General features: G+C 40.8%; 3 protein-coding genes and 1 long non-coding RNA gene across 9 annotated transcripts; 2 read left to right on the forward strand and 2 right to left on the reverse strand.

Annotated features, from left to right (window-relative positions):
* Positions 1 to 4,612: 4,612 nt before the first annotated feature.
* On the reverse strand, positions 4,613 to 124,557 carry nudcd1 (NudC domain containing 1). Its single transcript, XM_013132725.2, has 10 exons — positions 124,097 to 124,557; positions 123,509 to 123,663; positions 120,987 to 121,172; positions 120,635 to 120,827; positions 106,512 to 106,700; positions 93,282 to 93,489; positions 86,949 to 87,093; positions 72,411 to 72,536; positions 7,822 to 7,981; positions 4,613 to 5,422 (listed from the first exon to the last, which is right to left on the reverse strand). Exons 1-10 carry the CDS (start codon positions 124,209 to 124,211, stop codon positions 5,136 to 5,138), a joined length of 1,764 nt encoding a protein of 587 aa, XP_012988179.1. The 5' UTR covers positions 124,212 to 124,557; the 3' UTR covers positions 4,613 to 5,135.
* A 1,682-nt stretch (positions 124,558 to 126,239) lies between these two features.
* Positions 126,240 to 133,921, forward strand: LOC105007755 (enhancer of yellow 2 homolog (Drosophila)). Of its 6 annotated transcripts, XM_029122618.2 has the most exons (6): positions 127,708 to 128,050; positions 128,658 to 129,239; positions 129,478 to 129,621; positions 133,278 to 133,348; positions 133,458 to 133,532; positions 133,627 to 133,896. In XM_029122618.2, the coding sequence occupies exons 1-6, from the start codon at positions 127,763 to 127,765 to the stop codon at positions 133,640 to 133,642; spliced, it is 1,176 nt and encodes a 391-aa protein (XP_028978451.2). In that variant the 5' UTR covers positions 127,708 to 127,762; the 3' UTR covers positions 133,643 to 133,896.
* A 15,869-nt stretch (positions 133,922 to 149,790) lies between these two features.
* On the reverse strand, positions 149,791 to 150,725 carry LOC117594987. The gene is made up of 2 exons (XR_004576282.1): positions 150,445 to 150,725; positions 149,791 to 149,995 (listed from the first exon to the last, which is right to left on the reverse strand). It is a non-coding gene; the product is annotated as an uncharacterized LOC117594987 (long non-coding RNA).
* A 12,858-nt stretch (positions 150,726 to 163,583) lies between these two features.
* On the forward strand, positions 163,584 to 165,822 carry gdf6b (growth differentiation factor 6b). Its single transcript, XM_020044634.2, has 2 exons — positions 163,584 to 163,993; positions 164,269 to 165,822. The coding sequence occupies exons 1-2, from the start codon at positions 163,657 to 163,659 to the stop codon at positions 165,159 to 165,161; spliced, it is 1,230 nt and encodes a 409-aa protein (XP_019900193.2). The 5' UTR covers positions 163,584 to 163,656; the 3' UTR covers positions 165,162 to 165,822.
* Positions 165,823 to 227,651: the final 61,829 nt, after the last annotated feature.

Below are 227,651 nucleotides of genomic sequence, written 5' to 3' on the forward strand. Positions count from 1 at the left end.
AGAAAATCTTTGGAGGGAGCTGAAAGTCTGTATTGCCCAGCGACAGCCACGAAACCTGAAGGATCTGGAGAAGGTTTGTATGGAGGAGTGGGCCAAAATCCCTGCTGCAGTGTGTGCAAATACGGTCAAGAGCTACAGGAAACTTACGATCTCTGTAATTGCAAACAAAGGTTTCTGTACCAAATATTAAGTTCTGCTTTTCTGATGTATCAAATACTTATGTCATGTAATAAACTAGTCAGTGACACTACATGCTTTGTAAGTGGGAAAACCTGCAAAATCGGCAGTGTATCAAATACTTGTTCTCCCCACTGTATATGCAACTTTGCCACAGGGAAAATGCAGCTATACATCGCAGATGAACTACGTTTATCTCAGTCATCTGTCAGTAGAATATTAGATGTGAAACAAATCATTTGTTTTTGTTTTCTCCCCTATCATCCAGTCACTATGGGCATAGTAAGTAAGCTTGTTCGTGGAAAACAATCCAACCTTTCTCTTAGCTTAAGACTTCTCCCCTTACCTTAGTAAAAGTTGGTCTTAGCAGTTTTGTGAATAGTTTTTAAGAGGAAAATCTCATCTAGGAACATTTAGTGCTGTTTAGGAGTCCTCCTTGTGGTAAGATCAAATGTTTTGTGAATACAGCCCCTGAAACTAGTGATGGCCATTCAAGGCTTCATTACTGTTCCTCTAGCAGAAGGATATTATGCTAGCAGTGCTAACTCTTTTTCAAAATAAAAGCCATCATTGAAATATAAAAGGTAATATAGTTAAACTAGTCTGTACATTTTATGTTTAATGTCCGTTCCAATGTTATACTTGTCTGTTCTTTTTCACAGAATAGATTGTTAACTATATTGCCTGATACATTTCAATTATGGCTTTAATTGTTATAAAGAAAATCTGAGTGCTGGCAGCATAATATCCAGCAGCTAAAATAATTATAATGAATGGCCATCACTGCCTGAAGCGTATGTTTCTTATTTTCCACTTGCTTTGCAAATATACACAAATGTTTCATATGCCAATTAAGTCCTTCAAAATTTAAATTCAAAGAAAGAGACAGAATGAATGAAAAAGAACAGAAGACACAACCCTCTCATCAGGGTTAAAGGTTTGGTTTAAGGTTTGAGGTAATAAGAGATGGTAGGTATAGGTATAGGTTTTGGGAAGTCTTAAGGTGTTCTTTTAGATCCTCCCAAGGGACATCAGTCAGGAAAGACAATAAAAGGCAGATGTTGCACAAGAGATGCCTGACAACTCAAACTAAAATCCTCTGTTGTGCTATAATATTGCGTTGTTGTGTAGCATTTGGTCAGAGCAAGGAGTTTTGGGCAGCAATGCCTGCAAAAGATGGTAACATAAAGACTAGCATGGAAAGGATACGATGAACAGATTTTTGTGTCTGATTGCGTTTAGCTTGAAAGTTTTTGTGTAATAGAAAGTGCCTTGTTCTGTGATAATGAGACTCATTATGGCAACAGGGTCAAAGACAGAAAGAAAGATGAGGTGGCTTTAATTAAAGCTAGATCTGCGATAAGGGAACTGCTCATCTTTTGTGGAGCATTACATATGCAAGGAGACAAGCAATGTAGATGTAAGAAAAAACAACTAAGTCATTATGATAGTAAATCCAAAAATGCTGGGGCAACATGGTCCTTCAACCTCTACAAAGTAAAAGGGTAAGATTGATCATCCAGTCTGATAGAGCCTGATGCTTCTAAAATAATATACAAAACCAGTCAAAAGTTTGGACACACCAAATGTTTTATTATTTCCACATTGTAGAATAACAGTGAAGATATCAAAATTATGATATAACACCGGTGGATTCAGATAGCAACCGATTGGTAACACTAAATAATAAGGTACCATTTATTAAGGGATTATAAAAAACTTTGTAATGATGCTATTAATGTTTAATTAAGCATTACTTAATGTATCAGACACCACTGAGAAACCATTATAACACATTGCTCAAAATAGTCAATTCTTGCCAAATAGTGAGGCAATATTTTCCTTTAGTTATGAAGCATTTATATAGCATTTACAACTGCTTCTGTGATGAACCCTTAGGAACTATGTGTGAATGTTTGGAATTGGAGAATGCAGTTCTTTGCTTGTTATTTTCCCACTTTTGGGTAGGACATTTTGGTGCGCTCTATGGGGGAAATGTATTGCAGTGCTTCAACAAAGTATTAGTTTAAGGGTGTGCACACTTATGCAACCAGGTTATTAAAAGGTTTTTATTTTTCATTTTTCCCCCACAAAGATTTAAGTTTGCTTTTCAGTTGAATTGTTCACATTATAGGTCACATTAAAAGTGGAAAAAATTCTGACATGATTTATCTTTGTCTCATTCTTTTACTTCACAAAAACCTGGAACTGTGGGGTGTGTAGACTTTTTATATCCACTGTATATAAACGTTGGGCTAGGTCAATGCAAAGGGTAGACAGCATTGGAAATCTCCACAAACAACCCAATAACAAATCTGTGTGATGGCCTACGAAGTTCTCACTACTGTGTGTGTTGCACTATCAAAGTATTTTGTGTAAAACCTGCCAGCTTTATTTCAGCGAAATTAATTATTTGTTATTATGCACTACACATTAAATGTGGGAATAATTCCATACATTTTTTAGGGCTGAAAGTAAATAAAAGCATGAGAAGCAGTATACACTAGTAAATACAGTGAGAGAAACATTTATTTGATCTCCTGCTTATTTTGTACATTTGCTCACTGACAAAGAAATTATCAGTTTATAATTTTAATGGTAGATTTACTTGAACAGTGAGAGACAGAATAACAACAAAGAAATCCAGAAAAACTGTTATAAAAAATGTTATAAATTGATTTGCATTTTAATGAGTGAAATAAGTATTTCATCCCCTGTCAATCAGAAAGATTTCTGGCTCCCAGGTATCTTTTATACAGGTAACGAGCTGAGATTAGGAGCACATTATTGGGAGTGCTCCTAATCTCAGTTTGTTACCTGTATAAAAGAAATCTGTCCACAGAAGCAATCAATTATTCGCAAATGGAAGAAACACAAAAGAACTGTCAATCTTCCTCGGTCTGGGGCTCCATGCAAGATCTCACCTCGTGGAGTTGCAATGATCATGAGAAAGGTGAGGAATCAGCCCAGAACTACACGGAAGGATCTTGTCAATGATCTCAAGGCAGCTGGGACCATAGTCACCAAAAAATATGTGCTAAAACACTACGCCGTGAAGGACTGAAATCCTGCAGCGCCTGCAAGGTCCCCCTACTCAAGAAAGCACATGTACATGACTGTCTGAAGTTTGCCAATGAAAATCTGAGTGATGAAAGTGTTGTGGTCAGATGAGACCAAAATCGAGCTCTTTGACATCAACTCAACTCGCCGTGTTTGGAGGAGGAGGAATGCTGCCTATGACCCCAAGAACAACATCCCCACTGTCAAACATGGAGGTGGAAAAATTATGCTTTGGGGGGGGGGGGGGGGGGGGGGGTGTTTCTGCTAATGGGACAGGACAACTTTACAGCATCAAAGGGACGATAGACGGGGCCATGTACCGCCAGATCTTGGGTGAGAACTTGGAGTGGCTCAAGAAGAAGCACATTAAGGTCCTGGAGTGGTCTAGCCAGTCTCCAGACCATAATCCCATAGAAATCTGTGGAGGGAGCTAAAGGTTTGAGTAGCCAAACGTAAGCCTCAAAACCTAAATGACTTGGAGAAGATCCGCAAAGAGTAGTTTGACAAAATCCCTCCTGAGATGTGTGCAAACCTGGTGGCCAACTACAAGAAATGTCTGACCTCTGTGATTGCCAACAAGGGTTTTGCCACCAAGTACTAAGTCATGTTTTGCAGAGGGGTCAGATACTTATTTCACTCATTAAAATGCAATTCAATTTATAACATTTTGACAAGCGTTTTTCTGGATTTTTTTGTTTGTTATTCTGTCTCTCACTGTTCAAATTAACCTACAATAAAAATTATAGACTGATTATTTCTTTGTCAGTGGGCAAATGTACAAAATCAGCAGGGGATCAAATACTTTTTTCCCTCACTGTAAATTTCATCTCAGGTTTAGAATGCAAATTTATAAAATGCCTTAATGTTGGTCTTTCATGGGAGGAGGTTTTGATCTGAGACAGAAGTTTGTCTAAAGCATAACACTGATTGAGAGTGATACAGCTAAAAATATTGATTTAGAGTTCATTAGGCCCAACGTAATAGATCTCCATTTCAATTATTACTATTAACCTGGTTTTGTCATGAATAGATAGACAAAGTGTACAGAGTTTCTCTTGTCTAAATCCTATTTACAACAAAGGCAGAAAAGCTAATGTGCTGATGCCATGTGGAATCACAAATTCATAGGAAAGGAGCAAACAGAAAACCACAGGTGGTTATGATGATTCATTTTTGGCAATCAGTTCAGATGCTTATCTTGTCATATACTGCCAGCACTTTTGTAATGTCCTTGAAATGTAGAGTGGTTTGTGTTATTTATATAAATGAATCTCATACACAGATAGAAAGGAAATATTCCAAAACCAGCAGCAACAGCATCTAGGATGCAAACTGGAACAAAGGTACACATCTCCTTTCAACAATAATACATGCATAGATTTGCTTGATTTTTATTAGAATTATGGATAATGTTTGGTCAATGTTTCTATGAGAATAATTAACAGCACACTGGAGAAAATGAATAATTCAGCATCAATACTAGTAGAATATTCTCTGAATAACACTAGAATGACATGGAAAAACATAAGGACAGACAAGTGTAGTCATAGAGGACATCAAACCGTTTCCACAAATTGAATGGCATTCCTCAATTTAATGTACATTGATACACTTGGTTTAGATGTACTTTGTGTTATGGTGACGCTCTGTGTTAGGGATAGACAGCGTGCATGGTGGATGGATACACTATAAGGGTATATTTCCTAGACACAGAGCACCAGCCAAAATTTTGGACTCACCTACTTATTCAAGGGTATTTCATTGGTTTTACTATTTGATCAAGTAGGTGTGTCCACACTTTAGACCGGTATTGTAGGTTAAGATTAGTTTAGAAAGGAATTTTAATGTGAATTCTTCATCGCTAAAGTGTCAGTGAAAATGGGCTATTTATCCCAGCTCTAATTGTTGATCTTCAGAACAAACAGGTTGTTCAAGGTCAGGACGAACAGTCTTTCATTGGTAGCTCTAAAGCCTAAGACAAGGTCATTGGAATCCAGACTGGCGACCTGTTGCTTAGCTACCTGGCCCACCTGACGACCCTGCTTCCTATTGAACAGGACTGTGTCGACAGGCGATGGTTGCCGGTAAATGAACACCCGGCGAAGACACTCCCCAAGGGCAGCATAGGAGAAGTTTGGGGGGCAAGTGGCAAACTTCTTGTCGCATTTCGATGCCTGGACGTAGCCTAAGGGAACCAAAACATTTCAAAAACACTGAGAAAGTCTTTGGGTGGCACCTCATGTCATTTTGAGAAACACAAATAGAAAGCATTTTGTCAATAGTGTCATTAGGCCAGGGCTTTCGGGGCTTCAGCCCAAGGTCTTTTTTATCCAATTCCAAAAATGTATTTTGGATTTTTCAAACACCAGACATGGAGGAATAACTGTGAAAGATTTTGCCTTTTTTTTCTACAGTAGTTTAAAGGTCTATATCTAAATTGACTTCTCTTCACTGACAAAATTATATTTCTCCTGAACAAAGTTTGATGTTAACTGAGATGTAAATGGTTGTTTTGTTTAGTTTTCCCACTGCATAAATAGGATCTTTGTAAAACAATATCCTTGGTATATATGAGGTACTCTCATGATCATATTCATTCAACATGTTTTGCAGATGCTCTGAAATAGATTGTAATACCAAAAATTTTCCAGCAGGATACTTTTGTGGGTGGATCATTATAATTTGTATTAGTTTTACCACATATTCTCTCAGTTTTCATGACATACAATTTGTGATTAAGACCCTACCTCAAGTTGGTGTTGACACGTTTCCTCCAAAGCACACCCAGTACCATTCTGATTATCATTGCTGCTATTTCAACTAGGAAATCTAGACTAAGTCCTTAGGTGCCTGAGGAAACGCATTATGCACAGGAGCCAAGGCATGCCACAAGGAAAGGCAACCATATTCAAATATAAACCCTAACCCTAACCCTAACCCCCAAAACCTCTGCCTTATTTAAAAACATAAAAAGCATAAAACATCACATAATGGCTATAGTGATGGGTACAGTGAAGACACATAGACACTATTTGTAATTATTTATTATAATTGTATAGTGCAATTTAATAAAAGTGGTTCTGTCATTTGTGTACACTCACCTAAAGGATTATTAGGAACACCTGTTCAATTTCTCATTAATGCAATTATATAATCAACCAATCACATGGCAGTTGCATCAGTGCATTTAGGGGTGTGGTCCTGGTCAAGACAATCTCCTGAACTCCAAACTGAATGTCAGAATGGGAAAGAAAGGTGATTTAAGCAATTTTGAGCGTGGCATGGTTGTTGGTGCCAGGCGGGCCGGTCTGAGTATTTCACAATCTGCTCTATTACTTGGGATTTTCACGCACAACCATTTCTAGGGTTTACAAAGAATGGTGTGAAAAGGGAAAAACATCCAGGATGCGGCAGTCCTGTGGGCGAAAATGCCTTGTTGATGCAAGAGGTCAGAGGAGAATGGGCCGACTGATTCAAGCTGATAGAAGAGCAACTTTGACTGAAATAACCACTCGTTACAACAGAGGCATGCAGCAAAGCATTTGTGAAGCCACAACACGCATAACCTTGAGCTGGATGGGCTACAACAGCAGAAGACCCCACCGGGTACCACTCATCTCCACTACAAATAGGAAAAAGAGGCTACAATTTGCACGAGCTCACCAAAATTGGACAGTTGAAGACTGGAAGAATGTTGCCTGGTCTGATGAGTCTCGATTTCTGTTGAGACATTCAGATGGTAGAGTCAGAATTTGGCATAAACAGATCCATCATGCCTTGTTACCACTGTGCAGGCTGGTGGTGGTGATGTAATGGTGTGGGGGATTTCTTGGCACACTTTAGGCCCCTTAGTGCCAATTGGGCATCGTTTAAATGCCACGGCCTACCTGAGCATTGTTTCTGACCATGTCCATCCCTTTATGACCACCATGTACCCATCCTCTGATGGCTACTTCCAGCAAGATAATGCACCATGTCACAAAGCTCGAATCATTTCAAATTGGTTTCTTGAACATGACAATGAGTTCACTGTACTGAAATGGCCCCCACAGTCACTAGATCTCAACCCAATAGAGCATCTTTGGGATGTGGTGGAACGGGAGCTTCGTGTCCTGGATGTGCATCCCACAAATCTCCATCAACCGCAAGATGCTATCCTATCAACATGGGCCAACATTTCTAAAGAATGCTTTCAGCACCTTGTTGAATCAATGCCACGTAGAATTAAGGCAGTTCTGAAGGCGAAAGGGGGTCAAACACAGTATTAGTATGGTGTTCCTAATAATCCTTTAGGTGAGTGTATATGTACATACATTAATGTGCAACATTGATTAAAGCTGTTTATCTAGACAGCAACACTTTCGTTTTTGCCCTCTTTTATCATGAGCTGAACTCAAAGATCTAAGACTTTCTCTGTGTACACAAAAGGCCTATTTCTCTCAAATATTGTTCACAAATCTGTCTAAATCTGTGTTAGTGAGCACTTATCCTTTGCCGAGATTTTTCCAGGACTTGGTGTTCTAACAGGTGTCTTTAAAGTGCCAGGTCTAGTAAATGACTAACATAAAAAGGTTCTATACATACCAAGGGCGTTGAAGGTGGCGATGTGTTCCCACATGTCACTGGGCTTATCTGGGCGGGGCTGCCACAGCAGGGCGTCCACATCATGACGCAGGCAGAAACAAGGCATCTCAGACGGATTCAAGTCCACTGTGAACAGGAACTGATGGCTCCCCAAATTCACCTGGAGTAAGAGACAACATAAAACTAAATTAGTCCCAAACTGAAAAGTCAACTGCATTTCAACAAAGTATCAACTAGTGCCAGTCTAAATCTTAACATACTACATCTCCCGTACACTGCTCAAAAAAAGGAAGGGAACACGAAAATAACACATTGGGACAAGTATTACAACGTCTTGAATTAAAAACATGATCATGCCATCGCTAAAGCCATAAACCTAAAGGCCATGTAGTGACCTTGCTCTTAGCACTTCTCAAAACAAATACATATCTTTGAAGCAGGGCTTGAATTAACTAGAGAGTCAAACCAAATGGCTCATGCCAATACCCGAAATTCTATGGTACCAAGTACACTGCTCAAAAAATTAAGGGAAAACTGAAATCACACATCGGATCTCGATGAACGAAAAATATTAAATATCAAAATCTTTACTGCACATTGTGTAATTCGTTGAGAACAAAATGACATAACGGTCAATGGAACCAAAATCACCAACCGATTGAGGGGATGGATTCAAACTCACATTAAAAATCAAATTAAACAATTTAAATCACCAGCTGTTCCAACTTAATGAATTTCTTCACGGCAACTCATAATGTGACTCAATAGTGTGTATGGCCCCCATCTGCCTGTACGCACTCGCGACAACGTCTGGGCAAGCTCCTGATGAGATGGCGGATGGTGTCCTGGGGGGATCTCCTCCCAGACCTGGATCAGGGCATCAGTGAGCTCCTGGACAGTCTGTGGTCTGTCCTGGACAGTCTGTGGTCTGTCCTGGACAGTCTACTTGGCAGCGTCGAATGCATCGATACATAACATCCCAGAGGTTCTCAATTGGATTCAAGTTCTGGGGAACATAAGGGCCAGTCAATGGAATCAATGCCTTCGTCATCCAGGAACTTGCCTACACACTGGCCACATGAGGCCGGGCATTGTCCTGCATTAGGAGAAACCCAAGGCCCACTGCACCAGCGTAAGGTGAAACATGCCATTTTGAAAGTATATAATTGTCCTTCCTATGCATATGAATTGATTATAGATGTGTGTTATGAATCAAGCCACAGAAAGCACTTATCTGTTGGGTGTCCTACAGCCCCCAGTACTTCTCATAATAGGTGCCCACATGAAAAAATTTTTTTCGAATATGCTGGATTGAAAGCTATTATTTTGTCGCATTGAAAGCGAGAAGCTGACCAATGAAACGGATAGGCTTAACAAATAAGAGTGTCAGATTTTACTGTTGTTGAGGACAATTAAACTCTAACATTAGAAGGCATACTTTAATGTGGATAACCAAAGTTGCCTGGCTCACTATGCAAGTCTCCCAAATGTTGTGTTGTTTCCAAATGTAAATACAAAAAAGATCCATTAGCTTGTGGTGGAAATACACATTAAAACTAGTCTATTTCTTAATAACACCTGATATAAAGAAAAATATGTGGTATATTATCATTTGTTTTCAGATAATACTCCATAACATACCTTCAAGCCACAATCGTGTTGCAGCATATTCTTTCCCATAACTTGTTTACTTCACCTTCACTTACCATGTAAGTTCCTTGTAAGTCCATCATCTTAAACTAGTTCTTATACGGTACCATCAACATTTAGTGTAAGTACTAGGAAAGAGGGCTGTAATTTGAAGCGGTGTCCATTCCCACATAGTTACGGTGTAGTTACAAAGAAAGAGGGCTGTAATTTTAAGCGGTGTCTGTTCCCACATAGTTACAAGGAAAGAGGGCTGTAATTTGAGGCAGTGTCTGTTCCCACACAGTTACAGTGTAGTTACAAGGGAAGAGGGCTAAAATCTGAAACAGTGTCTGTACCCATATAGATTTGGTTTTGATTAATTCCCTGACAGTTTTAATTTTTATTTTGAACATACCCTCTCATTTTAAATTGTTAATAATTAATTATTTTGAGGTGTTACATGTTTTAACTATTGTGAATAAGACTGCTTCATTTGACTACACCAAAACGTACTTGCTTAGTAGGTGTAACTACTGTGTATCTGTAGGGAGAAGGTAAAATGGGAGAGGGGTTTAAGGGTTACCACTAGAAGTTAACGGGGGACGGATAGGGAAATGAGTGCTAGGGGACAGAAACTTAGTGATGAATAAAAATAACAATATTTTAATAATCTGACTCCATATTGTTTGTAAACATACGCAAACCTCAATGACCATGATATGCTGGAAGTTCTTAGAAAAGGTAGCTAATCTTTCGTCACAAGCCAAACATTTAAAAGATCATGTTTCACTGCCTATGTTATGCTCCTCATCAGTCAAGTCCAGAAGACAAGAGACGGTGTAGCAATAGGGGAACTCAGAGATGATCAGTCTGGTCACTTCTATTTATACATGTGTATGTGCCTATATCAGTTATCATAAGCGCCCATAAGGTGTAGGTCGTTCAACATGAACCATAGAGTAAAATGCTGTGTGTTCCTGCGTCTAACAGAAAGTTAATTATGCCCCACGACTCAGGGATAACAAGAATGTCATATGTTCATGGGCCTAACCAAACTGCTTTGAGAATTCCAGGACTCAGGGACTCCAAGTCTGGTTGCTTAGACTTGTGTGTATTTACCAGTAGCCCTACAAGCTTGAGTAAGGAGCTGAACGAGTAGTAATCTATATTCCAAAGTAACATAATTTATTCCAATCAAGTAATAAAGTTACAATACAAAACATAGTTACATACCAACACAATTCAATGTCCTTCCAACTAGCCTAACGGTCTACTAATTATACCCTAATTATAGTATTTAAGACACTATAGCACAAAGGTATGCTAGGAGCTTCTGTTAAAGAATATGACTACAACATAATGTGTTGGGAGGTCTCTTAACAATGAAAAATGTCTAAATATGACTACAACACAATGTGTTGGGAGGTCTCTTTAATGAGGACAAACTCAAATAACCTTTTGGAGACATGGCTATTTATCCTATAATATCTAATACACTCCCCCAAATAGTCATTAGCATTACTTTACCTTGGCAAACACAATGAACACAAAGGACAGGAACTGTCCCACTTAATCAATGCAAAATTACTAAATGGGACGGGGCGTTGCTGCCAGTTGTTGTCAGACATGCAACAAAGACAATTTCTATTTGTGAAGTTTGACCCATAACCTGTACAGTACAATAAAGCATATCAGCCTATTCTGCCCTTTATAGGGAACAGGGAAAATCGAAATACTACAGATAAATGTCCAGAATATCATGCATTTAGTTACACTCCAGTTTGCTTAGAGTTTCACACCTCTCCAGGTGAGCTCAGGAAGATGGGGCTGATGGCCCACACCTGGTGTTCCAGATCTTTGGAGAACCAAATGTTACCCAGAACACTGATTAACATCACCAAGGGTCTGTTGGAGACTTGGTGGGGCCAGATGTTTAGAGAAGCAAATGTTATGCGGTACCCCTGTATAACATCACCAAGGGTTTGTTGGAGACTTGGTGGGGCCAGACCACCACTTCATTAAATAACCTTCCACTCTTCCTCAACAGACATTTCTCATTACACTACATATCTATGTGGGAACAGGACCTTCAGCATGCGCTGGGACGGTTTGCAGCCGAGTGTGAAGCGGTGGGGATGAAAATCAGTACCTCCAAATCCGAGGCCATGGTCCTCAGTCGGAAAAGGGTGGCTTGCCCACTTCAGGTTGGTGGAGAGTGCCTGCCTCAAGTGGAGGAGTTTAAGTATCTAGGGGTCTTGTTCACGAGTGAGGGAAGGATGGAACGGGAGATTGACAGACGGATCGGTGCAGCTTCTGCAGTAATGCAGTCGATGTATCGGTCTGTCGTGGTGAAGAAAGAGCTGAGCCGCAAGGCGAAGCTCTCGATTTACCGGTCAATCTACGTTCCTACTCTCACCTATGGTCATGAGCTTTGGGTCATGACCGAAAGGACAAGATCCCGGATACAGGCGGCCGAAATGAGCTTTCTCCGCAGGGTGGCTGGGCGATCCCTTAGAGATAGGGTGAGAAGCTCGGTCACCCGGGAGGAGCTCAGAGTAGAGCCGCTGCTCCTCCACATCGAGAGGGGTCAGCTGAGGTGGCTTGGGCATCTTTTTCGGATGCCTCTGGAACGCCTTCCTGGGAAGGTGTTTCCGGTCCCGTCCCACCGGGAGGAGACCCCGGGGAAGACCTAGGACACGCTGGAGGGACTATGTCTCCCGGCTGGCCTGGGAACGCCTCGGTGTCCCCCCGGAAGAGCTAGAGGAAGTGTCTGGGTAGAGGGAAGTCTGGGCATCCCTGCTTAGACTGCTGCCCCCGCGACCCGGCCCCGGATAAGCGGAAGAAGATGGTATGGTATGGTATGGTATCTATGTGGGAACAGACACCACTTCAAATTTCAGCCCTCTCTCCATGTAACTACACTGTAACTATGTGGGAACAGACACTGCTTCAAATAACAGCCCTCTTTCCTTGTAACTACAGTGTATTTATGTGGGAACAGACAGTGCTTCCAATTACAGCCCTCTTTCTTTGTAACTACACGGTAGGGATGGGATGATAGACGATTTAAGTACTAATCACGATGGAAAATACTCACCAAAACAACATTGACTATCTACATAATCTGCACAATACATGACACACACAACATAACCTGGGAGCTGTTATAATGAATTATAAAGTTATTATGAAGAATCAACATCAAATAGGCCTATCGTTAGCTAATAAGGCACATAAAATACGCACTAATTGAACTGTATAGATTTTACAACAAAAAAACGTTTTCCAAACTCTCCATTGCAAAAATGCAATCTTAAATTTCGAAAAGACTCATGATTTCCATCATCCTATTATCAGTCTCTTCCCGGAGGATGCGCAAAAATAAATGACTTCATGACCACATGAATGTGCTTCACTGTCCGCCTAGGAAGTGTCCTAAGGTCGAGGTCTTTGTGGTATCACAAAATATATATAAATCAGTCTGATTTGTTGTAAAATCAATACCCAATCCGACTGATCTCAATCAATCAAATGTATTTATAAAACCCTTTTTACAACAGCAGTTGTCACAAAGTGCTTTACAGAGACACCCGGCCTTAAACCCCAAGGAGCAAACAACAGTAGTGTTGAATTTCATATCTAAAGTCGGCAATATCCAATCCGAAATATGCCAGTGATGAGGGAAAATCAGATCTTACTTTTTGTAGGACAATTAGGATACCAGACAGAAAATGTGTCCAAAAGACAAAAAGGCTGCATTAAGTCTGCTAAATTGTTTTAACCTGTCTGGCAGTGGCCATTGATGTTGAACCTGCATTTTAATATAGCTGGGCCAGTCTCAGATTTCTCACAATCTACAATTTAGCACTTTCATAAAGACATTCCTATTTTAAAAGGTGGCGCCAAGAAGAGTGTGTGTATTATAAACGTATTTCGCTCACCTCTAATGTGTGCACAGGATATACATTATTATACATATATCTCTTTCTAATTATAAATTTGTTTATATTGTATGCTAATTGTTAACGGTTTCCTACTGAAAATGACAAAAGAAGAAATAGAAGATAATTTTGCAGGCCAAAATAACATTGCCAATCTGCATGATCTGGACAATACATAATGCGCACAACATACTCAGTGAGCAATCAATAGCGGCCCGCCGTTTATCATGTCATACAGCCAGCGGGCCACCAGCTTTTGCTGCTTTTCTTCTGATCTCAATTTGCGTCAGGTCATTTGCATCTCAGGTGGCTTTCCACCAGTGGCCCGACTGCTTTACGCCTGCGGATAGCCACTGAAGAGAAGGCGTGCGTTGCCACATCTGCTTGTGTTGCCATTTTCCTCCAGCAGAGAGGCAATTGTACCCCTTTTATTCTTGTACTGATTATTTGTATTAACTTTATTTTAATATTGTTAAATCTTAGTGTACTGAATTTTGGTCAACATTGGTAGTTAATAAATAAAATAGACATCGACTTTTGCACTATTGCTTGTGTAAAGGACCTTTGTATAGGCATGTACAGTAAATACATAGAAACAGACGCCTCTCGCCATTGCTTACCATCATTTTTGCCCATACTAATGGCCCTTTTCCACTGCATGGTACCGGCTCAACTTCTCGCCTAGCCTCGACTTTAATCGCTTCAGAAGAGACAGTTCTTTACGATGTTTAAACACCGCCGTGACCGTAGATGGCGCTGTAGAGAATGTGATTTGGACGTAAGGCGAGACAATCGCCATTTTGCAAGCTAGGAATCCCACGTTGTAGTAATGTGAAAACTGGATCATTTTGGTGACTTTGTTGAGGACAGACTAGGCGCTAGCGCCCATGCCTGGGGCGTATTTGCATAACAATTACATAGTATTAAATATTTTTAAAACGGTTTGTGATAGAGAGATTCAGTTTCCTTGGCTGTTTTCCTGAGATTCCGCTGAAAACGCAGATGCGCTTTGTGTTGAGGTGGCACATTTCCTGGTTGTTGTCATCCTGTCCAAAGGCAACCAAACCCTTGTGCACCTGACCAACGGATGGGCTGTTGGGTGACAGCATCCAATGGAAGACTGCTGCTAGGCAAAATCGTTTATTTTACCCAATCAGGGGAAGGTGTCTGATATGTATTTGATCAAATCAAAAGGTTGCTGGGTAGGACATACGTTACATTTTCGTTATTTGCTCAATCTGACTGTAGAAGAGTTGGAACCAGTACATTAGCTAAGCTAGCATGCTAATTTAGCATTAGCGAACATTTTAGCATTGTGTCCTTGTGTAATGCTAAGGTGTCAAAAAGACAAAGAATGTGTTTTCAACAGTTTTATAAGAATTATTATTAGTATAAAATGGCAAAACGAATGCTAACAACAGGCTAATGCACGAACAGTCTGGTAAGTAACATCTAATAACCTATTTATCATGAAATAATATAATACAAATGTGATCATTATCGATATTGTCTGCTTTGCGTACTTGGAATGGGAGAACTGTTCCACATGGCTGTTTGTGGTCTGATTATAATGACAAATAGTGAAATCATGGGTGTCATAAACATATTGGACATATGCACATAAGGTGAATTATTTCATTGTTCTGTTCACATTTATTGTGATACAATGCATATTTGTGTAAGAAAAAGGGTTTGAAAAGTATTTTTGGAATGGCAGAACAGTTCCACATGGGTTTTTAGTCTGATATCAATGCAAAATTGTGTCAAAAACACGTCGGACAAAGGGCAAATGATTTCATTTTTCTGTTCACATTCATTGGGAAGCCTTTTCTTACAAAAATGTGCATTGTGTTTGCACAGAACATTTGTATTGGGAGTATCACTCCGTTTTTGATTTTGCTTATAAAAAATATTTACTTTATTGTGCATTTTTCCCTAAAACACTACCTTATAAGAACATTAACATGCATGCTTATATTAGCTGAGGTACTTTGGAATAATTTGATGCCAAATATACAATGATCGATTAACATTACATATTGTTTATAAGGCCAAATATAAAACATTTTAAGTGTAGTCCTCAGGGGGTTAAATGGTAAGTTCATAAGCACACATAAGAATAACAATTATATACTTTCACAATTGCTTTTTTACCACCTGTCTGTTTACTAAGTAGTTTTGGAGTAGTATCATTCTTCGTTCATATAAGTACACACAATACCTACATTGTTCCTACATAACTACCCATTCTTACCACATACTTACATTCTTGTTACTACATAGTTACACGGGAACTACCCAGTAAATAACTGGCTGTAATTTGAAGGGTTACCAAAACTTTGTTTTTATCAGAAGCAACATGTGACCGGTTTCCTAGAACACAGTCTCTCTGTCTTCATTATTCCTCCCGCAGTGTAGACATGAAGACAAAAAATGGCCAGGGAGAAAGAAAGGTCAAAAATTACGAGAACAAGAATGAGTGACAGAAACGCCTTACCCCTTATGTATTTGTTGCACAATAGCTATGTAAGTTCAATTTTGAGGCATTTTACATACAATTCATGCTGACTTAAGACAGAACCTTGACATTCTTTGTTTAGACACAATCATGTGTTATTATTGTATTTACGCTTCATACATTTTAGAATTAAGAAAAATAATCTCATCAGGGAGGGCTCAACATCTGGCATTCACACCTGGTAAAGCATGAGAATCACACTTAAAACATGTTCATTTGGTAGACAGGTCCTCTCCCCTCCTGTTTTCACTCACTTGACAGCCATTGAAAGTTCCTATTATAAACTGGCCTAAATGCATTTGCAGTTGAGAGTTACACAAAGTTAGGATGCCAACACCCCTCAAAGCTACAGCTCACTTCCCTCCCCCTTTCATAGGACCACTTCTGTGCCAGTGTCCTGTACACCACGTCACAGCAGATAGGCTTTCATAAAACCTGACTGCGTTAATACAGTGACAATGCAAGTTGTCGTTAACTGCTTTGGGCATTTAGTCTTCAACAATGTATAATCCCATTTCCAAAAAAGTTGAGATTCTGCCTAAAATGCAAATAAAAACAGAATGCAATGATGTGCCAATCATTTATCCTTATCTTTAATTACAAATTAATTAGAACGAAGACAACATATCAAATGTTGAAACTGGGAAATGGTATTGTTTTTGGAAAAATCCATGCCCATTTTGAATTTGATGCCAACAACACAGTTTACTACTGTGATGCATCACATCTTCTTTTAACAATATTCTGGAAGCGTTTGGGAACTGAAAAGACCAATTGCTGTAGTTTTGTGAAATGTATTCCCATTCTTGCTTGTAAGACATTCCCTCTCTTTAGCCAGAAGAACACAGCGTCTGTTTGAGATCTCCCCAGAGTGGCTTGATGACATTAAGGTCAGGAGACTGTGATGGCAACTCCAGAACTTCTGCTGTAACTACTGGAGGGTCAACTTGACCTTGTGCTTAGGGTCATTGTCGTTCTGGAAAGTCCAAGAGCGTCTTTCGTACAGAAGAATGCAAATTGTCTGCCAGTATTTTCTGATAACATGCTGCATTCATCTGGCCATCAACTTTCACAATATTTCCTGTGCCTTTAGAGCTCACATACGCCCAAAACATCAGTGAGCCACCAACATGCATCACAGTGGGGATGGTACTCTGTCCACAATAGGCCATGTTGACCCCTCTCCAAATATAGCATTTAAAAATAAAGCTACATTTTGGTCCGGTCACTCAAAATAAGTCCGCCAGAAGCTGTGAGGCGTGTCAAGGTGTTGTCGGGCATATTGTAACCAGGCTTTTTTGTGGCATTGGCGCAGTAAAGGTTTCTTTCTTTTTCCAGAGCAGCCTGCATCTCTCCTGTGGTTACCTATGGGTTTTTCTTTGTATCCCGAACAATTCTTCTGGCAGTTTTGGCTGAAATCTTACCTGATCTTGGCTTGGTATCAAGAGATCCCTAAATATTCAACTTCTTAATATGTGATTAAACAGTACTGACTGGCATTTGCAAGGCTTTGGATATCTTTTCATATCCTTTTCCATCTTTATAAAGTTCCATTACCTTGTTACGCAGTTCTGTGCTACCCATGACTCAGTATCTAGCCTGCTCAGGGCATCTACTGCTCATTGACTATTTATACACTAATTGCAATATAAAAAGCCACTGGGGTGGGAAATTCACCTTTAATATCCATTTTCACCTGTGTGTGTCACCTTGTGTGTCTGTAACAAGACCAAACATTCAAGGGTATGTAAACTTTTGATCAGGGCCATTTGGGTGATTTTTGTTATCATAATGATATCCTATCCTTAAATAAAATAAAACAAAATTTGCATGATCAGTCATATTTTCAAAATCTATACCAAAACTTCACAATTTCTGCCAGGGTACGCAAACTTGAGTTAGTGTATATGATTTCTCCTTTGCATGGTAGAGTTTTATCTAGCATTTGTGGAAGCAGCGGCGTACTGTGTTCATAGACAATGGTTTTCAGAAGTGTTCTTGAGCCCAAGCTGTGATGTCCACTACAGAATCTTGTCTGTTTTAAATGCAGTGCCGTCCGAGGGCCCAAATATCACAGCCATCAAATATTGGTTTTCGGCCTTGTCCCTTTCTTACAGAGATTCCTCCGGATTCTATGATTCTTGTAATGATATTATGTACCATAGCTTATGAGATCCCCAAAAAAATTGTGTGGAGAAACATTATTTTTAAATTGTTGCACTATTTGCCTGTGCAGTATTTCACAGAGTGGTGAACCCCTCTCCATCTTTACTTCTGAAAGACTCATCCTCAATAAGATGCTATTTTTATACTCAATCATGTTACTGACATGTTGCTAATTAGATTAGATTCAACTTTGTCATTGAACAGTTATAAGAACAGTACAACAAAATGCAGTTAGCATCTAACCAGAAGTGAAAATAGAGGAGGGCAGAAGATTTACAAGTATTAAGTATATGTGTATTAAGAGTGGAATTTGTAGATGAGCAATACTAAATGCGCAATAAGGCAAATAGAGGAGAGCATACATTTTAAAAGTATTAGGTATAATGTATGTTACAACTGGGATAATAGTTGTTTGGGTACAAATGGCAATTTAAAAACGGCATTCAAGATGTGCAATTGAGGCAAAGGAAGGAGTGATGCATTAAATTATCATGTGCACCCGAAATGCAGAGACAGCAGCAATGAGGTCCTGACATAGACATGCATGTGAAACAACGGTAAAAAATGCAGGCACATGGGCAATTCTAAATGTGCGAAGAGGCACATTTTATTTACAAGGTGTGTCTCACCCCTCCTTGAACTGCCACCTTAACGTGGTGGAGGGGTTTGAATACCCGAGTGACCCTAGGAGCTATGTTGTCTGGGGCTATATGCCCCTGGTAGGGTCTCCCAAGGCAAACAGGTCCTAGGCCACGGGTCAGACTAAGAGCGGTTCAAAACCCCCTTAAAGATGAAAAACATTTTGTGTTCTGTGACGTCGCCCGTTATGGCGCAGCCGGGGCCCCAGCCTGGAGCCAGGCCCGGGGTTGGGGCTCGTTCGCGAGCGCCTGGTGGCCGGGCCTTTCCCCTTGGGGCCCGGCCCGGGCTCAGCCCGAACGAGCGACGTGGGGCCGCCTTCCCGTGGGCTCACCACCCACAGGAGGGACCATAAGGGGGTGGAGCGGAGAGGATTGGGCGGCAGTCAAAGGCGGGGGCCTAGACAACCCGATCCCTGGACACGGAAACTAGCTCTAGGGACGTGGAACGTCACCTCGCTGGCGGGGAAGGAGCCTGAGTTCGTGCGTGAGGTTGAGAGGTTCCGACTAGAGATAGTTGGGATCACCTCTACGCACGGCTTGGGCTCTGGAAACACACTCCTTGAGAGAGGATGGACTCTTCACCACTGCGGAGTTGCCCATGGTGAGAGGCGGCGGGCTGGTGTGGGTTTGCTTATAGCTCCCCTGCTCTGCCGCCATGTGTTGGAGTTTACCCCGGTGAACGAGAGGGTCATTTCCCTGCGCCTACGGGTCGGGGATAGGTCTCTCACTGTTGTTTGTGCCTACGTAACCGACCTTCTTGGAGTCTCTGGGTGGGGTGCTGGAAAGTACTCTGACTGGGGATTCTATCGTTCTACTGGGGGACTTCAACGCTCACGTGGGCAACGACAGTGACACCTGGAGGGGCGTGATTGGGAGGAACGGCCCCCCTGATCTGAACCCGAGCGGTGTTCAGTTATTGGACTTCTGCGCTAGTCACAGTTTGTCCATAAGGGTGTCCATCAGTGCACGTGGCACCAGGACACCCTAGGCCGCAGGTCGAAGATTGACTTTGTTGTCGTTTCATCTGACCTGCGGCCGTATGTCTTGGACACTCGGGTGAAGAGAGGGGCGGAGCTGTCAACCGATCACCACCTGGTGGTGAGTTGGATCCGATGGCTGGGGAGGAAGCTGGACAGAGCGTACTGTAAGGGTCTGCTGGGAACGTCTGGCCGAGTCTCCTGTCAGAGATCTTTAACTCCCACCTCCGGCAGAGCTTCGACTGGATCCCGAGGGAGGCTGGAGATATTGAGTCCGAGTGGACTATGTTCTCCACCGCCATTGTCGAAGCGGCTGCTCGGAGCTGTGGCCGTAAAGTCTCCGGTGCCTGTCGAGGCGGCAATCCCCGAGGAGTTCGGTGAGGCCATGGAGAAGGACTATCGGCTGGCCTCGAAAAGATTCTGGCAAACCATCCGGCGCCTCAGGAGAGGGAAACAGTGCCCTACCAACGCTGTTTACAGTAGAGGTGGGCAGCTGTTGACCTCAACTGGGGATGTCGTCGCCCGGGCTGAGGTCACAGAGGTGGTCAAGAAACTCCTCGGTGGCAAGGCACCGGGGGTGGATGAGATCCGTCCTGAGTACCTCAAGTCTCTGGATGTTGTGGGGCTGTCTTGGCTGACACGCCTCTGCAACATCGCAAGGCAGTCGGGGACAGTGCCTCTGGGATGGCAGACCAGGGTGGTGGTCCCTCTTTTTAAGAAGGGGGACCGGAGGGTGTGTTCCAACTATAGGGGGATCACACTTCTCAGCCTCCCCGGGAAAGTCTATGCCAGGGTTCTGGAGAGGAGAATACGGCCGATAGTAGAACTTCTGATTCAGGAGGAACAGTGTGGTTTTCATCCAGGCCGTGGAACACTGGACCAGCTCTATACCCTCTACAGGGTGATGGAGGGTTCATGGGAGTTTGCCCAACCAATCCACATGTGTTTTGTGGATTTGGAGAAGGCATTCGACTGTGTCCCTCGTGGCATCCTGTGGAGGGTGCTTCGGGAATATGGGGTCCTGGGTCCTTTGCTAAGGGCTGTCAGGTCCCTGTACGACCGAAGCAGGAGTTTGGTTTTATTGCCGGCAGTAAGTCAGACTTGTTCCCTGTGCATGTTGGACTCCGGCAGGGCTGCCCTTTGTCGCCGGTTCTGTTCGTAATTTTTATGGACAGAATTTCTAGGTGCAGCCAGGGGCCGGGGGTGTCAGGTTTGGGGACCACACAATTTCGTCTCTGCTCTTTGCGGATGATGTTGTCGTGTTTGCCCCTTCAAGCCAGGACCTTCAGCATGCACTGGGACGGTTTGCAGCCGAGTGTGAAGCGGTGGGGATGAAAATCAGTACCTCCAAATCCGAGGCCATGGTCCTCAGTCGGAAAAGGGTGGCTTGCCCACTTCAGGTTGGTGGAGAGTGCCTGCCTCAAGTGGAGGAATTTAAGTATCTAGGGCTCTTGTTCACGAGTGAGGGAAGGATGGAACGGGAGATTGACAGACGGATCGGTGCAGCTTCTGCAGTAATGCGGTCGATGTATCGGTCTGTCGTGGTGAAGAAAGAGCTGAGCCGCAAGGCGAAGCTCTCGATTTACCAGTCGATTTACCAGAGAGGGAAGTCTGGGAATCCCTGCTTAGACTGCTGCCCCCGCGACCCGGGCCCCGGATAAGCGGAAGATGATGGATGGATGGAGGTGTATCTCATCTAATCTTCATCCGTTTATCCAGTATCAGGTCGCGGCAGCTCCAGCAGGGGACCCCAAATTTCCCTTTCCCGAGCAACATTTGCCAGCTCTGACTGGGGGATCCTGAGCTGTCCCAGGCCAGTGTCGAAATATAATCTCTTCACCTAGTCCTGGGCCTACCCCAAGGTCTCCTCCCAGCTGGACGTGCCTGGAACACCTCCCTAGGGAGAGGTCCTTGGGGCATCCTTACCAGATACCCGAACCACCTCAACTGCCTCCTTTCGATGAAAAGAAGCAGCGGCTCTACTCCGAGTTCCTCACGGACGACTGAGCTTCTCACCCTCTCACTAAGGGAGAAGCCAGCCACCCTTCTGAGAAAACCCATTTCAGCTGCTTATACTTGCGATGTAGTTCTTTCATGACCCAGCCTTCATGACCATAGGTGAGGGTATGAACGAAAATTGACCGGTACATCGAGAGCTTTGCCTTCCCGCTCAGCTCTCTTTTCATCACAACGGTGGGGTAAAGCAAATACAATACCGCTCCTGCTGCTCCAATTCTCCGGCCAATCTCCCGCTCCATTGTCCCCTCACTCGTGAACAAGATCCCGAGATACTTGAACTCCTTTATTTGGGGCACCTCAAACAATAATTTTAAAAGCCGTAATATAAATTCTCAGACTACAAATTGATTTTTTGATATTCTTCCAGGCTTGCTCATCAATTACGGAGTACATAAATCTGCAAAACGATCTAATCGAGGATCTAAACTCAACACTGCAAATTACTTTGGATATTGCACCAACAAAAACAAAAGAAATACGCAACAAGACACTCGCTCAATGGTACACAGTCAATACTAGAGCACTCCTGCAAGCCTCTAGAAAATTGGAGCAAAATTGGTGCTCCATCAAGTTGGATGTATTTAAACAAGCCTGGATAGACAGTATACTACAATACCGAAAAACTAATCTGCTCCATCAGTTTATTTCTCCAACCTGATCGAGGTGAACAAAAACAATCCTAAATGTATCTTTGATACAGTCGCAAAGTTAACAAAAAAGCAATGTTCAACAAGTGGGTCTTCACTTCAGCAGTAATGATAACATGAATGTTTTTGATGAAAAGTTAATCACAATTAGAAAACAAATAATTGACTCCTCCTTAAATAGGTGTAGCCCTCAAAATCTCAGTTGTCCTGACACTACCCAGAACATCTCTGACCTGGTGTCAATGGGGATACTTGACCCAAACTCACTAAAAAGCCTCTTCTGAAAAAAATCTAATCTGGATTCCGACAAACTAAACAATTATAGGCCAATATCGAACCTCAAAAATCTTAGAAAAAAGTTTCCCAACAACTGAATGCCTTCCTGAAGACAAATAACATTTACAGTGGGGAGAACAAGTATTTTAATACACATTTTGCAGGTTTTCCTGCTTACAAAGCATGTAGAGGTCTGTAATTTCAATCATAGGTACACTTCAACTGTGAGAGACGGAATCTAAAACAAAAATCCAGAAAATCACATTGTATTATTGCATGACATAAGTATTTGATCAATCACCTGCCAACCAGTAAGAATTCTGTCTATCACAGACCTGTTATTTTTTATTTAAGAAGCCCTCCTGTTATCCACTCATTACCTGTATTAACTGCACCTGTTTGAACTCGTTACCTGTATAAAAGACATTCAACTCCAAGACTCCAACCTCTCCACAATGGCCAACACCAGAGAGCTGTGTAAGCACATCAGGGATAAAAATGTAGACTTGCACAAGGCTGGGATGGGCTACAGGAAAATAGGCAAGCAGCTTGGTGAGAAGGCAACAACTGTTGGCGCAATTATTGGAAAATAGAAGAAGTTCAAGATGATGGTCAATCTCCCTGGGTCTGGGGCTCCATGCAAGATCTCACCTCGTGGGGCATCAATGATCATGAGGAAGGTGAGGGATCAGCCCAGAACTACACGGCAGGACCTGGTCAATGACCTGAAGAGAGCTGGGACCACAGTCTCAAAGAAAACCATTAGTAACACACTACGCCGTCATGGATTAAAATCCTGCAGTGCACGCAAGGTCACCCTGCTCAAGCCAGCGCATGTCCAGGCCCATCTTTTCCCTATGACCATCTGGATGATCCAGAGGAGGAAAGGGAGAAGGTCAGGTGGTCTGATGAGACAAAAATAAAGCTTTTTGGTCTAAACTCCACTTGTTTGGAGGAAGAAGAAGGACACCATCACAACTGTGAAGCATGGAGGTGGAAACATTCTTTGGGGATGCTTTTACGCAAAGGGGACAGGACGACTGCACCGTATTGAGGGGAGGATGGATGTGGCCATGTATCGCAAGATCTTGGCCATCAACCTCCTTCCCTCAGTAAGAGCGTTGAAGATGGGTCGTGGCTGGGTCTTCCAGCATGACAATGATCCGAAACACACAGCCAGGGCAACTAAAGAGTGGCTCCGTAAGAAGCATCTCAAGTTCCTGGAGTGGCCTAGCCAGTCTCCAGACCTAAACCCAATAAAAAATCTTTGGAGGGAGCTGAAAGTCAGCCCCGAAACCTGAAGGATCTTGAGAAGGTCTGTATGGAGGGGGCCAAAATCCCTGCTGCAGTGTGCGCAAACCTGGTCAAGAACTACAGGAAACGTATTATCTCTGTAATTGCAGAGATTTCGGGGCTGAGGTTTCTGTACCAAATATAAATTTCTGCTTTTCTGATGTATCAAATACTTATGTCATGCAATAAAATTAATTACTTAAAATTCATAAATTGTGATTTTCTGGATTTTTGTTTTAGATTCTGTCACTCACAGTTGAAGATTACCTATGCTAAAAATTACAGACTTCTTTGTACTGTGGGGCAAAAAAGTATTTAGTCAGCCACCAATTGTGCAAGGTCTCCCACTTAAAAAGATGAGAGAGGCCTGTAATTTTCATCATAGGTACACTTCAACTATGAGAGACAAAATTAGAAAAAAATATCCAGAAAATCACATTGTAGGATTTTTCATGAATTTACTGGTAAGTTCCTCTGTAAAATAAGTATTTGTGCACCTACAAACAAGCAAGATTTCTGGCTCTCACAGACTTGTAACTTCTTTAAGAGGCTCCTCTGTCCTCCATTCGTTACCTGTATTAATGGCACCTGTTTGAACTTGTTATCAGTATAAAAGCCACCAGAAACAAAATTGTAGACCTGCACCAGGCTGAGAAGACTGAATCTGCAATAGGTAAAAGCAGCTTGGTGTGAAGAAATCTACTCTGGGAGCAATTTTAAGAAAATGGTAGACATACAAGACTGCTGATAATCTCCCTCAATCCGGGGCTCCATGCAATATCTCACACCAAAGTAAAAAAGGCTACCATCAGTAACACAGTAAATGTCCAGGCCCGTCTGAGGTTTGCTAGAGAGCATTTGGATGGTCCAGAAGAGGATTGGGAGAATGTCATATGGTCAGATGAAACCAAAATAGAACTTTTTGGTAAAAACTCAACTCGTCGTGATTGGAGGAGAAAGAATGCAGAGTTGCATCCAAAGAACACCATACCTACTGTGAAGCATGGGGGTGGAAACATCATGCTTTGGGGCTGTTTTTCTGGAAAGGGACCAGGACGACTGATCCGTGTAAAGGAAAGAATGAATGGGGCCATGTATTGTGAGATTTTGAGTGAAAACCTCCTTCCATCAGCAAGGGCATTGAAGATGAAACGTGGCTGGGTCTTTCAGCATGCCAATGATCCCAAACATACCGCCTGGGCAACGAAGGAGTGGCTTCATAAGAAGCATTTCAAGGTCCTGGAGTGGCCTAGCCGGTCACCAGATCTCAACCCCATAGAAAACCTTTGGAGGGAGTTGAAAGTCTGTGTTGCCCAGCGACAGCCCCAAAACATCACTGCTCTAGAGGAGATCTGCATGGAGGAATGGGCCAAAATAGCAGCAACAGTGTGTGAAAACCTTGTGAAGACTTACAGAAAACGTTTGACTTCATGTTCTAGCCCGGTTCAAATCTTATTTATCTGAAAGATATCAGTTCGTATGTTGGTCCACTGTGTTTTCTGAGGTCCAAGGTCAACGCAGCAGTCTACCAGGAAGTTTTAGAGCGTTTCATGCTTCCTGCTGCTTACCAACTTTATGGAGATGCAGATTTCATTTTTTAACAGGACTTCACACAGTGCCAAAGCTACCAGTACCTGGTTTAAGGACCATGGTATCCCTGTTCTTAATTGGCCAGCAAACTCGCCTGACCTTAACCCTATTGAAAATCTATGGGGTATTATGAAGAGGAAGATGTGATACACCAGACCCAACAATGCAGAAGAGCTGAAGGCCACTATCAGAGCAACCTGGGCTCTCATAACACCTGAGCAGTGCCACAGACTAATCGACTCCATGCCACGCTGCATTGCTGCAAAAGGAGCCCCAACTAAGTATTGAGTGGTGTACATGCCCATACTTTTCATGTTCATACTTTTCAGTTGGCCAACATTTCAAAAAATCTTTTTTTTGTATTGGTCTTAAGTAATATTCACATTTTCTGAGATACTGAATTTGGGATTTTCATTCATTGTCAGTTATAATCATCACAATTAAAACAAACATAACATGTGTAATGAATGAATATAATATACAAGTTTCTCTTTTTTAATGGAATTACTGAAATAAATCAAACATTTTCTGATGATATTCTAATTTTATGACCAGCACCTGTATGTTTTGGTGATCCTCAAGGCTCGGTTTTGGGCCCAATATTGTTTTCAATAAATATGCTGCCTCTGGGTGTTGTCTTTCGGATTCACAATGTCAGTTTTCACTGCAATGTTGATGACACACAGTTGTATATTTAGATGAAACATGGAAAAGTCCCGAAATTATCTACTTTGGAAGTATGCATATCATTAGGAAGTGGTTGACACAGAACTTCTTGATTTTCAACAAAAAAACTGTTTTTTTGGCAGACCTTACAGTGAACCTCGACTATGGTCTTATCCCAAAAAACTGAGAGAAACCTCTGCCTTACCCTTGACCCTGATCTCTCCTTTGATGAAAATATCAAATATATCTCAAGAACAACCTTTTTCCATCTTTGGAACATTGCAAAACTCTGAAACCTTTTATCAAAAACTGATGCAGAAAAATGTATCAACGGTTTTGTCGCTTCTAGATTAGATTACTGTAATGCTCTTCTCTCTGGCAAGAATTTCTAAACAAACAACTGGAGGCAGGGCTTTCTCTCATAGAGCTCCACTACTGTGGAATGATCTGCCAATTAAGGTTATAAATGCAGAATCAGTACAAACTTTCAAGTGTCTACTAAAGACTCATCTCTTCAGCATGGTCTATGATTAAGTGCAGTCTGGCCCAGAGGCGTCTTGCCAGGTGGGATGCCACTGGGATGCCGCCTCTCCAGAAGAGGACTGGTTACCCCACTGAGCCTGGTTAATCTCTAGGTTTCTTCCTAAATTTTTCCTAGCCACTGTGCTTCAACATTATTGTTGCTTGCTTTTGGAGGTTTCAGGCTTGGTGTTTTGTAAAAGCACTTTGTGACAACTGCTGATGTAAAAAGGGCTTTATAAATTCATTTGATTGATTGATTGATACAGGAACCCAGTCGTGGGTGAAGAGGGAGTACAGGAGAGGGCTCAGCACACAGCCTTGTGGTACACCAGTGTTCAGGGATCAGGGTGGAGGAGGTGAAGTTGTCTAACCTGACAGACAGTATGTTGGTTAGGAAGTCCAAAGTCCAGTTGCAGAGAGAGGGGCTGATCCCCAGGTGGATGTTGGTTTGTCCAGGCGGATCAGGGCAGAGTGTAGAGTCGTGGAGATGGTGTCCTCTGTAGACCTGTTCGACCGGTAGGCAAAGTGGTAGAGATCCAGTGTTGGGGGGAGGCAGGACTTAAGGTGGGCCAGAACTATTCTTCTGAAGCACTTCATGATTGTGGGGATGAGCGCAACCGGTCGGAAGTCATTCAGGCTAGACGAAGGCGACTGCTTCGGCACTGGCAAAATGGTTGCGGTCTTGAAGCATGTTAGGACAACTGCCTGGGCCAGTGACATGTTAAAGATGCCCAGCACATGTTCTGAGCCCATGCCCGGGGACGCCATCGGGACCAGCAGCCTTGTGTGCAATTAACCAAATTAGTTGAGCTGTTCCACCAGGTTTTTATTTAGCATTTCACAACTTTTACAGTATTTTGTGGCTTTTCTGAAACATGTTGCTGGCTTCAAATTCAAAGTGGGCATTAGTAGAAGTTTTAACATTTGATATGTTGTCTTTGTACAGTTTTTAATTAAATATAGGGATCAATAATTAGTACATCATTGTATTCTGTTTTTCATTAGATTTTACACATTGTCCCAACTTTTTGGGTAATGGGGTTGTATGAACAGGACTATTTTCCAAGGGAGCCACGCATCACCACAATTTCAATAAAAAATACAATAATACAAGTGATTTAAGAAATCATATCCATCAATAAGGCAGTCTAGTAGCTTGAACTGTCCTTAACACACCAGAGCATCAAGTTGCAGACAAAACAAGAAACCAAGCAAACCTAGTTCAGCCGGCCCGCAATAGAATATGTTGGCACCTCATGATACGAACCTGGGTTGCCCATGTGAAAGGCTATGTCATTAACCACTACACTACAGAGCTATACATTTTTGGGGTGTCAGTATAGCCTCGTCTCTATCCTGAACAAATCCTCTTTTGCCACTGGCTGTTTTAATAGTTAATTGGCCATTCGTGAATGACACTGATACAGTTAAACTGACTAACGTTTCTTATTAAGTTTACCTCCACCACAAATAGCGGCTATGTATTGCGTTTGCCACTGGGTGTTTCAACAGTTCTATTAGCCATTAATAAGCTTTCCCGGTATCTACTAACTTACTAGTCAGTTTATCTGTATCAACGTCATTGACGAATGGCCAATTAACTATTAAAACGGCCAGTGGCAAAAGAGGATTTGTTCAGGATAGAGACAAGGCAATACTGACACCCCACAAATGTATAATAGCCTAAATGTTTTCTTGATATACATTTTCCTATAATTTTCCTGCCTGTATTGACTCAAAATGAAACCATAAGGAATCAAATATTTATTTCAAAACAATAGCCAATATTTTAAATAATTGTTTACTTGGCATTCATGTTGCATGCAGAATTTCTCTCCGGATTGGGAGACTGGTTAAGATATATGAGAGGATGAATGGAGGAAAACAGAGAGGTCCTTGAAAAAAATGCTGGAGCGATTTTGAAACCAATCTGTGATTGAACTTGAGAGGCCAACCGTGGCTCAGGGACAGTAACAGTAACCCGCGGCCTGTAAAACATATCCGAAAAGTGGCTCTCATTAGTAACTTTAGCAAAGCATTTTTTGTTGTATTCAGTGTATTCATATGAATTCTCTGTCATAGTCCACCATAGAAGACTGTTGAAATGAAACTGGGAAATACAATCCTTGTTTCGTGCCGTTGCCAGTAGGTACCAATTTTTCCACTGCCTGCCAGGTAGGCGAAGTGTTCTCATTCGTTTGTATAAAGATATCCACACAAGCGATGTGCACTCTAGACATCCATGCATGCGATATGTTATTAGCTACAAAATTACATGGTAAACATATGAGATAAACGGGTATGAGCATTAGAGTATATCCTACACATAATCATACAGTCCTTTGCAGATGTGCACTCTTTCAGATGTACAGTTACATCTAGACAGTAAATGCATTTACGATCTAGATGTTGGGAGATGTACTATTTCTAACCAAAAACTGAAACTGAAACCAAACAATATAAAAAAAACAAATGCAAAACGAAATAAAAAATACAATAACCCCGGTATTGATGCTTTGAACATTGCGTACTGTAATTTTTTTTTAATATTGCGTATTCATTCCTCTTCTAATCATCTTGCTTTCAATTAAAGCAGGCCAAATGTCATACTGTTATCTTGGGGAAATAATGACCTGAACAATGACCCAACATGACTGTACAAATCATTTACCCATTTACTATAATTGGAACAATATAAATTTCCCTAAGGCAACGAACCTTTTATAGGATGGGTGGCCGGTATTCTCCATGCCTAGCCCAGCCCAGTCAATTTGTTCATTTTTAATAGGGCAATAAAAAGCTTTTGGGAAAACTCTGTTTTTCATGAACTCTACTGAATGTCAGTACAGAACTGTGTCACTGTGTGGATATGGATGACGAGAGAAAAGCACTCAAGTTTAAAAACCCTCCTATATCCTGCTGTTCAAACCATCTGTTTCTGTGGACAAGTAAGACTGGAAATTGTCAAATTTTCATGCACTAAATTACCTAAATTCAAGCCACCTATCAGAAGGACCGCTCCCTTGGATGTCACGTGACTTAAACAAGTATTTACTATAACTCAGTGACATATGTCAGTTTTCAAGCATGAACTGCTGGTCCAAAGTAATGACACAACATCTCAATGGGGTTTTTAAATACTTTGACAAGGCCATATCAAAAGCAAAATCTATTATGACAGACTTGCTTGAATGTTTTGGATCATTATCTTGGCAAGTTATCCAGGTCTTGTGCAGCAAACCATCCCCAAACCTGCCACTGCCACCACCATGCATGTTGGTATAAGATTCTTATTGTGTACTGTATGTGCACTTGAAAGGCACGACTGTGTTTGTTGGGGGATTAGCCAACAGGGGGTGTGGGGGTGACTGGCAGGCAGACATCCAGCACAGTTGTATATCATGCAGTAACATAAGTCAACTGATGGCACACTGCCATACATGGTCTCTAGCAGTAGGTCTGCTGTTTTGGGAGGTTGGTAATGTGCACCTTGCTCATTGCCTGTGGTGATTGCTATTTATGATATTATGGTGTTGATATTGTTATTAGTAGTATTGTATTGTGCACGTTTCTAATAAATTGTTAAACTATTGTGCCGTTTTCTGGCTGAATTGCAGTTAATGAATTAATCACTGATCATAAACTGCATGTAATTGCCCTCCTCTTGGTTACACAAGTGTTCGTGTTTCCAAATATCAATTAATATGCAAACAAATGGGTTTCTAAGAGGATTTCTGTAATCAATGTAGGTTACTCAATCACCTTTTCATAGCTGGGCCAATAAACTATGTTCTTCAATGTTCCTGGAGTACTTCCAACCTTTTAGCCATGGCAGACCATTTTTGGCTATATTAAACTAGCCTGAATAGACAGTTAACTGCATTTTCTGCCCAATCAGCATATGTTTCCAAAGGCAAATAATCTCTTAATTTTTTTTATACAGTTGCAAAGTTCAGAAAAAGCAGTATTCAACAAGTCCAGATTCAATCAAGCAATGAAGAATACATGAATTAAGCATACCTTGCTGGAACATTGCAAAAATCCAATGCTAATTATTGAAAAATGTGGCAAAAAAGCTCATCCATTTTGTAAGATTAGAATATTGCAACGCTTTCCTCACTGGTTATCCTGATAAGGGAATAAATACATTTCAATTAGTGCTTAACACGAATGCTAGCATATTTTCTAGAATATATCTGATCACATTACTACAATATCAGCCTCTGTAGACTGGCTGCCTATTAAGGCTAGGGCTGACTTTAAGGATTTACTGTTAACCTACAAAACATAACATGGACTTGCTCCTACTTAACTCTCTGAATTGGTCCAGATATACATTGGTCCAGACATACACAGACTCAGTCTCAACCTTTAAATGTCTTCTAAAGACTTTTAGGAAGGTATATGATTGAGTGTAGTCTGGCCTAGGGGTGTGAACTTGAATGACAAGGCACCAAATTTACAAGCCACCCTTGCGGTCCTTTAACTGTGATGTCCTCTCTCAAATGCCATTCAGTGGCACAGTGACTGGTTTACTCTTGTTCCCCCTTGCTGTCCTCGTGTGATGGGAGTGAAGTCTGTGGGCTATATTTGGCCCTCCCTTAGGGTGGTTGAGGTAGGTTGGTGTCTAATGCTTGGCAAAGTGCTTAACGTTACTTCCTGCCTGGTTGGCCCTGTGGGGTTATCTTTGGATGGGGCCACAGTGTTTCTGGACCCCCCCCCCCCCCATCTCAACCACTAGTCTTATACAGCTATATTATTGTGCCGGGGGACTAGGGACTAGCTATCCCTTTCCAAATTCCTCCTGGTATCAGGTCCTGGTTGGGGTGCCCCTAGGCATCTCTATGCGCCCAGGGGCCACAGCCAGGTCCTGACTGTGGGGATGCCTCTAGGCATCTCTGCGCTTCTGTTTTCCTTCCTCCCCAACCAGAGGCACATTGTTGTCTCTGATTGGGGACCCTATTTAAGTTGCTCTTTGTTTGGTTTGTGGCTCATTGTTTGTGCTTTAGCTTATTTTTTCACGGTGAGTCTCTTATTTTAGTTGGAGATAAATAATAAAAGGATGTTACCCTTTCGCTCTGCTACACGTGTCCTGCCTCACCTCCAACGTGACACTGTGTTGCATATCAAATTGCTGCCTGATGATTCCTGATGCCATTGCCTACACCCCACCTGGTTGTCCCTGTCCACCTGGTTCTGCAGTTGATCTGGATTCTGCTTAAAAACTAGGGACAAAGCCTAAATGTATTTATTGACCTACTTATTTTGGCATATGCAAAAACACTGATGTGGCCAATGAGGTACTCTTATAATATTAATCTGGCACAGAGAGAAGAGGATTGGCCACTCCTCAGTGTATGGTTCCTCGTTAGGTTTCTTCCTAAGTTTCGACCCTACTAGGGAGTTTTTCCTAGACACTGTATCAATTTCTGTAGTAGCTTGTTCTTCTGAGTTTCAGGCTGGGTATGTGTAAAAGCACTTCAAGCACTTCGTACTGCATTTAGTTGTTCTGTACTTGTACTGTTCAATGACAATAAAGGTGAATCTAATCTAAATGCACTGTGACAAAAGCTCCAACTCATAATGTGACTCAGTAGTGCGTATGGCCTACATGTGCCTGTATGCACTCCCAACAATGACTGGGCATGCTGCTGATGAGACGGCAGGTTGTGTCATCCCAGACATGGATCAGGGCATCAGTGAGCTCCTGGATTGTGGCGCTACTTGATGGGAAATTACTTTTCCCACCAGATAAAGTACAATATGCCACACTAGACTCAATTGAAAATATAATTCAAGTGTTTAACATGGGGCATTTACATGAAGGACGTTTAGTTTGTTAAATTGGCTACATTTTCATCCCATAAATGTTTGATGAATATTTTCTGAGGTAAATACACAAAAAAAAACGTTCTACTAAAATGTGTTAGAACAGAACATGCAATTAGTTTATTTCCTGCACAATGGCCTTAAGTCGACAAATTACTGTTAATTACTCTACATTAACCCATGATTAGCCATTGCTCCCAGGTGTCTTTTATACAGGTAACAAGCTGAGATTAGGAGCACACTCTTAACACTAGAATGTATTGCTCTAGTCTCCTAGATTATTGGCATATATAATTAGTCTATAGGTGACATGAAATCATTATCGAAAAACCAAGAGGAGCTATTAGAAAAAGACGAGGTCCGGAACGAATAGGCTGTGAACGATGCCATTTTCAAGTCTCTCCCGTGGGTTGTAGGGGAGCTATCGGGTTGATTTCGAAGCCAGTGCATAGCTCTAGTCTCCTAGATTACTGGCATATACATTTTTTCTATAGGTGACATCAATAAATTATCGACAAACCAAGAGTAGTTATTAGAAAAAGATAGAGACAAGATATCATTGGAATTTCGTTTTGTGAATAATTATTTAGCCATACATTTGTAAAATAATAATTTTTTGTAAAATAAGCAGAGAAAATTCTAAGAGAGACGATATGATGTGTGGGCACTTTAGTTTCTCTTTCCCTCCTAAAATAATGTAGATAAAAAAAAATATATTAACATTTGATGAATTAGCATACACGATAAGATGAATATCCTATTGAAAAACAGTAACACGTGATAAGTAGCCTATATCATTTGTATAATATTTCAATAATAGCCTAATTAAGTTTTCATACATCTGGGAGTATCCCAAATTCATCCATTGACGTCATGCATTCGGTGAGGGGGGATAAGCGCCTGGGTAACATTTGGGTACCAACGCTAAGTAGCATGGGCTGTTGGAAAACGGTTAAAAAAGCAGGTAAATCGTCTCTTAATCGTTTTCTGTTCGTCAGTTTAGAATTCAAATAATGGAACAATGTAATATATGCCTATTTAGGAAAAATCATGGAAGGTGGAGGGTGTAGCTTTCAAAATTTCAGTTTTATTTTCATTACAAACTCAAATGCCAATTGGCGTAAAAGGGAGTTGTTAAAGGGAGTGCTCCTAATCTCAGTTTGTAACCGGAATAAAAGACACCTGTCCACAGAAGCAATCAATCAGATTCCAAACTCTCCACCATGGCCAAGACCAAAGATCTGTCCAAGGATGTCAGGGACAAGATTATAGACCTACACAAGGCTCGAATGGGCTACAACACCATGGCCAAGCAGCTTGGTGAAAAGGTGACAACAGTTGGTGCGATTATTCGCAAATGATAGAAACACAAAAGAACTGTCGATCTCCCTCTGTCTAGGGCTCCATGCAAGTTCTCACTTCATGGAGTTGCAATGATCATGAGAATGGTGAGGAGTCAGCCCAGGACTAGACAGGAGGATCTTGTCAATGATCTCAAGGCAGCTGTGACCATAGTCACCAAAAAAAACTATTGGCAATACACTATGCCATGAAGGACTGAAGACGCAATGCCCCCCTGCTTAAGAAAGCACATGTACAGGCCTGTCTGAAGTTTGCCAATGAAAATCTGAATGATCTAGAGAAGAACTGGGTGAAAGTGCTGTGGTGAGATGAGACCAAAATCGAGCTCTTTGGCATCAACTCAACTCGCCGTGTTTGGAGGAGGAATGCTGCCTATGATCCCAAGAACACCATCCCCACCATCAAACATGGAGGTGGAAACAATATGCTGTGGGGATGTTTTTCTGTTAAGGGGACTGATCAACTTCACCGCATCAAAGGGACGATGGACGGGGCCATGTACAGTCAAATCTTGGGTGAGAACCTCCTTCCCTCAGCCAGGGCATTGAAAATGGCCCAACCTCGAACCAGTCTATTCCTCTGTACCTCAAGTAATCTGACCCATTATCTGGCCATTGCCTGCCCGCCGACCACGAGACTGCCTATCACAAAATAAACACCTTTGCATGACACCTCCTCTCTGCCTCCTCTGTGTGTCCGGTTCTACAACCCTCGGCCCTTATCAGAACAATCTGGCCATGATGGACCTAGCGGATCTGGAGCGTATGCAAAACGCCCTTGCCTTGCAAGGGGCTTCCGTAGGACGACATGGAGAAGCCCTATGCTCTATCATGGAGGAACTCGCGAGACAGAGGGAGGCTCTGCGACTAGCCACTGAGGTCATCACCGAGCAGCTGGGACAGTTGGCCCTGATCCTACCTGGCCAGGAGTCGCCACCTCCTCCACCAGCTATGCCTGCTGTTTCCCCTGCTTCCGCTACACCTCTCAGAGAACCCCAACTACCTCCACCAGAACGGTTCTCAGACGAGGCCAAGATCTATCTGTCTTACATACTCGGCGGAGGTAAAGCAGGTTTCTGATTCCCCTGTATCTGACAGGAAAGCCGCTCAGCGTTTATTCAGTTTACGACAGGGCTCTCGAAGCGTTGCTGACTATGCTGTCGAGTTCCGCACCCTTGCAGCCAATAGTACCTGGAACCCCGAAGCCTTGTTTGACGCGTTTTTTCATGGCCTGTCGGGAACCATTTAAGACAAGCTTGCTGCTCGGTATCTACCACTAGATGTAAATGCCATCTTCTCCCTTGATACCAGGATTGGTAACAGGATACAGGAACGTCGTCAGGAGAGAAGCCATCCCTCCAGGGTTTCACTTGCCACTGAGCACCTGGCTCCACAGCATATGCTGCGTGGCCACACTGGCGGCCGAAACCCCCGGAAGTTACTCTGAACTCATGTAGGTGGGTAGAGCTAGACTGACACCTGCTGTTCCTCTCCCACAGCTGTTTGTATTGTGGCTGGGCCGGTCATTTTGTAGCAAACTGTACAGTAAAAGACCAGCCACACCAATAGCTACGGGACTATCGGTGAGCTGGAAATCTACTCCCTGGACACTCACAGCCCTGAGCCAGTTCCATGCCACTATAGTGTTGGGGTCTCGTTCGTTGTCTGTTCAAGTCCTCATCGATTCAGTTGAATGTCCTGTCTCATCCCCTCCACATCACTGTTGAAGCCACTGCCCTGGATGGGCATCCCATATTTCTGAGCCAGTTACTATACTAATTTCCGGTAAACACCAAGAGATGATCCAGTTCCTGCCCTTGAACTTGCTACAGTTTCATGTTGTACTGGGGCACACATGGCTCTGTCGGCACAATCCTAACATTGACTGCTCCACTGGTTCCTTCACAGGCTGGAGCCCGTTCTGCCATGCTCATTGCCTGCAGGCTGCCTTGCCTCTGGCACGATCAAGCTTCTCTGGACCAGAATAAGACACTGATCTCAGGTCTGTCCCTGTGGAATATATTAGGTTTTCAGTAAAGCCTGTGACACTTCTCTTCCCACACACAGGCCATACGATTGTGCCATCGGACTCAGCCCAGGCGTATCGCCCCCCATAGGACTCCTTTACTCCCTTTCTGGACCAAAGAACAAGGCCATGGAGGAATACATTGTCTCTTCCTTTCAGGCCGGGACTATGCTGCCGTCGTCATCTTCTGCGGGCGCTGGTTTCTTCTTTGTGGAAAAGACAAGATGCTACACCATTGCATTGACTACAGGGGCCTCAATGACATTATGTTAAAAAACCTTTACCTTTTTCCTCTCCTCTCATCGACCCTTTGAGCCTCTCCAGTGTGCTGTGATGTTCACCAAACTTGACCTGCGCAATGTCTACCACATGGTCCGGAAAAAAGCAGGCGATGAGTGGAAGTCGACGTTCAACACGGCCAGCGGAAATTACGAATACCTGATAATGCCGTTTGGCCTGACCAACCCCAGTGTTTCAAGCACTCGTCAACGACGTACTCCGGGACATGCTGAATGACTTCAATGGCACCTGGAGAACCAATTAATAATTTGAATTCCATCTGTCCACTGTTCAGTTTTTGGGTTTCATCATCTCTGCAGGCAGTGTTCAAATGGATCCAGTGAAGGTACAGGCTGTCGTGGAGTGGCCTGTTCGTTCTACCACTCGGCATCAGCTCCAGCATTTTCCTGGGTTTTGCCAGTTTTTACCAGCGATTCATCAGGGACTACAGCACCGTGGTCGACCCTCTCACTGTACTCACCTCTACCGTTTTGTGTGGTCCTGTGCTGCTTTCACCTCTCTCAGATGGCGGTTTACCATCTGAGAGTGGGTATTCACTTTAGCTGTAATGAATACATGAAGTACTTTGATGAAAAGATCATCACCATTAGAAAACAAATAACTGACTCCTCCTTAAATAGTTATAGTCCCCAAAATCTCAGCTGTCCTGAGAATGTCCTGAATCTCCCTGACCTGGTGTCAATGGGGACACTGAATTTTTTGATACCGTATCGCTCGACACATTCACTAAATTTGTAATGAGTTCTAAACCCTCAGCTAGACCCGATTCCAACAAAATTACTTATTATTTATTTACTTATTTTGAGCTATGTCCTGTTCTAGGTCAGCCAATGTTGTTCATAATAAATGGCTCCCTTTCCTCCGGATGCGTACCAAACTCACAAAAAATTGCAAAAATTAAGCCTTTTCTAAAAACATTGAATCTGTATCCTGACATATTAAAAAATAATAGGCCAATATCGAACCTCCCGTTCCTCTCAAAAATGCTTCCCAACAACTGAATGCCTTCCTCAAATAACATTTATGAAATGCTCCAGTCCGGTTTCAGACCCCATCATAGTACTCAGACTGCACTCGTAAAGGTAACGAATAACCATCGAATGGCCTCAGACAAAGGTTCTGCATCCATTCTGTTGCTTCTTCATCTTAGTGCTGCTTTTGACACTAATGATCACTCACTTCTCTTAGAGAGACTGGAAACCCATATTGGGTTGTTCTAGTCTGGTTTAAATCTTATTTATCTGAAAGATATCAGTTTGTTAGTGTGGATGGCATATCCTCTGACAAGTCAAATGTATGTTTTGGTGTTCCTCAAGGCTCGGTTCTTGGCCCATTATTGTTCTCACTGTATATGCTGCCTCTGGGTGATGTAATCCGGAATAACAATGTCAACTTTCACTGTTATGTATTTCAACGAAGCACGGAGAAGCCCCAAAATATTAGGAAGTGGATGACAGAAAATGTCTTGCTTTTAAACTCAAGAAAAACTGAAATGCTCATTTTAGGACCCAAGTAACATAGAGCTTTGTTAGCCGATCTCACTGTGAACCTCGACGGCTGCATGGTCGTATCCCCAAAAACTGTAAGAAACCTTAACGCTACCCTTGAACTTCACCTCTCCTTGGATGAACATTGTGGAATCTGAGCATTAACAATATGAATGTACGTTTCATTGGAAGTGAATTTGCCTAGATAATGAGAACAACAGAAACCTCTGTTTAGATTATCTCTCTGTAGGTTACCCTTTGATAACTGCAGGAATATTTACATTGACCATTTGGCATGGGGCTAACTGTCTTGGAAACCTGATCTTTGCTAGGTAGACACACCCTTCAATGTACACTCACCTAAAGGATTATTAGGAACACCATACTAATACTGTGTTTGACCCCCTTACGCCTTCAGAACTGCCTTAATTCTACGTGGCATTGATTCAACAAGGTGCTGAAAGCATTCTTTAGAAATGTTGGCCCATATAGATAGGATAGCATCTTGCAGTTGATGGAGATTTGTGGGATGCACATCCAGGGCACGAAGCTCCCGTTCCACCACATCCCAAAGATGCTCTATTGGGTTGAGATCTGGTGACTGTGGGGGCCATTTCAGTACAGTGAACTCATTGTCATGTTCAAGAAACCAATTTGAAATGATTCAAGCTTTGTGACATGGTGCATTATCTTGCTGGAAGTAGCCATCAGAGGATGGGTACATGGTGGTCATAAAGGGATGGACATGGTCAGAAACAATGCTCAGGTAGGCTGTGGCATTTAAACAATGCCCAATTGGCACTAAGGGGCCTAAAGTGTGCCAAGAAATCCCCCATACCATTACATCACCACCACCAGCCTGCACAGTGGTAACAAGGCATGATGGATCTATTTACGCCAAATTCTGACTCTACCATCTGAATGTCTCAAAAGAAATCGAGACTCATCAGACCAGGCAATATTCTTCCAGTCTTCAACTGTCCAATTTTGGTGAGCTTGTGCAAATTGTAGCCTATTTTTCCTATTTGTAGTGGAGATGAGTGGTACACGGTGGGGTCTTCTGCTGTTGTCGCCCATCCAGCTCAAGGTTGTGTGTGTTGTGGCTTCACAAATGCTTTGCAGCATACCTCGGTTGTAACGAGTGGTTATTTCAGTCAAAGTTGCTCTTCTGTCAGCTTGAATCAATCGGCCCATTCTCCTCTGACCTCTAGCATCAACAAGGCATTTTCGCCCACAGGACTGCCGCATACTGGATGTTTTTCCCTTTTCACACCATTCTTTGTAAACCCTAGAAATGGTTTAGCGTGAAAATCCCAGTAACTGAGCAGATTGTGAAATACTCAGACCGGCCCGTCTGACACCAACAACCATGCCACGCTCAAAATTGCTTAAATCACCTTTCTTTCCCATTCTGACATTCAGTTTGGAGTTCAGGAGATTGTCTTGACCAGTACCACACCCCTAAATGCATTGAAGCAACTGCCATGTGATTGGTTGATTAGATAATTGCATTAATGAGAAATTGAACAGGTGTTTCTAATAATCCTTTAGGTGAGGGTATATATCAGCTTGTAACCAACATTACGGGGAGAAGGTGATTGAGAAGAGACTGAGAAGTTGAGGTTTTGTAATGAAGACCAGGTCCGTAACCTCATGAACAAGACTTTCTAATGCTGCAATAAATAAATGAATTAGTCTCTCCCTTGACAACCGGGTATGCAATAATTATTTCAACCACTATACGAAACGGCTGATTTCCAACACAGCTATGGAAATGAGTTGACTTTTTTTCTGGAAATTTTTAACTAAGGTGCTTTTGAGAAATGTCTGCTTTTTTATTGCCTGGTATGTAACTATTTTCTTTGATTGTGATACATCTGTATAAATATCAGAATCACTAGGTACTTTGACCATCTGTTCTTCTGCCTAGACCAAGAAGGTTATCAGTCCTTTGTTCCTTTGGAATGTGGCCTTTGGGGGGATGTAGGGGCAATTGGCTTCTTTAGGTAAACACAACAGTAAACATTATGGCAGGAAGGATAAGGTGGGGGGACAGCCCACCCTTTGGGTAAAACTAATGTGACACAAGACAGATGGGCAGCATCTTACCACACCCCTTTTCCCCCTATAAGTACTGATGACTGTCAAGTATTATTTTGATGATTATTTTGTAAGCGTTTGACACGTCTCTCTATTTGCAAATAAACTTTTAATTGTGCCAAGAGAATTTTAAGTCTCTTTACTTACTCCTTAGAAAGCTGACTGATGGAATTGCCATCACACTTTTGTGTCCTATTGGAAAAACTGCAATTTGGCGACTAATAGATTAATGCTGAAACCCGCTAAATGCTGCTTGCAGCTTTAAATATTATTATTATTCCGGCAAAAAAGTATTTTTTTAATTCCTGTGAGATAAAATGGCTTAAGGGTGCCCACAATTTTATGGCAGTAAAGGGCCAAGGGCTAACTAATGGTACAGTAGCAAGCAGGTCAGCCCCATGGTGGCGCTGTCACTATGTTAGATTTTTTGAACAACACGAAAAAATGTACTCCTCTGGAACCAAATGTCCGATCTTCATGGTCTTCAAAAGTTAAATCAGCCAGGCCAGTATGTCAAAAAACATGGATGCTACTGTGTGGAGGCGTAGTTTTGCACATATATACACATCTACAAGGATAATCGTATAATAATTTTACATGGTACATACGGAAATAATGACTGCAAGGATAATCGTATAATAATTTTACATGGTACATACGGAAATAATGACTGCAAGCAATTTTTTTATCAACCACACAGTGACGCTATTTATGTTTTTCACATTAGCAAGGTCACCATACTCACCCCATTTGAGATACTGCATTGAAAAAGAGGTGTGTAAACTTCATCTCCTCCAAAGGAAGATATTTGCAATTGGACGCAATGGTTTTTTGTGAATTTGTGAAAAATGCTTCAAACGGTACATCTATTGCATCAAATGACAGATTTAAACCCTTTCACAAGTACATTTTAAAATATCACTGAAGGCCCCTAAGCATGATTTCCTAATGCATATTATTTCAGTATGCCCTGCGATTCCAGAATTGTATAGTATGACAACATAAATTGCTTATTAGATATGGAGCAGTTCTAATTCAACTGGTTAAAATTATATTTTTAACGTATTTAGGCCAGTAGTACTGTTAAAGAGCATACTGAATATTTATTGTGCAACCTTCTAAGATGTAATATTTTCATGAGGATCACTACACTTGTCTTATCAATAAAACATATGCTTACCAGCAGACAATGTTTTGTGTGTTAACAATGCCTTTATTTACGTGACTATTCACTATTTCACTAAAGTCAGTGAAAAACACCTTTATGAAAGTTATGTTGAGCTTGTTTGGTTAATTACCGTGTGCAGCCATTTTTGTTTTCATTCCACTTAATTCTGGGACCAAATGTCTCTGCGATCAAAGATGGTTGAACTAGACGTTCAAATCTTGATTACCATCCTGTCTCTGAGTCACTCGTCTTGTCACCTGTATCTGACTCGGTTTGATAAACAATCTTTAGCTGACAAGTTGCAAATCGTGAAAATACCAAGTGAGCGACAGACCAGACATCATGTAATGTTAAGTTGATCAGTCTTTTTCTTTACCGGAAGGCAAGCATGGTAGGTAAAATTTTCTAGTCTGTAATTTGTCATTTGGAACATCAATAAAAAGGAAATATCAGAGTAAGTTAGACGATAACTGGGAAAGGGGTCGTATTTTTTAACTAAGTCGGGAATTTCCGAAATGGCAATTAATGACATGCCATTTAACATTTTATATCATTAATAATTACAAAACACTGACTTTATAAAGTTATTATTTGGCATACAAAAATATATTTCTTGAAACTGCTGCTGACCAGAGGCCTTTTTTGCTTGCCTAGAGATGTTAAAATCAAAAATATTTTTTTTTATAATGTAATATACAGCTCCGGAAAAAAATTCTACCACTGCAACTTGTTCAAAAGTTGAAAAGGAAGGTTTTGAGTGAGGAGCAGAAGGGTAAAATTAAGAGACCTCACTGTGTTCTGTGATGGAAATTCCATGTATCGACACTCGGAGTAAGGGACACAGAGACAAAGTTCTGTTGGCACATTCTAACAGTTTTATTAACTATTATACAAATATGAGACGCGTCAAACGCTTACATACATAATCATCCGAGGAGTCTCTAACTCCATACATGAACAATCTGTATTTATTACATAGAAAAAGCGGTGTGGTAAGATGCTGCCGTCTGTCTTGTCACACGAGTTTACCCAAAGGGCGGGCTGTCCCCCCACCTTATCCTTCTCAACTCCTGAGGAGACACAATGTCTGCATAGTCAACAGAGACACTAAAGGTTTATACAGATTTACGAATACCCCTCTAATCCACCTGTGTGGGTCAAGGATGTCTCCAATTCAAACACCAGACCCCTTTTGGCATCTTTACCTAATACTCCTCTGATATTATACAGACCTGTATGTCACAATCAAAGTACAGATTTACATATCATCCAATGGAAAGACAGACATTTCTCAAATGCAAGAGAGCTTGATTCAGATGAGCGAGTTACGTTCAAAGCATCAAACTCAACCGAACATACTGCCAAATTAAAATGATTCTATACGATCTCTATACAATTTGTAAGCAGTTTAAGATGTGATGGAACGGTTGACAAAAGAAAAATAAATCACAGACAAAATATATTGACAGTTTAAAATATATTTATTTATGGGGGCTAATTAATATCAAATAGGCATAGCAACTTTCTCTGGGTCTATACAAATAGACACACTTAAAGTCACAAAATGAGACTATTTCCCTGTTTTTCTTTTACTCCTATACTGTACTTAAAGTTGAAGGACATTCTGAAACTTCTTAAATTTTTTTAAATAAAATTGTCTAGCGTCTCTCACTGCTTCATACACAAAATTAGAGTAAGAGTAGCCACTTCTTTATTTTGTCCAGCCTCAGCTCTTTGTTTGATATGTCAAATGCATCACTTCCTGTGCACCGGATAAGATTTCCCGCAACTGCGAGAACGGACCACTTTTTTCCTTAGGAGCAGTACATGGTACACAGAGGTTTTTCAGATGCGGGCCTGGGACCCTGGGACTCATCCACGATCCAGACGAATAGAATAATGATGTGTTAATGCAAAAAATGTATGTACTTCAGCTTTAATCTGCCAAAATCACACTAGTGGGGCATGCCTTAATCTGTACCCCAGGCACGGATCACCCTTCACTGAATCACATCAATAGATGAATGGGCGACACTCCCAGACAAATGATCAATTTTAGGGTGAATTAGAATTAATTTAAAAATTAGCATGAAGAAACTCAGTTTCTTCTCATAACTAAAAATATAAAAAAATAACTCAAACTAAAATATTATTCAAAATTACAAAATAATAAATAAAAAGAAAGAGAAGAATTGACAAAATGTTATGATTTGGAAGTCTCCATCATGAACTAAAACCTTTTTTTGTGTGTGCTATCATCTGTTTTGAGTACAAGTGATGGGGGAGCGGATTCACCATGGGGACTGGCAGCATTAAGAACAAGGCCTGCCAGCCGGATCCACTGATTGGACCAGTAAAGATAATGGTGGATAATTGGGGCACAGTTGTCTCAAGACAAGTGGTATTGTGGCACAAAGCATCAGATTTTCCATTAAAGGGAACATTTAGCAAGGCTAAGTTAAAAGAATGTAGAAGGAAGATAGAAGAGTTTGAAAAGAGTAAGAAAATAAGGAAAAATAAAGTTAAGTGGGATAACTATGGTAAGTGGGAGAGACAGGCTGAAAGGAGGACTGAGAGTGAGACTGAGAGTAAGAAGATATTGGTAAAGGAAAGTGTGACAGAGGGTGATGAGAAAATTAAGAGAAGGAATAGGAATAGAGAGGATGATGATTTTGACATTCCACCTCCTTACTGTTCTCCAACCCCTGCAGCTCCTGTACCAGCAGCGGTCCCAGCCCCCTCTCTGTCGCCAACCCAGGCCCCAGTCAAGCCACTTCTCTACCCAAAGCTGGAAAACCTCATGGTCTCCCCTACAGGGTTTAACCTTCCATCTGCCTCCACTCCCTCTTCCCACAACGCGTTCATTCCTTCTCCTTAACTAGCTCCCATGACTACCAGATCCGGACAATCGTCCGACCCTGACCAGGCTTTCCTTCTGACTCCATTGGTGGCTTACACTAACCCACAGCCACGGCCAGCCCAAGGACAGACTGGCCATAATGAATGTATGCCTGAGGTCAACATCCAAAAGACTTGGAGACAGGATGAACTGAAGGAAATTGCTAATGAAATGCCAGATCCCACCAAGGACTCAACTGAGTTTGGGATTCACGTAATCCTGTTGGTTGGCAAGCTGTCGGCAGCAGAGATTGCACACATCACACGTTCCAGGATGAAACTACGCTGGGCAGATGTCCAGGAGGGGTTCAATGAGGACCTTCTTTGAGGGGGCATACCAAACAACTTTTATAGAGGGTGCCCTGAACTGGAGAGACAGGAAGTAGTGGGTGGCGGATGGCAGACGGGACCAACACACAATGTCACAGTCAATTAACCTAAGGATGACTGAAGTGTAGCGGAAACGGCTGACAAATTTTAGAGAAGATTGAGTCCTTAACTATGCCTTTATCTGTAGATGGAATTCCAAATCGGCTCTGATTCATTTTAACTCCATGTTGTCAGATATTGATGCTGTCCAGTGGCGTTTTTATATATAAAAAATTGGTGGGACACAAACCATTTCAAAATATAGGATACATACCAGTAAAGCTACAAAACTCCCTCTTGCTACTGATGTGTTTATTTAACACATCAACAAACAGCGTGGTTCCACAAAAAACTTTTAAGAACAGAGCAGCTTGCTTCTACCAGGTGTTGTAGTACACATACTGGAGAGAGGGAGAGACCTTGTGTAATTGCTCTCCTTCTCTCTCACACACAATAAATTACCACTGTCCATTTACAAACGTAAATTAGGAATGCAACCAAGCTCAGAACCAATGTGCCTACAGGGCCATACGCGAACAGCAATGAGCTCAACACCACCGAAGGCCACAACAAAGTGGAAAGACAACTTTTTAGGGATACAGATCCATTCTATGACAACAACATTAATAGATAAGCATGGAGACACTGACACTCGTCACCATCTATATCAATCGATCCAGCACATAAATATGACCAACACATGGACCAGCACCACAACGGCAGGATGATAAAATATGCTTTCACTCACCAAGGCTCACTTGAAGAGAAAGGTGGCAAGGCAGTTCTCCCTCTGGGCAACTTTTTCTATGACTGGGAATTAAGTCATGTAGCTTCTGAATCAGCTGGCTTTCGATGGACAACAGGGCCAATGCATTGAGTTGCGGCTGTCCCATGGTATTGAGAGTGAAGGTTTTTACCCTCATCAAGGTGGAAAAGTTCCTCTTTGAGTTGGATGTCATCATAGGTGTTGTTAAGATAATTTTCAGCAGAGTGAAGGTCTCAGCAAAAGCCTCCTCTCGGTTTTTAACAGAGACAGGTCCGTCTTACCAGTGTGAAGCTCAGTGTGGCGGTACAGTGAGGTCACCTCATACTTCAACTTTTCCTTGTTTCCTAGTGGCCATAGTTTCACTGCACAGTCAAGCTCAGATTTAGGGAATGACAGGACAAATTGTGGGAAGAGCGATATGTCAACCAGCTTGGCAGCAGAGGTGGGGGACTTGAGTCACATGACTTGACTCGAGTCTGACTCGAGTCACAATTTTCAGGACTTGTGACTTGCTTGATTAAAGTATCAAAATGACTTGACTTGACTTTGACTTGAGAACAAGTTACTTGAGACTTGACTTGAAGTGGAAGACTCGACAATGACTTGAACTTATAATAAACAAACAGCAATAAAATTATTTTATGTGTTGTGACATCAGCACCACTAATCAGCGTATGTGCCTTTAACGCTGCACAATTCAAACCGCGCCAAACATGGCAGACAGTAACGTTAGTCGAGCTCCACAAATAGTATCGTTTGGATACAAGGACTTTGAACTGGACCGTGTGAATAAAAAAAGATTTGCCAGATGCTAAATATGCAAAAACGTCAAATTTCATTCGTCATTTTAAGAACCACAAGGAAAGGTAAGAAAGTAATCTCTTTATATTCAGTTTCACTAAGATCTATAACGATTAAGTTACTAATGTAATGAATTAATATTTTGTTTGTCATAATTTGGCCTTGGTTGCATATTATGTTTTTTTTTTCTTGTTAGAAATGTGACCATTATCATTACTGAATACGTCTGGTAAATTGATGTAAGGGAATTTGACTATAACAGTGGCATAGCCTGAATTTTAATGTTGATGGGCATCTTAAAATGAGTGGGCATGTATATTATTACACGTAGGCTATAATGTCTGTATTAAATATGCGCATTTTCAAGTGTTTGTGGACTGCGCGTGGAAACTAAAAAGCATTGTGCTTACACCATAACAGTTAACTTCACTGCATGAAAGGCTAACACGAGGCGCCGATGTGATTACTAGCACCTAAACATTTCGAAGAGTTTTATTTTTTTACTCATACAGACAAGAATAATTACAGCGTAATTACATATTAGGCAGTTTTTCAGTCACAATAATTAGTTTATAAGGTTGTTATTATTAGCCCTTATTACATGGATTGGCTGAATTCCAGTGCAGAATGCGTGTTATTTCTTGATAACAGACCGTTGCCATGAAAAACAGCGCGTTGCTATGGACGCAGCAGGATTCTAACCAGAGACGGAACGGTATTTGATTTTGAAATCGAGCTTCGCACCGAGCGCACGTCAGAAACAGAGGACAGCGTGTGTGTGTGTTCATCTCTTTAGTACTGTGACTTGACTGGACTTGAAACTTATAAGGACTCGACTTGACTTGCTTAGGGTGAACCCTTGACTTGACTTGCTTGATTTATCTGAACTGTGACTTGAGACTTGACTCGAGACTTGATGGTTAAGACTTGAGACTTGCTTGGACTTGACCATGTGTGACTTGTCCCCATCTCTGCTTGGCAGCGATCAGGTGGTCACTGTGAAAACCTCTGCTCCACCTGGGAGATGACTGTGTCGCATGCCTCCATCACCGGCGCGTTGGCCTGGCTCATCTGTTCCATCGTGAACGGTGGCAGCCCATTCATCAGTTTGCTTCCGCATACTCTGGACATTCTCCTTGAAACAGGTGAGCGCACTGCTAATCCCAGATACACCGATGCTCCGTTTTTGCAGGGTGTTCTATAAAACATCAACTTCTGGCATAAGGAAGAAAAAAAGATCCAGCAGCTACAGAAAGGCTCAGTGTGTTTTTGACAGGCCGTATGCCTCACTTAAGGTGGCCTCATCCCATCCTGGCTGGGTGCGTATGTCCTCCATACACAGGAGCAGCGCAGCGCGTTTTTCCAAAACTGCATTGACAGTTCTACTTTTAAAGTCTCTGTGTTGTCTCAGCATGAGCCGCAACACGTTTTGGAGCGCCAGAGAAAAAGGTGGCAAAAGCAGTTAAATCGGCAAAAAACACCTTCAGGATGCTCATCCTGCCTAAACAAAGATGCTGCAAGGTCAGGTTCAGCTGGTGAGCATAGCAGTGAACAAACTGGGCATGTGGGTATGTCTCTTTCATTAGCGTCGGTAACCCTTGGACATTTCCCCTCATTACAGCCGCACCATCATAAATCTGAGCGATCAGCTTTTCTCCCAGCTTCAATGGTCCAGTTTTATCTTTGACCTCCACAAACTCCAAAAACCTATCTGTCACGGTATTGTCAGGCAACATGTATAGCAACACAACCACCATTTGTGATTTACAGGAGACATCAGTTGTCTCATCTGCCTGTATGGCAACAAATTATGTCTTGTCCACTTGTTATGATCCGACTGAGAACGTACCTGTTTTCCTCCACCTGTTTGTTATGCTGCTCAATGGAGCGCCTTTATGCACTGTCAACTTGGGCTGCAACATTTACCCTTCCAAGTAAGCCCAATTTCACAGCATTGTCCAGATGACTTCCGCTGCTCTCATGTTTTGCAATCCTCTCAGAAAGATGTTTAAAATCTTTGTAACCCGTCCTCGACCTAGTACCTTCTCCACCAAATAGCAGACATGGAAAACGTCTTTTGTTTGCTAACCGTTAGCCACTTTTTCTTCAGAAACCACTCCACGTTAAACCTGCGGTTACTTTTACCAGTAGTTTGAGTGATGACAATATCCCAGCAGATGGGCACCAAGTCGCTTTACTTCAAGTTTCTCCTCCAAATTAAGGGTTTCAAACCGGGGCTCGAGTATGAGATCCACTTTATTCATTTTTTCAAGTTATCTGGCGTTTGTGAAGGTAACAAGCTAGATAAGACAATCTACCCTCCACGCTCTTCTTGGCACCAGACAGACAGACAGCCAATCAGCTCTGAAACACGAAATTACGCTGTACTGGGGCTACCAGCTGTCAGCCCCATTTAGCAAATTCTGAGCTTCATTGATCACACTAACATTCTTAGCAAGAGCATGAATATTTTCACACATACAATGTGCATTGCATTGTGAGAGAGGGGCTAGCCTCACATTCTCGCTTAGCCGATGGCCTACTACTGCAAACTCAAACCGGCAGAACGCAGTCTGAAGCAGCAAGGCAGGGATCAATGAACATGAAATAAAATCCTAACACAAATGATATGCAATTTAGGAAGATGATAATATTCCTAGATTCCTAGATAATAAATGATCTTTCCTATTCGTAAAGCAAATGGGGATTGGCGATTTGTTCAAGATCGTAGACCTGTTAATGAAATAATACAGGCTTGTTCCCCTGTCGTTCCCAACCCTGTCACTGTCTTATCTGATGTTCCACCCACCGCAAATTGGTTTTCAGTTATTGATCTTGCTACCGCATTTTTCAGTATTCCTGTGGCAAAGCAATCTAAATTTTGGTTTGCTTTTACGTTCTGTGGGAAGCGATGGACTTGGTTCGTCCTCCCTTAAGGGTACGCTGAATCTCCTCTGCAGCACTTGCTCAAAATTAAGAAGGGTTCATACCTCCGGCTGGAAGTAAGTTCATACAATATGTTGATGATTTACTCTGGTGCTCTGAAACTCAGAAAGATTGCAAAACAGATACCAGAGCGTTGTTGGAATTCTTAGCTGAGAACGGCCACAAAGTTTCCAAAATAAAATTGCAACTTGTACAACAATCTGTAAGGTACTTAGGCCATGACATCACGCCTCACTGTAGATCTTTGGGTCCAGAATGCGTTAAAGCAGTACTGGAACTCCCCAAACCAATAACCAAAGCCCAAATGATGAGCCTTATGGGTATGGCCAGCTACTGCAGAGCCTGGCTTCCAGACTTTGCTGAAATCACACAGCCTCTGTCTGATCCAATTCATGGCCACAAAATGGCCATGGACAAAATTGTTTGGACCACTGATGGACTGATTTCCCAGGATCGTCTCAAACACTCTCCATCTACCTCTCCCGGTTTAGGTTTACCGGATCATGCGAAACTGTTCAACCTCTTTGTCTGTGAAAAAAATTGGTTTGTGTCTTCTGTTTTGACACAGGACCACGGTGGGAAGCAGTGGCCAGTAGCGTACTACTCCAGTGTTTGGATCTAGTCTCTCATGCTCTGGCCTGCTGCCTACAGGCAGTTGCTGCAGCTACTGAGGCTGTTCTGGCTTGTGAAGACATTGTTGCCATGTGCCCTCTCACTGTTGATGTTCCACATGCTGTTCATTCTCTCATTTCACAAGCTAAGACAGCACATTTGCAGCCTGCTTGGTTACTGCACAACCAAAACATTCTCCTGACAATGTCTCATGGCATGCTAAAGAGATGTTCTGAACCCTGCTTTTCTTTTGCCTACAGATGATGATGACTTGCTGCCATTTTGGAAGAAGTCAGTAAGCCACGACCCGACCTCTTAGACACACCAATTGATAATGCTGATCTTGAGTTTTTTGTGGATGGCACAACCCAGCGTTCCCTCAAAGGGGAGCCCTTGGTAGCATATGCCATCACTTCAGCATTAGAGGTCGTTGAAAGTACTAGATTACCCTCACATCTATCTGCTCAGGCAGCTGAACTGTTTGCGTTGACTAGAGCCTGTATTCTAGCCCTACATCAGTCTGTTAATATCTACACAGACAGCAGATATGCCTTTGGGGTTGTGCATGATTTTGGTACTCTGTGGCGCCAGCGCAAGTTCCTAACAGCATCTGGTAAGACAATCTGTCACTCTAGTTAGTTGCTAATCTACTGGACTCTATCCTATTACCAGACTCTATATCTGTGTGCCATATATAGTATGGCAGGCTCATACTAACGCCTCTGATTCTGTCTCTAAAAGTTATGCTGTAGCTGACATGGCTGCTAAAGCTGCTGCCACATCTCCTCTCACCCCCATTTTGCAGATGGTTTCTCTGCCTCCAACTGATGTTTTCTCTCTTAATGACGTTTCTGACTTATGCTCTTGTTACCCCTACATTGCTAAGTTGGCACATGGCCAAGACCATGTTTCCAAGGGCAGGGTTGTGAATATTGTACATAACCTTTGGTTTGCACCAGGATTTTCCCTATATGCTGAAGATTTCTGTTGTCAGGGAAATTTCTTACACTGATGTGTCCTTACTGATTAAAGGACTGAGTCCCCATGTTTAGATAAGTAAAGGAATGTAGGTAGAGTGGGGTCTGGTGTTTGTCTCAGGGAGACATCCTTGAACAGCATCCTTGACCGGCACTAGTGGATTAGTTACTCGTAAATTAGTTAATCTGTATAACACTTTTAGGGTCTATCCTTGGGTGTCCAGACATTGTGACTCCTAAAAGGTTGAAAAGGTTTACCATGTGAATGTGTTTTATTGACACACATATTACCACACCCCTTTTTACTCTTCTTTAAATGATGATGCTTGTCCTGTTTTACTTTAGAGATTATTCATTGTTACTTTGTAACCTGTGTATTCTCTCCTTGCAAGAATAAACTGATTATTGTGCAAATTGAGTTTTCCTCTGTCTTAACCTACCATTTTCGTAAATAGTTTGGACTTTGCCATCACACTGTGCAAAATGTGTGATTTGCATAACAAACAATGTAGGTAGGGGCACACTGATGTCAATGTCGGCCCACCCAAGGCCTCAGGGGCCGTTTGATCACTTAATGATGAATTTAATTGAGTTGACTCCATGCCAGGGATACAAATATTGCCTGGTAACAGTGGATGCTTTCTCTAAGTGGGTAGAAACATTTCCATGCAAACATGCCACAGCCATTGCAGTCACAAAGTATTTGATGCAGGAAATTATTCCTAGATGGGGCCTACCATCAAAACAGCAGCAGCATAGACCAACGGCAGGACTAGTTTTCCCCTACTTTTACATTTGGGCTTATAAACAATATGTATGTATGTTTATGGATCATCATGTATTTGGCATCAAATTATTTTAAATAACCTCAGCTAATATAAGCATGCTTGTTAATGTACTTATAAGGCAGTATTTAAGTGAAAAATGCACAATAAATTAAATCATTACTTTATTGTGTCGACCTACAAGCCCATTGTAGGTCGGCCAGCCCGTGATTAGAATGGGTGAATGTTGTCGCCCTCACTGGATTCAAACCTGGGTCTCCCATGTGAAAGTCTACATTTTTAACCACTAAAGTTCAAATATTTCGCTAGTCACCATTAAGCAATGTGTCAGATATTTTTCTATATACCATTGAATTCTGACCACAACACAAGAACTCTGAAAGTTTCTCCCAATACAGATTTTCTTTGCAAACCATTTTTCTTACACAAAAATGCATTGTTCCACAATAAATGTGAACAGAACAATTACATTATTCACCTTTTGTGCAAGAAGTCCAACATGTTTTTGACACCTATTTATCTACTTTGGTCTGAATTCAATTTATCATTGAATTCAGACCAAACAACCATGTGGAACGGTTGTCGCGTTCCAAATATAATTTTCAAACACTTTTTCTTCCACGAATATGCACTGTATCACAATAAATGTGAACAATTAAATAATTCACCTTTTGTGCAAGCAGTCCAATATGTTTATGACAGCCATTATTATTTTTTTATGTAAATATTGCATGACATAAGTATTTCATACATCAGAAAAGCTGAACTTAGTATTTGGTAAAGAAACCTTTGTTTGCAATAACAGAGATCATATGTTTCCTGTAGTTCTTCACCAGGTTTGCACACAATGCAGCAGGGATTTTGGCCAAATCCTCCATACAGAACTTCTCCAGATCCTACAGTTTTCGCGAGTGTCGCTGGGCAATACAGACTCTCAGCACCCTCCAAAGATTTTCTATTGGGTTCAGGTCTGGAGACTGGCTAGGCCACTCCAGGACCTTGAGATGCTTCTAATGGAGCCACTCCTTAGTTTCCTTGGCTGTGTGTTTCGGCTCGTTGTCTTGCTGGAAGACCCAGCCATGACCAATCTTCAATGCTCTTACTGAGGGAAGGAGGTTGTTGGCCAAGATCTCACGATACATGGCCCCATCCATTCTCCCCTCAATACGGTGCAGTTGGCCAGTACCCTTTGCAGAAAAGCATTCACAAAGAATGATGTTTCCACCTCCATGCTTCACAGTTGGGATGGTGTTCTTGGGGTTGTACTCATCCTTCTTCTTCCTCCAAACACAGCGAGTAGAGTTTAGACCAAAAAGCTAAATTTTTATCTCATCAGACCACATGACCTTCTCCCATTCCTCCTCTGGATCATCCAGATGGTCATTGGCAAACTTCAGACGAGCCTGGACATGCACTGGCTTGAGCAGGGGGACCTTGTGTGCGCTGCAGGATTTTAATCCATGACGGCGTAGTGTGTTACTAATGGTTTTCTTTGAGACTGTGGTCCCAGCTCTCTTCAGGTCATTGACCAGGTCCTGCCGTGTAGTTCTGGGCTGATCCTTCAACTTCCTCATGATCATTGATGATCTTGCATAGAGCCCTAGACCGAGGGAGATTGACCGTCATCTTGAACTTCTTCCATTTTCTAATAATTGCGCCAACAGTTGTTGCCTTCTCACCAAGCTGCTTGCCTATTGCCCTGTAGCCCATCCCAGCCTTGTGCAGGTCTACAATTTTATCCCTGATGTCCTTACACATCTCCCTGGTCTTGGCCATTGTGGAGAGGTTGGATTCTGTTTGATTGAGTGTGTGGACAGGTGTCTTTTATACAGGTAACGAGTTCAAACAGGTGCAGTTAATACAGGTAATGAGTGGAGAACAGGAGGGCTTCTTAAAGAAAAACTAACAGGTCCGTGAGAGCCAGAATTCTTACTGGTTGGTAGGTGATCATACTTATGTCATGCAATAAACACATCATACAATGTGATTTTCTGGATTTTAGATTCCGTCTCTCACAGTTGAAGTGTACCTATGAAAAAAATTACAGACCTCTACAGGCTTTGTAAGAAGGAAAACCTGCAAAATCGGCAGTGTATCAAATACCCTCACCCTTTGCGTACTCCCCACTGTACGCAAAGGGTGAGAGTCAGGGCGCCCGGCTTAAATGATTTTTGGGATTCATCAGTACAGGTACCCAGGCTTAAATTTTGAACTCAGGAGGTAAGCGCACAATACAGACTGAGACCAAAGAAGACTACAGACCCGGGGTTGAGGAGGAGACAATGCTAACCACTATGTTTAAATTTATGAAGCTACCGCTAGTCATTCGACTGGACATTGGGTTTGGGAAGATACCCATGGGAATCAAGACACCGGCTGTTCAAATGGATTGTTCCCAACGGGAACACGCAGGAACGCTAACCCGCCTGAAGGAGGGGTGCTGACGGTCAGAGGAGACGGACCAGAGAGCATCAACCGGTGAGATCATTCCTTAATACAATCCTGTTTTTTCTCTAACATATTTGGAGGATACAGTAGTTACAGCTTTCATATGCTTTAGTAAACTATGTGGTTGGGTTTTGTATGTCAGGTTTGATGGATTTGTGGAAGTTGATAGGTGGTTTTGAGAAAGTTTGGTTTGTAGAAGTACTTTTTTAAATAGTATTTCAGTTATAGTAACTGTAATGAATAAAAGGCTGTTGTTGTTCCGTGTCCTGATAGCACGGGTATCACTCCCATGCTCTTAACCTATTGTGGGGCGATTCGTGCAGGATTTTAAGCAGCTCTCGTGGGTGAAATTGGTTTCTGTGAAACTGTCGGCGCGAAATGCGAGAAAAATGTCTTGTTAGCTTTTCTCGTTAGGAATTGAGCCCCTATGTCTCCTCGAAAGGCCTGTATTGTAGGTAGGGGAGATTCGGTCCCTGTGGGTTAGCATTGCAACATCCTCGGATTGAATTCCGGCGACACAGGGGGAGCCTGTTGCCGACAGTTCTCCGGTACTGTGAGATTAACCGTTACGTATCCGTGTTGTGGGGCACGACCACTTGTTACACACTCAGGGGCCCTCACAGATTTTATCAGGCTCTATGTCCACCTTTTTAAGAGACTGTAGGATGGAGTAGGGATTGCTCCTGTCAAATGCCAAAGTTGTTGGTCAGCTTGTGGTTGCCGAGTAGTAGAGTTAATGAAGATGTATATCCGAGCGCACCAATTGTGCTTGTTCTGTAGGAGATTGTGGCCCGAGTCCCGGGCACTTGTCAATATCTGGTTGTGGTCGACACCTAGTAAATGCATTTGTCCATTTCGATATTCCCTGTGCACGAGGGTTCTGATTGGCTGCATTGTGTATTCCTTGGTGGAATATTTGTGTATTTGTTCTAGATTGTTGTTAGCCTGGGCCCGGTTTTGCATGTTTGGTGTACACTTGGGTGAACGCACTCATTGCATCGTTGTTGTGATTCTTTGGCAAGGCCCACTCTTTCGGCTTTGCCTAAGCACCGCGAAATTTAAACTTTCTAGTGTTGTGCTGGTGGCTGGCACACGTGGGGGTATTCACCTGATAACTTAGGGTTGTATAAGACAATAATGGCCTAAATTTAATTAGAGGGATGGATTGGAAATTGGCACAATGCTGCTTCTCAAATTTGGTGAACTATGATCTCGTGGTTTCGTTATGCAGGGTTAAAATATTGTGTTTCTCTCTCCTTGTATGGAGTAGATTGCAGAACATGGCGTTAGTCTTTAACGTAAAGAAAACACGCTGTTTTCCATGAAGACTAGATTCGCAGCCAATTTAGTCATGGCCTGCAACAGAGGGTAAAATGGCAATGGCCCCGTTATTCCCCGAATAGCGGAAGCCCGTAAAATTAGACATCCTATTTTATAATGTTGAATGGGGTTTGTTTAAATAATGTCGTTTCACTTTGTTTGTATTTACAATGATAACAGGGATAATGCTTGTGTTTTCAGACCTACGCTTGATGCTCGTTACTGGCGTTTAAATTCAAACCTGGTAAACTGAAAAATGGGGTAGATTGATGTGACTGTATTTAGAGATCTAGGTTGGAGTATCCTGGGGATCACTCCCTGATTGTTCCTTGATTTAAGTGACTTCATACATCTGTTCTCTGTTAACTTGGCCTTTCTTGAGAGTTTGTGTCCGCCTACTGTTGCTGTGTTGATAAGATAAGCAAATTTTTTGCCAACAGCAACGATATTAGATGGGTAGAGCAATAACTCTGAACTCTCAGTTAATGTGGGATATCAGCTAAGTTGGGCGCATGACGTCTCTTACTACAGACAGTCTGAAGACCATGTCACGTTTTTGTGTGGAAACTTTCCTTGGCTCCAGGAAGGGGGGCTGACCCTCTGGGTTGGCCTTTACCAACCTTTCCACTCAAATCAAAGTAGCTTAGCACTAAGAGTTACATTTGAGTGTTCTGCCTGTTCTCACCTGTGGTAATTTCCCCAACATGAGTATGTTCAGTTTTGTGTTAATCAAACATTAAGAGCAAGCTACATGTATTTTCCCTTAAATAGCTTAATGTCAAAATGTATGGTTTTGAAACCTACTAGTAGTGAGGATAGATACCTACAGTCGTCCCCCATTGTGAATAACTACAACAATCTTGATGTCTTTGCATGAAATAGGCATGAAAGTTGTGGGTTTGATTTTGGCTGATCAACACTATTTTGAATAACATAGACATGCATCTAAGTTGGGAAAATTCCCTAAACTTTAGGAGGTTAATTGAGTCATGATGTTTGTGTTGTCTCAACTTGGTTTGGACATTGCCTGAGAAAATGCTAATTTTGATATGCTCATTTGGGAGTTTCACTGGGTGAGACAACTTTGTTTAAGGGTTAAATGGTTTATAATCCCTTCACACGAGCGAACGTGTGGCACATTTGTTGTTTTGATTTGGTTTATGGATGTTGGGTTTTTGTCATTTTCAATTTAGTTTTTGGTGGATATTCAGTTTGTGACTCTTTACTGGATGAATGATGGATTCCTCCCTACTTTTAGTTCTCTTTTTTCATGTCCGTCCTGTAATGGTTCCGCTTTCACGCATGGAGTCATTTTTCGTGGACTCATGAAAAGCAGGGGGGGAATGTATAAAACGATTATCTATGATGAAACATACTTGAACTTAGTGTTCAAAGCGAATTAAATAGGTAATTAAAGAGTTACAAGAATAATTGGATTTTGCTGTTTGCATAGTTATAACAGAACATTGACATGTTGGATTATTGGAAAGAAATTGTTTTATACAAAATCTAACATGATTATGGTCGAGTTGAATACATCTTACCAATTTGACTTGGTTTAGCTAAGCAATAACTAATTTGATGGGATGAATAGTGACTATGAGAATGTGACTGTTCAGTTTGTTTGATATTTTATTAGAAGTAATCATAAGTTTTACTTGAGTGCTCAACACACTCACACAAATACCAGTGTGTGGGGTGGGGGTGGGGGGCTGTGTGACTTGTTTGGATTCTTTAGAAAAGAAACAGACTTACTGGTGATATTATCAAAATTGGGTATTCTAATTTGGCTACATTGAATACTTGGTGTTCATTAATTTGGCTTTGACTTGAAGGAACCGGAAGTGTCAATTCCATGTTTATTTACATATTCAGTGACTCTTCATTATTTTTTATAGACATGTATACCTGCATACTTAATTTCATTGGAATGTTAATGGTTAACCAATGTTTTTTTAAGGTGTGAATGATGAGACAAAAGGGTTTTCTTGCTATTGCCTAGCTGGTTTGTTCCTCAAGATAACACCAATGTTATAAGGGGACCATTCTTCAAGAACAGGGTCTGTTATCTTTAGGTTAGTAAACCATCCCCCACTCTAGGGGGATGGTTTAGAGGGGGGGGGGGGGGTCATGTTTTATGACAGGATAACGTCTTATGTGTCATTGCTTAGAAGAAACTGACGCTATGCATAATTTGGTGGAGTAATTAAAGGTTAAATAACAGTTAAGAGCATTTGAGCATCAAGATGGTGTGACATTTTTAATTTGCAATAAGGAATTTGATCATTTATGTGAAGGAAAGGTGAATTTGATTGTAGTTCCAATACAACACAATCAGATGTAATTATATACCAACTGAAATCTGGTTAGGTGAACTGAGAATTGTTCATGAACTACTCTTTGAGAGTGATACTTCAATTTAAGCAAACTCTCTTATCTGATGAGTAATTAGAACAGTAATGGGAAATGGAAAATTGTGTTCTTCTGTTCTTTGTGTTGTTTTGTTATTTGTTGGTTGTTAAACGAACTTTAGACAAGAGTGGAATTGTTTATTTTGCTACACTAGCAGGACAGAAGCACCAGACATTTTAATGTTTTATTTATACTGTTACTGTTTACAACTGTTCTATTTAGACAAAGGAAGCAGAAAGACATTGGAAATATAGGTTTTGAGTGTTTGGTAGGACTGGGTTCTAATGCATTAGCAAGATGCAACAAGCTAATGTAATGGACATTTCTGATTGTGTACTGTGCAGTTGCAACTAATTTTCTCAAGGAGAATTCACTGACAGGTACAGGACACATGGAAGCGATTCAGCAATAAGACCGATAAGATGGATCTCACACACATACACACACACACACACACACAGACTGTCCTACAGCTACGAGCAGACTCTACCCTGGGGTGCCGCACATCTAGAGTGATGCCTGGCTCCTGACAGCTGGACTAATTCTAGTCCTGATGATTCTGCCATGAGATGGAGAAGGCAACCTCCAACCGAGAGGATGGGGGCTAAGGGAAGCTCCGGTTCTGGACAACGTTTACTGGGGCGCGGAAGACCAACTGAATGACATCATGCCACGCTGATTGGGTCCATACCAGGTACATCTCATCTGCTGTTCAAGTAGCTGAGAGAGGAACTTGGGGTCGACGCCACACGCTACAGAGGGTTTTGGTGAATAAAGATAAGGCACAGTGAATTGAAGTCACTGAGGGATAAGTGAGTTTTTTGGTACTAGTAACCATCACTTTTGACCCGGCCTGATAGCACAAAGGAGAGCACACAGATTCTCCTGACCTGGCTGATAAAGCAGCTAGAATGAAGATAACTAAAACTGTGTCATGGTAACCTGCATTTGAGCTATGAAGGACAACATCTTGGAATATACATCATTGGATTCATTGGAATGAGTGAACATCTGACAGACATTTAGCGTGCATTGTAGAGATGTTGCACAATCATACTGAAGTAGAGTGGGAAGAACAAGTATTAGATACACTGTCGATTTTGCAAGTTTTCCTACTTACAAAGCATGTAGAGGTCTTCTACAAAGCATGTAGAAGTCTCCCGACCAATAGAAAAAGGGAGCTGAAAGTCTGTATTGCCCAGCGACAGCCCCGAAACTTGAAGGATCTGGAGAAGGTCTGTATGGAGTAGTGGGCCAAAATACCTGCTGCAGTGTGTGCAAACCTGGTCAAGAACTACAGGAAACGTATGATCTCCGTAATTGCAAACAAAGATTTATGTACCAAGTATTAAGTTCTGCTTTTCTGATGTATCAAACACTTATGTTATGCAATAAAATGCAAATAAATTATTTAAAAATCATAAAATGTTCATTTGTGGATTTTTGTTTTAGATTCCGTCACTCACAGTTCAAGAGTACCTATGATAAAAATTACAGACCTCTACAAGCTTTGTAAGTGGGAAAACCTGCAAAATCGGCAGTGTATCAAATACTTGTTCTCCCCACTGTAACTCTGTGATTTATAGACTAAATGGAGTAAATGTGATCTATGCTGTTAGTCACCAAAGCCTTTCAACAGGCAAGGAAGTACATTCAATAAAGGTACAATCACCATCTATGACTCCACAATATGACAACTCAGGATACTGGTCTAGTATGCAGTGATACAGTAGACAGGGACAACAAAATGAAAAAGCAATTATGTAGCCTAATGAAACAAGTACACAATCAATTAAAAGATGGAGTGTGACATAAATAATGTCAATTCATTCTCTCTCTCTCTCTCTCTCTCTCTCTCTCTCTCTCGAAAAGTACAAAAACCACTACTGTGGTCTTCACTATCCTCTTGCAATAGGACCAGCTGGATAACAAAAACAGTGCAAGTAGTACCTCAAATGTCAACTGAATAAAAACATATCTATTCAGCATGACAAAAGAGTTTGAAAAGAAAAGCATTGAGTGAAGAACAGAAGGGTTCCATTTTGGCTTTACTGGCAGAGGGATACAGTGTGCGTCAGGTTGCTTCCATCCTGAAAATTTCAAAGACAGTGATTCATAAGAACAAGGTCAAGCAACAGACAACGGGGACAACAAAGCTACAGACTGGCACAGTGAAAACAACTGTCCACTGACCGAGATGACCATCAACTCATTTGAATGTCACTCAACAATCGTAGGATGTCATCAAGTGACCTACAAAAAGAATGACAAACAGCAGCTGGGGTGAAGTGCATGGCGAGGTCGGTTCAATACAAGCTCCTAGGGGCAGGGCTGAAGTCGTGCAAAGCTTGAAAAAAGCCCTTCATCAATGAGAAGCAAAGAAGAGCCAGGATGAAGTTTACTAAAGACCATAAGGATTGTTTACTAAAAGATCATATGGATTTACTAAAGACCATAAGGATTGGACCGTAGAGGAAGGTCATCTTCTCGAACAAGTCAAATGTTCAGCTTTGCCCAACACCTGGTTGTCTAATGGTTACACAGAGACCTGGAGAGGCATACAAGCCACAGTTTCGCACCCTCTGTGGAATTTGGTGGAGGATTGGTAATGATCTGGGGACATATCAGCAAGGCTGGAATCGGGCAGATTTGTCTTTGTGAAGGATGCATGAATCAAGCAAAGTACAAAATTATCCTGGAAGAACACCTGCTTCCTTCTGCTCTGACAATTTTCTCCAACTCTGGAAATTGGTTTTTCCAGCAGGACAATGCTCCATACCACACAGCAGTGTCAATCAAAGTGTGGATGGAAGACCACCCGATCAAGACCCTGTCATGGCCAGCCCAATCTCCAGACCTGAACGCCACTGAAAACCACTGGAATGTTATCAAGAGGAAGACAGATGGTCACAAGCTATCAAACAAAGACAAGCTTCTTGAATTTTTGTGTCAAGGCATAAAGTCACCCAACAGCAATGCGACAGACTGGTGGTGAGCAGGCCAAGACGCTGTGATTAAAAATCATGGTTATTCCACCAAATATTGAAATCAAAACATTAGTATTTTGTTGTTGAAAAATGTATATTAATTTGTTATTTTCAACAAACAAAAAAATCTAAATGACAAAAGTTTTATTTGGAATTTAGGAGAAATGTTGTCAGTAGTTTCTGGAATAGAAACTGATAATTTTGCAGTGGTCTCTTAATTTTTTCCAGAGCTGTATATATGTAGGGATGTGTATATAGGGATGTGCATTGGACCATATTTTACTATCTGAATAGTATGTGTTGTTATTCGAATAGTATTTGTTTAACCAGGATCTATGTTGTCTGGGGCTATATGCCCCTAGTTGGGTCTCCCAAGGCAAACAGGTCCTAGGCGACGGGTCAGACTAAGAGCGGTTCAAAACCCTTTAATGATGAGAAAAATGTTGAGGTCCGTGATGTCGCCCGGTACGGCACAGCCGAGGCCCCACCCTGGACACGGAAACTAGCTCTAGGGACGTGGAACGTCACCTCGCTGGCGGGGAAGGAGCCTGAGTTCGTGTGTGAGGTTGAGAGGTTCCGAGGTAGTCAGGATCACCTCTACGCACGGCTTGGGCTCTGGAACCACACTCCTTGAGAGAGAATGGACTCTTCACCACTCTGGAGTTGCCCATGGTGAGATGCAGCGGGCTGGTGTGGGTTTGCTTATAGCTCCCCAGCTCTGCCGCCATGTGTTGGAGTTTACCCCGTATGTCTTGGACACTCAGGTGAAGAGAGGGGCGGAGCTGTCAACTGATCACAATCTGGTGGTGAGTTGGATACGATGGCGGGGGAGGAAGCTGGACAGACTCGGCAGGCCCAAGCGTACTGTAAGAGTCTGCTGGGAACGTCTGGCCGAGTCTCCTGTCAGAGAGATCTTTAACTCCCACCTCCGGCAGAGCTTCGACTGGATCCCAAGGGAGGCTGGAGATATTGAGTCAGAGTGGACCATGTTCTCCACCGCCATTGTCGAAGCGGCCGCTCTGAGCTGTGGCCATAAGGTCTCCGGTGCCTGTCGAGGCGGCAATCCCCGAACCCGGTGGTGGACACCGGAAGTAAGGGATCCTGTCAAGCTGAAGGAGTCCTATCAGGGCCTGGTTGGCTCGTGGGACTCCTGAGGCAGCTGACGGGTACCGGCAGGCCAAGCAGGGGTGCCCTTTGTCGCCGGTTCTGTTCGTAATTTTTAAGGACAGAATTTCTAGGTGCAGCCAGGGGCCGAACAGTGTCAGGTTTGGGGACCACACGATTTCATATCTGCTCTTTGCGGATGATGTTGTCGTGTTGGCCCCTTCAAACCAGTAACTTCAGCATGCACTGGGACGGTTTGCAGCTGAGTGTGAAGCGGAGGGGATGAGAATCAGTACCTCCAAATCCGAGGCCATAGTCCTCAGTCGGAAAAGGGTGGCTTGCCCACTTCAGGTTGGTGGAGAGTGCTTGCCTCAAGTGGAGGAGTTTAAGTATCTAGGGGTCTTGTTCATGAGTGAGGGAAGGATGGAACGGGAGATTGACAGACGGATCGGTGCAGCTTCTGCAGTAATGCGGTCGATGTATCGCTCTGTGGTGGTGAAGAATGAGCTGAGCCGCAAGGCGAAGCTCTCGATTTACCGGTCAATCTACGTTCCTACTCTCACCTATGGTCATGAGCTTTGGGTCATGACCGAAAGGACAAGATCCCGGATACAGGCGGCTGAAATAAGCTTTCTCCGCAGGGTGGCTAGGCAATCCCTTAGAGATAGGGTGAAAAGCTTGGTCACCCGGGAGGAGCTCAGAGTAGAGCCGCTGCTCCTCCACATCGAGAAGGATCAGCCGAGGTGGCTTGGGCATCTGTTGCGGATGCCTCCGGAACGCCTTCCTGGGAAGGTGTTCGGGGCCCGTCCCACCGATTGATAGGATAGCATCTTGCAGTTGATGGAGATTTGTGGGATGCACATCCAGGGCACGAAGCTCCCGTTCCACCACATCCCAAAGATGCTCAATTGGGTTGAGATCTGGTGACTGTGCCATTTCAGTACAGTGAACTCATTGTCATGTTCAAGAAACCAATTTGAAATGATTCGAGCTTTGTGACATGGTGCATTATCCTGCTGGAAGTAGCCATCAGAGGATGGGTACATGGTGGTCATAAAGGGATGGACATGGTCAGAAACAATGCTCAGGTAGGCCGTGGCATTTAAACAATGCCCAATTGGCACTAAGGGGCCTAAAGCGTGCCAAGAAAACATCCCCCACACCATTACACCACCACCACCAGCCTGCACAGTGGTAACAAGGCATGATAGATCCATGTTCTCATTCTGTTTACACCAAATTCTGACTCTACCATCTGAATGTCTCAACAGAAATCGAGACTCATCAGACCAGGCAACATTCTTCCAGTCTTCAACTGTCCAATCTTGGTGAGCTCGTGCAAATTGTAGCCTCTTTTTCCTATTTGTAGTGGAGATGAGTGGTACCCTGTGGGGTCTACTGCTGTTGTAGCCCATTCGCCTCAAGGTTGTGCGTGTTGTGGCTTCACAAATGCTTTGCTGCATACCTCGGTTGTAACGAGTGGTTATTTCAGTCAAAGTTGCTCTTCTATCTGCTTGAATCAGTCGGCCCATTCTCCTCTGACCTCTAGCATCAACAAGGCATTTTCGCCCACAGGACTGCCGCATACTGGATGTTTTTCCATTTTCACACCATTCTTTGTAAACCCTAGAAATGGTTGAGCGTGAAAATCCCAGTAACTGAGCAGATTGTGAAATACTCAGACCGGCCCGTCTGGCACCAACAACCATGCCACGCTCAAAATTGCTTAAATCACCTTTCTTTTCCATTCTGACATTCAGTTTGGAGTTCAGGAGATTGTCTTTACCAGGACCACACCCCTAAATGCATTTTAGCAACTGCCATGTGATTGGTTGATTAGATAATTCCATTAATAAGAAATTGAACAGGTGTTCCTAATAATCCTTTAGGTGAGGGTATATGATATGTTGCCAAGAAAACAGCAAGCCTCTGCTCACTCTCACAGTAAAACATTAAAGAGTGGTCGTGTGACTAAGCAAAACCGGGTTTCAACATTTATGCAAAGGGACAACATATTTATATATCCATACATTTTAACAAGCATTATCTAATTAGGAATTATGGTTGGAAATGACAAAAATCGCCTTACAATATTAGCCAAAATATTTCACACATGCTTGAGTGTTTTTCTTTGGAAGTTGATGCAACAAAAAAGCGTTAGAATAGTGTTTGTCTAATAATAATGTTGCGAAATTAGGCTACATTGCAAGACCATTCTCAACTAGGGCTAAACATAGTAAAATTAAGAAGCAAAAGCAAACTATTTGATTAACTCACGGTTTTCAGCACTCTCAACCGCCTTTCGATTCCACAGCTGAACTTTACGTAGCGTTTATATTTTTTTCGGAGGTAACATTAATCCAGTAAATATATTCCATCTTCCCTTGAATTTGTTGTCTTTCAGCCACTTTCTAACAGTTGGCTAAGAAGTATATATTGCGTTATTCTAACTGACAGCGCCCGACCACACTACTACTGCTTTGATTGAGGGATGTAAACAACAAACACGTGTGATAAAACATACTTTTTTTTAATGTCACGATATATCGTCATATGTAAACATTTTAGATTGGGATTTTAAAAGTATTTAGAAAAATAACATTCAAGTCTATTTCAACCAAAAAAATACATATACTTTAATGTTAATTGAGTACACACAAAAGTATTCCAATACTAAATAAATTTTGGGTATTCCAATATCCGACTACCCGTGCCCATCCCTAATTCTATACACTAAAATAGGGGACATTCTGCTGAATCAGTGGCATTTGCATGTTTTAACTTTTTTATTTTTCATCACTTTATCTACAGTGAGGGGAAAAAAGTATTTGATCCCCTGCTGATTTTGTACATTTGCCCACTGACAAAGAAATGATCAGTCTATAATTTTTATGGTAAGTTTATTTGAACAGTGACAGAATAAAAACTAGAAAATCCAGTCAAAAATGTTATAAATTGATTTGCCATTTAATGACTGAAATAAGTATTTGATCCCCTCTCAATCAGAAAGATTTCTGGCTCCCAGGTTTCTTTTATACAGGTAACGAGCTGAGATTAGGAGCACACTCTTAAAGGGAGTGCTCCTAATCTCAGTTTGTTACCTGTATAAAAGACACCTTTCCACAGAAGCAATCAATCAATCAGATTCCAAACTCTCCACCATGGCCAAGACCAAAGAGCCGTCCAAGGATGTCAGGGACAAGATTGTAGACCTACACAAGGCTGGAATGGGCTACAAGACCATCGCTAAGCAGCTTGGTGAGAAGGTGACAACAGTTGGTGCGATTATTTGCAAATGGAAGAAACACAAAAGAACTGTAAATCTCCCTCTGTCTGGGGCTCCATGCAAGATCTCACCTCGTGGAGTTGCAATGATCATGAGAAAGGTGAGGAATCAGCCCAGAACTAAACGGGAGGATCTTGTCAATGATCTCAAGGCAGCTGGGACCATAGTCACGAAGATTGGTAACACTACGCGGTGAAGGACTGAACTCCTGCAGTGCCCGCAAGGTCCCCTACTCAAGAAAGCATATGTACAGCCCCGTCTGAAGTTTGCCAATGAACATCTGAATGATGAAAGTGTTGTGGTCAGATGAGACCAAAATCGATCTCTTTGGCCTCAACTCAACTCGCTGTGTTTGGAGGAAGATGAATGCTGCCTATGACCCTGTTAGAAATCAGCCGTTTCATATAGTGGTTGAAATAATTATTGCATACCCGGTTGTCAAGGGAGAGAGTAATTCAATTGTTTATTGCAGCATCTCTTTTAGCTCATGATGTTAAAGGCGCTCTCTCTTCTCTTCTCCCTGTAATGCCAGTTACAACCTGATATATACATTGAAGGCGTGTTTACCTAGCAAAGATCAGGTTTACAAGACAGTAACCCCCATGCCAAATTGTCAATGTAAACATTCCTGTGGTTATCAGAGAGGTTTCTGTTGTTCTCATTATCTAGGCACATTCCCTTCCAAATGAAACGTACATTCAGATTGTAATGGTTAATGCTCAGATTCCACACTCCCCACTATCAAACATTTAAAGAAAAACATTACATGTTGGATAAAACATTACAAGTACAATTCAATTCCTAATGAAAAGAAAAGGCCCATATACTTATGTTACAAATGACTAAGACGAAACAACAAAAGGAGTATCTGACAAATCAGGTCTTATCATTCCTCTATGAAAATAAATGCAAACAAGACAATTGACACACCACACTTCGACACATAACTCAATGTATAGCAGTCATCAATCCAGTCCCCACCTCAGATTATAAGGGTCGAGAAACATTTTGACATCAACAGGCTACTATTAGTGTTAACGTTCAGGAGAAAATCAGACAAGAACATGACATCATGATGAAACATTCCCCCAAGTCCATTGAACAATCAAAACTCCCCCTTGTCCGTATCATGAGCCATGTGATAATATCATACAAAATACTTATGCATATCCAGTTGTACCTGTGAAAGATTCTACCTTTACCACCTATAATAGGGAACAATTCACTGTCCAAACATACCATGATAGCCGTCATAATGTAGATCATGAAGCATCATCACAAAATACTTGGATTGTCATCATACAGAGTTTCCCACCTGTCTTGCAAGAAACAAACTTTCATACATATGAAATCACCATATCAGTTCATTTTGGAAAATATTAGATTGTAAGGAAAGAAGTTAGTTTCCAATCAAGTGTCCTTCAGTTCTGGTCTTCAGTTTTCTTTGTCTTGCATCAGTGATGAAAGTTCCAAAATCAGTTATTGCAGTCAGTGTGATGTGGACCCAGCAAATTGCCTGGTTGTCCTAACAAGTCAGTGTAGGTGTGTATTAGAACAGTGAGTTTCAAACACAATTTAAGATTAACACCACAACAGTGTCTTCCACTGTGTTGGGACCATGTGACCTATTCAGCCTGTTGTGGAAATTCTTGAACTGATGTATACTTGGTTCTATTCATGTATGAATGAGTTACTAGTTAAAGTACTGAGTACCCATGTTTGGATAAGAAAAGGAATGTAGGAGAGGGGGATCTGGTGTTTAGGGTCATTATTGACTGGTATCAGCAGATTATACGGTTACTCGTAAATCGGTAAATCTGTATAACCCCTCAGTGTCTATCTGTTGTTTGTCCAGATGCTGTAAGTCTTCTCCTAGAGTTGAAGAGGTTACCCATGTGGGGGAGGATAGCTTGCCCCTTATGTGAAGCCTAGGTAGTAATAGAACAAAGGGAATGTGTTCTGTTGAGTTAGAACAGCAACTTACCACACCCCTTTTAACTGCAATAAATACGGACTGTTCATGAATTAAGTTAGAGACTCCTCGGACGATTATGTTTGTAAGCGTTTGACGCGTCTCTCTTATTTGCAAATAATTAATAAAACTTAAATTGTGCCAAGAGAATGTTGTCTCTGTTCTTACTCCTTTAAGAGTGTCAATCGATCGAATTGCCATCACAGACCTTACATCAAACAAAACAATTTCCAAATAAATCACAAACATCCTGCAAATGGAAAATGTAACAGATGCCAATGCTCCGTTATAACTATGCAAACAAGAAAAACTCAAATTTCACGTAAATATCAATTTGATTTGCCTTGAGCCCGAAGCTCAACTCTTTCCAATCATAATCAATGATCATATCATACATCCCCACTGCCTTCACTTCATTAAATCAATGGAAAGTGACACTGAGTGAATGCAGAACAATGACAAATACGGCCACAGGAGGCGCCAAACATTGTCTTGATTAACCTCCTAAATTTGGGGAATTCACAATCTTAGATTAATTTTTAGTCCTAATAGTGGCAGTCAGCCAAATCTTAAATCACAACCTTTAGGTCTCTACCCACACTTCAGTTGGTTTCAAAATCATACATTTCAAAATTAAAGCTATTGAGAGGAAAATAAATTTAGCTTGCACTTAATGTTTGATTATCCCAAAACTGAATATGCTTGTGTTGTTGAAATTACCACAGATGAGACCCGACTGAACACTCAAATTTAACCCTTAGTAATAGGCTACTTTAATTTAATGGGAAAGGTTGGTAGGGGCCATCACCACCCACATATGGTGAGCCATTAAAAAGGCCAAATGTTTGTTTAAAGTATCTGAGATTTAAATTCCCACATATAAAAAACTGACATGGTCTTCAGATTATCCTTCCAATTTAGCCAACATATTTCATTAACTGATGATTTAGATTTGTAAAATCTGTAAAAATATGCTTATCATTATCAACATCAGGGTGGAAATTAAGAGAACTCTTAAGAATGGCGATGTAGACAGAAAACAGATTTATGATGTCAATAAAATCAAGATACAATAAGTAATCCAAAGGACACTCAATGTAGGCCTTAAACAGTGTTACATCTATACCCTATTTGTTCATTAGTCAATTTACGATTTTAGAATTTCACCAACTAGTATCAGGCGCATTCACGTCCAATGAAACATACATTCATATTGTAATTGTTAATCCTCAGATTCCACAACCCGAAGAACACCATTCCCATTGTCAAACATGGATGTGGAAACATTATGGTCTGGGGGTGTTTTTCTGCTAAGGAGACAGGACAACTTCACCGGATCAAAGGGACGTTTGACGGGGCCACGTACCATCAAATCTTGGGTGAGAACCTCCTTCCCTCAACCAGGGCATTGAAAATGGGTCATGGATGGGTATGGAATACAATGACAATGACCCAAAACACACAGCCAAGGCAACAAAGGAATGGCTGAGGTAGAAGCACATTAAGGTCCTGGAGAGGCCAAGCCAGTCTCCAGACCTTAATCCCATAGAAAGTCTGTGGAGGGAGCTCGAAACCTTAACGTCTTGGAAAAGATCTGCAAAGAGGAGTGGGACAAAATCCCTCCTGAGATGTGTGCAAACCTGGTGGCCAACTACAAGAAATGTCTGAACTCTGTGATTGCCAACAAGGGTTTTGCCACGGAGTACTAAGTCATGTTTTGCAGAGGGGTCGAATACTTATTTCAACCTCAATATAAAAAAAAAGAATAATCTATCATGAGATTTATCATGCAATTGTTTAAATGATGGACAAAGCATAATTGAAAAATGTGTTGTTCATCTTAATTTTTTTATTAAAACAATTAAGTAACAGGAATGAACATTGGGTAACAGGAATGAGCACTGAGTAACAGGAATGAGTGGTTGTGTGTTAACCTGATGTCACACAACTTCCTTCAAATAAACAAAGATAAAACAAAGGTAATTTTATTTGGCAAAAATACCTAACTCTGCCTAGAAGACAAGCATTCCAGAGTTGCCTCTGCACTGCTGATATTGTGACTGGTGTTTTGAGGGTACCATTTAATAAAACTTGCAGTTGAGGAACTGTATCTCAAACTAGATACTCTAATGTATTTGTCCAATTGCTCAGTTGTGCACCAGGGCCTCCCACTCCTCTATCTATTCTGATTAGAGCTGTTTGTGCTGTTCTGTGAGGGAATTATTACACAGCATTGTACGAGATCTTCGGTTTCTTGGCAATTAATCGCACAGAATAGCTTTCATTTCTCAGAGAACAGACAAATGAGTTTCAGAAGAAAGATATTTGTTTCTGGCCATTTTGAGCCAGTAATTGAACCCACAATCGCTTGTTCCCAAGCTCAGGAGACTGAGTCTTAACACTTCCCTTTGCAACTGGATCCTGGACTACCTGACGAACACACACCAGGGGGTGAGAATGGGCAACTTCACCTCATCTGCACTGGCCCTGAGCACTGGAGCCCCTTAGGGCTGCATACAAAGTCCCCTACTGTACTGCCTGTTCACGCATGACTGTGTGGCCACACACAGCTCCAATGTCATCCTTAAGTTCACGGCAAACACCACCATCATGGTTCTCATCTTCAACAATGATGAGACAGAATACAGAGAGGAGGTAAGTGACTTGGCAACATGGCGCCAGGACAACAACCTCTCTCTAAATGCAAGAGAAAGGAAATTATTGTTGAACTCAGGAAAACTTTTTTTGAGTCTGGAAATGTGTGCTCTGATGCTCTGGTACTGGCTACCAGATGGCAGCAGTGTGACAGACCATAGCCAGGGTGGCTGTGATCTCACCATTTTCCCCACCGTGCAAGGCATCTACTATACACGATGCCTGAGGAAAGCACGGAACATATTCAAAGATCACAGCCACCCTGGCTATGGTCTGTCACACTGCTGCCATCTGGTAGCCAGTACCAGAGCATCAGAGCACACATTTCCAGACTCAAAAAAAGTTTTTCCCCCTCAGGCTATAAAGCTCTTCAAAAAGTAACACTGATCCATGATCACACATGAACATTCCAGATGCTCTGATGCCATTTGGATGTTTTCTGTTCTCATTATGATTTAGAAGAGAAGCCAAACAACTATGTGAAAATGGCTTCATATGATCACTATCCTTAAATAAAATACATTTCTGTGCCTGAATCATATTTTCAAAATCAATGCCATAATTTTACAATTTCTGTCAGAGTATGCAAACGTATGAGCGCAACTGTAAGTTCACCTGACTGATTAGGAATACTTAAGTGGCAAGCCATGACTTCTTGTTTCATTGGGGTATAAATATGAGGTGATATCCATAACAAATTCCCATAGCCATCCATCAGTATGGAAAAAAGCCCAAGAATACAGTAATCATAGAAAGAGAGCAGAAAACAGGATTTAAACCCTTGCAGCAGTAGTATATGTGTGCCAGAAGCAGTGGCTTAGACCACTGGACCACCCTATGGCACAGTGCATTGAATTTCTGTAACGCAAACTGTGCTTAAAGATAAAGGAAACAACAAGTAAAATATCATGACCGGTAAGGCAAATTAGGAAAATTATTTGACTGCCGTGTCCAAAGAGGGAGAGGGTCAGGTTATGCTATGAGCAGTGAGAGGCTGTCAGAGGATAGCAGAATATGGTGATGGAGTCTGCGGCTGATCGTGTAATGGACAAGTCCGAAAAACTGCTTCACTTCTCTTTCCTTCTGGTAGGTAATCACTAGGGTGTTGCCTATTGGGTGATGCCTCAGCAGCTTTGGGTGCAAGAAAGCTCCCCAGTTCTGATTAGTTAGTAATCTTCCAAAAAACCTGGAATTGGTCATGCAAATTGAATCCAGCAAATCCCATTACCCAGCTAGGTAGCTATCTAAGCAAACACATGCTAAATTGTGAGTCAATCTGCAAATATTCAGCTCAGAAAATCAAGAAATGGAAAAAGAAAAATGTTATCAGACAGTAAATAAAAAATGAAAATAACTAAATATAGCATAAATGTACAGGATCAGTGCTTAAACCGCTAAGGTTCTTTGGCCACTGTAAAACTTCAGTGTGGGCAATACCTGAGCCGTGGTTATCGACTAAGATCACAAGGACTGTTAAGGAAAATTAAAAGAGTGAACACTGTCATCATCCTATTCACTGTCTATCATATCCCTAGTTAAAACCTACACCCCAAGCAATACAATTTAAGGAGGGTATATCCGACTGTCTGGAACAGGTAGCAAATACCTATGAATCCCTTCTCTTTCAGATTTACAATATTATTTTTTAAAGATATTATTGCCTACCTCTCAGCTCCCAACAGTAGCATATGTCTTTCTATATTAGAGAATTAAACTAATACTGTTTTAAAAAAATAAAGAAACAGGTATAAAACCTAAACCTGATCTGTCAGGAAATTCACCAGCCATGTTGTCCTGATTACAGGCCTTTGAAATGCAGAGCAAAAATTCACTAGTATGGAACTTGGGTCTTGCACCTCAAAATTAACGTTTTATTGAAAGCTATTTAACCCGCTGAATAAGCCTCTTGACCAATCAGCATTTAAATATGAACTATCTTGACCTAATTCTTTACGTGGACATTCTCAGGCGGTTCGAATGTTATCATTGGATTGAATGGGTGTTATCAGTGGTTATCAGCCTCATAGATATGGGTCAGAAGGGGCCTGCTAGCCTACTGGTAGGCTCAGAAGGCTGTTATCATCCATTCGCATGGTTAATTTAGTATTTAGATAATTTAGTATTGACGAAATCATCACAGTTTAAAGGCTCTCTTTTTAATGGTCTTACCTGTAGACTTACCCTAACCCTAACCTTAACCCATTTTAATGGTCTTACCTGTAGCAGCGACCTGAATTTGTCAGGGATTGGATCTGGAGTCTTCTCGTGTATTTATACGTGATTAACCATGCGAATGGATGATAACAGCCTTCTGAGCCAACCAGTAGGCGTAGCAGGCCCCTTCTGACCCATATCTATGAGGTTGATAACCACTGATAACGCCCATTCAATCCAATGATAACATTCGAACCGGGTGAAATTCTTTTTTTTACATGTATTACACAATCATGCAGCTTGCTTAGCTGTTCCTTCTTGTTTATTTACGATGCTCTTAAGCCACTAAATTAAGCTACTAAATTTGGTTCTGAATTATCAAGGTGTTGTAGAATGAAGTGCATGCCATGAAGTGCATGCCATGAAGTGCATGTTGACTGCATTGTCCATGTTGTCCCCCACTGACAAAAGCTAGCTAACCTTATTTTTATCCTCCAAAACATCTTTCTATTATCCCCACTTGGCAAACAGAGTTCAAGGGCATTGCCATGTCTCCACTTAGGTAGAATTACACTCATCGCCAAGGAACCTTTGAAAATGAATGAGCTGCCCATCAACCGCTTGGTATCTGAAACCACCTATAGCTCCAAGCGAGAACAAATACAGCAATTCGAATTCAAAAAGAGAAAGGCATGGCTTAAAAGTTTAAGTTCCAGACAGATAATGCTGGATCCGCAAGTTTGTTAGTTTAATAGAAATAGGACCGTTGCATACGTTCCTGGATTATCGTGTTATAGGATAAGGTACAGGCCCATCTACACGTTGATATCACATATAACATCATCTACAGGAACTACAATTCTCACAACAAAGATGGCCTACCCACGGGCTAGCAGAACTAGGCTTCCCTAGTTTTATTTTCTTTCAATTCTAAAGGGTCTTACCACATGAGTGGGCTTGAGCGAGTCTCCATCGAATCGAGTCACGCTGGAGCTGTCCTCTGGGAAGCCATCGCAATCCTCCAGTTCCTGGGAGTTGCACGGGGGCTTGTCCTTGTCTGGGTTAGCATTCTTACCACAGAGAGATGGACACAGAGTGGGAAGTCAAGAAGAGTACGATGACACATACAAATAATTCATTATAAGCCAATGACAAAAACAATAAATCCTTAAGATATATTAAATCCCTAAAGATGTTGAACAAGTTGGGCCTGAAAATATATTTCAAAACAGGAAACTGAGATTGAGGCACTTCAAGAGAACTGGACACGATGTCAAAAAGGTGATGACGAAGGCTCTGAGAAACTGACATAGTAGCGGTAAACGCGAGGAGAGGACTTGAAGGTATGAAAGGCATTAAGGAGAGATTGAATGTACATATTCTGCACTATTGCACATTAACCACACGATTAATATTATACCTAAGAATGATCTTACATTTTGGTTTAAAAAACATTTACGATAACTTTCACTTCTAGTATAAAGGCAAATCATGAACCAAAACAAATGTTCTTTCACATTTTTTGGGAGGCCCATCTGAGTCCGAATTTGTGCAAAACAAACTTTTTCTAGTGTTTATCAGTCAATTAAAAGTAGAGAAACCAGCACTATACTTCTTCATTGATGTCCTATTTTGAGGTGCTGAGAAACCAGATATTTCAGGTTACTATAATCTAAAGGTGCATTTATGAAGGGTCTTGTGAATATCCCTCGTTTAAACAACATACCAACCAAGGTCTGCCTTCCAGCAAGGCAGAAGGGTCCTGCACTTTACTTTAAATTTTATTCGTCAATTTGAGTTTGTTTAATTGATTTTTCAAAATCAATCAAGGACATAGAAAGTAATGATGTAAAGATTACAATGGCTGATTATGTAATATACAGTGGATCTTCAAATGGTTGGCAGCCTTACAGCCATGAGTCTATTTGGATAAGCCTCCACCAGCTGTGTCATGATGAATAGCAATTTCAATAACTACTTCTATAACTTCTATAACTATTTCCAGATATTCTAAATTGGATTGAGGACAATACATTTTTTGTTTTTAAGCCATGCCAATGTGGGTTTGGCTGTATGTTTTTGAGGTCATTTTCCTACTGGAAGATCTTTTCCCATATTCCTATATCCCAGGTCTTCACAGGTTTTTTAGGCCCTAACACACAGAAACATCCCAATAGCATATTGCTGCCAACACCATGTTTCACGGTAGGGATGATGTTCTCACGGCGATGTGCGGTATTAGGCTTGTATAAACATACAGCTTAGTGTTGAGGCCAAAAACCTCTATTTTGGTCTATTATGTTTGCTCTGTTTCAGAGTCTCCCACAAACTGTAGTCGAGATTTGATGAGATTTTTTTTTGCCACTTTCCCATAAAGGCCACTTATGTGAAGCACCATAGTTATTGTTGCAGTATTCACAGTGTCCCCTAGCTCAGCTGTGTAAGACTGTAACTCCTTTAGCTTTGCCATAAGCCTCTTGGGGACCTCCTTGACTAGTGCTCTTTTCACCTGAATACTGCACACATGGACTCCATTCAACCAATTACATGACACCTTTAGAAAATAGGTCACACCACAGCTAATTCAGGTATCATAGCAAAGGGGTGAATACTTATGGGCTCCGGAGCCCAATAATTTGTGTTAGGATTATTAGGGGACTTTGCCCCGAAGTCGCTCAGAATACCTTTTATTTTTGTTAGGATTGTTGTAGTAGGGGTCCTTGCCCCAAAGTAGGCTCCGGAGTGACAGGGAAAGTTCTTGAACTGAGGTATCCTTCGTTTTATACATGTATAAATTAGTTACTAGTTAAAAGTACTGAGTCCCTGTCTTTAGATAAGAAAAGGAATGTGGGAGAGGGGGATCTGTAAATTGTTTATGGTCATTATTGGACGGTCTCAGAAGATCATTGGGTTATCTATTAATCTGTCTATCAGTTTAAACCATCTGCAACAATCTGCACGCCGCTCGGTAAATGTCATCTTGGGATAAGTATCTAAAGATTCGGTATAAGGATGGTTGATATCTTTAAAAGAATGTCTGACATAAGTCCATGTCAAACGCATGGAATTCAATGGGGAATGAATGGAGGTCAATGGGGAACAAATGGGAGTCAATGATGATTTAATGGGAGTCAATGGGGAACACATGGAAGTCAATTGGGATAAATGGGAGTCAAAGGTTATTTAATGTGAGTATAGGAGCCATTTCTTGTTGAAGCTGTTGGCTTCCCAGTCAACCACACCCATGTCACCATTCATCCAACTTTATGGAGTTTCACCAACTAAAGGGGGCACCATTCAAACCACACACACTCCAATATAAAGGAAACTAACAGAAACAAGAAATGGCTCCTACATAACTGTTACAAATACAATTATTAACATGCTAATAATAAATCATCAGACCTCTTGTCATTAGATTGTGTCCTTTCTCTATGTTGTCCACAGGTGGTTGAAATCATGTCCTGGACTTCTTTTGAACTGTAGTCCACATTATCACAGTTTTGCAGAAATGCACTGATTGACTTGGGAAAATAAATAAAATCTGTGGGGTTTCCAAAACTGTCATAAAACCTTCCAATGCCATTGTCAGTGATGTAAATAGCCAGCCAGTGTTCCCCAGGGTGATAGCTTGTGTGTGTATTAACAATCATCACTGATGCAACATCTCGGACTCATCCACTAGGTAGTTGGTTGCATGCCAGCAGACAATAGAAATGAGTCAAAGATTAAAATTGGTTCACCACACCGGTCAGCTCTGCGGTGTTCATTTCCACGCCATTCATGACTTGGCGCCAGTTTGACACTTCGATAATGGAGTCGAAAATTTTATAAACAACCAAATTAATTGTGTGGGGCACTGGTTGTCTGAACCTCATCTCAAGTCGTACATTCCCTGACTTTATCAAGGAGAGTTACTGACCGCATTCATCATCCGGTGTGCAGTTGAATGCATAATGGGCATATTATTTGATTACAGTTGCAAAGTTAACAAAAAAGCAACGCTCAACAAGTGAAGTGGGTCTTCACTTTAGCTGTAATGAACTACTTTGATGAAAAGATCATCACCATTAGAAAACAAATAACTGACACCTCCAAAATCTCAGTTGTCCTGAGAATGTCCTGAACCTCCCTGAGTGTTTTTTTGACACATTCACAAAATTTGTAAAGAGTTCTATACCCACAAACTGTCAGCTAGACCCGATTCCAAAAAATTTACTTAGTTATTTCCTGTGCTAGGTCAGCAAATGTTGAACATAATAAATTCCACCCATTCCTCCGGATGTGTACCAAACTCCCGTTACTCTCAAAAATCTTAGAATAATGTGTTTCCCAACAATTGAATGCCTTCCTGAAGACAAATAACATTTATGAAATGCTCTAGTCCGATTTCATACCCTATCAGATTACTGAGATTGCACTTGTGAAGGTAACAAATTACCTTTTAATGGCCTCAGAAAAAGGTACCGCATCAGTCCAGTTGCTTCTTGATCTTAATGCTGCTTTTGACTCTATTGATCACTCCCTTCTCTTAGAGAGACTGGAAACCCATATTGGGCTACGTGGACATGTTCTAGCCTGGTTTAAATCTTATTTACAGTGGATATAAAAAGTCTACACACCCCTGTTAAAATGCCAGGTTCTTGTGATGTCAAAAAAATTTGACAAATATAAATCACATCAGAACTTTTTCCACCTTTAATGTGACCTATAATGTGAACAATTCAGTTGAAAAACAAATTGTAATCTTTAAAAATAAAAAACAGGTTGCATAAGTGTCCACATGTAGCGTCTGGCAGGGCAGTGTCTCGAACCCGTGCCGGCCTGGGGAGCCGAAGATCGCGGGTTCGAGACACTGCCCTGCCAGACGCTACATTGGTGTCAGAAGTGGGATTGGCCCGGATGGCCATCGGAGAGGCTTGTCTCCGTGAGGGACTTGGTAGAGTGAAGCGTGAGGACACGCTCTCCTGTTTGGTGGGGGTAGTGTAGCGACTGTTGTGGAAATTTCTTATACAATGTATTCTGATTGTATAAAGGATAGAGTCCCACTGTTAAGATAGGTACAGGAATGTGTGGGACCTGGTATTTGCATAGGGGGCATCTATTGTCTGTCCAGATGCAGATCAATGGGTTTTAGGACAGGATAGGAGAAGATATACAACAGGGGGAGTAAGGCCAGTTTGCCCCTTTGGGTAAACACTACAGTAAACATGGCAGGAAGGATAAGGTTGGGGAAGATAGCATTTGACGTGTGTGATAGAACAAAGGGAAAGGTGTTTGATTGACATGAAACAGATGGCAGCATCTTACCACACCCCTTTTTCCTATGTAATAAATACTGTCGAAATGATGTTTTTATTTAGAAACTATCCACCGTTACTTTGTAACCTGTATACTTTCTCCTTGCAAGCAACATTAAAACCGTTTATTGCGCAATTGATTTCTCCTGTCTTACCTACCATTTTCATAGAACTTTGGAATTTTAGAAATTGCCATCACAATTTGGGGGCACGTCCGGGATCCTAATCCTGATCGGTTTGAGTCCCTTTCCTAACAGGTTAACCGTGCACGGCCAGAGAAAGCTCTGGAATTCTAGTATCGTCCAGAAAAGGCTTATCCTTTGACGGGCTGAGAAAGAGTGCCTGACGGGAGCTGTGACTCGTGCTTGATCAGTACAGGTTTCCTGCGGAAATTGAATTTGGGGGTAAGAACGCAATTCGGTCTAAAAACTTAAAGTTGGACTTTATAGTTTAAAATCTGCAGTAAAAGGTTGGACCTTTTTAAAATCTCATTTGTGGGCTGACGAGCTTGACTTCGCTTTCTGGTTGGTTGAGTATAAAGTAGATTTACTGGGTAAATCTGAAACATGGGGACGTGCGACAGTGAATCTTTGCCGGTCTCTCGTGTTTACGCTGGACCGGCAAGAATTATCACTGACGTATATGGTGTTTGGACATGTGAACAATGTTTCTTTGAGTGTTATTAGGTTTTCCGGCGACTGGCGTTTTCATTCGGTGATGGATGCGCGGCCTGTCGGGCTGATTGGAGGTAGATGGACGTGATAACGTATGAAAAGTTGTTTGGAAAGCGTAGGCTACGGTGTGTAGACAGTGTGGAGTATATTGATCTGTGTTGTAGTTTTTTTGCTCAGGTTAGATGGCTCGTTCTCCTCTGATCGCCCGTCACCCCACCCCGCGGAGTTCAGCTGGACCGATAGGTGGGTCTCTTTGGAGGCCCGATCGGGACACTGCATCGTTGGAGTCATAACGTGGCCAAGCTCTGTGGACTTTTTCGTTGTGAACGTGGAAATGCTGTGGGCCGCTGGAGGCCGTTTTCTGCTCCGCTTTGGAAGTGTTGAGCATGTCTACGAGTTTCAAGAAAAGTTCCAAAAGTGGGGAGTTGTATACACCAGGTGTACACACCCGTAATCTTTTTGGCCTTGCCGCGAGTGATTCAACGGGAACACGCAGGAACGCTGAACCGCCTGAGGGAGGGGTGCGGACGGTCAGACAGGGGACCAGAGGGAGCATCAACCGGTGAGATTGTTCCTTAATACAGTTTTCATATGCTTTAGTAAACAATGTGGTTGATGATTTGATGGTTTTGTAGAAATTGATAGATGGATTTGAGTAAGTATGGTGACTAGAAGTTTTTTTGAGTATTGCAGTCAGGGCGGCTGTAGTTAGAAACATGTCGTTTTTGTTCCATGTCCTGACACCAATTCCCGTGCAGCAGTTGGACTGCGTGATGGAGTATAGCGTGCTCCTGTATGTGTGTTTGTGAAGTGTGGTGTTTTGGTTAATAGCGACTGTAGTTAGGCCTGACAACCATTCCTATGCTGCTAATCTATTGCGTTGCGATTAGTGCTGGATTATAAGCGGTTGGACTGCTTGAACGTCTGCAATTTAGGTTGGACTTAAATATGCAATTGAGATTGGATCTCATACTTTCCTGTAAATTGCCGCAATTGTTGGTCAGCTTATGGTTTGGATCAGTATGCTACAGAAGTTGTATATGCACGCGCCACTTGTGTTTGTTCTGATTGTGGTCGGTCTAGTAAATGCATTTGTCCATTTTGGTATTCCCTGTGCACGAGGGATCAGATTGGCTGCATTGTATATTCCTTGATAGAATATTGGATCTCGTTTACCGAGGTTGGTGTTAACTTGGAAGTATTTGTAATCGCAATGTTTTTTCTTGTTTGGTGTGCGTTTGGGCGAACGCTTACATTGCGTTGTTAACATGGTTATTATGCGAGGCCTACTCTTTTGGCTTTTGCCTTTGTGTTGAAATTGAATTTGCCTGATGGCTGGCACACGTGGGAGTGTTAGCCTGCTAATTTAGGAGTTTAAGAAAATAATGGCATAAGTTTAATTAGAGGGATAGCTTAGAAATTGGTATAATGATGATTCTGTGATTTGGTAAAATGTGGTTTCGTAATGAGGGGTTAAAATAGTGTTTTCTCTCTCCTTGTATGGAGTGGGATGCAGACCATAGCGAAAGTTTTTAGTATTAAGATAACATACTGTTTTCCATGAAGACTGGATTCAGCCAATATAGTCATAGCCTGCAAAAGAGGGTAAAATGACTACGGCCCGTTTATTCCCCAAATAGCCAAAGCCAGTTTATTCCCCGTTTAAATTAACCTAAAATTAGACGTCCTATTTTAAATGTTAAATTGAGTTTGGTTAAATAATATAGTTTCTCTTATATGTATTTACCAACGATAACTGGGATAATACTTGTGTTTTTAAAACCAGCGCCTGATACTTGTTCATGGAATTTAAATTCTGGAATGGTACGTTTGTGAACAAATAGGGTATTGATGTAAAGGTGTTTAAGGCTACATTGAGTTTCCTTTGGATTTCTTATTGTACCTTGATTATAGTGACGTCATAAATCTGTTTTCTGCCTGGAGTGCCATTCTTAAGAGTTTCTTAATTTCCACCATAATGTTGAGTTGTTGTATAGATAATGATAAGCACATTTTTACAAACTGCAAAAATATTAGATAGGTTGGACACTAAATCTAGAATCTTCAGTTAATGAACGATGTAGGCTAAGTTGAGAGGATGGTCTGGGGACCATAAACGAACATTTGGCCTTGCTAATGGCTCACCATATATGTGTGAAGCTCAGAGCTTCAGGAAGGGTGGGCAGGTCCACTGGGATGGCTTCCGCCACCCTTAACATTATATCAAGGTAGCATATTACTAAGGGTTAAATTCGAGTGTTCAGCCTGTTCTCACACGTGGTAATTTTACCAACACAAGCATGTTGAGTTTTGGGATGATAAAACATTAAGTGACAGCTGCATAAGTTTTCCTTTTGGTTGCTTTAATGTTTACATTTATGGTTTCGAATCAAATTGTAGTAAGGGTGGAGACCTTGTGTCATCCAACATTGTTAATTGCTAGAACAAATTCGATGTCTTTGCATGAGATATGCATGGAAGTAGCGATTTTGGCTGACCGCCACTATTTTGAATGACGTAGACTTACATCTGAAATTGAGAAAATTCCCTAGAGTTTAGGAGGTAAATTGAGTCATGATGTTTGTTGGTCTCAAATTAGTTTGGCCATTGCCTGTGTAGATGCACATTTTGATGTGCTAATTTGGGAGTTCCTTCACACGAGCGACCGTGTGTGTGGTACGATTTTTATTTCCTTTGTTTTTCTTATTTTCGGTTGTTTTGGTTGGATATTCAGTTTGCGACGTTTACTGGATGTATGTTAGATTCCTCCCAACTATCGATTTTCTTTTTAATTTCGGTCCTGTAATGGTTCTGCTTTCAAGCTTGAAGTCATTTTCTGTCTTGAAAGCAGGGGGGGATTGTATGAAATGATTATCTATGGTGGAAAAGAGTTGAACTTAGAGTTCAAATGAAAAAGAGTTGAACTTAGAGTTCAAATGAAAAAGAGTTGAACTTAGAGTTCAAATGAAAAAGAGTTGAACTTAGAGTTCAAAGCAAATTAAATAGGTACTTAAAGAAGTTACGTGAATAATCTAGTTTGTCAAATTGGGTTTTTGAAATGTATGTTTTATGTGAAATCTAACATGGTTATGGTTGAATAGAATACATCTTGCCATTTTGAAATGGTTTAGCTAAGCAATAACTAATTTGATGAGTGTGTTACTGTTCAGTTAGTTTAATATTTGATTAGAAGTAATCATATTAATCTCATGCATTATGGAATAAGTGGGTAGAAACGTGCAGGGAGCACATTTAGTTATTTCTTACATGTTTACAAAATGTTGCCATGGTTTAATTGATATTGAGAAAATAATTCTGCATCAAGTTATATTTCTGGTAAAGTTGAGAAGTCTTACATAGTCTAAATTGCATAAAGAGAGGTACAGACCCACTGGAGCACTCCACTCACTGACACAAAAAACAGTTTGAGATGGATTTTAACTTGTTTGGACTCTTTAGAAGAGAAACAGACATTATCAAAATTGGGTATTCTAATTCTAAGTTAAGTTCTGTCCTAGTAAGCAATCATTGTAAAGTTAATGGTTAACAGAGGTTTCTTTGAGGTGAATGATGAGGAAAAAGGTTGTTTTACTATTGTCAATGCCTGGGGTGTTTCAAGATAACAACAGTGTCCCTTAGTGATAAGGTGACAATCCTCCAAGACCAGGGTCTGTTATCCTTAGGTTAGTAAACCACCCCCCACTCCAGGGAGAGCCCTGTGGTGATAAAGGAGTAAAAAGGGGGGGGGTCATGATTTATGACAGGATTTCAGAGTGTCTTTGATGTGCTAGGATAATAAGAAGAGACTTGGAGACATTCACACTAAGTTTCATCTTGTAGAGAAATTAGGCTAAATAACAGTTATGTTAGCTGACCTTCAAGTTGGTCTGAAATGTTTGATTTGAAATAAGGTATTTGGTCCTTTATGTGAAACAATGGGTGAATTTGATTGTAGTTCCGATACAACACAATCAGATGTAAATTATATAGGTGAACTGAGAATTGTTCATGAACTGCTCTTAGAGAGTGGAACAGAAGCACCAGAGATGTTAATGTTTTAACGATACTGTTATTGATTTCAACCGTTCTAATCTATTTGGAGAAAAGAAGTAGGGAAATATAGGGTTTGAGTGTTTGGTAGTGTGTGGTTCTAATGTATCAGCGAGATGCAACAAGCTAACGTGATGGACATATGTGATGATGTACTGTGCAGTTGGAACTAATCTTCTCAAGGATAATTCACACATTCAGATACAGAACACTTGAAAGCGATTCAGCAACAGAGGACTTGCTGGAGCCCAGAGAGAGACTGAGCTTGGCTTAAAAGGACAACTGTGAGGTGGCTGAGGTGAGATGGATCTCACAGACACACAGACAAACTGTCCTACAGCTGAGAGAGGAGTCGACTCTGGAGCGCTGCACGTCTAGGTGCTGCACGTCTACAGGATGCTGAGTTCCTGTGAGCTGAACTGATTTGAGTCCTGCTGGTTCTGCAATGTGATGGAGAAGGCAACCTCCGACCGAGAGGATGGAGGCGTAGGAAAGATCTACTGCACAACATCATGCAACGCTGATTGGGTCCATACCAGGTACATCTCATCTGCTGTCCAGGTAGCTGAGAGAGGAACCTGGGATCGACGACACGCTACAGGAGGATTTCAGTGTTGAAGGGTTAGACACAGTGAATTGAAGTCACTGAGGGAAAGTGAATTTTCGGGTGCTAGTAACCAGTCACTTTCTACATGGCCTTTAGCTCTAGAACCTTTGGCTAAAACTGGTCATCTTGGAATTCACAAAGGAGAACACACAGATTCTCCTGGCCTGGCTGATAAAACAGCTAGATTGGATACAACCAGAGCTGTGTCTGCATTTGAGCTGTGAAGGACAACACCTTGGAATATACGTCTGACTTTTTCGTTCTGTTACATCGACCTGTCAAAGATATGGTTCATAACTGACTGTCTGACGTTTGGAAGAGCAGAACATTTGAGATGACTTTGGAAGAACATCCAAATGGAACCATGGAGAGGACTTTTCAGAGAATTGAGCAATTGGCATGAGAGAACATTGTAACAGTGATAAATTGAAGGATGCATTCAGTGATAGGTGTTTATGATGATTTTAACATAAAAGTTTTGCTGTATTATGTTATGATTCTGTATGATGACAATGTGTGATCTTGGAGTTTATACGGAAGGTAATGATCTAGAAGAATGTAAGGGAGGATCCAGACATTTCAGTTTGCTCAGTTCTCTAATCACTAAGGATAATAATATTGACTGGGTCATGTTGTTAAAGAGTACTGTTTTGTTGCAGTCTACATCCTAATGAGTGAACTGTTTAAGGTTTGATACCAAGGTTTGACATGGTATCAAGAGGATGGATTGTTGTGGAAATTTCTTATACAATGTATTCTGATTGTATAAAGGATAGAGTCCCACTGTTAAGATAGGTACAGGAATGTGTGGGACCTGGTATTTGCATAGGGGGCATCTATTGTCTGTCCAGATGCAGATCAATGGGTTTTAGGACAGGATAGGAGAAGATATACAACAGGGGGAGTAAGGCCAGTTTGCCCCTTTGGGTAAACACTACAGTAAACATGGCAGGAAGGATAAGGTTGGGGAAGATAGCATTTGACGTGTGTGATAGAACAAAGGGAAAGGTGTTTGATTGACATGAAACAGATGGCAGCATCTTACCACACCCCTTTTTCCTATGTAATAAATACTGTCGAAATGATGTTTTTATTTAGAAACTATCCACCGTTACTTTGTAACCTGTATACTTTCTCCTTGCAAGCAACATTAAAACCGTTTATTGCGCAATTGATTTCTCCTGTCTTACCTACCATTTTCATAGAACTTTGGAATTTTAGAAATTGCCATCACACGACCTTGGTAGGGCCGCTACTCGCCCCTCCAAATAGGATATCCCTATTTGGTGCAGTGGGTAGTGTACCCGCCTGGGGAGCCGAAGGTCGTGGGTTCGAGATACTGCCCTGCCAGACGCTACGCACACCCTTAAACTAATAATTTGTTGAAGCACCTTTTGATTTTATTACAGCACTCAATCTTTTTGGGTAGGAGTCTATTAGCATGGCACATCCTGACGTGGCAAAATTTGCCCATTCTTCTTTGTAAAAGCGCTCCAAATTTGTCAGATTGCGAGGACATCTCTTGTGCCAAAACTTTAATCTTCTTCTGGTGTCATTTTCCCTTGCGCTTTTGGGGGACTTCATGTTTGTTTTTGCAAACTTCAGCCGGGATTGGATGTTTTTCTTTGTAAGAAAAGGCTTCCGTCTTGCCTCCATACCCCATAGCCCATTCACATGAAGAATACGGGAGATTGTTGTCACATGTAGCACACAGCCAGTACAGGCCAGAAATTCCTGCAGTTCCTTTAACGTTGTTGTAGGCCTCTTTGAAGCCTCCCTGACCAGTATCCAATTTTGGAGGGATGTCCAGTTCTTTTTAATGTCTCTGTTGTGACATATTTCCTCCACTTGATGATGACTGTCTTCACGGTGTTCTATGGTATATCTAATGCTTTAGAAATGATTTTGTACCCTTCTCTTGACTGATATATTTCAACAGTAAGACCCTCTGATGCTTTGGAAGCTCTCTGTGGACCATGGCTTTTGCTCTGAGATGGAACTAAGAAAATGTCATGAAAATCCTAATAGAAAAGTTGAACTTTGTGATTAATCAGAGTCACTTTAAATGATGGCAGGTGTGTAATGACATTATTTAACATGAGTTTGAATGTGATTGGTTAATTTTGAACACAGCCACATCCCCAGTTATTAGAGGGTGTGCACACTTATGCAACCAGGTTATTGTAAGGTTTTTAGTTTTCATTTTCCCCTTCAAAGATTTTGGTTTGTTTTTCAATTGAATTGTTCACATTACAGGTCACACTAAAAGTGGAAAAAGTTGTGACATGATTTATCTTTGTCTCGTTCTTTTACATCACAAAAACCTGGCATTTTAACAGGGATGTGTAGACGTTTTATATCCACTGTACCTGAAAGAAATCAGTTCGTATGTGTGGATTGCATATCCTCTGACAAATCAAAGATATATTTTGGTGTTCCTCAAGGCTCGGTTCTGGGCCCATTATTGTTCTCATTATATATGCTGCCTCTGGGTGATGTAATCCGGAATCACAATATAAATGTTCACTGTTATGCTGATGACACATAGTTAGATATTTCAATGAAGCATGGAGAAGCCCCAACATTAGCTACTTTGGAAGTATGCATTTCAGATATTAGGAAGTGGATGACAGAGATCTTCTTGCTTTTAAACTCAAGAAAAACACAAATGCTCGTTTTAGGACCCAAGAAAAAAAGAGCTTTGTTGGCAGATCTCACTGTGAACCTCAACAGCTACATGATCGTATACCAAAAAAATGTATGAAACCACGGCGTTACCCTTGACCCTGAACACATTACTCCAGTACTAGCCTCTTTACACTGGCTGCCTGTTAAGTTTAGGGCTGATTTTAAGGTTTTATTGTTAACCATTTATATCAATACATGGACTTTCTCCTACTTACTTCGCTGAAGTGATCAAGCCATACATAAATACACATAACTTTACATTGCGAGATGCAGGCCTTTTAATTGTACCTAGAATTTCTAAACAAACTTCCAGAAGCAGGACCTTCTCTCATACTACGGTGTAATGATTTGAAATGCAAACCTCCCTCCAATGCCATTTGGGGGCGGAGTCACGGGCTTGTTGTTGTTTCTCTGTTGCGCACTTGTGCAATTGGACTCTACTCTGCTGGCAATACTTTGCCCTCATTCAGGGTGGTTGCAGTTGGTGGAGGTCCCTTTGGTTAAAGCTTGGCAATGTGGTTGGATTGATTTCCTGCCTGTTGGGCCCTGTCCGGGGCCTCCCCCGGTAGGGCCACAGTGTCACTGGACTCCACTGCTGTATTATTGTACTTGGGGAGTAGGGTCCATTCTCCTTCTCCACTATAAATTCCTGCAGATCCAAGGAATGCATTTTCTAAATAGTCCCTGTCTACTCCCTCACCTCATGTCCTCCCGTTTTAAACTTAGGAGGACATGAGGTCTTGGCCCACACCTGAGGAGTACCAGGCTTGAAACACCCGTTGATGTCCATTTCCAAAGTCCTCCTGGTTGTGTTTCAGATCAAACGATACCTGACGATTTCAGCTGCCACAGTGTTGATACCTCCCCCCTCCCCCGTGTTGTCCCTGTCCTTGTCCATCAGGGTATGCTTCCGACCGGGACTAAGCTTAAATAGACTCTGGACTGAGCCCACATGCATTTACTAATTATTAAAATGTGTACTATTAATATGTTCAACCGGCGCAGCCAGAAGAGGACTGGTCACCCCCTCTGAGTCTGGTTCCTCTCTAGGTTTCTTCCTAAGTTTCGGCCTTCATAGGGAGTTTTTCCTAGCCACTGAAATTCAACACTACTGTTGTTTGCTCCTTGGGGTTTAAGGCCAGGTGTTTTGTAAAAGCACTTTGTGACAACTGCTGAGGTGAAAAGGGCTTTATTAAAAACATTTGATTGATTGACATACAGTGCAGGAGTGCCATCTTCCTAAAATCATTTCTTAATCAATCTTGAAATGTTCCTTTTGAGTGTCCTCCGAGGTATATGTTTTCTTTTAACTGTGGCTCTTGTTTTTTCACTCTTTGGTAGGCTCTTCCTACCAGGTGGTCTTTTCTTTGCGACTGTGGTCCCAGCTCTCTTCAGGTCATTGACCAGGTCCTGCCGTGTAGTTCTGGGCTGATCCCTCACCTTCCTCATGATCATTGATACCCCACGAGGTGAGATCTTGCATGGAGCCCCAGACCGAGGGAAACTGACCATCATCTTGAACTTCTTCCATTTTCTAATAATTGTGCCTTCTCACCAAGCTGCTTGCCTATTGTCCTGTAGCCATTCCCAGTCTTGTGCACGTCTACAATTTTATTCCTGATGTCTTTACAAAGCTCTCTGGTCTTGGCCATTGTGGAAAGGTTGGAGTCTGTTTGATTGAGTGTGTGGGGACAGGTGTCTTTTATACAGGTAACGTGTTCAAACAGGTGCAGTTAATACAGGTAATGAGTGGAGAAAAGGAAAGCTTCTTAAAGAGGTCTTTGAGATCAAATACTCATGTCATGCAATAAAATGCAAATAAATTATTTAAAAATCATACAATGTGATTTTCTGGATTTTGGTTTTAGATTCCATCTCTCACAGTTGAAGTGTAGCTATGATAAAAATTACAGACCCTTTACATGCTTTGTAAGTAGGAAAACCTGCAAAATTGGCAGTGTATCAAATATTTTCTCCCCACTGTAACGGGATTCCTCATTGACAGTAAACTGTGTTCATAAGGGCCCATGCAAAAGCAAAAATGAAAATATGCATTTCTTATTGGGAAGTTCAGGTGCCTTCTATTTTGCTATTCTTTGGTTTCATACCTAATGAACCGCCGCCCAAAATGAAGAAACAAGGAACCGTGTGCATTAGTCTCACCAAGTCTTCAGTTGTAAGATAGGTCAGTCTCTCGTTCAGTAGGTCCGGCTGTTCTTCACTTAAGATTTCTCCTCTTCTGTCTCCCCCCATCAGAAGCTCAGGCCACATAGGCCCCTCGCACATCTTCTGGAGAGTTACCTCCAGGCTAGAGAGACAGAGACAGTGAGGTATAACTAAGGACATCAAAGCTGCTAGCAAAGAAACTATAAAGATAGACTTTTGGTACCTATGGTAAACAATGTTTTAAATAACTTATCAATGGTCTTTTTACAAACCCGATTCCAAAAAAGTTGGGACACTGTACAATTGTGAATAAAAACAGAATGCAATGATGTGGAAGTTTCAAATTTCAAAATTTTATTCAGAACACAACTTAGATGACATATCAAATGTTTAAACTGAGAAAATGTATCACTTTAAGGGAAAAATAAGTTGATTTAAAATTTCATGACATCAACACATCTCAAAAAAATTGGGACAAGGCCATCTTTACCACTGTGTGGCATCCCCTCGTCTTTTTATAACAGACTGCAAACGTCTGGGGACTGAGGAGACAAGTTGCTCAAGTTTATGAATATGAATGTTGTCCCATTCTTATCTAATACAGGCTTCTAGTTGCTCAACTGTCTTAGGTCTTCTTTGTCGCACCTTCCCCTTTATGATGCGCCAAATGTTTCCTATGGGTGAAAGATCTGGACTGCAGGCTGGCCATTTCAGTACCCGGATCCTTCTTCTATGCACCCATGACATTGTGATTGATGCAATATGTGGTCTGGCATTGTCATGTTGGAAAATGCAAGGTCTTCCCTGAAAGAAATGACGTCTGGATGGGAGCATATGTTGCTCTAGAACTTGGATATAACTGTCAGCATTGATGGTGCCTTTCCAGATGTGTAGGCTGCCCATGCCACACGCACTCATGCAACCCCATACCATCAGAGATGCAGGCTTCTGAACTGAGCGCTGATAACAACTTGGGTTGTCCTTGTCCTCTTTAGTCCGGATGACATGGCGTCCCAGTTTTCCAAAATGAACTTCAAATATGGATTAGTCTGACCACAGAACACTTTTCCACTTTGCCACAGTCCATTATAAAGGATCCTTGGCCCAGAGAAAACGCCTGCGCTTCTGGATCCTGTTTAGATATGGCTTCTTTTGTGACTTATAGAGTTTTAGCCGGCAACGGCGAATGGCACGGTGGATTGTGTTCACAGACAATGTTTTCTGGAAGTATTCCTGAGCCCCTGTTGTGATTTCCATTACAGTATCATTCCTGTATGTGATGCAGTGCAAAATGTCTCACTTTCAACATTCGATATAATATCTATAATCTATTGTGAATTAAATATAAGTTTGAGATATGTAAATTATTCCATTCCTTTTTTTACTCACAATTTGTACAGTGTCCCAACTTTTTTGGATTCAGTTTTGTATTAACAAGCGTGATTAAAATTAATTGCTTTTCGAACACGTATGTTCGATATTTGCATTTGCAAGTATTTTTTAAGTTGCAATACGGGTGTCAATTTCTCTATAGGCAAAATAAAATTAAATAAAAATATGAAGGTATGCAGTATCTTCAGACAGATTAGCACACATTCGCTGCAATGAACTGAAAATGACAATTCTTTAATACCTCCAACTCCTACAGATACAGGGCCTAGCAAAAGCATTCAAAACCCTGACCAATTATTGTCTAATTTAACTGACAATATCAGTCTGAACAGGTGTCGTCTAAGCCATCTCGGGGCAGTAAGTAGGACCTGGTGACCTACTACCCTGATTCTGTCCAGAGTCACAGGAATCAGTGGAATGGGGGGGAAGGCATTTAGACTGTTCCTCAGCCACTCGTGGTCCAGAGCATCTAGACCAATTTGTCCGGGAAGTTGGATATTGAGAACCAGATGGAGCGCTCAATGTTCATCTCTGAAGCAAACATCCACGTCCACCTCCCAAAATGGGATTTCTTTATGTTGTTTTTTTTTTTTACTTTAATTTTTACAGACAGACTGAAACCTAAGTCTCTTTCACAGCTGAGCACAAAGTTACAAAAAAAAAAAAACATTAAGAAATTAATAAAAACTGCTCTGTGTTGTTCGGTTTTGGTTTTGTGTTTGTTCTGTAACCTGTTCTATTTTTAGGGGTCCAAGCAGCGAAGCTGCGGGAAACCTATTGTAATTTAGTTTTTATTTTAATTATTATTTTCTTTCTTCCGCTGTTTATGAAAGTTGGATAACTTTTTTTGAAAATTGGCACTTTCATAGAGGGCTCTGTCAAACTCACAAAAACAAATTTGTGTCCATAGGTCAATGCCTCTAGCGCCACCATCGGGTCAAATTCGCGATTTTCAAACATTTATAACCCAGGCTGTGATTGGCCTAGAGACATGAAACCAGTGTCATATGATGCATGACCACATGCTGAACAACCTTCCTAGAGGATGTTTTAATTTGCACCTAACTAGATTTTCCACCATTTTGGATTTTGTGAAAAACCTCTAACATTTTTCACTGGTCGCAATTTTGTCCAATCTCCCCGAAACTTGGCAGAGATGATCTACAGGGGAAGCCTAACAAAATACACAGGAAGTGAAATTTGGTGACAACCGTTTGTCCGATTTTCACCAAACTTGGTGTATGTGGTCAGAACGAGACGTGAATGAGGCCCGTGGTGTGTGGCGCTTATCAGCCATGTGGGGGCGCTGTTTTAGAAAATCTGTTTAAACGCTCATTACCGCCTAACGCAAAAACGAATTGCTGGGCCTACTCTTGGGCTTGCATGGCCAATCCTTGTCTTGCGCTCATTTTGCTTGGACCCCTAATTGCTGCTTGTAGCTATATTCTTTCTTTGTTTTTGAAAATGTTTGACCTGTGCCTCATTAGCTCCCTCTATATTAGTTCTGTGTTTGCTTTTGTTCATTGTGAGGTATTGTTTGTGCAAGCGACATACAGAGCCTGATCTTTAGTAGTGATTTTGTGTATTGACCTTAGCCCTATGTTACTTCGACTATCGATCCTGCTTATCCCTAGTAATTGCCTGCAAAGAAACGTTTACGAACTGAGCTTGGGGTTTTGACTACGACTTTTGCCTAACCCTTTGTACACAGCTCCAACAATCAACAAAAAACCCTGCAGTGGCATTTAAAAAATGTTTACTTCTTGCCTCATCTGCGGTAGCGGAGGGAAAAAAAGCAGAGATGGGGACAAGTCACACATGGTCAAGTCCAAGCAAGTCTCAAGTCTTAACCATCAAGTCTCGAGTCAAGTCTCAAGTCACAGTTCAGATAAATCAAGCAAGCCAAGTCAAGTCAAGGGTTCACCCTAAGCAAGTCAAGTCGAGTCCTTATAAGTCAAGTCACAGTACTAAAGAGATGAACACACACACACACTGTCCTCTGTTTCTGATGTGCGCTTGGTGCGAAGGTCGATTTCAAAATCAAATATTTGTCTCCTCCACGGTACAATATTTTGGGGGGACGAAGCAGAGGGATCTTGAATCAGCCTGAAGGAGTTGTATTCGCTATAACAACCGCCTCGCTATACCTTATCCCGCTTATTACATGGCTACCTACCAAATAAATCAATAATTTGACACAAAATATTGATTTCAAAAGGAATTTATTGATTTAAAAACGATTGTATTGCTTCCTGTAAAGAAAATAGTCCGCGGTTAGAATCCTGCTGCGTCCATAGCAACACGCTGTTTTTCATGGCAACGGTCTGTTATCAAGAAATAACACGCATTCTGCACTGGAATTCAGCCAATACATGTAATAAGAGCTAATAATAACAACCTTATAAACTAATAATTGTGACTGAAAAACTGCATAATATGTAAATACGCTGTAATTATTCTTGTCTGTATGAGTAAAAAAAAAAAACTCTTTAAAATGTTTAGGTGCTAGTAATCACATCGGCGCCTCCATGTTAGCCTTTCAGTAAAGTTAACTGTTATGGTGTAAGCACAATGCTTTTTAGTTTCCACACGCAGTCCACAAACACTTGAAAATGCGCACATTTAATACAGACATTATAGCCTACGTGTAATAATATACATGCCCGCTCATTTTAAGATGCCCATCAATATTAAAATTCAGGCTACTGTTATAGTCAAATGCCCTTACATCTATTTACCAGACATATTCAGTAATGATAATGGTCACATTTCTAACAAGAAAAAAAAAAAAACATAATATGCAACCAAGGCCAAATTATGACAAACAAAAGATTAATTCATTACATTAGTAACTTAATCGTTATAGATCTTAGTGAAACTGAATATAAAGAGAGTACTTTCTTACCTTCCCTTGTGGTTCTTAAAAAGACTAATGAAATTTGACGTTGTTGCATATTTTGCATCTGGCAAATCTTTTTTTATTCACACGGTTCCAGTTCAAAGTCCGTGTATCCAAACGAAACTATTTGTGGAGCTCGACTAACGTTACTGTCTGCCATGTTTGGCACGGTTTAAATTGTGCAGCCTTAAAGGCACATACGCTGATTAGTGGTGCTGATGTCACAACATATAACAATTTTATTGCTGTTTGTTTATTATAAGTTCAAGTCATTGTCGAGTCTTCCACTTCAAGTCAAGTCTCAAGTAACTTGTTCTCAAGTCAAAGTCAAGTCATTTTCATACTTTAATGAAGCAAGTCACAAGTCCTGAAAATTGGCTCGAGTCCTCCACCTCTGAAAAAAAAGTATGCTGCATGCCGTGGAATATATATAGGGTAGGGGTACGCGCATGACACTTGTGGCAGGTTGCATGCAGAGCTCAATGTTCTTCCAGATTTTCGCCACTTTTAGAGTAGACAAAATGTGTGGTAGTAATTATTAATATTATGGGACTATATTACAACCCTATTTCTATATAAAAATACCTGACATTTTTATCTTTTCGTTATTTTGTTGAATTTCGTGTTTGTCTGGATTCCGTGGTTTCATCCACGACCTCCGCAAAGCAGAAATTATAGTTTCCTATTACACTCATGATTGTATTGTGTGTTTTGAGTAACAGTTTATTTCTTGCCACCCCTCAAAACAGGCCAGTTTCAACTGTGCTCACTGGAATTTTATTTTTTTTGGGGGGGGAGGGGTAACATTTATATTTTTTAATATTCTACCCTTCATTAAACCAATGTCAAATTATAACCACGGATTGTGAGCGTCCATGTTTTAAAATAAAATATCACACAAATTGAAATGAAGATATTATTGAGTAAAATTACAGAGTTGATAAGGTTTAAAACTACTTCTAAGGCAGTTGCCCTGGAAAAATATATTTTAGCCCAATCCTATGCATGCAGAGCTGCTTTAATACCTTGCCTTTTGAGTAATTGAGCATGTGCCACTTCTAGGTAAGGACATTTTATCAAATTTGAATTAGAAGGAAATGCAATAGAAATATTTTTTTATTTAGATGAAGACCTCAAATTAGTGCATGCGAAAGTAAACTAGAGGGAGATACAAGAAAATACAAAACTATAGAATAAAATGTTCTTTCATTCTGTTACAAAGAACACTTGAGATAGCATATTAAACTACAGTGGGGAGAACAAGTATTTGATACACTGCCGATTTTGCAGGTTTTCCTACTTACAAAGCATGTAAAGGGTCTGTACATTTTATCATAGGTACACTTCAACTGTGAGAGATGGAATCTACAACAAAAATCCAGGAAATCACATTGTATGATTTTTAAATATTTAATGTGCATTTTATTGCATGACATAAGTATTTGATCACCTACCAACCAGTAAGAATTCCGACTCTCACAGACCTGTTAGTTTTTATTTAAGAAGCCCTCCTGTTCTCCACTCATTACCTGTATTAACTGCACCTGTTTGAACTCGTTACCTGTATAAAAGACACCTGTCCACATGCTCAATCAAACAGACTCCAACCTCTCCACAATGGCCAACACCAGAGAGCTGTGTAAGGACATCAGGGATAAAATTGCAGACCTGCACAAGGCTGGGATGGGCAACAGGACAATAGGCAAGCAGCTTGGTGAGAAGGGGCAACAACTGTTGGCGCAATTATTAGAAAATGGAAGAAGTCCAAGATGATGGTCAATCTCCCTCGGTCCGTCCCTCACTACCATTCACAAACATCCTCAAAACCCAGTCTACAGCGTTTATCAAAAAGAGAACAACACGCATGAGTCATACTATAGTCGGTTTGTTTGTGGTGTAATGTCCACCAAATGTGCCTTACGGCTAAGTTGATGAAAACCAGGTGTATACCTGCATCCCAAAATGGCACCATGTTCCATGTGCACTCGACAGGGAAGAAGATCTTTATATATTTTTTTTTATACAGCAAGAGTGCAAACCTTTTGTCATCTTTGATGATCCAGGCACTGGCCTCTGGGTCCACGGGGGCATGCAGCTGCCCCTCCAGGAGGGGTGTGAAACCCCTCACACCCAGACTCACACTATGAATGGAGAGTTTGAAGAGCACATCATCTTTGGTGATACCTTCAGGCATGCGGACTGATACTGTGATATCCTCCATTGTCTGCTGCCAGAAGTAGATGGGATCTGAATGGGAGGGGGTAAAAAGAAGAATAGTATGGAAAAAAGCAGGTCAAATATAAATATATGACAAAACAATTAAGTACAGGGCATGAATTGTGCCAAATATATGAAAACCATGAGAGGATCACCATTACACTTCTATTAAAAAAATATATTAAATGAAGACATGATAAATGGACATGTTGCCGTTTGTTTGGGGTTATTTAGATATTATCCCATGAGAGTTTTGTGTAAATGTGTATATCAACTAGTGCTGTAATGGTACACAATAGTACGGTATTAGTGTGGGCGGCTATTTATGGTTCGCATGTGAACTCGAAAATATATAGATTTGAAAATGAAAAAGAAAACACTGGAAAATTCTGTTTAAACAGGAGCCTTTGTGTACGTCTTAATCTAAATAATACTTGGAGTTTTTCCAATTCTGTTTTGAGAGTTGAACTCAAAGAGAAACACCTGCAATAGCAAGTGGTGATTGGCTTTTGATAAATCAACATTGTAGAATCCTCAAGCTTAATTTCAATCTCCATTCTGGCATTCCAATAAACCACAACGGGGATTGATCAAGTTGATAATACAATAAATGTATGTTGCCACTTCTTGTTGAAAGTAGCCTACCCGGTAGCTAACACCTCAACACGTAAACATTAGTGATGTGCAGTTTGCAAATTACTCGTTATTTTTGAGCTACTTCAATTGGAAAGCAATGAGTCTTTCGGTGGTGACTCTTTGAACTGAATCATTTATTCTAATGGCAGAAAGCACACCTGTACAATTCCTGATGGTTGTAATTACTTGAAAAGAGAGTAAAAACACCAGAACTTCCTAGCACTAGCTGACACATCTATGCAAATATTACCATATCAGCATCTCTCGAGAAAGAAACAACACAACTTTGTTCAAACAGCAGTGTAATCAGTCTAAAGAAATGTCAAGAACAATGGGTGGGTGCTTGTGTGTGGCCGCAGATGTGTGACCGTTGAGAAGAGAGAGAGAGTATACGCACTATTTTGGCAAACAGGTAGACCCATACCCATATCATAGTAAAACAATGTTTGTGCCATGTTTACACATAGCACTTTATTTTACTACAGCACTACATTTGTGCTCACTTTTGCCAAATAAAAAAAAACAGATTTTCAGTAACTATACATTTGGTGCCAAAAATGTACCAGTGACCCTCAAACCCTAACACATACCGTACTGGGGGGTTATCGTACTGTTACATTCATAGTGTGGTAAATTAATGTATTGGATATACATACTACTACCAGACACATCACATTATAGGATATTCACCACTGGTTTTATACATTTTGTCCATATATGTTGTCTACCACTAGCAGCACCATTACAACAATAGAAATTCTAGACATCACACCAATTCTAAACAACCATAAATATATAGTGAAGACCTATAGCAGTGTCGTACAAACTAAGGCCCTTGGGCCAATTCCAGCCCATGAGGCAATTCCATCCTGCACATGATAGGTAATAAAATAGTTTTAAGGGGAAGTAAAACATTACTCACCAGCGCATTCTTATACATCTGAATCTGGATTTAAAATATTTAGAAATTATAATGGACCTAGTGTATAAATATTTTCATTATTGCTCTTTTCCAGGCTGAAAATTATTCATGATTAACAAATTACAAAACAAATGTGGCCTTCCATATAATTTCAAAATCCTGATGTGGCCCCCCAAGCCAAAAAGTTTCCCCTACCCAGACCTAAAGTATTTGAACCGTGACAAATATTTTAGTTGTTATCTTGACTCCATACCATTGCACTTTGGAAATTAGACTGTCAGCTGGGGGTGGTTTTATCCATATCGGTTGAATGGCTTAGAAATATAGCATTATTATCATATTATATAGCATCCACACACAGTATATCATGACAAAAACATTACAAGCCAACAGACCTTAGAAGTTAATAAGTAAATGGAAAACATTAAGCATATGCATTGCAGACAGAAAATATAAACACACTAAAAACAGCCAGACATTAAACATGTAAACAATATAGAAAAAATATTCCTTTTCCAATTGTAGCGAATTGGTGCAAAGAAACCTCTGCTGAAACCTCCTGCTTGGGCCAAGAGACACAATAAACGGACTCTAGACCAATGGAAATCTGTACTTTGGTCTGGTGAGTCCAAAAATTTGAAACGCAGAGGAGGTGAACGGATCTCTGCATGTATGGTGTCTCTGCACTCATCCAGCAATGTTACCAAATCATTCTGCAGCGATACGTCAACCCACCTGGTTTGCCCTTAGTGGGATTGCCATCTGGTTTTCAACAAGACAATGACCTAAAACATACCTCCAGGCCCTGTCAAGGTTAGATAATCGAAAAGGAAAGTGATGGTGCTGCATCAGATGACCTGGCCTCCATAATCCCCCATGAGAAGCAAAGAGCCAGGCTGAATTTGCAAAAGACAATAAGGATTGGACCGTAGAGGAATAGAGTATGGTCATCATCTCTGACGAGACAGATTATCAGCTTTGCCCAACCCTGGTCATCTAATGGTTAGACGGAGACCTGGAGAGGCCAACAAGCCACAGTGTCTCACACCCACTGTGCAATTTGTTGGGGATCAGTGATGATATGGGGATGCTTCAGCAAGGCTGGAATCAAGCAGATTTGTCGTTGTGAAGGATGCATGAATCAAGCCAAATACAAGGTTATCCTGGAAGAAAACCTGTTTCCTTCTACTCTGACAATGTTCCCCAACTATGAGAATGTTTTTTCCACATGACAATTCTTCATGCCACGTGGCCATGTCAATCAAGGTGTGGATGGAGGACCACGAGATCAAGACCCTGTTATGGCCAGCCCAATCTCCAGACCTGAACCCCATTGAAAACCTATTGATCAGGAGGAAACAGATGGTGACAAGCCATTAAACAAAGCTGAGCTATTTGAATTGTTGTGCCAGGAGTGGCATAAAATCACCCAACAGCAATATGACAGACTGGTGGAGAGCATGCCAAGACGCATGAAAGCTGTGATTCCACCAAATACTGATTTCTGAACTCTTCCTAAGTTAAAACATTTGTAATTTGTTGTTGAAAAAGGAATATGAATTTGTTTTATTTGCATTATTTGAGGTCTGGAAAAGCATTTATTTATATATTTTGACCTGTTGTTATTTTGTACAAATAAATACTCTAAATGACAATTATTATTTGGAATTTGGGGGTAATGTTGTCAGTAGTTTATAGAATAAAACAAAACTGTTTTCTCAAACACATACACTCACCTAAAGGATTATTAGGAACACCTGTTCCATTTCTCATTAATGCAATTATCTAATCAACAAATCACATGGCAGTTACTTCAATGCATTTAGGGGTGTGGTCCTGGTCAAGACAATATCCTGAACTCCAAACCTAATGTCAGAATGGGAAAGAAAGGTGATTTAAGCAATTTTGAGCGTGGCATGGTTGTTGGTGCCAGACAGGCCGGTCTGAGTATTTCACAATCTGCTCAGTTACTGGGATTTTCACGCACAACCATTTCTAGGGTTTACAAAGAATGGTGTGAAAAGGGAAAAACATCCAGTATGCGGCAGTCCTGTGGGCGAAAATGCCTTGTTGATGCTAGAGGTCAGAGGAGAATGGGCCGACTGATTCAAGCTGATAGAAGAGCAACTTTGACTGAAATAACCACTCGTTACAACCGAGGTATGCAGCAAAGCATTTGTGAAGCCACAACACGCACAACCTTGAGGCGGATGGGCTACAACATCAGAAGATCCCACCGGGTACCACTCACCTCCATTACAAATAGGAAAAAGAGGCTACAATTTGCACGAGCTCACCAAAATTGGACAGTTGAAGACTGGAAGAATGTTGCCTGGTCTGATGAGTCTCGATTTCTGTTGAGACATTCAGATGGTTTGGCGTAAACAGAATGAGAACATGGATCCATAATGCCTTCTTACCACTGTGCAGGCTGCTGGTGGTGGTGTAATGGTGTGGAGGATGTTTTCTTGGAACACTTTAGGCCCCTTAGTGCTGTTAGAAATCGGCGGTTTCGTATAGTGGTCAAATAATGTAGAACCCGTATCAAATCGAGGGAGAAGTTCGTTCACGTTTATTGAAAAATTGCAGCACAGATGTCATTCGGTGAACGTTCCATTACCTTCTCACTGTAATGTTGGTTACCAGCTAGCCTATACATTAAGGGCGTTTCTAACTAAGACCATGTCTTTAGAAGTCAACCCCCCCATGCCATATGGCCATCGTAAACATTCCTACAGAGAGATAATCTAAACAGAGAGGTTTCTGTTGTTCTCATTATCTAGGCACATGCACTTCCAATGAAACGTACATTCATATTGTAATTGTTAATGCTCAGATTCCACAGTGCCAATTGGGCATCGTTTAAATGCCACAGCCTACCTGAGCATTGTTTCTGACCATGTCCATCCCTTTATGACCACCATGTACCCATCCTCTGATGGCTACTTCCAGCAGGATAATGCACCATGTCACAAAGCTCGAATCATTTCAAATTGGTTTCTTGAACATGACAATGAGTTCACTGTACTGAAATGGCACAGTCACCAGATCTCAACCCAATAGAGCATCTTTGGGATGTGGTGGAATGGGAGCTTCGTGCCCTGGATGTGCATCCCACAAATCTCCATCAACTGCAAGATGCTATCCTATCAATATGGGCCAACATTTCTAAAGAATGCTTTCAGCACCTTGTTGAATCAATGCCACGGCAGTGGCAGTTCTGAAGGCGATCAAACACAGTATTAGTATGGTGTTCCTAATAATCCTTTAGGTGAGTGTATCTATGAATAGTAAAACCAGAGTTACTGATAATTTTGCAGTGGTCTCTTAATTATTTCCAGAGCTGTACACACACACACACACACACACACACACACACACACACACACACACACACACACACACACACACACACACGGGCTGAAACGGTTAACAAAACTCACGGTTCAGTACGATACGGTACAGTGGCGTCACGCTTCAGTATGGTTTCGATACATCAAAAAAATATATGCCTGAGAAATACGTAATTTGTATTTACCTTATCCATTTATTTAAACAGTAAACATGCGTAGCTTGAATTCCCAGGAGCATATGGAAACAAAGAAATAACAAAAACCAAGTGTCTGCCATATAATATGAAAAAATGGCAACTTCAACAAGAGTGCATACTGTAGTCCAGCAGCTTAAATCAAAATTAAGTCACATAGCATTGCCACAATATAAGACCACTTCAAACAGGTTACTTCCAAATAAAAAATTTATAATTTCCACCTGAGAAAATTTATTTTCCATGTGTAACAATAAAAACCGTAATTTCCTGTTTAAAAACCGCAGGTTATACAGATTCTGAAAACATTTAAACCTCAGCGGTTAAAACACAAGGTTAAATTTTTTAAACCGTTTCCAACGTTTTTTTCACAGATGATGGCTTGATGACGTAGATGTCTCAGAAACTGGTAGCAAATATGATACAATTGGCGTTACAGGGTTTTCAAAAACATTAAATTCTTCATCAAATTATTTTTGGTATGCACCCTATAACAGATTAGTTTAATATTAATATACAAGGAATTATGGTGAATGAGTATTCATGTTACTCATATTGCCATTTGAATAGGCTATCGTCAATGAACAGATAGTAAATGTTCTAGGAGTTTTATCCACCACTCGTTGGCGATCGCCTTTATAGTTTACAGGGAAACCGAAATTTTCCCAGATGGCAGACCTAAATAATATTGGGCCATCTTCTAGTTCTGGCTTGCCATGTTGCTCCTTTGCATATAGCTAACAGCTAATTCCGTCATAAGAAAATTGTTTTTACCATGGTCTCTCAAAAAAGTGAGTACACTCCACATATATTTGTAAATATTTGATTATACATCTTTTCATGTGACAACACTGAAGAAATGACAATTTGCTCCAATGTAAAGTAGTGAGTGTAAATTGAATAACAGTGTAAATTTGTTGTCCCTAATTGGGCCCAATTTGGACATTTTCACTTAGGGGTGTACTCACTTCTGTTGCCAGCGGTTCTGACATTAATGGCTGCATGTCGAGTTATTTTGAGGGGACAGCAAATTTACACTGCTATACAAGCTGAACGTTTACTTTACAAATGGCACATGTATTACAAATTCTACAAGGGTATGCAACCTTTTAAGCACAACTGTACAGGTGCTGGTCATAAAATTAGAATATCCTCAAAATGTTTATTTATTTCAGTAATTCCATTCAAAAAGTGAAGCTTGTATAATGTATACATTCATTCCACACAGACTGATATATTCCAAGTGTTTATTTCTTTTAATTTTGATGATTATAACTAACAACTAATGAAAACCCCAAATTCAGTATCTCAGAAAATTTGAATATTGTTGAAAAGGTTCAATATTGAAGACACCTGGTGCCACACTCTAATCAGCTAATTAACTCAAAACACCTGCAAAGGTCTTTAAATGGTCTCTCAGTCTAGTTCTGTAGGCTACACAATCATGGGGAGGACTGCTGACTTGACAGCTGTCCAAAAGACGACCATTGACACCTTGCACAAGGAGGGCAAGACACAAATGGTCATTGTTAAAGAGGCTGGCTGTTCACAGAGCTTGGTGTCCAAGCACATTAATAAAGAGGCGAAGGGAAGGAAAAGATGTGGTAGAAAAAGGTGTACAAGCAATAGGGATAACCGCCCCCTGGAGAGGATTGTGAATCAAAACCCATTCAAAAATGTGGGGGAGATTCACAAAGAGTGGGCCGCAGCTGGAGTCAGTGCTTCAAGAACCACCACGCACAGACATATGCAAGACATGGGTTTCAGCTGTTGCATTCCTTGTCTCAAGCCACTCTTGAACAAGACACAGCGTCAGAAGCGTCTCGCCTGGGCTAAAGACAAAAAGGACTGGACTGCTGCTGAGTGGTCCAAAGTTATGTTCTCTGATTAAAGTACATTTTGCATTTCCTTTGGAAATCAAGGTCCCAGAGTCTGGAGGAAGAGAGGAGAGGCACAGAATCCACGTTGCTTGAAGTCCAGTGTAAAGTTTCTACAGTCAGTGATGGATTGGGGTACCATGTCATCTGCTGGTGTTGGTCCACTGTGTTTTCTGAGTTCCAAGGTCAACGCAGCCGTCTACAAGGAAGTTTTAGAACACTTCATGCTTCCTGCTGCTGACCAACTTTATGGAGATGCAGATTTCATTTTCCAACAGGACTTGGCACCTGCACACAGTGCCAAAGCTACCAGTACCTGGTTTAAGGACCATGGTATCCCTGTTCTTAATTGGCCAGCAAACTCGCCTGACCTTAACCCTATTGAAAATCTATGGGTTATTGTGAAGAGGAAGATGCACCACGCCAGACCCAACAGTGCAGAAGAGCTGAAGGCCACTATCAGAGCAACATGGGCTCTCATAACACCTGAGCAGTGCCATAGACAGATCGACTCCATGCCACGCCGCATTGCTGCAGTAATTCAGGCAAAAGGAGCCCCAACTAAGTATTGAGTGCTGTACATGCTCATACTTTTCATGTTCATACTTTTCAGTTGGCCAACATTTCAAAAAAAATTTATGTTGTATTGGTCTTAAGTAATATTCTAATTTTCTGAGATACTGAATATGGGATTTTCATTAGTTTTCAGTTATAATCATCACAATTAAAATAAATAAACATTTGAAATATATCAGTATGTGTGCAATGAATGAATATAATATACAAGTTTCACTTTTTGAATGGAATTACTGATATGAATCAACTTTTTGATGATATTCAAATCTTATGACCAGCGCCTGTATATATATCCATCAGCCACAACATTATGACCACATGCCTAATATTGTGTAGGTCCCCTTTTGCGACCAAAACAGCCCTGACCCATCGAGGCATGGACTCCACTAGACCTCTGAAGGTGTGCTGTGGTATCTGACACCAAGATTTTAGCAGCAGATCACCTTTGTCCTGTAAGTTGCGAGGCGGGGCCTCCATGGATCAGACCTGTTTGTCCTGCACATCCCACAGATGCTCGATTGGATTGAAATCTGGGGAATTTGGAGGCAAAGTCAACACCTTGAACTCATTGTTGTGTTCCTCAAACCATTCCTAATTTTTTTTTTTACATCACACTGCCATCCACGTGATGTAAAAGAAAACGTGATTATCAGACCAGGTCACCTTCTTCCACTGCTCTTTAGTCCAGTTCTGATGCTCACGTGCCCATTGTAGGCACTTTCGGCAGTGGACAAGGGTCAGCATGGGCACCCTGACTGGTCTGCATCTACGCAGCCCCATACACAACAAATTGCCATGTACTGTGTTTTCTGACACCTTTCTATCAGTACTAGCATTAACGTCTTCAGCATTTGAGGTACAGTAGCCCGTCAGTTGGATCAGACCACACGGGCCAGCCTTCGCTCCCCACATGCATCAATGAGTCTTGGTTGCCCATGACCTTGTCGCCGGTTCACTGCTTTTTATGCTGTAACTAGCCAAAGGTTATTTTGCTTGTTACATTATTTGCTAAGATGACAATAGTTTTAGACCAAAACAATTCAAGAACCAAGTCAAGTCCTTTCATTTCAAAACAATTACATCAAACCTGCCCTCCAATAGTTCAGTCCTGTACCTTCATACTGTCAGCAAACCATATAGCCAGCTCAGCAGAAAAATAATATACTGCAGAAATATGATAGAGATTAATAACTATAAACAATATCAATAAATCAACAAAATCAGTTTTGACAAAACATTTACTTGAATAACACATTATTAATTTCAAATGCCAATTAGAAAATAACAAATAGCACTGTCATTGCTATTCACCCTGACCATACTCTGAGGATCATTGACTTACTTAGTCCTATTCATATGCTTCCCACTCCATTTGAACAGACAATAATTGTTAGACAGCTGCCAAATGGTATCATCTCATCAAGGGACAGTCACATTGGATTAAGTCATAAATAACCACCAATTTTCTTTTTTAATCATTACTGAAATTGGTCATATTACCCCACCACAAACTGAACATTTGGAGACGTTCCATCTGAAGCAGAGAAAACTTCGTTATCTCCTTTTGTTGTTGATCTAGACAACTCACACACTGTCTGGGTTTTAACATTGTAATGGCATGAGATGAGCAGGCATTCCCTCATGATCTTTCTCTCATTATCTAGCTCCCTCTGTGTTCCTTTTTCCCCTCCATCTCATCTTTCTTTTTTCTAATGCCCTCCCTCCCCCCTCTGATGATATTATATGTGTAGTATAATATCATCAGGTCACCTCCGTCTCCAAGAAGTAAAACCAGCCTGCTAAAATAGGCTAATGTATTTCCTCTGACAACGGTAACTTATCTCCATACAGCACTTTCAAGCTACATGCATGCTCTTGACAACGAACACAGTCTTCCTTTCACTCTGTGTAATGTAACAAGAAACACAAAGTAAAGATAAAATGGATGGTTCAAAGCTACCATTAGTTCACTTCTGAATGTCAGGGAAACACTTTTTGCTGCTTTATTAGCTACACACAAAAATATATTTTGTGGTTTTCTTCCACGTATTACTTTTCGCAGCTTGTTAGAATGAATAGAAATGTGGTTTTATATGCATTTGAAGGAGAAAATGTGTTAGAATGCCAAGTGCTAACAGAGCAAGGTCCTTGAAGAAAACCTGACCCAGAGAGGACAAGTTCTCTAGATCAAGAAAACTTGATCTAGAGAACACAAGACCTCAGACTGGGGTATAGATATATTTTTCGTTTCAAATCCAATATCTAGGAGTAAAAAGCTAAAAAAACAAAACTTGTATCATTGACCAAATATTTATGGACTGCAATGTAGCTACTTGTAGTTATCAAATAGTTTCCTGCAGCTTTATAGTGGCAAATTGACGTTTTCCAGCAGCAAAGGAGGTAACACATTGACATTTTCTTTACTTTAAACGGCCTAACTGCTTTTCATAAAAAAGACTAAAATAAATAGCACATATACCACCCGATTCACAAAAATGTATCACTAGGCATTCAGTTAATGTTAGACTGAATGTAGCATGGGCTATGGTAAGTCACACAAAAAAATTTATAAAGTTATTGGCTTGATTCGATGGTAAGTGAACCATTAATGTGGATTTGGAGGTATATTTTGGATAGTTGTCCAAACAGTTTTGACTTCCTGGGAGGGGCAGAGGTGTTGGCCTAAAATGTCCTGGTACTTTATTGAGTCCATGTTTGTTCCCAGCGCCTTTGTAAGTAAAACTGCTCCACAACATCAGAGATCCACTAACATACTTCACAAGTGAAGATTAGGTTATTTATTGCATGACCATGGCTCTAGGTGCTTACAATTGTGGTTTCAGAATCAGAAAGGGTTTTATTGCCAAGTAAGTTTCACAACAAACAAGGAATTTGTTCTGGCGATTGCTGCAACAATCAATACAATACAAACAGAATAAAAACAAAAAGTAACAGTGGACTGAGCATAAAAATAGTGTATAGACCTGATAGACCTCAGCCTTCTGCCAGATGGGGGAGCGCTGAATAGTCAATTTCTGTGGTGAGTGGAAACAACCCCAATCTTTGCGGCTTGCCTCTGCGTCCTGGAGGTGTTGGTCATGTTGAGACGGCAGATTGCAGCCAATCACCATCTCGGCAGAGTGGATAAGGCATTGCAGCCTGCCCTTGTCTTTGGTCATGTTTACCTCCTGTTGGCCCTGTTAGTGACAGCAGAGACTTTCTTCTGGCAACAATTCCAAAAATAAGTCTCACTGTAGTTTTGGAGACTTGGTGACCCCAAGATTGTACCAACTTTTGCATCGCTATGCCACTTCTCGCTGGGTGTGGGTGAAAATAGACATGCAGACAGGTTCATCAAATCTCCAGTAATTTTATGTTTCTTAACTATAGTGGAGATTTTCAGGCATGTTACTATCTTTTTCACCTTACATTTACACCCCAGTGAAACAGGATGTCGTGTATGACCACTGAAGAGCTCCCAAAGACTTACATTCATTTTAAAAAGTAATCCAAACATATATCAACCGTTTTTTAAGGTGTACCAATAACTACGGCACGTGTTTAAATAAAATTGTTATATGTATATGACATTTTTTTCTTTTAATTTCTTTTACTCAATTAAAAGTTAGATTCATGATGTTTTTAAATGTAAAGGCTTGGTTTGCTCTCAGATGCGAAAGCAATTATCACCTCGTCATGAATAGTAATAGTTGCGTTCACACGGACTATATCTCAGCAGGGAACACAGACAATCAGTTTCATTGACTTCTCCTCAGTTTCATTGACTTCTAATAAAGATATCGCCTCCCATTTTCTGATTGGCTCTGAACTGGCATCTAGCTATTGAACAAAACAATATGCTGAGCATTTTGATGCACTAGCCATGGGTGTTCATCAAAATTCAGCATGGGGTGCGCTAGCAATCGGAAGGTAAGACCAGTGCCAAGTGGGTATAGTTGTAGTGTGCCATGACCTTAAGATCAAGCTGAATAACAATAATACAAATGTTCCACTGCTTTTTTTGTTCATATTTACCTTGGGTACCAATAATTATGAAGGGCATATGTAGTCAAGTGGGGGGCACAAAGAAAAGCCTCCATCTCAAAATGCTATTTTCTGTTTATGCAGTTCAATTTCCATGACAAAACACTTACTGGTGTCCGTGGCCAATAGCTCCATTTTCTAATCTGACCAATATGTCTTTCTTACAAATATGTTAGGCGATTATATATAGTAGCATAGCATAGCATCATCTTCCGCTTATCCGGGGCCGGGTCGCGGGGGCAGCAGTCTAAGCAGGGAAGCCCAGACTTCCCTCTCCCCAGACACTTCCTCCAGCTCTTCCGGGGGGACACCGAGGCGTTCCCAGGCCAGCCGGGAGACATAGTCCCTCCAGCGTGTCCTAGGTCTTCCCCGGGGTCTCTTCCCGGTGGGACGGGACCGGAACACCTTCCCAGGAAGGCGTTCCGGAGGCATCCGAAACAGATGCCCAAGCCACCTCAGCTGACCCCTCTCGATGTGGAGGAGCAGCGGCTCTACTCTGAGCTCCTCCCGGGTGACCGAGCTTCTCACCCTATCTCTAAGGGATCGCCCAGCCACCCTGCGGAGAAAGCTCATTTCGGCCGCCTGTATCCGGGATCTTGTCCTTTCGGTCATGACCCAAAGCTCATGACCATAGGTGAGAGTAGGAACGTAGATTGACCGGTAAATCGAGAGCTTCGCCTTGCGGCTCAGCTCTTTCTTCACCACGACAGACCGATACATCGACCGCATTACTGCAGAAGCTGCATCGATCCGTCTGTCAATCTCCCGTTCCATCCTTCCCTCACTCGTGAACAGGACCCCTAGATACTTAAACTCCTCCACTTGAGGCAGGCACTCTCCACCAACCTGAAGTGGGCAAGCCACCCTTTTCCGACTGAGAACCATGGCCTCGGATTTGGAGGTACTGATTTTCATCCCCACCGCTTCACACTCGGCTGCAAACCGTCCAAGTGCATGCTGAAGGTCCTGGCTTGAAGGGGCCAGCACGACAACATCATCCGCAAAGAGCGGATGATTATATATAGTTTAATATGATATTGATTTCCCTTGTATTGTTTATTTAATTTTTTTGCCTTGCGGACGTCATTGAATTTACCAGGTTAAATAACTTAAAATGATCAAGAGATAAAAATGTCAGCCTAGGTGCTAGGACAGATTTAAACAACTTTGGTCCTGGAGTACCAAAGGGATTTCAATGATCAAAAACAAAACTAAACATTTTTAATTTAACTACCGTGGTTGGTTTGTTGGGACAAAATCCTCCAGTGACTGATGCACTTGAGGAACAGGATTTTCTACCCCTGCCCTAAACCTTGTTCAAAATAAGTTTACTAGATCAATGATTTTTAACTCCAGATCTTGGGACACAAAGTTCTGCAGTTTTTCATTGTGTCTTCACATGTTGCATTTTCTATGCAGCTTTAATCCATAACCAGTAGTATTGACATACCAGCAGCTGATTCTACCTCCATGGCCTCTGCTGCAGACTGCTCCACAAGTGTCTCATCTACGTGTGTGAAGACAAAGGGTTTGTCTGAGGCTACCATTAGCCCTTTTCCTTGGGGCTCCACCGCTGCGTAGTGGGGCACTGATTTTCCTCTTAGCTCCCTCCTCTTCCTCACTTCGTACTTCTCCTGACCTGCAAAATGGCAACACAGAATCCATGTATTAAGAGATTGAGTGCAACAGATTCAATTGTCCTACCTGGCCATTTTTTTCATTTGGTCAGATGCTGCAACCCTTTAACAAGTCAAGGGAAACATTGAGGAGCTAGATATTTACCTGATCACCCTACCAAAAAGATGAATTTCTGATACTCATGATTCCTGTAATAGTTGTCTACCTTGGTATTGTACCCACTTTTTCACCAGCTGCTGCAAGGTAATGAGAAAGCCACTCAACACAGGGCTTCCTGTAGGTGTCATTTGGATTGGATTACTGAGCTCAAAAATGTCCTAGTACCTAGAACAACTGTGAAAATGTGTTGTCTTTATGCACAACAATCCAATACATTAGCAAATGCTTTATAGAATGCATCTTAATCTACAATATTGTTGGGTGGCTTGGAGCTCTAGTGAACACAAGTCAGAACCCATTGAACTTGGTAATAAGAATTAGTGGGAAGTTTATTTGAGAAAGCCAGGAAGTGACATCGACAAAAAGTGAGGAAAAAATTGCCTCAGACATTATGCACTATCCTAAGGAGCCCATTAAGGATCATGGCAGAAAAGAAAAAAAGTGATAAAATATGGTAGAGAAAAATAAAATCTGCCAAATCCGTTCCCTCAAATATTTTTTTTTCCATTCCCTCAATGTGTTTATCCATTCCCTCAAATGTATCCGTCCCCTCAAATGTATCTGTTTCCTTGAAATGTATTTCTCCATTGTCTCAATATTCCAACAAGCTACTCAAATCCCCTCTGTGCAACCAACGTAGCTTTACATAGCGCTTATTTTCTCCAGTAGCAGGGGGCAATAGAAGGATGTAGAAAGATGGCAGCACCATCACTACCTGCAAAAGTTGATGATACATCAACCAAAGTGACACGCCCAGCTCAAATGATTTCAAAACAATATCTAGTATCAACAAGCGCTGTGTGAAGCGGAAAGCTGATCTCACGTGAACAATCACAGGGATTGCGGTTATGTTTTCCTGGAAGCTCTTGCCTGTTGGACAACCAAAGTTCGATCCCAAATCATCCTCTGTTGGACAACCAAGTTAATCACAAATGTTCTGTTTCTAAATGCGATTATTCTGAATCATTCCAAAACAGATTAAGTAATTATTCACCTCTGAATAGTCATAAAACATTCTGCACATTATTGCAAAGAGATTTCAAACTGCAATGTGCCTAAAGATTGCAATGTGCCTTTTTTGAGGAGGTAGGTTTATCAGCTGTTATGTTTAAGCAGCCGTTTTTATTTTTGTTCACTGCAATGGATCTATCTAGAATTTAAGTCAGTACATATTGGGGTTGAATAAGCTAGGTTTGCAATTTGCAATACAAAATAATTTAAGAGATTCTTTATTAAAGAGCTAAATGCAAATATTGTTTCTCATTATGGTACATGATTACTTGAGATGATAGGATTGGTTACATTTGCTGTATAATGTTTAATCATTGATGATGTTACATGCTGGCGACTGACCCTGACAATGCAATACGATAATTATATGTAATTACACGATAACCCACTAAATGTTTGCCATCTTGGCATAAGTGACCAACATGTGAATATAGAATCAAAGGACTCATTTTAAAGTAAAAAAGTAACAATAGTAGTTAATATAGAACACAGTCTCATTTTTGGATGATTGATTCACAGTAGGCGGGACTTCCAGTTTCTGGGCGGGACTGCCTGTGTGATATATGCAGGGGTGGGACTTCCGGTGTGATGTATGTTCCAGGGTGGGAGTTCCAGTGTGACATATGTTAGGGGTTGTAACTTCCTGTATGAAGTATGCATGTCCGGGGGATGAAATATGGTATGGGGGTGTGTGGTATGAAAATGATGGTGGCTTTGATGTTTAACAATGGGGCGCCAGGGATCGGGGATGTTAAATTCCCATGGCATAAGATGTTACGATATGTAGTGTGATGTTTGCTGTTCAGATTAAACACACCAGGGTTCTGGAATGTTTAATCTCACAGGCAATCAATGTTACAACAAGTGTGTACAACATATGATCTATAACCATTGGAGGTACCTTTTTAGTTTTACAGTGCTTGTGTAACATGGGTTAGTGCCATTTTAAAAAGTACATTAGTTCTTGTGTAAGATACAAAGAGGGGTTTGGGAGTGTTTCTGCCCATGTATTATTTTAACATGGGTCTTTGGGGGCATCAGTGTTTTTTTTCCGGTTTTCACTACTCTTACATATGGGCTTATAAACAATATGTAATGTTTACGGATCATTGTGTATTTGGCATCAAATTATTCTAAAGAACCTCAACTAATATAAGCATGAATGTACTTATAAGGTAGTATTTGATTGAAAATGCACAAGAAATTAATACATTTCATAAGCAAAATCTGATTATTTCTATATATCATTGAATTCTGACCACAACACAACCATACGGATCATCTTTGCCCACACAAATGTTATCTGCAAACCTGTTTCTTAAACAAATATGCATTGTTTCATAATAAATGTGAACAGAACGATTAAACAATTCACCCCTTTCTGCAAGCAGTCCAATACGTTTTTGACACCCATTCTTCTAACTAATGAGATCAGGGTTTCAACCGGACTGGAAGTATCAAATGTAAACAAATACCTGAATTAAATAGTTTAGCTTCATCCAACTGTTTCACAATTTTATTTAATGGTAACAATATAGTTCATTTTTAAATCCGCAGCTTTTAAATCCGCAGCTGACGCAGCTGACACAATTTGCCATTTCGAGTTTGGTGTAGGCCGTTTACATAGTAAGTACAAGTTATGTTATTTGAAATCATTGTTTTGAACTTTGTTGCAATTATAACAACACATTTTAACTTTTTAAGAATGTATAAAACAGTTTTATATCTGTGGTATAGGGATGAGTGGAATTTAAAACACCTTTTTGGACCTTCAGACCTTGGCAAGCAGTCTTAACATTTAGTAATCGGTGTCAGCTGGACTGCACAGTTGTGATTTTACACAACGCCGTGAACCGATACTTCCTGTGTAAGTGCAAACATTTTCAGTGGTGTTCTAAAATGTAATTGACATTATGACAATCTCCATAAACCTGAATCTTTGTTCTCTATATATCAACCAACAGAGTGTGGAGCGACTTTTGTTATAGATATCATAAAGGTCTGAAGTTCCACAAAGGTGCAGGTCATTGGGTTAGCAGGTGTGACCAGAACAAATACTGTGTCGATTGTGGTCATTAATACACTGTTAGTATGATCAACTATAAACCCAACTATAAAGTGCAAGGCTAACATGTCCCAATTGTAACGTGTATCTGACAGTTTTATGAAACATTGAGGATTCATTTCAACAATCTAAACACAAGTACTCCAGTGAGCGCAACATATTTTATGATTTTAAGACAATTGCCAATCCTGTGAATGGCATACAGACTGCAAATTTTGTGTGCACAATAAGTTTGATAATGAGACATGGTATTCAGCCGGAGATGGTTGTGTTGCTGCTTTTTTCCAAAAGTTTAGGCAAACGAAATATACTGACTAAACCTTTTTAGCACACACCTCTAAAGGTTTTGATGGTTACATCTTGATGGAACACCTTGTTAACAACGTTAAGGAGAATGAGAACTATGTTGGACCCCATCCAGAACCATGTTACTAAGGTGTGAATACCATGATGGCTAAAGAAAAATTTGTTTTTGCAATGGTATGAAACGGTTTCCACAGACACCTTTGTCATGAGGGATGAAATAAAGGCTTACTGCGTGAATTATGTGGTCATCTTGAGAGAGGGGTGTATGCGTTACAGACTCAAACTTCTGGAATGTGTTGTTGACCCTTCCCGATCAATTATGATTGCTTCGGCTTGCCTGAAAGTATTTTGCAACATATTGCTCAAAAAGGACACAACTGCATTAGTTCCCTCAGACAACAACAATGGTTCTCAGAAGACATTCTTAAACAGCTCAATCCAATGTCTTGAATATCTGGCCTCTGATGAGATTATATCAGTACAGCATAAAAGCTATAAAAGCTAAATGTTTGGACTGCCCCATCATTTTCATTATGTAATTGTTTTATACAGTCTTAAAAAGTTCTAATGTGTTGAGGCGTTACGCCTCTTAACTTTGTCATTGGTTACACATCGCCATTCACCACTTCTGAAACTATTTAGTTCAGGTATTTGTTTACATTTGATCGTGTCATTTCATTTTATCTATTAAGGACAAACTCATCCGTATACATACACTTGCAGAGTTTTATCTTAATATTGCCATTCATATTTATTTCTTAATCGACATAAGTCTATAATACAGCATACAAAAATCTGAATAAATTTCATGCTGCAATACCCGAAAAGTCTCGCATCCCAGCACACACACACACACACACCCACACCCACAAAATACAGCTTGTAGGTATCATGGCCTGATAAACAATTCTACCAATTTGTAGACAACATTCTTGGGTTCATCCCGTGGTACAATTTGATAAGATGCATTGTTTGTAACTTTTTGCCATATAATGCAACTCAGAGGTTAATGCTGACCAAAAATACCCATTCTGATTTCACATACAATCTTTGATCATGCATACACGTATATATGTACCAAAGTTGTCAGTTTTATTTTAAACAACTCTTAACCCAACCATAACGCAATCAACCAAGCCATAATGTCTGCTAGACCCAGGTTTAATTTTCCTTTAAAATACTAATGTCGCCCACACAATGTATTTATTAAGTAGTACTATGGTGGTTTACAAACCTAGTGTAAAACGATGGACGTTTATCAACCTGAATGTATTGCATTTTGTGCTAAGGATTATTTTCTATTGTTGTGGACCATTACAATGGGCAGATCTGATCCCTTGGGCGCCTGCGAGGACATGGACGCCTAAAATCCCCGTAAAAACAAAATATCTTCTAAAAGTTTTATGATAACCAGAATCAGTTTTCTTTGCTGTTTTCCGGAGAATTCAGCTGAAATGCTGACCAATGGATGGGCTGTTTCATGACCAAGGCATATCAAAAGGTTGCGGTGTGGGACATAATGAGTCTCGTTTTCTGTATGTGCTCAGTGATTAGAACGCAATAGAGGTGGAGGCAGTAAGCTAGCTTAGCATGCTAATGTAGCATGCTAACACATCACACAGACAAAGAAAGGATATGTGTTTTCAACAGTTTTATAAGTATTATTATTAGTATAAAATGGCAAAACGTAAAAACACTTACTCAATGCAGCTATAGTCTTTCGGTTTTCACATGCTGGATAGCTGAGTTACCGGAACACAAAGGACGTATGCTTACAACACGGAGCACAATAGGATTCCAAATATAGCTGGTAAGTAACATCAATAACCTATTTATCATGAAATAATGTAATACAAATGTCATCTTAATAGATAGTCTGCTTTGCGTATTTGGAATGGGAGAACTGTTACAGATCGTTATTTGTGGTGGGATATCAATGATAAACGATAATAATGGGTGTCATATTGGACTGCATGCACATAAGGTGAATTATTTCATTGTTCACATTATTTGTGATACAACACGTGTAAGAAAAAGAGTTAACATTTGTGTTGGCAAAGATGATCCGTATGGTTGTGTTGTTGTCAGAATTCAATGATATATAAAAATAATCAGATTTTGCTTCTGAAATGTATTAATTTCTTGGGCACTTAAGTACATTTTCATGCATGCTTACATTAGGTCCTTTAGAATCATTTGATGCCAAATACATGATGATCCGTAAACATTACATATTGTTTATAAGCCCATATGTAAGAGTAGCGAAAACCAGAAAAAAAACACTGATGCCCCCAAAGACCAATGTTAAAAAAATAAATGGGCAGAAACTCAACAAAATCTTAAGTCCCGAACCCCCCTTTCTTACACAAGAAATAATGTACTTTTTAAAATGGCACAAACCCATTTTACACAAGCACTGTAAAATTAAAAAGGTACCCCCAATGGTTATAGATCATCTGTTGTACACACTTGCAAACTTCAGCATGGCTCTTTTTCATTTTTCATTGATTTTTTCGAGCTTTGCACGACTTCAGCCCGGACCCTAAGAGACTGTTTCGAATCGTCCTCGCCGTGCACTTCACCCCAGCTGCTGTTTGCCTTTCTTTTTGTAGGTCACTTGGTGTCGTCCTACAGTTGTTGAGTGACATTCAAATGAGTTGTCGGTCGTCTTGGTCAGTGGACAGTCGTTTTCGCCTGTTGCTTGACCTAGTTCATATGAACCGCTGTCAATGACATTTTCAGGACGGAAGCAACCTGACGCTCACTGTATCCCTCTGCCAGTAAAGCCGTAATTGAACATTGAATCAAAGCTTTTCTTTTCAACTCTTTTGTAATGCTGAATATTTTTTATTTATTTTGCAAATTACCTTTGAGGTACTACTTGCACAGTTTTTGCCAACCAGCTGGTCCTATTGCAAGAGGATAGTGCTGACCACAGCAGTGGTTTTTATACTTTTCCTCGTTAAATTAGATTTGGTTCTACTCAGTACCTCATTAAGTAAAATGAGGTGTGCACGTGTTGGAATTTAACAGACAGTGGAATGGATTGGCTGCCATACATGTAGAGGTGCTGATTTAAGAAAAATATAGGAGGGGGGTCTCTGAAATTTTTCAAAGCTGTATATGGAAAAATAACCTGTATAATCAAAATTAGCTGATTGTTAAAAAAGTTACAACTGTGCCATATTGCAACGCAGTTAAGACATTCTGCTAACTAAATTAGTGTAATTAACATGAAGTACCTCGATAACGATACATATTGTGTCGTAATTGGGTCCACTTTTGCAATACTGCTTTTTTTAATATCACCCTGCCCTAATCTGATCCTATCCTTCAGGACTACCTCCAGAGAAGTACAGCTTTTAACCTAAGTTGCAAAGCCCTCCCTCACTTGGATACTTACACTTGTCTGAACATTTGTAGTGATCTGGGCACAGAGATTGTGAAGGAATCCGTTCTTTGGGAATTAGTGGCTTAGGGGGATGTTCAAAAGGGCCCAGAAGTCCCCTAATGTCACGAAGCTGGCAAGTTGTTACCTTGCTGTACCACAAACCCAGAGCACTGCCATCTCAAAAATATTCTAGTTTGATATTTTTCTTAATAAAGACCTTGACTTTTGATGAGTAATATTGTTTTTCATTAAAAAAAAGAGAAAGTGTTGGTAATGTAAATTGTGCAATTATCAGACATTATATGTTTCATATGTTCCATTGCATCTTTTGACAAATGAACTAAAAACTAAACTTCAATGACTTGACAATTCTTTTCACAGTACCAAGAAAACTGAACCGTGACCCTGAAAACGCATTACGTGCCCTACTTTGAGTTAGGCGTGCAGTTGCAGGGCACAGAAGAATATTATTTTAGGTCTATTATTAAACAATATCGTTGCTATTCGGCGGAAACCTCGTAACTCCATATTTTTACATTTACATTTCTTTTCATAAATCAACGCTATTGGTCACCCTTCTGTCTATTGGTCTGTCTGTTGGTTTTACAAATATTTAACCAATATAAAGTGTTTAAAAAAAACGTATACCTAAACCTCATAACTCCATTGGATCCTAAACTGTCGACAAAACCTTCTAACTCCTCCATTTTGAATGAAGACGTTCTGCACACTGCAGACACTAAACAGTAACAATGCGATTTTGTCTTTTATTTTATAATGTTTTATGACTACTTGTTTTTATATCTATGTATTATTAATTAATTCATTTTTATTTATATGCGTGAGGTTTTGAAATGGGTGTTTTTGTTATAATTTTTTAATATGTTAATTTGGGGATTTGTTTATTCATTTGGTGTCGTTTTGTTTTTGTTTGTTCGAAGATCTTTAGGGGTTGATTATTTTTCCATAGATTCTGACATTCTAGGTTTTGTATGCTTGTTTTGGTTTAATTTGTGTTATTCGATCCACCTGTTCCTCGTTTAGCGCACCTATTTATTCAGTGGCCATTCTCAGTTCTCTGAGGTATTGTTTGCCGTTTTCCAACAAAAACACATAGTACCTAGATTTCCCAATATAATATACATAAGCCTCCTTGTTCTCCACTTTGCCTAACCTTTGTTGTTTTGTACTTCAGCCATTTTCCTGGATTTCCTGTTACCGACTGTGTTTCTGGATTTTGACTACTGTCTTGCCCTTACTGGAACCTTGTATTCATTTTCTAAATAAATTCTCCAACACTTCACATTTGGAACAGCAACCTTCTCCCTGATTCATCATAACAGTATTGCAATGGATGTAATCAAAAAAGTGTACCGTACAATATACATGTGAGTAGGCTATTGTGTTTGAAAATATTTAGCAAGGCTAAATAAAGATCCGTTTGTTTGAATAAGTAGGCATACAGCATTTTCTCTACTCAAGAAACACTAAGCCTAAAAGGTAAATGTTTTTTGTAGCATTCTGAGACATGGCAGCGAAGAAGAGTGCAGGCGAACCATGGTAGGTTGGAGCAGTTTTGGCCACTTATTAGACTGAATTTGGCCTTATTCAGAAAGTCGCTTGGAAATACTGTCGCATGTTTAAGTTTTTTGGGGTTGTTTACAAAAAGCACATGCTTATTTGGGCTTGTGTATTGTTTTGACCATGAGTACACAAAAAGAGAGCTTCTAATTAAATAAAAAATAGGCATCGTCTTCAATAGCATGTTCATAGCACTTAATATTTTGTAACAAGAGATTTTGGCCAAATGTATTCAACCAAAGGAAAATTGAGAGCACACATAGCTACAATAAGCTCTGTAACCTGTAAATAGATGATAGCGTGATGCGATGCACTTACTGCCTCAGATGTGGCAGTTCTAATCAATGATGGACAGAATGCGTATCTCCCCATTCGCTATGTGAAAACCTTGTAACTCCATTTGAGCTTGATTTTGGTCAAATATTAATAAAATGACATATTTACAATGATGACCCATTGGGCGTTTCTGCCGACAATGACGATATGGAATTACTAATCAAGCATTCTCAGTGAATTTATAATGACTACATAAAATTATTACTGAAATCTAATACTTACTGGTATTCTGCAGCACCCTTCTGTGTTTTCTCATCCTCATAAATATCAGACCAGTTGAAAAGTGAAATGGTTGAAGAGCTGTTATTTAATCAAACCCAGCACAGAGAAACTAACATGAGTGTAACAAATGGAACACATTACTCTGCCCACACCACCCCCATAGCCAAAACATAGCACCCTAAATTATTCACAAATCAAACAATGATAATTAGCCCAAACAGCGCCTTAACATAACTCCAGTAATAAGCATAACCCCAGGACATTGAGCCAACAAGACACTATTTATAGTATGGATTCCGAAGTTGTTTGCCATTTGGAATGCAACCAATGTCAAGTTCTCATTCTTCTTTACTCAAGGTAGCTAGGTTAATGGGCAAATGTCTAGAATGTAATTAATATTCTACTTGTCAACATTTGTTTTGAAGGACACAGACCTACAGCCGAGACATCATTGTTAGAGCGTATCAACATACATAAATGCCCATTTCGATATCCCAAAGCTTTATATCATAGAAACATGCATGAAAGTTGTAAAAACGGCAGCATTTGGCAAAACTATGTTTTTTCACCAATAGTAGTTATATTTACCAATTAAATCAGCTCAAAAGGCAATGTGATAAATTGTGATTAGTCAAAAGACTAATAGCCTAAAAACTAAATTCTTCAGACAAAGTTGCGTTTCCCTTCAGCCTCTGCAATCTCAACCACATGTAATTTCATTTTTACAGTTCCATCCTCCAAAACACTTGAGCAGCATAGTTCCTCCTTGCTGACAAATAGTTTGAAGGCTATTCTGTTACGTGAAATAAAGTCAACTGATTACAAGAAAGATCCTTTTTGGCACTTTGTTTTTCAATAAGTAGTTCTAATGCTGTGATTCTAACAGTTCAGAAGTGTTTTGATCTATCGCCTAAATAATTTCATAGAAAAATCACAATTTGTTTTACCCCACGTCCCTCAGCCTTATTATCAATTGTGAAAGTTTTTCTTAATATATGTTTATTTCTATTATGTATGTGTTTTTATTTTGTTGTAATACAGGGCTCAGTTGTAAAAGATCTCGGTCTCAATGGTTTTCTCTGTATAAATAAAGCATAATAATAACAACAACAACAACAACTAATATTGCAGAGAGCACAATTGTTTCTCCAAATGTAGTCTCACGAGGACCCACCTTCAATCTCGTCCTATTATATCTTCAAACGGGAGTGTGTAGTCCAGTCTCAATAACGACGATTTACCAAGGAAAAGGATATGTTTGTTTCTCAAAGACTGATATGGTTCACCACAAACGCAACATAAAACCCAATTGAAATCTGTCGCTGTATTTAGAAACTTTGCTGCCATCTTCACTAAGCTAGCAACTTTTGCTGAAGGTATTATTCTTGTGGGTGCATGAACTTCCGTGCATATTTTATGCGCCTTATTAGCTAAGGATAACCCTTATTCATTATAACAGCTCCCAATTATGTTGTGTGCATCATGTATTGTGCAGATCATGCAGAAAAACAATGATATTTTGGCAGCTCTTGTCATTTTCAGTAGGAAAGTGTTAACAATTTGCTTACAGTATAAACAAAATTATAATTTGAAAGATGTATGTATAATAATGTATATCCTATTCATATTTTCTACAATTTGCAGTTTAACAGGTTTTTTCTGCATGCATCTCTAGTAGCTACATGTCTTCTAGGATAAATATCACTGGTTTGTTTGAGCTCAACATTGTTTCAACAGCATAGTTTCCATGGTAATGGAATGAACATGTATTTGCATAGAGCGGCATGTGGAGACGTGATCAGAGGCTTTTTTTTGTAGACTACTAGCGTAGTGATTGGACTAGAACTTTTATAAAGGATCTGGAAAACTAGTTTATTCTTTATATCATTAACATTTCAGAATTTAATTTAGATTTTTATTGTAATTGACAATATTCTTCTATTTAAGCTAGCAGAACAATTCGGCTTCATTGACCATGCATTGCAGAGGATGTTTAGTGGCGTAATAAAACGTGAGATGAGATGTGCGCTCCACTTGTAAAATAAAACAAGCACTCAGGGAAACTTCAGCGACTGGAAGAACTTTTTCCAAGTCAATCGTGAGGATGATCCTGATTTACGGTTATCCCAATTATGGAATTTCATAATCGTGAGTATTTTCCATCGCAATTAGTACCAAAATCATCTATCATCCCTAACTGCATGATACATTTAACATAATATCATGCTCAGTAGCATGTATAAAAATGCTGAGCAGGCCCAGTTGAACTCTTGATTTCAGATCAAGATGGCAAGAGGAAAGGATCTAAGAGTCTTTAAAAGGGGGTTCAGTATTGTGGCACTGATGACAGAAGCTACAGTCACAAAGACTGCTCAACTGGCTAGTGTTTCAATAGGAACAGTGACTAAAGTGACCTTTATGTTGCACAATGTGAATGCTTCTTATAATAAATGAAATAATTATACCATCCCGTTTCCAAAAAAGTTGGGACACTGTGTAAAATGTAAAAAAAACAAAAAACAGAATGCAATGATTTGCACCCAATATTTAATAGAAAATAGTACAAAAAAACATATCAAATGTTGAAACAGACATTTTGTTTCATGCCCACTATATTTTTGCCCAATATATGTCCCGAATTTGATGCCAGCAACATGTTTCAAAACAGTTGGGACAGAGGCAACAAAAGATAGCGCAGACAGCGCAGTCAAATAGTGCAACAATTTAAGAATAACGTCTCTCAACATAAAGTTGCAAAGAGTTTGCAGATCACAATGTCTACAGTAAATAACATAATTAAAAGATTCAGAGAATCCAGAGAAATCTTTGTGAATCATGGACACGGTGTCCTCCGGACTAAAAAGGAGCAGGACCAATCAGCTTCTTTTACAGCACACAGTTCAAAAGCCAGCCAGCATCTGTGATGGTATGGGGGTGCATTAGGACATATGACATGGGTGATTTGCACATCTGTGAAGGCACCATTAATGCTGAACAATATATACAGGTTTTGGAGCAACATATGCTGCGATGCAGATTGTCTTTTTCAGGTAAAGCCTTGCTAATTTCAGCAAGACAATGCCAAACCACATTCTGCACATATCACAACAGCTTGGCTCCATATTAAAAGAGTCTGGATGCTAAACTAGCCTGCTTGCAGTCCAGACCTACCCGCTATTGAAAACATGTGGTGCATTATGAAACAAAAAACACGACAAAAGAGACACCATACTGTTGAGCAGCTGAAATGCTACATCAAGCAAGAATGGGAATACATTTCACTTCCAAAACGACAGCCACCTGAGTTCCCAAACGCTTACAGCGTATTGTTAAAAGAAGAGGTGAACACCGTGGTAAACATGCCCCAGTCCCGAATTTTTTAAAACATGTTGCTGGCATCAAATTCAAAACATTCATCGATTTGTCCAACTAGGGATGTAACGGTTTCATGGGGCACCTCAGACTGTTCTCATACCATAGCCATTTTGTCATTCAAGGTATTGCATTAATTTAAATTCATATTTTACTTCTGAATTGTTCTAATCCAAGCAAAAGGAAATAACATTCATATTGTAGATATAAGTTCAATTAAGAGATCAGTTATATTTACACAGCACCATATAAAATCTGTAAATTGAGGAAGACCTATGCTTTCATTAGAGAGTTACAGAGACACGCGAACTGCATGTCAGAGAGCGTAGCGCAATGTCGGACCTCTGTCTACCCCACCTAAGCAGCTGAACTCCAAAGTGTGTGAATATTTTGGATCTTTAAAAGACCCAAGATGCACCATCAATGTTGAGATAAACCTGAAGTTCAATCTCCGTGAGCATCATCCCACGGAATATGTGGACTGCAAATGAATTATCTTTATCATAATTAAGGTCTCAGGTTTTACGTGAACTGTTTTATTTCCATTGTAATTCAATAACAATCCCCTAGATGTCTCTGCAGCTACTTTGGTTATAGTAACTGATTCTCCATTAAGAAATTAACACATTGTATTAACTGAAGTTGTTTGTCAAACATTTTATATATTAATAATGTAATTACTAATACTATTAGCAATAGGCATACACCATAATAACGTGATATTTTTTGTGACAGTTATATGATGAAAATCTCATACCGTCATACCCTAACCCTATTTTCAACATTTGATAAGTTGTCTTTGGACTATTTTCAATTAAATATAGGGATAAATAATTAGCACATCATTGCATTCTGTATTTATTTTACAAAGGTTCCCAACTTTTTTGGAAATGGGGTTGTATATAATATATTTGTAAATCAATTTTCTGTAACACAGAGCACAGCTGTAAAAGATACTTAAGTCTTAGCCTCTCTCTTTGTAAGAAGCAACACTGGTACTTGTCCAGGCACTTGTCATCTCACGTCTGGACTACTGCAACTGACTCTTGGTGGGGCTCCTGGTGTGTGCAACCAAACTACAGCAACTCATTCAGAATGTAGCAGACAACTCACCTTTTCACAGAGTACTTGAAATAGTTTCACTGTCACCGCCTGTCTGTTGACCTTTGTTAACTTTTTATGTTTAATGCTTATCTGTATAGGCTTCTTTCCACCACTGACCTTTGCCAATAATTAATTAATTGAGTAGAATGCACTACTAAACTATGTGGTTGTTTCATCTAGCTCCTTTAAAATGTATGCACTCTGGATAAGAGCATCTGCTAAATGACTAAAATGTAATGGAGGTTAAGTCATTCCTTAGACATCAATCTTAAAGGTGCATGGCCTACTTCAAGCGGTCTCATGGCAGTACCCCTTTCCTACCCATACATTTTGGATAACATTTAACCATTACACTGCACAGTCGCTGTGAGGGTCCCACTCAACTCACCCTGTTTCGCTGTATCAGACACAGTGATCCACTCTAGAGATACATAGTAGCCGCTTCCCTTGGACTCAGAGTCCGGCAAAGGTTCTTTCTGGATGCGGAGGAGCAGGACCTCCATAGAGTGGACTCCAGCCTGGACGTGAGATATGCTGTGGAGGATGGTGAAGGGCTCCCCCATTTCCTCACTAAACAGGGCCTTAAATGCAATACATGTATGCATTTAACAATGTCCAGAAGGAGGTGTGTTCAAAGTTGTGGCAAACAGATGCAAACTAGGTACAACATGTATTATTAAGAATGTTCCAAAAAATAATGTCGTAATTGATAATAACAAACAGTATATGAATCTGTTTACCTCCCACTTCAGACTGGAATTCTCCCTCCTCATGCTGGTTCTAAAGAGGTAAAGTCGGCCTGCACCGTCAGAGAGGGCTGCCCAGGTGGCAGATGTGAGGCTAAGAGAGGCACAGACATGCTCTTCACACCTGCTGGTATCAAAGGGCATCCGAAAGACCTCTCTGGGCTTCCCCAGTGCCGTGTCCTGTCAACACAGAGTATTTTGTATGAGGATCATTATGAAAACAAAACAGAGATGTTTAAAAAATGTATTACATGGCATTATTGAATACTTTTTGGTTATGCGCAAAAAGTGCATCCTACAGCATGCATTACTTCTCTACAGCACACAGCGGTATTATGACTATGAAGTTATAGTATAATGAAATACTATTGAAAGCAAACAGGTGCCATAATAATGACAGCACAGTAGTGGGGTGCAAAACAGCATTTAAGAAAGCACAACCTGTTGACCACTATTGGGCTTTTTCTGCAGACAAACCATATTAGGTTCAACCCGCATTAACTAGAAATGAAAAACGACTTAAGCAGGACCACTATCACCAGCTCTGGACAATGACGAGTGGAAAAACATCAATTAGTCCAACAAATAACAATTCAGATTACTTGGGATGTAGTCATGTCTACATCCTGGAGTATGTTCTTTATCTATTCAATGGTTGTTTGCTATTGCTGAGCTCAGAAGTGTGTGCTTGCTTCTTCACAACAGATTTTGACAAACCTAATGTTTTGGCTATGTCTGTGATTGATTTATTCAAATTTTCAGTCTTAAGATAGCCTTCAACAGCATTAACTTAATATCACCAAAACATTCCAAATGCCACATCTAGAATCACCTCTCGACCTTTCGTTAGATGTCTTGTACATGAACTTAAAAGAAAATTACACATACCTTGACAAGAAACAGCAGCAAAAAGCTAATGACCCAAGCCTAGCAGCTCTGACATTCCAAGCACATTCAGGATAGCAAGACATCATATGCACACCCTACACATTAACAAGATACAGAGATTTAAAGGAAGATCCTTGAAAACTCCATTCCAAGTGGCAACTATTCTCTATATAGTGCAATACTCCCAAACCATATGGCTCAGGTACCTTTTCTTAAGAAGATTATGACTTGTTTATCAATAGTAGAGAAGAAAACTTGTAGGCTTTCTGTCTCCCCAGAGGTTTAGATGGACTGAACTTAACATCACTGAGAACCACCGCTGTTCTCAGAGGTTTATTAAAGAAGAAAGAGACAGAAGAGCATCAATTACACAAAGTATAAAGAAGCAGAGAGATTCAAAAGGACTGTGCAGCAACTGGCCATTTGTTGCCATGGTGCTCGATGGAAGCGAGTATTGTAAAAGGGTCATTATTAACTGTTCAGATACGTTTCTCCGGCAACCTCTTAACACCCTTTTCATAGTGTAAATCGGTTTGTGTATAATATGCACTTCCTGTCCTCCCTCAGCCCTTCAAATGTATACAAAGCCTTGCCAGGAGAGGTAATTAAAATGTGATCATTGTAATTATAACATGAACAACACATCTCCATAACGAATAACTTAGTTAGAATCTGCAGCAAGGGAAAAGGCAACACTCTCTGCCCCTAGTCTTTGATCATGAGTAGAAGCAAGAAGCATCGCTCCAAAGTGGAATAAAAAAAAAATATATGGTTAATGCTGACCTATCAACCGTGCAATGTTGTGTGAAAGAAAAACAGAGTTTGTGGTATACAGTGACTTTTGGTAATATTGCAGAAGAGGTGGTTTCACCATCAAGGATTCTAGCTTTAACTTGAGCCAAAAATTATATTCGGGAAAAATATGCATTTGATTACTATAATATGCCTCCACTCAAACAGGGAATGGTGCTGTTCTTTCAATGATTTTGTACCTCTTATACTCTCCGCAGAGCTAGATAAAGCCTAGAAAAAAACATTTAACAATATACACTAATTCAACTTCCATCTAAATCTGTCTTTGAACAGACACTAAAACATAGAATGGCTTGAAAACAAACCAAAACAGTTCTGTTCACCATTTAGTATAAATTGCGAAATTGGGCAGATACAACAATTATCCGTTATTGTATTAAAAGTGCATTAATTAAGTGGAGCCCTAAGAATGTTTTTAGCATAGGGACTTCTCTCTAATAATAACAACAGCTAAGATGACAAGCTCAATACCAAGTAGGATCAGGACTGTACAGTGTGACATATATGTCACACGTGCTAGGAATAAATCGGTCTGCGCAATAAATGAATTTACCACAGTGGCACCCATGCAACACAGTTATGCATGTGTGTGTGAGACAGAAATGCTTTTTATTTGAGGGCTTGTGTGTGAGGTGAATCGATGGCACGTCACTATTCTACTTGGTGGTTGTAGTCAAACGTACATTACATGCCTTACAGAGGTGTTGGGTGCCATCTGTTGGTGTAGGCCTTACAACAACAGATTGTTTTATTGTGGAGTAGCATACAATTTTTTTCAGAAGAAATATACTGATCAAGCATTTTAAGAAGCTTACCAGGGTGACAGTGAAATTCAGCACTCGTCCTTTGCAGTCCACAAAGTAAACACTGTCCTCATACCAGGGGTCTATATGGAGGTAGTTGTACATGCCAAAAGCACGTACATGGTCCAGGGTGTATTGACTGTCTTTTAGTTTCACCTCTGCCACAGCTAAAGAGAGACATGTAAATATGTTACTGTATATTTCTTGGATCAGGTGCCATTGATACCTGGTCTGTGTTTTATGTTAATTTAACGTTAGCAAATTAACTCAACTCCTAGTCTACTATACGAGCTAACATAGCAGAACTACTAAAATGTGACTAGTACAATAGACTTGAAGTTGAGAGACTTACTAGCTATCTAATAGTCACAACATGTGATAAAGTAGGCTACCTGTTCTGCATTGTTGTCATCAACTAGCTAGCTCTCAAACAAGAAGTCAATCGTTCAGCATAATACAGTTATTTTGTTGTAACACATGCTGTCCGTCAAACACAAGAAATTAACGTTTGAACTGTGACGTTTTGATTTGAGCTTTTTTAGACAACAAAATAATGTCAATAGCACGCTAACTATATAAAGAGACAAAGCATTTGCTCACCAGCATCTAGCTCAACGTTGTAAGTTGGTATGGGATCCAGGGACAGTCTGTAACTCTCAAAGCTGGGATCCAAAATATTTCTATTGATCTTCAATGAATAGTTTGATGCCGCCATGATACAGAACGGTTGATAAATTAAAGAAATCTAACTTTAAAATAAAATGTATGTGAGCAGAATTACACATGTGCTTCCTGTATGTATCAGTCGGAATATTTCACGGACGGACTGTAGAAAGTCGGTTATTATGCGTCTTCAATGTTCTCACTTACCAAAGATATTACAAGGGGAAGATTGGAAACTGTAAATAGAAAATGTGAACGACCAATTGAACAAAAAGCCAAATATCAGAAATGTGACGCGATTTAATTTATTATAAAATAAAATCCGCAGTTGACACAATAATCCTTTAGTCAGCTCCTTTGCTACCTCTTCGCTCTTCGCCTCTTTCTCAAACCCAATTGGAGGATCACGTTAAATTGTTAAGTCACGTCACTCGTGACTTTTTCCAATGGGGTTTGGGAAGGAGACTAGCAGGAACGCAAGTATGAAACAGAAATATTTTAGAAATAGGGAAACGTTAATATCTTGATTTTTTGACATAGGGATTTGAGTTCGTACAGGACGAGAAAATATATTCAATAAATTAACTGATTAATTAAATAAAATATAATGCCATGCATCTGAGGTGAGGTTAGTCTCACGTGTATCCAATGGTAAACTGTATATGCGGAACTTTTGGTCGTTTGAGTTCTTCGGTCGGACGTTTAGAGATTCCGTAGCAACAACAAGACTTCCGGTTTTCGGATTTTGCCTTCAAAATAGAAGTCCGCGGTAAAACGAGATTTAAATAATATTAAATGTATCGATTTTGACACTTTGCTTAGTGTATATTGTTAAAATGGATTGTAGGAAATGTTCAGGAGAGTGGATAGAATAATTATATGCAAAGATATCAAGGGGCACTGTGTATTTGCAATTGTTGCTGGCATTTTACTCCACCCATCCCATTGGCCAAAATGCAACTCAATGGATATGAAAAACATATTGCCCTGTACAGAAAAAACTATTCTATACGCCGCGGTGAATGTATTGTAAGAAATGTTCAGGAGAGTCTATACAGTGATTATATGCAAAGAAATCAAGGGGCACTGCGTATTTGCAATTGTTGCTGGCATTTTACTGCTCTCATACCATTGGCCACAATGCAACTCAATGGATATTAAATACATATTGACTCATACAGAAAAAAATATTCTATACGCCGCAGTGAATGTATTGTAGGAAATGTTCAGGAGAGTCTATACAGTGATTATATGCAAAGAAATCAAGGGGCACTGTGTATTTGCAATTGTTTCTGGCATTTTACTCCACCCATCCCATTGGCCACAATGTAACTCAATGGATATGAAATACATATTGCGGCGTATAGAATAGTTTTTTCTGTATGAGTCAATATGTATTTCATATCCATTGAGTTGCATTGTGGCCAATGGTATAAGCGCAGTAAAATGCCAGCAACAATTGCAAATACACAGTGCCCCTTTATTTCTTTGCATATAATCAATTCAATAGAGTCTCCTGAACATTTCCTACAATATATTCACTGTGGCGTATAGAATAGTATTTTTTGTGTAGGGCAATATGTATTTCATATCCATTGAGTTACATTGTGAAAAAAGAGGGTGTGGAAATATTGTGTTGCTAGATAGCACACTGTTCCCCATGATTAGACAGGTTTGTCTTACTCTACACATTCTCCTGGACATTTCCTACACTGCTTTCTCTGTGGAATATTCAATAGTTTATTAGTTATGAGGCAATATGTATTCCATATTCTGTCATTGGCACTGAATTTTACCCTTGGAACGTGTTTTAACACCCACTTTTTATCGAAATTACTCTTAAATATGATCATATTTGAATTGTTGTCAATGTTTTGAGAGGTACATGTTCTCAAACAATTAATAAACTCAATTTATCTCAGTTTTTACGTAATTCGATGGTCTCTTTTATTTTGAAATTTTCCAGATTTTCGTGACCCGGAAGTGTTTCTTTAATGTTGCTCACAAGACGCAGATCACAAGTTGCTGATCCGCTTTGAAGTGATTGTAAGGTGTATAGCTATTTCTTCATCCAATTTCAGGGAACAGAATATGAACAAAGATTCACAAATGAGGGCAGCAATTAATCAGAAATTAATTGAAATGGGAGAACGAGAGCGGTAAGCAAGTGTGTTTACATTATGCTACTTGCTGGAAAGTCAAAATCAACTCGGTCACAACTGTATTGAAGGATCATTAAAAACACCACAATAATATAAGGTTCCATCTAAGCCAAAAATAGGTCAATTGTTTTTGTCGTTTGTGTTTTATCATACACTGATTGATGTCGTTTGCTTTGTTCAGTTCCTGATCATGTCCATTTACTTGTCATTCACATTGGTCGTTGCTCGCGCCTGTGTAACTTATCCTTCTTCGTTGCTGGTGTCTTTGTATCTTGACGATCGCGTGACTCGTTGCAGTGCTAGTTGTTGGCTGTACCTGGAGTAGTGATGGGAAGTTCGACTCTTTCTACTTACTCGGATCTTGTCGAGTCGTTAAGTAAAAAGTTTGAATCATTGAGTCATTTGGTTCATTTGAGTCAGTAATGCTTACAGCCCCCCTTACATGTATTCTGCTTATGCAAACACTTGTTTTACTCTATGATTACAATCAAAAATTAAATTTTAAATGAATTAATGTAGGCCATGCGTCCAATTATCTGTTACAAACATGTATTTACAAAGCTACTTTCTTGATAAACCTTTCTTTGAGAACGTCAAACTAACAGCTGTTGGATGGAGAGTCGGCTACTGAGCTGGAAGACCGGAGTTTGGGTAGAATTACGCGGGCAACCTTTCAAATTAACAAACCAGGGTACCCGCGGGTCTTAAAAGCATTGAAAAAGTCTTACATTTCAGAATCTCAAATTAAGGCCTTAAAAGCCTTGAATTTTGTATACAAAGTCATGAATTTCATTACAAAGGTCTTATTTTTTTTGCCTTTCCTAGTATTAAGTTCATACCGTAACAAAATCAACTTAGGCTAAATAAGAATTTATGCAGCGTAATGTTGATAGTGCGAAAGCAAAAAAAAAAACGCGCAAAAGCATGCGCGCACCCATCACTATCGTTACGCGGCGAGTGAGGTAACGGATAACAAGAGAGTAGCTAGCCTAGTTTGTCGGCCAAAATGGGAAAGTGTCGGTTTAATCCGCTGTGGCCAAGGAATTCAAATTACGTGTGGGTCAAGCCTGTGCCAGGAAATGACTTCGAGGCATATTGCTCTTGGTGCCGGAAATCTTTTAAACTAGCGACGATGGGTGTTACGGCCCTGGAGTCCCATATGAAGGCTGCCAAACACATTGCGTGTAGTACTGCTCGCCAGCGCCAACCACCAATTGTGCAGTTCTGTGCACCACAGACCTCTTCGGTTAATGAAACAGCTCTGGCTATCAATAATGAAGACATTTCAACATCAAACGCATTGCCGCCACAGCCAAAGAACATCATATCTTACTGCGGCTCGACACCAAATCTACAGGCAGAGGTGATATGGGTCCTTAAAACAATCTCTGAGCACCACTCTTACACATCGAATGAGAACATTACAGAGATTTTTAAAACCATGTTTCCTGACTCCGAGATCGTAGCTACATTCTCGTGTGGAAGCAACAAAACTTCATATATTACTAAATTCGGATTGGCTCCCTTTATAACTAAAGAACTGACTGACAAGGTCAATATAGCCAACGGGTTTGTGGTCATGTTTGACGAGAGTCTCAATAAGATGACAAAAAGTAAGCAGTTGGACCTTCATATTCGCTACTGGGTGGATAACCATGTCCAGTCACGATACTTCGGCTCGCAGTTTATGGGCCATGCAACGGCGGTGGACCTGCTCAAACATTTCAAAGTAAGTTTTTATTCTGAGTTTTAAAAAATGGTTGAGTTATTATTTATTTATAAATAATATATGATGTAAATGTAAGAAATAATATATGAAGTAACACGACCAAGTGAACTGTTCTTTATAACGATTGCAAATGTTACATTGAATGTATAGCCTAACTTAAGCTAGTTTAATACACAAGTAGCTAACGTTAGCCTAGTTAATATGTACGTTAGTCACTTACAAATTTAGAAAAAATATCGTTTTGTTCTATTTCACTGACGAAAATAGTTATAAAAGAGAATGATTCCGCATATTGAACGAATCGTTTAATCAATGACTCAATTTAAATGGAAAAAGCTTACCAAATAAAAATTTTTTAACCTTTAATATTAGAATTATGTATGAAGATTATAATGGGGTTCCTTATGGTTTACTTTACAGCATTAGTTGAGAGAGATATTTTTCTGTACTGTACAGGTTCCAACTTGATTAATATATCAAATTGTTTCTATTATTATTAACTTTTTTATTTGAAGCAAAATGTTTTCTTGTCAGAATGCACCAGAATGCTTCATTTACATATATAAGGCTATATAATAAAGTGTTTGTTGCTTTTCATGTCTTTTAGGAGTGTGTATGTGACCTTGACTTGAAGAAGATGGTCTCAGTGTCTATGGATGGACCCAATGTTAATTGGCGTTTTTTTGAGATGCTGCAGCAGAAGCATGCAGAGCATTTTGGGGGTGTTCAGCTGGCAGTGGTGGGGAGTTGTGGCCTGCATACTCTCCATAATGCTGTCAAATGTGGATTCACCGAGTGGCATATGGAGAAGTTCCTAAGAGCTCTGCATACAATTTTCCACAATGTGCCAGCAAGGAGAGAGGATTTCTATAATCTCACAAAGTCCAAAATCTTCGCTTTGCCTTTTTGTGGTCATCGCTGGGTCGAGAACCTCCCTGTGGCGGAGAGGGCCCTTGTCATCTGGCCAGACATGATGAAGTATGTTGAGGCTGTCAGCACCAAAAAGCTTCCTAACCCTGGGACATCCTCCTATGATACCATTGAGGCAGCAACCAAAGACCCTCTCATTCTGGCAAAGCTTCACTTTTTCATGGCAGTGTGTCGAAGTGTAACACCTTTCCTCACCAGATACCAAACTGATGAACCTGTGCTGCCTTTCATTGCTAATGATTTGGCTGAACTGCTGAAGGTGAGGTGAATCTTCTCATTTTATTGTCATAGTGATTTTAAAATCTCTTCTCGTTCACAATTAAGTTAAGACTACAGCTAAGACTGGATGAATTGAAAATGCAAATATATTGAATAGTTAGATAAATTAGGCTCATTTAATAATACTGAAGAAAAGAAACATTGTAATGTCAGAGTGCTTATTTTGTATTGTAAAATATTTTGTATTCACAAATATGTATATTTTTGTCTTTTCATAGAGTTTGCTGAGGCGATTCATTAAACAAGAACTTCTCAATGATGCCACACCTCAGCATTTGGTCCGGCTTGATGTTAGTGATATGCAGTCCAGGGTTCATCTAAGAGCTGTTGATATTGGCATTGGAGCTGAGGCTGCAATAAAGGTATTTAGGAAATACATAGTGTGACCAGGCTTGTGTCCCTGTTGTTAGACTGGTCTACTCAACCTCTCACTGGATTAGCTAGAAGGAAAGAGGAGGGAGGGGAAGCTATTTACTTAATTTAGTCCCCATTCATCCTTAGGAACGTCAGCGGCAGAGTAGATCCACCGAGGAGCTTTCTGTCCTCCAGTTCAGAAAAGAATGCATGGAGGGTCTGTCCAAAATTGTAAAGAAGATTCAAGAGAAGAGCCCTTTGAAATTCCCAACTGTAAGACAAATGACTTGTCTTAACCCAGCCGTGATGTATTCAGATCCAGAATTGTGTCAGGGCCAGATGAAGTGTCTAGTCAAAAGGTTTCTTCAAGACAAGCAGTTAGATGGAGTTGCTACAGGTACATAAGATTAAGTCCTGTACATTTGATTGGATTATTATATATGTGAGGGATTTTTATTTCACTTCTTCTTTAGGTGATCTGATCATTCAGCAGTTTTCACAATTGTTGTCTCTGGAGGTGAGGAATGAGAAGTTCCTGTCTTTCAAGCCCCTTGAGGAGAGGCTGGATGTGTTTCTCCATTCGTATATAAGTCAGCCCTACCCACAGCTCTGGGCTTTCATCAGAAACCTTCTGCTCCTCTCCCATGGGCAAGCTACGGTGGAGAGAGGCTTCTCTATCAATAAACAAGTAGAAACTTGTAATATCCATGAGGACACTGTCATTGCACAAAGAGTTGTGTGCGATTACGTGTCCATGCATGGGGGTGTTACCAAGGTGCCCCTCACACCAGAGCTCCTGTCTTCAGTCACATCAGCAAGGGTGAGGTACAGAATGCCTCTTGAAAGTGAACGGAAGAAAAAAGAATCTCAAGCACAGGGTCAAAAAAGAAGAATGATTGAAGAGGAGTTGGAGCAGCTAAAAAAGTCAAGACTGACCATCCAGGAAGTTGCAGAGCATCTGAGGAGGGATGCAGACAATATGGCAGAAGAGGCTGAGGGCAAACAAGGCAGCAAAATGGCAGAGCTAATTGCCAAGTCAAACGCATTGAGAAGAAGCCACAAGCAGAAGTTGACAGAACTTGAGAGCCTGGGCGAAAAAATTGCAACCAAGGCAGCAGACCTGCGAAGGCTGTAGTGTTCAACATCAAGATCAAATCTATTTGTTAATTGTAAATCAAATGTGTGTTATATCTGATCATTTAAATAAAATGTTTTATTTAATTCAAGATGCCTACTTGTACATAATTATTTTCTAGGGATCAACATTCATACAGATTTGACATTTTCCCTTCATACGTCTGTCGGAATGGGTTTCGAAGTTGGCATTGAATTTAATTTGAAATGGCATTAAAAAGGTCTTAAAAAGCCTTGAATTTTATTTGGAAGATCCTGGGGGTACCCTGACAAACAATCGTTCAATTGAAGGGAGTCAGTTGTTCCCAAGTCTTTTTTACTTAGGCAAAGGCAGGGGCTCTGTGCTTGTTTTAATTTTTTTCTCCATGACATCAATAATCACATTTCTATATTAATTATTATAGTCAGCGTTCAATTATCAGTTAAAATATGTCTTTATGATGTTCCTGCCTTGATCTAATTTTCTCTCGGAGAACTGAGCTGGAGGACTGGGTATGAAGCAAGTGATCATGTTATAGAAATCCGCTGTCAAACTTTCGAGTGAACGATACAATTGAACGAGTCACTAGAAAATGGGACTCATGGGTCCCGAGTCACTAAAAATATTCGTTCAAAATGAACAAATCTTTCATGAACTGCACATCACTAACCTGGTCAGGGCCCAGTTTCCCGACAACGTGGCGCTTACGATGCAAGTAGCCTTAAGGTGGACTTTGTTATGACGGACTTGCACCTGTTTGCCAAACCACCACATACGTTGCTCTTCATAAAGTGTAAGTTCTACTTTACGGAGGTTTGGAATGGAATTAGGCCATGCTTGGTTTTTGGAATGGAATTAGGCCATGCATACGTTTTAAAATATAGCCTATTGCATGGCGATAGAGGTTGATTACTTATCAGAAGCATATAATATCGCTGGCGATGTATTTTACTACTACTTAGGCAATAGTAAAATGCTAAACTCGAAGAAGTGACATTTAATGTGGACGAAACATAATATCCAACCAATGGGATGGACTTCAATCAAAATCGACCACGACGTCAAATTATAGTTCCTCTGGTAGCTATATAGAATTCTTAATTTCTATAATACTAGAAATACTTGAAAGTCACATAGCAAGCAACACATGATTGGTTAAATGGGAATATAAAGCATAGTCGGAAAAATCCATTCTAATTGTTTGAAATAAAAACGCAAGAGAAAACAAGCATTCAGAGTTGAAAAAATCTATGTTCTTCTTGACGTGGTAAAGGCAACAGCACGTATCTATCAATGACCATAGCCTACAATCCGGGTGTTCAAACACATGAAAGATAATTTTGAACACTTTTTCGATGCTTTTGGGAAATGCACTGATAAAATAACGAGGCACTTAGGTGCATCTTACGATCATCTTAGTGCTTTGGGAAACCGGGCCCAGGTTGGCTAAATGTATTTAAGGCATGTTTAATTCCCACTACTCCCATGTATATAAAACCTGTACAGAGGCTGTTATCTTCAACCTTTTACAAATTCAGTTGTCTCCAACATTTCTAATTTGTTATCCAGATTGACAATATATTATTATACTGTATTGTTACGGTGCAAAGTACACAGTACACAGTTTCCATTGGTAGGCAAATAGAAGCCATGTGTGCACGGTGCAAGTACACACATAGTGGCTTCTTTTTGGCTTGATATTTAGACCTTACTTGAAACCATCATCCTATGGTTGGACAGCTGGCAATATCTGGAACATCATAACCAATCAGATATGGCTTGAAGAGTAGGAAACAAATGTTGACACTGTACTGAATTCTAACAATGTAATTTATTCATATGCGAAATAAAGCATACATTCAATTTCAGTTTGGGGTCACTTAGAAATGTCCTTGTTTATGAAAGAAAGGCAAATATTTGGTCCAGTAAAATAAAATTGATCAGAAATACAGTGTAGACATTGTTAATGTTGTAAATGACTGTTGTAGCTAGAAACTGATGATTTTTAAAAGAATATCTACATAGGCGTACAGAGGCCCATTACCAGCCACCTTCAGTGGCTCATTGTGTTTGCTAATCCAATTTTATCATTTTAAAAGGCTAATTGATAATTACAAAAAAACTGAAATGATAGAGACAACTGAAAAAGGTTGAAGATGACAGCCTCTGAACAGGTTTTATATACATGGGAGTAGTGGAATTAAACATGCCTTAAATACATTCAGCCAACCTGACAATCTTCACTGCAACTCTTCCTCGATTCTCTCGCTCCTTCGTGAAGTATGCTACTCCAGATAGAGTTGTGATCGACAAGTTACAAAGACACCAGCAACGACCAATGTGAACGACAAATAACAAAGACTCGAGCAACAACCAATGTGAACAAGTCAATGGACATAAACAGAAAAATTTTACAAAGCAAAGGACATCAATCAGTGTATGCTAAACAGCAAACAACAAAACAATGGACATATTTTTGGCTTAGATGGAACCCCACACTATCATGGTTTTTGTACATTTCACTTAACATGATTGATTGCTTGACCACAGGTTAAAAGAATTGCTGAGAGCAAAGCTGGTAGAATGTGGGTGGAAGGATCAGATGAAAGCGCAATGCAAAGGTATTTTTGTATTTCACTTGCCATACTACTGTACCAATCAGCCTGCCAGTAGAAGCATGAGCATGATTGTCAATTGAGATTTATATCCTATATTTATTTGTTTACACAGATGTCATCAGAGAAAAAGGCTTGGAACACGTAACAGTGGAAGATCTGGTAGTAGAAATCACACCAAAAGGAAGAGGTAACTATACAGAACCTGTATGTCACAGACCATATAAGATAATGCAATGCAAGTTGGATTTTGTAAACTAACGTTGTTGTTCTTCTGCATACAGCGCTTGTACCAGATAGTGTGAAGAAGGAACTACTGCAAAGAATACGAGCGTTTTTAGCTCAACACTCCACCTTGTGAATGACAATTAGTCTTAATCTTTTTTTACTTAGGTTTCAAATTAAAATGCAGATTTCTTTTTTCATAATTTGGGGTGCTGAAGTAATGCTATTTTCACTTTATAATTTGTTTTATATATTTTGTTTGTTTAAGTCTTGTAGTTTGTTGTGCAACAGTTTTAACAATAAAGCCAAGTTGTTGTTTTTTGTCAAAAGCAATCACATACATAATGCAGAGACAAACATGCTGGAGTACTTCTTTACATCTACTGTTGTCATTACAATGTTAGCCCGGTTTGCTCTCCAATTATGTGAAGCTCAAATCGCAATCATTTGCCGCATTGCAACTCCAAAGCAGGTTGCAGGAGGGTCAAGGATCTTAATGTGTCTTCTGAAACACAATCCTGGGTATTGTGTCAGAATGATGCAGCTGTACTGCAATACAGTAACTTTGACCACTGTTACATTCTGTAACCTTGTTACAAGATGTTGACCATTCTTGGAATATCCAACTAAGTTATGTTTTGGGTTACTTATTAAATAGTACAGAAGGAATTCCAATGAAGTGCTTGCTGAGACTCTGGCAGAGTCGTCTGGCACTGAAGTACACACTTTCCATGAGAAGTCTTACAAGTTTACCATTCACTCAAGGCGTCGTAGGGTGTATTCCAGCTAAAAAACCTTATGACAAAAAAAACAAGGACAAGAGCGGTGTGCAAATGACCATGCCTGGAACGACATGCACTGACAACATGTCTCGTTCCAAGTGTCTAGTGTTTGGTTTTCAAAAAACAACAGTATTTCAGAACAGTTGATGAGAGGTACATTAATACCTTTCTGTAGAATTCTGTGAAGAAAGGTGGCTGCTCTCATTATCTGGGTGTGCTTTACAGCCAATGGTATAGGGGATCTGGTTAAAGTTGATGGAATTATACACTGATCCGCCATAACATTATGACCACCTTCCTAATATTGTGTAGGTCCCCATTTTGCTGCCAAAATAGCCCTGACCCGTCAAGGCATGGACTCCACTGGACCTCTGAATTTGTGCTGGAATCTGGCACCAAGATATTAGCTGCAGATTGTTTAAGTCCTGTAAGTTGTGAGGTGGGGCCTCCATGGATCCGACTTGTTTGTATAGCACATACCACAGATGCTCAATTGGATTGACATCTGGGGAATTTGGAGGCCAATTTAGTTTAGAACAAGTATTTGATACACTGCCGATTTTGCAGGTTCTCCCACTTACAAAGCATGTAGAAGTCTGGAAATCCAGAAAATCACATTGTATGATTTTTAAGTAATTAATTTGCATTTTATTGCATGACGTATTTGATACATTAGAAAAGCAGAACTTAATATTTGGTACAGAAACCTTTGTTTGCAATTACAGAGATCATACGTTTCCTGTAGTTCTTGACCAGGTTTGCTCACACTGCAGCAGGGATTTTGGCCCACTCCTCCATACAGACCTTCTCCAGATCCTTCAGGTTTCGGGGCTGTTGCTGGGCAATACAGACTTTCAGCTCCCTCCAAAGATTTTCTATTGGGTTCAGGTCTGGAGACTAGCTAGGCCACTCCAGGACCTTGAGATGCTTCTTACAGAGTCACTCTTAAGTTGCTCTGGCTGTGTGTTTCGGGTCGTTGTCATGCTGGAAGACCCAGCCACAACCCATCTTCAAGATCTCGTGATACATGGCCCCATCCATCCTCCAGAATGATGTTTCCACCTCCATACTTCACGGTTGGGATGGTGTTCTTGGGGTTGTACTCATCCTTCTTCCTCCAAACACGGCAAGTGGAGTTTAGTCCAAAAAGCTCTATTTTTGTCTAATCAGACCACATTACCTTTTCCCATTCCTCCTCTGGATCATCCAGATGGTCATTGGCAAACTTCAGACGAGCCTGGACATGCGCTGGCTTGAGCTGGGGTACCTTGCGTGCGCAGAAGGATTTTAATCTGTGACGGTGTAGTGTGTTACTAATGGTTTTCTTTGAGACTGTGGTCCCAGCTCTCTTCAGGTCATTGATCAGGTCCTCCTATGTTGTTCTGGGCTGATCCCTCACCTTCCTCATGATCTGATGCCCCATGAGGTGCATGGAGCCCCAGACCGAGGGAGATTGACCGTCATCTTGAACCTCTTCCATTTTCTAATAATTGCGGCAACAGTTGTTGCCTTCTCACCAAGTTGCTTGCCTATTGTCCTGTAGCCCATCCCAGCCTTGAGCATGTCTACAATTTTATCCCTGATGTCCTTACACAGCTCTCTGGTCTTGGCGATTGTGGAGAGGTTGGAATCTGTTTGATTGAGTGTGTGGAGAGGTGTCTTTTATACAGGTAACGAGTTCAAACAGGAGCAATTAATACAGGTAATGAGTGGAGAACAGGAGGGCTTCTTAAAGAAAAACTAACAGGTCTGTGAGAGCTGGAATTCTTACTGGTTGGTAGGTGATCAAATACTTATGTCATGCAATAAAATCCAAATTAATTATAAAAAAATCATACAATGTGATTTTCTGGATTTTGTCTCTCACAGTTGAAGTGTACCTATGATAAAAATTACAGACTTTGTAAGTAGGAAAACCTGCTAAATCGGCAGTGTATCAAATACTTGTTCTCCCCACTGTACATACAAAAAGTTGTCATACTAATCTGAAAACAAGATAGGATCGAATTAACATTTCTTTCCATGTGTCTTGTAATGACAATTTCTAAAGTCCAAATGATTTACGAAAATGGTAGATAAGACAGAGGAAAACTCAATTTGCACAATAAACAGTTTTATTCTCGCAAGGAGAGAGTACACTGATTACAGGGTAACAGTGAATAATCTCTAAATTTATACAGGACAATCAACAGTATTTAAAGGGGAAAAAGGGGTGTGGCAAAATCCTGCACAACTCTCCCAACTCAACAGGACACATTGCCTTTGTTCTATCACAAAGGACAGGCTGTCCTTCCCCACATGGGTAACTTCTTCAATTCTAAGAGTTCCAACCGAACACAGGCAGACAATAAATGCCCTGATGATTAATACAGATGCGCAGATTAATGAGTATCCTTATATCCAGCCAATACCAGTCAATGATGCCCCCTAGGTACCAGATCCCCCACTCCCACATTCCTTTTCTAATTTGAACAAGGGGACTCAGTCCTTTAATCAATGAGAATACATTGGTTAGAGAAGTTTCCCTGACAGTCTGTTCTCAGGCCGGTGGTGGCTGCCGACGTGGGGGTGTTCTCAGTCCATTCCATCTTGGATTCGAGGCGTGGGGCGTCTCCAGTACCTTCTCGAGTGGGAGGGGTACAGCCCTGAGGAGCAGTGCTGGCGCCTCCTACACTGCCTCCCCTGCGCCTTCCCACGTCCCCTGCCTTTTAGTCACCATCATTCCCAACCCCTCTCAACGGGGCGCTCTTGAATGTACCGGACTGTTCTCGTTCTACCACATTCACCTGATTCCTATTCCCCATTAGTGGGTGAATTTATGTTCCCTCAGCTCCCCAGTTCATTGTCTAGTATTGTCTCTATGTCATGCTGTCGAATAGTTGGTAGAGTGTCTATTCGTTTATAGTTGTGTAGGAGGGACCATAAGGGGTCGGTGCGTAGAGGATCGGGCGGCAGTCGAAGGCGGGGGCCTCGACAACCCGATCCCTGGACACGGAAACTAGTTCTAGGGACATGGAACGTCACCTCGCTGGCGGGGAAGGAGCCTGAGATTGTGCGTGAGGTTGAGAGGTTCCGACTAGAGATAGTTGGGATCACCTATACGCACGGCTTGGGCTCTGGAACCACACTCCTTGAGAGAGGATGGACTCTTCACCACTCTGGAGTTGCCCATGGTGAAAGGCGGCAGGCTGGTGTGGGTTTGCTCATAGCCCCCCAGCTCTGCCGCCATGTGTTGGAGTTTACCCCGGTGAGTGAGAGGGTTGTTTCCCTGCGCCTACGGGTCGGGGATAGGTCTCTCACTGTTGTTTGTGCCTACGGGCTGAACGGCAGTGCAGAGTACCCAACCTTCTTGGAGTCTCTGGGTGGGGTGCTGGAAAGTGCTCTGACTGGGGACTCCATCGTTCTACTGGGGGACTTCAACGCCCACGTGGGCAACGACAGTGACACCTGGACGGGCGTGATTGGGAGGAACGGCCCCCCTGATCTGAACCCGAGCGGTGTTCAGTTATTGGACTTCTGTGCACAGTTTGTCCATAACGAACACCATGTTCAAGCATAAGGGTGTCCATCAGTGCACGTGGCACCAGGACACCCTAGGCCGTAGGTCAATGATTGACTTTGTTGTTGTTTTATCTGACCTGCGGCCGTATGTCTTAGACACTCGGGTGAAGAGAGGGGCGGAGCTGTCAACTGATCACCACCTGGTGGTGAGTTGGATCCGATGCCGGGGGAGGAAGCTGGACAGACTCGGCAGACCCAAGCGTACTGTAAGGGTCTGCTGGGAACGTCTGGTCGAGTCTCCTGTCAGAGTGATCTTTAACTCCCACCCTCGGCAGAGCTTCGACTGGATCCCGAGGGAGGCTGGAGATATTGAGTCCGAGTGGACCATGTTCTCCACCTCCATTGTCGAAGCGGCCGCTCAGAGCTGTGGCCGTAAGAGCTCCGGTGCCTGTCGAGGCGGCAATCCCTGAACCCGGTGGTGGACACCGGAAGTAAGGGATGCCGTCAAGCTGAAGGAGTCATATCAGGCCTGGTTGGCTTGTGGGACTCCTGAGGCAGCTGATGGGTACCGGCAGGCCAAGCGGACTGCAGCCCGGGTGGTTGTGGAAGCAGAAACTTGGGCCTGGGAAGAGTTCGGTGAGGCCATGGAGAAGGACTATCGGCTGGCCTCAAAGAGATTCTGTTGTGGGGATGTTGTGGGGCTGTCTTGGTTGACACGCCTCTGCAGCAGGCGGTCGGGGACAGTGCCTCTGGGACGGCAGACCGGGGTGGTGGTCCCTCTTTTTAAGAAGGGGGACCGGAGGGTGTGTTCCAACTACAGGGGGATCACACTTCTCAGCCTCCCCGGGAAAGTCTATGCCAGGGTACTGGAGAGGAGAATACGGCCGATAGTAGAACCTCGGATTCAGGAGGAACAGTGTGGTTTTCGTCCGGGCCGTGGAACACTGGACCAGCTCTATACCCACTACATGGTGCTGGAGGGTTCATGGGACTTTTCCCAACCAATCCACATGTGTTTTGTGGATTTGGAGATGGCATTCGACTGTGTCCCTTGCGGCATCCTGTGGAGGGTGCTTCGGGAGTATGGGGTCCTGGGTCCTTTGCTAAGGGCTGTCAAGTGCCTGTATGACCGAAGCAGGAGCTTGGTTCACATTGCCGGCAGTAAGTCAGACTTGTTCCCAGTGCATGTTGGACTCCGGCAGGGCTGCCCTTTGTCGCCAGTTCTGTTTGTAATTTTTATGGACAGAATTTCTAGGCATTTAAACGATGCCCAATTGGCACTAAGGGGCCTAAAGTGTGCCATGAAAACATCCCCCACACCATTACACCATCACCAGCAGCCTGCACAGTGGTAACAGGGCATGATGGATCCATGTTCTAATTCTGTTTACGCCAAATTCTGACTCTACCATCTGAATGTCTCAACAGAAATCGAGACTCATCAGACCAGGCAACATTCTTCAGGTCTTCAACTGTCCAATTTTGGTGAGCTTGTGCAAATTGTAGCCTCTTTTTCCTATTTGTAGTGGAGATGAGTGGTACCCGGTGGGGTCTACTGCTGTTGTAGCCCATCCGCCTCAAGGTTGTGGCTTCACAAATGCTTTGCTGCATACCTCGGTTGTAACGAGTGGTTATTTCAGTCAAAGTTGCTCTTCTATCAGCTTGAATCAGTCGGCCCATTCTCCTCTGACCTCTAGCATCAACAAGGCATTTTCGCCCACAGGACTGCCGCATACTGGATGTTTTTCCCTTTTCACACCATTCTTTGTAAACCCTAGAAATGGTTGTGCGTGAAAATCCCAGTAACTGAGCAGATTGTGAAATACTCAGACTGGCCCGTCTGGCACCAACAACCATGCCACGCTCAAAATTGCTTAAATCACCTTTCCCATTCTGACATTCAGTTTGGAGTTCAGGAGATTGTCTTGACCAGGACCACACCCCTAAATGCATTGAAGCAAATGCCATATGATTGGTTGATTAGATAATTGCATTAATGAGAAATTGAACAGGTGTTCCTAATAATCCTTTAGGTGAGTGTACAGTGTATTGGGATAGTACTCAGGCCACTTCACTTTTCAAATTTCTTTAAAGTTACAACCTTACCATTACATTAAATTGTTTTTTCACTCATTCAAAATTAAATAAAACAAAATATAAACTGGCGACCAAGACCTGTGTGACAAAAACTAAAATAGAATAACACAACAACACAACTACAACCACACAACAAATGCGCAACCAAAGACCACAAGTTGTATTAAAAAAAATATATGCTATTTATCTACTTTACTGTAATCCCAAAACTTTCAAAGGTATTTTGAGTGCAAATATTAACACGGTCCCAGTGGGAATCGAAACCACAACTTGAGCATTTCTAGCGCCATGCTTGAACAAATGAACAACAAAAGACCAAAAGGTGGAGCAGCGACATTGAGCAACTTTACTTATGACCAGCAATGGGCAACAGCTCTCTGTCTATTTTCATTTGTGATATCTTATTTTCAATATCTGTGGTCATGGCAGAACAGCACCTCTCAACAAAAGAGGACAGCCTCTCCACCCTCTCGATCCAGGGGCCTAAACCCTTAAGCACATCTGGCGTTGCCAGGTGCAACTGGAGCAGTACGGGCAAATGTTGTGCGGCCAAGCTGATTCTTCTTTTTTGACAATGATGACATGCGAATGAATTCATCCTTTTTGGACAGTTCTCCCTGGAAGAAGGCTTTGCCATCTTTCAGGATTTTAATGGTTTCATCTCGTAGGGTCCCTTTTTCCCTCTCTAATTCGAGAAGCTGCTGTAGCTGTCTCACCTCGTGAATGCCAGTTGGTGCAGCAGGGAATGTCCTAAAGACCAGACATAAATGAGTACGTCAAATTATGATTAGTAAAATTGGTTAAAACTAGCTACAGTGCCTTTGAAAGATTTTCATCCCCTTGGGCTTATCAACATTTTATTATGTGGATAAATGTTACAAAACATACAATCCATTTTCTTTTACACCTATCAACACATCTACAAATTGTTCCTAATTCATTACTAATATGAAACATGTAAAACCCACTGTCCGATTAGACAAAAATTTACAAAAATTTTGCCAGAAGGCAAAACGATATGTCTTGCAAAAACCCAATACATTTTTCCACCCAAAGAAGACCATGTGTACATTAAAGCACTACAGTGTCAGCATCCTGTTGTGAGGGTGTTTCTCTTCAGCACGGATTGGAGCACTTGTTAGGATCGAAGGGAAAATGGACAGTGCAAAATACTGACAGATTCTTGAGGAGAACCTGCAGCCCCCTGCCAGCAAATTGAAAATGGGAATATGGTTCACATTTCAACATGACAATGACACACTGCAAAAGCAACCGTACAGTGGCTGAACGATATGAATGTGAATGCCCTTGAGTGGCCTAGTCAGAGCCCTGACCTATATCAAATTGAGAATCTGTAGATTTACCTGAAGAATGCAGTGCATAAGTGATCACCATGCAATTTGAGTGAGCTTGAACAACTCTGCAAGTAAGAATTAGCAAATATTGCACAGTCTAGGACTGAAAAGTTAGTTGAGACATATTCAAAGACACTCACTGCTTTAATTGAAGCAAATGGTGGTTCCACTAAGTAACTCATGGGAGTGTTCACTTCTCCAAATAGGGTATTTTACTGTTTTATTTATAACACATTTTCTGAATTTCTTTAAATTTTATTTTCACTTAGATATTGGGAGTTATTGTGTGAAAATAAAGCCAGGAAAAGTTTAATTATATGTGTTTTTCATTTCATGCTGTAAGGCAAGAGAAGGAGAACATTTTCAAAGGGGGTGTCAACTTTCTATACCACCTGTATGAATAGAATATTGCTGTTCACCAAAAGTCATCACCAAACGTGATGGTGCTTGAGCAATATGGCTGCGTCCAGATGTGCAAACTTGTTGAGACCTATCCAATTAGGCTATAATTGCAGCCAAAGGAGCCTCTACCAAATATTGACAAAATGGGGTGAATAGTTATTGAATCGATTACTTTCAACTTTATATTTTTAAATAATTTTGACGTTATAGATTTCTTGTGTTAATCACTTTCAGAAAATCAGTGGGAATAGTCCAAGGGGGTGAATACTTTTGAGAGTATACATTATCATTCTCCAGTGTTTTTTTTGTGCTGACATTTAGTAAAAAAATAGATATCCTTCTAGTGAGTGATTTCACTGAATTGCTGTGTCCATAAAAACACTTAGACTTAATGACACCAAATGTTAAAAAACACCTTTCCTCCAAATGTCTAATTGCATTTAAGAAGACTGTGCAGTTATAAACTAGTGACAGCCTGAATGTCCTGACCAATTACCAATATTTTGAGATACATCCTTGTTGATGTTAGTGGTGGCTGAAGCTGCCTTTCTTCGGCTCATCATGCCTGAAGAGAAATGAAAAATACATTAAAAATAGTATAGTTTGCAGTCTGACTATTAAACTACTCTATAGCTAGCAACTTTAGGACAGGCAGCCATCTATTTGTGGTAAATACAGTGGACTTGCATATAGGATAGGTACATTTAGTTATTAGCCGAATAATGACTAAAGGAGTGGAACTGCATGGTGGGACCATGTCTAGTCAGATCCCCAGCAAGCTTAACTAGCTAGCTATAGAGACTTCTAACTAGCTAGCTATAGCTATAACTAACCAAACCACTATTTGATTCCCTAGACAGGGAGTACTGTGGCTTACCTAACTACTGTATATACCATATTCCTCAACTTCACTAAATGACAAGCTAGTAAGCTGGCTTTGGAAGTTAACAATAAAAGGGTGATACACATGCTGTAGCTAGCTACAGTAGTTAGCAATAGCGAGCAAGCTAGCTCAACATTACATCAACATTTTGAAATGCTGGAGCAAGCAATCTCTATCGCAAGCTTGCAGGTAACATGAGTTAAATATGTTAACTTCCATGCCAGAAATGAACGTAGTCTCTGTCACTTAATTTAAAACTAGTGCATAAGTTAACAATTACTGAACTTTTTCAGTTGTACTGATTACGCTACACACCCACCTTTGCTGGATGTTAGCTAACTGTGTATTGATTATGGTTTATAAAAGTAAAACTTGCTATCTGACCACAGAACAGCTGTAGAGCGTAGTGAAATCGACTGAACCTGATTCTCAGAAAAGCACACACATACCACAGAAACAAGTATCATAGCCTGATCATACGTCATGGTGATTTCACCTGGTAAACATGCAGTGGTATCGGTGAAGCACAATACAACACAATGTAGATTATCGAGTATAGAGGAAGACATGACTCGTTTAAAACTAAAGCTTACCCAATTGTTGTGCTGGTGAACTCCATGCCCAAGAGGGTTAAGGCAGTGCTGGAAAATAATGGTGGCCACACAACATATTGACACTTTGGGCCCAATTTGGACTTTTTCACTTGGGGGCATACTGACTTTTGTTGCCAGCGGTTTAGACAATGGCTGTGTGTTGAGTTATATTGAGGGGACAGCAAATTTAAACTGTTACACAAGCTGTACACACACTACTTCATGTTGTAGCAAAGTGTCATTTCTTCAGCGATTATAAGATATAATCAAATATTTACAAAACTGTGAGGGGAAGTTGGGGGTCCCCATTGCTTCGTATTGCTGGATGAGAGCAAATTTACACACAAAAGAAAAGTAAGTGCCCATTCCATTCAATATTACATTAATTGCAGCATGCTTTCAACAACTACATTCAGTATCTTGAAATTCACCTTCAGTTAGTGAGGCTGATTGTATTCAGAAAATGGTGTGAACTTACTATATCTTCCATGATTTTCTGCAGTACAACCGTGGCAGATTTGGACCAGCTTGGTGTCGAACCAAGAAATGGGTCCTTGGTATACTGGAGGTTCGGCAGTCATCAAGAAAGCCAATTCTGAAAATTGTCAGAGGGCGCTCCAGGAATGACCTTTTACCTACCATACTTCGTCACGTAAGGAGGGGCACAAGCATTGTGACAGATGAATGGCGCGCAAACAGCAGAGCTCTGGTAGAGGAAGGGTATGATCATCACACAGTGTGCCACAAGAGGCACTTTGTAGATCCCACCACCAGAGCCCATACTCAGCATTTAGAGCTTAAAAGAACTTAATGCTGAAAGTAATTGAGTGGGAACACTGGCTTGGAAGAAAGCACAGATACAGCAATCTTGGCCGTCTCATTCACGACATCCGAAAATACAATGTGCATGAGTGTCAGTGACTTTGCAGAGACAAAGTATTGATATGGACACAGGCATTTATTTTGTTTGGTATAATGATGTTGGTAGCCAGATTATATTTTGTTTTATTTAATTTTGAATGAGTGAAAAAACAATTTAATGTAATGGTAAGGTTGTAACTTTAAAGAAATTTGAAAAGTGAAGGGGCCTGGGTACTATCCAAATACACTGTATATTGGCCATATAACACACACACTCTGGCCTTATGGCTTAATTGTTTTTGTCACGCATGTCTTTGATGTTTCTTGCCTTTCCATTTTGGACGATTTATGTTCAAATATTCTAAAAGCCAAATTGCCAACTACAATTTTGTGGCCATGTATTTTATGATTCTCAAATTGTGGAATAAAGCAGAGTATGAAAGAGTTTGTTTTGTGCCATTGTGATATGTGCAGAATGTTTCACTTTACTGAATGCAGACAATGACCACTTTATTATGTTATAGGAATCCCTTATGGTGTGTTATGTTTGTGTGATTCGACATTTCATCACTTTACTTGAAGCAATATAATGCTGTATAATGCGTTACGCATATGGCCTTTAAATAAAGTGTTACCAAAAACTTTATTGATAGATTACTAATCAATAAATCAATGGAAAAACATTTATTTTGGTATTTCTTCAATATCTTTTTCAATGAAAGTCATGGGAACTTTAAACCTGGTGTATATTATTCTACAAATAGCTGGCCTACTTGCTCAAGCTTTTTTTTGGTGGAAAAACTATTAATTGATTGATTAATAATCAATAAATTTATAGTAACAAATTTACTTTGGTATTTCTTAAATATCTTTTTCAATGATTGTCATAGGAACTTCAAGCCTGGTGTATATTATTCTAGAAATAGCTGGCCTACTTTTTCAAGCTTTGGTTTGTTGAAAAACTCTTTTTTGATTTATTAATAATCAATAAATCAATGGAAAAACCATCAACATCTTTTTCAATAAAAGTAATAACAACTTCAAACCTGGTGTATATTATTCTAGAAATAGCTTGCCTACTTGTTCAAGCTTTGTTTCGGTTTAAAAACTGTTTATTGATTTAATAATAATCAATCAATGGAAACACATCTTACATTGGGATTTGTTCCTTTTGGACATTATTACTAGATTATAAAGCAATTTTTCATGAATTCTGTTCAATAGCTCAGACCCCATAAAACGTCTGTTGAAATAACAAACTGATGTACCTTCAGGGAGACCTGCTCTACCATCAACATCCTTTAGACTGGCTATTTTTAAATTTTGGACATTATTATAACAAACCCAATTCCTAAAAAGTTGGGACACTGTACAATTGTGAATAAAAACAGAATGCAATGATGTGGAAGTTTCAAATTTCAATATTTTATTCAGAACACAACATAGATGACATATCAAATGTTTCAACTGAGAAAATGTATCACTTTAATGGAAAAATAAGTTGATTTTTAATTTCATTGCATCAACACATCTCAAAAAAGTTGGGACAAGGCCATATTTACCACTGTGTGGCATCCCCTCGTCTTTTTATAACAGACTGCAAACGTTTGGGGACTGAGGAGACAAGTTGCTCAAGTTTATGAATATGAATGTTGTCCCATTCTTGTCTAATACAGGCTTCTAGTTGCTCAACTGTCTTAGGTCTTTGTCGCACCTTCCTCTTTATGATGCGCCAAATGTTTTCTATGGGTGAAAGATCTGGACTGCAGGCTGGCCATTTCAGTACCCGGATCCTTCTTCTATGCAGCCATGCCATTGTGATTGATGTATAACATCCTTTATATTAGCTATTTTTCCATTTTGGACATTATTACTAGTTTACAAAGCAATGTTTAATGGATTCTGTTCAATAGCTCGTACCCAATAAATCTTAGATGGAAATCAACGTATCAACTTATATAGCTTCAGGGACACCTGCTCTACAGTCAAAATCTTTTAGTTTTGCTATTTTTAAATTTTTTACATTATTACTAGATTATAAAGCAATTCTTCATGAATTATGTTCAATACCTTGGACCCAATAAAACTTACATGGAAATAATCAACTGATATAGCTTCAGGGAGACCTGCTATACCATCAGCACCATCAGCATCTACCATCAGCATAACTTCAGGAAGATCTAAAGGATGTAGATGGTAGAACAGGTCTGTCTGAATCTATATCAGTTGATTATTTCCATATAGGTTTTACTGGATCCGAGCTATTGAACAGAATTCATGAAAAGTTGCTTTATAAACTAGTAATAATGTCCAAAATGGAAAAATAGCCAAACTAAAGGATGTTGATTTTAGAGCAGGTCTCCCTGAAACTAAATCAGTTGATTATTTCCATATAGATTTTATCGGGTCCACGCTTTTGAACAGAAATCATGGAACATTTATTTATAAACTAGTAATAATGTCCAAAATGGTAAAATTGCCAATCTATAAGATGTTGATGGTAGAGCAGGTCTCATTGAAGCTACATCAGTTGGTTATTTCAACAGACATTTTATTGGGTCAGACCTATTGAAGAGAATTCATGAAAAATTGCTTTATAAACTAGTAATAATGAAAAATAGACTATCTAAAGGATGTTAATGGTAGAGCAGGTGTCCCTGAATCTAAATCAGTTGATTATTTCCATATAAGTTTTATTGGGTCCAAGCTATTGAAAATAATTCATGAAAAATGTATTTATTAACTAGTAATAATGTCAAAAATGTTAAAATAGCCAAACTATAGGATGCTGATGGTAGAGCAGCTGTCCCTGAAACTATTTCAGTTGATTATTTCCATCTAAATTTTATTGGGTCTGAGCTATTGATCAGAATTAAGGAAAAATTGCTTTAGAAATTAGTAATAATGTCTAAAATGGAAAAATGGACTAACTAAACGATGATGATTGTAGAGCTGATCACTTGATTATTTCCATATAAGTTTTATTGTGTCTCAGCTATTGGACATAATTCATGGAAATTTGCTTTATAAACTAGTGATAACATCCAAAATTGAAAAATAGTCTATTTAAAGGATGTTGATGGTGGAGCAGCTGTCCCTGAAGCTAAATCAGTTGATTATTTCCATCTAAGTTTTATTGGGTCCAAGTTATTGAGCATTTGTTATTGACAAATGCTTCATAGACTATTAATCATGTCCAAAAACTAAATGATGTTGATGGTAGAGCAGTTTTCCCTGAAGCTATTGGTTGGTAATTTTGAGACTAGCTATTGACATTTACGTTTTTCATCAACATGACCATATAATGGTGCACTTTTAAGACAGTGCCTTAACCCTCGCATCGTAGGAAAGCAGTTTTTCATGTTCTTTTGGACTTTTCAATCTTTTGGAAAGATTAATATGAAACCGATCAATGGAAACACATATTGAAAATAAGCATATTTTGAATATGTAATTGTTGTCTTTCTGGTAGCTTTCGTTGGTGATGTATTGACGTTCAAAGTTCGAATCTTGAATAGAATGCTAACTTCACCGCAGTATTGTAAAGCAACCACAGACTGCGATATTTATAGTGCACCACTTACGACACCACATCCAGTTCCTTCAGAGTAAAATATTCTATTTGTTTCATATGTTTCATATTCAGTTAATAATATCTAAATAACTTTCTTGCCTCCAATACCCAAAAGACACATTATCCGTTGTTTCAACATATTAACGGGCAAAATTCTCGGTACAGGCCACTTTTGTTGGGCAGAGGCGTCGCTAGGATCACAATACATTCGTGGCTTCAGAAAGTAGTGTTTTGAATGTACATGCTGAACATTTTGATGTACACGCTAGCGACGTATACGTTGTCATAGTGCGCGATCGCAATTGCAGATGAATAGATCAGGGGCTATTTTAATTTTTTTGGTCCATTTGAGATCCTGGGCTATTCATAAAAGAGCCGGGGCTATAGCCCCAACCGCCCAGGGCTAACAGCCAGTGTTGTTGGAATCCCAAATCCAAGGCAGCAGGGGCTAGCTCAATTTGCGGCATCGGCAGCTCGCAGTGTGGCAGGTTGAGATGCCACAGCATCTTCCCCGTTAGCAGTGGCATTTCCGGTGGCAGGTTGAGTTAACAGCGGCATTTTTAGTGGCATGTTGCGTTAGCAGTGGCATTTTTAATGGCATGTTGAGTTAGCAGTGGCATTTTTAGTGGCATGTTGCGTTTGCAGTGGCATTTTTAGTGGCATGTTGCGTTAGCAGTGGCATTTTTAGTGGCATGTTGCGTTAACAGTGGCATTTTTAGTGACATGTTGAGTTAACAGTGGCATTTTTAGTGGCATGTTGCGTTAGCAGTGGCATTTTTAGTGGCATGTTGCGTTAGCAGTGGCATGTTGCGTTAAGAGTGGCATTTTTAGTGGCATGTTGAGTTAACAGTGGCATTTTTAGTGGCATGTTGAGTTAACAGCGGCATTTTTAGTGGCATGTTGAGTTAACAGCGGCATTTTTAGTGGCATGTTGAGATGCCACGGCATCTTCCCGTTAGCAGTGGCATTTATAGTGGCAGGTTGCGTTAACAGTGGCATTTTTAGTGGCATGTTGCGTTAGCAGTGGCATTATTAGTGGCATGTTAAGTTAACAGTGGCATGTTGAGTTAACAGCGGCATTTTTAGTGGCATGTTGAGATGCCACGGCATCTTCACCGTTAGCAGTGGCATTTGTAGTGGCATGTTGAGATGCCACGGCATCTTCACCGTTAGCAGTGGCATTTGTAGTGGCATGTTGAGATGCCACGGCATGTTCCCCGTTAGCAGTGGCATTTATAGTGGCAGGTTGTGTTAACAGTGGCATTTTTAGTGGCATGTTGAGATGCCGGTGGCAGGTTTAGATGCCAACGATTTTTCTTGATATGCCACGGCATCTTTCGCCGTTTATATGGTATTTCTGGTGGCAGCCTGAGATGCCACAAATTTACTAGACTGATTATGGGGTAGAACGGTGGCAAAGAAGAGCTGTGTCCGAAATCACCCACTGCTCTACATATACAACCAAACCAGTAGCATGTCGTACTGTAGAGGAAAGAGCATATCCGACTGCAACTGCTGGTGTTTGTAGCATTTGCTAGTGAGATACCTTATAGTTTATAATTGTTAACATTAGCCAATATTACACTTGGTAGCATTTCCATGACCCTATTTCTTCATTTTTTTCAACCTATCTTTGATTATTTATAATATCTTATTTGTATTACAGTCTGTTATGTTGCAGTGCTAAGGAAATAAATTGGTGGTAGCCTATGTTTATTTTTTAAAGGCAATGACAAAATACTTTACTCACTCAAATAAAAGACTGCAGTTTAAAGCATGATTATACATTACTGGAACAATATTTTGGCTATAGGCTTACACTTGGCAAAGCACCTGCCAATGTTTGTGGCAATTGCCACTGGCCCCCTGTGGCAGCTGTCCCTTTCTGATTGTAAATTAAACAAGATTTTATAACAGTTGACCTATCCAAAATTATTCACTAAACACCCTCAACATTTATAGCTTACTATACTAGGTGATATTTATACGTATCTGTGCATCACAGGACTCTAAAACCATGTGCAAAGGTCTTGGTATGAATTACTAGGCTGTATTTAGGAACAAACTCTTTAATTTAACACACAAAAAATATTTAAACAATCACTGTTTTTCAAATCTTGTAAACAGTCTAAAAAAAAATTTATCCACACATTGTTCATAGAAGTTGTCATAGTCTTTTTTTTTTTTCAAAAACGAATGTGAAGAGTTCTGCTGGAGAATCCTGATCCAGTTCCCCATCCCAGGTGTCCATCTCCTGGATGGCCTCTTTTCTTTCTTCTCTGTCCATTGAAAGGACAGCAGGGAGTTTCAGTCTTCCACTGAATGTTGCCTGATTGCACCAGTCAGCTGCAGCCAGGCTATGTAGGATCAGAAGGTTTTCCTGCAGTAAAAAAAAGTCTGTTATTGATAATTTATGTTTTTCCCAAGTGAAGAATTAAGACTTATAGAGCATTTACATGAAATCTTAAAATAAATTCTACCAACAAATGCTGTATTTATTAACACTGTGGGTTCCATCTAAAACCTTCCAAACTAAATGTCAGTATATATTCAAAATTGTCTTATTTGTACAAAACAATACATTTTAATGCAACTAATCTGTATCCAGAGCATCTTCAATACACATCAAACAAAACAAAAAAGCTTCCTGTCACAGTAAGCAATGCTGTATTGTATGGCCAAGCAACTGACAACACTTGTCTCTCTGACTGCAACACATACACACTTATTAATATATTACAGAATGTCTATTTTGACAAGATAACTGTCCTGAGTTAAATACATTTTTGTGGGAAATGGTTTTGGGTAGGAGTTGACAAATGGTTTTACCTCTTCGGTGGTCTCTGTTTCATTTCTTGCAGCTCTGGGGAAAAAGGAAATCATCTGTAAATGTGATTTATGTAAAACATCACCTGCTAATATGCCACAGCAAGCCTAATGCATTAAGTGATGTTTCATATCGAATTGCACACCAACATCGGAAAGAACATCCTGTAGCCTACCCTTTCTTTTTCTTTGAAGGTGTGGTGGTTAGAAGCATAGATTCTGCTTGGTAACGACACATGTAACAAAAAATAAAATTATTTTTAATAATAAGCATGTCAGAAATTATCAGCTTCAAACACATTAAAGTATTTCGTCTTGTATACTGTACATTTATGTACTCACTAAAATTAATAGTCATACTCAAGTACTTCAGTTTGGATTTTAACAACTATTAGCAGAAAGTCATGATTCTATTTTTCTTGTTGTGGTATGTATTCTGGAAATTATGTTCTCCAAATTATCCACAATCGAGTGACACTTGTATGGCATAACTTACTCAGTAATTAGTTTTCCTGTAAATGTAGTTGTATTATTTGTAAACATTACATATCCTCATTATTTTACCTCTGGCAAAATGACCTCTGTTATGAGTAGCTGCTTCTCAACTACAGTTCCAGGTACTATCAGTATTTTTTCCAGTCTCTGGATAAACCTTGTCTGTCTGTGGTATTAAGTAAGTAAAAAGCATGAAAACAATTTGACAGGGGATATTAAGAAGGGTTAACAAAGAAAATTGTAAAATGTTGCACAGTCAAGGCAACATTTTAATTATCCATTACTCCCGTTCCCCCTCCTCTGCCTGAAAAGTAATGTCAATCCTTCCCTGTATAACCAGCATTCATCTGACTAAAAAGGTTTCCTTCCCAAAAATGACAGGATATTAGTTTCAAAATCAAAATAGTTAATGTGCTCGGTTACTATAGCTTTCTTCGTCATGTTGTCCTTATATAAGGTTCTTATAAATTTGGTCTTTCAAATACAAATAGTTAATATGCTAAACATTTTCATTGTGATATGGAATATATCTGTAAAGATCTGTGACTTCAATGTATGTTCCAGTCACATACTATTGTGATTGCGATTGAAGACCAGGAGTTGACCAAATAAGACCAAAAGACAACAGTCTACATACCTTCATGTCATTGAATGAAGTCACATGTTTGCTGTAATGTTTTCTGAGGAGAGGATCAAATCCTTTGTGTTTCCACAGATACATTTTGTTAGACAGAACATGCCCACTTAGCAGGTTTTTCTCCAGATCCTATAATAGTATAATATAAAAGTATTTTTAGAAGTTGATTCAGTTTTTACCAGCCATAACAGAGTGTAATACAAATAAAATATTATAAATAATCAAAGAAACGTTGAAAAAAATTAAGAAATAGGGTCATGGAAATGCTACCAAGTGTAATATTGGCAAATGTTAACAATTATAAACTATAAGGTATCTCACTAGCAAATGCTACAAACACCAGCAGTTGCAGTCGGATATGCTCTTTCCTCTACATTACGACATGCTACTGGTTTGGTTGTATATGTTGAGTAGTGGGTGATTTCGGACACAGCCCTTGTTTGCCACCGTTCTACCCCATAATCAGTCTAGTAAATTTGTGGCATCTCAGGCTGCCACCAGAAATACCATATAAACGGCGAAAGATGCCGTGGCATCTCAGGAAAAATCGTTGGCATCTCAACCTGCCACTAAAAATGCCACTGCTAACGCAACATGCCACTATAAATGCCACTGCTAACGGGAAGATGCCGTGGCATCTCAACATGCCACTAAAAATGCCGCTGTTAACTCAACCTGCCACTATAAATGCCACTGCTAACAGGGAAGATGCCGTGGCATCTCAACATGCCACTACAAATGCCACTGCTAACGGTGAAGATGCCGTGGCATCTCAACATGCCACTAAAAATGCCGCTGTTAACTCAACATGCCACTAAAAATGCCACTGTTAACTCAACATGCCACTAAAAATGCCACTGCTAACGCATCATGCCACTAAAAATGCCACTGTTAACGCAACCTGCCACTATAAATGCCACTGCTAACGGGAAGATGCCGTGGCATCTCAACATGCCACTAAAAATGCCGCTGTTAACTCAACCTGCCACTACAAATGCCACTACTAACGGTGAAGATGCCGTGGCATCTCAACATGCCACTAAAAATGCTGCTGTTAACTCAACATGCCACTAAAAATGCCGCTGTTAACTCAACATGCCACTAAAAATGCCACTGTTAACTCAACATGCCACTAAAAATGCCACTGTTAACGCAACATGCCACTAAAAATGCCACTGCTAACGCAACATGCCACTAAAAATGCCACTGCTAACGCAACATTCCACTAAAAATGCCACTGCTAACTCAACATGCCACTGCTAACGCAACATGCCACTAAAAATGCCACTGCTAACTCAACATGCCATTAAAAATGCCACTGCTAACGCAACATGCCACTAAAAATGCCGCTGTTAACTCAACCTGCCACCGGAAATGCCACTGCTAACGGGGAAGATGCCATGGCATCTCAACCTGCCACCGGAAATGCCACTGCAAGCTGCCGATGCCGCAAATTGAGCTAGCTGTCACTCATCCAAGGAGGGATCTCGGATTTCTCGACTCATAAAGCGACCGGCACATATTCATGTGTTTGCGTTAATTTAGTTTATATAGTTATATTGTATTTGTCAGCCATCGATATATTCCACATATAACTGAAGAATGCATCGATGACTAGCTTGCACCCAGATACTACCAATGTTTCCAAATGGTTTCAACGTTTTGATAAATTTCAGCACAAATGGCTGTTTGTATTGTTTGATTGATCTACGGGTACCCTTTGCATTTCATAGATTGCACTGTTTTTAACCCTTTCGGGAACAAATTTAATGTTTAATGCTGTTTAGTGCTAGTGACGAAGACCATATATGGGTGATCTTTCGTGTGTTTATTAACGCACATTGAATAATATAAACATGGAATTAAATAGTAATAATATGAATGGCCAAATAGCCCAAAATAGCCAACATTATAATTATTACCCAAAAGAAAGATCCGTCTTTTTAACCAAAAAACACAACAAAAACAATAGCCTGTATTTCTTCCTAATATGGAAAACCCATAAACAACTATAAAAAATGATCTGTGTTCTGGGTGAAAATCACCAGCATACAGTATATGGTGTACACCGCACCGGTGCTCATTTGGGGGTTATATGGAATGTCATTGATCGATAAAGCATTTGTGAATAAAGCCACTGGGACATATTCAATTGTTTATAGTCTAACTATAGGATTTATGGCATATGCCTGTTGCTATTGTCTTTCATCAGAACACAGATCAAAGAAACACAAGAATGGTCGGGCATTTTAATAAAAAAAATCACAATTGTAATAAGATACACAACCCAATCATTATTATTCCAGAGCACACACAGAATTATCCGTGCTTCGATCCGTGCTTCTCTCTCTCTCACTCATTCAAATACTTTCAATGCCAGCCATTCAAACATCTGTTAACAGCGTAGAGATTTTCTTTTAGCCCCTCACCTAAATGCTACAGTGGTTCTTGGGTATCCTCAACATAGGGTCTCTTGGATATAACATATTTTAATTCACCAATTTACTTTAATTTGGGACCAGCCTTGGCTTGGCACATAGGGGTCCGTCGACCACCGCTACAGCATCCCACCATGGGGAGTTATGCACCAAGTCCTACATCCTTGACCAAGAATTAGTATTTCTCTGGAGTATCGGGAATCGCACACTTGTCAGAACCAGTCGGGTTCCCTCATGCATAGGCTCTTGGGAATCTAATTATATATTCTCTCACATGCAAATTAATTTTGAGAACCTCTAATTGGTAAAACTACTGGCATATATTATGTTTTAATATCTCTGTTAATTATCACTTTTTCTTAGTTTCAATCTCGTCTTTCTTTTTTTAACAAAGGGTTTTTCTATATTTTATATAAATACAAGTTTATATTATGACAACAAGACAAGACAACAGTAAAACATGTAACATCCATAATCAACTGTTATTCTGCATACCTAAGTTGGACTTCTTAACTCCCGCTGCGGTGCCAACAATTCAGCTCTCAAAACAGACTGATATGAACTATTGCGAACATTTCACTTACCTCTATTGTGCACGTAGTTCAGTCAGCCAGAGAGAATTGAAAAGCAAACACCAATCTTCCAAATTGCAATTTATTATGAAAAGAGACTCAACAATCGTTCGTAAAACAGTTGATTATTTCAGTTTAATTATGTGGATCCACGGGAACAATCGCTTTTACAAAACAGACTGTAAGTACAGAGACCAAGAGAACAGTATTATAACAATTTTTCTGTTTATACATTATTACTTTCACCTCTTTATACCCCTCCTTGTCAGCTGCACAAAATATTATTTCTTATGCTATAAGATATATACAAAAACAAGTTGTCATACTAATCGGAAAACAAGATAGGACCCTACACTGTCATGGCAACCTATATAGTTGTAGGTCAGTTAACAGACCTCCTGATCTGAGCTACCACTGGTTTCTGTCCTACCCAAATGGAAGAAACAGAGGAGACACAGGCAACTTCACCGTGGAGCCATCTGAACAGGGCTGTAGATAAGTTGTGGCCATAATCACTTCTAAGAACAGGGCATGCTGACCTAGGTCTTCTTCTATCCGTGGCAACCATCAACAGCCTTAAACAAATTCAGGCCTAGTCTAAAACAGTCCATTTATTACATTTAATTTGCAGAATAATGGATAAATAAGGATTTGGTAATAAATTAATCCTTTACAATTTGACAACAAAGACTTTTGTCAAAGTGTTTTCTGTAAAAGCATTTTGTGACAACTGCTGTTGTAAAAATAGCTTTATAAATACATTTGATTGATTGATTGATTGACATCAATGTCCAACACGGTCACTTATACGAAGGAATTATAAACCTTATAACCTGTTGACACATTTGTCATTCATAGCTAAACAGCTCTCAAATTTTACTTTACCGTAGTACATTCCTACAGGTCTGCGAAATTGGCTGTCATGCATTTATAATCTCCTGTAATTTCTTGGCACATACCTAACTAAATAATCAGTTTGCCCAGTAGGGGATAAGCTGCTCAACTAAATTGCAGGGGAGAAAAAACTCCAGCTCAAGTTTCAGTGGTTTACCTGTGGGTAATTGTATTAGCATATCCACAGAACCCAAATTTAGTATTTTCACAGGTCAATGGCCAAACTACCTCATGAAAAAAACTAATATTATGTCTATTAACCTCCTACATATTAGGGAAAATCATTTTTATTCTATTTTTATTTTAAATAGTGGTGGTCAGCCAAACCCAAAATCACAACTTTTATGCATATAGGGATTATGTCTAATGGATCTATTGACAAGATTGTTGTATCATCAACAATGGGGGATGACTATAGGTCTCTACCCACACTTCAGTTGTTTTCAAAATTGCTAATTTCAACGTTAAAACTATTGAGAGGAAAATATATTTAGCTTTCACTTAATGTTTGATCATCCCAAAATTGAATATGCTCATGTTGAGTAAATTACCACAGGTGAGACCAGTCTGAACAGTCAAATTTAACCCTTAGTCATAGGCTATCTTGATTCAATGGGAAAGGTTGGGGTCATCCTAGAGGGTCTCCCGCCTTTCCGGAGCCGTTGGCTTAACCCACTTATGGTGAGCCATAAATAATGGCCAAATGCATTGTTTAATGTATATGAAATAAGTTTCCACACATCAAAAATCTGACATGGCCCTCAGACTGTCTGTAGAAAGATATGTTATTACACAAGTACTACCTCAGTTATCATTGGTAAACACAAACAGAAACTATATTATTAAACCAAACACAATTCAGCATTTAAAATGTCTAAAATTTTATTGTGGGGAATAAACTTGCGTTGGATGTTTTACCCTCTTTAAAAGAGGTTTCAAATTCAGTCCTTACGGGTATACAGCGTGTATCACCATTTGGATTCTGTGTTGTACCACTTATCCTTTTGTAATAACATTTGAGAGAGAACACAGTATTTTATGCTTTTGTAAGAAAACCATGAGATTATATTTTACCAGATTCGAAAATCAACAGTGTACAATTTTCTAATTTATCACTTGTTTCGATTTCCCCATGTGTACTAGCTAACAGCTCAGCACGTGGCAGCAAATTATCATGCTTTGGGCCTGGTAAAGGCCTAACCACATTGTCATGAGACCCCCCCTTAGTGGAGGCCTCACGGAATTAGTCCATCTGGACTTTCTTTTGTCTTTGCTCTCCATACACAACCTCCTCTAAATCCATCTTGATTAGCCGTAAAACTAAATTTTTCTTTATGTCCATTTTGATTTCAGGCTTGGTTGGTAATGATCCTTTTCGTTTTTGATGGTGTCGTATTCATCCCATGATATTTAAACATCAACTCATCATACATGTCAGAGGCTGCAGTCCTCCTTCTCCTGACGTAGTTGTACAACTGGACGGCATTATACTTTACTTGTACAAGTTACTGTATAATTGCCAAAAACACAATGTTTTATTATGATCTCACTGAAATAACAATGTTAAGCTTCTGCACACTACTCAACTAGTGCGGACCCTCTCATTATTGCCCGAAGAGAGGTTCACCCACGTGATAATTTTACGTGGCCTAGACACAGGAGTAATTAGGTCTTACTCGTATGAATAACAATGAAGCTTCTACACACCGGTCTATGCTCTACTCAACTAGACTGGACTTTCTGTACCCACAGAAAAGTTCCCCACAATAGAAATTGTGGCCTAGACAGGGGAACTAACTAGGGCTTGTTCAACTTCCAAATGCTCTTGCAATCTTGATAACTATTCGTTATATGACGTGATTTTACAACTCACAGGCCATCTGTATCCAAAACCAAGAACTCCTTTGGTTAGCCAGTTAGCAGGTAGAACAGATGTTCAGATGAAACAATAGATCTTCAGTAGAACTGGCAAGATTATCCATCCGGTCGCGGCAACATGCTGTTAGAAACCCGCTGTTCATATAGTGGTGAAATAATGATTGCATACCCGGTTGTCAAGGGAAAGAGTAATTCAACTATATGTTGCAGCATTTAATAGTCCATTGTTCATGATGTTACAAACTCAATCTTACAGACTTGATCTTACAAACTCGATCTCAATGTAAAGATTCACATTCCTGAGGTTATCAGACTGTGACCAACTGATAAATAATCTTAACACAGATGTTTCTGTTGTTCTCATTATCTAGCACACAAACGAAACATACCTTCATAATACAGTACATTTAGAATTTAGAATACTAATTCCATAGATTCCACATTACTACCATTGTTGACTGGTAGATAAGGCAGGGCTGTAGTTTGCGTATTAGCAGGACTGATAATCAAAGTTCAAGTTCAAAAGGTTTATTTGACATTTGCAATAATAAATTATGGCAACGAAATGCTTGGGATCTGTAATTATTTGTTTGCTCCTCATCCTAGACCTTTCTGTTTAGAGATTCTGCAGGGATGGCAGGTCAGACCTTGTGATGCGCTATGCTGTTTTAATCACCCTCTGAAGTGCTTTATGGTTGAGGGCGGTGCAGCTGCCATACCAGGCGGTGACACAGCTGGACAGGATACTCTCGATAGTGCATCTGTAGAAGTTGGAGTGTATCCTGGAATCCATGCCAAATCTCCTTAATCGGGGTAGGAAGACAAGCCGTTTCCTGGCCTCCTTCACCAAGATGTTAGAGTGATGAGAACAGGTTAAATTATCACTGATATTGACAACAAGGCAACCGGATATTGTGAACTCTCTTTACAGCAGACCCATTTGTTTGTATGGGGGCGTGGTCTCCCTGCCGCTGCTTCCTGTGATCAACAATCATCTCCTTCGTTTTGCTGATATTGAGCTGGAGGTTGTTTTTCTGCCACAAAGTCAGTGACCTTACCTCATCTCTATAGGCTGACTCGTCGTTGTCAGAGATCAGGCCTATGATGGTGGTGTTGTCATCAAACGTAACGATGGTGTTGGAGGTGTGAGTTGCCAGGCAGTCGTGGGTGAAGAGAGTACAGGAGCGGGCTCAGCACACAGCCCTCGGGGGAACCAGTACTGAGAGTTAGTGAGGAGGAGGTGGCGTTGCCCATCCGCACCACCTGAGGTCTGCCCTTTAGGAAGTTCAGGATCCATCTGCACATAGAGGGGTTGAGACCCAGATCCCTGAGCTTCACCGCTAGCTTGTGGGGCACAATGGTGTTGAAGGCTGAGCTGTAGTCAATGAACAGCATTCTCACATGTGTTCCTCTTGTCCAGATGAGAGAGTGCAGAGTGGAGGGTCAAAGCAATGGCATCTTCTGTAGATCTGTTATGTCTATAGGCAACTGAAGCGGGTCAAGTGTTACAGGCATGGAGTCTGTGATGTGCGTTTTAACTAGCGCTCAAAGCACTTCATGATGATTGGTGTTAGTGCTACAGTCATTCATGCTGAGGACTTTTTGCTTTTTTGGCACAGGAACGATAGGTTGAAGATATCAGTAAAGACATCAACCAGTTGGTCTGCACAGACCTTGAGAACACGGTCTGAGATGTTGTCTGGTCCAGGAGCCTTGCAGGTGTTAATCCTTTTTAGGGCTTTTCAAACGTCTGCCCTGCTCATTTGTAAAGGGCAGCTGTCCTGGTCCATTTGAGTATCCATGCCAGGGATATTGTTCTCAAAGCGAGCATAGAAAGAGTTCAGTTCCTCTGGGAGAGAAGCCGGCTCTTCCCCCACACTGCCTGAATAGCCTTTATAGTCAATGATGGTTCTCAGACCACTCCACATGTTCCTGATATTGGAGCTGTGATAGAAATTCCATGTATCAACACTCGGAGTAAGGAACACAGAGACAAAGTTCTCTTGGCACATTCTAACAGTTTTATTAACTATTATACAAATATGAGAGATGCGTCAAACGCTTACAGACATAATCATCCGAGGAGTCTCTAACTCCATACATGAACAATCCGTATTTATTACATAGAAAAAGGGGTGTGGTAAGTCGTCGCCCATTGGTCTCATGTCAATCAAACACATGCCCTTTGTTCTATCACATGTCCTGGGCTTGACACAAGGGACATGGTGTCTTCCCTCATATGGTTAACTTTCTCAACCTTTAAGGGAATCTTAAAGCATCTACACAACCTACAGGTCGGCAGATGATTAACCCTACAACCTACTGTGACCAATCAAGAATGCCCCAAATACCTAATAATCCTCTGATATTATACAGACATGTGTGTCACAATCAAAGTAAAGATTTACATACCAGCCAATAGAAAGACAGACATTTCTCAAATGTACCTTAGTTCAAAATTTCCATAACAGAGCCCTGGTGGAGAGATTCTACTTTGACTCTGTATTGGCTTTTTGCAGTTTTTATTGCCTTTCTGAATTTCTGATAATTGTCCTTGCTGCTGGAGTTGAATGCTGCAGTCCGAGCCTTAAGCATGGTACGAATACTCCTGTTGACCCACATTTTTTGATTGAGAAATTATTCTGTAGTTGTACATGGTACAATATTATTGATACATTTGCTAATAAAACCGGTCACTGACTCTGTGTATTCGTTGATATTGCCTCCATATGCCTCTCAGAACATTTCCCAGTCTGTGGTGAGGAAACAGTCATGTAAGTTGGCGTCCGATTTGTCCGTTCATCATTGAATGGACCTCGTCACTGGCTTCTCTTGTTTTAGCCTCTGTCTGTAAGCAGGGAGCAACAGTATCGACTCATGGTCTGATTAGCCGAAAGCAGGATGGGGGAGGGCCTTATATCCATGATGAAATGGAGAGTAGACATTGTCAAGGGTGTTTTTCCCGCGTGTCGGGAAGTTGATGTGTTTTTTAAACTTCGATAGGACTTTCCTCGGATTGGCGCCATTAAAATCACCTGAAACAGTAAAGGCAGCTTCCGGGTGTAAACATTCAAGCCTATCGATAACTCTAAAAAGTTAGTAGAGCGCAGCCTCAGCGTTGGCTTGAGGGGGGATGTACACAGCTGTTAAAATGACTGGTGTAAATAGTAGATAGTAAGGGCAACATTTAATCGTAAGATGCTCCAGATCAGGAGAGCATCCAGAAGAAATGCAGTCTGCGTCCCGACACCAAAGATTGTTTACCATCAAGAAGACACTACCCCCTCTGCTTTTACCGGACTCTGCTGTGTGAACCTGCTGATGAATGGATAGCTCTTTAGGAACAATGGCCGCATCTGGGATAGAGGGCTCCAGCCATGTTTCAGTGAAAACCCGCTGGAAAGCTAGCCTGCTCCTTAGTTCGTCCAGCTTGCTGTCTAGTAACTGGACGTTCGCTAAGAGAATACTTGGGAGAGGAGCACGGTGTCCCTGCAGCCACAGTTGGACCAAAACTCCACCCCGCTTCCCCCGCTTTCTCCATCTGCCTCGTTTTCTAGGTGCTTGCTCAGGTAAGCACAACAAAGGGAATCCCAGGTTATTCGTTGAAATTGATGTTCTGTACGAAAAAGATGATTCCAGTGCAGTTCTGATATCCAATAGTGATTGTCTGTCATTTGTTAATAATGCGGTTGGAAATGCAGCAACATTACACATTAGTAACAACAATATAACAATAAATTTGCAAAGTTGGTTGGGAGCGCGAAAAACGGCAGCCATCCTCAACAGCGCCCTTTTGTATGTAAAGCATTTAAATATTGCATTTTATTATGTATTACGTAAATATAGGAACCTTAGCAATTGTAATGAGGAAGATTCAAAAGGATGTGGACAGGCAGGAGTGTGATCCTTATAGATCTAATTGACTTACTAAATGTACACATTTGTTGTTGACGCAATAATCTCTGTATATCAAAAATGTATTCTTCCACCTCCAAGCTTTTCACTGGCCTATAGAGGAAGTTTATTTTACTCATCTCTGTTCATCAGTCTCAGAGTATCCGTTCATTTGTGTGTTAGTGTATCAACTGAGGTTATAACATTTTCAGTATTGAAAAATACTTTAATGGGGGAAAGGGGGCATTGTTGTCTTGAGTTTCTCTGATTGGAGGCCCACCATCTCAGACTTTGAAAACCCCTGGTGTGTATAAAAAATATGAAAGCATTCAATTGTCCACCCCTCCAAAATTGACGATAATGTAGTTGTTAATTAAACACAAGGTCCAACCGAAAGTTTTGTTCTCCTTTTAAACTTGGTCTGCTCAACCCTAGAGTTTGCCCTCATTCAGGGGGGTTGCGGTTGGTGGGTGTCCCTTTGGTTGATGCCTGGCAATGTGGGTGGATTGATTTTCTGCCTGTTGGGCCCTGTACAGGGCCTCCCCCGGGTAGGGCCACAGTGTCGCCGGACCCCCCCCGTCTCAGTTCCAAGGTGTTACGTTGCTATATTATTGTGCTGGGGGATATGAGGAATGCACTTTCTAACCTTTCTCAGTCTCCTCCAGTTTTACATTTTTGGAGGAGATGAGGTCCTGGTCCACACCTGCGGAGTACCTGGTTTGGGGGGCCGTGGCTGTCCCTGTCCTTGTCCACCTGGTCATACTTTTGACCCGGTCTAAAATCAAATAGACTCTGGATTTAGCCCAGAGAAATGTATTAATTATTCCAATTGGACTCTTAATATCTCACCCGGCACAGCCAGAAGAGAACTGGTCACCCCTCTGAGCCTGGGTCCTCTCTAGGTTTCTTCCTAAAATTCGGCCTTCTTAGGGAGTTTTTCCTAGCCAGTGAAATTCAACACTACTGTTGTTTGCTCAATGGGGTTTAAGGCCGGGTGTCTCTGTAAAGCACTTTGTGACAACTGCTGTTGTAAAAAGGGCTTTATAAATACATTTGATTAATTGGTTGAGTGCTAATGTCTTGCAGGTTTTCAATCAAACCCTTACCTAGCACACCTCAATCTAATAGTTAATTGGATGAGAAGCTGAATCAACATTGTCTGAACCAGGGTTAGAGAGAGGGTTACAGGACAACTGCTTTCTGGAAACAGGGTTAGGCAGCGCTATTTTCTCCCAAATCTCAAAATTACCACAACTGTTTGATTGTTTTATTTGAAATGATAAAAATATATTTTTGAATTGAATGAAAATTATAACACAGTCCAAGCCTTTTAATTTTAATATCTCTCAGTTCAATGACACTCAAAGCAGCTGGAATGCTCAGTCTAACTCTTTTGTTAAGGTTACCCCAACCATTATTATACCTCGAGCCAGCTTTGAGTCCCTGAACGCCACCGCTTCTGCACCTCCAGACACTAGCTCAGAGCCAACCAGTAATTTCTCAGCCAATTTCCACCACTGATGGTGACATCCTCTTTGACTCTAGCTCCACCCTCTCCACTCTCTGTCTGGTTAGTGCTATCTGTGCAATAAGCCCAGAGTTTACTAGTATTCACTAGGAGTATTTATTCAAATTCCTGTTAGATGCCATTCTTCCTCCGGTCTGGATCAGGTTTTTGGATCAGCATTACTTGTAGTCCTATGTATTTGAAGAAAACGCTTTTCATGTGGACGAATTCCAAGATGCTTTCCATGGTGCTGAAAGCATGACTTGTCGAAAAATGTCCTAGTGCATGTGTAGTTTTATCACTAGAGGGCGGAAGACTCCATAACTTGTAGCCTCTGTGCAATTTATTTATACGTTGGAATGTCTGGAGAGAATTATGTCTGGGTCTCATGTAGCTTTCTCAACAAGAAATGCGGTTGATTTAAACATTACTTCATCTGACAGGATTTTAGAAAAATGTAATGAAGAGGAGCGAATTGAAACGGTCCCCAAATTTGCCTTGAACTTAAAACAGTAAGGAGAGAATTAGCTTACTCCTGCTGAAGGTAATAAATGAAAGCGACAAAATACGAGTGCTATTTAGAACTCGTCAGGGTCCTGGAAGTGTTTGTATTTGCCCATATCTTCACCAGAATATTAATCTAGCGTATGATATTTTGTCAACTGGATATAATATATATAAGTTACCACTCGCGCAGGCCCGTTATTTTCAATAAGTGACAAGGTGGGCGGGTTTTTAAGCTACTTTTACCCAAGTTGAGGTGTGCAAAGTGTGCACTTGTTGAAAGTGGATGTTAAGCTCAGCGTCGATAGTGGCCGCGGTCCCTCCAGCACATAGGCATTTACTCCATCATATCTGCGCAATTTTACTTATGTATTCATCTATTTATTGTTGAAGATTATGGATTTGTATCGAATAACCACATTTTACGCAGTCCTCACATTTGCTTGGAGTTTTCCATGTTTTCAGTCATTTAAGATTTTCCTTCCGTTTGCCTCAAAGAACAACAAAGTGCAGAAGGTCTTTGATGGACAAAAAGAGATCTACTCATCGTCATTACCCTCATCGAATGAACGAAATTCCGAGAATGTTCCCAAAGATGCAATTGAACCGCACGACTACATGCTTTCAATTTATAAGACATTCTCCGCAGCCGAGAAATTAGGGCTAAATGCAAGTTTCTTTCGGTCGTCAAAAGCAGCTAACACTATAGCAAGTTTTGTGGACACGGGAAAAGGTATGTAAAACCATATAGCATACATATTTTTTTATTTCCCATTTCTATCTACAATATTGCATTCATTCTGAATGTATCTCTAAATAACATTTAGAGCATTTACATTTTGGGCAGTTTATCATTACATAGTATGATATAAATGGGCAAAAGGCTATGATTTTACTGTAACTAAAGATAAACCATAGAGACTTTCCTATTGTTTGAAAGCAATCTTTTAAGAATACATTCCCTCCCCCAAAAAGTATTTGACTGCAATTATTTAACGTCTTTCACAGATGACCTCCCACTCTCCCCTCTGCGAAAACAGCAGTATCAGTTTGACATCTCAGCCTTTTCAGATAGAGCAGAAGTGCTTGGGGCTGAGCTGAGGATATACACCAAAGTGTCTGAAAATTTCAGGATGTCGGAAAGTGAGCCAATAGATATTCAGCTACTCTCCTGCCACACTCAGCAGCTGCTAGATTCCAAAACATTGAACCTTCAGGAGTCCCATCAGCCCAAATGGGAGGTGTTGGATGTGTGGGACATATTTAGGGACAGGGATCACCTCACACAAGGAAGCCAGTTCTGCCTCGAGGTCAAGGCCATGCTTGAAAACCCTGAGAGAGAAATTGACTTGCATCATCTTGGCTTTCACAGAAATGGGCGCCCACAGCAAAAGAAGGCCATTTTAGTGGTGTTCACCAGGTCCATGAAGAGACAAACCCTTTTAAGTGAAAGTACAGAACGAATTACATTGACAAGCCTTGGGAAAAAGGGGAAAGACAGAGGCCCTCACTCTAATTCCAAAGCCAACCGGAGACGCAGGACAGTAATAACAAAGAATCGCCATAGGAATGGCAAAAAGTCAAAATTGAGATGCAACAAGAAGCCGCTGCATGTGAACTTCAGAGAATTGGGCTGGGATGACTGGATCATCGCTCCTCTGGATTACGAGGCGTACCACTGTGAGGGTGTGTGTGACTTTCCCCTGAGGTCACACCTAGAGCCCACAAACCATGCCATCATCCAGACTCTTATGAATTCCATGAATCCCAGCAACATGCCTCCTAGCTGCTGTGCCCCATCCAAACTCAGTCCTATTAGCATTCTCTATATCGATTCAGGAAATAATGTGGTGTATAAGCAGTATGAGGAAATGGTGGTTGAGTCATGTGGTTGTAGATGATGCTTCTTTGGAAAGACAGTGTGTTGAGTGAGAATTAAATGGAAGATAATTTTTGAAGCTACCATATAATAAGAGTTGTGTACGGGATTACATCCTATTACCTTTGTAGTGCACCACTTTTGATCCATTGGGCTTGCGCAAGAGTAGTGCACTATACTGAACACATAATATACTGTACACATAATAGGGATTAATAATTCAGGCAAGAAGAGTGTTTTCTGTAAATTAATGTGGCATGATTAATAAGCACCTGTACCAAACTAAGCCATGTTAATTTGCACTTCCTTGTTTTTATTGCACAATGAATGGGAGGGACACTTCCAAATGGCCAGCAAGTGACTGATTCTGAAATAAATGGGCCAGATCAATTCATAAACATCACTTCAATAGCAGAAGTCTGCTCAATGCTCCTTGGCCTTTGACTGAAAATGATACTTGAGTGCTGAACAGATTGTAAATCCATTTTCGGCTACAACGTTTGTGTAATTGAAGTGCACTTCCAACTACAAAACCTCCAGACCTTGCCTACTTAGTGAAGACTCTTGTGCGTGGCAAATACGCACAAGAGTCTTCATACGTATACACTGTATATATAGGAAATAGGGTGATATTTGAGATTTAGTCATATTGCAGTTGGAACACAAGGTTAGAAAAATAATGCCCACAGGCCTTTTACTGTAATGCACTGATGTTAATATATGTAAATATTTGATATGAAAAATTATAGTTTATGTTCTATCAATAAGTTATTATAATTTAGTGTAGAATTTTCTGTCTGGGTTTAATCATGTTTTGGTATCACGTGTTGGTGTGTAAGATGGTATTTCTGGTTCCAATAAATAAAAAACAATGGTAACAAAGCCTTTGTAAACTATTTACAGATACTTCATAACATATTCCTAGTTAATACATACTTCTAAGTGATTTCTAAAGCATATGTGACATCATTTTGATTGAAAAACACCTACAGAAATCCTTATTTGTTGTTTAGAGGGAAAACAATGGTATTTTGCAAACCACTTAGTGTAGGTTAAAACAAAAAAAAGGCCCAATATATTTCTTATTTGACCCAAAACAAGAACTATTAATGGAAAAAAGAAGAACTTTCAAAAAAAGTAAATAATCATTTTATTGGGATTTTGCAGCAAATTGTTTAGATCTCCCAAAATAAGTATGTACCTTTTTCAGCCAAGTCAAATCTGCTGTTTCAAAGCGACCTTTGTATGCTTTTCATGTTCCATGTAATATTATATTACTCCTGTATTTTCATCGTATTTTCTACAATATTTGCTTTTTCATCTGATTTTGCATTATTCTATTTTAAGATTGTTACTCGATTGGGACTTCTTCGAATTCTTCATCATGCCGCCAGGTTGAGATATGTTATGTCACTATACTCCTCCAACACCAAACCAGTTGGCACATCCTAATTGTCCCAACCAGTACTTGATCAAATGATCTTGGAATAATAAATAATGACACATTTGCAATGGTGGTTCTATCAAAATAACAATTATCAAAATAATTTTAGTTGGTCAGCGAGGAAAAATACTGTACATTTATGCTGTTCATCTTTTAATTTTGACAAACAAAAGGTTAGAGAGCATAGATAGTATACATGTTTTCATTCACAACTTTTGGCCCTGAGAGATTGGTAATTTACTTGACTGACCGGGTGATGTCGGGTCAGCAGACAACCCATTTAGGGGTAAAATCCTATATTCTGTGGGTGGGCTAGATGTGTGTGTGTGTCTGTCTGTGGGGGGACAGAAGATTTGATGAACAAATTGGTTTGTGGGGCTTGGTGGGCAGATGTATTGACTGAAACAACCTAGTCTGGAGGTACATTCAGGCCACAGTCCTGCAAACAATGGCAAGAGAGGATCCTTACATGAGATTTAAGCATGTCTTTTTCCTACAGGCCAAAGGTCAAGTGGCCTATTGTCTCTGTGGCCTCTGTGCATTCTACAAGGTACACATCCACTAAGAAAAGGGGTAGCAATCAAGAGAAAGAGGGAGTGGGGGAAAGGAATGTCTGGGATGCTTTCTGCACCACTTCCCTGCCTTTCAATTTACAGAATGGCACCCTGTGCCATCCTATGCTATACTAGGTAAGATATAAAAAAGAGGAGGTTTCTTAAAGGCAGCTGTTCTGGGTAGCCATTGAAGTACAAAGGACTGAAATGTTTGTTTCTATAAGGGGCATCCGAAGGCTTTGAATTTGGATAATTTAAAGTGGATATTTATTGAATGCAGAATTCAATAACATGTTAATGTCAGTAGAGTTATTGATAATGAATGACCGCTAAGAAACACATTCTTATTTCAAAGACATTCCTGTGCCTTTTCACTTTTCTCCAATTCAAATGTTCTCAGGATGTATCCACATTTGCATTATTTTCTTTTTTGGTTCCTTGAAAATGTGTCTCTCATGTCTAGCTAAAGGGAGGAAAAATACATGAATCTCTTTGTCTGGTCATCTGTGCTTGTTCTTTTTAAACATCTTATTGAGTGGCTTTAAAGTTGATGTCTTCATTTTAACAGAAGTATTAAACGTTGGCAACCCATGAGACCTCTAATTGTTACAGAGTTGGAAGAGAGGGATAGCACACTCCAGTGAGTAAGCAAAGTGATGAAGGAGGTCTATTTTGATAGCAGGAGGTCATAGGGACACTCACTAATCCAGGGAGATAGGGGTCTTCTTAGGGTCAGTGCTGTTAACAAATGCAGTATCCTCTTGAGCTTACCCAGCACTACACATACCTGCTGGTAGCAGCAGATTCTGGCACCAACTCATCCAGACAAACCGAGCAATTGTGTTATCCAACTCATTATGCAAGTCATTTGGAGGCATGTCCACAGCTTAGAACCATATAACTCATTAAAATAATGCTTTCTGGGTTTTGTGTGGATTGAAGAAAAAGCTCAGATCACTTACTGCATGTCTTGGTAAGGGGAACAAACCCAGATACAATTCAAATGTAGTATACACTTGACATTATTTTTTATGTGGTAGTATAATACTTAAGGGGATAGGGGCAGGGAGGGGGCCTTAAGTAAAAACATGGCATCCTTGGCCCATTCATGTATTTTAACTGAATGATAATCAGAGGTCTGGAATTATTTTGTACATTAGCAGGCTTGGCCTCAGTGACAGCAATGCTAGTGTTGTTTTACAGTCAGTCTGCATTGGAAATGTGAACCAGATGAGGAGGGTCCACAGGGAATCAGTCTCTTCCAACTAATTAGAAATGCCTGTTGAGGGCTCTTTACTACATGGCCAGATCACAGATCATCACTGCCTTTTTCACATCAAAAGGAAATGACACAGCACACAAGCAAGAACGTTTATTTATATAGCACAATTCATACATCGAAGCAATTCAATGTGCTTTACAAAGAAAAATATATGAAACTACAATAATATAAAAACAAATACTCAAATGAAAACATCAAAGCAAATGAATACATCATAATAATAAAAAATACAATAAGAAAACATATAAAGATAAAAAATGGGTTAAAACAAGGAAGCTGTAAGGCTAAACAGTGTGGTTAAGTTTAAGTGCTCAGTCATAGGCATGTGAGAAGAGAAGTGTTTTTAATCTGGATTTAAAAATGGATATGTTTGGAGCGCGTTTAAGATCTTCTGCTAGTTTATTCCAGTTTTGTACAGCATAAGTGCTAAACGCAGCTTGTTTAGTTTGGGCTCTGGGCTCTACTAGCTGACCTGTGTTCATGGATCTAAGAGCCCTGCTCGGTTTATATTCTGCAAACATATCAGAAATGTTTTCAGGTCCTAAACCATTCAGAGGTTTATAAACTAAAAGCACCACTTTGAAATCTATTCTGTAACTGACTGGAAGTCAATGCAAAGATTTAAGAACCGGAGTGATGTGTTCTGTTCTCTTGGTCCTGGTTAACATTCTATCAGCAGCATTCTGAATGAGCTGTAGTTGTTTTACAGTCTTTTTCGGGAGTCCAGTTAAGAGGCTGTTACAGTAGTCAACCCTAATAGAGATAAAAGCATGGATGAGCTTCTCTTGTTCTTTTTGGGACACCAAGCCTTTGATTCTGGCTATATTTTTTAGATGATAGAATGCTGTTTTGGTGACCGCTTTGATATTTGATATGACTGTTAAATGTGAGGTCTGAGTCTATCAAAACACTGACCTGATCCCTGGTTTTAAGGGCCCGAGAATCCAGCGCTTTACTAATACTTGTTCTTTTATTTTTATTGCCTAACACAATCACCTCTTGGTTTAATTGTAAACAATTTTGGTTCATCCAGGTATTTATGTGCTTTATACAGTGACACAGAGAGTCTATTGAGCTGTTGTCATATGGTTCGAGAGACATATATATATTTGAGTATCATCGGCATAGCTGTGGTAGTTAATGTTGTTTTGTAGAATTTGGCCCAGAGGTAGCATATAGAGATTGAACAGAAGTGGTCCGAGTACTGATCCTTGTGGAACTCCGCATGTCATAGCCACCCTATCAGATTCATGATTACCAATGGTGACAAGGAAACACATTAGTGTGTTTCCCTCAAAATATCTCAGACATTCATTGAGCAGTTAATTACCTGCAGATTGTCTGTTTTTCTTCTAGCCCTAAACTAGCAATAAATGGGTGCAGGTTTTGCCCTCAACTAATCTGTGACAGTGATTGGATTCAATTGTTATATTGTTTTATTTTTGTAGTGTATCAGAGAACAGCATTTAGTGACAGTATGATATCCTGTATGGTAGCATTGGTCATCTGGAGAGACTTTACCGCTCTGTGTGAATATCAAACCTAACTTCCCCTTTTAGTGTTCTCAAAGGTGCTGACGGCTTGAAATTTTCAAACACCTTTTAAAATGAGTTGCAGGTGCAATCAGCAACGCATACACATTTCAACCCATAATATGTCTCTTTTACTGTCCTTCTCACAAAGAAATGTGAACAAGTGGCTTTATTTTTGGAAGAAAATGGAAGTAAAGCTTTGAGTCAATAAAAAAAAGTAGTTACTGACTTTGAAGCCCTTTGCCTTTTGTGAGAAACCCAAAACCGGGCCATTTCTGGAGAGCTGGGCTTGTTGAGTAGGGAGAGGAAATATGCTGTGACACTAACAGGCTAAAAGAGGAAGTGTTGATGGACTGAATAAAACAAGGGGGCAAGGGCTAGGGGGTTGAGCCCTAACACACAAGTTTTCCATTGACAAGAAGGAAAAGCCCTGCTGTTATGCCACATACACCCAGTGGAAACCATAGCTTTTCCAGGCATACATTGTGGCACTTATACATGTCATGAGTTCAACCTGTATAAAAGAGTGTACTGTCAATGTAATTGTAGTATATTCATGTTTCTTCTTTTACATTTAAGAATTCAGTGATAAAAAAAAAAACACATTGGAATCCTGCAATGTAAAAAAAGTTAAAATGATAACATTTATTGCCACACAATTTTGGGAATGCAGTCTATAAAAGAAATATAGTAAAAATTCATTTTATTTTAGTTGAACAGATCTTAATTATTGGGTTACTGTAACTCACAAGTCCACATAAAACATGTTGTTTTCAGTTACTGCTCTGAAGCTGTCTATGGATGTCTATGTTAACTTCAAGTGGAAATATTTTACACATGATAGCTTTAATAGCAACGCATTATAGTTTTGCTGAATTTGACTGCCTAATCTCTTACATGACCCTTTATCACTGGACATCCATTCAGTGATTGATAGTTAGTACTAACGTCTATAATATGTCCAGTCCAGTATAAAGAGAGTGGCTGTGTCCTGTGGTCCAAATTGCTCCCAATATATTATAAAAAAAGAGTGCCATTTGAAAGGTCTTTTAGTACCATTTGAAAGGTTATCTGCTTGTTTCCACTTTGCAGTATGAAAAAATAATATTTTGATCAACTAAATCTGTAAGCCAACCTTTTCATATTTTGCTTCAGGAGGCACAAGACTCTAGAATTGTATGGGCATAATCACTGGTTCAGAGCAGACCTCCCCACAAGTTGTTATTCGTCTAATTCAAGCTGCAGGTTGCCCAAGTTTCTCTCCTAGAACCGATAATATTCCCAATCTGTTTGGCAGCACACACCCACCCTGACTGTTTGGAATATGGAACTGCAGAGTCAAAGTCCTATTTTAATCTCTATACAATTTCATTGTTGTTATCCTTACAGGTGTTTGTATGCTTTATTGGACTGTGGAAAAAGAGGAGAGTTTAGAGGACCATTGGGCAACCCTAGGTCACTTCTTTTTTGGACTCCTAAATGATAAATCCCTTGCTTGATAGGCAGTTGCAGTAAATTAATTAATCTCTGATCATAAACTAGATGTTATTAGCTTGTGTGAAACAAGCCTAAAGCCTGATGAATTTACTGCCCTAAATGAGGCCTCTCCTCCTGGCTATAATAGTGATCATATCCCCCGTGCATCCTGAAAAGGAGGGGGTGTTGCTAATATTTATGGCAGTAAATATAAATGTACTCTTAAACACATCACTGGTTTTCATTATTTTGAGGTTTTACTCATGAAAGTTAACCAGGCAAATAAATCGTTGTACCTAGAAATGCAAACTCACTGAAAACTATCAAGTGTCTACTAAAGATTCATCTCTACAGCATGGTCTATGATTAAGTGTAGTCCGGCCCATGGTCATGAAGGTGACCAGAAAGGCTTGATACTGTCCACCCTTGCTGTCTTGCCAGGTGGGTTCTCATTGCCACTGGAATGCCCTCGCTCCAACGCCATTCGGGGGCGGAGTCACTGGCTTGTTGTTGTCTCTCTGTTGCGCATTTATGCAATTGGGCTGTACTCTGCTGGCAATACTCTGCCCTCATTCAGGGAGGTTGCGGTTTGTGGGTGTCCCTTTGGTTGATGCTTGGCAATGTGGGTAGATTGATTTCCTGCCTGTTGAGCCCTGTGTCACTGGCCCCACCCTGTCTCAGCCCCAAGGTCTTATGATACTGTATTAGGGGAGTGCTGGGGGAGTAGGGTCAGTTGTCTTTCTCCACTATAAATCCTTGTTGATCTAAGGAATGCATTTTCTAAATTTTCTGTCTCCTGTCGTTTTATACTTAGGAGGACATGAGGTCTTGGCCCACACCTGCGGAGTACCAGGCTTGAAAGACTCATTGCTATCCCTGTCCAAAGTCCTCCTGGTTGTGTTGCAGATCAAGATGATACCTGACGATTTCAATTGTCACTCTGCTTCCGACCTGGACTAGGTTTAAATAGACTCTGGACTCACATGCATTTATTAATTATTACAATTTGTAGTCTCAATATGTTCACCCGGCACAGCCAGAAGAGGACTGGTCACCCCTATGAGTCTGGTTCCTCTCTAGGTTTCTTCCTAAATTTCGGCCTTCTTAGGGAGTTTTTCCTTGCCACTGAAATTCAACACTACTGTTGTTTGCTCCTTGGGGTTTAAGGCTGGGTGTTTTGTAAAAGCACTTTGTAAAAGTCCTGCTGATGTGAAAAGGGCTTTATAAATACATTTGATTGATTTATTGATTTTATTGTTTTACCAGGTAATTACTCGTCACCTACCTATTCTACCTATTCAAATTGCCTTCAAGACAAAAGTGATAAACCAGAAATGTAGCTAATGATATTTAATGTTGAGGACACAAACAAAAACAGGACATTCTGCATCATCATTACCATAGGAATGATGAAAAGGTTTATTTAAAATGTTAAAACAGATGGTTTAAATCCTGAATGATAATTGACAGAAAGCTTGGGTATATCAAACCAATATTAAGCATATATTAAGCAAGTACTTTTTGCCATTCTAACTTTGAAAAAAACTGGTTCATAAATAGCCCTAAGGCACTTCAGGGATTTGTGACATTTTGCCAACATAATGTACCACAGCTAAGGGATCTATCCAGGCATTCTGTATTACGTAGTTCCTAAAAACAGCCGATAGTCAATGGCCATATATCAAACACCATTGAGGCTTATTGATTATTTCAACATTAAATAGTATCAATGGCAGCTGGTACTGAAATATTTGACACAATTCCCATCACTACAAAAAGCACAAGAAAATCATCAGCACAATAAAATAAAACTTGGATAACTACTATAAAATACATATATTTTCTGAAGATCATCTTAAAGGGTAAGAAAGAAAGTGTGAATCTGTCATCATAGCTCATTGGTTGTGCAGCCTAGTTTTATATACACAGTGAAAGAGAAAAAAAAAATTGATCCCCTGCTGATTTTGTACATTTGCCCATCGATCAGTCTATAATTTTAATGGTAGGTTTATTTGAACAGTTAGTGACAGAATAACAACAACAAAATCCAGAAAAATGCATGTCAAAAATTGTATACATTTATTTGCATTTTAATGAGTGAAATAAGTATTTCATACCTCTCGTTGCAACCTGGTCTCAGAAGGATGACGTAGACTATTTTACGTACATTTTAAGGAGGGGATTTTGTAAGATATATTATGTGCAGTAAAATAACGTTAGAGGCGTAATGGAGAAAAAAAAAAAAACATTAACCGTGGTTCGAACCAGTGACCTACCACATCCTAGCCAGGCATGCTACCCACTGCTCCAGTGAGGTACCTGTAAACCAGTTTGGCGAGTGGTGATGTCACAAAATATATATGTTTGAAGTGATTGTCTTTGTAATCCTAACCCAAACCATAACTATAACCTTAACCCCAGTGCTGTGATACCAAACCTTAACCTGAACCCTAACCTTAACCCCGGTTGTGTGGGATCTAACCTTATCCCTAACCCCAGTGCTGTGATGCCTAATGTTAACCTAACGTTAATGATAAAATGCTTTTATAACATATTCTAGCGACCTTGCAATTGCTGTTACTCATCCTAAATCCTCATGTCTAGAGTGGGTAAGGCGACTGCCTTGTCATCCAAACGTTGCTGGTTCAAAATTCATCTTTCATAGCGTTCGTAAATATCATACGTTTGTCTGGCGTTTGTATGTTATTTAACGTTTTAATAGCAATCGTCATATTTGATACGTTGTAATAGCGTTCGTAAGATATGTTACGTTTTAATAATTTAGTTATGTATCATACGTTTTGTTGGAGCCTTGTAATTTAACCAAACGTAATGTCACATATCATATGAAATCAGGTGCCATGGATTTTTGTAAAATAGTCTATGTAGGTTCCTGAGACCAGGTTGCTCAATCAGAAAGATTTTTGGCTCCCAGGTGTTTTTTATACAGGTAACGAGCTGAGATTAGGAACACATTATAGGGAGTGCTCCTAATCTCAGTTTGTTACCTGTATAAAATAAATCTGTCAACAGAAGCATTCAATCAGTCAGATTCCAAACTCTCCACCATGGCCAAAACCAAAGAGCTGTCCAAGAATGTCAGGGACAAGATTGTAGACCTACAAAAGGCTGGAATGGACTACAATACCATCACCAAGCAGCTTGGTGAGAAGGTGACAACAGTTGGTGTGATTATTCGCAAATGGTAGAAACACAAAAGAACTGTCTCCCTCTGTCTGGGGCTCCATGCAAGATCTCACCTCGTGGAGTTGCAATGATGATGAGAATGGTGAGGAATCAGCCCAGAACTACAAAGGATTATCTTGTCTATGATGTCATGGCAGCTGGGACCATAGTCACCAAGAAAACAATTGGTAACACACTACACTGTGAAGGACTGAAATCCTGCAGCGCCCGCAAGTTCCCCCTGCTGATGTACAGGCATGTCTGAAGTTTGCCAGTGAACATCTGAATGATTCAGAGGACAACTGAGTCCTCTGTGTTGTGGTCAGATGAGACCAACTCAACTCGCCGTGTTTGGAGGATGAGGAATGCTGCCTATGACCCCAAGAACATCATCCCCACCGTCAAACATGGAGGTAGAAACATTATGCTTTGGGGGTGTTTATCTACTAAGGGGACAGGACAACTTCATCGCATCAAAGGGATAATGGACGGGGCCATGTACCGTCAAATCTTAGGTGAGAACCTCCTTCCCTCAGCCAGGGCATTGAAAATGGGTCGTGGATGGGTATTCCAGTATGACAGTGACCCAAAACACACAGCCAAGGCAACAAAGGAGTGGCTCTAGAAGAAGCACATTAAAGTTTTGGAGTGGCTTGGCCAGTCTCCAGACCTTAATCCCATAGAAAATCTGTGGATGGAGCTGAAGGTTAGAGTTGCCAAACATCAGCCTCAAAACCTTAAGGATTTGGAGAAGATCTGCAAAGAGGAGTGGCACAAAATCCCTCCTGAGATGTGTGCAAACCTGGTGGCCAACTACAAGAAACGTCTGACCTCTGTGATTGCCAACAAGGGTTTTGCCACCGAGTACTAAGTCATGTTTTGCAGAGGGGTCAGATGCTTATTTCACTTTTTAAAATGCACTTCAATTTATAACATTTTTGACATGCGTTTTTCTGGATTTTTTTGTTGTTATTCTGTCTCTCACTGTTCAAATAAACCTACTATTAAAATTATAGACTGATCATTTCTTTGTCAGTGGGCAAACGTACAAAATCAGCAGGGGATCAAATACTTTTTCCCTCACTGTATATGGTATTGTAATACTTTGGTAGCCTTGTTGTTCTGCACCTTGTTGGCTCCTACATTGTTTAGGACCATGCAATACAACATAATAACACAACTAAAGATAGAGGAATGTTCCCGGGGCAGCATTGCTATTGGAGGCCTGGTTTGAGGAGGGTCTTTTGCAAACCTTTGCAACCGTGCAAACAAAGACGTTTGTTTAGGGACTAAGCTGAACACGCTAATTCTTGATTCTATGAGGTTTGATCAACTCATTGGTCAGGGGTAGTAGTAGCGGAAATCCTGGCTCCCCTCTTTCACCTTTGGGTGTTGATTGCTCAGAGAGCCCTAAATCTAGTTTTGGGGGTCTTTCCCATGGAGATTAAATGATCTGGCTCAAAGCTGTTTCAACAGGTCACTTGTGGAGGATCAAAGGTCAATTGCATAGTAGAGCCTAAAGGTAGCAAATAAGCTGGTGCCATGAGGCGGCAGACGCAGTCCTGTGTACACACACAGATGCATACACACACAAACACACATTTCCACTGGACACAGATCATAGCTTTCACATGCATATATTTCGGCCCTCACCCATGCACGTTCTGCATAACAGTAGATATGTTTTTGGTTAGAATTGAGGATTATGCTAGGTAAAAAATAGGCTAACACAAAATAGGACTTTCCTTGTCAATGTAAATGTAGTATTTTTATAATAACCTTCAGACCTGAAGAAAAGCAGTGTCACGGATTGGCATAATGGTGGAGAGGAAGGAACCAGGCGCAAGCAGAGGGGTAGTCAATGTCATAATTTTAATTTAGAAAATAACGTAGAGCACTGATAAAACTAAACAAAACAAAACGGCTGGCTATGCAGCAAAACAATAGTAACCACTAACGTGAACAAACGTAGACATGCAACAATGACCGACAAGTGAGGGGAGCAGAGGATTAACATTTAAACATACTAATGACTTAATAGGGACCTGGTGTGAGCGACAATTGGAGCTGTCCGCCACCTCACCGTCACAAGCAGACACAATCTTGTACATAAAACACACACATATACAGCTCCGGAAGAAATTAAGAGACCACTGCACCTTTTTCTTTCCTTTCCAAAAATGTTTTAAAGGAAAGTTTTGGGTGAGGAACAGAAGTGTTCAATTTGCAGTGGTCTCTAAATTTTAACCCTTTTGTTTCTCACTCAAAACCTTCCTTTTCAACTTTTTTGGAACAGAAAGAAAAAGGTGCAGAGGTCTCTTTATTTTTTTCAGAGCTGTATTATTGTTGTTGAGGTAACTTACTTTTCCTTGTCGTGCCGAGAGACTAGGGTCAGTGTGTCCTGTCAGGATCTTAGCTACTATGCCACCCCACAACCCCTCAGAGTTGGCAGAGATTTTCCAGCCCCCAGCTCCAGTCCTTAGTTTTTACACTGCTTGATTCAAAAAGGGCTTAATAAAATATATTTGATTAATTGAAGTCCCAGTTGTTATACTGCATTACGGGGGACATGGGTCAATCTGAAAAGTATGCTTAGGGATCCTTGTGAATCCTAGAAAAGCTTGCTCTAACATTCCTGGTGTTCTGTTTTATCTTAGGAGGACATGAGACCTTGGACCACACTTCAGGTCTACCTGGCCCAAATTACTCTTAGATGTCCTGGTCCAAAGTTCTCCTAGATGTGTTGTAAATTAAGTTGCTGCCTGATGATTCCTGCGTCCAATGCACACATCCCATCTGATTGTCCCTGTCCTTGTCATCTGATTATGCAGCTGACTTGGATTCTGTTTAAGGACTCCGGACACAGCCCCTTTGCATTTACTGACGTGCTTGTCTTCTAATCATGCAAAAACATTGACTTGGCACAAGATGTCATGTACTCTTGTAATCTTCACCTGGAACAGCCAGAAGATGACAGGCTACCCCTCAGAGTATGTTTCATCTTTAGGTTTCTTCCTAAATTTGGACCCTACTAGGGAGTTTTTCCTAGCCACAGTGCATTAACTCTTGTTGCTTAATCTATGGGGTTTGAGGCTGGGTATCTGTAAAAGGACTTTGTGACAATTGCTGATATATAAAGGGCTTTATAAAATAAATTTTAATGATTGATTTGTCTACCCTTAGTAGTTGACTTGTCTCATTCTGAACACATTAATCTCACAATCAAGTGTAGACATGTTGTACATATGATCACGTAGTGGCTTTGGAATCATCTGCTTGTTATTAATTTGGCAGTTGTGCATGTGGCAAAGGGGAGATAGTTCTCCTGTTACAGGTAGAACTCATAATTCCATAGCTGATGAGAGATTATGCAGCGATCACCATACACGATACGTTGGGCTGTCTCAAATATGCTTTGTAATTAATGACCAGGTGCAAGGCGAGTCAGCAAATGAAGAGCAGTGTAACCATTTACAACGTGGATTAGTCATACCTTAGCCTCCTAACTATGTTTCTGTAGCAATTTGCAGCCCCTCTCCAATTATCCCTATTCAGACTTTAAATAAGTTGACTTAACATTGATTTATTGTTATTTTTTCATTTTTATGCTTACACAACAAGTCTTACTTAAAAAGATAAAACAGATATAGCGTAATGTCTTAAGTCTTTTCTTAATCAATTTATCCTAAATTTGAATAGGCCCGTGAGTGCTGGTAAAAAAAAGAAGCAAACAGAGTGGGATCAGGCAAAATACTGGGCTCTTAAGAAGTCCTGCAGGTTCCAGATCTCTTCTCCTGTCAGTCTGGTGCTCACTGGCTGACACACAAATGTCATGGTTTCCAGTCAAAAGTATTGCATTATAAAGGGGATAGGGGTACATTTTCAACACACACACTCAAAACCTTAAATTGTTTAGTTTATTGGTCACAATTATACTTACATTAACAAATTACATCAGAACACCTAGGCTTTGACTTTCACATAGTACCAATTACTTTCTGCTCTCTGGCTCAGTCAGAATTTTGGGAATCTGATGGTGTTAGGAAAGATATAGTAGATATGTTTTTATTGTGACTACTCAATTCATGTCCAATTGGGAATTGCACACACATCCGACTTCGACAGATTATGACTGTCCATTCATCATTCATCTTTCACGCATTGAAAGGAAATATTTATTTTTGCTTGCAGTGTGTGATTTGTACACAGATCTGTACGTTTGCAGTGACACTGACTCCATAATTTGCCTGGCACACATAAATTAAATAGTCCAACTGGCCGGAGAAAAATATTGCCTCCTCGTCTTGTCTAGTGGACAAGAGAGAAAAAAAATGCATTTCCAGATAAATGCTTGTTTATTAACTCACATTACATGATTACATGCCTGAATCATTTTCCACAATGGTTCTCTCAATATAATGCACTTGGACTTAAACCAGCCTTGCTTCCCTTTCTTCATTTGATACAAAGATAGCTTCTGCATTTCTTGATTTACCTTTTTACTAGTAAGAATTGTCCTCGGCAGCATACCTTTGGCCCTGATGCTGGACATTTTAAAGGGCTTTTACCTGGTGCTAAAGAGTAAAGTTTGCCTTAAGATTTCCCACATTCTGATAGTGCCTAGGTTTGTTAGCCATCATAGAAAATAAAAGATACTTTGTAATCCAACTGTGATCAGATCTTATACCGATAAATGGATCAGCACAATATCAGGATAAAGGACACATGATAAAAATGGTGCTAGAGACACTGTATTGCCTATTGATGGATAGTAACCACTTAACAGACAGAGTTGACTTCTGTGTCCAATAAAGGAGGCCTGTTTACTCCAGCAAGGTGCCAGTCAGCGAAAGAGGTTAATGAGCTAAAGGATTCACTAAGAGACTATATTTCTCCATACAAACTAATAAATGTGTCTTAGCATTGGGCTAATTCTCTATATCCTCTCTTTGACTACAGATTCTCACATCAATTCAATTGTAACAATAATATTTTTGTAAATAAATACTATTGAATTTAATGTAAGAATCCATCTTGAAATTCTGCTATATGTTTGGTACAGAAAGAGGAAATAACATAATTACTTTCAAAGTGAAATCACAGATTCTCTCTTTCCATTTTCCCTGAAAACTGGAACTTCCTGTTGTAGGACATGGCGCAGAGGGTGATGGATGCACTGATCCATGTCAACCCAGATAGGTCTAGTGAACTTAAAAGGTGAATTGGATCAGGTCTCCCAGCCAGAAGCTTAGTTAGGAACCTTAGGAACCTCCTGATTAGGGCTTAGTGGCAACAGCGAAAGCAACCTAATGAGTAACGTGTAATCAACACTATTCCTCCAGACTCACTAAGACCACTGACAGCCACTACCGGTGTACAGCAACTACCATTCATTTAAAATGTGCAAAGAGACTACAGTTTGGCATGGGCTGTTGTTTTTTCCACAGAAGAATACCTAAAGCTATACTGTAAGGTACCAAATTAAAGACTAAATAATAACAAAAAAGTTGGTAATTGACTCATAGCTTTAGTGACTCTTCGCCTAATAGGCTTTAGTGAATTTGTAATCATTGTTATTACCAGACCAAGTGATGGTTTTGATTAGTGACATGAAGTAGAAGTTGATGTTTCACCATATGGAGTTTTTCCTAAACCAATGAGTTCATAAACACTCACTGGCTACACATCTTACCCTCTGCATATTGCTGGAAAGGGATTCTAGGGTGCCAATATTGCAGGTATCCAGGTTAGGGATGACAGAATTCTAGGGTGCCAATATTGTGGATATCTGAGCCACGGGGCCACAGAATACAACACAATTAATGTGATTATGATATTACTCTTTCATTTGGTGTGGCTTGGTTGGTAGAGCATGAAAACCGATGTGCATGCATGATGTCTTAAAAAAAGGCTTTTAAACAACTTGTGTTATGAAATTACATTTAATCTTACATTGTAGTGATGTTACCTGAATAGCATTGTGTTTTCCTACCATAGGTAATGTTTGACATATTTGCACTTTTGAAAAAATATAATTTTGCATGTTTTAGAAGTGTTTTGTCTGAGCAACATGCACCAAGAAAAAGGATTATAGCAAAGTTAAAAGAGACATTATAGGCGTAAATATAGACAGAGCTGTCGCACTGGTGCTGGTGGGGTTCAAGGGCCCTCCAACAACGTGTTGAGTGGAGAACAGGCCACAGCAAGCGTGCGTCAGCTGATCTGCGGCATAATCCAAAAAAAACGACACTCCAGAAAATAGGCTGACAAACGTAATACCAGTAGCCCACAGACCTAAAAAATTTGCTGCAAATCTGTATTTTTCTCCCCTACATACAAGGACAAAATAAGTTATCATCATTTGTATGAGTTTTTTAATGAGTCAATACACCCGATCCGCCCCCCAAAATCAATATATTTCTTATTATTTCAACTCACAGGACAAAATGCTTTGATTAACAAACGCATGCTCCTAGGTTAACAATATGTCTATATTCAAAGACAAACTCTCTGGTGCCATTTGCTATACATGCCCTCGAAAAAGGCAAATCATTCTCCTTCGTGATTTTCATTTTCTGGGGTAAAATAGTCACTACTAACAATCTATAACAAAATGATATGCATATTCTACACACACACTAAAAACTATAAATTAATACTTTCTTATTTTATTTGGTATTTTTTTCATATACAGATATGCAATGTAATAATTGCAGGGTAATATGCATGTTGTTGTCCAATGCCAAGTCCAGAGGCAGGCTGTCAGGGCCAGCAAAGCCTTCTCTGCTGGCCTAGTGATGTCAGAATGAGAAAATTATATTTTCATAATGTATATTGAAATATTCATTAAGTATTTCATTATGTACTTTACAAAGTTTATTCCCATCAGTCTATTAATCTGATTTCATTGCTATTCTCTCAGTTGTGCTGCTTCCAGTGCAGCTCATATGAATCAGAGCTTTTATCCAATCAGATTTTTCACCTGTGCTGTCTCCGGGTGAAATATCTACCCTGAGGCATCCAGAATTGAGTGAATCCCCTATGCCAGGGGTATTCAAATCTTTCCCTATGAGTGCTGGAGCCTGCTGTTTTTCTATTTTGCTAGTTATCTGTTTTCATGGTGTCATAACCCTGATTAAGTGCCTGATTTGAGGGTTGCAATGAAAAAATGGAGTGGAACTGGCTTTGATGGCCAGATTTTAATACCCCTGCCCTATTCATGGGGGAAAATAGAGAGTATAGCCAGCACCCTCCAGAAACCCCCATGTGGTCTTGCCCCATGTTACCCTATCTAGTTGGCCTACAGTTATTTACACAAGAAAGATAATAAATAATACTTTAACAATATGTTGGCCATTGGCCTGTACAATATAAAAAGAAAAGGTTTCTGGAGAGTGCTGACTATACCCTCTATTTTTCCCCATGAATTGACACTTTACACTCACCTAAAGGATTATTAGGAACACCTGTTCAATTTCTCATTAATGCAATTATCTAATCAACCAATCACATGGCAGTTGCTTCAATGCATTTAGGGGTGTGGTCCTGGTCAAGACAATCTCCTGAACTCCAAACTGAATGTCAGAATGGGAAAGAAAGGTGATTTAAGCAATTTTGAGCGTGTCATGGTTGTTGGTGCCAGACGGGCCGGTATTTCACAATCTGCTCAGTTACAGGGATTTTCACACACAACCATTTCTAGGGTTTACAAAGAATGGTGTGAAAATGGAAAAACATCCAGTATGTGGCAGTCCTGTGGGCGAAAATGCCTTGTTGATGCTAGAGGTCAGAGGAGAATGGGCCGACTGATTCAAGCTGATAGAAGAGCAACTTTGACTGAAATAACCACTCGTTACAACCGAGGTATGCAGCAAAGCATTTGTGAAGCTACAACACGCACAACCTTGAGGTGGATGGGCTACAACAGCAGAAGACCCCACCGGGTACCACTCACCTCCACTACAAATAGAAAAAAGAGGCTACAATTTGCACAAGCTCACCAAAATTGGACAGTTGAAGACTGGAAGAATGTTGCCTGGTCTGATGAGTCTCGATTTCTTTTGAGGCATTCAGATGGTAGGGTCAAACACAGTATTAGTATGGTGTTCCTAATAATACTTTAGGTGAGTGTATATGGATTCTTTACATCCTAGTGATTTACCCTCGAAGACCATGTCCCACCTTTCAATGTCTAGGTTTTTTTTTATAAGGACATTTGCATTGGCCATTTTTGGGTATAGAGTCTTACACTGGAGCCAATGGAGTGGGTGGCTTAGAAAGTGCTGCTAGCTATACCCTCTAGTGACCCCATTGACTCTTCCATGGAACCGGTTTGACACTTGTGCAATATATAAATATATATTTTTTATTCTGAAGATTACAATACGATTATGACATCATTGAGAGTGCTGCTGGCAGAATACAAGAGCAGTTGTGTCTGGCCTCTTAACAACATAGGAATATCTATAACCCGGACGCCACCAGAGTAAATTTGGTTTTATGCTTGATATTCGGAATTTGATTGTCAATACCTCGTATAAAGATGACTGTGAAATACATACAATTGGATGAGGGTAGAGAGCAAGGTACACCCTCTGATTTTATTGAAAATCAAACCTTTTCTTTAGCGGTTGCTAAACACTGTTGAATGTCAGTTCAGTAGTGCAATACCACTGAATGAATGTGAAAAATAAAACATATTCTGTTATGTGTCAACCTAATAAAACCTGACCCTGTAAAGGAAAATTTAAGGTACAGACAATTTTTGTGTTATTAAACAAAAGTATAATTTTTTACATACATTTTGGTTGGGTTAACCTTATATATTAATTTTTTCAATAGATTCCTGTAGAGTTGACATATACATCTAAAACAAATTGTATGTTGGTTACTGACCTTTAGATTTGCCCTTTTTCATTTCGGTGATTGTATCAGAATTGATCCCTCCATACAATACGTTTTTAATAGCTCAATATCCATTTAGTTAGAGACCTAAAAACAAGTGTGGTCTGTTCCTTTACCTCTCTTCTCAAAGGTACAACTCTTTTATCAATATTCATTATCTGTATTTCATTTCAAAATGACATGCATTATGTCATCTCTATTACATAATTTGCATTAACTATTTTTAATAGCTTCCAATCCAGATGACATGAACTTCTAAAACAAATTGCATTTTATTCGCTGACCTTCTTTGTCAAGAGTACAAAGGTTTGACATTTTCGATTACAGTGAATTTACAGGAATGTATCTTTTTAAACAATGTTTTTAATAGCTCAATATCCATATGAGTTAGAGATCTAAAAACAAGTGTGGTGTGTCCCTTTACCTCTGATCTGAAAGGTACACCTCTTATTTTTTCCAAATTCATTACATGTATATAATTTTAAAACTAAAGTCTTTATTACAACTATAGTACCTAATTCACATGAACTATTTCTAATAGATTCAAATCCAGATGACATGACCTCTAAATCCACTTGCATTTTGTTCACTGACCTTGCTTGTCAAGAGTATGCCCCTTTGATTTGTAATTTTCAATTTCACTTAATTTACAGGAACGTTTTTAATAGCTAACTATCCATATGAGTTAGAGATCTACAAAAAAGTGTGTTGTGTTCCTTTACCTCTGTTCTGAAAGGTACACCTCTTCTTTTTTCATTATTCATTATCTTGATTTTATTTTAAAATGACATGCATTACTGCAATTCTATTACCTAATTCACATGAACTATTTTTAATAGTTTTCAATCCAGATGACAATGAGATTTGTCATTTTCGATTTCGGTAAATTTACAGAAATGTATCTTTCTAGAGATTCTTTTTTAATAGCTCACTATCCATACTCTCAATGGTACAACTTTAAATTTTTATTCCAATATATGTTGTTTTCTTTTACTTTGACAATTTTTCAAAAACAATAAGTAATTGACTTAACTGCAATGTTGTTCTTTATGTCCATGTTTGGTCTTGTTCTATTTCACATTAAAAGATGAAGATTTTGATGATGAGTGGAGCATGTGACAGGTCCTGGCTTGAGGCCTCTAGGCATTTCTATGCGCCTGGGGACTACAGTCAGGGCCAGACTGCAGAGGTGCCTTTAGGCACCTGGGATGACTGTTATTGGGGATCCTATTTAAGTTAGCCTTTTTGCTCTTCCTGTTGTGAATTGTTTGTGTCAGTTGTGTTGTGCATTAGTTCGTGGTTTGCCTCACAGTCAATTCCGATTTGACTGTATACATCAATCACAGAGTCCCTTCTCATTTTCCTCCATAAACATCTGGATTAGGTCTATGTATGCCCACTGCAGAGGTAATCTGCAACACATTGTAGTGTCCACAGTAAGGGTCCTCAGATTCCACCTTTCGTCTATCAAGGCCTCTGCATAACTCTTTGGCTCTAAATCGGACAATAAAACTCAATACTGAAAATGTCCACCCTTGTCATCCACTTTTACTGCAAGGCAGTACAGTCTGTAAATGGACAAATATCAGAATAAACTAATATTAAACAATACGCTAATAAGAATGATGTTCTGAGTTTCACATATTATTATTATTTTCCTTTTAATAATATAGTTTACCCCCTTTATCTCCCAACCACTACAACAGTCCCTGTGGAGTCAGGAGAGTCGAAGATTGCGACAGGCTTCCTCCGAAACCTGTCTAATCAGCCGGTCTGCTTCTTTACACCCCCTCCCTTAAGCCCACACATTGGAGGAAACGCTCGCTCAACGTTACCTTATATACATGGCCAGGTCAGAGGCACCCGCCCCACCAGAGACGTTTCTGGAACGCGATGGCACAAGGAAATCCTCAATGCTGATTACCTCCCCCAAGGCGACACCAGCCCAATATGCACCACCCTACCGGACACCCCACCACAATCAACAATGGCATGACCGGGGCTCGAACCCATGACCATTGCGGAAATTAAATGTCTGGTTTCAGTACAAGCATATTCTGAATACACTAAAGCTGCAGTGTCAAACTGGTTCCATGGAGGGCCGAGTGTCTGCACGTTTTTGGTTTTTCCTTTATATTGGTTCCCAGTTCAGATCTAAACAACCAGGTGAGGGGTAAAAACTAACCAATTAGTGACCTAATTAATCATTCAAGTACAAGGTGAGAGTGAAACCCTGCAGACAACTGGCCCTCCGTGGAACCAGTTTGACACCTCTGCACTAAATAATTAAAAAAATAAATAAAATAAAACTAAAAAAAAATGTCTAAAATTTTAAACATTGCACGAAATATGGTATAACAATTAAAAGGTGTACCTGTGAGAGTAGAGGGAAAAGAACACACCAAACTTGTTTGAAGATCTCTAAGTCATATGGATGGTGAGTTAGAAGGATAAATTCTGATAAAATCACAGAAAATGGCAAAACTAAGAGGCGTACTCTATATAAAGGTCAGTAAACAAAATGCAAGTGGTTTTAGAGGTCTACGTCATCTGGATTGGAAGCTATTAAAATAGTTCATGTAAACTAGGTAATTGAGTTGTAATAACATATTTGTAGTTAGTAAATTTTATACAGAAAATTGTATAACAGAGGAAACACATGTTCTGTATAACATGTGTTTGTAGATTTGTAGCTCATATGGATGGTGAGCTAATAAAAATAGCGGTAGAGAAGAACAAAAGCTGCTAAAATTTATGAAATAAAAAATGGCAAATCCAGAGAGTGTACTATGGAAAAGGAAGATCAGTGACCAAAATAAATGTGGTTTCAGAGGTATTTGACTTCTTGATAGGAAAAAAAGTATCTATATTTGGTAATAGAGTCGTATTGATACATATATTTTAATATAAAATACAGAGAATTGACTCTGTCATATATTGGTGTACCCTTGAGAGGATAGGTACCAGAACACACCACACGTCTGTAGATCTCCGTCCTACTTGTTTGTAGATCTCCATGGATAATGAGCTATAAAAAAGGTATGGCATAGATGGATGGACAATTGTTTAAGAGGCACATGTCACCTAGATAGGAAGTTATTGTAAAACGCATCTTTATGTTAGAGCTGTAATGAGGATACCAAGGATAATATCATAATCTGTATAATGATTTAGCTTATTCGTGTTTTATATTTTTTTTGTCTAAACAAATAATAACACCTTTTTTAATTAGAAATGTGGAGAAAAAAAATTGAAGCAGGCGCAAGAAAGAAAAGGTTGAAACAATGATTTCTGCCGACTGCAATTTTAAGACCCTCCATTGAAAGTAACGTAAAATAATTTTTGGAAAACGGAATGAAACCGACAAACCAAAGCTGTACCTTGCTCTCTACCTTCACCTGATTCTATATATATCGCTATCGTCTTTGTAGGTTTTTGGGGAGCACTATTAACAAGCAAACTCTGAATTTCGAACATATTTACCCTGGCATTGGACTGCGGTGAAGTTGGCTTTATATTCAAGATTCGGACTTTGATCGTCAATACCTCATCAACAAAACCTGCCAGAAAGACAGCAATTACATATTCTGAATCTGCTAGGGATAGCAAACAAGCAACACATGTTTTCTTTGTTCTGTTCAATTTTCAAAAGACGAGTTTACAGTCATATCTGTGGTGGATTCTCCGTCTATTCTCAGTTAAGGAAGCGCGTTAAAAGTGCATAATAAATGTCGTTTTTACTGACAAAGCCCAATTGCATTGCAATCAAAATACAATATTGCAATACAATTAACCAATGAAAACAACTGTGAAGAGCTCAGAATTCGGTGCTCTACCATTTACATGGTTGTTGTATTGCATTATTAAAAAGGTAAAAGTAAAAATACATTTATTGCCTGTTTAAAATAAAGGTCAATACTTCAGACTGTAGATGTATTGATTATATAAGTTAGTGAATTGTTATAAGCTGTTGTAACCAATGAAACAAAATATTAAATGTTTGTAATATGAACTGAAACTGAAGGAGCAAGTAGGAGAATAGGAAACCCTGTTTAAGCAGTTGCCGGGGAGAGAAAGATTTAGTATGTCTGTTTTGTGAGAAACAGGTCACAGGTCAGAGACACACACACATAGTCAGACAGACAAGATAGAAACCAGAAGGGGGGCAAGGGGATACTTGCAGTTATCCTATAAGGAATAAAACTGGGATTGGGCCAATGGCACACACTTTGTAAGTTAACGCCTCTATCTTTTTGGGCGTAGTAGAAGTATAAAAATGATCTGTTGAATGTTGATCCTTAGACATTGTGCGGCGACACGTGTCTCCAGAAGCTTCTGTAATAAATGGACATATGATACGGTAATTGACCTGACCCCTGGTGTTTTATTCTCCTTTCCAACAAACTAACTCGGGGAAGTGTTAGACTTCAACAGTTTTGGGGGCTCGGTCCGGGATTGGAAAAAGGGAGAAGGAATTCGACTCGGTCCAGTTGAACTACACGGGACTCACAGGTTCCAGCACCGGTGCATCATAAAAAAGGTAAGCAGAGCCTGTTATATTTAAATCTGCATATTGGCTATGAACTAAATTTTGAACCTGTGGAAAACGTATTGGGAGACTGGTTTAAATTCAGGGGGTCAGAGGAACGGTCTGTGAGTTAGAGGCTCACTGTAAGTCGGGTTAGAGGCCCGTTACCGGTGTGTGAGTTAGAGTCTCACTGTAAGTCGGGTTAGAGGCCCGTTACCGGTGTGTGAGTTAGAGTCTCACAGTAAGTCGGGTTAGAGGCCCGTTACCGGTGTGTGAGTTAGAGTCTCACTGTAAGTCGGGTTAGAGGCCCGTTACCGGTGTGTGAGTTAGAGTCTCACTGTAAGTCGGGTTAGAGGCCCGTTACCGGTGTGTGAGTTAGAGTCTCACTGTAAGTCGGGTTAGAGGCCCGTTAATCGTTCTAGGGTTGACTACCCTACACCACTTCCCGACGGGGACGGTGGAGAGTTGCGAGTTAGAGTCTCGGCAACCAGTCGGGTTAGAGGCCCGAGGACTTAGGGGCACCTCGAAATACTTATCGTGTGTAAAGGTTCAGCTGGGTTAGAGGCCCATGGAGTTTGGAACTCCCTGAATTTTTTATAAGAGAACTGGGTTCAAGTCCCAGAAGTGTTGGGTCAGGGACCCGTTCAACTGGGTTAGAGGCCCAGGGAGTTTGGAACTCACTGAATTTTTTATAAGAAAACTGGGTTCGAGTCTCAAAAGTGTTGGGTCAGGGACCCGTTAATCATTTGTTAATTATTCTGAGTCTGGGACTCACGGTAACATAAGTCAGGTTGAAATGGACGGGGAGTTTGAGAGAGAAGTGTTGAGAGAAGTGTTGAATTGTTTGTTGTCAAGGAGAAGTGAGGAGTAGAGTAAATTGTGTTTTAAGAGAATTCCTGTCTGTTTGTAAGGAAGTGTGTGAAAGGAGACTCATTGGGAGTGATGTGCATAGTGGATAAATTGACAGTAGATGATAGTGATATTTGCTTCGAGTTCTGGAAAAGGGACGTCTGGATAGATTGGAAGAAGGGTTAATGAAGAAAATAGCCAGATAGACAAAGATTTAGTGGGAGATGTGCCACGAGAAAGTATTCAACAGTGGACAAAGGTTTTGGTCAAGTTTTGGGTAATTATTTGTTTTATTTTCATAGTGGTTTCATTCAATTGTTTGAAAATATTGTAAAGGTGGTCTGTTGGTTAAGTTTGAATGAGTCCAGTTAAAGGATAGTAAGAGGAGTCAAATAGATAAGACGGCTTTTGGCTGCCGTCCCAGAAAGTAGGGAGTAACTCTAAGCCTCCCAATCCAGAACACAGAGACACTCTAGGAGAGAGGTGCAAAAGATGACAGACACACCAAATGAAATTCAGGGAAGTAGATTCCCAATATTAAAATAGATTCAAATAGAGCAAAATCAGGTTCTATATTGTAATATTAAAATGGCAATTGCTTTCCCATTCCAATTGGAGAATTCTGTGTACACGAAATTGTATGAAAATTGAGCTCATCTAAATTATGAAACACGACAAAGACATGTCAAATTAGAATCAACTGGCCAGTTTTAAATGTAAAGAAAATGAGGGCAACATTTATGAAACATTGGTAAAATAGTAATTCCCAATTTGGGACATTTATAAGAGATAGCCATTAGATTGGGGTTTAAAATTGTTGATTAACACATAACTTTAAATTCAGTAAGTTAATGCTAAACTCTCCAGTCAAGGTTTTAACTTTGTGTTGTGCAAGATTCCATCTTTGTTTCTCACAGAGTAGGAGTCCTGAATCCTGCAACCCTGATACACCTTGTCCAATAAAGGAGTACCTCACACAGATGGCCCAGATCATTCTAAGGCCAAACCAAGCACAGACCTTTGAGAGACTGCCTTGGGTTCAGAATAAGAATATTGGACACTGATGGTTCCAGCTGCACCACAGTCAAGGAGAGGGTGGAGGAATGGAGAGACGCATGCAGAACAAAGAGGCTCCTACATCCATGACTGTAACAGCCAGGAGCCACTTGACTGGACATGGGAAAATTAAGGAGGAGAAAAAGGGAGGAGAGATAGAACCCCCAGCACATGAAGATGACTTGGTGCTTGGTACAGACCAGGCACCATTATGTCCAGTGTTTAGAGAAGGGGATATTGTCTTTAGACGCACAGAACAGCAGGCCCATAACTCAAGTCACAGGAAAGCAAGATAAGAGAAAGTTGACTAGGAAAGAATAAACAAGATGAGATTACAGGGGCCATAAAGAGAAGGTCAGGCCGTACTAAAGGCAGGGTAGGTGAGGACTCAAGGTCGGGGTCGGACGATAGTGACACAGTGAGAAGGACCAGAACTAGGCAGAACAAAAGAAATTCACATAGGGGACGGGTGGTACTCATGGGCAATGCAGTAGGGAGATGGACTGACTCAGACGAAGACCCATACACAGACATTAGTGGAGACGGGAGTAAGGGAGACGTAGACGTATACCCTCTGCCGCGTACACCCCCACCAGAACATAAACTACAACATGACGCAGTAGAATCAATTCAAAAGACTCAAAATAAAATGTATACGCGGTCACAAGCAAGGGAAGCTGGTTGTGCTGGGTTTCAGCTGCCTCTCTTTAGAATGGGAGGCGGCGAACCGCGATATAAACCATTGGGGCTGGGAGACGTACAGGCACTGGTAGATAAATGACCCCCGATGGGAGAGGGAGGTGGACTATGGTTGTCACAATTTGATAAACTCACAGCTGGTCAAATGTTGGCACTGGGGGACTGGAGGGAAGTAGCCGCCCGAGCCGTGTCCGCCCAGGCTATGACTGAGATAGAAAAAGGGGCTGCCACTAGGCGGAGCCCTGATAACACCCCTTTCAGTCAGGTGGTCGGGCGCACGATTTCCCTTGCCCGCTGGGGCCCCGATGCCCAAGTTACCTTGGGAAAAAGAGCAACACCCTAGACAGTATCTAGAAGCATGTAAGGACACATGGGCTAAACACACAGGGCACCACCCGGGGAAGGGAGGTCTGCAGCAGGAGTGGTTTAGGAGGGCGGTCTTAGAGGGACTTCCAGAGAAAATAAAAGAGGCAATGATGGCAAATCCTGACTTGCCAGGTTGTGAATCACACGTATGGGAAAGACACATAGTGCATCATTTACAGAGGGCTAAAGATGAGGAGGCAGAGAAAGACAAACAGATACAGGGACTGAAAGAGAACCTGTTGCGCTTACAGCTGGGTGAAGCCAAAGGGAGGCTCAATGAAGGGAAAAAGAAACACAGACAGATGGCAGCCCTAGGCTCAGGAGAACCTGACACACCCGATTTATACCCTGTTCCCACATGGGCACCCCAACCTCACGGTGGCCGGGGGGCATTCACCGCGCCCTATCAATCAGGGAGGGGAGGTTATGGTAGGGGGAGGGGGCGGGGTAGAGGCAGAGGGGCTCCAGGAGCCCAAGTCCCATACGGAGTCTGCTTTACGTGTGGTGACCCGAACCACTGGTCAAGAGAGTGCCCACAGAACACTGCAGGGGGCAGAGGATACCCAAACCAAGGGGCAGCTCCAGTTCCCAACCCACACGCCGTCCCACCACCTAGCGCACCTGGACAATACCCACTCTCTTATGAGGGAGGGTGGGACCAGGCGTGACGGTCTACAGGGGGGGAGGGGACAGCGGGGGAAGGGCAGACCCTATGCTGTCCCTGAATGTCGACGGGAAGGACTTCCCCTTTCTGGTTGACACAGGTGCCACTTTTTCCACCATCACCGCCCCTCCCGTCACAGGACTACTATCCTCCAAGACAGTGGAAGTTGTGGGGTTTGAAGGAGTGGGACAGACTTTGCCAGTGACATTTCCTCTTAAAACGATACTGGGTAAGCAGGCCCTCAGCCATCCGTATGTGGTGTCGACAAACACACCAGTGAACTTATTGGGGAGAGACTTGTTGATAAAACTGGGGGCTAATATCTTATGTTCTCCAGATGGACTAACTGTCACGTTACCAGACGGGACATCGGCGGTGTGCGGACCTGAAACCACACGCAAAGGGCAGTACCTGGTACAACCGGTGAAGGGTGAAATAGCAGAGATATACTGGGGACTATTGACACCGGAAAAGCCGGACAAACAGGGTGTTTTGTCCCAGTACTTCAAGTGGAGGCCGTGGATCTCCCTCCTCGAGCCGTACTTTCCTCCGCCAGACCCCCCACATGTAACCCTATTTTATGATCGGCAGGGCGATGAGGTGTATAGAGAGGGGTTTGGGGATGTAGTGTGTGGGGACACATGGCAGGTTGGGTCTAAATTCATATATGTAGGCCCTGAAGGGGTAGCGGCAGATGTACAGTTGACAGAGGAGCAGGATCAGTGGTACATGATGGCGGAGGAGTCCGTCCCACATGTGTCACTGGCACTGCATCCTAAACACCAAGCAAAAGACCAGGGGCCCATGGTTAAAAGGGCGGTCGAATGTACTGATTGGACACTCACTCAGGCGCCAAACGTATGGTACTCACACAGCTGTAAGACGTAAAAATGGTTCACCTACATTGACCTGGCTAATGCTTTTTTCTGTCTCCCATTAGCAGAGGAACTTCGTGATATTTTTTCTTTCACACATAGGGGTCGGCAATGGCGATACACGAGACTACCACAGGGGTTCGCGCTTTCCAATGGTATATTCAACCAGGTACTGAGAGAAGCGCTGCAGGGATGCTGGGGTAACAGGGGTAACTTTGGTCCAGTATGTAGACGACCTGCTTCTGGCGGCCCCGACGGTGGCCGCCTGCATCCAAGCTACAATGACGGTCCTCACCAGACTGGCTGAGAAAGGGTTCAAGGTGTCAAAAGAAAAGCTACAGCTGGTAAGGACGCAGGTCTCCTTTCTGGGCAGAGTAATCTCGCAGAAGGGAGCGGGGCTTTCCCCAGCTCACCGCACAACCATCCTCCACCATCCTAAACCCACTACTGTTCAGGAAATGCTATCATTCCTGGGGCTCACGGGGTACAGCCGCAATTACATCCCTAACTATTCAGGGCTCACAGAGCCACTTAGAGCGCTAGTTAAGGAGCAGGGAATGCGTAAACTTAAAGCCACTCTCAATTGGACTTGCCCGGCCGACCAGGCCTTCATTATGCTGAAACAACAACTAGCCACCACAGCTGATTTGGCAATTCCCGACTACACAAAACCCTTTTTTCTAGATGTTTCTGAAACAGGTCAAGTCATGAACGGGGTCCTGTTTCAGAAAAAAGGGGGAGAAGGCTCTGAGAGAGACGAACTAGTGAGACATCAAAAGGGGGCTTCCCCACAAGAGAAAACAATTTGGCAACAGAGAGGAGCAACAGAGAGGAGCAACAGAGAGGAGCGGGCTCTGGAGAGGGCCAGACGGTAGAGTAATACTTCCACCAGCCATGCGGGGAGATAAATTTGCAGAAGCCCACGGGTTGGGTCATGTAGGGCCAGCACAGATATGGAGGAACTTGTGCCATTGGTGGCACCCGTTTATGGTAGACATGGTACGTAACTACACTAGGACATGCACCATCTGCACTCACCACAATCCAAAGCCGACGATCAAACAATATTAGGTTTTATTTATAATAATCCGTCATATAACAAATGACAATGAACTGAATAAAATCTAAACAATTTATTTCAAATAGTGCAAGATGCATACAAAAAAAAACATGCATTATACAGCAAGCGTACAAAATAAATATGTGCAAATGAATTGAAATAAAAATGTATAGTCAAATAGTGCAAGAAAACATGTCCAGCTACAGATAGTAAAAGTACAGTATTTGAATTTGAAAGTACAAAATAAACATAAAATAGCCAGTGGGATCCACCTGCAGTCAGCTGCCCCTTTCTGGGACCTGGGGACCTGATTCTGGACAGCCTCGTCAGTGGCATCCCAGTTAGAAAGATTCTTCCTTATTGCTCCTGTAATACAGTAATCAGATATTGTACTTAAATGGTCTGACATGATTTTGAGAATTGCATGACATTCAAGACAAATGAAATGTTTCATGAAGACAACATGCTAGCGCAACTATAGTCTTGTTTTTACCTGATTGTAGAGGCAGCTGTGCCCTCAGCTTGACATTCTTTTCAGTCAGACGTTTATCAGAAGCTAAAAAGCACAATGAAATGTCAATAACTTAATAGTGAAATAAACAAAACTGCCATATACATGTAATTTCAGAAAAGCTGTACAGTATTGCATTTCAGTAAAGGGCTCATGTTCAGACAAATGCAGTTTTATTATGACAAGATGCTAGCGTAACTAGTCTTCTTTTTACCTGATTGTTGTGCCAGCTGTGCCCCCAGCTTGACCCTCTCTTCAGTCAGCCAGCCACTTGATCCTCTCCAAATGTTCTGAAAGTAAAGACAGAGTTAATTATTCAGTCCTAAATATCTGGTTATTTTACAATCAGAACTCAAATTGCAGTGTCCACCAAAATGTGCAGAGCTAAAACTTCCCCCTACCTCTGCCTTCTTGCCCTTAAAAATAAACTGAAATTGACAAATAAAATTGGAAGCAACATGCTTTAATAACAAGTTAAGCATCTGGGTTAAGTGAATGAACCCACTTACCTATGTAGCCATCCTCTACATGGTGGCGTGGAGTACCTCTCTGGTGCCTTGGAGTACTGTGCTTGCTCCATCCTAAAAATAAACATAAAAGTTGGTGAACAGGTAAATATGGTGAAACCAAGTAAACATTGCAGCAATTACGAGATCAACATGTAACTCACATACCTGGCGTGTAACTACTGCCACAGTCTTCCTCCTCCGGGAACAAGTCTACAGGAAACGTCATCACCTGAAATGTTTAGAAAATAAGTTTAAACCGGTCCAGCTAATCTAAATTTACTACCAAGAGTAACGTTACCCACATGATGTGGATAACGTTACACAAAGAAACACGATTTAGCCAACGTTACGTATCAGTTGATAAAAGCTACTATTAGTAAGCACATATTATAAAATTCTGACTTGTTAATACCCTAAGAAACACTATTTAGACAAGTTAGTTAACGATTTTACCATACCTGTTCAACTGTTGATATGCGAAGAAGCACAAAACATCCGAACTTGAGGATAAACGAAGAAACAAAATATAGTAAGCAACCAAACGTGTTAGTACACGAATAAACAAGGGTTACTGTAGGTATTTAATCTCAGGACAAAGCTGTTTTTTTCAAACTCAGTTTCTCTCTCTCTTTTTCCCGCCAATGGTTTAAAACTTGCGTTCAGCTACCAGTAACTTGACTAAAGAATTTGAATGTTAATAGAATATTGCAAACAGTCATTACATTCTTACTCAGTAACCTAACAACACTTAACGTTAGTTATTTATAATAGAACAGAACTCACCATAGATGTAGGTGACTCGGCGTTCAACAATTTTCGGTCTGATGTCAGAAAAATCTTCGTTTGTTTCGGGAGTTCATCAAATTGTAGTAAAACAATGTGATAATCCACATGTTGTATTGTCCAATTCAGAGCATATAGCTTATACACTTTGAACCAGAGTTGACGAAAGAACCAAGTCGCTAAAATGAATGTTCTAGTTTCCACGGTACAACAGCGTGGAATCCAAATAGCGTCAAGATGCCCATATGGTCTTGCCTTAAACATGCGCAATTCGTTACTATAGCGCCATCTATGGACACGGCGGTGTTTAAACACAGTAAAGAATTGTCCCCCATGAAGCAAAAGTCAAGGCTTTAGATCAAGTTGAGCTGGTACCATGTAGTGAAAAATGGCCATTAGTTCGTGAAAATATTATGGTAAGCAATGGCGAGATGTGTTTACTGTACATGTCTACACAAAGTCCTTTACACAAGCAATAGTGTCAAAGTTAAAAACTACCAATGTTGACCAGAATTCTGTACACTAAGATTTAACAATATTAAAATAAATCAAATAATCAGTACAAGAATAAAAGGGGTACAATAGCATCTCTGCTGGAAGAAAATGGCAACACAAGCAGATAAAGCAGACTAAAGCACACGCCCTCTTTTCGGCGGCTAGCCGCCAGCGTAACGCAGTCGGGCCGCTGGTGGAAAGCCGCCTGAGATGCAAATTAGCTTATGCATATTGAGATCAGGAGAAAAGCGGCAAAAGCTGGTGGCCCGCTGGCTGTACGACATTATAGCCGCTGGCGACCCGCCAGCAGCAAAACGCCGGCGGTGCGCCAGCGATTGCCCAGCTTGGACCCAATAAAACGTCTGTTGAAATAACCAACTGACACAGCTTCAGGGACAGCTGCTCTGTCATCAACACCCTTTAATTTAACAATTTTTCAATGTTGGAAATTATTAATAATTTTACATCAAATATGCTCAATACCTTGGACCCCAAAAAATGTATGTGATAATAATCAACTGATATAGCTTCAGGGAAAGCTACCATCAACATTTATTTGTTTGACAATTTTTCACTTTTGGAAATTACTACTAGTTTATAAAGCAATTTTTCAATAAAAAATGCTCAATAGCTCGAACCCAATAAAACTTACATGGAACTAACCAAATGATATACAGTGGAAATAAAAAGTCTACACACCCCTGTTAAAATGCCAGGTTTTTGTGATGTAAAAGAATGAGACAAAGATAAATCATGTCAGAAGTCTAACCATGTCAGAGTCTAAAACTGAGAGGATGCTATCAAGAAACCAACTTTGGAATCCTAACACCAAGAGAGCTTTTCTCATACATAATGTTCTCTGCTGAGAACTTAACATTAAAAGCAAACTACTGTGTCACGGGGAAAGGCAACTAAGAGATAAACTAGGCGACAACTGACATTATCAGGGCAATATTCTAAAGAAGTATTGCCTTCATCATAATATCCGCCAGATTGGTTTGATTTACAAGTTAGTAAGTGAGAAGAAAAAGACAGCACAGAAAAAGGCAACATTTCTCCAGGGTATCAGCAACAGTGTTCAGGAGTTCTTCTTGAACTCTTCTAGCATATCAACAGATAAAACATCATCACAAGGAACAAGACTAAGTGTCAGCGAATTATTCTGACTAACTCCATGATCAACCTCCATAGCAAATTCATCCATAGGAACCAAACTGTGAAGCTCAGTTAATCTTCCTTTTGTGCTCTGCGGTCCTTCTGTGTTATATCACCAGAGGCATCTGATTGGAAGACATGTCTGTGTCAGTATCATGAAAATGCATGCTTAATGCTTCAGGTTCTAAAGTCATTAGGTGTTGTGAAGTCGCCCAACTAGAGGACAGCTTTCAATTAGTTTGTTGCTCTCCAGCAAGTCAGGGCTGCCTTCTTCGCACCTGTTTACGGTGCTTAAACAAACACAGTTCTGGCCCCAGAGCAAGGTGAAATCAATGTTGAATGGAGGCAGTGGGAGCGACTTCAAGAAGAAATAGCCAGTGGGATCCACTTCAACGTGAAACTTACCTTGCACAGCGGAATCTTTCAGAGCTGCTCCATCTATATGAGGAGAAACTTAGAAGTGAGACCACAACACATGTGTGCTTGATTCACAATCAAGCAAAAGCTCACAGAAATTCAATTGAGACCTGCAGTGAGAACACAGTTGATTTTTCAGAATCCTGTAAGTGTAGGTATGCTTCTGAAGTTTAAGCCTGCCATTTCAGCCAGACTTTGCCGCAGTTGAATATTCATACTGGAATGTATTACATTGAAAAATATGACACACATCTCCTGCAACAACTCAAACAGGTTCCAGCAAAAAGAAAAATACACCAGGTCACCCCACATCAAAATAGTATCCGCCGCAGACAGCTATCATGCTTTTGCAGTGAGACATTGAATTGCCAATGGTCTACCCCAGGTACTTTCTGATTACATGGCTGCACAGAGGAACAGCAGACTGATTCAAGGGCAAGGAAGAAAGGTACTTTGGCCATGTTGATGGAGGAGATGGAAGAAGGAGATAGAGGAAATAGAACAGTTTATGGGGGAGGAAAGATGTAAATGTGGAGTTTCTGCACCCTCATGGTCCAACAGCAAATGCTCACCCAAAACATGGGAGGAGGGATTTCTGTTTCTGTCCAGTCAAATACATTATTTTTGACTGGTTTTAATTGTTAGATTTATTACCTGTCTGAAGCCCTGTGGAAAAACATAGTTGGATTTATTACACTACATAATCACCTGAGACATTGATATATTATTAGTCTCTGACAGTTTTCTTTGATTTTCCGGTGAGCAATTGGAAGGAGGAAGGAAAACCACCGGAAGGATTCTGGAACCTAGATAATACTACAGTTAAAGTTACACATTTACAATTAAATATCTTTAAAAACTTTATTAGTTTGTTTTCTTAATCTATTGTGATCTCAATTGATTGTTAGTAAAACATTTGTAAATACTTAATCAGTGTTCATCTCCATTAATTGTTTGTCAACACCGTCAGTAATTGTCAACAATGTCAGATTAAGGTTTTTGTCCTTTTACATGCATTTTATTACTTAACCGTGTTACTAAACACCATTATTAGATACTTGAGGACTTTACACCCTTGTTGAATTGATCCAATTAAAATAGCATGCTTTTTGGTGTGTCTGACAGAGTTAACACAAAACAAGTTGTGAAGTGAATAAATGTCAATTTTTATAAAAGGTGTTTAATAAAAAACCTGTTCCCTTGCATGGTTTATGAGCTGAAACGTTTGTATATAAATATATCAATTTCAAATGAATGTAGTATTAAAATAAAATAAAGAAGACTTAAAACTTTTGTCCCTTATCTCAATAATCAGAGAGCTTCAGGGACAGTTGCTCTACCATCAACATCCTTTAGTTTGGCTATTTTTCAATTTTGGGAATGATTACTAGTTTATAAAGTATTATTTCATTAAGTATGTTCAATAGCTCGGACATAGTGATCACACATAGATTTTTTTTAATCGTGGAAGTGTAGGTATGCCTCTGAAGTTCAAACCTGCCATTTAAGCCAGACTTTGCCGCAGTTTAATCTTCATACTGGAATGTATTACACCAAAGGCAGCATTTTGAACAGTTTCAGAATCTAAGAGACAAGATGCTGGAGCAATCTGGACACACATGGATCCAGTCCTAAAAGATATTTGAACAAAATTCCAATCAGTTACCACTGTGCACTGTTGGCCAGATGGTCCCAGTAAGCAGTCCAAGAACAGGAAGAACTTATTTCTCCTTTCTAAAGTACCACCCACACTGGGCTTCAACAGGACCACATGGAACTATTTCCCAACATCCAACAGCAAAGGGTGCCCCAGATGGCATTCGGGGAAAAAACATACATGGAAATAATCAACTGATTTAGCATCACAAAGAGCTGCTCTACCATCAACATCCTTTAGTTTGCTGATTTCTTATTTTTTTACATTATTACTAGTTTAAAAAGCATTTTTCAATCAAAAATGCGCAATAGCTCGGACCCAATAAAACGTATATTAAAATAACCAACTGATATAGCTTCAGGGAAAGCTGCTCTACCATCAACATTTCATCATTTCATCAGAAATAATGAAATGTACAATCAACATTGTAAAAAATTTACCATCGATATTTCAACATTTCATCAGAGCTATTGAGCCATTTGATTGAAAATTCTGTTATAAACTAGTAATTATTTCCCAATTGAAGTATTTCCAAAATAAAGGATTTCCACGATAGAGCAGCTGTCCCTGAAGCTATATCAGTTGGATATTTCCATTTAAGTTTTATTGGGTCAGAGCAATTGAACATAATTCATGAAAGATTGCTTTATAAACTAGTAAATACTTCCAAAATTGTAATATTGTTAAACTAAAGAATATTGATGGTAGAGCAGCTGTCCCTGAAGCTCTATCAGTTGATTATTGCCTTATACGTTTTTTTGGGTCCGAACATAATTCATGAATAATTGCTTTATAAACTATTAATCATTTCCTACATTAGAAAATTGGAAAACTAAAGGATGTTGATGGTAGAGCAGCTCTCCCTGAAGATATTTCAGTTTATTATTTTATTGGGAACAGTTTATAGGTTTTATTGGGTCCGGGCTATTGAGCATGGATGGATTAAAGCTTTATAAACTAGTATTAATGTCAAAAATGGAAAAATAGCCAAAATAAAGGATTATGAAGGTAGAGTAGCTGTCCCTGAAAATACATCAGTTCATTATTTCCATATAGGTTTTAGTGGGTCCAAGCTATTGAGCATTTCTGATGTATTAAAGCTTTATAAACTAGTATTAATGTCAAAAATGGAAAAATAGTCAAACTAAAGGATTATGGAGGTAGAGCAGCTGTCCCTGAAGCTACATCAATCAATCAATCAAATGTATTTATAAAGACCTTATTACAACAGTAGTTGTCACAAAGTGATTTACAGAGACACCTGGCCTTAAACCCCAATGAGCAAACAACAGTAGTGTTTAATTTCAGTGGCTAGGAAAAACTCCCTAAGAAGGCAGTATTTTAGGAAGAAACCTAGAGAGGACCCAGGCTCAGAGGGGTGACCAGTCCTCTTCAGGCTGTGCCGGGTGAGATATTAAGAGTCCAATTGGAATAATTAATACATTTCTCTGGGCTAAATCCAGAGGCTATTTGATTTTAGACTAGGTCAGAAGTATGACTAGGTGGACAAGGACAGTGACAGCAACGGGCCCCCCAAACCAGGTAATCCGCAGGTGTGGACCAGGACCTCATCTCCTCCTAAAATTTAAAACTGGAGGAAACTGAGAAAAGTTAGAAGTGCATTCCTCATATCCCCCAGCACAATAATATAGCAGTGTAACACCTTGGAACTGAGACGGTGGGTCCGGCGATACTGTGGCCCTACCCGGGGGAGGCCCCAGACAGGGCCCAACAGGTAGGAAATCAATCCACCCACATTGCCAGGCATCAACCAAAGGGACACCCACCAACCACAACCCCATCAGTTCATTATTTCCATATAGGTTTTAGTGGGTCCGAGCTATTGAACATAATTAATGAAATAATAATTTATAAACTAGTAATCATTCCCAAAATTTAAAAATAGCCAAACTAAAGGATTATGGAGGTACAGCAGCTGTCCCTGAAGCTATATCAGTTGGTTATTTCCATATAAGTTTTATTGGGTTTGAGCCATTGAGCATTTTTGACTTGTTCTAGAGCCTTGTTCAGTTGTATCTTTTAATGACCGCGGATTTCTACAACATGATCACTTGCTACATGCCCAGTCCTCCAGCTCAGTTCTTCGATCAACGTCTATGTACATTTGCAGAGAAAAATAGATCAATGCAGGAACATCATAAAAACATGTTTATAACTGATAATTGAGCACAGACTATAATAATTAATATAGTAAGTTGATTACTGATGTCATGAAACCAGAAAAGGAACCAGGCAAGCCTAGTTCAGTCAACCTGCAATTCAAATTAATAAATACTGTTGCATCACTGGATTCGAACCCAGGTCTCCCACGTGAGAGGCACTTGAACCACTATGCCATGGTGCTGATCGTTTGTCCAGTGGCTAGACACCGTTAAGCATTGTGTTAAACTGTCTAACGTTTACCTCCACCACAAATACCATATTATATTATGTATTATATGGCTTTGCCACTGGTCGTTTTAACGAGACGATTTAAAGGTGACGATAACTAACTTTTTCATTAAGTGAAAAGATGAGAGAATCGTGGAAACCACCAGAAATAGTCTCAATACTGTACAACCATAAACAGTTTTACTTTAGGCTTACTATAAAGTAGCTGCTGTATGTTGTACCCAGCTAAGTTTTTGTCTATCCTGATCCAAAAAGCATGCACGGATGCGTACTTCGAAAATTCACAATAAATAATTGCACTATAACCGTAAACAGTTTTATTGTGGCCCACAATAAAAATGAATAAATATTGCGGTCCTCATTTGAACTCTGGTCTCCCATGTAAGAGGCCTTGTTTTTAAGCACTACACCATAGCACCACACATTCCACCACTCGCTAGACACCATTTAGCATTGTGTTAAACACAAATACAGAATATTCTATGAACTATGGCTTTTGCCACTGGCCATTATTATTTTTTTTGCCAGTAATAGGCTATATATAAGCGTTCAGTTTGCAGTGGTCTCTTAATTTTAATCCTCACTCAAAACCTTCCTTTTCGACTTTTCTGGAAAGGAAAGAAAAAGCTGCAGTGGTCTCTTAATTTTTTATGGAGCTGTTTATAAACCAATCAGCCATAACCACTGACAGGTGAAGTGAATAACACTCATAATCTCATTATCATGGCACCTGGATGGGATGGGTCAGACACTGACACAGGAAATATTTGGACACTGACACAGTTAAAAACCATGATTTTGGCTCTGTACACCACCACAATGGATTTGAAATGAAACAACCAATATGCAGTTTAAGCGCAGACTTTCAGTTTTAATTCAAGGGGTTGAACAAAAATATTGTATGAAACGTCTAGGAATTGCAACAATTCATGCATAGTCCCCTTATTTCAGGGACTCCTGTTGTGTCTTCAGCAAGTGAAATGCATGCTCGATCAGGCTGAGCTCAGGTGATTGACTCGGCCATTGTAGAATAATCCACTTCTTTGCCTTAAAAAACGCCTGTGTTTCTTTCACAGTATGTTTTGGGTTAAAGTCCATCTGTAAAGTGAAGCACCGTCCAATCAACTTTACAGAATTTGTCGGAATCTGAGCAGACAATATATCCCTATAAACTTCAGAATTCATCTGGCTGCTTCTGTATTCTGACACATCATTAATAAACAATAGTGACCCAGTGACATTGGAGGCCATTCATGCGCATGCCATCACACTGTCCCCACTGTGTTTTACAGATAATATGCTTCGGATCATGAGCCATTCCAATACTTTTTTCTTCCCATCATTCTGGTACAGGTTGATCTTGGTTTAATCTGTCCAAAGAATGCTGTTCCAGAAATGGGCTGTCTTTTTGTGGCCAGCCTAAGGCACACCTGTGCAATAATCATGCTGTCTAATCAGCATCTTGATATGCCACACCTGTGAGGTGGATGGGTTATCTCCGAAAAGGAGAAGTGATCCCTAACACAGATTTAGACAGATTTGTGAACAATATTTGAGAGAAATAGGCCTTTTGTGTACACAGAGAAAGTCTTAGATCTTTGAGTTCAGCTTATGATAAATGGGGGCAAAAACAAAAGTGTTGCATTTATAATTTTGATCAGTGTAGAAGGAATGAATGTTGTTGCCCTCTCTGGATTTGAACCAGGGTCTGCTATGTAACAGGCTTTGTCTTTAAACACTACACCACTAAGCTGTGCAGTGTGTTATGCATTGTTAAACCAATTAGTCACAACTCCACGGTTCTTGAAACTAGTTCTCTAACATCCAAACTAACAACAGGTATAACAGGGTAGATACACTACATTCAACTTGATAAATTACAATGAGTTTACTGTTGACACCGATTGGGACATACTCCCTCATCATAAAATTGCGTCTCGACATTAGATCATTTTGTCATGCATTAACATCACGCCAAGTTTGAATATTTAGCAAGACACCATTAAGCATTATGTTAAACTGACTTATTAAACATTTCTTATTAAGTTTACTTCCACCACAAATAGCATATTTAAATGGTATGGCTTTGCCACTGGCCATTTTTATAGCTTATTAGCCAGTAAAAGGCCTACTAGTTTCTACTTACTACTTCGAATATTCATAAGAATTGAGCAATTACTAGCGAGACTGAAGATATACTTTACACAGCCAAAGCTATTTTATTTCATAGCACAATGTTTTTCATTCATTCATGAATGACATTGGTACAATAACTATCCATATAGGTTACGATTACTGACTTTTTCGTCAAGTGAAAAGATGAAAGAATCGTGGAAACCCCTACTCTTTTACTGCCCAAACGGTTGTGGTCTATATTACCTCAAGAAGTATGCACGGATGCTTACTTCAAACATCCACCAGAAACAGTCTCAATCTAACTGGAAACAGTTTTATTTTAGGCTTACTATAACATAGCTACTATAGCTTGTAGCCAGCCAAGTTGTTGTCTATCCTGAACAAATCCTAATACATACTTTTTTCCGTTAGAGGCAAGGATCAAACACTGGTCACCCACATGGCAGTCACTAACCACTATGCAATTTAACAATGGGTAGACAGTCTTTCAGTCAGGCATTCAGTAAGAGACATTCGCTCGTCTTTGCTCGCTCTGCATACGCGATCCATCAAAAAGAACATGATGGTACATCTCACAACTAATAAGGTTTATTGGCAACAGTTCAGAAACATGATTGGGTATAAAAAGAGCATCCCAGAGAGGATGAGCCTTTCTGAAGTAAAGATCGGGAGGGGTTCACCACTCTGTGAAAGGCGGCATGGGCAAATAGTGCAACAATTTAGGAATAATGTTTCTTAACATAAAATTGCAAAGGGTTTGGGGATCTTATCATCTACTGTACATAATCATTAAAACATTCAGAGAATCTGGAGAAATCTCAGTACACAAGGGACAAGGCCAAAAACCAAGATTGGATGGCTGTGATCTTCGGCTTGGTATTGAAACCTAGACATTTGTATTTGTAGAGCAATCTTTTTAACTAGTGTGTGTACACTAGTTAAACAGTGTAGTTAAACACTACACTAGTTAAACTAGTGTAGTGTGTGTGAATCTCAACTTGTGCGTGGGCTGTTATATGTACGAGATTCTCTGACAAAGAGAATGTGGTCTTATGGAAAACAGTACAATAATTAATGTGAATATGGACACAAAACTATTTAAGATGAAGGATTTTCAGAGACATAGGTCTGAATGTCGACACATTTACAATTAAAAATCTCTGTCTCGAATTGTCTGACTTTCTTTCTCTTCCTTGAAAGGTGATCTCCTCCATAGCACCCATTTTTTGTAACTGAAAAAAATGGGTGCTATTTTCCAACTGAAAAGGATAATTTGGTAGCCAGACACTTGCTTGATACTTTACAGCTGCAGAGATGCAATGGACCAAATAAGTCAATGCTTGGCTTGGGTTCAAGCCACAAAGTGATGGTGTTGGCCTGGAACCAGAACTGAGACACTGGAACACTGATTATTCAGTTTCAAAGGATTTCGCAGCATTTTATTTACATTGACTACCTACCAAACCGGCTATAAATAGCTTGCATTCACATCATTAGAGTTAGTTAAATGGCAGTGTTGTAAAATGGCAGTGATTTTATGATGCCATCTGCTTTCTTTCTACTCATGCAAATACATTTCAGGTGGGGTTGGGAAAGTATGATATTATAGTGCCACCATGTGGTTGACATGTATATTGTAATACTGAAATGTGTTTTGTGAAATTGTCCTTTTCAGGAAACAGTGGCAATCAGTGTACACATAACTGTATATTATGAAGTGGTGGTTCTTCTATCATATACAAAACCAGAAAATAACATAGCTACTATAAATATTATACTTACTTATTAACTGACACTTATCAAAGGCAACTTAAATAAATTAGTGATCAGACATTTAAAACTTATTTTTATTTTTTCTAGAATTTATTTTTGGTTACCAGGAAGGATGGGATGAGTGAGCCAATTGAAAGCTGGGGAGGATTCGGTGGCCATGATGAAATAATGTGAAAATAATACCACTGCACCAGGTTTAACAACCCTAGTCTAATGATAAAAGTCATTGCATCTTTAGTGACCACAGAGTGTAATAAGGACGCGCGTGGAGGAGGCGCGCCACCCCTCCCGACGTGGTGTTCGGCGCACGTCATCGCCGACCTTCTAGCCACGCCGATCCTCCTCCCACAGCATTGTCATGTTTTGTAATTGCACGCACCTGGTGTCCATTCCCTCATTAGATCACATATATAAGTTCCTGTGTTCCTGGGTGTCTTTGTGTGGTATTGTTCTATGTCCTTTGACTGTACTGGAGTATACGGATGCACGCTTGTTTTGCGCTTGTGCGCTTTTGTTTTGCGTGTCATTTCACTGTGTTCAATACAAGAAACATTCATCGCCTCCCTGCATTTGGCTCGCCTTTTTTCGACGCACTCCACTACACCCACACCGTGACACAGAGATTCAGTACCCACACAACAGACGACGCCTCAAGGGACAATGAACTATTCACTGCACTGTGGCAACAATGTAATAGTTAGCTTCGGTTTTACTGTCACACAAAAGTAAACATACATCTTGGACAAAAAGGAATGGGGCAACATTGTACCTGGACACCATACTAGTACAAAGGATTATACTGCGTTTTTCGTTGCCAAATGCCTAGTGTTACTGTCAATGTTAATTTTATTAATAAAGCACATTTAAAACAACTGTCGTTGACCAAAGTGCTATACAGGGCAAAATCTAAATATACAAAATATATGAAGTTTCCAGGTAAAAAATTTACTTAGGTATACATAACAAGAAACAGACAAAGTAGCAGCACAGGCATTTGATGCCAACTCAGCTAGGATTAAAAGCCAGAGTAAAAAGTTGTGTCTTTAGCAATGACTTAAAAGTGTATATAGTCTGCGCATTTCGAATATGCAGTGGTAGGCTATTCCAGGGGATGAGACCACCCACCACGAATGCTCTATCCCCTCTTGTTTTTAGCCTGGCTTTAGGGACAACTAAAAGTAACAGGTTAGCTGACCTCAGTGTTCAGGCTGGAGAATGACGATGTAAAGTTTCAGACAGATATAAAGGGCCAATCCATTTAAAACCTTATAGACTAACATTCCAATTTTAAAGTCTATTGTGAAACGAACAGGGAGCCAATGGAGGGTGGCCAAAATTGATGTTATGTGCTCCCGTTTTTCTTATACCGGTTAAAAGTCGAGTGGTGGCATTTTGTTCCAGCTGGAGCCGATTTAGGGTTTTCTGATCTGGTGTGGGTTTGCTTATAGCTCCCCAGCTCTGCCGCCATGTGTTGGAGTTTACCGCGGTGAACGAGAGGGTCGTTTCCCTGCGCCTACGGGTCGGGGATAGGTCTCTCACTGTTGTTTGTGCCTACGGGCTGAACGGCAGTGCAGAGTACCCGACCTTCTTGGAGTCTCTGGGAAGGGTGCTGGAAAGTGCTCCAACTGGGGACTCTATTGTTCTACTGGGGGACTTCAACGGCCACGTGGGCAATGACAGTGACACCTGGAGGGGCGTGATTGGGAGGAACGGCCCCCCTGATCTGAACCCGAGCGGTGTTCAGTTATTGGACTTCTGTGCTAGTCACAGTTTGTCCATAACGAACACCATGTTCAAGCATAAGGGTGTCCTTCAGTGCACGTGGCACCAGGACACCCTAGGCCGCAGGTCGATGATCGACTTTGTTGTCGTTTCATCTGACCTGCGACCGTATGTCTTGGACACTCAGGTGAAGAGAGGGGCAGAGCTGTCAACTGATCACCACCTGGTGGTGAGTTGGATCCGATGGCGGGGGAGGAAGCTGGACAGACTCGGCAGGCCCAAGCGTACTGTAAGGGTCTGGTGGGAACGTCTGGCCGAGGCTCCTGTCAGAGAGATCTTTAACTCCCACCCCCGGCAGAGCTTCGACTGGATCCCGAGGGAGGCTGGAGATATTGAGTCCGAGTGGACCATGTTCTCCACCGCCATTGTCGAAGCGGCCGCTCGGAGCTGTGGCCGTAAGATCTCCGTTGCCTGTCGAGGCGGCAATCCCCGAACCCGGTGGTGGACACCGGAAGTAAGGGATGCCGTCAAGCTGAAGAAGGAGTCCTATCAGGCCTGGTTGGCTTGTGAGACTCCTGAGGCAGCTGACGGGTACCGACAGGCCAAGCAGACTGCAGCCCGGGTGGTTGTGGAGGCAAAAACTCGGGCCTGGGAGGATTTTCGGCGAGGCCATGGAGAAGGACTATCGGCTGGCCTCGAAGAGATTCTGGCAAACCATCTGGCGCCTCAGGTGAGGGAAACAGTGCCCTACCAACGCTGTTTACAGTAGAGGTGGGCAGCTGTTGACCTCAACTGGGGATCTCCCCAATCCCGCCGTCACTTCTTCCATTGAGGAAGAAGAGGATGAGGACTCAGAGGTGGACTCGTCCATCACCCGGGCTGAAGTCACAGAGGTAGTCAAGAAACTCCTCGGTGGCAAGGCACCGGGGGTGGATGAGATCTGCCCTGAGTACCTCAAGTCTCTGGATGTTGTGGGGCTGTCTTGGTTGACATGCCTGTGCAACATCGCGTGGCGGTCGGGGACAGTGCCTCTGGGATGGCAGACCGGGGTGGTGGTCCCTCTTTTTAAGAAGGGGGACCGGAGGGTGTGTTCCAACTATCGGGGGATCACACTTCTCAGCCTCCCCGGGAAAATCTATGCCAGGGTTCTGGAGAGGAGAATACGGCTGATAGTAGGACCTCGGATTCAGGAGGAACAGTGTGGTTTTCGTCCGGGCCGTGGAACACTGGACCAGCTCTATACCCTCTACGGGGTGTTGGAGGGTTCATGGGAGTTTGCCCAACCAATCCACATGTGTTTTGTGGATTTGGAGAAGGCATTTGACTGTGTCCCTCGCGGCATCCTGTGGAGAGTGCTTCAGGAATATGGGGTCCTGGGTCCTTTGCTAAGGGCTGTCAGGTCCCTGTACGACCGAAGAAGGAGCTTGGTCTGCATTGCCGGCAGTTAGTCTGTTCGTAATTTTTATGGACAGAATTTCTAGGTGCAGCCAGGGGCCGGAGGGTGTCAGGTTTGGGGACCACACGATTTCGTCTCTGTTCTTTGCGGATGATTTTGTCATGTTGGCCCCTTCAAACCAGGACCTTCAGCATGCACTGGGACGGTTTGCAGCCGATTGTGAATCAGTCGGGATGAGAATCAGTACCTCCAAATCCGAGGCCATGGTTCTCAATCGGAAAAGGGTGGCTTGCCCACTTCAGGTTGGTGGAGAGTGCCTGCCTCAAGTAGAGGTGTTTAAGTATCTAGGGGTCTTGTTCACGAGTGAGGGAAAGATGGAACGGGAGATTGACAGATGGATCAGTGCAGCTTCTGCAGTAATGCGGTCTATGTATCGGTCTGTCGTGGTGAAGAAAGAGCTGTGCCGCAAGGCGAAGCTCTCGATTTTACCGGTCATTCTACGTTCCTACTCTCACCTATGGTCATGAGCTTTGGGTCATGACCGAAAGGACAAGATCCCGGATACAGGCGGCCGAAATGAGCTTTCTCCGCAGGGTGACTGAGCGATTCCTTAGAGATAGGGTGAAAAGCTCGGTCACCCGGGAAGAGCTCAGAGTAGAGCCGCTGCTCCTCCACATCGAGAGGGGTCAGCTGAGGTGGCTTGGGCATCTGTTTCGGATGCCTCCGTAACGCCTTCCTGGGAAGGTCCCGTCCCACCGGGAGGAGACCCCGGGGAAGAACTAGGACACGCTGGAGGGACTATGTCTCCCGGCTGGCCTGGGAACGCCTCGGTGTCACCCCGGAAGAGCTGGAGGAAGTGTGTAGGGAGAGGGAAGTCTGGGCATCTCTGCTTAGACTGCTGCCCCCGCGACCCGGCCCCGGATTAGCGGAAGATGATGATGATGATGATGATGATGATCTACCCCCAAGTACAAGGAATTACAGTAATTCAGGCAAGACGTAAAAAAATGCAATCCCTCTGAGAAAGATAGAACTTAACCTGCCAAAAGTCTTAGCTGCAAGAAGCTAGATTTCACTACTAGACTAATTTGCTTATCTATAAGAGGCTAGAGGGCCTAGGGTACCAAAGTGATCACCCAGCAAGTTACCTAGTCCATGCATAAGAATCTCTGTCTTACTTTCTTTTAAAGTAAGAAAGTTTAGCGCCAACCAGATTTTGATGTCCTTTAGGCAGTCTAAAACAGGCTGTACAGTGTCTTTAGATGTTTTTATCGGCATCTAAATTTGTACATCATCGGCAAAGCATGAAAGGAGATATTGTGTTTCTTAAAAATGGCCCCCAAGGGCAACATATATAGTGAGAAATGGATGGGGCCTAAAATGGAGCCTTGGGGGACCCCAGAAGTGAGAGGTGCCGTGGTCGATGAAAATTGGGCTAGGTGGACCGAATAATTCCTATCTGTCAGGTATGACTCTAACAATTTCAGGACAGGGTTCCTGTACAGGCCTCCCGCCAAACTGCAATTCAACACATGGTCTAAGAGTATAACGAGCTCCACTACTCTCAAATGAGATGCAAGTTAGACATTTTCTACAGTCAGCCACCAAGTCCTGGACAGGTGGTGGCTGTAGTTTACACTGCAAATGTACAGTGGTACTGCTGAATTGTACGCCCAATGGGATTACCAATATACTTCAGTCCAAACCACCCCAGAGTGACGTTTACATAGCCAATGTACATGCTTTACTGCACAATTTTACGCTGTCAGATCCGCTTCCAATATTGACCGTTGGTCTGCAGAGTGGCAGCTGAAATCGTCAAATATCGTCTTGATCTGCAACACAACCAGGAGGACTTTGGACAGGGACAGCAGCGAGTCTTTCAAGACTCGTACTCCAGAGGTGTGTGCCAAGACCTAATGTCTTCAAGTTTGAACAGGGGAGGAGACAGGGCAAATTTAGAAAGTGCATTCCTTAGATCTACAAGGAGTTACAGTGGAGAAGGAGAACTGACTCTACCAGAATAATATAGCAGCGTAAGATCTTGGGGCTGAGACAGGGTGGTCCAGTTACACTGTGGCCCTATCTGGGGGAGGCCCCGGACAGGGCCCATGAGGCTGGAAATCAATCCACCCACATTGACAAGTCACAACCAAAGGGAAAACCCCCAACCGCAACCATTGTGAAATGAGGGCCGGGTATTGCCAGCAGAGTTCAACCCAATTGCATCATGGGCACAACAGAGAGACAACAAGACAGGGACTCCACCCCCAAACGGCGATGAGAGCCCTCTGGCAAGACAGATAACAAGGGTGGACAGTATTTCCGGTCACATTCACACCCCTGGGCCAGACTGCACTTAATCATAGACCATGCTGAAGAGATTAGTCTTTATTAGACACTTTTGCACAGAGTCTGCACATCGAACCTTAGTTGGCAGATCATTCCACAGTAGTGTTTGTTTACAAATTCTAAGTACAATTAGAACACCTACATCTTGCGATCTATGGTTACGTGTAGGTATGTATGGCTGGATCATTTCATAGATCATAGATTTATAGATTAACAATCAAACCTTAAAATCAGCCCTAACCCTAACAGGCAGCCAGTGTAAATAGGCTAGTACTGGAGTAATGTGTTCACATTTTTGTACCCCACAAGCTCTTGTCACCCTGCCAAATGAATAAGCTCTCCACGTCTAGCCTCCACGTGCTTCGGACACTCAGGCAGGGGCTTCTGTGTTCGTGAACATCACGCAAACCCAGTTTAGCGTACCTGTCACACTGTCCACCATGGACAGGACACTGCCAGTGAGGGGTTTGATCGAATCAGGGGTTGTGCATATTTTCATAGATGCCCAGTTGGCGTGGAAAAGTACACTGATGAAACCCTGGCAATTAAACTTGTCTTGAAGGAATGGAGGCATTGGTTGGAGGCGGCTCAGCACCCATTTGTGGTTCTCACCGACCATCGGAACCTTGAATATATCCAGAACGCCATACGCCTGAACCCATGACAAGCCTGATGGTCTCTCTTTTTCACCTGGTTCCAGTTCCGTGTCACCTACATTCCCGGTAAGAATAATGTAAAAGCCGATTCTCTGTCCCTGCAGTTCGACCCGCCAGACTGTAGTGTCACTCCCGAGCCCATCCTGCCTCTGTCTTGCGCCGCTGCACCTGTCCAATGAGAGATACAGAGCACCTTACAAGAAGCATTACGATCTGAACCAGCACCTCCTGACACCCCCACGGGAAGAACATATGTTCCTGCGGTAGTCAGACCACAACTTCTGCTGTGGGCACATACCTCCTTGGGGTCTGTCACCCTGGAATTACTGTGATGGCAATTTCTAAAATCCAAAGTTCTATGAAAATGGTAGGTAAGACAGGAGAAATCAATTGCGCAATAAACGGTTTTAATCTTGCTTGCAAGGAGAAAGTATACAGGTTACAAAGTAACGGTGGATAGTTTCTAAATAAAAACATCATTTCGACAGTATTTATTACATAGGAAAAAGGGGTGTGGTAAGATGCTGCCATCTGTTTCATGTCAATCAAACACCTTTCCCTTTGTTCTATCACACACGTCAAATGCTATCTTCCCCCACCTTATCCTTCCTGCCATAATGTTTACTGTAGTGTTTACCCAAAGGGGCCAACTGACCTTACTGCCCCCTTGCTGTATCTTCTCCTATCCTGTCCTAAAACCCATTGATCTCCATCTGGACAGACAATAGATGCCCCCTATGCAAATACCAGGTCCCACACATTCCTGTACCTATCTTAACAGTGGGACTCCGTCCTTTACCCAGTGAGAATACATTGTATAAGACATTTCCACAACATTACTCACCACCAGGCTCTTGTCCCATCAGTTCTGGTGGTCATCCATGACTGATGATGTCCGCGATTACGTCCTGTCCTGTTTGTGCTCAGTCAAAAACACAGCGACAGCTTCCTTTAGGTAAGCTTGAACCTCTTCCTATCCCTCACCGACCCTGGTCCCATGTGGCGATGGATTTCATTGTGGACTTACCTGACTCTGTAGGCCACACTGTCCTCCTTGTCATGATCGACCAATTTTCGAAGATGTTTTGACTCATCCCTCTACATAAATTACCCACAGCCCTTGAAATGGGTGAGTGTTTTAACCAGGTCTTCTTGCAGTATGCGATTCCCAACGATATCATATCCGACAGAGGTCCCCAGTTCATCTCCAGGGTTTGGAAAGTCTTCTGCAACTGCCTGGGGATCTCCCTAAGCCTCTCATCTGGCCAAAATGGCCAAACCGAGAGGTTGAACCAGGAGATTGGAAAGTATCTCAGACAACAGTGTGTGCAAACCCGGCTGACTGGAGTCGCTGTACAATTTGCAATGGTTTCACACATGAATTTCCCCAATGTCAGTGATGTAAGTTCTTCACCAATATATACACAATCCCAATTGAGTGCACACACATTTTATCACTCGCTTGCTTATTAATTCAAACACCAATTCCATGCCGGACATTCAAACGTCTGTCAACAGTATAGAGATTTTTCTTAAGCTCCTCACCTGAAGCTCTTGGGTATCCTCACCTAAAGCATATTGGATATAACATATTTTAATGAATTAATCTTTCCTTTATTTAGGACCGGCCTTGGCTTGGCTATAGGGATTCGTCAATTGCTGCTAATTGCAACCCACCAAGGGGAGTAATGTGACCCAAAAGAGTTTGTCACACACCTGCCTTATCTCATGGCAGGGGGACTTTGAGGCAGACTTTAACCACCTTAATAACAGTTGATAACTGGTCAGTTTAGTTATTCACTCACATACAACAGAATATACTATGCTATGCTTGGTATCTCTGTTAATGATCATTATTCATTATCTGTATTCTAAAATTCAATCTTATGTCTTTTTTTCTTCTTTAAGCTCTTATTATAAGGGTTTACTATATATTACATCTTGTACAATGCAATATTATAACAATGAAACAACAACAAAACTTGTACCATCCATGATCAACTGTTATTTTGCAATAATAACTTTGTCACTCCTGGCTCCGGTGTAAACAATAGAACTCTCCAAACAGACTGATATGAACTACTGCAAAATTTCAAAAGGCTTTTCTTATCTCTATTGTATACATACTGTAGTTCAGTCAGTGGGAGAGAGTCATACAGCAGACACCGTTGTCTTGGAAATAATTAAGTCCCATCTGGGGTGCCAAATTTTGGAAGATAATTGTAATTTATCAAGTAAAAACGTCTTCAGTCATTAGCATAACAGTAATTTATTTCAGGTTTTATATATGGAACAAGCATCATGACAAAAAGAGTACAAGTACAGAGACTAACACAGAGCAGTGTCATGACAGTTCTTCCATTTTACATTGCCAAGTTTCAAAAGTATATTCCTTCCCAACTGTACAGGTGACGAGATCAGCATTTGCAAAACTGACTACTAATGATTAGAATATTACTTAAGACCAATACAAAAAAAAGATTTTTAGAAATGTTGGCCAACTGAAAAGTATGAACATGAAAAGTATGAGCATGTACAGCACTCAATACTTAGTTGGGGCTCCTTTTGCCTGAATTACTGCAGCAATGCGGCGTGGCATGGAGTCGATCAGTCTGTGGCACTGCTCAGGGGTTATGAGAGCCCAGGTCGATCTGATAGTGGCCTTCAGCCCTTCTGCATTGTTGGGTCTGGCGTATCGCATTTTCCTCTTCACAATACCCCATAGATTTTCTATATGGTTAAGGTCAGGCGAGTTTGCTGGCCAATTAAGAACAGGGATACCATGGTCCTTGAACCAGGTACTGGTAGCTTTGGCACTGTGTGCAGGTGCCAAGTCCTGTTGGAAAATGAAATCCGCATCTCCATAAAGTTGGTCAGCAGCAGGAAGCATGAAGAGCTCTAAAACTTCCTGGTAGATGGCTACGTTGACCTTGGACCTCAGAAAACACAGTGGACCCACACCAGCAGATGACAAGGCACCCCAAACCATCATTGACTGTGGAAACTTTACACTGGACTTCAAGCAACGTGGATTCTGTGCCTCTCCTCTCTTCCTCAGACTCTGGGACCTTGATTTCCAAAGGAAATGCAAAATGTACTTTCATCAGAGTACATAACTCAGCAGCAGTCTAGTCCTTTTTGTCTTTAGCCCAGGCGAGACGCTTCTGACGCTGTGTCTTGTTCAAGAGTGACAAGGAATGCGACAGCTGAAACCCATGTCTTGCATTCGTCTGTGCGTGGTGGTTCTTGAAGCCCTGACTTCAGCTGCAGTCCACTCTTTGTGAATCTCCCCCACATTTTTTAATGGGTTTTGTTTCACAATTCTCTCCAGGGTGCGGTTATCCCTATTGCTTGTACACTTTTTTCTACCACATCTTTTCCTTCCCTTTGCCTCTCAATTAATGTGCTTGGACACAGAGCTCTGTGAACAGCCAGCCTCTTTAGCTATGACCTTTTGTGTCTTTCCCTCCTTGTGCAAGGTGTCAATGGTCGTCTTTTGGACTGCTGTCAAGTCAGCAGTCTTCCCCATGATTGTGTTGCCTACAGAACTAGACTGAGAGACCATTTAAAGGCCTTTGCAGGTGTTTTGGATTAATTAGCTGATTAGAGTGGGGCACCAGGTGTCTTCAATATTGAACCTTTTCACAATATTCACATTTTCTGAGATACTGAATTTGGGGTTTTCATTAGTTGTCAGTTATAATCATCAAAATTAAAAGAAATAAACACTTGAAATATATCAGTCTGTGTGGAATTAATGTATACATTATACAAGTTTCACTTTTTGAATGGAATTACTGAAATAAATCAACTTTTTGATGATATTCTAATTTTATGACCAGCACCTGTAGACCTGCTCCTGCAAGGCTCCTAGAGCCATGAAGTTTGTCATGGCGGGACAGTCACTATGTCCTAAACCTCTTGAGACATTATGTAATTCATAAACAGGTATTGGTGACCAGGTTAGGGCACAATCACGCAAGCGAAACCTGGTATGGTAGGAGTGGAACAATTAGGCAAATTGATGGTCATCTATGTTAATGTATGTTTCCCATGGGATATAGTTAACCATTGCATCAATACCAATAGAGAAACCTGAAGGTAAGGGATTACAGGTTATACCTGATCTAGCAACAATCTGTCTGCACCAGGGTCATTTGCATCCTTACAGTATAGCCACGTGCTCCTATTCACTCGGTGTAGGTTAACCTAAGTAACGTGGATATGTTCACTCCCACAGGACAATGGTGGTTGTTTAATTCTGCTATCACCATATAGACCAAATTTAATTTGACCTTACTGGTCAGGAATGGCTGTGTGACTGCCAGTCTGCAATTGAAAATGGGATAAGGTTTAACATAGGGGAACGTGAGGATGTTAGTACAGTATGTGTTGACAAATCCAACAATTAGTCATGTTCTTGTGTTTCGCATAGTCAACCTTTATACTAAGGGTTATGTTGTATGGCTGTAACAGCGCTCTTCTCACTCTACCTGGCTTAAGACGACATGGTGCAGGAGTAGGAACCATTGTATTACATGCGACTGTTATAGGACATTTCATAGCGGGTCTACCTATGGGGTGGTCAGGGGGTCTGCAAGGGGTGTTGTCTTCATCAGTACTGAAACAACAGTAATCCTGGGTTACTCCTAGAGGTTTGGAAATGTTAACAGTACAATAATCATCATAACATCTCCACCTATAAACGTGTTTGTGAAAATGATATGAGGAGGGGAACATAGCACTCCCTCCTGAATTTTAGGTGGGTCCAATACCACTTGTCATCCTTCAACACTAAGCTTGTCAGTACATAGCAAAACCCATCCGGGAGCAGTTAACACCAGAAGCGGGAGCAGTTTGACCCAGAGGTACCTAAAATAAAAATGTTCACGGAACTCAAACTTACAGGAAGCTCCTTTTAGGAATGCTCCTTGATATGCATGCTTTATCCCCCAATATTTTTTAAATGGAATAGCTATTTTTTAAAGCATTATAAAAGCAATTTCTGCCAGAATATCTGCTAGACGCGCTATCCGCCATTTATATTTTACTTTTTAAAGCTGTAAATCTCCTTCTCTGTCACCAGGTGGCACGTAAAAATGGCTTATTTGCCACCAGATGAAAACGTTTTTTTAGCTTTAACAATGTCATGTATGCTAATTTATGCTAATCTCTTGAGCCTTAAAAAATACAGACTCCAAACCTTTGATAGGTCAACACTATTTCAAACCATAAATATGTTTTACAGCTAGCAAGCACACCACATTTTCTTCAGGAAATGTCATTGTCTAGTCATTAGGTGTGCTTGCCAAAGGCCAAAGGCAAAGCATAACTTGTAGTACTATAACCAGTGGCATAGTGCACATACTGTAGAGAGTGAGAGAGAGAGACCTTCTTGTGTAATTGCTCTCCTTCTCTCTCACACACGTCACATTTACAAACCTAAATTAGGAATGCAACCAAGCTCAGAACCAATGTGCCTACAGGGCCATACGCCAACAGCAATGAGCTCAACACCACTGAAGGCCACAACGAAGCGGAAAGACAACTTTTTAGGGATACAGACCCATTCTATGACAACAACCTTAATAGATAAGCATGGACACACTGACACTCGTCACCATCTATATCAATCGATCCAGCAAAGAAATATGACCAATGCACGGACCTCTTACCAAGGCTGAGGGCTCACTTGAAGAGAAAGGTGGCACGGCGGTTCTCCCTCTGGGCAAACCTTTTGATGGTTCATCTGTTGCATCATGAACGGTGGCAGCCCATTCATCAGTTTGCTTCCGCATATTCTGGACATTCTCCTTGAAACGGGTGAGCGCACTGCTAATCCCAGATGCACCGATGCTCTGTTTTTGCAGATTGTGGTATAAAACTTAAACTTCTGACATAAGGAAGAACAGAAATTCCAGCAGCTGCAGAAAGGCTCAGTCCTGGAGTTTTGTTGACAGGCCATATGCCTCACTTATGGTGGGCTCATGCCATCCTGGTTGTGTACGTACACTCGCCTAAAGGATTATTAGGAACACCATACTAATACTGTGTTTGACCCCCTTTTGCCTTCAGAAATGCCTTAATTCTACGTGGCATTGTTTAGAAATGTTGGCCCATATTGATTGGATAGCATCTTGCAGTTGATGGAGATTTGTGGGATGCACATCCAAGGTACGAAGCTCCCGTTCCACCACATCCCAAAGATGCTCTATTGGGTTGAGATCTGGTGACTGTGGGGGCCATTTCAGTACAGTGAACTCATTGTCATGTTCAAGAAACCAATTTGAAATGATTCGAGCTTTGTGACATGGTGCATTATCCTGCTGGAAGTAGCCATCAGAGGATGGGTACATGGTGGTCATAAAGGGATGGACATGGTCAGAAACAATGCTCAGGTAGGCCGTGGCATTTAAATGATGCCCAATTGGCACTAAGGGGCCTAAAGTGTGCCAAGAAAACATCCCCCACACCATTACACCACCACCACCAGCCTGCACAGTGGTAACAAGGCATGATGGATCCATGTTCTCATTCTGTTTACGCCAAATTCTGACTCTACCATCTGAATGTCTCAACAGAAATCGAGACTCATCAGACCAGGCAACATTCTTCCAGTCTTCAACTGTCCAATTTTGGTGAGCTCGTGCAAATTGTAGCATATTTTTCTTATTTGTAGTGGAGATGAGTGGTACCCGGTGGGGTCTACTGCTGTTGTAGCCCATCTGCCTCAAGGTTGTGGCTTCACAAATGCTTTGCTGCATACCTCGGTTGTAACGAGTGGTTATTTCAGTCAAAGTTGCTCTTCTATCAGCTTGAATCAGTCAGCCCATTCTCCTCTGACCTCTAGCATCAACAAGGTATTTTCGCCCACAGGACTGCCACATACTGGATGTTTTTGTGACAACTGCGCCCTCTGCTGCTGCACCTCCCCCTGCAGCAGACAGGCTCCAGCGTTCGACGTCGCCGGCCTTCTGACACCACCGTCCATCTCATCATACATTTCACCTGTGTCTTGTTTAGCGCACCCGGTTCTCATCATCATCATTCCCCCCAGTATATATGTTCCCTCTGCTCCCCCTGTCTTTGTGTGTTATTGTCTCTGTATGTTCAAAGAGCTGTGCTACGCTTCGTGTACCGACATATATATATTCACTCTATAGTATTAGATAGAGATACTACTATCACGCCGTTCTCCTGCTCCTCCTTATTCCGCCCCCCGAAGACGTGACAGTTTTTCCCTTTTCACACCATTCTCTGTAAACCCTAGAAATGGTTGTGCGTGAAAATCCCAGTAACTGAGCAGATTGTGAATTACTCAGACCGGCCCGTCTGGCACCAACAACCATGCCACAGTCACCAGATCTCAACCCAATAGAGCATCTTTGGGATGTGGTGGAACGGGAGCTTCGTACCTTGGATGTGCATCCCACAAATCTCCATCAACTGCAAGATGCCACCCCTAAATGCATTGAAGCAACTGCCATGTGATTGGTTGATTAGATAATTGAACAGGTGTTCAATAATCCTTTAGGTGAGTGTATGTCCTCCATACACAGGAGAAGTGCAGCACGGTTTTCCCAAACTGCGTTGACAGTTCTACTTTTAAAGTTTAATCGCACAGCGGGTGGCTTTGGAATGCGTCTCTGTGTTGCCTCAGCAAGTGCCGTAACACGTTTTGAAGGTGGCAGAAGCAAGTAAATCAGCAAAAAACACCTTCAGGATGTTCATCCTTGCTCAACAAAGTTGCTGCAAGGTCAGGTTCAGCTGGTGAGCAAAGCAGTGAACAAACTGGGCATGTGGGTATGTCTCTTTCATTAGCGTCTGTACCCCTCGGACGTTTCTACTCATTACAGCCGCACTGTCACGTCCTGGCTATGCCCCTAGCCATCTCTGCGCTGGGCTCGGGGCATAGCCAGGACAGGACAGGAGGTGGCATCTAGCCACCTCCAATCCTTTTGGTCTCCCCAATTGGAGGCAGGTTTTGGTCGTTGCCTCCATTTTGGGACCCTATTTAAGTCCTTTGATTTTGCCATGCTGGTGTAGTTCATTTTTTCTCCCATCTTCAGTGGTTCCAGCACACCCTTGATGCTATTAGAGAGGCCGAGTCCAGTTTTGTCTTTTACTTTCACAAACTCCAAAAACCTCTCTGTTACTGTATTGTCCGGCAACATATATCGCAACACAACCACCATTTGTGATTTACAGTTGTCTCATCTGCCTTTATGGCAACAAATGATGTCTCTTCCACTTGTTATGATGCGACTGAGAATGTACCTGTTTTCCTCCACCTGTTTGTAATGCTGCTCAATGGAGTGCCTTTAATGCAGTCAACTTGGGCAGCGACACTTACCGTTCCAAGTAAGCCCAATTTCACAGCATTGTCCAGATGACTCCCGCTGCTCTCATGTTTTGCAATCTTCTCAGAAAGATGTTTCAAATCTTTGTAACCCGTCCTTGACCAAGTACCATCTCCACCAAATAGCAGACATGGAAAACAGAAGAGTGCCTTCTTTTGTATCCTAACCGTTAGCCACTTTTTCTTCTAAAACCACTCCACGTTAAACTTGCGGTTACTTTTACCAGCAGTTTGAGTGATGACAATATCCCATGGATGATGGACACCAAGTCCCTTTACTTCAAGTTTCTCCTCCAAATTAAAGGTTTCAAACCGGTGCTCAAGAATGAAATCCACTTTATTCATTTTCTCAAGTTATCTGGCGTTTGTGAAGCTAACAAGTAGCTAAGACAATTTACCCTCCTCGCTCTTCTTGCCGACTAATGTTGACAGACAGACAGCCAATCAGGTCTGAAATACGAAATAATGCTGTAGTGGGGCTAACGGCTGTCAGCCCCACTTGGCATCAAATTTGTGTGAAGTACATTGATCACACTAACATTCTGAGCATGCGTATTAATATTTTCACACGTACAATGTACATTGCATTGTGAGAGAGGGGCTAGCCCTACATTCACACTTAGTCTATGGCCTAATGAACATTAAATAAAATCCTAACACAAATGATATGCAATTTAGGAAGATGCTATATTCACAGATAATAAATTATAGGAAGTAATCTTCGAGAAATAAAAATAAAAATGGTGTTGCAGTTCGTTCTGTTGACAAGAGGTGGGGCTGTGCTCCACCTGCCCCTAATGGCCAGTTGCCCCTGAAAAGCTCTAAACACGAAACCAACTCCAAAACGTCCCACGTGCTCGAACTTGGGTTGCTTGAGCAGATCTTTTTGATAGCTATTATACTTTTTAAACTATATCAATATTTAAATGAGCCACCAATGTATTTCAATAGGAAAAAAAAATCCATAGACTTGAATGGTAAAAAAGTCCAAAACTCTAAATGCATCTCCTCCTAAAAAGTCCAAACCAAAGCCAAGATGTTCAGTCTGGCACAACTCGAGTTTCCTTTATTCTGATTTTTGATACTATGTTTAACATTCAAATATTGCATAAATTAAGCAGTGAAAACATCGTTTTGTACTGAAAACGTCTGTGAACTAGTAAATAAAGCTCACAAACTTATGCGTTTAAAATACTGTGGGCTGGTTTTTGTCTGCTAGTTTTGCTACTCTATTTACTAACACTACGAATCTTAACTCTCCACAGAAACCTACCAAACAGTACATTTTCCTTCTGTTGCACACTTTTATTCCTGCATGTTTCTCCTATCTTTCTCCTAGTGTTATCTCCTGTGTCTGTGTCAGGGTCTATCCCTCGAACTCTGTCAAGAAGTTGTCAAACCATTAAAACGCATAAAGTGGCCATGTCGTGGCTTAGCTATAATGTACCAAGACCTCAATCAAATAAACTTGTCATTACCTCAAAATATCCAGGGTTCAATACCGAAATCTCTTGACTTTCCAGATGATAAGAGTAAATACATTTATTTAAAAATAAAAATGTATTTCACAGACCGGATGAAGACATGGCCTGTGACAATGCCAACTGTCTGGTAAGGACAAAGTATGTTCTTCTAAAGCTGTATCTTAAAATATCTTAAAACATAATATTTGACTCAAGATTGCTTAAGATTCATTCCTTTCATTTTTGTTAGATCAAATGCAGGTCATGTCCAGCATTAATCGACATAAAGGGATGGTTCTGGGTATTGCTATCTCTGTCAAGGTATTACACTTCAGGTTGAAATACCTTTAGAATACTTTTTTTCTATTTGAAGATATCTGTTTTGTTGTCTACCCTTGACCATAAACCAGACACTCTCCTGATGCCCAGGCTGCGGAGGCAAAGCCGTCCGACCAAAGTCACATTCATGTGTTCAAAACTGACCGAAGGTAACATATAAGGTTAGATAAGGTTGCCTATCCACAGTAGTAAAGAAACTAACTTCATTTTCAAACAGGGAAGGTAATTGGCATAGGAGATTTCCTTGTGACTCTGCAAGTTGGCAACATTTTTGGTGGGTCTGTTGTCTCCAACCCTTCCAAGCATAAGAAAACAAAGGACACACGTAGCCCCCATTGTACAGTAATTCACGGTCATTATTCACGGTCATAATGTAGAATTGAATACTGAAAACTAGTGTGGAGAAAAGGGGGTACTTATATATACAGCTCTCGAAACAAAATCAATTTCTCTGTGTTTGAGTAAAATTAACAGTTTTGTTTCATTATATAAACTACTGACAACATTAATCCCAAATTCCAAATAAAAATATTGTAAATATAGAGTATTTATTTGTAGAAAATAACTGGTCAAAATAACCAAAAAAATATGCATTGTTTTCAGACCTCAAATAATGCAAAGAAAACAAATTCATATTTATTTATCAACAGCAAAATACTAATGTTTTAACTTAGGAAGAGTTCAGAAATCAATATTTGGTGGAATAAACCAGATTTTTTATCACAGCTTTCATGCGTCTTGGCATGCTCTCCACCAGTCTGTCACATTGGTGTTTATGCCACTGCTGGCACCAAAATTCAAGTAGCACGGCTGTGTTTTAGGACTTGTGACCATCTGTCTTTCTCTAGATCAAATTCAAGAGATTTTCAATGGGGTTCAGGTCTGGAGATTGGGCTGGCCATGACAGGGTATTGATCTGGTGGTCTTCCATCCACACCTTGATTGACATGGCTGTGTGGCATGGAGAATTGTCCTGCTGGAAAAAACAATTATCAGAGTTGGGGAAGATTGTCAGAGCAGATTGAAGCAGGTGTTCTTCCAGGATAACCTTGACCTTGGCTTGATTCATGTATCCTTCACAAAGACCACAAAGATTTGCCTGATTCCAGCATTGCTTGAAGCATCCCCAGATCATCACCGATCCTCCACTAAATTTTACAGAGGGGTGCGAGACACTGTGGCTTGTAGGCCTCTCCAGGTCTCCGTCTAACCATTAGACCAGCAGGTGTTGGGCAAAGCTGAAAATCTGACTCGTCCGAGAAGATGACCTTATTCCATTCCTCTACGGTCCAAATCCTTACTGTCTTTTGCAAACTTCAGCCTGGGTCTTCTTTGCTTCTCATTGATGAAGGGCTTTTTTCTAGCTTTGCACTACTTCAGCCATGCCCCTAGGAGCCTGTTTTGAACCTTCCTCGCCATGCTCTTCACACCAGCTTCTGTTTGCCATTTTTTTTGTAGGTCATTTGATGTCATCCTACGGTTGTTGAGAGACATTCAAATGAGTTGACGGTCATCTCGGTCAGCGGACAGTTGTTTTTGCCCTCTGCCTGTCTATAGCTTTGTTGTCCCCAATGTCTGTTGCTTGACCTTGTTCTTATGAACCGTCGTCTTTAAAATGTTCAGGATGGAAGCAACCCGACACTGACTGTATCCCTCTGCCTGTAAAGCCAGAATTGAACCCTGAATAGTTATTTTTTATTCAAATTATCTTTGAGGTAATACACTATTTTTGCCATCCAGCTGGTCCTCTTGCAAGAGGATAATGATGACCACAGCAGTGGTTTTCATACCTTTCCTCATTACTAAATTAGATTTGTTTCAGGTAATCACCTAACCTAATTATGTAAAATGAGGTGTGCCTGTGTTGGAATTTAACAAACACTGGAATGGAATGGCTGCCTTACATGTAAAGATGCTGATGTAAGAAAAATTTGGAGTGGTCTCTTAATTTTTTACAGAGCTGTATATAAAAAAACACACAATTTACAAAGAACAATTACATCCAACAGTAATGTGTTCATTCAGTATTGCTTTAAATTGTCCTGTAAATTATTCAAAGAATGAGCGGCATTGTATTCAAAGACAATCTTCCCTAGCTCTGAATGAACCAGAGGAATCTCTAGGACTAGCTAATCTTTGGAGCTAGTCTGATAGCCACCAACTTTCCAATTTATTTTAGAGGTTAGATAGTTCTGTTCGTAATTTTTATGGACAGAATTTCTAGGCGCAGCCTGGGGCCAGAGGGTGTCAGGTTTGGGGACCACACGATTTCGTCTCTGCTTTTTGTGGATGATGTTGTCGTGTTGGCCCCTTCAAGCCAGAACCTTCAGCATGCACTGGGACGGTTTGCAGCCGAGTGTGAAGCGGTGGGGATGAGAATCAGTACCTCCAAATCCGAAGCCATGGTCCTCAGTCGGAAAAGGGTGGCTTGCCCACTTCAGGTTGGTGGAGAGTGCCTGCCTCAAGTGGAAGAGTTTAAGTATCTAGGGGTCTTGTTCACGAGTGAGGGAAGGATGGACGGATCGGTGGCGAAGCTCTCGATTTACCGGTTTACCGGTCTACGTTCCTACTCTCACCTATGATCATGAGCTTTGGGTCATGACCGAAAGGACAAGATCCCGGATACAGGCGGCCGAAATGAGCTTTCTCCGCAGGGTGGCTGGGCGATCCCTTAGAGATGGGGTGAGAAGCTCAGTCACCCAGGAGGAGCACAGAGTAGAGCCGCTGCTCCTCCACATCGAGAGGGGTCAGCTGAGGTGGCTTGGGCATCTGTTTCGGATGCCTCCGGAACGTCTTCCCAGGAAGGTGTTCCGGTCTCGTCCCACTGGGAGGAGAGCCCGGGGGAAGACCTAGGACACGCTGGAGGGACTATGTCTCCCGGCTGGCCTGGGAACGCCTCACTGTCCCCCCGGAAGAGCTGGAGGAAGTGTCTGGGGAGAGGGAAGTCTGGGCATCTCTGCTTAGACTGCTGCCCCCGCAACCCGGCCCCAGATAAGCGGAAGATGATGGATGGATGGAGGTTAGATAGTTGGGATTATAGCCTTTGCATTATAGCCTTATAGACAAACATTAACCAATGTCTGGTTCTCCTGGAAACTAGAGTCCCAGTCCACTAAAGTGTACAAGAAGCAATGGTGTGTGTTAAAATTGGCACCAGTAATAAACCGCAAGGCAGAATGATAGACTACATCAAGAGGCTTCAACAATGAGGCTGAAGCATGCATATACAGTATACCATAGTCAGGTACTAACATAAAAGTAGTTTATACAATGTCAACTCTATGCTGGTAAGACAGGCATGATTTGTTTCTATAAATGAAACCAATTTAAAATCTCATCTTCTTCTCCAAGTCAGTAATGTGTTTTAAAGGATGTTCATCCAACCAAATTCCAAGGTATTTGTAAAAGGGAACACATTCTATAACAGAACCATCCAGGCTACTAACTTTAAGATCATACAAATGTTGATTTCTGGACTTAGAAAGCTGTTACTTGTGTAAAGTTCTGATCATTGTATTGGTCAATTAAGCCCATAGAGGATTCAGACTTGTACCTTCAGTCAAGGCCATTTCCTGCCCTGTCCTGCTGGTGGGTAAGGAGAACTGCATGGTGGTAGTAGGGACCATTCCAGTCACAACCTTCTCAAGACAAAGCTGCATGAGGAAGCCCTCTATTTGATGGGATACTACTATGCCCTGCACATGACATACCCAAAGTGCATTTCAACTTTGCTATCAGTCCTGCAAACAAAGATTCTGCAAGATGGCATGCACAAGGGGGACACCACTTCATCCTACAAGAAAGACATAGTTGAGTGGAAGAATTTTTTTAGAGAGTAGGTCTCTTCATCATTGGGTTGTTGGTCAGTGTTCAATCAATCAAATGTATTTAACAGCAGTTGTCACAAATTGCTTTACAGAGACACCCAGCCTTAAACCCCAAGGAGCAAACAAAAGTAGTGTTGAATTTCAGTGGCTAGGAAAAACTCCCTAAGAAGGCCGAATTTTAGGAAGAAACCTAGAGAGGACCCAGGCTCAGAGGGGTGACCAGTCCTCTTCTGGCTGTGCCGGGTGAGATATTAAGAGTTCAATTGGAATAATTAATACATTTCTCTGGGCTAAATCCAGAGTATTTGATTTTAGACTAGGTCAAAAGTATGACCAGGTGGACAAGGACAGCAACAGGACCCCCAAACCAGGTACTCCGCAGGTGTGGACCAGCACCTCATCTCCTATTAAAATGTAAAACTAGAGGAGACTGAGAATTATTTGATTGTTAATTCGTGAAACTGGTAGGGCTATCAGGCTTATCCTGAAAACATTTCTTAGGCAGCTTATAAAAAAACGGTGTGATTCTTTCAAGGAGCACAATACGACGATCAAAAATGAGCTGCATGGTTGAGTTGCCAGAAAGAAGCCTTTACTGCGACAATGCCACAAAAAAGCCTGGTCACAATATGCCCGACAACATCTTGACACACCTCACAGCTTCTGGCACACTGTAATTTGGAGTGACAAGACCAAAATAGAGCTTTATGGTCACAACCATAAGCATTATGTTTGGAGAGGGGTCAACAAGGCCTATAGTGAACAGAATACCATCCCCACTGTGAAGCATGCTGGTGGGTCACTGATGTTTTGGGGGTGTGTGAGCTCTAAAACCATGGGGGATCTTGTGAAAATTGATGGCAAGATGAATGCAGCATATTATCAGAAAATACTGGCAGACAATTTGCATTTTTCTGCACAAACGCTGCGCATGGGACACACATGGACTTTCCAGTACAACAATGACCCTAGACACAAGGCCAAGTTGACCCTCCAGTGGTTACAGCAGAAGAAGTTGAAGGTTCTGGAGTGGCCATCACAGTCTCCTGACCTTAATATCATTGAGCCACTCTGGGGAGATCTCAAACATGTGGTTCATGCAAGATGATGAAAGACTTGGCATTACGTGGAAGCATTTTGCTAAGACAAATGGTTAGCTGTGCCACCTGCAAGAATTCGGGGCTTCATTGACAACTATTATAAAAGACTGCACGCTGTCATTGATGCAAAAGGGGGCAATACACAGTATTAAGAACTAAGGGTATGCAGACTTTTGAACAGGGGTCAGTTCATTTTTTTTCCTATGTTGTCATATTTTGTTTTATTATTGTGCCATTCTGTTATGACCTACAATTGAATGTGAATCCCATAAGAAATGAAAGACGTGTTTTGCCTGCTCACTCATGTTTTCTTTACAAATGGTACATATATTATTAATTCTCCAAGGGTATGCCAACTTTTGAGCACAACTGTAAACCCAAGCATATTCCTATCACGCAAGTCTTGTTAATCTGCCAACTGCTTAAAGGACGGCACTTGAGTTATTTTCACATTGAGGAAGTGCTTCTTTGGTGCATCAAATATTTCTGGAACATAGTATTCCACTTTTTTACCTTCCATTCTACGACCTATTTCATATGTCAGGGTAACCACTGGTGTATTGCTCAGCAAGGCTGTAGCCATGGAGTCAATATTGGGAGGGACGAAATCTGCAAGGGGGTCTATGGGTCCTCCCCTGAAAAAGGACTCTTAACCATCAATATTTGCGCGATCTGATAGCGCCTTGTTGATGTTGTTCCGTAATTAAAGTTGAATGCACACCAAAATTGTTGGTCGCAGGGTGAATGTCTGGCTAATTAATTTTCCAGGTTACTTAGCTATGATAGCTAACATTAGTGATGGTTGATTAGCACTCGCAAATCTGGGGCTGTTTTCACCAAAAACCTTTATTTCCACATACAATTACTGACACTTTTTAGCAAAATATTATTCTGCTGGGTTACTGCAACACCACTTGGACAAACCATAGCTAACATTGGTGATGGATGATTAGCATCCGCAAATCTGGGGCCGTT

This window comes from Esox lucius, chromosome 10 (assembly GCF_011004845.1).
Source record: "Esox lucius isolate fEsoLuc1 chromosome 10, fEsoLuc1.pri, whole genome shotgun sequence".
Taxonomy (NCBI): Eukaryota; Metazoa; Chordata; class Actinopteri; order Esociformes; family Esocidae; genus Esox; species Esox lucius.

Excerpts from the sequence above, each read along its gene's own strand:
- nudcd1 (XM_013132725.2), bottom strand. The coding sequence starts at position 124,211 with ATGGCGGCATCAAACTATTCATTGAAGATCAATAGAAATATTTTGGAT. Across the intron at positions 120,828-120,986 it reads ATTCCAGTCTGAAGTGGGAG|GCCCTGTTTAGTGAGGAAAT; the intron begins GTAAACAGATTC and ends ATTGCATTTAAG. Across the intron at positions 106,701-120,634 it reads GTCTGATACAGCGAAACAGG|GTCAGGAGAAGTACGAAGTG; the intron begins GTGAGTTGAGTG and ends GCCATTTTGCAG.
- LOC105007755 (XM_029122616.2), top strand. The coding sequence starts at position 127,763 with ATGTTTCCTGACTCCGAGATCGTAGCTACATTCTCGTGTGGAAGCAAC. Across the intron at positions 128,051-128,657 it reads ACCTGCTCAAACATTTCAAA|GAGTGTGTATGTGACCTTGA; the intron begins GTAAGTTTTTAT and ends CATGTCTTTTAG. Across the intron at positions 129,240-129,477 it reads ATTTGGCTGAACTGCTGAAG|AGTTTGCTGAGGCGATTCAT; the intron begins GTGAGGTGAATC and ends GTCTTTTCATAG.
- gdf6b (XM_020044634.2), top strand. The coding sequence starts at position 163,657 with ATGGATTTGTATCGAATAACCACATTTTACGCAGTCCTCACATTTGCT. Across the intron at positions 163,994-164,268 it reads TTTTGTGGACACGGGAAAAG|ATGACCTCCCACTCTCCCCT; the intron begins GTATGTAAAACC and ends CGTCTTTCACAG.